Source organism: Hemitrygon akajei, chromosome 6 (assembly GCF_048418815.1).
Source record: "Hemitrygon akajei chromosome 6, sHemAka1.3, whole genome shotgun sequence".
NCBI lineage: Eukaryota > Metazoa > Chordata > Chondrichthyes > Myliobatiformes > Dasyatidae > Hemitrygon > Hemitrygon akajei.
This window is the reverse complement of record NC_133129.1, coordinates 1215189-1503546: the sequence shown is the minus strand read 5'-3', so window position 1 is coordinate 1503546 and position 288358 is coordinate 1215189. Positions and strand designations below refer to the sequence as shown.

The 288358-nt window shown below is 46.6% G+C and overlaps 3 protein-coding genes, 1 long non-coding RNA gene and 1 other non-coding gene across 15 annotated transcripts; 2 read left to right on the top strand and 3 right to left on the bottom strand.

Moving 5' to 3' along the window:
- Positions 1-31680: 31680 nt before the first annotated feature.
- Positions 31681-40041, top strand: nim1ka (NIM1 serine/threonine protein kinase a). Its single transcript, XM_073047638.1, has 3 exons — positions 31681-31958; positions 35095-35363; positions 38939-40041. Exons 1-3 carry the CDS (start codon positions 31691-31693, stop codon positions 39722-39724), a joined length of 1323 nt encoding a protein of 440 aa, XP_072903739.1. The 5' UTR covers positions 31681-31690; the 3' UTR covers positions 39725-40041.
- Positions 40042-50132: 10091 nt separating this feature from the next.
- On the bottom strand, positions 50133-50205 carry trnak-uuu (transfer RNA lysine (anticodon UUU)). The gene has a single exon. It is a non-coding gene; the product is annotated as a tRNA-Lys (tRNA).
- Positions 50206-73286: 23081 nt separating this feature from the next.
- Positions 73287-115076, bottom strand: hmgcs1 (3-hydroxy-3-methylglutaryl-CoA synthase 1 (soluble)). 5 transcript variants are annotated; one of them, XM_073047775.1, is made up of 9 exons: positions 114987-115076; positions 91279-91736; positions 88194-88319; positions 86294-86458; positions 81976-82144; positions 80037-80207; positions 79714-79946; positions 77458-77624; positions 73287-73930 (listed from the first exon to the last, which is right to left on the bottom strand). In XM_073047775.1, exons 1-9 carry the CDS (start codon positions 115055-115057, stop codon positions 73841-73843), a joined length of 1650 nt encoding a protein of 549 aa, XP_072903876.1. In that variant the 5' UTR covers positions 115058-115076; the 3' UTR covers positions 73287-73840. The 5 variants fall into 5 exon arrangements, with proteins under 5 accessions (XP_072903876.1, XP_072903877.1, XP_072903878.1 ...); XM_073047776.1 differs by lacking the exon at positions 114987-115076 and adding an exon at positions 109484-109639; XM_073047777.1 differs by lacking the exon at positions 114987-115076 and adding an exon at positions 97913-98035.
- Positions 115077-118286: 3210 nt separating this feature from the next.
- On the bottom strand, positions 118287-140990 carry LOC140728807 (uncharacterized). The gene is made up of 3 exons (XR_012099187.1): positions 140750-140990; positions 126718-126831; positions 118287-118513 (listed from the first exon to the last, which is right to left on the bottom strand). It is a non-coding gene; the product is annotated as an uncharacterized lncRNA (long non-coding RNA).
- Positions 140868-257324, top strand: LOC140728806 (zinc finger protein 131-like). 7 transcript variants are annotated; one of them, XM_073047767.1, is made up of 8 exons: positions 140868-140957; positions 155683-155821; positions 157682-157783; positions 176309-176453; positions 182755-183539; positions 190080-190210; positions 204644-204877; positions 206547-207475. In XM_073047767.1, exons 2-8 carry the CDS (start codon positions 155692-155694, stop codon positions 206664-206666), a joined length of 1647 nt encoding a protein of 548 aa, XP_072903868.1. In that variant the 5' UTR covers positions 140868-140957; positions 155683-155691; the 3' UTR covers positions 206667-207475. The 7 variants fall into 7 exon arrangements, with proteins under 7 accessions (XP_072903868.1, XP_072903872.1, XP_072903871.1 ...); XM_073047771.1 differs by lacking the exon at positions 206547-207475 and adding an exon at positions 257190-257324 and having other exon boundaries at positions 140873-140987; XM_073047770.1 differs by lacking the exon at positions 206547-207475 and adding an exon at positions 228968-229018 and having other exon boundaries at positions 140873-140987.
- Positions 257325-288358: the final 31034 nt, after the last annotated feature.

The following is a 288358-nucleotide window of genomic DNA, read 5'->3' as shown; positions in this document are numbered from 1 at the left end:
TGTGACTGGTGATGCCAGGCAGACGACCTCTGAAGAGACACATACAAACAAGCTGGAGGAACTCAGCAGGTCGGGCAGCATCCGTTGAAATGAACAGTCAACGTTTCGGGCTGAGACCCTTCGTCAGGACTGAAGAAGGAGGGGGCAGGGGCCCCATAAAGAAGGTGGAGGGAGGGTGGAAGGTGCCCGGTGAAAAACCAATCAGAGGAAAGATATATAACCATATAACAATTATAGCACGGAAACAGGCCATCTCGGCCCTTCTAGTCCGTACCGAACACTTTACTCTCACCTAGTCCCACTAACCTGCACTCAGACCATAACCCTCCATTCCTTTCCTGTCCATATACCTATCCAATTTCACTTTAAATTACAATACTGAACCTGCCTCTACCACTTCTACTGGAAGCTCCTTCCACACAGCTACCACTCTCTGAGTAAAGAAATTCTCCCTCATGTTACCCTTAAACTTTTGCCCACTAACTCTCAACACATGTCCTCTTGTTTGAATCTCCCCTACTCTCAATGGAAAAAGCCTATACACGTCAACTCTATCTATCCACCTCATAATTTTAAATACCTCTATTAAGTCCCTCCTCAACCTTCTACGCTCCAAAGAATAAAGACCTAACTTGTTCAACCTTTCCATGTAACTTAGGTGCTGAAACCCATGTAACATTCTAATAAATCTTCTCTGTACTCTCTCTATTTTGTTGACATCTTTCCTATAATTTGGCGACCAGAACTAAACACAGTACTCCAAATTCAGCCTTACCAATCTCTTGTACAATTTTAACATTGCATCCCAACTCCTATACTCAATGCTCTGATTTATAAAGGCCAACATGCCAAAAGCTTTCTTCACCACCCTCTCCACATGAGATTCCACCTTCAGGGAACTATGCACCATTATTCCTAGATCACTCTGTTCTACTGCATTCTTCAATGCTCCTCAGACAGGATGAAGAGGTCAATACTCCCCAATGCCATTAGGCTTTACAATTCTACCGCCAGGACTTAAGAACTTTTTAAAAGCTATTATTAATGCTTTTGAGATAGTGATTTAGATGCATATCATATTTTTTTACTGAGTTAAGTATTGTATGTAATTAGTTTTGCTACAACAAGTGTATGGGACATTGGAAAAAAGTTGGAATTTCCCCATGGGGATGAATAAAGTATCTATCTATCTATCTATCTATCTATTTGCCATGTATGTCCTATTTGGATTATTCCTACCAAAATGTAGCACCTTACACTTATCAGCATTAAACTCCATCTGCCATCTTTCAGCCCACTCTTCTAACTGGCCTAAATCTCTCTGCAAGCTTTGAAAACCTACTTCATTATCCACAACACCACCTACCATAGTATCATCTGCACACTTACTAATCCAATTTACCATCTCATCATCCATATCATTAATGTATATGACAAACAACATTGGACCCAGTGCAGATCTCTGAGGCACACCACTAGTCACCGGCCTCCAACCTGACAAACAGTTATCCACCACTACTCTCTGGCATCTCCCATCCAGCCACTGTTGAATCCATTTTACTACTTCAATATTAATACCTAACGATTGAACCTTCCTAACTAACTTTCCGTGCGGAACCTTGTCAAAGGCCTTACTGAAGTCCATATAGATGACATCCACTGCTTTACCCTCGTCAACTTTCCTAGTAACCTCTTCAGAAAATTCAATAAAATTTGTCAAACATGACCTTCCACGCACAAATCTATGTTGACTGTTCCTAATCAGACCCTGTCTATCCAGATAATTATATATACCATCTCTAAGAATACTTTCCATTAATTTACCCATCACTGACGTCAAACTTACAGGCCGATAATTGCTAGGTTTACTCTTAGAACCCTTTTTAAACAATGGAACCACATGAGCAATACGCCAGTCCTCCAGCACCCTGTTTCTAATGACATTTGAAATATTTCTGTCAGAGCCCCTACTATTTCTACACTAACCTCCCTCAAGGTCCTATGGAATATCCTGTCAGGACCCAGAGATTTATCCACTTTTATATTCCTTAGAAGCGCCAGTACTTCCTCCTCTTTAATCGTGATAGTTTCCATAACTTCCCTACTTGTTTCCCTTACCTTACACAATTCAATATTCTTCTCCTTAGTGAAATCCAAAGAAAAGAAATTGTTTAGAATCTCCCCCATCTCTTTCGGCTCCACACATATCTGTCCACTCTGATTCTCTAAGGGACCAATTTTATCCCTCACTATCCTTTTGCTATTAATATAACTGTAGAAACCCTTCAGATTTATTTTCACCTTACTTGCCAAAGCAACCTCGTATCTTCTTTTAGCTTTTCTAATTTCTTTCTTTACATTCTTTATATTCCTCGAGCACCTCATTTACTCCATGCTGCCTATATTTATTGTAGATATCTCTCTTTTTCCAAACCAAGTTTTCAATATCCCTTGAAAACCATGGCTCTCTCAAACTTTTAACCTTTCCTTTCAACCTAACAGGAACATCAAGATTCTGTACCCTCAAAATTTCACCTTTAAATGACCGCCATTTCTCTATTACATCCTTCCCATAAAACAAATTGTCCCAATCCACTCCTTCTAAATCCTTTCGCATCTCCTCAAAGTTAGCCTTTCTTCAATCAACAATCTCAACCCTGGGTCCAGTCCTATCCTTCTCCATAATTATATTGAAACTAATGGCATTGTGATCACTGGACCCGAAGTGCTCCCCAACACATACCTCCGTCACCTGACCTATCTCATTCTTTAACAGGAGATCCAACACTGCCCCTTCTCTAGTTGGTACCTCTATGTGTTGCTGCAAAAAATTATCCTGCACACATTTTATGAACTCCAAACCATCCATCCCTTTTACAGTAGGGGTTTCCCAGTCTATGTGTGGAAAATTAAAATCTCCCACAATCACAACCCTGTGCTTACCACAAATATCTGCTATCTCCTTGCAAATTTGCTCCTCCAATTCTCGCTCCCCATTAGGTGGTCTATAATACACCCCTATAAGTGTTACTACACCTTTCCCATTCCTCAATTCCACCCATATAGTCTCTCTAGACGAGACCTCTAATCTATCCTGCCAGAGCACCGCTGTAATATTTTCTCTGACAAGCAACGCAACACCTCCCCCTCTTGTCCCTCTGATTCTATCACACCTAAAGCAACGAAATCCAGGAATATTTAGTTGCCAATCACACCCCTCCTGCAACCATGTTTCACTAATAGCTACAACATCATATTTCCAGGTATCAATCCATGCTCTAAGCTCATCCACCTTTCTTACAATGCTCCTAGCATTAAAATAAATGCATTTAAGAAATTCTCCACCTCTTCCTCTCTGTTTATCTCTAACAGTACAAAGAACTTTACTGTCTTCTTTTTCTTCCTTCTCCAATACATCTGTTCCTACACTTTGGTTTCCCTCTCCCCTCGTATCTAGTTTAAATCCACTGGAGTCTCTCTAGCAAACCTACCTGCAAGAATATTTGTCCCCCTCCAGTTCAGATGTAAACCATCCCACCGGAACAGGTTCCACCTTCCCTGGAAAACTGCCCAATTATCTATAAATCTGAAGCCCTCCCTCCTGCACCATGTCTTCAGCCACGTGTTGATCTGCACTATCTTACTATTTCTAAACCCACTTGCACATAGCACTGGTAGCAATCCTGAGATTGCTATCCTGGAGGTCCTGTCCTTTAACTTGGCGCCTAGCTCCCTAAACTCACCTTTCAGGACCTCCTCACTCTTCCTACCCACGTCATTGGTCCCTACATGGACCACGACATCTGGCTGCTCATCCTCCCTCTTGAGAATACTGAGAACTTGTTCTGAGATATCGCGGACCCTGGCACCAGGGAGGCAACAGACCATCCGGGATTCTCAATCTCTTCCACAGAACATCCTATTTGTCCCCATAACTATTGAATCCCCTATCACTACTGCTCTCCTCTTTTCCCTCTTTACCTTCTGAGCTGAGGGTCCAGTCTCGGTGCCAGAGACGCAACCACTGCAACTTGTCCCTGGTAGGTCGTCCCCACCAACAGTATCCAAAATGGTATACTTATTATTGATGGGAACGGCCACAGGGGTGCTCTGCTCTTCCTGTCTATTCCCCTTCCCTCTCCTGACAGTCACCCAACTACCTGTCTCCCGTCTCCTAGGGGTGACTATCTCCCTGGGTGGGATCAAGGGGTGGGGGAGGGGATAGGCAGGAAATGTGCAGAAGGAATGTAAGGGGAAGCACTATGTGTAGTAGAAGGCAGAATCATGAGAGGTGATAAGGCAGCTGGAAGAGGAGGCAGAGTGAAAGTGGGATGGGGGAAGGGAGAGGGAGGGAATTACCAGAAGTTGGAGAACTCAATGTTCATACCAAGGGGTTGGTATATGAGATGTTGCTCCTCCAACCTGAGTTTGGCCTCATCATGGCAGTAGAGGATCTCTGAAGAGTACTGATAATGGCTGGGGTCACCTGACTTGTAAAGACCCTGCCCAGAAGAAGGCAATGAACAAACATGGCGATGGAAAGACCATGATCGCCCACGTCATACGACACGGCACAAAACGAATGAATGGACTGAGTTTGAATGTCTGCAATACTTGGAGAGGAAGTCGGTTTTCCGTATCCTGTGGTTAAATGGTCACGGCTGCATCTCAGTTAGTGGTATCTCTGTGCATCGCAGTATTTCCAACACTGTCTGCACGGCGATGGGGCTCGGTCCCATCAGGGATGAGGTGGGCGCCATAGAAATGCAGCCTCCCGGGAAACTTGTCAATCACTGCAGCGGTTGCGCAGCAACAGGCAAACACAGTGTCCCAGGGTCGACCATCAATCACGAGCTAAGAGACGCGTTGATTGGCGGCGATGCAGGCTGGAGTCCCGCCTTTACGCTGGCCTTCGCCTGCCATTGGTGGGAAGACCGCTGTCAGTCAGAAACGAGCGGCGGCCGGCGGGGCAGGTGTAGTTTGGCGGCTGCGGTGGTGTGGAACCGGCAGGGACCGGAGCCGGTACAGGGACATCCAACAGGTGAGGCAGAGCCAGCGACCATCATCGGCCGGTTCACAGGTATAGGAGGGGCAGAGGGTTAATTGACTATGGTCAGGGTGTGGTGTAGGGAGAGCAAAGGGTTAGTGCACCGTGCATGGCTTGGTTTATGGGGGAAAGGGGTTAATTGACACAGGGTGTGAACAATGGGAGGGAGAAAGGGGTTAATGGCCTTACAGGGTGTGAATTTTGGGGGGAAGGGGCTAAAAGACTTTCAAGCTGTTGTCTGTATGGACAAGGGATTAATAGGCTGTGAACTATAGGGGCATGGAGTTAATAGATTGTGTACAGGATGTGGCTTATGGGAAGTAAGGGGTTAATATACACAGTGTGGTCTATGGAGGTGAAAGAAGTTAATAAGCTGTTCAGGATGTGCTTTATGGAGGGCAAGGGGTTAATACACTATGTTCAGTGTGTGGCTTATGAGGAACAAGCTGTTAATAGACTATGAACAGGGTGAGGTTTATGGGGTAAAAGGGGTTAATAAACTGTATACAGGGTATGACCTCTTGATGGCAAGGGGTTAGTTGGCTCTACAGAGTGTGGTCTATTGGGTGCAAGGAGTTAATGGACTGGGTTGTAATATTAGTGGATCAGTCTATTGAAGTGGATCAAGGGTTAATAGGATATATGTATTTGATGGAATTCTTTGAGGGGATCAGGGTTAATTGACAGTATGCACAGGGTGCAATCTGTTGATGAGATTCAGGGGTTAATAACCTGTATCAATAGAGGAGGTTCAGGTGCTAATGATGTGTGTAAGATTCAATCCACTGAAGATGTTCACGTATAGACTGAGAGTGCTCTGTATTGACTGGACTGGATAGTTAATAGAGCGAACAGGTTGAGGATGATTGATTGAGGGTGTTCACAGGTTAATGCATGGTTTTCCGGACACCTGCTGGTGGTAGAATCTCAGCAGATGAATACTCAGGAGTGTTATAATGCTAAAGATTAACGATTACCGTCCGAGGATGTGCTGCATGTACTGTGCTTCTTGTAGCAACACGGGATGCCCAGAACTTCCTAATCCTAACTTGTACGTCTTTGGGACATGGGAAGGACCTGGAGCAGCCGAAGGAAACGCACGCGGTCACGGAGAGGACGTACAAACTCCTTACAGACGGCGGCAGGAATTGAACCCAGATTGCTGCCCCTATAAAGCATTGTACTAACCGCTACACGACCATGTCGTCCCGGGGCTCAAACACACTCGTTGCAGAATCTCAGTGCGTGATGTTATATTCATGGTTGGGTTAAATCATTCAGTGTGAGGGACGTGAGAGTGAGGTCTGACTCAGTGATGAATTTACTGGACTAGTAATCTAGGCCGGCACACACCAAGATAACGGTTAGTGTAATGCTTTACAACAGCACGGAGCAGGGTTCAATTCACGCTGCAGTCTGTAGGTTTAGGCTAGCATGAGAGAGCACAGTTTTAAGGTGCTTGGAAGTAAGTATAGCGGAGATGTCAGGGGTAACTTTTTTACACAGAGTGGAATGGGCTGCCGGCGACAGTGGTGGAGGCGGATACGATAGGGTCTTTTAAGAGACTCCTGGATAAGTACATGGAGCTTAGAAAAATAGAGGCTATGGGCAACCCTAGGTAATTTCTAAGGTAAGGACATGTTTGGCACAGCTTTGTGGGTCGAAGGGCCTGTATTGTGCCATAGGTTTTCTATGTTCACCCCCGAGACTGTGAGGGTTTCCTCCGGGTGCTCTGGTTTCCTCCCACAGTCCAAAGACGCATGGTTAGGGTTAGCGAGTGCTGTGTTGGCACTGGGTGCGTGGTGACTGTGGTGGGCTGCCCCCAGCACGTGTGTTCATCACTGATGCAATAAAGAAGGTGGATTGCAGTGGCTGTTTGGATGAGTATTGGTAACAATCAGCGTGAAAATGACCAGATTGTGATGAGACTGACCTACTTACACCCCATTTCACCACTGCCGTTTAGAGCAACGATGAAGTCTCTCTGTTGTTTCTGTAACAACATTTTTATGACCAGTGAGGGTTGTTAGCCCTGAGCTGAACTCTCAAACCTGGAGGATCGGTGGACCATTCTTACTCTGACCTCTACCCTTTGACCTGTTTGGCATGGGTGACCCTACCGAGAGCCAAAGCATAATAAAGCCCTGACTCCAGCCAACATAGCTCTCTGGGTCATTGAGGCACACGGGCCTCCAAACCCTATGACAAGGTTGTGGACCTCTTGGAGGATAAGACTAACTCGTTGTCTCATATCCTCCGAGAAGGAGTTCTGGGGCCCTCGGCCAGACTAATCGTGTGAGTGTGAAACAACCAGGTGAGGCACTCAGTTGTATTATTGTCACGTGTACCGTGATACAGTGAGAAACTTGTTCATACAGGTCAGATCATTACACGGTGCACTGAGGTAAAAGTATAACAATGCAGAATAGAGTGTAACAGTTACGGAGCAGGCAGAGAATAAGGTGCAAGGGTCATCCTGAGGTCAAAAGCCCGGTTTTATCATCTGCTTCTGGCTATCCATCCCATAGGATGGTGATGGTTCCTTTCAGTCAGTTGGTGGGGTTTGAAATGTGCGTCCTGGAGTGGCTGTACAGGCCGATCCTTGACAGGCACTGCTTGCCACATACTTGGCAGCTGAGGCCTGGAGGGGCCGCAGGGGCAAAGCTCTGTGGTGGTGCTTCCTGTGCCTTTCCTCTGTTGCCTCTATGAGCTTGTTCTCAGCAGCGTCCACACCCTTTTCTGATGGCGTCCCTCCACAGTGAGCGACCTTGAGCCAGATCCTCCCATGTCGATGGGGCAATGTCAGCTTTCTTGAGGCTCCAGTGCAGAACATCCTTGTACCGCAGTCGCTGGCTTCCTCGTTTTCGGGTGCCACTGGACAGTTGGCCGGACAAGATGTCCTTGGGCAGTCTCCCGTCAGGCATTCTGACAACATGTCCTGCCCAGCGCAGTTGGGCTGACATCACCAAGGTTGAAACTGCTGGCACTCTGGGTCGAGAGAGGACCTCGGTATTGGAGACCTTGTCTCGCCTGGTGATCTTCATCAGCGAACGTAGGTGATGCTCCTGCAGTTGGTCAAGCTGGCGTAGTGACTCTGATATGGGCACCACGTCTCACATCCGTATAGCAAGGCTGATATGACAACGACCCTGTATACCTCGCACTTGGTGGCCAACCTGATGTTCTGTGAACAAACTCGATCTTTCAGCTGACCAAAGGCAAAGCAGGCTTTTCTGGTTCTTGACTCAATCTCTACATCCAGAGAAGCTGAGGATGTTATTATGCTGCCCAGGTGCAAAATTTGGTGACAGCATTGAGACGAGTGTTATCAATGAGGACAGTTGGTTCTTCGTAGCTTGAGCCAGGAGCCGGTTGGTACAAAACTTCCGTCTTTTTCAGGCTGATTGCCAGTTCGAAGCTTTTGGCTGCACTGGCAAAGCGACTGGTGATCTCCTGTAAGTCTTCGAGAGAGTGGGCAACAGTGCACAGTCACCAGCAAACGGTAGCTCATGCACCACAATGTCCCTGGCTTTTGTTTCTGCTCTCAGTCTTGCGAGGTTGAGGAGCCGCCATCAGCCCTCGTTTGTAGGAAGACCCCTGACTTCAGGTCTGATGTGGCATCCTGAAGAACAGCAGCGAAGAATAGTCCAAACAGAGTAGGAGCCAAAACACAGCCCTGTTTTATGCCTTTGCTGATGGGAAATGGGTCTGACAACTCACCACAAGTGTTGATGCCACCATCCATGCCTTCATGGAACTGACAGATGATGTTGGTTAGGTGCGGGGGGCAACCGAATTTTGGTAGGAGCTTCCACAAGCCATCTCTACCAACAGTGTCAAACGCTTTGGTTAGATCAACAAATGTGACATAAAGACTTCTCTGCTGCTCAACACGTTTCTCGTGGAGCTGCCTCAGTGAGAAGATCATCTCCACTGTACTGCGGCCTGTTTGAAAACCACACTGGCCTTCTGGAAGGATGTTGTCACTGATGTTGGACACCAAGCGTCTAAGGATGATCTTCGCGAGGCATTTTCCCGCAACTGACAGAAGAGAGGTGTCATGTTAATTATTGCAGTCTCTCTTGTCTCCCTTGTTCTTGTAGATGGTGACGATTGATGTGTCTTTGAAGTCTTGTGGTAGTTCTGCAGCTCCCCACAACTTTGTGAACAGCCGGTGCAGGCGTGGTGTCAGTGTGTTACCACCATACTGGTAGATCTCAGCCGCGATACCGTCAAGCCCTGGTGCTTTGTTGGGTTTTAGCTGTTTGATGGCTTTGACGACCTCGTGAAGAGTAGGGGGAGCATCTAGCTCGAACAGTATGGGTTGAGGGTGTACTCTGCCCAGTGCTTCATCGGTGATGGTTCCTGGTCTGTTCAGCAGCCGGTGGAAGTGTTCTGGCCATCTTTCCATGTGCTCTGACGTCTCAGTGAAGATGGATGTACTGTCCTTGCTCAGGAGTTGTGTGGTGCCTTGTTTTGATGGACCATACACAACCTTGATTGCTTCATAGAAGCTTCTTGAGTCATTATAGTCAGCGAAGGCTTGTGGCTCCTTGGCCTTGTTTGCCCACCACTGGTCTTCCATAGCTCTCAGCTGCCTGTGCAAAGTTGATTTTGCACTCAAAAAGGCACGTTGATTGGAAGTTGAGTTTTATCATACAGTAGTGATAAGAGTAGGGTAGAAGTTGTCCTTGAGCCTGGTGGTACATGCTTTTGGGCTCTTGTATCTCCTGTGCAAAGGGAGGAGGGAGAGGAGAGAATGTTGAGGGTTCACTGACTATACCTGCTGGTTTACCAAGGCAGCAGGAAGTGTAGGGTCCAAGGAGGAGAGGTGCTGCGCTGTGTCCATAACTCTGCAGTTTCTTGTGGTCACGAACAGAGTTCCCACACCAAGCAGTGATGCATCCGGTTGGAATGCTTTCTAGGGTCACTGGGGACATGCTGAATCTCTTTAGCCTCCCGACGAAAGGGGTGTTGGTGAGCTATCTCGGCCATGAAATCTATGCTGTTGGACCAGGACAGACTATTAGTGATACTCACCTCCAGGACCTGAAGCTCTCAACCCTCAGCTCTGTTGACTGGGCAGAAGCAGGTGCACTGTCCCCTTTCTAAAACCGATGACCAGCTCTTTAGTCTTGTTAACACCGAGGGAAGTGTTGTTGTCACGGCAACAAGCCTTGATGCTCTCCATTCCCTTCCCGCACTCTGACTCATCATCATTAGAGATTTGTCCCTCTCCCTCTCCGTGTTGGAGTGTGCACCTTGTGGCAAGTTAGTCTCTGCAGATATGCTCATCAACTTGAACACTGTGTTCCGACACGGCAGGCTGCCTCCCCGACCAGTGACCTGCCAGGTCTGGCTCGCAAACGCCCGAGCACGAGGGCCTACCTCGGGAGAGTGTCCCTGAGACAAGACATGCAACATTCGCAGCTTCACACCTTATACTGGGGGGTGGCATAGAGGGATACAGGTGTGAGGGGGTAGTCCTGGGGTCCTCAAAATGGATCTCAGAATGTCTGGAAGCTTCAGGAAAAGTTTGGTAAGGAAAGTTCCTGCCCGAGCTATTGCCTCGCGTTCCTCCCTCAGCTGATGGATAAGTGTTCCTCCATGGAAGTCAATGGATAGTGAGGGCTCAGGATTAAAGAATTGTACAGCGTGGACCTGGCTCCCTCCACCTGTCCCATCACACACTCCCGGGGTCAGACACAGGGACATAAAATAATTGATTGCATAAGTGTTCACCCATTTCAAGTCAGTATTCAGTAGATGCACCTTTGGCAGCAATTACAGCCTTGAGTCTGTGTGGATAGGTCTCTTATCAGCTTTGCACACCTGGACTCTGCAATATTTCCCCATTCGTCTTTACAAAACTGCTCAAGCTGTGTCAGATTGCATGGGGATCGTGAGCGAACAGCCCTTTTCAAATCCAGCCACAAATTCTCAATTGGATTGAGAGGTCTGGACTCTGACTTGGCCACTCTAGGACATTAACTTTGTTGTTTTTATGCCTTTCCTGTGTAGCTTTGGCTTTGTGCTTGGGGTCATTGTCTTGCTGGAAAACAAATCTTCTCCCAAGTCGCAATTCTCATCAGATTTTCTACATCAGGTTTTCCTCCAGGATTTCCCTGTATTTTGCTGCATTCATTTTACCCTCAACCCTCACAAGCCTTCCAGGACCTGCTGCAGTGAAACATCCCCACAGCATGATGCAGACACCACCATGCTTCACGGTAGAGATGGTGTGTTTTTGATATTGTGCGGTGTTAGGCTTACACCAAACATGGTGTTTAGTCTGATGGCTTTAAAAGCTCAATTTTGGTTTCATCAGACTGTAGAACTTTCTTCCAGCTGATTTCAGTATCCCACACGCCTTCTGGCAAACTCTAGCCATGATTTCATGTGAGTTTTTCCCAACAGTGGCTTTCTCTTTGCCACTCTCCCATAAAGCTGTGACTGGTGAAGCACCCGGGCAACAGTTGTTGTATGTGAGTCTCTCCCATCTCAGCCACCGAAGCTTGTAACTCCTCCACGCTTGTCTCTTGGTGGGCTCCCTCACTAGTCCCCTTTCTTGCACGGTCACTTGGATTTTGAGGACGGTCTGCTTCCGGCAGATTTACAGCTGTGCCATATCCTTTCGATGTCTTGATGATTGGTTTATCTGCACTCCAACGGATATTCAATGACTTGGAAATGTTCTTGTATCCATCTCCTGACTTGTGCTTTTCAATAACCATTTTTGCAGAGTTGCTTAGGATGTTTTGTCTACATGGTGTAGTTTTTGCCGGGATACTGACTCACCAGCAGTTGGACCTTCCAGATACAGGTGTACTTTTACTACTGTCAATTGAAACACCTTGACTGCATACGGCGATCTCTATTTAACTAATATGTGACTTCTAAAACCAATTATCTGCCACCAGTGATTATTTGGTGTGTCATATTAAAGGAGGTGAATACTTATGCAATCAATTATTTTGTTTTATATTTGTAATTAATTTGGATCACTTTGTAGAGATCTGTTTTCACTTTCACACAAAAGAGTCATTTTTTGTTGAGTGGTGTCAAGAAAGCCTAATTGAAACACACACAGAGTGCTGGGGGAGCTCAGCAGGTCAGGCAGCATCTACAGAGGGGAATAAACAGTTGATGTTTCGTGCAGAATCTTGTTTTCATGAAATTTCTCCTTGTGCTGCATCTCTGGTTACTGACGTTATTTAAATTTTGCTGGTTTATTTTAATTTAATCTTCAGTAGCTTTTAAGTGTTTCCCTTCAAAGAAATTCATGTACCACATCCTGAATAACAAAGGAGGGCAGCTTTAAAGGAAGCCTTCAGCAACTGGCTTCATTGATTCGCAGATGTGATGATGTAAACACCTGGTTCCAAAAGCTCCCATCAGACCCAGCTCCACTCTGTTCACTAATTGGCTCATCTACATATGAATGCCTTCTTGGAGTGTCCATCAGCTACGCGAATGTGCAAACTCGGGATGTTTGGTGTTTTATTGGAATCGGGAGATGGAAATGCTACACCTGCCCATTCACCTCCATTCAGGGCCCCAAACGGAGAGGCAACATTTGCCCTGTGAATCTGCTGGGGTCCTTTATTGTATCCAGTGCTCCTCGACATTGGTAAGACCGGTCATAAATTGTTGAACTGCTTCTTTGGGCACCTCCACTCCATCCGCTAAATGGAGCCAAATAACTTAATTCCAATTCCCATTCCCGTTCCGACATATCAGTCCATGGTCTCTGCTACTGCCACGATGAGACCACGCTCAGGTAGAGGAGCAATCCTTCATATTCTCTCCGGGGAGCCTCCAACCTGACGGCATGAACATCGATTTCTCCTTCTGGTAAAAATAACTTTCCTTCCTCCTCTTCCATTCCCCACTCTGGCCTCTTGCCTCTTCTCACCTGCCTATCATCTTCCCCTGGGTCCCCTCCTCCTTCCCTTTCCCTTACGGTCCACTCTCCTCTCCTATCAGATTCCTTTCTCCCAGCCCGTTACCTTCCCCACCAGCTGGCTTCACCCATCACCTTCCTGCTCTCCTCATTCCGCTCCCTCCTCCACCCCCGCCTTCGTATTCTGGTGTCTTCCCCTTTCCTTTCCAGTCCTGAAGAAGGACCTCGGTCCAAAACATCGACTGTTCAGTCCCCTCCTGCCTGGCCTGCTGAGTTCCACCAGCATTTTGTGTGTGTTGCAAAGGTTTGAAGGGCAATGGGCCAAACAGGGTAAATGGGACCAGCTTAGATAGGAATTTTCAAGATTCAAGATAGTTTAATATCATTTCCTGTGTAAAAGTACAAAGGAGAACAAAATAATTGTTACTTCAGATACGATGCAGCACAAAGAATACACGATAGGATCATTAACACAATAATTTAAAAAATCACAATAAATATAAGTACGTAAGTCAAGTCAAGTGAAGTAAAGTCACTTTTTATTGTCATTTCGACCATAACTGCTGGTACAGTGCAGAGTAAAAATGAGACAACGTTTTTCAGGACCATGGTGTTACATGAAACAATACAAAAACTACACTGAACTACGTAAAAACAAAATAGTTTACATTGATTATATACATGGGTTGTATACATAATAGGTTGGGGAATAATACAGTGGTGGTGGAGTTAGTGGGTGGAGGTGTTGATCAGCCTTGCTGCTTGGGGAAAGTGACTGTTTATGTGTCTGCTCGTCCTGGTGCGGATCTGCGAAGCCTGCTCCCTGACGGGAAAGGGAGAAACAGTCCTTGGGCAGGGTGGGTGATGTTACCTGCCCTTTTCACTTCTCATTCGTCCTTCGCTCTGGTTGTCGGTGTTTGTAAACGACGGTCCCTTCTCGTTCGTCCTTCGCTCTGGTTGTCAGTGTTTGTAAACGACGGTCCCTTCTCGTTCGTCCTTCGCTCTGGTTGTCAGTGTTTGTAAACGATGGTCCCTTCTCGTTCGTCCTTCGCTCTGGTTGTCAGTGTTTGTAAACGATGGTCCCTTCTCGTTCGTCCTTCGCTGTGGTTGTCAGTGTTTGTAAACGACGGTCCCTTCTCGTTCGTCCTTCGCTGTGGTTGTCAACGTTTTCTGATGTTTTGCACTGTGCTGCTACTGCAAAGCAACAACTTTTTATTCAATGCAAACAACACATTTCACTGTATGTTTCGATACACATGTGACAAATAAAGCTCCTCTAAATAAAAGGGAAGATTTAATCTTTAAATCTTTCTCTTTGTTTCACAGTGACGATAAGCCTGGCTCTGATTCTGGGGAGGTTTCTCTTGGTCCTGGTGAATCGCGACTCAGGAAGAGGGGCAAGATTCAATATACCACGCTCCTCTCTAGTGGGGGAGGCTGTCGGGGGGACTGGGGGTACAGTGGCCAGGGACATCAGCCATGGCATTATTCAATGTCCTTACTGGGATAGGTTCAAAGAGTAGAATGGCACATCTGAACTCTCCACATCCCTTTGCCCCTCAGTCTCTCTCTCTCCCCCCTTCCTCAGTGTCTCTCACTGTGCCTTCTCTGCCCTCTCTCCCCTCTCCCCCTCAGTCTCTCTCTCTCTCTCTCTCTCTCTCTCCTCCTGCCCTTCTCCCCACTTGTTTGTGTCACATCCTGTACTCTGGGACTGTGCGGTCGTTGGGATTACCACGTCATTTCTGACAGTTCCCTTGCCAACGGTGATTCCTCTGTCACCTCACTAACTACTCTTATCCACTGGAGATTAACCTGTGCTGGAACAGGTCGATGAGGGATTGTCTCACACGGCTAAATGTGAATCTCCAGCAGATCCTTATCCCCTCAAATCCCCCTGCCCTGCTAAGGAACAGTCAGGGGTCACTATGTCACGCTTCTGTCCTCAGCCTCGTGTGGGTCAGGGGAGAGAACAGTCAGAGAGGGTTAACTGGCATCTCCTCGTGTGGCAGAGGGTCAGAAGCAGAGGAAAGCACCCGGTCTCGCTCACAGAACCATCCCCTGAGGTACAGAGCAGTTTTATTTGTCATACATACATCGGAACAACGAACATACAGTGAAATGTGTCATAGAAACATAGAAAATAGGTGCAGGAGTAGGCCATTCGGCCCTTCGAGCCTGCACTGCCATTTAGTATGATCATGGCTGATCATCCAACTCAGAACCCTGTACCTGCTTTCTCTCCATATCCCCGATCCCTTTATCCACAAGGGCCATATCTAACTCCCTCTTAAATATAGCCAATGAACTGGCCTCAACTGTTTCCTGTGGTAAAGAATTACACAGATTCTCCACTCTCTGTGTGAAGAAGTTTTTCCTCATCTCAGTTCTAAAAGGCTTCCCCTTTATCCTTAAACTGTGACCCCTCATTCTGGACTTCCCCAACATCAGAAACAATCTTCCTGCATCTAGCCTGTCCAATCCCTTTAGAATTTTATACGTTTCAATAAGATCCCCCCTCAATCTTCTAAATTCCAGCGAGTATAAGCCTAGTTGATCCAGTCTTTCTTCATATGAAAGTCCTGCCATCCCAGGATTCAATCTGGTGAACCTTCTCTGTACTCCCTCTATGGCAAGAATGTCTTTCCTCAGATTAGGGGACCAATTGTCGTTTGCATCAAGGACCAAGGATGTGCTGGGGGCAGCCCACGAGTGTCTCCGTGCTTCCCTTGCCTGCAACATAGTGACCCCAACCTGTGTGTCTGTGGACTGTGGGAGGAAACCGGAGCACCCAGAGGAAACCCACATGGTCATGGGGAACGTACAAGCTCCTCACAGACGGGTGGGAACCGAACGCGGGTTGCTAGTGTGTTAGCCACGACCCCCTGTGCGGTCCCATTTGTAAGGTAGTTGCTAACAGGAGGCTTTATTAATGTTGGATATCATCGATACCGGACCGTCATTGATAAGAGGTGATCACTGATATGGGAATCGTTCACATTGGAGAATCACTGCTTTTGTACAATGGGAATGGGGACAGGACAGTGTTTAATACGAGATTAACACTAATAAATGACCCATTTACAACGGGAATGGGGACAGGACAGTGTTTAATATGAGAATAACACTAATAAATGACCCATTTACAATGGGAATGGGGACAGGACAGTGTTTAATACGAGATTAACACTAATAAATGACCCATTTACAATGGGAATGGGGACAGGACAGTGTTTAATACGAGATTAACACTAATAAATGACTCATTTACAATGGGAATGGGGACAGGACAGTGTTTAATACGAGATTAACACTAATAAATGACCCATTTACAATGGGAATGGGGACAGGACAGTGTTTAATACGAGATTAACACTAATAAATGACCCATTTACAATGGGAATGGGGACAGGACAGTGTTTAATACGAGATTAACACTAATAAATGACTCATTTACAATGGGAATGGGGACAGGACAGTGTTTAATACGAGATTAACACTAATAAATGACCCATTTACAAGGGGAATGGGGACAGGACAGTGTTTAATACGAGATTAACACTAATAAATGACCCATTTACAAGGGGAATGGGGACAGGACAGTGTTTAATACGAGATTAACACTAATAAATGACCCATTTACAAGGGGAATGGGGACAGGACAGTGTTTAATACGAGATTAACACTAATAAATGACCCATTTACAAGGGGAATGGGGACAGGACAGTGTTTAATACGAGATTAACACTAATAAATGACCCATTTACAAGGGGAATGGGGACAGGACAGTGTTTAATACGAGATTAACACTAATAAATGACCCATTTACAAGGGGAATGGGGACAGGACAGTGTTTAATACGAGATTAACACTAATAAATGACCCATTTACAAGGGGAATGGGGACAGGACAGTGTTTAATACGAGATTAACACTAATAAATGACTCATTTACAACGGAAACGGGGACAGGACAGTGTTTAATACGAGATTAACACTAATAAATGACCCATTTACAAGGGGAATGGGGACAGGACAGTGTTTAATACGAGATTAACACTAATAAATGACCCGTTTACAAGGGGAATGGGGACAGGACAGTGTTTAATACGAGTTTAACACTAATAAATGACTCGTTTACAACGGGAATGGGGACAGGACAGTGTTTAATACGAGATTAACACTAATAAATGACCCATTCGCCTCAGAAGCACGGTGGGTAACCTGGCCTCTTACAGCGCAGGGCGTTGGAATTTGGAGTTTAATTCCAGCGCTGTCTGTATCCGTATGAAGTTTGTACGTCCCTCCTGTGAGTGCGAGTGTTTCCTCCGGGTGCCTCGGTTTCCTCCCACAGACCAAAATGATGTATGGATTAGTAGGAGTGGCATTGTAAGTCGTCCTGTGACCAGGCTGGGTTTAAACAGGTGGGTCGGTGGGCGGTGGGGCTCAGTTTGTTGGGCTGGAAGGGCCCGTCCCACACTGAATCTCTAAATCAATAAGATATTAACAAGCGACAGTTAACAATCATCACAGAGCACTCCAATTCTGAATAAGCTGTGAAACCTGCTGTTTGGCAGCAGTACATAATCATAGAAACTGTAAATTATAATAAATGTAACTTAAAAAAATAATAAGTAATGCAAGAAGTAGTGAGGTAGTGTTCATGGGTTCATTGTTCATTCAGAAATCTACTGGTGAAGGGGAAGAAGCTGTTCCTGAATCATTGACTGTGGGTCTTCAGGCTCCTGGACATCCTGCCTGGTGGTAGCAATGAGAAGAGGGCGTGTCCTGGGTGATGGGGGTCCGTAATGATGGTTGCCGACTTTTTGAGGCACCATTGCTCCATGAAGATGTCCTGGATACTGGAGAGCCTAGTGCCCATAGTTAACAAATTTCAAGACACACGCTGGTGATAATACCCCTGATTCTGATTCTGATGATGGAGCTGGCTGAGTTTCCAACTTCCTGCAGCTTTTTCTGACCCTGTGCAGTGGCCCCTCCAGACCAGATGCTGATGCAACCAGTTAGAATGCTGCCCACTCATTAATAATATTGTTAACAATTTAGATGTAGCCGTCAAGCAGTCATTAATAAAAGGCAGCAACACACACAAAATGCCAGAGGAACTCAGCAGGCCAGGCAGCGTCTGTGGAAGAAAGCACAGGTCCTGCCGAAGGGTCTCGGCCTGAAATGTCGACTGTATTCATTTGCATAGATGTTGCCTGGCCTGCTGAGCTCCTCCAGCATTTTGTGTGTGTTACTCTGGATTTCCAGCATCATCAGATTTTCCCTTGTTTATTAATAAAGGGCTGTTATTAATACAGGAGGGTGATTAGTGTTGGCTGCTATTTAAACAGTGGCTCATTAACAGACAATTGTTATTGAGAGTGAGAGGACGAGGCCAACAGGGGAGTCATTAGTGTTGCATCTTCACTCGCCAAGGAGAGTACAACGTCATCACAGAGCAGCACACACACACACACTCACGCTCACATATTCACGCTCACACACGCGCACACACACTCAGACTCACGCTCACACACATGCTCACACTCACACACATGCTCACACTCACGCTCGCACACACACACACACACATACTCGTACGCACACACACTCGCACACACACACACTCGCGCACACACACACACACACACTCACTCACAGTGCTGGAGGAACTGAGCAGGCCAGGCAGCATCTACGGAGAGGAATAAACAGTCTACGTTTTGGGCCGAGACCCTTCAGGACTGGAAAAGAAGGGCAAAGGCAGCAGAATGAAAGGTGGGGTGGGGGAAGGAGGCTCTCTGGAAGGTGGGGTGGGGGAAGGAGGCTCTCTGGAAGGTGGGGTGGGGGAAGGAGGCTCGCTGGAAGGTGATGGTGGTAGGAGAAGGTGGGGTGGGGGAAGGAGGCTCTCTGGAAGGTGATGGTGGTAGGAGAAGGTGGGGTGGGGGAAGGAGGCTCTCTGGAAGGTGATGGTGGTAGGAGAAGGTGGGGTGGGGGAAGGAGGCTCTCTGGAAGGTGATGGTGGTAGGAGAAGGTGGGGTGGGGGAAGGAGGCTCTCTGGAAGGTGATGGTGGTAGGAGAAGGTGGGGTGGGGGAAGGAGGCTCTCTGGAAGGTGATGGTGGTAGGAGAAGGTGGGGTGGGGGAAGGAGGCTCGCTGGAAGGTGATGGTGGTAGGAGAAGGTGGGGTGGGGGAAGGAGGCTCTCTGGAAGGTGATGGTGGTAGGAGAAGGTGGGGTGGGGGAAGGAGGCTCGCTGGAAGGTGATGGTGGTAGGAGAAGGTGGGGTGGGGGAAGGAGGCATGGTGGTAGGAGAAGGTGGGGTGGGGGAAGGAGGCTCTCTGGAAGGTGATGGTGGTAGGAGAAGGTGGGGTGGGGGAAGGAGGCTCGCTGGAAGGTGATGGTGGTAGGAGAAGGTGGGGTGGGGGAAGGAGGCTCTCTGGAAGGTGATGGTGGTAGGAGAAGGTGGGGTGGGGGAAGGAGGCTCTCTGGAAGGTGATGGTGGTAGGAGAAGGTGGGGTGGGGGAAGGAGGCTCTCTGGAAGGTGATGGTGGTAGGAGAAGGTGGGGTGGGGGAAGGAGGCTCTCTGGAAGATGATGGTGGTAGGAGAAGGTGGGGTGGGGGAAGGAGGCTCTCTGGAAGGTGATGGTGGTAGGAGAAGGTGGGGTGGGGGAAGGAGGCTCTCTGGAAGGTGATGGTGGTAGGAGAAGGTGGGGTGGGGGAAGGAGGCTCTCTGGAAGGTGATGGTGGTAGGAGAAGGTGGGGTGGGGGAAGGAGGCTCTCTGAAAGGTGATGGTGGTAGGAGAAGGTGGGGTGGGGGAAGGAGGCTCTCTGGAAGGTGATGGTGGTAGGAGAAGGTGGGGTGGGGGAAGGAGGCTCTCTGGAAGGTGATGGTGGTAGGAGAAGGTGGGGTGGGGGAAGGAGGCTCTCTGAAAGGTGATGGTGGTAGGAGAAGGTGGGGTGGGGGAAGGAGGCTCTCTGGAAGGTGATGGTGGTAGGAGAAGGTGGGGTGGGGGAAGGAGGCTCTCTGGAAGGTGATGGTGGTAGGAGAAGGTGGGGTGGGGGAAGGAGGCTCTCTGGAAGGTGATGGTGGTAGGAGAAGGTGGGGTGGGGGAAGGAGGCTCTCTGGAAGGTGATGGTGGTAGGAGAAGGTGGGGTGGGGGAAGGAGGCTCTCTGAAAGGTGATGGTGGTAGGAGAAGGTGGGGTGGGGGAAGGAGGCTCTCTGAAAGGTGATGGTGGTAGGAGAAGGTGGGGTGGGGGAAGGAGGCTCTCTGGAAGGTGATGGTGGTAGGAGAAGGTGGGGTGGGGGAAGGAGGCTCTCTGGAAGGTGATGGTGGTAGGAGAAGGTGGGGTGGGGGAAGGAGGCTCTCTGGAAGGTGATGGTGGTAGGAGAAGGTGGGGTGGGGGAAGGAGGCTCTCTGGAAGGTGATGGTGGTAGGAGAAGGTGGGGTGGGGGAAGGAGGCTCTCTGGAAGGTGATGGTGGTAGGAGAAGGTGGGGTGGGGGAAGGAGGCTCTCTGGAAGGTGATGGTGGTAGGAGAAGGTGGGGTGGGGGAAGGAGGCTCTCTGGAAGGTGATGGTGGTAGGAGAAGGTGGGGTGGGGGAAGGAGGCTCTCTGGAAGGTGATGGTGGTAGGAGAAGGTGGGGTGGGGGAAGGAGGCTCTCTGGAAGGTGATGGTGGTAGGAGAAGGTGGGGTGGGGGAAGGAGGCTCTCTGGAAGATGATGGTGGTAGGAGAAGGTGGGGTGGGGGAAGGAGGCTCTCTGGAAGGTGATGGTGGTAGGAGAAGGTGGGGTGGGGGAAGGAGGCTCTCTGGAAGGTGATGGTGGTAGGAGAAGGTGGGGTGGGGGAAGGAGGCTCTCTGGAAGGTGATGGTGGTAGGAGAAGGTGGGGTGGGGGAAGGAGGCTCGCTGGAAGGTGATGGTGGTAGGAGAAGGTGGGGTGGGGGAAGGAGGCTCTCTGGAAGGTGATGGTGGTAGGAGAAGGTGGGGTGGGGGAAGGAGGCTCTCTGGAAGGTGATGGTGGTAGGAGAAGGTGGGGTGGGGGAAGGAGGCTCTCTGGAAGGTGATGGTGGTAGGAGAAGGTGGGGTGGGGGAAGGAGGCTCTCTGGAAGGTGATGGTGGTAGGAGAAGGTGGGGTGGGGGAAGGAGGCTCTCTGGAAGGTGATGGTGGTAGGAGAAGGTGGGGTGGGGGAAGGAGGCTCTCTGGAAGGTGATGGTGGTAGGAGCAGAACCATTAGAGACAGGATCTCTTGGACAGACATGTGAATGATAGAAAAATGGAGGGGCTATGTAGGAGGGAAGGATTAGATTGATCTTAGAGTGGGTTGTCAGCATAACATTGTGGGCTGAAGGGCCTGTACTGTTCTGTGTCTGGACGTGGCTTCAGGTCTCTGAGACTGTATCAACAACCTTCAGCCTCCAAGCCAGCGGAAACATACAGGAGCCTGTTGTCTCGTCGCTTAATCTCCAAATTTCACAGCAGGCGCGAGTTGCTTTCATTCACGGTGCTTGTGCTGACTCTCTGAAAGGAGCTCTTGAATTCCTCTCCTTCCCCAGAGCCGAAAGCTGTTCTTTATATAGAAAAATATTTGCGGTGGGATGGGTTAAATACGGGATAATGGAACTGACAGGAAAGCTCTGTTGGGTGATAGCACATATTCAATGGGCTGAACGGCAGGCTCCCTGGATTGACTTTCCCTGAAGGTGGTAACGAAAGTGGGTAGGGTGGTAGAGACGTTCCGGGGTATCAGTATCTCTGATGCTGGGCCCAGAATCCCTCCTTGGCCAAACATACTGATGCAGTGACAAAGAAGGTACACCAGCGGCTACTTTTCATTCAGAGTTTGTCACCAACGACATTCGCAAATTTCTACAGATGTACCATGGAGAGCATTCTAACTGGTTGCATCACCGTCTGCTGTGGAGGGGCCACTGCACAGAACTGGAAAATGCTGCAGAAAGTTGTAAACTCAGCCAGCTCCATCACCGGTATTAGCCTACCCAGCATCGGGGACACTTTCAAATTTCTTACTGTCATTTATATTTACAATATACCTTATTGTAATTTATATTTTAACTGTATTACGAAAGAACGTATTTCATGAAATCTGTCAGTGATAGCACCAGGTAGAATGTCACCAGCCTCTACCGATGTACAGTAAAAACCGTCGTATCCAGACGCATCACGGCTTGGCATTTCAACAGCTGTGCCTGAGACCTTGAGACTGCAGAGAGACACAGCTCAGCACACCACAGACACCAGCATCCCTCCTTGCTGCCGGTAAAGACCCCTCCCACCCAAACATTCTCTCTTCTCCCCTCTCCCATCGGGCAGAAGATACAAAAGTCTGAAAACACGGACCGTCAGGCTCGAGGAGAGCTTCTACCCGACTGTTACCAGACTCCAGTACGGTCAGATGGACGTCTGACCGCTGAACCTCCGTCGTTATGGCCTTGCATCTTATTGTCTCTCTGTCACTGTACAAGAACATGCTCCACTCTGACATTGTTTTACCCTGCACCAAAGGTTTTAAAGATAAGCATCAGCTTTAATTTTCACGCGCACATTGAGACAGCAGAACATGCAGTGAAACACCTGGCTTTGATTCAATGCCCAACGCAGTCCGAGGATGAGCTGGGGGCAGCCCACGGGTGTCGTCGCGCTTCTGGCGCCAAAGCAACGTGGCAGCGACTCGCTAATCTAAACCCTGAGGCACATCTTTGGAATGTGGGTGGGAAGCGGAGTATCACGGACGTGGTACAGCGTTGTGCTCGCTGCCCCGCTACAGTACTGTGCAATTCTCAGGCATTTACATAGAGCTGCAGACATTGTATGTATTGCTGTGAACTGCTGCCGCAAAAACAAAAACACATTTCATCACATATGTGAGCGATGATAAACCCAATTCTGATACGGGTCTCGATTGAGGACTGAGAGTAGGAAGGGGGCAGGGAGAGGGGAATCATGGTTGGGAAAAGGGGATGGGAGAGGGGAGGCAGCGGAGAGCACCAGAGAGACATTCTGTAATGATCAATAAGCCAATTGATTGGAATCAAATGACTTTGCCTGCTGTCTCAGGGTTGGGTGTCTGCACCCGTGTCAGTATCCCCCACCCCTGGCATTCCTTCTCTGTCGCCTGTCCCGCACCCTTTCCGCAGTGCTCCACACCCCACCATTCCCAACATCCTTATTCCTGGCTGATTTACAAACTCAGTCTTTGCTCCACATGCAGGACAGTACAGGAGTCTTTGGCGCCCTAGCCACTGTGTGTATATAAGACTTGCACAGTCCCGTGCGTTGACGCGTGGATGTGATTAAATTATCTCTATGGACGGTCTGTATGAAAGACGAGTTTTTCACTTTATCTCTGTACAATAATCAACCTGTTTATCAATTTCTTGCATCAGTGACATTGCTGAGTATAACAGTCATGTTCCAGCTCTGCTGGGTCACACGTAGAGTATTGTGTGCATTTCTGCTTGCCCCAGTACAGGAGGGGTGTGGAGGCTGTACAGAGGGTGTAAAAGGGGTAGGGGAGTCACCAGGATACTCAGCAGGCCAGACGGCATCTGTGGTAAAGAGTACAGTCGACATGGGGTCAGATGTGGGATTTCCAGGAGACCTCTGGCCTCCGTTTGCCACGTCTGCACCAAATGCATCGAGAACGTGTGAGGGAACTGGAGCTGCAGCTCGATGACCTTCGGCTTGTTGCGAAAGTGATGGACAGGAGCTACAGGGAGTTAGTCACCCCAAGGCTACAGGATTCAGATAAATGGGTGACCGTCAGGAGAGGGAAGGGAGAACATGTGGAGAAAACCATCAACAATAAATACTCCATTTTGAGTACTGCTGGGTGGGGGGGGGGCGGGGGAATGACCTACCGGGGGGAGGCAACACACATCTGTGCCTCTGCCACTGAGTCTTGTAGCTCAGAAGCGTAAGGAACTGAAGACGATGGCAGCAGTGATAGAGAACTCTGTAGTCAGGGGGACAGATAGGTGATTCTGTGGATGCTAAAAGGAAACACAGATGGTAGTTTGCCTCCCAGGTGCCAGGGACCACGATGTTTCTGAACATGTCCACAATATCCTGAAAAGGGAGGGTGAGCAGCTAGAAGTCATGGTACATATTGATACCAACGACATGGGTAGAAAAGGGGAGGAGATCCTGAAAACAGAATACAGGGAATTAGGAAAGAAGTTGAGAAGCAGGACCTCAAGAGTAGTAATCTCAGGATTGCTATCTGTGCCACGTGACAGTGAGGTTAGGAATAGAATGAGGTGGCAGATAAACGAGGTTGAAGGATTGGAGCAGGGGGCAGAGATTCAGATTTCTGAATAATTGGGACCACTTCTGGGGCAGGTGTGACCTGTACAAAAGGGACGGGTTGCACTTGAATCCGAGGGGGACCAATATTCTTACCGGCAGGTTGACTGGAGTTATTGGGAGTGGTTTAAACTAATAAGGCGGGGAATGGGAACCAGGATGACAGAGCTGAGGATCAGCAAGCAGGTTTACAAGTAGATGATGGATGTAATATGAATGTAAGGAAGGACAAGCCAATGATTGGGTACAAATGCAGACAGAGCAAAGAGTTAGAAATTCACAGAGGCAAACCTCAAAAGGGTGAAAATACAGGACTGAAGGTTCTGTATTTAAATGAGTGTGGCATCCAGAATAAAGTGGCTGTACTTGTGGCACAATTAGAGATTGGTCGGTATGACGTTGTGGGCATCACTGAGTCGTGGCTGAAAGAAGGCCATAGTTGGGAGCTTAACATCAAAGGATATACTTTGTATTGAAAGGACAGGCGGGAAGGCAAAGGCTGTGGTGTGGCTCTGTTGGAAAGAGATGGAATTACATCTTTAGAAAGAGGTGTCAGAGAATGTTGAATCTTTGTGGGTGGAGTTAAGAATAGGCCTCCAAATAGTAGCCAAGAGCTAGGGTTGAGATTGCAAAGTAAGCTGGAAAGGGCATGTAATAATGGTACTGACACAATTGTGATGGGGGACTTCAACATGCAAAGGGATTGGGAAAATCAGGTTGGTGTCGGATCACAAAAGAGGGAATTTGTTGAATGCCTACATGATGTTTTTTTAGAGCAGCTTGTGCTTGAGCCTACTAGGGGAAAGGTTGTGTTAGATTGGGTGTTGTGTAATAACCCAGATCTTATTAGGGAGCTTAATGGAAAAAGGGACCCTGAAGGAGGATGACCTGAAACGCATTAATGCTTTTGAAATGTGGCGCTATCGACGAATGTTGAAGATCAGCTGGGTAGAGAAAGTTTCAGATGAGAGGGTTTTGTCTGAAGTTGATAGACGATGGACATTGCTGGAGAAGATCATGAAGGTAAAAGTTGCTTATTGTGGACACGTTACAGGGAGAGATAACATCTTGTCAGACTTGCTATACGGAAAGGTGGAGGGAAAGAAAGGAAGAGGAAGGCAAAGAACAACGTGTCTGGATAACATCAACGATTGGACCAAGCTGGACAAGACTGGGGATATTGTGGACAAATGTCAGGACAGAGCGGCGTGGAGGGAAATCGTCTGCCAATTGGAAATTCCAGATGCGACCTAACGACGATGAATGGAAAGGGCCCCTTAGGTGAGAGTTACTATTGGACTACCGTAAAGTGATGCTGGTGAGGTAGGAATGGGGGACAAAGAAATGTCAGGTGAACTTAGTAAGTACTTTGCTTCAGTCTTTACAGTGGAAGACTCTAGCATTGTGAAAGATAAGTCACCTGGACCAGATAGACTACATCCCAGAGTCCTGAGAGAGGTTGCTGAAGAGATAACGGATGCATTGGTCATGATCTTTCAGGAATCACTTAATTCTCGCATGGTCCCGGAGGGCTGAAAGATGTCACTACTCTTTAGTGGGGGGGGAGGAGGCAAAAGAAAGGAAATTATAGCCAGTTAGCCTAACCTCAGTGGTTGGGAAAGTGTTGGAGTCTATTACTAAGGATGATGTTTCGGGGCATTTGGAGACTAATGATAAAATAAGTCAAAGTCAGCATGGTTTCTGTCAAGGGAAATCTTGCCTGACAAATCTGTTAGAATTCTTCAAGGAAGTAACAAGCAGGGTGGACAAAGGAGAGGCAGTGGGTGTTATTTACTTAGATTTTCAGAAGGTATTTGATAAGGTGCGTCACATGAGAGACTTAACAAGATAAAATCCTCTGGCACTACAGGAAAGATACTGACGGATAGAGGAATGGCTGACAGGCAGGAGGCAGTGAGTGGGAATACAAGGGGCTTTTTCTGGTTGGCTGTCAGTGACTAGTGGTATTCCTCAGGGGTCAGTATTGGGACCGCTACTTTTCACATTGTTTGTCAATGATTTAGATAATGGAATTGATGGCTTTGTAGCAAAGTTTGCGAATGATACAAAGATAGGTGGAGGGGTAGGTAGTGCTGAGGAAGCTACGTGATTGCAGCAGGACTTAGACAAATTGGAGGAATGGGCGGAAAAAAGTGGCAGATGGAATACAGTGTAGGGAAATGTACGAAAATCATTTTGATTAAAGGAACAATAGTGCAGACTATTATCTAAATGGGGAGAAAATTGAAACATCAAAGGTTTAAAGAGACTTGGGAGTCTTTGTGCAAGACTCCCAGAAGATTAATTCACAGGTTGAGTTTGTAGAAGGCAAGTGCAATGTTGGCATTTATTTCAAGGGGAATAGAATATAAAAACAAGGAGATAATGCTGAGCCTTTATAAGACACTGGTTAGGCTAACAGAGTATTGTCAACAGTTTTGGGCCCCATATCTCAAAAATGATGTCATTGGAGAGAGTCCAGAGGAGGTTCATGAGGATGATTTCAGTAATGAAGGGGTTAACATATGAGGAGTGTTTGGCAGCTTTGGGCCTGTACACACTGGAATTTAGAAGAATGCTTGGGGATCTCATTGAAACCTATCGAATGTTGAAAGGACTAGATAGAGTGAAAGTGGAGAGGATGTTTCCTATGATCGGGGTATCCAGAAATAGAAGGCACAACCTCAAAATAGAGGGGCAACCCTTTTAGAACAGTGGTAAGGAGGATTTTGTTTTTAGTCAGTGAGAGGTGAATCTGTGGAATGCTCTGCCACAGACTGCGGTGGAGACCAAGTCTTCAAAACGGAAATTGATAGTTTCCTGATTGGTCAGGGCATCAAGGGATCCTGTGAGAGGGCAGGTGTGTGAGGTTGAATGGGATCTGGGATCAGCCATGATGGAGTGGTGGAGCTGATTCGATGGGCTGAATAGCCCAATTCTGCTCCTATGTCTTAGGGTCTTGTGGTTTTGAGACTGGACCCTTCATCAGGACCTTCAGGAGTCCTGTTGAAGGGTCTTGACCCGAGATGTCAATGTACTCTTTTCCATCGATGCTGCCTGGCCTGCTGAGTTCCTCCAGCAGTTTGTGTGTGTTGCTCGGATTTCCAGCTTTGGCAGATTTCCTTGTGTTTGCCAGGATTACAGAGGATTGGCTTATGAGTAGAGGTTGTAGAAAGGAACACACGGAGAATGCTGGAGGAATTCGGCAGGTTTATTGGGAGGATCCCTTTAGAGATGGCGGAAGCTGTGGAGAATGATGTGGTGGCTCAGGGGGCTGGACAAACCTGGGTTGTTCCCCTGGAGCATCAGAGGCTGAGGGTACCTGATAGGTTACAGAATTAAGAGAGCTGTAGAGAGGGTCGATGGTCTTTTTGCTCGGTAGAAATGTCAAATGCTACGTTTAAGGTGAATGGAGTGGTTTAATAAAGATCATAACCACAGGAGATTCTGCAGATGCTGGAAATCCAGAGCAACAGTCACAAAATGCTGGAGGAACTCAGCAGGTCGGGCGGTGTCTACAGAGAGGAATAACAGTCAAATGTTTCAGGCTGAGACCCTTCATCAGGGCTGGAAAGGAAGGCGGAAGACGCTGGGTACAAGCTGACAGGGCAAATGGTGGAAACATTGACGTGTAAGGCACATTTGGACAGGCCAATGGGGTCTTTAAAGAGCCTCTTAGATAGGTACATGGAGCTTGGAAAGGGCTATGCGCTAGGGGAATTCTGGGCAGTTTCTAGAGTAGGTTACATGGTCGGCACAACAGTATGGGCCGAAGGGCCTGTAATGTGCTGTAGATTTCTATGTTCTAACAGGGAGGGGGTGGAGGTAGCTGGGACAGACATTGTGGGACGAAGGGCCTGTTCCTGGGCTGGACTTTTCCAAGTCCTACCAGTTTTGAAACGGCCTTGTTCCATCTGTGTAAACGTGATGGTCTAATCAAACAGCTAATTAACCCGGAGCGTGAACAGTGCAGCAAGTGAGGGGACGAGGCTGATGAAGCAAGTTATTACATAGCGTCAGACTTCACAGTGCAGGAAGAGATTATTCCACCTGACCCACCAGCAACATTTAATCACAATCAAATCAACTGGAAGCAACAAGATTGAATTTGCGCAGTGAGAGTGTTCATCGATATCTTCGGAGGAGATGCCGGTTCAGGAGTCCGATGGTTGAGAGGTAATTACTGTTCCTGAACCCGGTGGTGTGGGACCTGAGGCTGCTGTACCTCTCGCCCGATGGTCTTAGAGAGAAGAGAGCGTGGCCTGGGTGATGCGGTCCTTGGCAGTGAACGCTGGCACGTGCTGGGGCGGAGAGTGCGATCAGATCCCATCTTCAGCCCTCTGTCACCTCCACCCATCACCTCCCAGGTTACTGCCACTGCCCCACTCTCCCCCCACTCCCCTAGAGACCCCTGGATCCAGCTCCCAATCACCCCAACCTATTTACACTGGCTCCCTCCCTCCAGTCCTGATGAAGGGCCTCGATCCGAAACACCAACGGTTTATTCCCCTCCTTAGATGCTGCCTGACTTGCTGTGTTCGTAACTTAAGGTTCAAAGTAAATTTATTATCAAAGTACATACACATCACCATATACAACCCCGAGATTCATTTTCTTGTGGGCATACTCAATAAATCCATAGAATTATAACCATAACACAATCAGTGAAGGACTTGTGGGATTTGAAGGACTTGGGTTATTCAACCAGACTACAAACTCTGCAATTACAAAAAGAAAGAAAGAATAATAAATAACGAGAACATGAGATGAAGTCTTTGAAATTGAGTCCATAGATTGTGGGATAGGCCGAGTGAAGTTATTCTCTGTGGTTCAGGAGCCTGATGGTTGAGGGGGTAATAACTGCTCCTGAACCTGGTGGTGTGGGTCCTCAGCTCTTGTACCTCCTTCCTGGTGACAGCAGCAAAACGAGAGCATGGATCTGGGTGGTGGGGGGGGGGGGGGTCCGTGATGATAGAAGGCTGCGACATCATACTGTGATGTTCTTAATGGTGGGGAGGGCTTTACCCGTGATGGACCGGGCTGATCCACTACTTTGTGTAGGGTTTTCCACTCAAGGGCATTGGTGTTTCCTTGCCAGGCTGTGATGCAGCCAGTCAATATACACTCCAATATACATCAAAGTTTTAGATGTCACGCTGAGTTCCTCCAGTGTGTGTGTGTGTGTGTGTGTGTGTGTGTGTGTGTGTGTGTGTGTGTGTGTGTGTGTGTGTGTGTGTGTGTGTGTGTGTGTGTGTGTGTGTGTGTGTGTGTGTGTGTGTGTGTGTGTGTGTGTGTGTGTGTGTGTTGCTCGAGATTTCCAGCATTTGTAGAATGTTGTGAGTTTATCAATTGGTACAGTGAACGTCTTTGTTTTACTTGTCATCCATAGAGATCAGATCGTTACAGAGTGCAGTGAGGTAGAGCAGGGGAAGCAACAGCAGAGTGCAGAATAAAGTGTGACAGTCACTGAGAAAGTTCAGTGCGGGCAGGCCAGCGAAACCCCCGTGAGGTCACAGGGAGTACGTAGGAGCAGAGTTAGGCCATGTGGCCCATACAGTACCCTGCAAAAGTCTAGGACACAAATATGTAGCTGGGGTGCCCAAGACTGTATTTGTCAATGTGGAGTGGAGAGTGAGTTTGTAAATCTGACTCGGGAGCAAAAGACGTTGGGAATGGCGAGGGGGGAGTGCCACGGGAGGGGTGTGGACAGGTGGCAGAGAAGGAGTGCCGGGGGTGGGGATAGTGACACGGGTGCAGACACACCCAGACCCAGAGACACCAGGCAAGGTCATTTGATTTCAAGCTATTAGTTTATTGATCATTACAGAATGTCTCACTGGCGCTTTCTGCTCCCTCCCCTCTCCCCCTTTTCCCAACCGTGATTCCCCTCTCCCTGCCTCCTTCCCGCTCTCAGTCCACAATAGAGACCCAGATCAGAATCAGGTTTATTATCACCCACATGTGTCATGAAATTTGCTTTTTTTGCCGCAGCAGTTCACCGTTATACATAAAATCAACACAGTACTGTGCGAAAGTGTTCGGCACCCCAGCTATATACTGTACTGAGGGGTATACTGCCCAATAGTTTTGCACAGAACTGGACAAGCTCCTTCGCACAACGCAGGAACTAAACCCTGGTGACTGGTGTTGTAATCGCATTGTGCTAACCGCTACACTACTGTGGCGCCCCTAATGGTCAGAATTAATTCAGCCATCCCTTCTCACATGCACAAGCCAGTCTCCACCAGACATTGCCACTTGAGGCCTTCGTACAAATCCCAAGAAACCTTGTTTGTTCTGAAGTTAATTCTTATCATTACAGAGTTACTGAATTTCATCTGCATTTTTTCCCTCAGGGGGAAACGTCCTTGTGTCTACTTGGCCTGAGGTTGACCGTCAGAGGAGAGCGTGGGAGGAGGGAGCTGGTTCATTCTCCCATCCTCGGCTGTGGAGATTCTGCAGGGAGACGAGTCCCTTTGGCCCATCGCATCGTGCTGGCTCATGAAGGATGGCGGAGTCAGTGTGAGAGAAACAAGCAGTGCCCTCTCCCCATCCTACCTCTACAGGCCAAACCTCATCCACAACCCAAATTCCTCCCTCGGGGTCCCCACGCCTGGTGTTGGCTCACTCTCAGACCCGCAGGGTGAGGGTAGGATTTAGGACGAGCTCGCTGAGTCCTCCTGAGGCGAGGGCTTGGGGTGAGGAGGGAGGGCAGGACTACTGTGAGAGGCCTCTCCAAACCGGACCACCGGGAGGGCTTTAAACTGCCTCACGGCTTGACCAGCCCGCCGAGTCTGGTTGGCGCGGTTCCCGTCGGCCGGCTTCCCACCTGTTCCCAAGCTGAGGAGATGCCAGGGGGAGGAGAAGCCTGCTGGGAGGGTAAAGTCAGCCCGTCGCTGGCAGCTGTCCCCGGGTCTCCATCCTGAACCAGCTGAGGGCCAAGGCTGGAAGGGAGCACTCTGCCGGGGGACGGCGGAAATCCGTGTCAAGGTGGGGACTGAGATCCGCCGGCTATCGCCACGCAGGCCAGACCCGCGAAGGGAACTGCCCTTCCCCCTCCCCCTCCCCCCCCCCCCCCCAACTCCCCAGGGAGTCTCTCGTAGACAGCAACACTTCTGGAGTAAGAAACGGTATCCTCTAGGTTTTCCAGGGGATGTAAGATCCAGTACGTCCCCACGCTCCCGGGGGCCACGGGAAGGTGCAGTAAGATTCCACTGAGGACAGTGTGAAAATGGCCGGGTGAACGGTGACACCATTGGCGGTAGGACACTCACCCCAGACTCCCGTGGGTGAACCCACCCGCTCCGGGACACACTCTACACCCCACCCCCCCCACGCGACCCCTGTGTGAGACTGAGGCCCCCCTCCCGCTGCGATGTAGGAGGAAAGAGAAAGCTGACAGCCTGGTTCCCCGGACCATGACGGCGGTCTACGCCATCGGCACGAGCGTGGTCAGTCACCGGTACGCCGGCTGGCCCGAGGACCGCCCGCGGCCCGAGGAGAAAGGGGACGGCGAGCTGCGGAGGCTGACCCCGCTGGAGTTGCTCTCCCACCAGATGGCCCACGATGAGCAGACGGTCAGGGAGGTGACGCTGGGCAAGAGGATCGGCTTCTATCGGCTACGCGGACAGATCGGTGCTGGCAACTTCTCCCGGGTCAAGCTGGCCATCCACTCGCTGACCAGAGGTAGTCCTGACGTTGTCTCCTCACTCTGCCACCCTCATTGCCCCCCCCCCACCTGGGGACATAGAACATTACATTGCAGTACAGTACAGGCCTTTAACCCACGATGTTGTGCCTACCTTCTAATCTTCTCGAAGATCAATGTGTTCCCCTCCTCACGTAGCCCTCCATTTCCCTATCATCCGTATACCTGTCGAAGAGTCTTTTAAATGTCCCTAATGTATCTGCCTCTATAACCACCCCATAGGGTGTTCCACACACCCCCACTCTGTTTTTAAAAAAAATTTTTACCTCTGACATTCAGGCTGTGACCCCATTTCTTCTCCTCAGCTGCCCATCAGCTCTCTCTGGGGGAGGGTGGAAAGGAGAAGGCTGGTAGGTGCCAGGTGAAAAACCAATCAGACCATGTCTGGGTCAGGACATGATCGAAGAGTCGGAGAGAGGCGGAGATCACAGAGGGTGAGCAGTGAGAAAGGGTCTCACTGAACTCCCGTCGAAGAGAAGACTTAAACTTCTTCATGGTAGGCATACCTCGGAGAGACTTTGCAGCGGAGTAACAAATAGTAAACACAAACTTATCCTAGCGTCTGAGGACGTCCTGATTAATGAAAGCATCAAAAGTCTTCTTCACCACCCTGTCTGCCTGGGGCTCCACTTCCGGGGAACCACGTGCAATGCCCTTCTACTCCCAGGACCCCCCGATGTACAACGCTCACTAGGGCCTCAGTGTTCACTGTGAAGTTCCTGTCAAGTTCAAGTTTAATTGTCATTCAACCATACACGAATACCAGTTAATACAGCCAAACAGAACAGTGTTACTCCAGGACCAAGGTGCAAAACACAGTGCCAACACCCTCACACGGCACAAGGCACGTATAAGATATTAGTAAAATACAGTCAGAAAAGAAAACCCAAGTCCCGGAGTCCCTGAATGTAGTGGCAGTCTGCTGAGCACACGGTGGGGGGGGGGGGGGGGGGGACAGCACTAACGTCTACGCCTGTCACGCTGCCTCCGGCACTCCGGGGGTGGGGGGGGTGCACCGACTCTAGCGCCTCACCACAAACCACCAGCACCATGGCTTGAGGTCTAGTCCTCCCCACAACCGAAACCGTGCAGCTTCTTTACCGTTCCCCAGTAAACTGGTGCATCGGACTTGCTGCATTCCACATTAACAATGTCCAACAGGGTCTTGCGATCACAAGGAGAGCGACAAAGACTAACACTCGCTGTTAGACTGCACACCTTCGCACATCCGCTCCGATGCAGGCAGCGTCATGGTCCACACCGAGTCCGGCTCCTTACGTTTCTCCGCCAGCGAGCAGCTCGCTGATGGGGTGGACCCTCAGCACCTTTTGTTCTTAATGTCCAGCAGGGTGTTGCGATTGTGTGTTTAAATCAGACAGGAACACCTTTGGTTGACCCCGTGGAAGCTGCTGTGTCCAAGTACACTGCCGTCTTATCCTGATTTGTCTTTCCAAAGTACAAGAGTCATCCAGACTAAACTTCATATGCCATTCCTCGGACCACTTACTCAGCTGATCAAAAATCCTTCTGTAAATCTCGATAACCACCTTCACTGTCAGTGAGAGCACATCTTTTAGTGTGATCTGGAATCTTACTATCCAGATAGACCAATGGCCCAATTCTTCGTGGTGGGGAGGAGCAGGGGAGGCCCACTCCATGGATTCCTCAAAGTTTCTGTGCAAATTGATCTGTTGGCTTTAATTAGCCAAGGGATTGAGTTCAAGAACTGCAAGAGCTCTATAACACCCTGGTAAGACGACACTTGGAGTAATGTGTTCATTTCCAGTCTCCTCATTACAGGAAGGATGTGGAAGCTTTAGAGAGGGTGCAGAGGAGATTTAGCAGGATACTGCCTAGATTAAAGCCCATATGTAATGAGGAAAGGTTGAGTGAGCTCTTTTGGAGTGAAGGAGGATGAGAGGTGACTTGATAGAGAAGTCCAAGATGATAAGAGAGATGGATCAAGTGGACAGCCAGAGAGTTTTTCCCAGGGCAACAATGGCTTATAGCGGAGGACATCTACTTAAGATGTTTGGAGAAAAGTTTAGGGTGGATGTCAGGGCTAGGTTCTTTACATGGAGAGCGGTGAGCGCGTGGAACCTGCTGCCAGGGGTGGTGGTAGAGCCAGATACATGGGGGACATTTCAGAGATAGACACGTGGATGAAAGGAAAACGGAGGGATTCGTGGGAGGGAGTTGCAGTTGTACAAGACGTTGGTCACACCACACTTGGATAATGGGCACAGTTTTGGTCACTCATCTAACATGGTTAAACAGGAGACGATTTACCAGGATGGTGCCAGGTGGCCTGAGTCGTGGCGAGGCTGGGCTGATTAGGTTTTATTCCTTGGAGCGTAGGAATAGGCGTTGTAAAATCGATAAAATAGGATGAATGGACAGTCCGGTTCCTGGTGAAAGGGAGCCCCAAACTAAAGAGCAAAGGTGAGAGCTTTGACAGGGAAGTTATCCACCCAGAGGGTGGCCATTGTATGGGAAGTGCTGCCAGAGGAAGTGGTGGAGGCACTCGGACAGGAACGTGGTCTCAGGGAATGTCAAAGACGCATGACTCAAAAGCAGAACAGCAGAGACGATTCAGCTGTGAGCAATAACTTTAATAATAGACCATAAAATAACAAGCCACGGGGGTGGGGGCACAAAACGAGGAGACTGAAACTGAGCACAACAGGCAACAAGGTAAACTTTAGGCAGGGAGAGTGAGGACTGGGAGCAACTATTTGAGGTCAGCTCATTCGATGAGTGAACAAGGAGTGTGGATGAGAGCTGGGTTTAAATAGGCTGCCGGTGATGAGTCTGGAACGATCGGCAGGTGAATCCTATTGGCTGGGTGGAGATGTGACATATAGATAAGGAAGGCGTAGAAAGGTTTGGGCCAAATAGCATCATCATAGCAGCACTGTGGTTAGTGTGGACAGGCCTGTTCCCATGATGCATTGCTGAATGACCCTATGTTGGGGCTTTTCCCAGCAGGAGCCCAAAATTGCCAGGGTGGGTGGCCGGTCAAATTCTCCCCGCCATTCTGATTGGCAAATTTGGAGGTGGGTGCCATGGGACAGACGGGTAGAATTAACCCTTCCTTCCTGTCCTTCCCATCAGAGAAAGTGGCCATCAAGATCCTGGACAAGACCAGGTTGGACCAGAAGACCCAGCGGCTGCTCTCGCGGGAGATCGCTAGCATGGAGCGGCTGCACCACCCCAACATCATCAGACTGTACGAGGTGATTGAGACGCTGTCCAGGCTGCACCTGGTGATGGAATACGCAGGCGGTGGCGAGCTCTTCACCAAGATTAGCACCGAGGGCAGGTTACCAGAGGCCGACAGCAAGGCCATCTTTGCCCAGATCGTCTCGGCCGTCAAGCACATGGTGAGCCTCTGGTGCTTAGTCAGTGTCTCCTCCTCGGTAACTCGGCTTGGCGTCGCCACATGTACTGAAGTACAATGAGCGACTTTGTTCTGCCTCCCAACCGAAGAGATAATTTCAGACTTCATAAATCATTGCTCAAAACTCACTGCGAGTATTGTGAGCAGTTCTGAGCCCCTTATCTAAGAAAGGATGTGCTGGCATTGGAGAGGGTCCACGAGACTGATCCCGGGAATGAAAGGGTTAATGTCTGAGGAGCTTTTGATGGCTCCGGGCCGGCACTCACTAGAGTTTAGAAAAATGTGAGGAGATCTCACTGAGATGTATTGAATATGCAAAAACCTAGACAGAGTGGATGTGGAGAGGATGTTTCCTATAGTGGGGGAGTCTAGGACCAGAGGACACAGACAGAGTGGATGTGGAGAGGATGTTTCCTGTAGTGGGCGAGTCCAGGACCAGAGGACACAGATAGAGTGGATGTGGAGAGGATGTTTCCTGTAGTGGGGGAGTCTAGGACCAGAGGACACAGACAGAGTGGATGTGGAGAGGATGTTTCCTATGGTGGGGGAGTCTAGGACCAGAGGACACAGACAGAGTGGATGTGGAGAGGATGTTTCCTATAGTGGGTGAGTCCAGGACCAGAGGACACAGATAGAGTGGATGTGGAGAGGATGTTTCCTATAGTGGGGGAGTCTAGGACCAGAGGACACAGACAGAGTGGATGTGGAGAGGATGTTTCCTATAGTGGGGGAGTCTTGGACCAGAGGACACAGACAGAGTGGATGTGGAGAGGATGTTTCCTGTAGTGGGCGAGTCCAGGACCAGAGGACACAGATAGAGTGGATGTGGAGAGGATGTTTCCTGTAGTGGGGGAGTCTAGGACCAGAGGACACAGACAGAGTGGATGTGGAGAGGATGTTTCCTATGGTGGGGGAGTCTAGGACCAGAGGACACAGACAGAGTGGATGTGGAGAGGATGTTTCCTGTAGTGGGCGAGTCCAGGACCAGAGGACACAGATAGAGTGGATGTGGAGAGGATGTTTCCTGTAGTGGGGGAGTCTAGGACCAGAGGACACAGACAGAGTGGATGTGGAGAGGATGTTTCCTATGGTGGGGGAGTCTAGGACCAGAGGACACAGACAGAGTGGATGTGGAGAGGATGTTTCCTATAGTGGGTGAGTCCAGGACCAGAGGACACAGATAGAGTGGATGTGGAGAGGATGTTTCCTATAGTGGGGGAGTCTAGGACCAGAGGACACAGACAGAGTGGATGTGGAGAGGATGTTTCCTATAGTGGGGGAGTCTAGGACCAGAGGACACAGACAGAGTGGATGTGGAGAGGATGTTTCCTGTAGTGGGCGAGTCCAGGACCAGAGGACACAGACAGAGTGGATGTGGAGAGGATGTTTCCTGTAGTGGGGGAGTCTAGGACCAGAGGACACAGACAGAGTGGATGTGGAGAGGATGTTTCCTATGGTGGGGGAGTCTAGGACCAGAGGACACAGATAGAGTGGATGTGGAGAGGATGTTTCCTATACTGGGGGAGTCCAGGACCAGAGGACACAGATAGAGTGGATGTGGAGAGGATGTTTCCTATAGTGGGGGAGTCTAGGACCAGAGGACACAGATAGAGTGGATGTGGAGAGGATGTTTCCTATAGTGGGGGAGTCTAGGACCAGAGGACACAGATAGAGTGGATGTGGAGAGGATGTTTCCTATAGTGGGGGAGTCTAGGACCAGAGGACACAGACAGAGTGGATGTGGAGAGGATGTTTCCTATAGTGGGTGAGTCCAGGACCAGAGGACACAGATAGAGTGGATGTGGAGAGGATGTTTCCTATGGTGGGCAAGTCAAGGACCAGAGGACACAGATAGAGTGGATGTGGAGAGGATGTTTCCTATACTGGGGGAGTCCAGGACCAGAGGACACAGATAGAGTGGATGTGGAGAGGATGTTTCCTGTAGTGGGGGAGTCTAGGACCAGAGGACACAGATAGAGTGGATGTGGAGAGGATGTTTCCTATACTGGGGGAGTCCAGGACCAGAGGACACAGATAGAGTGGATGTGGAGAGGATGTTTCCTATAGTGGGGGAGTCTAGGACCAGAGGACACAGACAGAGTGGATGTGGAGAGGATGTTTCCTGTAGTGGGCGAGTCCAGGACCAGAGGACACAGATAGAGTGGATGTGGAGAGGATGTTTCCTGTAGTGGGGGAGTCTAGGACCAGAGGACACAGATAGAGTGGATGTGGAGAGGATGTTTCCTATAGTGGGGGAGTCTAGGACCAGAGGACACAGATAGAGTGGATGTGGAGAGGATGTTTCCTATAGTGGGGGAGTCTAGGACCAGAGGACACAGACAGAGTGGATGTGGAGAGGATATTTCCTGTAGTGGGCGAGTCCAGGACCGGGACACAGATAGAGTGGATGTGGAGAGGATGTTTCCTGTAGTGGGGGAGTCTAGGACCAGAGGACACAGCCTCAGAATAGAGGGACGTCTGTTTAGAACAGAGATGAGGAGGAATTTCTTTAGCCAGAGGGTGGTGAATCTGTGGAATTCATTGTCATAGACAGCAGTGGAGGCCAAGTCATTGGGTATATTTAAAGGGGAGGTTGATATTTCGTGATTAGTCAGGATGTCAAAGGTTACAGGGAGGAGGCAGGAGAACGGGGTTGAGAGGGATAATAAATCAGCCATGATGGAATAGTGGAGCAGACTCGATGGGTGAATAGTCCAACTTTTTATGTTTTATGGTCAGTGTAATGAGGTAGTACAAGATAAAACGATAACAGAGTGCAGAATAATGTGTTTCGCTGACGGAGAAGGGGCAGTGCAGGCAGACAACAAGGTGCAAGGGTTATTGAAGAGGGGGTTATGGGGTCGAGAGTCCATCGTACAACAGGTTGTTTTCTTCCTCTGTCTCCATGGACACCGTATCCCTCCATGGGTCAGCAGGAGCGTAGCAGTTAGCGTAACGACAGACCCGATCGGGGTTCAATTCTACTGCTGTCTGTGAGGAGTCTGTACATCCTCCCAGTGCAGAGTCTCGTGTTGAAAAACAGATTAAGTCTGACCTTTCCAGATTGCAGGGGGTGGAGAGCTGACCTCGATGGAGGTTTAGACAGTCATGAGGGGCGTGAAATTGGGCGGTTAGCGCGGATCTTATGACAGCTTGGGGCATCAGCTCGGAGTTCAATTCCGGCGCTCTCTGTAGGGAGTCTGTATGTTCTCCATGTAGAATGCGAGAGTCCAAAGATGTATGGGTCGGTGGGTTAATTGGTCATTGTAATTTGTCCCATGAATATACTAGGGTTAAATCGGAGGTTGCTGGGGCAACGTGACTCGGTGGACCAGAAGGGCCTGTTGCTGTCAGTAACGTTAAATAAAGAAATTAAAGATTTGTCGATCGAGGTAGTGTGCGGGGGGGGGGGGGGGCTTCAGACCTCGGGCTGACAGACTGTCTTTGCTTCTCCCCACCCCACCCAATCTCCCCTCCCACCTTCCTTCCCCCTCTCCTCACACACCCCAACTCCCTCCAACCCACCTACCTCCCTCACCCTCCCCCCCCTCCCCGCAGCACGATCAGGGCACCGTCCACCGGGACCTGAAGGCCGAGAACATTTTCTACGCGGAGAGTGGCCGGGTGAAGGTGGGCGACTTCGGCTTCAGCACGGCCTGCCAGCGGGAGCAGAGCCTGCGCACCTTCTGCGGCTCGCCGCCCTATGCTGCACCTGAGCTCTTCCGTGACGAGAGCTACGCGGGGCCCTCCGTGGACGTGTGGGCGCTAGGAGTGCTCCTCTACTACATGGTGGCCGGCACACTGCCCTTCCGGGCGGACACGGTGGCGCGGCTGAAGCGCTGCATCCTGGCCGGGGCCTTCGCTGAGCCGGCCTACCTCTCGGAGGCCTGCCTGAGGCTGATCAGGGCTATCCTGCGGCCCGAGCCCAGCCAGCGGCAGACCCCGGCACAGATCCTGGCCAGCGAGTGGATGAAGGGCACCCGGTCCCCTCGGCCCCTGCGGCCCTTCCCGCTAGAGCCGGGGCACCTGGCTGGCACAGGGCTGGGGCCCAGGCCGCTGCTGGAGCCCGAGCAGGCTGAGGTGAAGCAGACGCTGGCCAGCCTCGGGGTGACGGACAGCCAGCTGAGGGAGAGCCAGGGCCGAGGCCCCCGGAGCCCCCTCACCGGCACCTACCGAATCGTCTTGCACCGGGTGCAGAGGAGGCAAGGGCTGGAGTTAGCGGCGGCCATGGGCCCTGACCCTGAACCAGACCTGGACCCGCCCCAGACCGAGGAGCCGGGGAAGGGACAGGTGAAATTTAGCACAGCAGCGAGGCACACCTCCAGGTTCTGTTCCATCCTGTAGGGGCGGCCTAGCGTTTGGCAGCTCACTCATCACACCATCCCGTAACTCCTGGCCCACGTCCTCCCCACCCCCACCTGCCATTCCGACCTCCTCCTCACACCCTCCCGACCCCCTTCTTCCCCTCCCACCCATCCCCTCTCTGAGCTCCTGTCCCGAAACGTCCCCAACACCCCCAGGAGTTTCTGCCTCACCTCCCATCCCTACACCTCCCCTCTCAGCCCCTACCCAATCCCTCACGACACTCTCCTCACTACCCTCCTCTCCCGTCCCTTCAGCCCCTCCCAATACCACCCTCCCCTCTCATCCCCTCTCTTTCCTCCTCCCTCCTGTCCTTTCCCCCTCCCTCCCCTCCTCTGCATTCCCATCTCCTTCCCCTCCTCTCCCCCCCCACCCTCCCCTCTCCCCCACCCCCTCTCCTCCCCAGTGTGTGCCATCGCTCCGCACTCCCTCTGTGCCAGATGCAGGGAGATGGGAGACCTGGTGACTGACTCCCTGGCCAAGGACGGGAGGAACGTCATGGTGGATGAGTGGTCACCCTTGGAGACACTGCTGAAGACATCGGTCCAGTTCTCCAATCCCGATGGAATAAGGATCCGTACCTCACCTGCATCCTGTATCCTGCTGCCCTCGGGACTTTACGCTCAGCAGGACGGATACCCAGCCCCACCCGTACTGTAGCAGACTCCGGTCAGTCCTGATGGCAGCTTTTTAACTTCTCTCCATGGATGCTGCCCGGCCTGCTGTGTCTTTCCAATGATCTCCATGTCCGATCTCCAGTAAGCATCGGCGGTGTTGTCTCCCTCTAACAGCCAGCTGAGCTGTGAACAGGCCCTTCGAGCTGTGAACAGGCCCCTCGGCCCTTCCAGCTGTGAACAGGCCCCTCGGCCCTTCGAGCTGTGAACAGGCCCCTCGGCCCTTCCAGCTGTGAACAGGCCCCTCGGCCCTTCGAGCTGTGAACAGGCCCCTCGGCCCTTCCAGCTGTGCCACCAGCAACCCCGGCCTGATCAGAGGACCATTGCCAGTGACCAATTAACCTCCTAACCCGTACATCTCTGCAGTGTGGGAGGAAACCAGAGGAAACCCACACATTCACGACGAGTGCGTACAAACTCCTTACGGAACTCCGACGCCCCGAACTACAATGGCGTCGCACTAACCCTCTGTTACCATGGGGCCCATTCACCACCCTCTCTCATCAGGCACCCCTCCTTCATCCGCCACCTTGCATTTCATTGACTCTCCACCCCGTCCACTTTCCCTTTCTCTGGGACGTTGAAATTCCTGTTCTGGTGAAGTTCCGTTGCCTGGAGCATTGACTCCACACGGAGGATGCCTGACCTGATCATTCCTGCTTTTATTTTAAGAGCTCATCTTTGAGTTCAGACCCCTTCCTGGCCGTGAGCCCCCTCCTCCATACCTTCTGTCCCTGATGTTTAATGGCTGAGCCCTTGGCAATCTCAAGCCAAAACTCTGGAGCTGACTTCCTGTGCCTTTCTCCTGCAGGACACCAATTCAAACTGGCTCAGGTAAAACTAGTCCCTCTGCTTTCTGTTGTAACCGAGACATCATCCTGGTTAAAGGTGCTGTACAAACGCAGAGAGCTGCTGTTTGAGTGGGGTCCCGGTTAGGGTGAAGGTCACACTGGGACGTATTAATGCGGGGCCCTGACTTGTATCCAGGATATTCGCGATACATCTCGTTCCTGGAGGCCACGGTTCTCCTGATTCAACATTAACATGTGGTTAAAGATTGAAGATGAAAGATTTATTTATCACATGGACATTGAAACACACAACAAAATGCACCGTTTGCATCGGGGATGAGCAGGGGGCAGTCTGCGAGTGTCACCACGCTTCCAGTGCCAACGTAGCACGCCCGCAACTTACTAACCTGTAAACCTGGGAGGAAACCGGAGCACCCGGAGGAAACCCACACTGTCACGGGGAGAACGTACAAACTCCTTACAGACTTTGGCGGGAATTGAACCGGGGTCAGTGATCGCTGTGATTGTGATACCATACCACCCTCTTGATTTGTAGCAAAGAACAAAAGAATTGGGAAGATGAGGTGGCCATTCGGGGAAAACTGATCTACAAGTCCTTGAAAGTAACATGGGGTGATAAAGAAAGCTTTCAGCACATCGGCCTTCATAAATCAATGTATTGAGTACAAGAGTTGGGATGGTATGACATTGGTGAGGCCTAATTTGCAGTATTATGTTCAGTTCTGATCATCCAGCGTAGGAAAGATGCCAATATGTTTGAAAGAGTGCAGAGAAAATGTACAAAGATGTTGTCAGAGCTGAGTTGTTGAACAGGTTAGGACTTTATTCCCTGGAGTGTAGGAGAATGAGGGGATATTTGAGAGAGGTGTACAGAATTATGAGGGGTACTGATAGGGTAAATGCAAGCAGGATTTTTCCACTGAGGTAAGCTACTACTAGAGGTCATGGGTCAAGGGTGAGGGGTAAAATGTTTAAGGGGAACCTGAGAGGGAACGTTTTTACTCGGAGGGTGGTGAGAATTTGGAACAAACTGGCAACAGGTGGTGGTTGCAGGTTCGATTGCAACATTTAAGAGAAATTTGGATAGGCACGTGGAGGGGAGGGATGTGGAGGGCTATGGTCCAGGTGTGGGTAAATGGGGTGAGGCAGAATGACAGATTGGCACAGACTAGATGGGCTGAAGGGCCTGTACTGCCGCATTCTATTCAGCCCCTCGAGGATGCCTTGCCCATTCAATAAGGATCTTTTACCTCAGCTCACTTACCCCGATCCCCTCCATCCTTGTTCCCTGAACATTCAGAAATCTGTCCATCTTCCTTCTGAATGAACGCAGTGACTGAACCATCAGTGGAAATCTCTGCAGGTCCTCAGCCGTTCCCCTCGTCTCAGTAGTAACCGGCTGTCTGAGACAGCCAGCACTGATCCCAGATTCCTCAGCCAGAGAAGGAGGGCAGTACGGTATCATAGCGGTTCGCAGCATGCAGTCACCGATCTGAACGGAGTTTGCACGCTCTCCACGTGACTGAGTGGTTTTCCTCCCGGTGCTCCGGTTTCCCCCCACAGTCCAACGACGTACGGGTCGAGGGGTTAGGGTCACTGAGCTGTGGGTGCCAGGAGTGTGGTGACACTTGCTGCCCCCAGCACAATGCGTAGATGTGTTGGTCATTGACACAAAGATTGTATTTCACTGTCTGTTTCAGTGTACGTGTGTCAAAGCTAATCTTAACCTTAAGGAGATGAATCAACTTCCTGGTATCTAATCTGCAAGAACTGAGACCTGCAAGAAGCATATTCTATTTCTGAGTTCTCTAAACCAGAGCGCTAATCTGTCCAACTGTCCTGAGGAGTTTTGGGCCTGTGTCCGTGGATTTAGAAGACTGGGTGGTGGGGGATCTCATTGGAACCTGTTGAATATTGAAAGGCCCAGATAGAGTGGAAGTGTTTCCCATACTGGGTGAGTCTAGAACCAGAGGGCACAACCTCAGAATAGAGGGACGTCCATATAGAACTGTGAGGAGGAATTTATTTAGCCAAGGGAGTGGTGAACTGTGATGGCTGTGGAGGCCAAGTCATTGGGTGTGTTCAAAGCAGAGGCTGGTGGGTTCTTGATTAGTCGGGGATTCAGAAGTGACGGGAAGAAAGCAGGAGGATGAGGGATAATAAATCAGCCATGTTGAAACGGGCTGAGAACAGTGGATGGGCCAAATGGCCTAATTCTGCTCCCCCGTTTTATGGTTCTCTAGTGGTGGACCTGCCTTGCAATGTTTAGATCTGGAAGTTCTCCCAGTCTGCCCTGCAACTTTGCGAGGACAGCGGATGGGCCAAAGAGAACCCTGTGCACTGCCGTGCTGGTAAGGCAGGGTTCGATTCCCACTGCTGTCTGTCAGTCTCCCTGTGACTGGGGGGGGGGGGGGGGGCGGGGGACGATGGAACACAAGTTCAGCATACAGTCAATATATCAAGGGCAAACTGAGCCCTCTGGACAGCATTTACCACCCACGGAGCAACAGACCTGTTTACCCAATGAAGCAGGCTGTGTCCTTTTACTTGTTCTACACATTAAAGATTAAATCCAGCGAAGAGCAGGGAGAGAGATAAAGGAGATGGGTGCGGTGGTGCGTGGCGAGGACTGTGTGATTTGATTTGAGAGCATTTAGGAGAAATGGTGTCTTCTATTACTGGAAGTCACTTAAAACAGTGAGTTATCTCAAGGGGTCACACAGAGAGCAACATCAAATTTAGTCTGACCACTTTAGGTTGCATGGGAATATAGAGCAGGGAATGATGGCGAGTCACCGTACTGGTTAGGGGAATGTTATTACAGTGACCAGGGTTCAAATCCTGCTGCTGTCTGTAAGGAGTTTGTACGTTCTCCACGTGACCACGTGAGTTTCCTCCCACTTTCCAAAGACATACCGGTTAGGGTTAGAGCACTCTTATATTTGCATAGTGCTTTTCATGGCTTTGAGATGTCCCAAAGCCAGCCCAGTTGGAAGAGTAGTCATACCACAGGAAGAAGAGGGTATAAATATTGGTCTCAACACTTGGGGAAAGGGCTAGCATGGATTGCTGGGCCGAAAAGCCTGTTGTGTTGTAAAACTGTGTGAGGGAAGATGCCCTTGCAGGTCCAGGTGGATTCTCAGGTAATTATTTAACCCGAGCGGTTGCACATCAGCTAGATCTTGGGATCACATCACTGGGGTGGGAGATGAACCTCAGAGTTGAGAGCAGAGAATCCCACCCTTCCCTCTGCTGTTGGTTCATCGATCACCACCCCTCCCCTTCATCCACGGAGATTTCCCCAGGTGCTGGACCATCTCAACAGTTAAATGTTACAAGGTTCATGAAAATAGACTTGTCTGCACCACCTGTTGACTCCCACACCGACAGGCAGAGGTTGAATAGGTGAGGACTTTATTCCCTGGAGCATAGGAGAATGAGGGGAGATTTGATAGAGGTGTATAAAATTACAAGGGACATCAATAGGGTAAATGCAATCAGGCTTTTTCCACACAGGTTGGGTGAGACTAGAGCTGGAGGTCATGGGGTTAAGGGTGAAAGCTTTAAGGGAAACCTGAGGAAGAGCTTCTTCACTCAGAGGGAGAGCAAGGAACGAGCTGCCAGTAGAAATGGTGGATGTGGGTGCAAAGAAGGCATTTAAGAGAAATTAGGATCGGCAAGTAGATGGGCTGAAGGGCCGCACTATATGATTCTGTTCAGCCCCTCGAGGATGCCTTGCCCATTCAATAAGGATCTTTTACCTCAGCTCACTTACCCCGATCCCCTCCATCCTTGTTCCCCGAACATTCAGAAATCTGTCCATCTCTCTGAATGAACGCAGTGGCTGAACCATTAGTGGAAATCTCCACAGGTCCTCAACCATTCTCCTCGTCTCAGTAGTAACCGGCTGTCTTGGATGGGGACGTAGGTGGGAGAGATATGGAGGGCTATGATCCAGGAGCAGGTTAATAGTTTGGCATGGCCTAGATGGGCTGAAGGGCCTATCCTGTGCTGTAGCTTTCTGTGCCTTTAGAGCACACGGGATTCAACGCTTGCCGCACGAGTCCACAGCTCCGCATTCACACTCGATGGCGACCTAGGCGGATGTGAACTTTGTCTTGTGTCCTAACAGCCGGTGGAGATGATTTTATTAAATGTGATTAAATTGAATTAAAGCAAATTAATTGGAAGGTCCATGTCAAAGTGTCTTGTAAACATTGTAAACTTACCCACTTCCACTGGCAGCTCGTTCCATAAACCCTCCGTCCTCTGGGTGGCAAACGTTGCCGCTGAGGCCCCTCCCATGTTAAACCTGAGCCCTGTAGTTTCAGGGAAAGACTGACCATCCACTGGTGTAGTGGATAGCTTTACAGCACCAGTAACTCGGTTCAGATCCCACCGCTGTCTGTAAGGAGTTTGTACGCTCTCCCGGTGACTGTGTGGGTTTCCTCCGGGTGCTCTGGTTCAAAGGCATATGGGTGAGGGTCAGTAAGTTGTGGGCATGTTATGCTGGTGCTGGAGGTATAGCGGTACTTGTGGGCTGCCCCCAGCTCATCCTCGGACTGTGTCGGTCATTGATGCAAACTGTACCTTTCGATGTACATGTGACAACGCTAATCTTTCATCTTTATCTGTGCCCCAACACAAGAGACAGGAACAATAACACCATTTAAGAGATACTCGAGCAGGTAAGAGGTTCTAGAAGATCCACTTCATTTGTTGTGTTTACATTGAAGCATACAGTGAAACGGGCCATTTACGTCAAGTATGATCAGCGAGGGTTGTGCTGGGCAGCCCACAAGTATCACCACGCTTCCTGTGCTTACAACTTACCAGCACTAACCTGTACATCGGGACGTGGCAGAAACCGGGACACCCGGAGAAAACCACCTGGAGAACGGTCAGACTCCGTACAGATAGCAGCGGGAATGGAACCGTGTTGTAGCAGGTGCTGTAAAGCGATTGCACAAACCACTGCCCTACCCTGCAGGGATATGGGCCAAGTCCGGGCAAGTGGGACTGGCATAGAAAGTTAATTTTGATGTGCGGGAGAGAGTTTCTATGCTGTGTTGATGTACTGTATACCGCCTGACTCGCTGAGTTCCTCCAGCACGTTATTACGTTTTTAAACCTTCGAGTAATGACAATCCCTGATTCTCCCAAGTGGAAAATACATGGCGTTCATGTTTCCAGCACACAGGACGCTGGAGGAACACGGTGCGTGAGAGAGAGAGTGAGATTGTGTGTGCGTGTGTCTCTGGAGGGGGTGTGGGGGTGGACATTCGATGTTACGAGTCAAGACCCTTCATCCAGACTCAGCACCGATGCGATTGGTTTAGCGAAGGAGTGGATTCGTTTTGTCTGACGCTCACCCTCTTCTCCACCAAACTCCGGGAGCTTGTGAGACAAGTGCCAACAGCCGACTCCCTGGGAAGGGAAGGAGGCCCTTTCGTCCAATTTGTCCATGCTGACCCTCACCCTTCCTCTTTCACCGTGTAGGTTCCCTCCGTGCCCAAGCCTGGCTGAGAAAGGAGGAGGGAAGAGTATGGGGTTAGCAATCCCAATCCCATAAAAACCCGGAGCTCCAACTCTCGGACCGCACTTGGAGCATTGAAAGCAGTTTTGGGCCCCTGACCTAAGAAAGGATATGGAGCACTGGAGAGGGTCCAGACGTTCACGAGAATCATCCCGGGAATGAAAGGGTTAACACGTGAAGGCTCTGGGCTCGTACTCGCTGGAGTTTAGAAGAATGAGGAGGAGATCTCATTGAACCCTATCGGATAGTGAAAGGCCTCAACAGAGTGGATGTGGAGAGGATGATTCCCATAGTGGGGGAGTCTAGGACCAGAGGGCACAGACAGAGTGGATGTGGAGAGGATGTTTCCTACAGTGGGGGAGTCTAGGACCAGAGGGCACAGACAGAGTGGATGTGGAGAGGATGATTCCCATAGTGGGGGAGTCTAGGACCAGAGGACACAGATAGAGTGGATGTGGAGAGGATGTTTCCCATAGTGGGGGAGTCTAGGACCAGAGGGCACAGACAGAGTGGATGTGGAGAGGATGTTTCCTATAGTGGGGGAGTCTAGGACCAGAGGACACAGATAGAGTGGATGTGGAGAGGATGTTTCCTATAGTGGGTGAGTCTAGGACCAGAGGGCACAGATAGAGTGGATGTGGAGAGGATGTTTCCTATAGTGGGGGAGTCTAGGACCAGAGGAAACAGATAGAGTGGATGTGGAGAGGATGATTCCCATAGTGGGGGAGTCTAGGACCAGAGGAAACAGATAGAGTGGATGTGGAGAGGATGATTCCTATAGTGGGGGAGTCTAGGACCAGAGGAAACAGATAGAGTGGATGTGGAGAGGATGTTTCCTATAGTGGGGGAGTCTAGGACCAGAGGACACAGATAGAGTGGATGTGGAGAGGATGTTTCCTGTAGTGGGAGAGTCTAGGACCAGAGGACACAGATAGAGTGGATGTGGAGAGGATGATTCCCATAGTGGGGGAGTCTAGGACCAGAGGAAACAGACAGAGTGGATGTGGAGAGGATGATTCCCATAGTGGGGGAGTCTAGGACCAGAGGAAACAGACAGAGTGGATGTGGAGAGGATGTTTCCTATAGTGGGTGAGTCTAGGACCAGAGGGCACAGACAGAGTGGATGTGGAGAGGATGTTTCCCATAGTGGGGGAGTCTAGGACCAGAGGACACAGATAGAGTGGATGTGGAGAGGATGATTCCCATAGTGGGGGAGTCTAGGACCAGAGGGCACAGCCTCACAATAGAGGGACGTCCACAGAACAAAGGTGAGAACTTTTTCTTTAGCCAGAGGGTGGTGAATCTGTGGAATTCACTCACTGCCACACATGGCTGTGGAGACCACTGGGTATATTTAAAAGAAGTTGATAGATTCGTGGTCAGCGTGTTAAAGATTACAGGGAGAAGACGGGAGAATGAGGTTGAGAGGGACAATAAATCAGCCATTCCGGAATGGCGGAGCCGACTCGATGGGCTGAATGGCCTCATTCCGCTCCTGTGTCATATGTAAACTGGCCCAGGGCAGAGGGCTCTGGGGAGCTGCTGTCGGCGGCCGATGCCCCGGTCAGTGGGATGGGCTCAGGTAAGGAAGCAAATTCTCCTGTGTGCTCACGGCCTCTGGAAACAGCTCAGAGTAACGAGGAGCCGAGGATCGACCCGTCCCGGCCTCGGGCACCCGGCTGAAGGTCACATACCGTCTGATCCACCACAGCACAGGAACAGGCCCAGGGAGACAAAGTCACTGGGTATATTTAAAGCGAAGGTTGATATTAGTAAGTGCAACCAAGGTTACTGAGAAAAGGCAGGAGAGTGGGTTTGAGAGGACCACGATGGAATGGCGGAATAGAGTCGATGGGCCGAATGGCATGATTTGCTCCTCTGCCTTATGGTCTTCTGTGGCGCGTCGAAGCTGGGTGTTCAGTCCGGGCTGAGAGCGGTATGAACGTCCACAGCAGAACATAGAAAAGCAGATTATGAAACTGCTCCAAGAAACCTGTGCAGGAGAGTGCTTCCCCACCCCCAGCTGTGGAAAAGTCAGCACACGGGGGCAGTTCCATTCCCTCGGCCTCGGAAGCCCGGGTCCAGTGGTACATGCAAACACAAAGTACACTGCAGATGCTGTGGTCAAATCAAGACGTACCAACAAGCTGGATGAACTGCGTCTTGATTTGACCTGCTGAGCTCCTCCAGCTTGCTTGTAGTACATGTAGTCGCCACAAACTGGGGATTTCCTCGATTGTAGTGAGTCTTCCTCTGTGCGTTGCGGAAACCCTTCCTGCCGTTGAATCTCACTGTAGACCTCACCCTTCCAGTCCGCCGGAATAGAGAACAGGGTTTCCTCGGTTAGGGAGAGGGTCGAGCTTTTCCTGTTCTGTGGACTTGGGCGGCGTTAGGAAGCCTATTCCGCCCCCACTTTGTCCAATATTCTACCGCTCGGTTTTGTCTGTCTCGTTATAATTAAGATCCTACCGAATTCGAGCAGCTACGTCGAACAGCAGTCCGAAACAGAACCCAGCAGCAGCGGAAAGCCCGTCGACCCTGCCCCGCCATTCAATATAATCATGACGGGTCTGCGCTAGCCTCAACTCCGCCACTTTCCCCTAACCCTCGGATCACTCGCTCTTTCAAATATTTTTGTCTGTCTCCACTTTAAATATCTCTAATGACCCGGCCTCTCCCCCACCCCTACACCGGGGAAGAGATGCACCACGTCGAGACATTTCTACACACGCCAGTTTTGAATGAAGCGCTCTCTACTTTGCTCCTAGCCCGCGACTCTCCCGCTGGTGGAAGCATCTCTTCAACTACCCAGGCAAGACTGCTAGGTTAGAAAACGGCGGTAAGAAATAGATACAGGAGTCGGCCAACCTGCTCCGCCGTTCGATGAGATCGTGGCTGATCTGGCCCTGCCTTTTCCCCGTAACGCTTAATTTCCCCTGCTATACAAAAACATAATTGTGTCTTAAATATATTTAATAAGGCAGTCTCCACTGTTACCCTAGGCAGAGAATTCACTGGGGAAAGCAGCTTCCCCCTCATCTCCGATCTGAATCTATTCCCCGAGTCTTGAGGCTCTGCCCGCTAGTTCTTGTCGCAGATTTCGTTGGAAAGTGGAAACAATTTTCGTGCTTCTATCTTATCTACTACTTTCTTATTTTAATCAGTGAGTTAAATTATTATGTTTGTTTAGCGATACCGCCCCGGAGACTCCTAATCTAATCACATGAACATTTACAACGGCCAATTAATCTGCTACTTTAAACTCGCGGGGAAAGCCTCACTCATTCCACGTGGAGGCGGAATCGAACTCCAAGCTCCTCCGCTAACGAGCCGCAATGGCATTGCGCCGAATGCGCCCAAAAACGTAACGCCCGAACAGGGACTTGAACCCTGGACCCTCAGATTAAAAGTCTGATGCTCTACCGACTGAGCTATCCGGGCTCTTACATATATGCACACACTAATCTATATGATACTTTTTTGTTTCCACAAGATATATTATTTTTCTGAATTTCAGTTATAGGTTAACCCCCTCATATCTGGAATCAACCTGGTTAACCCCCCTCCAAAGCCAGAATACCTTTCCTCGAGTAAGGAGACCGGAACTGCTCCAGGTGCGGCGTCGCCCGTGCAGCTCGGTTGAACTGCCGCATCCTCCATTCACTCCATTCCCTGCGTGGCCGCACACCGACTGAAATGCTCCCACGCACATAGCCTGTGTTGCCGCGCAGATGGAATTGGACACAGCTAGGAAATGTTCACAACGTGAAACATCATCTTTGTTGTATAGTATTTAGTTATATCTTTCAATTAATAAATAAAATCAAAATTGTTTTTTTTTCAATTTTCATTCATTCTAAATACTCATAGTATACATATTACAAAAAAAAAGTGCCGCACAGTTTATGGGCTGTGTAAAATTTCCTACTCGGAACAATGGTTGTTCTGCGCAGCTGTGAAAATAAAGAGGGAACATTTGGATAGATAGATGTGAATTTCCACCATCTTTCCAAGAGTATCCTGATCGTTAATTTTACCTGTCTCACTGTACAGGACCCCAGCTCTGAGGTGCCAGTTTCCCTCGGAGGCTCACTAACTATTGTGGATACATTCCAACAAGTCCTCCCAAAGACTGTCTCGACCAACTTGATTCAACAAATCTATGTGCAAGCTGTGCTTTGTGCAGAGGAGGTTCGCGAGAACTATCCCAGCAATGAAAGGGTTAACGTATGAGGAGCATTTGATGGCTCTGGGCCTGTACTCACTGGAGTTTAGAAGAATGGGGGTGGGGGGGGGATCTCATTGAAACCTATCAAATACTGAAAAGCCTAGATACAGTGGGTGAGTCTAGGACCAGAGGGCACAGCCTCAGAATAGATTCATCCATTTTGAACAGAGACGAGGAGGAATTCATTGCCATGGGCGGCTATGGAGGCCAAATCATTGGGTATATTTAAAGCAGAGGCTGAAAGTTTCTTGATTAATCAAGGTGTCAAAAGTTATGGGGAGAAGGCAGGAAATGGCATTGAAAGGGATGATATATCAGCCTTGATGGAATGGTGGAGCAGACTTGATGGGCCAAATGGCCTGATTCACTACCTGTGTCTTCTGCTCTTAAATTTCCCATGACAACTGCCAATTGATTCGTACATGCACCAAATATTTCTTGGTTTATTGCCCATGTCACTGTCATTTGGTGGCCTATAGACAATCCCAGCAGAGAGTTACTGTTCCTAATCTCCGCTCAGATAGACTCAGCGTTCTGTTCTTTAGATCTTATATCACCTCTCACTGCTGCCCTGATCTCATGATAAGTTAAAAGTGCTACCCCAGCTCCCTTGTTTTCCTGCCTCTCCCTCCTCTGTAAGCTGATATTTAATTGTCAACCATCTCCACCCTGCGGCCATGTTTCTGTAGTAACCACAAAACCGCACCTGTGCCACAGTTACTCGGCTTGTTTCGAATACTACAGATACAGGCGCCCCGACACTCACTGTCCTTTTAGAATTTAGTAACCTGTACACGTGACTTTACTGTATTCCTCCCTGACTTTTTCTAACTTGTGGTTCGGTTTCTGCCTGGATCCCACCCCCCCCACCCCGCCATAAACCATCCCTAACGGCACCCGCAAACAATTCTGACACCCCCCCCCCCCCCAGCCCGACACTGATCGCCGTCCTGTCCAGGTGTAGACTCGAGAAAATCTGCAGATGCTGGAAATTCAAACAACACACACAAAATGCTGGTGGAACACAGCAGGCCAGGCAGCATCTATAGGGAGAAGCGCTGTCGACGTTTCGGGCCGAGACCCTTTGTCAGGAAACGGTGATGAGTAGACTGATGGGACTGAAGGCTGACAAATCCCCAGGTCCAGATGGTCTGCATCCTAGGGTACTAAAGGAGGTGGCCCTGGAAATTGTGGATGCATTGGTAATCATTTTCCAATGTTCCTTAGATTCAGGATCAATTCCTAAGGATTGGAGAATGGCTAATGTTATCCCACTTTTTAAGAAAGGAGGGAGGGAGAAAACAGAGAACTATCATCCTGTCAGCCTAACATCAGTAGTGGGGAAGATGCTAGAGTCCATTATTAAAGATGAAATAGTGGCATATCTAGATAGCAGTGATAGGATTGGGCCGAGCCAGCATGGATTTACCAAGGGCAAATCATGCTTGACTAATCTATTGGAGATTTTCGAGGATGTAACCAGGAAGTTAGACGGGGGAGATCCAGTGGATGTAGTATACCTCGATTTTCAGAAGGCATTTGATAAGGTCCCACATAGGAGATTGGTGGGTAAAATCAGAGCTCATGGCATTGGGGGGAAGATATTGACATGGATAGAAAACTGGTTGGTAGATAGAAAGCAAAGGATAGTGGTGAATGGGTGTTTCTCAGAATGGCAGGTGGTGACTAGTGGGGTGCCACAGGGCTCAGTATTGGGACCACAGCTGTTTACGATTTACATCAGTGATTTAGATGAAGCCATTGAGAATAACATCAGCAAGTTTGCTGATGATACTAAGCTGGGAGGCAGTGTGACATGTGATGAGGATGTTAGGAGAATTCAGGGTGACTTGGATCGGCTGGGTGAGTGGGCAGATACTTGGTAGATGATGTTTAATGTGAATAAGTGTGAGGTTATCCACTTTGGGAGTAAGAACAGGAAGGCAGATTATTATCTGAACAGTGTAGAGTTAGGTAAGGGAGAAATACAAAGAGATCTAGGAGTCCTTGTTCATCAGTCACTGAAGGTGAATGAGCAAGTGCAGCAGGCAGTGAAGAAGGCTAATTGAATGTTGGCCTTTATTACAAAGGGAATTGAGTACAAGAGCAAGGAAATCCTCTTGCATTTGTACAGGGCCCTGGTGAGACCACACCTGGAGTATTGTGTACAGTTTTGGTCTCCAGGGTTAAGGAAGGACATCCTGGCTGTAGAGGAAGTGCAGCGTAGATTCACGAGGTTAATTCCTGGGATGTCCAGACTGTCTTACGCAGAGAGGTTAGAGAGACTGGGCTTGTACATGCTGGAATTAAGGAGATTGAGAGGGGATCTGACTGCAACATATAAGATTATTAAGGGATTGGACAAGATAGAGGCAGGAAATATGTTCCAGATGCTGGGAGAGTCCAGTACCAGAGGGCATGGTTTGAGAATAAGGGGTAGGTCATTTAGGACAGAGTTAAGGAAGAACTTCTTCTCCCAGAGAGTTGTGGGGGTCTGGAATGCACTGCCTCGGAAGGCAGTGGAGGCCAATTCTCTGGATGCGTTCAAGAAGGAGCTAGATAGGTATCTTATGGATAGGGGAATCAAGGGATATGGGGACAAGGCAGGAACCGGGTATTGATAGTAGATGATCAGCCATGATCTCAGAATGGCGGTGCAGGCTCGAGGGGCCGAATGGTCTACTTCTGCACCTATTGTCTATTGTCAGACACTGGTGTAGACTGTCCGGTTTGTAGTGGCCCCATCTCCCCCACAACCGGTTCCAATGCTCCAGAAATCTGAAACCCTCCCCTCTGCGCCACTGCTGAAGCCTCATATTCATCCGAAACAGTGGAGAGCTGTGTGTGTGATAGATCGATTGAAGTGTTATTGATGTTAGAGAAGGTTAAAAGTTTTCACTTAGGGCCAGTACCGCTCTACGCTGCTGTTACTACTTTGACCAGCATGTGGCTCAGGTACGAGTTATTGAGATTTTATCTCTGAGTTCCCGGTGTTGAAGGACATAGAACACTACAGCACAGTACAGGCCCTTCAGCCCTCCATGTTGTGCCGACCCATATAATCCTTTAAAAAAAGTACTAAACCCACACTACCCCATAACCCTCCATTTTTCTTTCATCCATGTGCCTGTCCAAGAGGCTCTTAAATACCCCTAATGTTTTAGCCTCCACCACCATCCCTGGTGAGTCATTCCAGGCACTCACAACTCTCTGTGTAAAAAACTTACCTTTGATGTCTCCTCTAAACTTCCCTCCCTTAGTTTTGTACCTATGCCCTCTGGTGTTTGCTATTGGTGCCTTGGGAAATAGGAACTGACTATCCACCCTATCTATGCCTCTCATAATCTTGTAGACCTCTATCAAGTCCCCTCTCATTCTTCTACGCTCCAAAGAGAAAAGTCCCAGCTCTGCTAACCTTACTTCATATGACTTGTTCTCCAAACCAGGCAACATCCTGGTAAATCTCCTCTGCACCCTCTCCATAGCTTCCACATCCTTCCTATAATGAGGTGACCAGAACTGAACACAATACTCTAAGTGCGGTCTCACCAGAGATTTGTAGAGTTGCAACATGACCTCTCTACTCTTGAACTCAGTCCCATTGTTAATGAAGCCTAGCATCCCATAGGCCTTCTTAATTACCCTATCAACCTGCACAGCGACCTTGAGGGACGTATGGATTTGAACCCCAAGGTCCCTTTGTTCATCCACTCTCTTAAGTAACTGACCATTAATCTTGTACTCAGTCTTCTGGTTTGTCCTTCCAAAATGCATCACCTCACACTTGTCCGGATTGAACTCCATCTGCCATTTTTCCGCCCAACTCTGCAGCCTGTCTATATCCTCTTGTAACCTTTGACAACCTACAGCTCCATTCACAACTCCTCCAATCTTCGTGTCATCCGCAAACTTACTCACCCATCCTTCCGCTTCTGCATCCAGGTCATTTATAAAAATTACAAATAGCAGGGGTCCCAGGACAGATCCCTGCAGCACTCCACTAGTCACCGACCTCCAGGCAGAATACATTCCTTCCACAACTACCCTCTGCTTTCTTCCTTTAAGCCAATTTTTTATCCAAACAGCCAAGGTTCCACATCCCATGCCTCATGACTTTCTGGATGAGTCTCTCGTGAGGGACCTCTTCCCAGTTTTTCCTTGGAACCGACATGCACCAAGACAACCGGCAGTTTACCCTTCCCTTCCAGCGTGGCCTGCAGCCGCTCTGAGGCATTCCCGACTCTTGCATCTGGGAGGCAACAGACCAACAGGGAGTCCCGTATGCGGCCGCAGATTGTTGGTGCTGGATGTGTCTCAGAAACTGGAAATCTCCTGGGATTTTCATGCACAAGTCTCTCGAGTTTACAGAGAATGGTGCGAGAAGCATTTTAAAAAAATCTGGTTAATGGCAGTTCTGTGGACAAAAGTGCCTTGTTAATGAGAGGTCTGAGGAAAATGGCCAGACTAGTTAAAGCTTTGACTGGAATTATATACATTTAATTTAATTTAAATATATATGATTCCTGTCACACACACATATTAGTGAAGTAGTGTCTGTTCATTGTTCATTCAGGTTTCACAGGGCCTGTTCCAGTGCTGTACTGTTTTGAGTTCTATGGAGTGTTCCTGGGCTGGTTCCTTGTTATACCACTGCACTTGCTGACCGCCGCACTGGACTGTCAGCCTGGTATCTCCTGTGATTCAACAGCTTCGGAGAGACAGAGAGAACCGTGCTGAGCCAGCAAAGGGACGATTGGGAAAAGCAAGGAGCACGTTAGCAAACCCAACATCAAAGCAAAGAGATTCTGCAGATGCTGGAAATCCAGAGCAACACACACACACACAAAATACTGGAGGAACTCAGCAAGTCAGGCAGCTGCCTATGGGGTGGGACCCTTCATCAGGTCTGGAAGGGAAGGAGGGAGATGCCAGAATAAAAAGACTGGGAAGGAGAAGTACAAGTTGGCAGGAGAATTGGTGAGATCAAATGAGGGAGATGGTGGGTGGGGCAGAAAGGGGGAATTAAGTTGGGAGGTTTTCAGTGGAAAAGGTAAAGGGCTGGAGGAGGAGGAGAGGAACCGGGAGAGGTGATAGGCAGGTGAGACAAGTTAAGAGCCGAGCCAGAGTGGGGATTGTAAGAAGCAGGAAGGGGGAAGAGGGAAAATTACCATAAGTTAAAGAAATCAATGTTGATGCTATCAGGTTTGAGTCTTCCCAGACAGAATATGTTGTGTAGCCCCACTGGAGTGTGAGTGGCCTCACTGTGGCAGTAGGGGGCCATGGGCTGGCATATCAAAATGGGATTGGGGATTGGAGTTAAAGTGGTTGGTCATCGGGAAATCCCGCCTGTTGCAGATGGAGTAAAGGTTCTCGACGAAGCGGTCCCCCAATCTACATCAGGTCTCACCAACGTAGAGGAGGCTGCATCAGGAGCACCGGATACAGTCGATGACCCCAGCAGCTTCAGAAGCAAAGTGTTGCCTCACCTGGAAGGCCCTGAGGCAGGTGAGGGATGAGGTGAATGAGTGGGTGTAGCACTTCTTCCATTTGCAGGGTTAAGTGCCAGAAGGGAGGAACGGACAAAGGAATCATGGGGGTGGGGGGGGAGCAATCCCTAGGGAAAGTGGACTTCACCCTTGTGCACGGCTGTCACACCAAAGCAAATGTTTGCAATCGTTGGAAAATTTCCAGAGTATTCTGGAACATTCTCCACTTGTCTGCATGAGTGCAGCTTCAACAAGAGAGGGTTATGAAGAAAGCTTTTGGCACATTGGCCTTTATAAATCAAAGTATTGAGTACAGGAGATGGGATGTTATGTTGGAGTTGTATCAGACATTGGTGAGGCCTTATTTAGAGTATTTTGTGCAGTTTTGGTCACCTCCCTACAGGAAATATGTAAATAAGGTCAAAAGGGTACAGAGAAAGTTTACAAGGATGTTGCTGGAATTCGAGGACCTGAGATATACGGAAAGGTTGAATAGGTTTGGACTTTATTTTTTAAAGCGTAGGAGAATGAGGGGAGATTTGATAGAGGTATACAAAATGATGAGGGGTATAGCTGGGGTAAATGCAAGCAGGCATTTTCCACTGAGGTTGAGTGAGACTAGAATGAGGTCATAGATTAAGAGTGAAAGGTGGAAAGTTTAGAGGAACACAAGGGAGAATTTCTTCACTCAGAGGGTGGTGAGAGTGTGGAGCAAGCTGCCAGCAGAAATGGGGGATGTGGGGCTGATTTCGGTATTTAAGACTAATATGGATAAGTACATGGATGGGTTTGGTCCAAGTGCAGATCAATAGGATTAGGCAGAACAATTTGGCATGGACTAGATGGGCTGAAGGACCTGTTTCTGTGCTGTAGAGCTCTATGACTAACACTTAAGCTTGAAACCATACAAGACACAGCAGCCCACTTGACAGACACCTCATCACAACCATTCACTCACCATCACGACACACAGTCGCAGCAGTTTGTACCATCCACAGGACACACTGCAGTAACCAAGACTCCTCAGACAGCACCTTCCCAACCCACCATCTCCACCAGCACCTTCCCAACCCACCATCTCCACCGGCACCTTCCCGACCCACCACCTCCACCAGCACCTTCCCGACCCACCACCTCCACCAGCACCTTCCCGACCCACCATCTCTACCAGCACCTTCCCGACCCACCATCTCCACCAGCACCTTCCCGACCCACCAACTCCACCAGCACCTTCCCGACCCACCATCTCCACCAGCACCTTCCCGACACACCACCTCCACCAACACCTTCCCGACCCACCACCTCCACCAGCACCTTCCCGACCCACCATCTCCACCAGCACCTTCCCGACCCACCACCTCCACCAGCACCTTCCCGACCCACCATCTCCACCAGCACCTTCCCGACCCACCACCTCCACCAACACCTTCCCGACCCACCACCTCCACCAGCACCTTCCCGACCCACCACCTCCACCAGCACCTTCCCAACCCACCACCTCCACCAGCACCTTTCCGACTGTGGTAAACTACATATACCTGTCTGGACACGCCCCTCTGCTGACTGCTCCTGTGGCTCCTCCCACAGACCCCTGTATAAAGGCGATTGGGGCACTGCTCCTCCCTCAGTCTCCGAGATGTCGTGCTCCATTTTTGATGCTAATAAAAACCTATCGTTCGCTTCCAGAGTTATTGATGGTGCATCAATTTTATTAGCAGCAATTTTAAAACATGGAGAGCATTTTACGACCCGACAGATTGGATCTCGACCCTCAATCCCTGGAAGCCGGCGACGCTTTCGAACTCTGTCTACCATGCTTCGAATCGTACCTGGAGGAGATTCATGTGACCGATCCTGCCACGATGCACAATAGAATTCTCCACCTACAACTATGACATCCTGTACCGGCCTGGAAGGCTCAGTGAGACCCCTGATGCCCTATCCCGGGGAGCATGTGCCAGCGTGCAGCTCGACCGGCTATACGCCCTCCATGCAGATCTTTGCCACCCGGGGGTCACCCGGCTTTACCATTTCGTGAAAGCCCGGAACCTGCCTCACTCCCTTGAGGAAATCAGGACGATGACCAGGGACTGCCAAGTCTGCGCTGAGTGCAAACTGCACTTCTACTGTCCTGAAAAGGCACAACTTATCAAGGCCACCCGCCATTTTGAGCGACTGAGTGTCAACTTTAAGGGCCGCCTTCTCTCCACCAACCGCAATGTGTACTTTCTCAACATAATGGACGAGTACTCACAGTTCCCCTTTGCCATCCCCTGCCCCGATACCACTGCCACGTCCATCATAAAAGCCCTGCACCAGCTCTTCACTCTGTGGATATCCCTGCTATATCCACAGTGATAGAGGGTCCTCGTTTATGAGTGACGAGCTGCGCCAATACCTGCTGGCTAGGGGTATTGCTACTAGTAGGACCACGAGCTATAATCCCCGGGGGAATGGACAGGTGGAGAGGGAGAATGCCACGGTGCGGGAGGCCACACTCTTAGCCCTTAGGTCAAAGGGATTGCCGGTCTCTCGCTGGCAGGAGGTCCTCCCCGAGGTGCTCCACTCCATCCGCTCCGTTATGCACATCCACCAATGCCACCCCTCATGAGCGACTCTTTTCTTTTCCCAGGAAGTCTGTCACTGGGACCACCCTACCGACTTGGCTGCCGTCCCCAGGGCCAGTGCTGCTCCGGAAACATGCGAGGAGCAATAAATACTCCCTGATGGTCGAGAGGGTTCACCTACTTCATGCGAACCCCCAGTATGCCTACGTGGTCTTACCTGATGGGCGGGAGGACACGGTCTCCGTCCGTGACCTGGCGCCCACAGGAGCACCAGACCCCATACCCCGAACACTCCACGGTGACTATGAACCCCTTACCCAGCGATGTATATACTCACGAGACACCGTGCACACCAAGCCCTACACAGACTCCTCACGACACTCCCATACCCAGTGCCACGCACTCGCATGAGGGATTACTGACGCCTAACGGGCTGGCACCTCAAGTCAGGCCGGAGCCAGCACAACCACCGTCACCGGTGCAATCACCACCGGTGCTACGTAGATCGCAGCAACGGACTCGACCACCTGATAGACTTGACCTGTAAATATACTTGTAAGAAACTTCGCCCTGTGGGGACTCCCTTTTAAAACAAGGGGGGGGGGGGGTGTGAATATGGTAAACTATGTGTATACCTGTCTGGTCACGCCCCTCTGCTGACTGCTCCTGTGGCTCCTCCCACAGACCCCTGTATAGAGGCGATTGGGGCACTGCTCCTCCCTCAGTCTCCGAGATGTCGTGCTCCATTTTGCTGCTAATAAAAGCCTATCGTTCACTTCCAGTCTCCGAGAGTTATTGACGGGGCTGTGGTGGTGTGCTACACGCAGCGCTAAAATAACGACACGGAGTCGGTAAACTGCAGTCAAAGATAAAGTTTATTCCAACTTCACAGCCTTGCTTTAAAACCTCTCTCCCCCGCCGGATGCCTCGAGAGACACGTACCGAAAACCCCCTCAGGCTTTCTCCCTTTGTTGCGGACCTAGCCTTTGTGCCTGCACGCTGGCTAATTGTCAGCCGGTTCGTGTGTGCTAGTAATTGGGTCGCCACAGTGCATCACCAACCCAGCATCTCCACCAGCACCTTCCCGACCCACCACCTCGACCAGCACCTTCCCGACCCACCACCTCGACCAGCACCTTCCCGACCCACCATCTCCACCAACACCTTCCCGACCACCACCTCCATCAGCACCTTCCCGACCCACCATCTCCACCAGCACCTTCCCGAGCCACCACCTCCACCAGCACCTTCCCGACCCACCACCTCCACCAGCACCTTCCCGACCCACCATCTCCACCAACACCTTCCCGACCACCACCTCCATCAGCACCTTCCCGACCCACCACCTCCACCAGCACCTTCCCGACCCACCACCTCAACCAGCACCTTCCCGACCCACCACCTCAACCAGCACCTTCCCGACCCACCACCTCCACCAACACCTTCCCGACCCACCACCTCCACCAGCACCTTCCCGACCCACCACCTCCACCAGCACCTTCCCGACCCACCACCTCCACAAGCACCTTCCCAACCCATCACCTCCACCAGCACCTTCCCGACCCACCAGCACCACCAGCACCTTCCCGACCCACCAGCACCACCAGCACCTTCCCGACCCACCACCACCACCAGCACCTTCCCGACCCACCACCTCCACCAGCACCTTCCCGACCCACCATCTCCACCAGCACCTTCCCGACCCACAATCTCCACCAGCACCTTCCCGACCCACCACCTCCACCAGCACCTTCCCGACCCGTCTCCACCAGCACCTTCCCGACCCACCGTCTCCACCAGCACCTTCCCGACCCACAATCTCCACCAGCACCTTCCCGACCCAGCATCTCCACCAGCACCTTCCCGACCCACAATCTCCACCAACACCTTCCCGACCCACCACCTCCACCAGCACCTTCCCGACCCGTCTCCACCAGCACCTTCCCGACCCACCGTCTCCACCAGCACCTTCCCGACCCACAATCTCCACCAGCACCTTCCCGACCCACCACCTCCACCAGCACCTTCCCGACCCACCACCTCCACCAACACCTTCCCGACCCACCATCTCCACCAGCACCTTCCCGACCCTCCATCACCACCAGCACCTTCCCGACCCACCGTCTCCACCAGCACCTTCCCGACCCACCATCTCCACCAGCACCTTCCCGACCCACCACCTCCACCAGCACCTTCCCAACCCACCATCTCCACCAGCACCTTCCCGACCCACCACCTCCACCAACACCTTCCCGACCCACCACCTCCACCAGCAGCTTCCCAACCCACCATCTCCACCAGCTCCTTCCCAACCCACCACCTCCACCAGCACCTTTCCGACTGTGGTAAACTACATATACCTGTCTGGACACGCCCCTCTGCTGACTGCTCCTGTGGCTCCTCCCACAGACCCCTGTATAAAGGCGATTGGGGCACTGCTCCTCCCTCAGTCTCCGAGATGTCGTGCTCCATTTTTGATGCTAATAAAAACCTATCGTTCGCTTCCAGAGTTATTGATGGTGCATCAATTTTATTAGCAGCAATTTTAAAACATGGAGAGCATTTTACGACCCGACAGATTGGATCTCGACCCTCAATCCCTGGAAGCCGGCGACGCTTTCGAACTCTGTCTACCATGCTTCGAATCGTACCTGGAGGAGATTCATGTGACCGATCCTGCCACGATGCACAATAGAATTCTCCACCTACAACTATGACATCCTGTACCGGCCTGGAAGGCTCAGTGAGACCCCTGATGCCCTATCCCGGGGAGCATGTGCCAGTGCACAGCTCGACCGGCTATACGCCCTCCATGCAGATCTTTGCCACCCGGGGGTCACCCGGCTTTACCATTTCGTGAAAGCCCGGAACCTGCCTCACTCCCTTGAGGAAATCAGGACGATGACCAGGGACTGCCAAGTCTGTGCTGAGTGCAAACCGCACTTCTACTGTCCTGAAAAGGCACAACTTATCAAGGCCACCCACCATTTTGAGCGACTGAGTGTCAACTTTAAGGGCCGCCTTCTCTCCACCAACCGCAATGTGTACTTTCTCAACATAATGGACAAGTACTCACAGTTCCCCTTTGCCATCCCCTGCCCCGATACCACTGCCACGTCCATCATAAAAGCCCTGCACCAGCTCTTCACTCTGTGGATATCCCTGCTATATCCACAGTGATAGAGGGTCCTCGTTTATGAGTGACGAGCTGCGCCAATACCTGCTGGCTAGGGGTATTGCTACTAGTAGGACCACGAGCTATAATCCCCGGGGGAATGGACAGGTGGAGAGGGAGAATGCCACGGTGCGGAAGGCCACACTCTTAGCCCTTAGGTCAAAGGGATTGCCGGTCTCTCGCTGGCAGGAGGTCCTCCCCGAGGCACTCCATTCCATCCGCTCCGTTATGCACATCCACCAATGCCACCCCTCATGAGCGACTCTTTTCTTTTCCCAGGAAGTCTGCCACTGGGACCACCCTACCAGCTTGGCTGACGTCCCCAGGGCCAGTGCTGCTCCGGAAACATGTGAGGAGCAATAAATACTCCCCGATGGTCAAGAGGGTTCACCTACTTCATGCGAACCCCCAGTATGCCTACGTGGTCTTACCTGATGGGCGGGAGGACACGGTCTCCGTCCGTGACCTGGTGTCTGCAGGAGCCCCAGACCTCTACCCCGAACACTCCACGGTGACTATGAACCCTGTACCCACCGATGTATATACTCACGAGACACCGTGCACACCAAGCCCTACACAGACTCCTCACGACACTCCCGTACCCAGTGCCACGCACTCGCATGAGGGATTACTGACGCCTAATGGGCTGGCACCTCAAGTCAGGCCGGAGCCAGCACAACCACCGTCACCGGTGCAATCACCACCGGTGCTACGTAGATCGCAGCGACAGACTCGACCGCCTGATAGACTTGACCTGTAAATATACTTGTAAGAAACTTCGCCCTGTGGGGACTCCCTTTTAAAACAAGGGGGGGGGGGGGGGGTGTGAATATGGTAAACTATGTGTATACCTGTCTGGTCACGCCCCTCTGCTGACTGCTCCTGTGGCTCCCCCCACAGACCCCTGTATAGAGGCGATTGGGGCACTGCTCCTCCCTCAGTCTCCGAGATGTCGTGCTCCATTTTGCTGCAAATAGAAGCCTATCCTTCACTTCCAGTCTCCGAGAGTTATTGACGGTGCTGTAGCGGTGTGCTACACGCAGCGCTAAAGTAACGACACGGAGTCGGTAAACTGCAGTCAAAGATAAAGTTTAATCCAACTTCACAGCCTTGCTTTAAAACCTCTCTCCCCCGCCGGATGCCTCGAGAGGCACGTACTGAAAACCCCCTCAGGCTTTCTCCCTTTGTTGCGGACCTAGCCTTTGTGCCTGCACGCTGGCTAATTGTCAGCCGGTTCGAGTGTGCTAGTAATTGGGTCGCCACAGTGCATCACCAACCCAGCATCTCCACCAGCACCTTCCCGACCCACCACCTCCACCAGCACCTTCCCGACCCACCGTCTCCACCAGCACCTTCCCGACCCACCACCTCCACCAACACCTTCCCGACCCACCACCTCCACCAGCACCTTCCCGACCCACCACCTCCACAAGCACCTTCCCAACCCATCACCTCCACCAGCACCTTCCCGACCCACCAGCACCACCAGCACCTTCCCGACCCACCACCACCACCAGCACCTTCCCGACCCACCACCTCCACCAGCACCTTCCCGACCCACCATCTCCACCAGCACCTTCCCGACCCACCACCTCCACCAGCACCTTCCCGACCCACCACCTCCACCAACACCTTCCCGACCCACCGTCTCCACCAGCACCTTCCCGACCCTCCATCACCACCAGCACCTTCCCGACCCACCAGCACCACCAGCACCTTCCCGACCCACCAGCACCACCAGCACCTTCCCGACCCACCACCTCCACCAGCACCTTCCCGACCCACCGTCTCCACCAGCACCTTCCCGACCCACCACCTCCACCAACACCTTCCCGACCCACCACCTCCACCAGCACCTTCCCGACCCACCACCTCCACCAGCACCTTCCCGACCCACCACCTCCACAAGCACCTTCCCGACCCATCACCTCCACCAGCACCTTCCCGACCCAACAGCACCACCAGCACCTTCCCGACCCACCAGCACCACCAGCACCTTCCCGACCCACCACCTCCACCAGCACCTTCCCGACCCATCACCTCCACCAGCACCTTCCCGACCCACCAGCACCACCAGCACCTTCCCGACCCACCAGCACCACCAGCACCTTCCCGACCCACCACCTCCACCAGCACCTTCCCGACCCACCGTCTCCACCAGCACCTTCCCGACCCACCACCTCCACCAACACCTTCCCGACCCACCACCTCCACCAGCACCTTCCCGACCCACCACCTCCACAAGCACCTTCCCAACCCATCACCTCCACCAGCACCTTCCCGACCCACCAGCACCACCAGCACCTTCCCGACCCACCACCACCACCAGCACCTTCCCGACCCACCACCTCCACCAGCACCTTCCCGACCCACCATCTCCACCAGCACCTTCCCGACCCACAATCTCCACCAGCACCTTCCCGACCCACCACCGCCACCAGCACCTTCCCGACCCACCGTCTCCACCAGCACCTTCCCGACCCACCGTCTCCACCAGCACCTTCCCGACACACCACCTCCACCAACACCTTCCCGACCCACCACCTCCACCAGCACCTTCCCGACCCACCATCTCCACCAGCACCTTCCCGACCCACCACCTCCACCAGCACCTTCCCGACCCACCATCTCCACCAGCACCTTCCCGACCCACCACCTCCACCAACACCTTCCCGACCCACCACCTCCACCAGCACCTTCCCGACCCACCACCTCCACCAGCACCTTCCCAACCCACCACCTCCACCAGCACCTTTCCGACTGTGGTAAACTACATATACCTGTCTGGACACGCCCCTCTGCTGACTGCTCCTGTGGCTCCTCCCACAGACCCTGCTGACCGCACCTGTGGCTCCTCCCACAGACCCCTGTATAAAGGCGATTGGGGCACTGCTCCTCCCTCAGTCTCCGAGATGTCGTGCTCCATTTTTGATGCTAATAAAAACCTATCGTTCGCTTCCAGAGTTATTGATGGTGCATCAATTTTATTAGCAGCAATTTTAAAACATGGAGAGCATTTTACGACCCGACAGATTGGATCTCGACCCTCAATCCCTGGAAGCCGGCGACGCTTTCGAACTCTGTCTACCATGCTTCGAATCGTACCTGGAGGAGATTCATGTGACCGATCCTGCCACGATGCACAATAGAATTCTCCACCTACAACTATGACATCCTGTACCGGCCTGGAAGGCTCAGTGAGACCCCTGATGCCCTATCCCGGGGAGCATGTGCCAGCGTGCAGCTCGACCGGCTATACGCCCTCCATGCAGATCTTTGCCACCCGGGGGTCACCCGGCTTTACCATTTCGTGAAAGCCCGGAACCTGCCTCACTCCCTTGAGGAAATCAGGACGATGACCAGGGACTGCCAAGTCTGCGCTGAGTGCAAACTGCACTTCTACTGTCCTGAAAAGGCACAACTTATCAAGGCCACCCGCCATTTTGAGCGACTGAGTGTCAACTTTAAGGGCCGCCTTCTCTCCACCAACCGCAATGTGTACTTTCTCAACATAATGGACGAGTACTCACAGTTCCCCTTTGCCATCCCCTGCCCCGATACCACTGCCACGTCCATCATAAAAGCCCTGCACCAGCTCTTCACTCTGTGGATATCCCTGCTATATCCACAGTGATAGAGGGTCCTCGTTTATGAGTGACGAGCTGCGCCAATACCTGCTGGCTAGGGGTATTGCTACTAGTAGGACCACGAGCTATAATCCCCGGGGGAATGGACAGGTGGAGAGGGAGAATGCCACGGTGCGGGAGGCCACACTCTTAGCCCTTAGGTCAAAGGGATTGCCGGTCTCTCGCTGGCAGGAGGTCCTCCCCGAGGTGCTCCACTCCATCCGCTCCGTTATGCACATCCACCAATGCCACCCCTCATGAGCGACTCTTTTCTTTTCCCAGGAAGTCTGTCACTGGGACCACCCTACCGACTTGGCTGCCGTCCCCAGGGCCAGTGCTGCTCCGGAAACATGCGAGGAGCAATAAATACTCCCTGATGGTCGAGAGGGTTCACCTACTTCATGCGAACCCCCAGTATGCCTACGTGGTCTTACCTGATGGGCGGGAGGACACGGTCTCCGTCCGTGACCTGGCGCCCACAGGAGCACCAGACCCCATACCCCGAACACTCCACGGTGACTATGAACCCCTTACCCAGCGATGTATATACTCACGAGACACCGTGCACACCAAGCCCTACACAGACTCCTCACGACACTCCCATACCCAGTGCCACGCACTCGCATGAGGGATTACTGACGCCTAACGGGCTGGCACCTCAAGTCAGGCCGGAGCCAGCACAACCACCGTCACCGGTGCAATCACCACCGGTGCTACGTAGATCGCAGCAACGGACTCGACCACCTGATAGACTTGACCTGTAAATATACTTGTAAGAAACTTCGCCCTGTGGGGACTCCCTTTTAAAACAAGGGGGGGGGGGGTGTGAATATGGTAAACTATGTGTATACCTGTCTGGTCACGCCCCTCTGCTGACTGCTCCTGTGGCTCCTCCCACAGACCCCTGTATAGAGGCGATTGGGGCACTGCTCCTCCCTCAGTCTCCGAGATGTCGTGCTCCATTTTGCTGCTAATAAAAGCCTATCGTTCACTTCCAGTCTCCGAGAGTTATTGACGGGGCTGTGGTGGTGTGCTACACGCAGCGCTAAAATAACGACACGGAGTCGGTAAACTGCAGTCAAAGATAAAGTTTATTCCAACTTCACAGCCTTGCTTTAAAACCTCTCTCCCCCGCCGGATGCCTCGAGAGACACGTACCGAAAACCCCCTCAGGCTTTCTCCCTTTGTTGCGGACCTAGCCTTTGTGCCTGCACGCTGGCTAATTGTCAGCCGGTTCGTGTGTGCTAGTAATTGGGTCGCCACAGTGCATCACCAACCCAGCATCTCCACCAGCACCTTCCCGACCCACCACCTCGACCAGCACCTTCCCGACCCACCACCTCGACCAGCACCTTCCCGACCCACCATCTCCACCAACACCTTCCCGACCACCACCTCCATCAGCACCTTCCCGACCCACCATCTCCACCAGCACCTTCCCGAGCCACCACCTCCACCAGCACCTTCCCGACCCACCACCTCCACCAGCACCTTCCCGACCCACCATCTCCACCAACACCTTCCCGACCACCACCTCCATCAGCACCTTCCCGACCCACCACCTCCACCAGCACCTTCCCGACCCACCACCTCAACCAGCACCTTCCCGACCCACCACCTCAACCAGCACCTTCCCGACCCACCACCTCCACCAACACCTTCCCGACCCACCACCTCCACCAGCACCTTCCCGACCCACCACCTCCACCAGCACCTTCCCGACCCACCACCTCCACAAGCACCTTCCCAACCCATCACCTCCACCAGCACCTTCCCGACCCACCAGCACCACCAGCACCTTCCCGACCCACCAGCACCACCAGCACCTTCCCGACCCACCACCACCACCAGCACCTTCCCGACCCACCACCTCCACCAGCACCTTCCCGACCCACCATCTCCACCAGCACCTTCCCGACCCACAATCTCCACCAGCACCTTCCCGACCCACCACCTCCACCAGCACCTTCCCGACCCGTCTCCACCAGCACCTTCCCGACCCACCGTCTCCACCAGCACCTTCCCGACCCACAATCTCCACCAGCACCTTCCCGACCCAGCATCTCCACCAGCACCTTCCCGACCCACAATCTCCACCAACACCTTCCCGACCCACCACCTCCACCAGCACCTTCCCGACCCGTCTCCACCAGCACCTTCCCGACCCACCGTCTCCACCAGCACCTTCCCGACCCACAATCTCCACCAGCACCTTCCCGACCCACCACCTCCACCAGCACCTTCCCGACCCACCACCTCCACCAACACCTTCCCGACCCACCATCTCCACCAGCACCTTCCCGACCCTCCATCACCACCAGCACCTTCCCGACCCACCGTCTCCACCAGCACCTTCCCGACCCACCATCTCCACCAGCACCTTCCCGACCCACCACCTCCACCAGCACCTTCCCAACCCACCATCTCCACCAGCACCTTCCCGACCCACCACCTCCACCAACACCTTCCCGACCCACCACCTCCACCAGCAGCTTCCCAACCCACCATCTCCACCAGCTCCTTCCCAACCCACCACCTCCACCAGCACCTTTCCGACTGTGGTAAACTACATATACCTGTCTGGACACGCCCCTCTGCTGACTGCTCCTGTGGCTCCTCCCACAGACCCCTGTATAAAGGCGATTGGGGCACTGCTCCTCCCTCAGTCTCCGAGATGTCGTGCTCCATTTTTGATGCTAATAAAAACCTATCGTTCGCTTCCAGAGTTATTGATGGTGCATCAATTTTATTAGCAGCAATTTTAAAACATGGAGAGCATTTTACGACCCGACAGATTGGATCTCGACCCTCAATCCCTGGAAGCCGGCGACGCTTTCGAACTCTGTCTACCATGCTTCGAATCGTACCTGGAGGAGATTCATGTGACCGATCCTGCCACGATGCACAATAGAATTCTCCACCTACAACTATGACATCCTGTACCGGCCTGGAAGGCTCAGTGAGACCCCTGATGCCCTATCCCGGGGAGCATGTGCCAGTGCACAGCTCGACCGGCTATACGCCCTCCATGCAGATCTTTGCCACCCGGGGGTCACCCGGCTTTACCATTTCGTGAAAGCCCGGAACCTGCCTCACTCCCTTGAGGAAATCAGGACGATGACCAGGGACTGCCAAGTCTGCGCTGAGTGCAAACCGCACTTCTACTGTCCTGAAAAGGCACAACTTATCAAGGCCACCCACCATTTTGAGCGACTGAGTGTCAACTTTAAGGGCCGCCTTCTCTCCACCAACCGCAATGTGTACTTTCTCAACATAATGGACAAGTACTCACAGTTCCCCTTTGCCATCCCCTGCCCCGATACCACTGCCACGTCCATCATAAAAGCCCTGCACCAGCTCTTCACTCTGTGGATATCCCTGCTATATCCACAGTGATAGAGGGTCCTCGTTTATGAGTGACGAGCTGCGCCAATACCTGCTGGCTAGGGGTATTGCTACTAGTAGGACCACGAGCTATAATCCCCGGGGGAATGGACAGGTGGAGAGGGAGAATGCCACGGTGCGGAAGGCCACACTCTTAGCCCTTAGGTCAAAGGGATTGCCGGTCTCTCGCTGGCAGGAGGTCCTCCCCGAGGCACTCCATTCCATCCGCTCCGTTATGCACATCCACCAATGCCACCCCTCATGAGCGACTCTTTTCTTTTCCCAGGAAGTCTGCCACTGGGACCACCCTACCAGCTTGGCTGACGTCCCCAGGGCCAGTGCTGCTCCGGAAACATGTGAGGAGCAATAAATACTCCCCGATGGTCAAGAGGGTTCACCTACTTCATGCGAACCCCCAGTATGCCTACGTGGTCTTACCTGATGGGCGGGAGGACACGGTCTCCGTCCGTGACCTGGTGTCTGCAGGAGCCCCAGACCTCTACCCCGAACACTCCACGGTGACTATGAACCCTGTACCCACCGATGTATATACTCACGAGACACCGTGCACACCAAGCCCTACACAGACTCCTCACGACACTCCCATACCCAGTGCCACGCACTCGCATGAGGGATTACTGACGCCTAACGGGCTGGCACCTCAAGTCAGGCCGGAGCCAGCACAACCACCGTCACCGGTGCAATCACCACCGGTGCTACGTAGATCGCAGCGACAGACTCGACCGCCTGATAGACTTGACCTGTAAATATACTTGTAAGAAACTTCGCCCTGTGGGGACTCCCTTTTAAAACAAGGGGGGGGGGGGGGGTGTGAATATGGTAAACTATGTGTATACCTGTCTGGTCACGCCCCTCTGCTGACTGCTCCTGTGGCTCCCCCCACAGACCCCTGTATAGAGGCGATTGGGGCACTGCTCCTCCCTCAGTCTCCGAGATGTCGTGCTCCATTTTGCTGCAAATAGAAGCCTATCGTTCACTTCCAGTCTCCGAGAGTTATTGACGGTGCTGTAGCGGTGTGCTACACGCAGCGCTAAAGTAACGACACGGAGTCGGTAAACTGCAGTCAAAGATAAAGTTTAATCCAACTTCACAGCCTTGCTTTAAAACCTCTCTCCCCCGCCGGATGCCTCGAGAGGCACGTACTGAAAACCCCCTCAGGCTTTCTCCCTTTGTTGCGGACCTAGCCTTTGTGCCTGCACGCTGGCTAATTGTCAGCCGGTTCGAGTGTGCTAGTAATTGGGTCGCCACAGTGCATCACCAACCCAGCATCTCCACCAGCACCTTCCCGACCCACCACCTCGACCAGCACCTTCCCGACCCACCACCTCCACCAGCACCTTCCCGACCCACCATCTCCACCAGCACCTTCCCGACACACCACCTCCACCAGCACCTTCCCGACCCACCACCTCCACCAGCACCTTCCCGACCCACCGTCTCCAACAGCACCTTCCCACCCCACCACCTCCACCAGCACTTTCCCACCCCACCACCTCCACCAGCACTTTCCCGACCCACCACCTCCACCAGCACCTTCCCGACCCACCACCTCCACCAGCACCTTCCCAACACACCATCTCCACCAGCACCTTCCCACCCCACCACCTCCACCAGCACTTTCCCACCCCACCACCTCCACCAGCACTTTCCCGACACACCACCTCCACCAGCACCTTCCCGACCCACCACCTCCACCAGCACCTTCCCAACACACCATCTCCACCAGCACCTTCCCACCCCACCACCTCCACCAGCACTTTCCCACCCCACCACCTCCACCAGCACTTTCCCGACACACCATCTCCACCAGCACCTTCCCGACCCACCACCTCCACCAGCACCTTCCCGAGCCACCACCTCCACCAGCACCTTCCCGAGCCACCACCTCCACCAGCACCTTCCCGACCCACCATCTCCACCAGCACCTTCCCAAGCCACCATCTCCATCAGCATCTTCCCGACCCACCTCGACCAGCACCTTCCCAACCCACCACCTCCACCAGAACCTTCCCGACCCACCACCTTCCCAAGCCACCATCTCCACCAGCACCTTCCCGACCCACCATCTCCACCAGCACCTTCCCGACCCACCATCTCCACCAGCACCTTACCAAGCCACCATCTCCACCAGCACCTTCCCGACCCACCATCTCCACCAGCACCTTCCCGACCCACCACCTCCACCAGCACCTTCCCGACCCACCACCTCCATGAGCACCTTCCCAAGCCACCACGTCCACCAGCACCTTCCCAAGCCACCATCTCCATGAGCACCTTCCCTAGCACTGAGGTTCCCTCCAGGCCACACGTCATCCTGAAATGGAAATACATCCCTGCTCCTTCACCGGGTCCAAACTTTGGAACTCCCTCCCTAACAGTACCGCAGGTGTAACTCTCACCTCAAGGACGGCAGTGGCTCGAGAAGGCAGCTCACCAACACTTTCTGAAGGACAACTAACTCGGGAGGGTTAATTAAATATTGGTTCGGACTGCAAAACCCACATCCTCTGAACGGTACAGCACAGGAACTGGCCCTCAATGTTGTGCTGAACATATTAAATTAGTAATTGAATGGCTAACCGATCTGTTTGCCCATATCACCGTTTTCCTCATATTTATGTGCCAATCAAAATGTCTCTTAAATGTTCCTGCCTCTACCAGCAGCAGACAGCACATTCCAGGCACCCACCACTGGGGGTAAGAACTTGCCCCTCACATCTCTTTTAAAATTATCCCCTCACCTTGAATGTACGCCCACTTCAACCCCTGAAATCTGATATTGTCTGTCCACTCTACCTATGCCTCTCATAATCTTATAAACTCTTATCAGATCTCTCCTCAGCTTCCACTGCTCCAGAGAAAGCAACCAGTTATTCCAACCTCTCATTCCCTCTAATCCAGGTCAACATCCTGATACACTTCCTCTGCACTCTCTCTAAAGCTTTGACATCCTTCCGATAAACGACCAGAATTGTATGCAATTCTCCACATGCGGCCCAAGTACAGTTTTATAAAACCACAACATAACTTCCTGATTTAGTTGGCAAAGCAATCCTCTTACCTTGACCTTCTACAGTTACTACTGGTATTGCCTGGGAATGCTTTAGAATCAAACAGTTAGATTCAAGCTGAGAATCTCACTGCCAGAGTTCACATCCTCTTGCTCACACACACCTTCTCTCGAGGCAGCATCTCTGGAGGGGAGTGAACGGTTGCAGACCGAGACTCTTCATCAGTACTGGCAGTTCCTCCAGCATTTTGTGCTTCTTACCCTGGGACCCTAATCTTGTGGCTTTCTCAGAGATGGGGCAAGAGGATGTTTAGAAACAAAGTCAAGGCACGGTTAATATTGGAGTCAACACCAAAGACCGCAGGAAAGCAGGCAGTCAAAGAGAATGACTGAGAGTATCCTTTTAAAAAACAAACCTTAAGGTTGTCAAGAGTCAGAGGGTAGGGAGGCATAGTGAGGTTATGCTCCCAATAGCGTGCATCTCAAATAGCCACTGACAACCAAGTCCAGCAACTGTCCTTGCCAGGTGACTTGGCTGCTAGGCCCAGCAGAACCGTTTCTACTGACAGAAGGGACAAAGGCAGGTTACTGGCACCTTAAAACCAGTCACTTCGGGCAGATGGGGCTCAACAGCTGTGGTTGGCAGCTCATCTAGAAGGAAAAATGAGATCTCAAACCTCCGCTGCCTTGAGGCTATACCTACTCAGGGGTATAGCCACAAGGAGTAAACCCAGAGGGAAAAGTCCGGAGCTGGTGTAAGGCAGTCCTACGCTGAGCTCAACGCTGACTGGCAACTCCTGCGACGCCGCTGATGTCAAACTGTATCGGTCTCTGCTGTTCCTTTAGATTCATCAGCTGCGTGGAGAGGGGAGGCCTGGTGCACGGGCAACAGCTTGCTCTCCGTATCGTACCGCCCCGGCTTGCAGATCAAACACAGACAGCTAGGACACAACCTCATGGTCGACCTCAACCAACCGAGGCCTCACTCCCCACCTCCACTGCTCCAGAAAACCAAATTCACAAGCTGTTTGCGTATATTTTTATTTAAAAAGAACTTTACAATGGATCCTAAATTTGTTAACACATTTTGTGTTTTGGATGTAGTTTAATTAACGTTTCTTTTTACACAGTGGATTAAATTAAATCCCAACAGCTCAATAGTCACAAACAGCAGCTGGGGGTGGGGGGGATGGCGGAACAGCATTGCACGTCATTGACGCTGGTGCCAACTCACTGTGCGTACTGAACTCTCAGCTAGAATATCCAACAGCTAAATTACAGAGCATATAAACAGGTGGGGGCACCAGGGGGCACCCCAGCACCAGGCAACAAACAGAATTTCAAATAATTACAGCGTCTGATTGCAAATAAAATGTAACAGCAGATAGGCATTGGGGGCAGGGGGTACACACACCAACTGTACATCGAGGCGACCGGCCTGCAGAATTCCCATGCAATCCTTCCCTTGATTCCGGCCGTGACCCAGTGACCTTGCTTCTAGAGGGATCGATCTCCGGTCTCGGTGGGGCGCATTCTCCCTCTCTCCCCACCTATCCCATCCGAGAGGGGGGGTGGTCAGTCAGTGGTCTCCATTGGTGACGCTCGCGGTGCCGGGCTGGGTGCCCGTTGCTGGGATCCTGGGCATTTTTTTCGCTGGACTGGGTGCAGACTAGGAAAGAAGGTGAATATCGTTAGATGCATGACTGCCCCCTACAGAGTCACTCACTACTTCCACTATAATTGTCCCCTTCCAGCCCAGCAACCCCCCTGAATTAACCCGAGCTAATCACAGGACAATGTATAATGACCAATCAACCTACAAACCCATACGTCTTTGGACTGTGGGAGGAAACCGGAGCACCTGAAGGAAACCCACAAGCACAGGGGAAGAACGTACAAACTTTCTTACAGAGGACGCTGGATCTGAACTGCAAACTCCAATGCCCCAAGCTGTAATAGCATTGCGAGAACCACTACGTAATTTGTTCTACCCCGTTACAGCTCAAAGCACTGAGGAATGATTTGATCTGTACAGGAGACTGAGAACTGAACCTCGGTACATGGCGGTCGTCATAAATCAATGCAATACGAGATACTGCCAACGACGGGAGGGATGTGCCCACGTATTGGGCACATGTGACATCAGGTACGACACGATAGTGCAGCGGCTAATGCAATCGCTTTACACGTCAGAGATCACCGATTGGGGTTCAATTCCCACCGCTGTCTGTAAGGAGTTTGCACGTTCTCCCAGTGACCGTATGGACTCCCTCCCACAGTCCAAAGACATAGTTACAGGCATACTACGTCAGCGGCGGAAGTGTGGTGGTTTGATTTAACGCAAACAAAGCATTTCACTGCATGTTTCGATGTTTGATGTACATGTGATAAATATAGCTGATCTTTAAAAAAAATTCAATAAACCCATGACCAATTTGCTGATCTATTACTGTAGTTGTGACAAGATAACAGGAACTCTTGACCTCTCAATCTACCTCGTTATGAACTTGCACCTTATTGTCTGCCTGTACTGCACTTTCTCTGTAGCTGTTACACTTCATTCTGCATTTTCCCACGTTCTACCTCAATGCTCTATGTAATGATGTGATCTGTATGAACAGTATGCAAGACAAGATTTTCACTGTACCTCGATTCATGTTACCAATTCAAATACCCCAGCCCCGAGAGTGTCCTGCAATTTGTCCACAACCCCACACCATCTCAATTCAATCCCTCCCCAGAGAGTTCCATGTGCCTCACCCACAACCCCACACCACCTCAATTCACATGCCACTGCCCCTCGGTTATCACCACCCACCTTTCCCCCTACTTAACACCCCCACCCAAACCTTGCCTCTGTCCCTCAACCACTCTCCTAATGCCCCTCCATCCCCCTCTACCAACCCAACAGCTCGCTGTAATCCCAGTCACATCCCATACTCCACACACAGTACAACACATTTCAGAGAAAGTAAACCTCTACAGCAGAGTACATGTCCCTTGGCCCATGACCTTTTAGATGGCGGTGTGATGCAGCGCGCAGCGGCCACTTTGGAATGAATATCTGTAATCTGTCATGTAGGATGCTGTGTACAATCCTGATTTGATGGAGACGGACGCGAGAAGCACGGAGGAACATCTGGTGAAACTTTTGAAATGCCTGTTTTGCTGCCGCTGCTACTGTGCAATCGGAAAAATCTCCGGGAGGAAGGCCCCGAATCCTCGGCTTTGCCTGTTGCTTGGCGGCCGGTGCCAGGGTCGGAAGCGCTTGGCAGAGGTGGTGCTCGGCGTCAGAGGCTCGAAGTTTTCGGACGGATTCGGAGTTGGCTGTGGTCGGAGCTCCCAGAGTGCTGTATCGGCAAGCTGCGGCTCTGGAGGTTCATGGCAGGAAGTTTTTTCTTCCTTCTACTGTCTGCGTGAGATGATGGGCTGTCGGGACTTTGAGATTTTTTAAAACTGTGCCATGGACTGCTCTGTATCAGATTACGGTATTGCTTTGCACTGTTGGAACTATGTGCTATAATTATGTGGTCTTTGTCAGTTAGTCTTTTATCAATTATGGTATTGCCTGCACTGTTAAAACTATATGTTAACTATAACTATATGTAACTATGTGGTTTTGTGTAGGTCTTCTAGCTTTAGGTTTGTAGTTCCTTTCCGGGGAACGTACTAAAACGGTAGCGTGATATCGATACGCAGCAGCCTCTCCGGACTCTGGATTGGGGACTACCAAACGTTATGTGGTTTTTCTGGTGTAGTCTGTTTTGTGCTTTTTCGTGATATCATTCCGGAAAACGTTGTCTCATTTTTTAACTGCATTGTATTTGTGGTTTATAAATGACAATAAACTGAATCTGAATATCACGTCCTGGTTATGTGACCACTAATGCCAGGCAGACAATCTCTGAAGAGTATTGATAATGGCTGGGAACACCCGTCTTGTAAAGACACTGCCTGGAAGAAGTTAATGGTAAACCACTTCTGTAGAAAAATTTGCCAAGGTTTTCATGGTTTTGAAGAGACCATGATCGCCCACGTCATACGGCCCATGATGATGATGACAATGTGTCTAAGAGTTGTCCCTATTGTAGCTGCCTCTACCATCATGCACCAACCACTCTGTGTAAAAAAAACCTACCTTTAACATCCCCTCTATATTTGCCTCCAATCACATTAAAATTATGCCCCCTTATATTAGCCATTTCCGCCCTGGGAAAAAGTCTCTGGCTGTCCACATGGTCTATGCCTCTTATCATCTGGTCCACCTCTATCAAGTTGTCTCTCATTCTCCCTCTCTATAACAGTCAAGGCCATTTGGCCCATCAGATACCTGTACAATCTCAGATCAATCCCTGTAATCCCATTCCCCACATTCCTTTCTCGTGTCCACCAGCACTCTTCATGTTCTTCTACCTCTCACTCTCTCACTCCAGTGCCCATTAACCCACTGACCCATATGTCACTGGGATGTGGGAGGAAACCCACAGGGTGCAGCACGTGCAAACTCCACACAGACAGCGGCAGGTGTTGGGATCAAACCTGGCTCTCTGGAACTGCGAGGCAGTGTCCAAAACTACATTGAAGCCCCTCTCCGCACTCCATCCTCCCTCCTGTTCTTCACCCCTCACGGTGGTGTGAGGGGGAACCAGACCACCCAGGAGGAACCCATGCTTTCACAGGGAGAAGGGGCAAACCCCACACCAGGGTAACGGCAAATGTCACGATCAAACCCGGTCACTAGAGTTGTGAAACAGCAGTGTGTCACCGAGCTGCTCCGAACTATACTGGAGCCCACCTCTCTCCCTTCAGCTCCATAACATCATCCACCCTCCAGTACCAACCCCATCCCTCACCCCTTTGTTCACTCCAATCCACTGCCTTCCTCCTACTCTCCCACTGACACTCTCCGCTGCCATTTCCCCATCTGTAACCTACTCCATTTATTTATTTAGAGAACAGGTTCTTTGAGCTGCCCACCCAGCAACTCACCAATTTACTCCTAGCCTAATTACGGGACAATTTACCATGACCGATTAACCCAACCCGCACATCGCTGGACAATGGGAGGAAACCCACATACTCACAGGAAAGAATGTACAAACTTGTTTACAGAGGACACTGGAGCTTTGATGCCCCGAGGACATGAGAGTGTGCTGCTAACTGCTAGGCTATCTTGGCGCCCCCACCCTCCCCTACCTCCGCAGTGGCAGGGTTGCTGTGGTGCGTGCCGATTGGTGCCTCGAGGCTCCCGTTCTCCAGGAAGGGGCGACGTGCGTAGTCCCTTCGATGCTTCTCGTCCACATGGGTCAGGTACCAGGTGCCGGGAAACAGGTCCTCCACTGCACCCTGGGGCTGCTGTCCGGCTGTAGGGTGGGGGTAGGGGGGAGGAGACAACGTGATCAGCAGATTCACCAAGCATTCAGCAGCGAAGACTCATCCCCGAATATGCCAAGGGATGTATTTCAGTAAGGCTTTTGGTACGTCACCAGACTTGCAAATTTCTACAGATGTACCATGCAGTGCATTCTGACTGGTTAAATCTCCGTCAGGTATGGAGGGGCCACTGCACAGGGTTGCAAACTCAGCCAGCTCCATCGTGGGCACTAGGCTCCCCAGCATCCAGGACACCTTCAAAGGTGGCATCCATTATTAAGGGACCCCAACACCCAATACGTGCCCCCTTCCCATTGCTACCATCAAGATGGTGGTTCAAGACCCTGAAGACTCACACTCAACAACTTAGAAGCAGCTTCTTCCCCTCCGCCATCAGATTTCTGAACGGACGTTGAACCCATGTACACTGTCTCACTTTTTTTTTCTTTATTTTTACTGTATTTTCACTCTTTTTGCACTACTTATTTAAATTAAATTCTTTATACAGTACTGTGCATATATAGTTAGGGTGCCTAAGATTTTTTGACAGTACTGTATTTGTCAACGTGGAGCAGAATGCGTTTGTAAATCTGGCGGGAGCAAAGGATGTTGGGATTGGTGAGAGTGGAGTGCTGTGGGAGGGGTGCCAGAGAAGGAGTGCCCAGGGTGGGGGTTGTGGCACGGGTACAGACACACCCAGCCTTGGGACACCAGGCAAAGTCATTTGATGCCAAACAATAGGTTTGTTGATCATTACAGAATGTCTCTCTGGTGCTTCCCACTCCCTCCCCTCTCTCTTCCCCTTTTCCCAACCCCTCTCCCTGCTCCCTTCCCACTCTCAGTCCACAACAGAGACCCATATCAGAATCAGGTTTAACATCACTCACATAGGTCATGAACTTTGATTTCTTTTTTGCGGCAACAGTACAGTGCAATACATAAAATTACTGCAGTACTGTGCAAAAGTCTTAAGCTCTCTATATATGTGCACAAGACAGTGCTATATACACATTTCTTATTGTAATTTTGTATTGTAGTGTACTGTTGCTGGAAAATAACTTTTCATGGCATACACAGTGATATTAAACCTGACTGAGTCGATACGTGAGGGGATGCACTTTGGGAAGAACAATCAGGATGAGTTATACCTGTGCAGGGTAGGACCCTGGGAAGTACTAAAGAACAAGCCCCAGTCCAGGTCCAGGTCCAGGTCAGGATGAGTTATACCTGTGCAGGGTAGGACCCTGGGAAGTACTAAAGAACAAGCCCCAGTCCAAGTCCAGGTCCAGGTCAGGATGAGTTATACCTGTGCAGGGTAGGACCCCGGGAAGTACTAAAGAACAAGCCCAAGTCCAGGTCCAGGTCTGCAGGAGGCTGCAGAAGACAGCCTGTCCTGGGGTTACAGGACTGTATACGTGTGTGGCTGGCGGTGAGCAACAGGGCTTGTTTTTGTTGTTGTTTTGGAGCTGTTGTGTTCTGCTGAGCACTGTGGGTGTGCTATATAGGCACCTGAATGTGTGGCGATACTTTCGAGCGGCCCCTACCCTTGAGTGTCTCTTCTCTTTTTCTTAGGCCAATCACCCCTTCATCAGAGTCCCCTGGCTTGGGCCAGTCCTTCAAGTTGGCCCCAGGTGTAGTCCATCTTTAAAGATCCTTCCTCTGCCAGGAATGAGGGCTTTGGAGATTCTGTAGCTCTGGGTTTTTAAACGGGAGGGGCTCGCTCCTATGATTGAGAAGGGGCTGGTCTCAACTGAGCTACTGAACAGAGGGAGGCTGTGACTGAGCTGCCCCACCCTATCCAGCACTGCGGGGCAGGAGTTCCAGCACTCGAACACAACGATGAGGAACTCGCAGTGACGTATGTCTGAGGCAGGATGCGGGAGCATCAGCCGCAGGTGATGATGCTCACCACGCCTGCAGCCCCGTCCTCCTCGATGGGAGAGCCCAAGGGTTGGAATGATAACCTATTTGGGGGGGATTGAGACAAGGGTGCAGTGGAGGCAGGGGTCAGGACAGCGGAAGGGAAGGGGGAGTGGAATGTGAGGAAGGAACACCCCCCACTTGAGCCAGTGACCTTACCCAGGTGATGAGTGTCCTCTCTCAGCTTCATGCTGCTGGCAAAGACCTCTGGCTCAATCTTCTTGCGCGAATCGAGTCGGGCCTGCAGGTCCGACAAGCTGCCCACCAGCCTGTCTAGAGCCGAACCAGGAGCCGCGTCCTGAGTCACGCGCAGGGAATAGAGGGTGGCAGCCATTCCCGATCCATAGGAGAACAGTCCGATCCTCTGCCCTGCCAGCTGCTTTGCCGAACGCCTGTGGTGGGGAGAGGGGGAGTCGTCAGCCATCAGAAGCCAAGTGTGGTGTACAGAACACGCGGCTCTCTTCTGGGGTTGAGGTACTTACTGCGCCAGGATGGCGGACAGGCAGCCGTAGACGGAGGGTGTGTACATGTTGCCGTTTTGGTTGGAGACAATTAGCGAGGGCTGCGTCTTCTGTTTGAAGATCTCGGCGCTGGCCTTCAGAAAGGCTTTTTCCACGTCCCTGTCGAAGTATGTGTCCTCCAGCTTCACGTCCCTGTCATGGAGTGCACACAGCTCATGAGTCTCAGCAGGCGTCCCCGCACGCCGCCCTCAATCCCACGCATCCCCGCACGCCACCCTCAATCCCAGCAGGCGTCCCTGCACACTACCCAAAATCCCAGCAGGGCCACACAGTTCATTAGTCCCAGCATGGCACCCCTTGAGTTGCTTTGAATCACAGCAGAGCTCTGTAGCATGTTAGGGCCCTGTATGAGCAGAGCACCTTGAATGCTGCACACTATCCTAGCAGGCTTTCCTGCATGCTGTGCTGAATCCCAGTAGGGCACCCTATATGCCACCCAGTATCCCAGCAGAGGTGCACATATGATGCCTGCAATACCATCAGGGCTCCCAGAATGGAGGGATGTTCAACAGGGCTCCCTGCACATCAACCACACTACAATCACAGCAGGGAAACTACCAATTCCATCAGACCTGCTGGTACAAAAATCCCAGTAGTTTTGTGCTCCCCTCCCCAAGTTCCTTCACAAAACATGCACAAAGATACAACACCCACTGACAGTCCACAGCCCACACTCCCTGTCTACACATCATGCCACCAATATCCTTTACCACAGAGCAACACAGAACTCAGTGGCTGAGATCAAGGATCTCAACCATTGCACAGAATTAGGCCATTCAGCCCATCAAGTCTGAGTGGCTGATACATTTCCTCAACCCCATTCTCCTGCCTTCTTCTCTCTGCCTTAAATAAGAGCGATGACTTGATCTCCTGTGGTAACTAATTCCTCGGATTCACCACTCTCTGGCTAAAGAAACTCACCTTCAGCTTTGTTTATTTTAGTTATTTAGAGATACAGTGGGGAACAGGCCCAATGAGCTACATCACCCAACAACCCACTGATTTAACCCCAGTCGAATCGCAGGATGATTTACAATGACTAACTTACTGGCCCTTACATCTTTGGATTGTGGGAGGAAACCAGAGCATCTGGAGAAACCCACACGTAAACATGGGGAGATTGTGCAAACTTTCTTGACTGAACTCTGATGCCCCGAGCTATAACAGTGCTACACTAACCACTACACTACCGTGCCATACATCAAAGGGATGTCCTTTATTCTGAGGCTGTGCCCTCTGGTCCTCGACTCCCCTGCTTCTGGAAACATCCTCTCCACGTCCTTGCAAACCATCTATTTCCCTCCACAGATGCTGCCTGAGTCACTTGAGTTCCTCTAGTTTCCAGTATCTGCAGTCATTTGTGTCTTGCTCGTTCTAGAGTGGAAACAGGCCCTTCGGCCCATTGAGTCCGTGTGGAACAGTAGGAGCTAGAGGAGATTTGGCATGTCATCAGAGAGTGTCGAAAATTTATACAGATTTATGGTGGAGAGCACTCTGATTGGTTGTGGCATATGAAGGCTTCAATGGATAAGATTGCAAAAGGCTGCAGAGGGCTGTAAACGTAGCTTCATCAGTGGCACAACCTGGATATGCTGAAAGGCGATGCCTCAAGATGGCAGCAATCATTACCACTGAGAACGTGCTCTCTTCTCATTACTACCATCAGGGAGGAGGTTCAGGAGCCTGAAGACACACAGTGTCACAGGAACAGCTTGTTGTCTACCATCAGATTTCTGAACGCTCTGTGAACCTATGAACGCTACCTCACTATTGTTAAAAATACATATTCTTACTGTAATTGATAGTAATCTTTATGTCTTGCACTGTACTGCCGCCACTAATCAATACATTTCACAACGAGTCAGCGTTTATTAACAAACCTGATTGGGAACCCACTCACCTGAAGGCCTCTAGGCCACTGAAGATGCCACTCTCAGTGTTGGGCTTTGAGTCACGGAGGAAGTCATTGAGGAGCAGGCGGGCCACTGATTTCTGGACCAGTTTGCAGTAGGGGGTGTGGAACACTATGTAGTCGAAGTCCTGCAGAGTGAACTGGGCGTCGCTACCCTCTGAAACACAATGGAGAGGATGCAGCACCGTCATCAAAACTGTACCGGCTGCTCGATTCACATCCACCACGGGAGGGCCAATCACCCCATCAACTCCCTCCCTGCTCCTTCAGAGGGTCGCTCCTGCACTCAAGACTACCATTCAGTCGTAGAACATTAAAGAACTTTGGTAAAATCATCATTTTAACTACATGAATACAACCAACAAGTGAAAATGTAAGTGCGCTCCATCTACTAAAGTAATACTTCATACAGTCTACTAAAGGAGGAAAATTGGCTTTATAAAGATCCTTATATTTTTTAGTAATTATAACACTTAAATATCTAAAAGAATCCGTAACTTTAAAAGGAGTATTATCATATATAAAGACAGATTCATTTAAAGGAAGTAATTCACTTTTACTAAAATTTATTTTATATCCTGAAAAGTCTCCAAATTTGTCAAATAATTTTAGCAAAGCAGGAATAGATTCTTCAGGTTTAGATATATATACCAATAAATCATCAGCATAAAGAGAGATCTTGTGCATGGTCTCATTCACAAAAATCCCATGAATATTTTCGGCTTCACGAAGAGCAATAGCAAGGGGTTCTAATATTATATTTATATTTATTTCAGAATATTCCTGTTTTTTTGACTAAGAAGTTTTTTGATTGGATTGATTCTATTATTCTATTGTAGCGGTGTGCTAATCGCAGCACTGAAATAATGACACGAAGTCGGTGAGCTGCAGTAGCAAAGAGGTTTATTCAAACTTCGCGGCCTCGCTTTAAAGCCTTCCTGTTCCCGCCCTCCCCGGGCGGGAATGCCATAGGGGGCGCATATTCACAGTCCCATCCCACGCGCGGGCTTTTCCCCTTGCTGGTGAAGAAGGCTTGGCGCCCTCTTTGGGACCTGCCTCAATGCCAGCACGCGCCACTTTGTGAGCCGGTTCGAGTGCGCTGGGAAGTGGGTCGCCACACTATCTTTTATTTGGGATAATAAAAGACCAAGAATTGGTAAATGTCATTTGCAAAAGTTGAAAAAGGACGGAGGTCTCGCTTTGCCTAATCTAAGCCTGTATTATTGGGCCGTTAATTTGCGGTATATGTCCTTTTGGTTATATCGGGGTGATAGGAATGATCGGCCAATTTGGGTAGACCTGGAACTGAGAGCTGTAAAACAGTTTTATTTAACTTCGTTATTAGGAGTTGCTCTACCTATACAATTAGCTAAAGTTGTAATTTAAACCTATATCCTATGGTTAAACACTCCTTACAAATTTGGATCTAGTTCCGCAATTTTTTTCATCTTAAAAAATTTAAACTTTGTAGTATAATTTATCGTAATTACTTTTTTAAACCTTCTTGGAGTGATTCAATTTTTTTACTTTGGAAAAATAAAGGTATTAATTCTTCTTTGGATTTATTTAAAGAAGGCAGATTGATGTCTTTTGAACAATTAGTCTATAAATATTCTCTCTCATATTCACACTTCTTACAATATCTTCAAGTTAGACATTTTTACAAAAACATTAAGTAATTTTCCTTACATATTGGAGGCTGACTTGTTAGATACTATTATGAGTATGAGCCCCTCGTTGAAAGGTTCTATTGGAAGAATTTATAATTTATTATTACAATGGGATAAGCATCCTTTACTTAAGATTAAACAGGATTGGGAGAAGGAACTCAATTTGACTTTTATATGGGAGGACTGGACATGGATTCTGAAGCTGGTTAACTCTTCTTCAATCTGTGCTAGTCATTCACTGATTCAATTTAAAATTGTACATCGTTACCATTTGACGAAGGAGAGACTTTCTAAAATATTTCCCAATGGTGACAAGTATTGTGATAGATGTAAAACTGAGATAGCTACACTGACACAAATGTTCTGGTCATGTTCTATATTAAAACAATTTTGGAAGTCAGTCTTTTCGACAATTTCTAAAGCACTCAGAATCAACTTACAACCTAATAAATTGACTGTACTTTTTGTAATAATTCCTCAAAATATCCATGGTATTTCTGTGTCTGACCAACATGTTATTGTGTTTGCTACATTGATAGCTAGGAGGGCCATCTTGTTGAAATGGAAGGATATATCTGCTCCTACTTTGTCACAATGGTTCTCTCAAGTGATGCTGTGTCTCAGATTGGAGAAAATTAGAAGTCGAACCTCTGAACCTTTATTTGATTTTGAGAAGAGATGGGGCTCATTTGCTCGTTATTATCATTTCAGTTAACTGATAGATTTCTAAATCACGTACACGATGTAAATGTACATTTTTTTGATATATCTCTTTTTCTTGTTGGCGGTTTGATGTTTATTTTTAGAAGCTTTCTGTATGACGCATGGCTCCGGGGTTGTACCCCGAATGGGTTTCTTTTCTCCCCCCCTCACTTTTCTTGATTAGTAGGGTTTTTATTTAATTCACAAAATCAATTCTTAAGATAATTTCCTCTTTATGAGGCATTGTAAGTGTTGTTACTTTGATGTACTTGTGCTATTTTTGAGTAATAATAATAATAATAATAAAAAAAAGATTTGAAAAGAACATTAAAGAACAGGAACAGGTCCTCTGATTAAATGCCTCACTAAACCAATTCCTTCTGCCCACACAATACCTGTATTCCTCCATTCCCTGCGTTGACAGCCTCTCAGATGTCCCTAAGGCATCTGCCTCTACCGCCACCCCGAGCAACCATCACTCTCCATGGCAAGGCCACCCTGATGGCAGGAACATCGATTTCTTTTTTCAGTAAGATTCCCACCCCGCCTTACCTCTTCTTCTATACCTCACTCTGGCCTCTAACATATTCTCCTCACCTAACTATCACCTCCCCCGGTGCCCCTTCTCCTTCCCTTTCTCCTATGGTTCACTCTCCTCTCCTATCAGATTCTTTCCTCTCCAGCCTTTTGCCTTTCCCACCCACCTCACTTCACCTATCACCTCCAGCTATCCGCCTTCCCCTCCATACACCATTTTATTTTGGCACTTTCCTTTCCACTCTTGGTCTGAAACGTCAACTGTTTATTCATTTCTATAGATGCAGCCTGACCGGCTGTGTTCCTCCAGCATTTTGCGTGTGTTACCCACCACTCATTGTGCATTTTAAATGCTTGCCCTGTCACATTAGATGTTTCAGGCCTGGAAAAAAGATACCCACGGTCAACTCTATCTGTGGCTCTCAATTTCATAAGCTTCTGTCAGTCTCTCCAGTTTGTTCAGCCTCTCCTCATACCACAAGCCTCTAATCTAGTTAGAATCCTGGTGACTCTTCTGCACTCTCTCCCAAGTCTCCACATCATTCCTATAATGGGGCAATCAGCACTGAACACAATGCGGCCTAACTGGAGTTTAGGAGAGTAGGAAAGGGTCCATTTGTGTAACGTCAGGCCTGTATCACACACATAACCCAACAACTGAGGAGAGTGAACTTGTAGAGGTTTATAAAAGTCATGGCATAAATAAGGCGAATGGTGACAATTATGGCCCCAGGGAAGAACAATTCAAAATGGGAGGGCAGAGGCTTAGAGCGAGAAAGGCGAGATTAAATGGAGACCTGCAGGGCAAGCTTTCAACAGAGAGGATGAGGGATGTATGTACCAGGCTGCCGGAGGATAGGGGAGGCTAATGATAAAGATTAGCTTTATTTGTCACATGTACATCAAAACACACAGTGAAATGCTTAATTTGCATCAACAACCAACACAGTCTGAGGATGTGCAAGTGTCAGCATGCCCACAACTCACTAACTCTAATCCGTACATTTTTGTAATGTGGGAGGAAACCGGAGCACCTGCAGGAAAACTAGTTGGTTACTGGGAAAACGTACAAACTCCTTACACACAGCGGCAAAACTAAACCCCAATCACTGCCCAATGAAGTGTGATGTACACCACTAGCTGAGGATAGTGGGTGTAGGAACGAGCTAGCACAGCAAATAGTTGAGGGTCACATAATTATAGCATTTAAAAGACATTAGGCCAGATACAAGGATAGGAAAGGTTTGGAGCAGGGGTTTCAAACCATGGACCAATACCATTAACTGAGGGGCCCGTGACCCCAGGTTGGGAACCCGTGGGCCAAACACAGACAAATAGGACCAGCTCATTAGGCAACTGGGCCAACACAGGCTTGTTGGGCTTTAGAGCCTGCTCACCTTTCTGCTTCTGTGCCTGGTACTTGTTGCAGTAGAACCTGTAGCAGTGATCAAGCGCACTGAGGTAGCACTGAATGGAGAGCTTGCCGTCCACCACAGGGTACTCCGACACCATGTCGGGCTTGTAGAAGTCGTACACGTGCTGCATGTGTGTCCCGCGCAGCCCTGTGGGGAAGGGTACAGTCAGCATTTACAATGACAGAGGCAAACAACCTCCGTACGACGTGCACACAGACACCTGCATTCAGCAATGAACAGGCCCCACACACTCACTCACGACTGGTGAGTGAGGCCATTCAACCCATCAGATCCATGTTGGCTCCCAAGGACTAAGTTCAAGTTTTAAATAAAATCTTTATTTATTTAGAGATACAGTGTGGAATAGGCAGTTCTAGTCCAATGAGCCACACCAACCAGTAACTCACTTTTTTAACCCTATCCTAACCAGAGGCCAACTTACAATGACCAATTACCCTACTAGCCATTACATCTTTGAACTGTGGGAGGAAACCCACATGGTCAGTGGTAGAACGTACAAAACTTTACAGATGACACCAGAACTGAACTCTGAACTGTAATAGCGTTGTGCTAACTGCTACAGTACCATGGCAACCAAATTAGTTTATTGTAATTTGGCTGTGCATATATACGTATATTTATAAAGCTTTGAAATTTGCATCACGTGACCTTTCCTAACGATGACTGTGAACAAGCCATAGCCCTAACAAGCTAATTAAGGTCCGAGACTTTGGTAAAAGTTGTCTGAGAGCTCAAATCTCCTGGGGTGCCCAAACTTTTGCATGGTGCTCCTTTCATTTTTTTCCACTCTAAAATTGTACAAAACAAAAATAATACAGGTGGCCCCCGTTTTTTGAATGTTCGCTTTACGACAGCTCACTGTTACGAAAGACCTACATTAGTACCTGTTTTCGCTAACCAACGATGATTTTTGATTTTACAAAAAAAAGACACCTGCTTTATACATGTGTTTACCCCGAGAAAGACTACAATGAATGGGAAACCTTGTGCGGGCAATTGTGTGCGCATGCGTGTACGTGCCGATTTTTTTCTCCAAATTGATAGTGGTTCGCTGTCTTCCCGACTTTGATAAGTGAAACTGCACCGTACATACAATATTTCTACTCTGTATAGGCTGTATATTTATCATATCATTCTTGCTTTTACTATATGTTAGTGTTATTTTAGGTTTTGTGTGTTATTTGGTTTGATTTGGTAGGTTTTTTTTGGGTCTGAGAACGCTCAAAAATTTTCCCCCCATATAAATTCATGGTAATTGCTTCTTCGCTTTACGACATTTCGGCTTACAAACGGTTTCATAGGAACGCTCTACCTTCAGATAGTGGGGGAAACCTGTACACCAATCTTGCTTAAAATGTTGAAAAAAATGTTTCATCTTTAACTTTATGACTTCTGGAACTCAGTTCATCTTCTACTCAATTAACTATTCACAGTAACAGAAATTTTGACCGGGGTGCCCAAACTTTTGCATGCCACTGTATATCACACACAGCACATAAAACAAAATATTACCACAAATTAAGTTAATAAAATATAATTCAAAATGCATGTGAAGTGCATATCAAAAGGTAAACAGTGATCAATTCGCTGTCCTAGTGATGAGACCCCAGTGTTGGCAGGATATTCATTAGCCTCACTGACTAATAATCCCATCTGTCCAATTCCCACCCCTCGCATTCTCAGGGTGGAGGAGCAACACTTCATGAGCACTGTGGGAGGTGCCCTTTGAGGGGATGGGTGTTCTACCTCAATGCACCGTGTAATGAATAGTTCTGTATGAACAAGCAAGACAAGCTTTTTACTGTACCTCAGTACCCGTGACAAATATTCCACATCCAGAGGGAGATTCGTGGTAACGTACCTCGCTCTAATCCCAGGGGTGCGTCAGGTCCGACCAGCATTGCAACGGCACCCGCCCCTCCCGTGGGGCGTGCACTCCCGGTAGCGTAGACAGCAATGTCACCAGCAACGACCAATGCGTAGCGCCCTGCCGAGCCACAGGCAGAAAGAAAGTGTTAGAGCACACACCGCCATCACTCCTACCCGCACCTGCCCCTGAATCATCGCCACGGTGTGGGATTTGGTTTCACTGTAAAGTCAGTTTACGTACTACGCAAATCCTCCTCCTCCGCACACTTGACTGTTCAACAGACTCCACTGTAAGGGCAACAAATCTCTCAGGCAGAGGTAAGGCAATGGCCCTATCTCAGATTACGTTAGAGAAGGTTTCATGATATTTACAGCATTGTGAGATATCACACATTATGCCTTACATGTGCACAAGTTAAGATCTGAGAATTTATATTTGTGTGTTGGATATGATCAAGAATTAGGTAATTCTGCAGTAGCATGTATTCCCATAACATACTGTAAGAATTTCAAATGGGAAACACTGTTTGATATAAGACTATAGGAGCAGAAATAGGCCATTTCACTCATTGAGTCTGCTCTGCCACTTCATCATGGCTGATCTATTTTCCCTCTCAGCCCTGAACTCCTGCCTTTTCCCCATATCCCTGCAAGCCCTGATCAATCAAGAATCTATCAACCTCTACATGGTGATCAGGTGGGATTTATCAGGGGCCGCAGCTCATCTGATCACATCAGGCGTCTTGTGAATATTATGTGGTCGGTCGCTGTTACTCAGTCACCAATAGCAGCTATTTCACTCGATGCTGAAAAGGCATTTGATCGGGTGGAATGGGGCTATCTGTTTAAGATTCTTCAATTTTTTGGATTTGGACCCATCTGTTTAAAATGGATTAGATGGTTATATAATAATCCTGAAGCAGCGGTTCAAACTAGTGGTTACATTTCACCTTACTTCTCTCTCAGAAGGGGTACCCGACAGGGTTCCCCACTTTCCCCAGTGTTGTTCTGTCTAGCTTTGGAGCCCCTGGCAGCAGCTATCAGAGAAAATGAGAACTTTATAGGGATATCTGTGAGAGGACAGGTTCATAAACTAATGCTTTAAGCAGATGATATTTTATTATTTTGTGTTGAACCTTAGTCGGTCAGTGTATGTATTTGTAACATTATAAAGTCTTATTCTAGGTTCTCAGGTTATAATTTTCTAGAAATAAAATGTATAAAAAAACTTTTAAAGAAATGTCAACCTCTGCCTTAAACATACACAATGACTCGGCCTCCACAGCTGTCTGTGGCAATGAATGCCACAGAGTTCACCACTCGCTTGCTAAAGAAGTTCCTCCTCATCTTCATTCTAAAAGAATGCCCCTCTATTAAGACCGCGTCCTCTGGTCATATGCTCTTCCACCATAGGAAACATCCTCCCCACATCCACTCTATCAAGACCTTTCAATATTCGATAGGTTTCAATGAGGCCACCCCTCATTCTTCTGAATTCTAGTGAGCACAGGCCCTTTACATTACAAGCCTTTCAATCCCGATTTTTGTGAACCTTCTCCATTATCAGCACATCCTTTCTTTGATAAGGGGCCCAAAACTGCTCTCAATACTCCAAATGATGTCTCACCTGTGCTTTATGAAGCCTCAACATTACATCCTTGTGGGTTGCTTTCGTGTAGCTGGATTAGGTAAGGACATAATGCTGAGGCTTCATAAGGCATGGGTCAGACCACACTTGGAGTACTGTGCGCAGTTTTGGGCTCCTTATCCAAGAAGGGATGTGCTGGCATTGAGAGGGTCCAGAGGACATTCACAAGAATGATACTGGAAATGAAAGGGTTACCATGTAGTACTGCACAAGTCTTAGGCACATGTAAAACAAATTCTGTAAAGCAAAGATGCTTTCAAAGATAATTAAATTACAAGTTTTCAAATATCAAAAAATTTGCACAAAGAGCAGCAAACTAAAAAGAAAAACCAGTATTTGGTGAGACCACCGTTTGCCTTTAGAACTGCATGTACTCTCTTAGGTACACTGTCATGCAGTTTATTAACCATAAAGAAATTTTAAAAAATCAGCTGGGAGATTGTTCCAAGTATCTTGGAGAACTTGCCACAGTTCTTCTGTAGGCTTTGGCTGTCTCGCTTGCTTCTGTCTCTCCAGGTACTCCCGGACAGTCTCGATGATGTTGAGATCTGGGCTCCGAGGAGGCCATACCATCTGAAACCAGATAAAAAATCTCGGGTGCCTAAGACTTTTGCACAGTACTGTATGAGGAGGATTTGATCACCAGAATTTAGGAGAAAGGGAGAATCTCATTACAACCCATCAAATATTTACAGCCTAGAAAGAGTGGATGTGGACCGCATGTTTCCTAGAGTGGAGAAGTCTAGGACCAGATGGACGTTGATTTAAAACAGAGATGGAGAAATTTCTTTAGCCAGAGGGTGATGTATCTGTGGAATTCATTGCCAAAGATGGCGGTGGAGGGTATAATTAAAGTGAAGGTCAATAGGTTCTTGGTTAGGCAGCATGTGAAAGGTTATGGGAAGGCAGGAGAATGGGGCCGAGAGGAATAATAATCAGCTATGATGGAATTGGAGAGGGAACAGAGGAGATTCTCATGAATGAAAGGGTTAATGTATGGAGAGCATTTGTGGGCTCTGTACCTGTACTTGCTGGAGTTTAGAAGAATGAGGGGGATGTAACTGAAACATCTTGTGTACCGAAAGGCCTAAAGTGGATGTGGAGAGGATGTTTTCAATAGTGGGGGAGTCAAGGACTAGAAGGCCCAACCTCAGACGAGTGGGATGTCCCTTTGGAACAGAGATGAGAAGTAATTTCCTTAGCCAGAGTAGACAGAATTCATTGCCACACATGGCTGTGGAGGCCAAGTCATTGGGTATATTTAAAGTGGAGGTTGATAGGTTCTCAATAAGTCAGGGTGTCAGAATGGCCTAATTCTGCTGCTGTGTTGTATGGAAGTCTCGGAGTGTGAGGGACCAGAGACTCACGGAGATAGGATGCAGCAGGTGGGAGAGGTGGGGTGGGGGTGAGGGAGGGAGCGTGAACCCACCATCCCAAGAGCTGGACTCCACCCAGTTGACAGAGTTGAAGAGAGCGGCCGTGCCCCCATAGCAGGCATTGGTGGTGTCGATGCCCTCGATATCGGTGTTGCCAGACTCTTCGAACAGCTGCATCAGCACAGTCTTGACGGACTTGGACTTGTCGATGATAGTCTCGGTGCCCACCTCCAGCCGCCCGATGCTCTCGTAGGGCAGGTTGTTCCGCTCCAGCAGGCGCTGCACCACCGTCAGGCAGAGGGAGTTGATGTCCTCGCGGTCCGAGCAGAAGCCCATGCGCGACTGCCCCAGGCCTACTGTGTACTTGCCGGCATCCACCCCATCGAACTTCTCCAGCTCGGCCTGCTCTACAAACTGTGCCGGGAAGTAGATCTCCATGGCAATGATGCCCACATCCTTGGGCCAGCGGGCCTCGGCGGTCACGGGAAGGGATCCGGGCATCGTGGAAAGACTAGGGAGACAGAAGGAGAGAGGGCATGAAGACCAGGCACGAGCTCACACAGGCCCAGGTGGGGGGAGTGAATCCTGCACACTACGTACACAACACTCCATTCAGAGATATACTACCCCTGAGCTACAGGAGCAGAATTAGGCAGTTCAGCCCATCAAAACCACTCCTGATACTTTTCTCTCCCAAACCATTCCTACCTGAACCCCGTTACCAGCCAATGAGTGTGTACCTTCTGCCCTCCACGAGGACCACACTCAGGTTGTGGTTAGGAGGCAAACGTGCCGGCTGTAGTCAGCTTTGGCTCTTGGTAGGGCAACTGGTCCTCGTGGTAAGGGGGTTCAGCTCAGGGTAACAACCCTAACTGGTAAAACAAAATTGTTACAGAACCAGAAATGAAGAATCCTCCTGCGTCTGAATGTTTCAGTATGCAGAACTTCCCACTATTCAGGACATTTACAAAGACAGGTGTGTAAAAAGGGCCCAGAGGATCATTGGAAACCCGAGTCACCCCAACCACAAACTGTTCCAGTTGCTACCATCTGGGAAACGGTACTGCAGCATAAAAGCCAGGAGCAACAGGTTCCGGGACAGTTTCTTTCACCAGGCCATCGGACTGATTAATTCATGCTGATACAATTGTATTTCTATGTGATATTGACTGTCCTGCTGTGCATACTGTTTATTACAAATTACCATAAATTGCACATTGCTCATTTAGACAAAGACATAACGTAAAGATTTTTACTCAAGTGTGTGAAGAATGTAAGTAATAAAGTCAATTCAGTTCCTGAGTCTCCACCCATGACCGACAGTAGCGAAAACCAAGGAAGGTACTGACACAATGAACATCTCCAGAGATGGAGGACCTTCATTACTGCTCCAAACACCAGCGGCACAACAGCCAGTATCTGCTGCATTAGGCATTTCAGGTTCTCCCCTTCTTAACCTGAATAGCAAGGATCTCTGCACACACCACGTTCTGACTGGTTAACGGAGCACGGCTCAAACCCATGAGCTATTGTTGCAGGGATCTCCTCTGCAACAAGACAGAACTGTCCCAGGACATGATCTGTCCGTGACTGCAGTTCAGCATATCAGCATTTAACCTTGGTGTGAGAGCATGTTACCTGACTATGTCAGCACAAGCCTTTACTGTCTAGAGATCCTGGCAAAGTGTGGTGAAGCTGACAGATACCTACACAGGCTGCGGCTGAACACAGTAAATCACAAACTCACACACACAGAGGAGGGGGAGGGGAAGGAAAGAGTGAAGGGAGACAGACACACAAAGAGGGTCTGAGGAAAAAAAACATAAAAAGAGGCAGAGGGAAGGAGAGAGTGAAGGGAGACACACATACACACAGAGGGAGGGTGCTGGAATAAGGGAAGGGTGAGAAGAGGGAGAGGCAGACAGACCAACGGTGATGAAGGGCAGTGAGACACTGTGTGGAAAACACATCCATCAATCTTGGATCACTGAGTCACTAGCACACATTTCCGTTGTTGATGGGAAAAGAATTCCACACTCCCCGGCACGGAGTATCACATATACGTGGCAAGTCCTGACAATCCAAACTTTAAGCAGACTGTAATGCCCTATCAGCCACAAATCACTGGAGAATTCAGTGAATGAGCAGCTTCAGCACAATGCCTCCTCCCTCTCTCCCTCCCTCTCTCTCCCTCACACACACACACACGCAGTACCTGTGGGCTGTGGGAACTGTGTGGTGCGCCACCACATAAATGCGCAGAGCTGCAGGCCGTACGCATTCAGCAGCAATCCACGCCCGGGCCGCCCACAGTCTGGGTCAGCATGAGGTGGCGACTGAGACTCAGCCAATGTGCTCCGAGCCCTGACGTAATGCAACACGATCAATGCTGACAGCTCAGGGGCGGGGGGAGGATGCAGATAATACTGGCCCTCAGGAAAGGAGAGGTGGGGGAAGAGGCAGATAGGCAAACGGAGAGAATGCAGGTAACACGCAGCTCTGAAAGGGAATAGGGGAGAGAGGCAGGGAGGGGCAGGCGCAGAGACAGAGGGTGTATGTAGAGGAGTGTGATAGATGTGAGGACAGGGAGAAGCTGTTTGGAGGGAATGAGGGGAAACTGCCTGAAGTCCTACACTCTCTGAGAAAGCTGTGATTGTTAGATGATCCAAGGTTTACCCAGCAGTACAGACCATGCTCCAAGCTGCTGAATTTCCAGACTGTGTAAAGTCCACCGTAAGCCTGACAGAATCACTGCTCATAGTTGCTCATTCGGTTCAATGCAAACGGTTCATCAGGAACCATCTTCTGAAGTATCTGGGATATTTTTTGTACTGTATCAGGGATACTCTGTAAATACAGAGAGTCCATGCGGTCACAGGGAGAATGTACAAACTCCTTACAGACAGGAGCAGGAATGGAACCTGGGTCATTGGCGCTGTAACAGCGTTATGCTAACCACCACACTACCGTGCCAACTCAACCGTGATACATTCTAAATCATTTTTCAATTGATAACAACAGTAAAGTAGTTCATGGCATTCATTAAAAGCTGGATGACAATTGTTGTTAAAGTCAAGATTCAATGATCATAAGACATGGGAGCAGAATTAGGCCATTCGGCCCATCGAGTCTGCTCCACCATTTCATCATGGCTGATTTATTATCTCTCTCAAACCTTTCTCTTGCCTTGTCCACTCTTCAAGAAGGGAGAGAGAAAGAAGAAAGGAAACTATTGGCCAGTTAGTCGGACCTCAGTGGGTTGGGAAGATGTTGGAATTGATTGAGGATGAGGTTTCAGTGTACTTGGGGGTACATGATAAAATAAGCCACAGTCAGCATGGTTTCCTCGAGGGAAAATTTTGACAAACGTGTTGGAATTCTGTGTAGAAATAACAAGCAAGATAAATAAAGAAGAATCAGTGGATGTTGTGTACTTGGATTTTCAGAATGCGTTTGACAAGGTGCCATACATGAGGCTGTTTAACAGGCTACGAGCCCGTAGTATTACAGGAAAGATTCTAGCATGGGGATAAAGCAGTGGCTGATTGGCAGGAGGCAAAGAGTGGGAACAAAGGGAGCCCTTTCTGGCTGGCTGCCAGTGACTAGTGGTTTTCGACAGGGGTCTGTATTGGGACTGATTATTTTTATGTTATTTATCAATTATTTGGATGATAGAGTTGATTGCTGCAAAGTTTGCAGATGATATGAAGATAAGTGAAGGGGCAGGTAATTTTCAGGAAGTAGAGGCTATAGAAGGACCTAGACAGATTAGGAGAATGGGGAAAGAATTTGCAGATGGAATACAGAAGAAATAAAAGTACTGATTATTTTCTAAATGAAGAGAAAATACAAAAAACTGAGACCCAAGGGACTTGGGAGTCCTTGTGCACGATTCCCCAAAGATTAATCTGCAGGTTGAGTCTGTGGTGAGGAAGGCAAATGCAATGTTAGCATTCATTTCAAGAGGACTAGAATATAAAAGCAAGGATGTAATGTTAAGACTTTATAATGCACTGGTGAGGCCTCACCTGGAGAACTGTGAGCCGGTTTGGGCCTCTTATCTTAGAAAGGATGTGCTGACATTGGAGAGAGTTCAAAGGAGATTCACAAAAATGATTCCAGGATTGAATGGCTTGTCATATACAGAGTGATGGCTCTGGGCCTGTGCTCACTAGAATTCAGAAGAATGAGGGATGACCTCATTGAAACTTATCGAATGGTGAAAGGCCTCGATAGAGTAGATGTGGATAGGATGTTTCCTATGGTGGGAGAGTCTAAGACCCGAGGACACAGCCTCAGAATAGAGGGGTATCCTTTCAGAACAGATGTGAGAAGGAATTTCTTTAGACAGAGTGGTGAATCTGTGGAATCCTTTGCCTCAGGCAGCTATGGAGGCCAAGTCTTTATGTATAAAGGTTGATAATTTCTTGATTGGTTAGGGCATTAAGTAAGGGATATGGGGAGAAGGCAGGAGATTGGGGCTGAGAGGAAAATCACATCAGCCATGATGGAATGGCACAGCAGACTTGATGGGCCAAATGGCCTAATTCTGCTCCTATATTTTATGGTAACTTTTGACACCCTGACAAATCAGGGACCTATGAAACTCCACTTTAAATGACCCAGTCTCCACAGCTGTCTGCAGCAAAGAATTCAACAGATTCACCACCCTCTGGCTAAAGAAATCAAGTGAAGTCATGTCAAGTTTATTGTCGTTTAACTATATATATGTATATAACATATAATGTATATAGAAACCAGCCATTTCTTCAACCAGGGTGGAAAGCACAGTAGCACACATAGCACATGATAACTTATGAAGGAGAAGGAAATTGCTCCTCCTCGCCATTGTAAAGGGACATCCTTCTATTCTGAGGTGATGCCCTCTGGCCCGAGACTCCACTTCTGCTGGAAACATCCTCTCCACGTCCACGTCTAGGCCTTTCAATATTCGATACGTTTCAATGAGATCCCCCCCTCATTCTGTTAAACTCCAGCGAGTTATAAGGAATGGAGTTATAGCCTGTGAATGTCCAGTACTGATACAGGATGTCATAAACAACATTACCATAGTCACCCAAGAAGTCTTAGTTGTCAAGTTAGAGCAAGATCTCAAAAATAGCAACAAGACCACAAGACATAGGAGTAGAAGTAGACCATACAATCCATTGAATCTATCTGCTATCCCATCGTGGCTGATTAATAATCCCTCTCAACCCTATTCTCCTACCCTCTCTCCACAATGTCAGACATTAATAACATTTCAAAGAAGTTGTACGAGAGAGTGGTGGTAGGGGCAGATATTTAGGGACCTAAGAGATGTTTGGATAGGCACATGAATGTGAGGAAAATGGACATTGTGTAGGCAGAGGGGATTAGTTTAGTTGGCCATTTGATTACTAATTTAATTGGTTTGGCACAACATTGTGGGCTGAAGGGCCTGTTCTTGTTCTGTACTCTGTTAAGTAAACAATAAAAAAAAACACCAACACAAGAGGGTCAAGCCCCAGTTGTGGAGGCAAACAACCAATGTTAAGCTCATTGCTTAAATGATATTGATTGTGAGATAACAACCAACACCAGAGAAATCTCACTGGTCTTCAAAATGTCAAGGGAGTTCATGCCCACTTTATAACATAGAACATTGAACAGTGCAGGTCCTTCTGCCCACAATGTTGTGCTGACCGCTTAACCTAGTCCAAGGCCAATCTAACCCTTCTCTCCATTTTTCTATCATCCACATGCGTACCTAAGTGCTTTTTAAATATTCTGCCTCTACCACCACCCCAGCAATACACTCCACACATCCACCACTCTGTGCAAAAAAAACCGACATCACCCCCCCCCAAACTCTTGATGCCTCTTATCATCTCATCCATCTCTATCAAATCACCTCTCATCCTCCTTCACTCTAAAGAGAAAAGCCCGAGCTCACTCAACCAATCCTCATAAGACATGCTCTCTAATCCAGACGGCATCCCTGTAAATCTCTGCAGCCTCTCTAAAGCTTCCACGTCCCCCCTATAATGAAGCAACCAGAGCAGAACACAAAGTTCCAAGTGTGGTCTAACCAGGGTTTTGTAGAGCTGCAACATTACCTTGCGGCTCTTGAACTCAGAGGACTGAGTAATTCTGACTAACGAAGATCAACACCATAGGCCTTTTTAACCAACGTGGCAGCTTTGAGGGATCTACGGACACGGATCTCACGATCCACGTTCGCCCACAGTGCTAAGAATCCTGCATCTTGCTTGTTATCTGAAAAGCTGCAGTGCCCATAGTGGACTGATGAGCCTTGATTGATCTTGCCCCGAGATGTAACCTAGACGCCGCCTGACCTGCTGATTTCCTCCAGCATTTTGTGTGTGTTGCTGATGACGCACCATTGTCTCAGCATCCTGCCAGGTGAGCCTGCCTGAAATACATGCTCAGACCCGTGGAATAAGACCAGATCACACAGCCTGGCTCGGACAAGAGTACCTGTCCACTGAGACGCAGCTGGAGCCCAGAAGCATCCGACTCCTCTCTTTATGACAAGACCTACCTCCTCAGGGTTGTGAACTTATCAGTAACTGTCGCTCGTAGGAAAGTAGTAGAGGCAACGTGTCCACAGTGAGAGCTGCAGTCAGGGCACACGAACCGGCCAAGTCTGGCGAGGACACGGAACATGATGGACGAGTTACGTACGTGTGTGACAGACAGCAGAGGCAGCAAGGACAGTTATCCTGAGACTCTGAATGTCTGGCGTCACTGCCTGCATTTATAAGGCCAGCCAGAATCCTCCCTCTCGCCTCCTCTTGTGCACATTAGTATCAAAGGTCAACAGAAAGTGTCCAACGAAGCAAGTGCAGCAACTGATGAATCATTTGCCCGTGGTCAGCACAGAGCTCTAAAGATCGCAGTTCTAACCTTTGCCCTACTTTCACCAACTTCGAAAACAAGTCAAATCTACCAGAACACTCAGCTGTTAGCAACTTTGTTCAGCCCAGTCTGATTCCTCAACACCCAAAAACATTCAACTCTTAAGATTCAAGATTGCTTAATGTTGGCAAGGATCTGGAAGCTATCTGACAATGTGAACTGTTTCTTTTTATTTTCCTTAATATGTTTGTCTAAATCAAATCCATGGCTTCTGGCAATTTAGAGGGGCTGGCGACATTCAGGAATTATTTTATGCCATTTTAGTAAACAAGATTAAAGGAGAAGGAAATAGTTGTTACTCCCGATCCGACGCAGCACAAAAAGTACACACACACACAATAAGATAAAAACACACCATAATTATAAATACGTAATATAGTTTAAATACATAGATTGATCATATGTTCATAAAGTAATGCTAGGGCCAAGAGTGTGTGTACAGAAGGTGAAATTAATTAGAAAGCTTCATGACCTTAAAAGTTTCTCGAGTAAGTTTTGAAATCTCTTCCAGTTAGTGATCTTGTCCTCATCTAGACTAATAATCTTTATTTACTCTGGTTTAATTCATTTACAATTATAACACTTTCTATCAAATTAATCTTTAACCTTTAATCTCCAGCACCATTGTAAAATGTTGTGGAACAAAGGAATTGTGTTAAACCCTGTGTCAGATTGGGAACCTCACCCAAAGATAACAATTTAGACACAGACACACACACACACAATGCTGAAGGAACTCAGCGAGCCAGGCAGCATCTATGGAGAGGAATAAACAGTCGATGTTTAAGGTCCCTTCATCAGGACAACGCACGCGATGCTGGAGGATCTATGAAAAGGAATACAGTCAAGGCTTCAGACTAAGATTCCCCATCATGACAAGGAAACAGGGGAAAAAACATTAACTGTCTATCTCCCTCCATAAATTCTGACCGAGTTCCTCCATAATTTTGAGTGTGTTGCTCTGGATTTCCAGCATCAGCAGAATCTTTGCATGGTAATGCAGCAGTTAGCGTGATGCTATTCGAGCTAGAGGAGTTAAATTCTGTAAGGACTTTGTATGTTCTCTGGGTGCTCCAGTTGCCTACCAGAACAATCTGTATATAACCAAATCAAAATCCGTGGATGAACCAGTAGGTTTGTAGTCTACTGAGAGCTAGATCTGTGGTTTTTAAGTCTGGAGACAAGGAGGCCATTTTCAACTTATGGAGGGATATCTCAAGAACAAAGCAACAATTCCGAACGAGGTTCGAGGCAGAATCTGATGCACGTCAACAGAGTTTGAAAGCCATTACCTCCTACAAAGCCAAACCTAACATCACGAATGGCAGTGATGCTTCATCCCAGATGAGCTCAACGCCTTTTAAAAGGGAGAATAAAATTACAGCTATGAGGATACCAACAGCTTCTGGTGACCCTGTGACCTCTGCTTCAAAGGCCAACATCAGACTGATTTTCAAGGTTAACCCTCAAAGGTGACAGGCCCTGATAAATACCTGGTAGGGCTCAAACTTGTGCCAATTAACTAGCGGGGGTGGGGGCTGTTCAAAAACATTTTCAGTCTCTCATTGCTACAGTCACAGTCGCACCTACTTCAAAAGAGCAACAGTGCCCAAGAGCAGGGTGAGCTGCCTTAACGACTATCGACCAGTGGCACTCACATCTACGGTGATGAAGTGCGTTGACAGGTTGGTTATGGTTAGAATCAACTCCTGTCTCAGCAAGGACCTGGACCCGCCGAAATCTCAGATCTGTGATCTAAGTGACTTTGATCGTGGAATAACTAATGGTGCCAGACAGGGTGGTTTGAGTATCTCAGAAACTGCCGATCTCCTAGGATTTTCACACACAACAGTCTCTAGACTTTACAGAGAATGGTGCAAGAAACAAAAAGCGCCCAGTGACTGGCAGATCTATGGGAGAAAACACCTTCTCAATGAGAGAGGTCAGAGGCGAGCGGTCAGACTGGTTCAAGCTGACAGGATGGGGACAGTAACTCACATAACCACACTTTACAACAGTGGTGTGCAGAAGAGCATCTCTGAACACACAGTACATTTGACCTTGAAGTAGCAGCAGACCACACCGAGTTCCACTCCTGTACCTAATAAAGTGACTACTAAGTGTGTGCAGTTGAGATTTGATGGGCCGAAGGGCCATTTCCATACTGTATGGCTCTAATTTTATAAGCTTTGCTTGAATGGAAATCCTACAAAACATAGGGATACAGCCCAGTTCATCAAAGGTGAAGTCCTCCCCACCAATGAGCACATCTACATGGAGCACTGTCGCAAGAAAGCAGCTTACATCATCAAGGACCCACACCAGGGATTCCCAACCTTTTTTATGCCATGGACCCCTACCATTAACTGAGGGTTCTGTGGACCACACCATCCAGGCTATGCTCCCTTCTCACTGCTACCATCAGGAAGGTGGTACAGGAGCCTCAGCAACAGTTATTACCCCTCAACCATTAGGCTTCTGAACCAAAGATGATAACTCACTCCTTCTCTGCCACCCGTCCTGATTCCTCCCGCAGCACTCCGCCCTCACCATTCCCAACATCCTTCGCTCCCGCCAGATGTACAAACTCGCTCTCTGCTCCGCGTTGATAAATAAAGTACTGTGCAAAAGTCTTTGGCACCCCAGCTATATATATCTGTCTAAGACTTGAAGAGTGCTGTAAATATACTTACTGTAATTTATAGTTCCTTTAAATTATATTTCAGGTACATTTATTATCAAAGATTAAATAAATTTTTACAACAGTGAGATTTGTCACAAAGCAAGAAACTCGAAAGAACCCAATTAAAGAAAAAATAAATAAAAATAAAAAACCAACACTTGCTATGTAAGAAAAACAATGCAAATCATGCAAACAATTGAAGCGAACAGCATTCTGAACCAAAATTGAGCCCTCAGATCTGAAACCTGGATATATAAATAATTTATAGTTTTATTATATATTGCAATGTACTGCTGCTGCAAAACAACAAATTTTATGACATATGCTGGTGACAAAGCTGTTTCTGATTTTAATTTCTGTGAAGAGAGGAGGCAACCCACCTCAGGCATCGGGTCAGTGGGGCCAGCGTCAGATAGCAAAAGCTTTCCTCAACTACCATTCTTCTTTGGTGATGCAGCACTCTCACCGAGCGAGCCAGCAGGAGCGAAAGGGCCAAAATTTGACAGAGTATTGGAAATGCAAGGGTAGGCACTTAGGTAGGGAAGACGTTTAAACAGAGGACTATTAATCAGTGCTGTTGGGTGGCACAGTAGTACAGTGGATAGCAGAACGCCATTACTGCATTTGAAATTGTTGTTCAATTCCCGCCATCCTCTATAACCAGTTTATACGTTCTCCCCATCACTATGTGTGTTTCCTCCATGTTCTTCAGTTACCTCCCACGTTCTAAAGATGTACGGCTTAGGGCAAGTGAGCTGTGAGCAGGTTATATATGCATCAGAAGAGTGACAATACTTGCAGGCTGCCCCCAGCACGCTTTTGGACAGTGTTAGCCGTTGATGCAAACAACGCATTTCAGTGTTTTGATGAACTTGTAATTATGTCTACAAACACTCGGCAAGTAATTAGGAAGCAAACAAAATGCTGGCCTCTTGAAAGGGAATGGAACATAAAACTAGACAACTCTTTCTTACAATTATACAAGGTGCTGACCAGGGAGAAATGTGAATACCTTGTTCAGGAGGACATCGAGGGGAGTCTAAAACTAGAGGGCACAGATTTAAGATGAGGGGAAAGGTTTAAGAAGAAGTGGCAGAGGCAGGAATAATTACTATTTTAAAAAACATTTGGACAGGTTCGTGGACAAGAAAGGTTTGGAGGGTTCTGAGTCAATGGGACTGGTTTGGATAGATATCTCAGTCAGCATGTACGAGTTGGGCGGAAGGGTCTGTTTATGTGCTGTTTGACTCTACGTACAGGACTTGCACTGGAAGTAGATCAGGGGAAGTCTATCCATGGGATGAAAGAGTTCTCTGAAATGGAATGGTTGAGCTGCATGACACTCGAATAATAAGAGGTGATGTCATAGAAATGAAAAGGAGACTGATGGGTCTCGACAGGACGGATCTCACTGATCCAAAACAGGTATGGTGTGGGGGGGGGGGGGGGGGGGGAGGGGGTGGCTACTGCACAGGATTGAAATAAGCTGCAGAGAGTTGTAAAATCAGTCAGCTCCATCACGGGTCAAGCCCTGTACTTGTATATGTACTTCAATAATAAATTTACTTTGTACTTTGTAAAACGGTTGTGCTAACCACTACGTTACCGTGTCATAATTGACAGTCTCCTCTTTTGACATCAAGACTTGTCTGTTAATCCTCCCAAAGGAGTTTTGTAGCATTTCTTCACATCATACAGGATAATTTATGGAGTTGTAATGTCATCTTGCTTAAGCAATCTCCAGCCTGCCCTTTCACCTATATTTCAAAGTGCCTGCTTTGAAGCCAATGTAAATGAGTTACAGCTTTGTGTAGACTTTCTGTCCGAACTTTGTAATGTTTACCCATCAATAAGCTGGGTAAATATTGAGGGAAGCCCACTAATGTTGAGGGGAAGGTAGGTAATTGAAGATGGTGTGAGACTTGATTCTTGGGTGTTAATCTGTTTCCCGTTGGACCTAGTGCACATGACAGAGAAGGGTCTTACTGAGTAGCAAGAGAACAAATTCCGATTTTAATCAGGGCTGTGGTTTTTAAGTCTGGAGACAAGGAGGCCATTTTCAACTTATGGAGGGATATCTCAAGAACAAAGCAACAATTCCGAACGAGGTTCGAGGCAGAATCTGATGCACGTCAACAGAGTTTGAAAGCCATTACCTCCTACAAAGCCAAACCTAACATCACGAATGGCAGTGATGCTTCATCCCAGATGAGCTCAACGCCTTTTAAAAGGGAGAATAAAATTACAGCTATGAGGATACCAACAGCTTCTGGTGACCCTGTGACCTCTGCTTCAAAGGCCAACATCAGACTGATTTTCAAGGTTAACCCTCAAAGGTGACAGGCCCTGATAAATACCTGGTAGGGCTCAAACTTGTGCCAATTAACTAGCGGGGGTGGGGGCTGTTCAAAAACATTTTCAGTCTCTCATTGCTACAGTCACAGTCGCACCTACTTCAAAAGAGCAACAGTGCCCAAGAGCAGGGTGAGCTGCCTTAACGACTATCGACCAGTGGCACTCACATCTACGGTGATGAAGTGCTTTGACAGGTTGGTTATGGTTAGAATCAACTCCTGTCTCAGCAAGGACCTGGACCCGCCGAAATCTCAGATCTGTGATCTAAGTGACTTTGATCGTGGAATAACTAATGGTGCCAGACAGGGTGGTTTGAGTATCTCAGAAACTGCCGATCTCCTAGGATTTTCACACACAACAGTCTCTAGACTTTACAGAGAATGGTGCAAGAAACAAAAAGCGCCCAGTGACTGGCAGATCTATGGGAGAAAACACCTTCTCAATGAGAGAGGTCAGAGGCGAGCGGTCAGACTGGTTCAAGCTGACAGGATGGGGACAGTAACTCACATAACCACACGTTACAACAGTGGTGTGCAGAAGAGCATCTCTGAACACACAGTACATTTGACCTTGAAGTAGCAGCAGACCACACCGAGTTCCACTCCTGTACCTAATAAAGTGACTACTAAGTGTGTGCAGTTGAGATTTGATGGGCCGAAGGGCCATTTCCATACTGTATGGCTCTAATTTTATAAGCTTTGCTTGAATGGAAATCCTACAAAACATAGGGATACAGCCCAGTTCATCAAAGGTGAAGTCCTCCCCACCAATGAGCACATCTACATGGAGCACTGTCGCAAGAAAGCAGCTTACATCATCAAGGACCCACACCAGGGATTCCCAACCTTTTTTATGCCATGGACCCCTACCATTAACTGAGGGTTCTGTGGACCACACCATCCAGGCTATGCTCCCTTCTCACTGCTACCATCAGGAAGGTGGTACAGGAGCCTCAGCAACAGTTATTACCCCTCAACCATTAGGCTTCTGAACCAAAGGCGATAACTCACTCCTTCTCTGCCACCTGTCCCGATTTTAATCAGTGCCCACCATAAACCGGCCATACATAGACATATCTGAATGGGAATGTGAAGCAGAGTTGAAGTGGGTGGCAACTGGGAGATCCTGTCTATTGTGGCAGACGGAGTGGAGGTGCTCGACGAAGCGGTCCCCCAATCTGCGTCGGGTCTCGCAACACTTCACTTGTGAGTCTGTTGGGGTCATCTATTGCATCACCCTGTGCTCCCAATACGGCCTCCTCTAGGTTGGCGAGACCTGACGCAGATTGGGGGACTGCTTTGTCAAGCACCTACGCTCCGTCCGCCACAACAGACAGGATCTCCCCGTTGCCACCCACTTCAACTCTGCTTCACATTCCCATTCGGATATGTCCATATATGGTCTCCTCTACTGCCATGATGAGGCCAAACTCGGGTTGGAGGAGCAACACCTCATATATCGTCTGGGTAGTCTCCAGCCCCTTGGTATGAACATCGAATTCTCCAACTTCCGGTAATTCCCTCCCCCCCCCCTTCCCCCATCCCACTTTCACTCTGCCTCCTCTTCCAGCTGCCTATCACCTCTCTCATGATTCTGCCTCCTTCTACTACCCATAGTGCTTTCCCCTTACATTCCTTCTTCACCTCTCCAGCCTATCCTCTCCCTGCTTCCTCTCCCCCCCTTGATCTTTCCTCAGATTGTTTTTTCACCTGGCACCTTCCACTGCCCCCCCACCTTCTTTATAGGGCCCCTGCCCCCTCCTTCTTCAGTCCTGACGAAGGGTCTCGGCCCAAAACGTTGATTGCTCATTTCAATGGATGTTGCCCAACCTGCTGAGTTCATCCAGCTTGTTTGTACATGTTCATTTGACCACAACATCTGCAGTGTACTTTGTGTGTAGACAGTGAAGTATGTTGTTTGCGTCAAAGACTAAACAGATTGAGGATGTGCTGGAGTCTACCTTTATGTAATGCCATGTTTCCGGTGCCAGGTAATCAGATTGTAACAAACTTTTAATCACACTATGGAAAAAAGCATTACAGCAGAGGGACCCGTCGTTGTAGAGTCAGGGGGCATGATTTTATAACGTGTGCGAGGCAAGTTGTTTTTTTTTTTATAAAAACACACAGAGAGTGGTGGGTGCCTGGCATACACTGCCCGGAGAGGGGGGTAGAGGTAGATATACTAGGGCCTTTTAAGAGACGCTTAGATTGACACATGAATGTGAGGGAAATGGACATTGTGTAGGTAGAAGGGATCAGTTTAGTTGGGCATTTGATTATTAATTTAATTGGCCCAGCACAAGACTGTGGGCTGAAGGGCCTGTTCCTGTGCTGTACTGTTCTATTAACTTGAATCCAAGTTCAAGTTCATTGTTACTCAACATATACACCAGTAAATAAAGCTCCAAGGTGCAGAACAAATACAGCCTAAAAGACCAAAGTACTAGCAGGGAGCTAACATCGAGCATGTTTTGAAAAAACAAAACACATGAAAGCCAAAGAATCAAACAGTTAAATAAATTCACTCATTGTCCTGTCACTGCTGACTGTGCAGAATGGAAATTATTGGCATTAAAATTTAGAGGAAAAATTATTTAAAATTTTCCTACTGTATACCAGCACGGTAATCTAAAAATTAGCATAATGCTTTACAGGGCCATTTGAAAGGTTAGGGGGAGTTACAGTTACGCTACATTGGCACCAGAAGGATGGGACCACTTGCAGGCTGCCCCCAGCACGTAGACTGAGGTGGTGACGGACACAAATGACACGTTTCGATGTGCATGTGACAAATAATCTTTCTCAGTCTGGAACATTCAATAAAGGAAGCAGCCAAACTGAAATGTGATTGCCAGAAGCTCTCTGTACATTGTGGCAGGGTTACGTGGAATGCAAGCTGACCACAGGCGGGGCTGAGCTGCTTGTACTTTTCATACGTCAGCAGAAAAGGTTTCCATCAGAGGGGCAGCGCACACACACAATGCTGGGGGAGCTCAGCAGGTCAGGCAGCAGCTATGCAAAGTAATAAACTATCGTTTAGGCCCGAGACCCTTCATCAGGACAGAAAAGCTGCGGGGGGGGGGGGGGGGGCAGTGAAGAAGCTAAAATACAGATGTGGGGAGGGGAAGGAGCCCACAGAGTTGGAGGACAGCAGAGATCACAGAGAGTCTCACTGAACTCATGTCGAAGAGGAGATTTACACTTCTTCAGGGTAAGAACTTCAGATTTAAACCCTTCTCAGGAGAACTGAGAACAGAAATCCAGGCTACGCCAATCCTGTCCCAGTGCTGGCGGTGTTGCAATGCCGCTCTCTCAGATCGTCAACTGTAGATCCTTCAGAACTGTTACACCAACCTCCTGTGCTTTCTCAGAGAAAGGGCCCAGGATGAAATCTGGAGGATATCATCTCCTTCGTAGAAGGACCACAGCCGGCATACTGCACTAAATTTAGACTCAACCTTAAAAACAGATTTACTTATTTAGAGCACGTACAGACTGGGAGTAATTGCAGGTTTTTCATATAACAAGAGATCAAGTAGTCTCTGAGATCGTTGTTCAATTGCCACCACTGTCTGTACGTTCCCCCTGTGACTGAGTGGGTTTCCTCCCACGTACCATCAATGCACAGGTTAGGGTACGTTGTGGGCATGCTATGTTGGCACTGGAAGCATGGTGATGCCCCCAGAACAGCTCTGACTTTGATGTTAACACAAATGCTGTATTTCCCTGTATGTGAGAAATAAAGCTAATCTGTATTTAAAACTACATCTTTAACCTGCACTGAATAGAGTCAAAGAACAAGAGGTGACCTCACCAGAGCTCTTAGTGGACTCAGAAGAGGGAAAGGCGGCAGGATGATCACCCTACCCGAGTGGCTGGAACCAGATAAGAAATTACAACATTCAAAGGCTCACCACCATTGAACACGTCTACGTGGAGCATTGTCGCAAGAAAGCAACATCCATCAAGAACCTCAGGACCCACAGCAGCAGGTTCAGCAACAGTTAAGTATTGTATGTAATTAGTTTTGCTACAACAATGGGACATTGGAAAAAATGTTGAATTTCCCCATGGGGATGAATAAAGTATCTATCTATCTATCTACCATCAGGCTCCTGAACCAGAGAGGATAACTTCATTCACCCAGCACTGATCTGTTCCCAGAACCTATGGTCTCACTTTCAAGGACTCTTCATCTCATGTTCTCAATATTTATTGCTTACTATTGTTGTTTTTCTTTTTCTTTTTGTATTTGCACATTGGTTGTTTATCTGCTTTGTGCAGTTTTTTTAAATTCTATTGTGTTTATTTGTATTTACAGTGAATGCCCACAAGAAAATGAATCTCAGGATTCACACACACACAACTGAACACCACTCCACTTCCTTTGCAATTTTTGCTCATTTCTTTCTCAATCCCTGCTAAAACATTGTTTATATTTACATCATTTATTATTATATTGTAATTTGCCCTTTACTGTGCCTATTGTCTTGTTTATTAATTGTCTTGCACTGTTTTGTGCACTTTATGTAAGTCCCGTGTATGTCTTAAGTTTAATGTAGTTTTGTGTTGTTTCACGTAGTCTGGTGTAGTTTTGTGTTGTTTCATGGAGCACCAGGCTCCTGGAGGAACGTTGTTTCGTTTTTACTGTGTACTGTACCAGCAGTTTACGGTCAAAATGGCAATAAAAGTGACTTGACTTGACGACATATGTACTTTGATAATAAATGTACTTCAGACATGAAAAATGCTACACAGCACAGAAACACCAGGTCTTAGACATAACTAAATTTGTTCCATAATTAAGCATACATTAATCCACTAAGAGCTCTGGTGAGGTCACCTCTTGTTCTTTAACTCTATTGTGACGTGAAGCAATGTAGAGGCTCAGTCACAGAATTCACTAAACACAGACGGATAGATTTTTGGACTTTAAAGGAATGGAGGGATACGGATGTAGGGCAGGAAAAAAAGAGCTCAAAGCAATTTTAATATCAAAGTACACATATGTCACCATAGATCTGTGCTGCTGAAGGGTTTCTGCCTGAGACATCAACTGTACTCTTTTACTGGAGGCTGCCTGGCCTGCTGAGCTCCTGCAGCATTGTGTGTGAGTGTGCTCAGATTTCCAGCATCTTCAGATTTTCTTGTTTGTCACCAGAGACACATTTTTGTATGATTTCACATCAAACAGTGCAGCTTCATTTCTTGTAACAACCTTCAGAGTGCAGCCTAAACACACAATGATTCAGAGGATCGAGTACAGAGTCTAAAGTCCCACACACAATTCAAATAGGATCAGGTACAGGATCAAAAGTCCCACACACACGATTCAGAGACGGTCAGGTACAGGGTCTCACACTCGACTCAGCGAGGGTCAAGTACAGTTTGTAAAGCTCCATACACGATTCAGAGAGGGTCAGGTACAGGGTCTAAAGTCCCACACACAACAATTCAGAAACGATTGCTTCCACTTCCACTTCTATGGTCCATGAACATTGCACTTTGCCCTATTCATTTTTATAATTTATAGTATTAGAGCCTCGGCACTGCACTGATACAGCAATGCAATAACTTCCTAAGGTGTTAGAGACATAGATCTAATTCTGATTACTAAGAAACTCGACATCGTACAGTACACAGGAGCCCACCTGGTCAGCTCCAGATCTACAACCGTTCCCTCACATCATCACGACACACAGTAGCAGCTGTTTATCTGGTCTAGAGGACAGACACCGAAATTGCTCAGACAGCACCACCCACTGGTAATTCCCTCCAGGTCACAGACCGTCCTGACTTGGAAATCCACCCCTGTTCCTTCACCGTCACTGGGTCAAAATCCGATAACTCCCTCCCTCCCCTAACAGCGTCGTGACTGCTACCCACATCGTAAGGACTGCAACGGTTCAAGGAGACAGCTCGCCACCACCTTAAGACGTGCAAAAAATGCTGATTTGGCCTGATACACACACAAAAGATATTTACAGAGAATGCTAGAAAAGACTAGAGAAGCTGAGTAGCCTCGGCAAAACATCGCATTCTGTTCCCCTTCCGCCATACCGGGGCTGCTCCCGACAACCCCCGCCACCCCTCTAGCAGCCGTGCCCCAGCAGGCAGGGACAATCCGCCAGGGCGCGGCGTCTCGTGACTGACAGGGATACGTCAGGCCGAAGGGCCTCCTCCTGCCCCCTCGCCGAATGGATCATGCTGTGCCCGATCCCCCCACCCCCCACAAGGCGGGAGAGGAAAGAGTTGGCGGCATCAAGAAACTCGTTCTCTGCCCGCACCGCCGCTCACCTGAGCCCGAGACTCAGCGCCAGCCCACAAGCCGTCTTGTCCGGCATCAACCACCGACCGAGCTCCGAACCCGGGCGCTTAACAGCCGCACCGGCGCTTCATTCGGATCCCGCCGCCTGCGACCCCAAGCCGACCGCCATGGCCGCCGCCATCTTGGAGAGGCGGGAGCAGAATGCGCATGTGCGCTGAATGCGGGGTATAGACTGGGCATGCGCGTTCTACCGTCTCCTGCATGAAGGTCGGGGGAGCGGCAGCACCAATCCCAGCATGAGGGAATACCAACAGAAAGAGTCCCAGCTGGAGGGAATACCAGCAGAAACAGTCCCAGCTGGAGGGAATACCAGCAGAAACAGTCCCAGCTGGAGGAGGGAATACCAGCAGAAACAGTCCCAGCAGGAGGAGGGAATACCAGCAGAAACAGTCCCAGCAGGAGGAGGGAATACCAACAGAAACAGTCCCAGCTGGAGGAGGGAATACCAGCAGAAACAGTCCCAGCTGGAGGAGGGAATAGCAACAGAAACAGTCCCAGCAGGAGGAGGGAAAACCAGTAATGTCCACAGAAGTCTTTTTAAAGCATGAGGGGCAGAGATAGGATAAATGTTAAGTTTTTTTCCCCAGGAGTAGGGAATCCAGAATTAGAGACCATAGGGTTAAAGTGAGAGGGCAGAGATTTAACTGGGAAGTTTGTTTAAATTAGGGTGGTAGTTATGTGGACTGAGTTTCCAGAGGAAGTCTTACAATGACAATGTTTCATAGAAAGGTGGACAGAATTGGAATTAGGTTTTCGTGGTGGGGCGGTAAACCTCCTCTAAATTTTCCCTACCCCTTACCTGAAGTAGATGCCTCTCATTATAAATCCCTCTGCTTTGGATAGATTTTCAAATACCTGCCCTTTCTTTGCCCCTCATAACTTTGTTTAGTCACCTCCAGCCCTCTCTGTTCCAAGAAACACACCCAATCCATTCTCATAACCAACATGCCCCTCAAAACGCACCATCTAAAAAGCACTGAGAGGATCACTGGGTTCTCCCTTCCCCCTATTTGTGATATTTACCAGGAGCGTTGTAGAAGTTTTGTTGAGGATCCCGACCACCCAGCCCACAATCTCTTTGACCCACTCCAGGAAGGAGGTACAGGAACATCAGGGCTAGGACTGCCAGACTGGGTAACAGCTTCTTCCCTCAGGCTGTGAGACTAATGAGACTTACCTGCTATAAACTTGATTGTGGTAACATTTTGTTTTATGTGCTGTGTGTGATATATGTTTAGGGGGGCACATATTCATTTGATTGAATATAGGCATATGTAAAAAAACTGTAAAGCAAAGATGCTTTGAAAAATTATGAAATAATAAGTTTCTAAATATCAAAAAATTTACTATAAAAAACAATAAACTTAAAAAAATCAATATTTGGTGTGACCGCTCTTTCCCTTTAAAACTGCATGTATTCTGTTAGGTACATTGTCATGCAGTTTTATTAATAATAAAGAAATTTTTAAAGATCAGCTGGCAGATTGTTCCAAATATCTTGGAGAACTTGCCACAGTTCTTCTGCAGTTTTTGGCTGTCTCGCTTGCTTCTGTCTCTCCAGGTACTCCCAGACAGTCTCGATGATGTTGAGATCTGGGCTCTGTGGAGGCCATACCATCTGAAACCAGATAAAAAATCTCGGGTGCCTAAGACTTTTGCAGATAATAAACGAACTTGATTTGAATCTCCTCTGCACCCTCTTCAGTGTAAATACTTACTGTACTGAAAGTGTTCAACAGCCTGAACTGGTGTGTTAGAGAAGAATTTCTACAGTGAACCCTCTCCATGGTAATAGTTACTGTACTGAAAGTGTTCAACAGCCTGAGCTGGTGTGTTTGAGAAGGATTTCTACAGTGAACCCTCTCCAGTGTAAATACTTACTGTACTGGAAGTGTTCAACAGCCTGAACTGGTGTGTTTGACAGGGAATTCTACAGTGTACTCAGTGTAAGGACACTTCCAATAACTGAAACTCACTCTTATGGAACTCATGAACCACTGGCAAACTATCTGTGATACGAAATACATCTTCATCTCTCAGAATTTGTATAAAACCATCTATTAAAGTTATATAAAGTAGTTTTATTATATAAAGATAGAAATAGCGATGATATTAGGAATATATGCCACGGTAGTGTAGTGATACTATAAAGCTCGGCATCGGATTTCCAATGTCTCTGTAAATTTATACGTTCCTTCATGTGGGCATTGGTTTTCTCCGGGTGTTCTGGTTTTCTCCAACAGTCCAAAGATGTACCGGTTACTAGGTGAACTGGTTATTGTAAATTGTCCTGTGATTAGGCTCGGGTTAAATCGGTGGGCTGGAAGGGCCTGTTCTGCGCTGAGCCTCTAAATAAATAAAATAAATATAACTGTAGATCCGTGGTAGACTAGCAGCTACCTAAACACTTTACAGCCCCAGTGACTGGGGTTCAATCCCTGCCGTTGTCTGTAAACAGTACGCACGTTCTCCCCAAGACCACGTAGGTTTCCTCCGGGTGCTCTGGTTTCCTCCCACATCCCGAAGCTGTACCGGTTAGGGGTTAAGAGTTGTGGACATGACATGTTGGCGCTTGCGGGCTGCCCCCAGCACAACCTTGGACTGTGTTGATCGCCGACACAAATATCACTGTCTGTTTCCATGTACATGCGACAAATAAAGTAATGGTTGATAATACTGTATACTCTGTGTTACAGCAGTTTGAGTAACTGAAATTCACCCTTACGGAATTCCCAAATCACGTGTAAAATATTCCCAGATTTCCCAATTGGAGTATTAAAGCAAAAATTTCACACCTTAGAAGTTTCTTTCCCCAGTGAATTAATCTGATCAACCATTCTAGTTAGACCCCCCCCACCCCTCTATCTAGTACCTCAGTCACTGCTCTGTAAACGCATGCTGGTATTTATTTATTTATTTATGCACATTTTATTCCATATCCATACTTTAAACTCTAACTTTATAGAATTAATTATTCCTTATAATCGTTGAAGGTTGTTTTTGTTACAAGTCACGCCAACACACCACAGAAAATTCCTAATACATGTCAATGTATGTGAAAAATAAAGTTGATCCTTGATAAAATTTCCATCTTACAGAATTTATATAAAAATAACTAAATAAACACAAACTGTAAAAAACAACCTTTGCACATTCTTGTTAAGGATTCACAGAATGGAGGAAAATGGGAATCCCGACAGTCTTCGGAGAACAGAACCTCATGGTGCCACAGGGATGCACTGTATATGATAAAAGGACATGGTTGTTATCTCTCAGAGGACAAGTTGGGAAATACAAACCGTTGAAGGCAGGTATGCAATTTGCTCCCACAGCCACTGTGGTAAGAGACAACTCAGGATCACCGATTGCCAGCAGTGTACAGGCAGCTCACGTTCACGTTTATTGTCATCTTACTGTACATATCTACAACCAAACGAAACAACGTCCCTCCGGACCACGCTGCACCCACACAACATACATCACACACAGCTCATAAAGCAAAGGATTACCACAAATACATTAACAAAATGTAATAACAAAAATATAACACAGGTAAACAGTAAACAGATCACTATCCAATCTTTATATATAAGCAGGGTTCACTGCAGAATTCCCTGTCAAACACACCAGCTCAGGCTGTTAAACGCTTTCAGTACAGTAAGTATGACACTGGAGAGGGTTCACTGTAGAATTTCCTGTCAAACACACCAGCTCAGGCTGTTGAACACTTTTAGTACAGTAAGTATTTACACTGGAGAGGGTTCACTGTAGAATTCCCTGTCAAACACACCAGCTCAGGCAGTTGAACACTTTCAGTACAGTAAGTATTACACTGGAGAGGGTTCACTGTAGAATTCCCTGTCAAACACACCAGCTCAGGCTGTTGAACACTTTCAGTACAGTAACTATGACACTGGAGAGGGTTTACTGTAGAATTCCTTCACAAACACATCAGCTCAGGCAGTTGAACACTTTCAGTACAGTAAGTATTACACTGGAGAGGGTTCACTGTAGAATTCCCTGTCAAACACACCAGCTCAGGCTGTTGAACACTTTCAGTACAGTAACTATGACACTGGAGAGGGTGTAGAGAAGATTCAAGTCAAGTTCACGTTTATTGCCATCTGACTGTACATATCTACAACCAAATGAAACAGTTCCTCTGCACCACACAACACAACACCCACACAACACAGCTCATAAAACAAAATATTCCCACAAATTAATATAATGTAATTCAAAATTCATGCAGTGCATGGCAAACAGCTCCCTGTGGTAGTGACGAGACCTCGGTGGAGGCAGGGTGTTCATCAGTCTCCCATCCCAGCCTGGGGGAAGAAGCTGTTACCCAGTCCGTCAGTCCTGGTGCTGATGCTCCCTTCCCTCCGTCCTGACGGTGGTGGGTCGGAGAGATTGTGGGATTGTGGGTGGTCGGGATCCTCACAACGCTTTGGGCCCTTCATCTACAACACTCCCAGTAAACGTCACTGTAATTGTCAAGGCAAGTTTGTTGTCATTTAAACTATGTACATGTGCCCCATCAAACGAGACATTTCTCCAGAGCAGGGAGTGAAGCACAGAATACACATATAACATGTGTGGGGGAGTCGACCCCAGTGATCCCTTGGGCAGGTTTTACTGTCTGCTGGGTATCTCCGGAGACAAAGATTGTGTATAGTACATATATACAACCAAATGAAACAATGAACCTTGTATACACCTACAATAATCTTGAACTTGTGAGAGTGGAGTGGGATTGACGACTAACTCAACGTCTTTGGGGAGAAAAAGAACAAGAATATGAAAATCCTCAGCCCTCGGAGAACCTAGTCACACCAATTCACCCTCAGCATAAATCACAAAAACCGTAATTCCTTCATCTTGACACTGTACAGACACACCTCTGGGAAATATCAGCCGCTATCTCATCACTCAGAGATATTTATTCGTATGGGTATTTTTAAATGCATTGTTTCCCGCAGTTTGAATGAATGTGAATTGTGAATCAGTCAACTTGATTCAAGATTGTATCAGGTCATTTCCAGTACACACGTGTAAAGTTACTCTGGATCTGATGTAGTGCAAAAAAACCCCCACAATAACAGAAAGAATACAGGAATAAAATTACAACACAATATACATAAATACTGACTGCTTATATACAAAAATTGATCGTATGTCCATAGTGATACTAGCCTAGATCTCAGCAACACTGAAATGATTGCACGGCTCATAATTTCTCCTGCAACAAAATCATAAAATATATCTAAATCCAGGGTGAATTATAAACATATACGTATTAAAATAGAGCTCGGTTACGGGTACGCAAGATCCGAAATAACTTACTTGCTCATTTAGGGAGCCAATGCATACAAAATAACCAATAAAAAATAGATCGAAAATGATTAATTTTTCATATTTGTAAAACAAAACGTTTATCTTTATGGAGCCGATCCGATTATTTATTTTTACCTGTTTGACGTGTGCCCACGGCGCTCACTCTGACAACTGCCCTGGTATTCTCGCACTGCACTGGTATTCATCTGCACAATGCCACCTAGTTTTATATACCACAACCAAACCTGATGTGTATGGGGAGGTTGTCAATCGACGTGACCGATAGACACATCAACCAATGGACCAGTAGACGTGGCGGCTGGCGCGATCGGAAGCGCAGGGATCAGCCAATGGGAACCAGCGAGGGCAGCCCCTCTCTCTTTGTGAATGGGTCTGCAATGGTGTGAGCGAGACCGTCATCTGGTGAGAGGGGACGGCGGCCAATCACAGCGCTAGACCTCAAGCTCATCGGGCTCGAGCGCTCGATGCCAGCGGTCGCCCCTGGAGACGGTTGTCCCGGTTACGAGAGAAGGCCTACAGAGAAAAACCGAGGAACCACGGATGCAAAGACTTAAAACTAAATTCAGTACAGTAAATTAAAGATTATCATCTTTGTTCAGAAATACATCCATGGCCCCTCCCTACCCATTCCCTGCGGCCCTGTAAAACTCACCAGATATATCATAGCTTGGTGTAGCAACTTCCAATTGTACAGAGTTATGAACACATAACACAACATCATGGAAAACAGCCTATAGAAAGTCTATAGAGAGTCTCTATAGACTCTGTCTACACTCTCACTGTCTCCTTAAAGCAACCAACATAATCAAAGATCCCCACCCACCCCAGACATTCTGTCTTCTCCCCTCTCCCACAGGGCAGAAGATACAAAAGCCTGAAAGCACGGATCACCAGGCTCAATGACAGCTTCTATAAGACTATTGAATGGTCCCCTAATACAATACAGTATATAGATTATACCTCTTATGCCTTGGACCTTATTGTCTGTCTGCAGTGCACTTTCTCTTAACTGTAACACTATTCCAAGATCAAAGTAAATTTATTATCAAAATACATATATGTCATCATATACAACCCTAAGATTTGTTTTCTTGTGGGCATGCACAATAAATCCAAGAAACACAATAGAATCAATGAAAGTTCACACCCAATGGGACGGGCAAACAACCCATGTGCAAATAGAAAAGAGAATACAAAATAATTGTCATCAGAATAAATAAATAAGCAATAAATATCTCAAACATGAGATGAAGTGTCCTTGAAAGTGAGTTGAATATTTCAATGATGGGGCAGGTGAATTTGAGTGAAGTTATCCCTCTGGTTCAAGAGCCTGATGGTTGAGGGGGAATAACTGTTCCTGAATCTGGTGGTGTGGGTCCTGAGGCTCCTGTACCTTCTTCCTGGTGGCAGCACAGTGAGAAGATAGCATGGCCTGAGTGGTGGGGGCCCCTGATGATAAATGCAGCTTTCTTGCTACAATGTTTTGTGTAGATGTGCTCAATGGTGGGGAGGGCTTCACCCATGATGACCATATCCACTATTTTTGGAGGATTTTCCATTCAAAGGCATCGGTGTTTCCATACCAGGCCGTGAAGCAACCAGTCATAACCAGGGAGGTCAACACGTACAAAAGCTGGAGGAACTCAGCAAGTTGGGCAGCATCCGTTGACTGCTCATTTCAACGGATGCTGCCTGACCTGCTGAGTTCATCCAGCTTTTGTACGTGTAAATTGACCACAGCATCTGCAGTGTACTTTGTGTTTATTATAACCAGGGAGGTTACGTGCCAATTTATAAAACCTCGGTTAGACCAGAGCTAGACTACTGTGAGCATTTCTGGTTACCACCCTACAAAAATGATGTGACAGCATTGGAGAGAGTGCAGAGGAGACTCAGCAGGATGTTGCCTGGGATGGAATGTCTCACATTTCTGGGGACTGGAGGGGCTCAGTCTGTTCTCTCTGCAGTCGAGGAGGATAAGAATGGACACGATAGAAGAAAATAAAACTGAAGATAGACAACAGGAATTTATTTCCCTGTGTCAGAGGTAGATAAACTAGAGGGCATTTATTAAAGACCAATTCTAAATGGAATTGGAATTAGTTTATTATTGTCACGTGAACTGAGATACAGTGAAAAACTTGACTTGCATACTGTCCACACAGATCAAACTATTGCACAGTGCATTGAGGTAGAACGACGGAAAACAGTAACAGAATACAGGACAAAGTGTAAGTTATAGAAATTGCAGTGCAGGCTGACAATAAGGAGCAAGTTCACAAGAAGGTAAATTGTGAGGTCAAACGTTCATGTTGTTGTACCAGGGGATTGCTCAACAGTCTTATAGCAGCGGGGTAGAACTGTCCTTAAACATGGTGATACATACATTCAAAGTTTTGTATCTTCTGCTGGATGGGAATTAAGTTTCAGAATCAGGAATCAGAATTAGAATTAGGTTTCATTGGCATATGTTGTGAGATTTGTTTTGTGGCAGCGGTACATTATTTGTATGTGTGTGTGCGTGCGTGCGTGCGTGTGTGAAGTTGTCGGGTGCCGTCATGACAAGCTATTTGCACCGATCTTTTCGGTGATTGCTCATTGGGCGTATCTTGGGCATCTGAAACCTGGCGGAGCCCATCCCTCTCCAGGTTTTTGGAGCCGGCCGGATTTGAACTCAGGAGCCTTTGCTCCGAAGTCCAGCGCTGATGCCACTACTCTACCAGCCAGCACATTGTTTTATATATAATAATAAAATCTATCAATTACAGTAAACATATATATATATAGGCACGGGTGTGATTGAAGCCTGTTTGAAGCAGGTAGGTAACTCGAACTGCTAAAGCGAGATGTTAAGGATATCAGTGACCACTCTAGCCATATCTTTAGTACTTGGCCAGGTACCCTGTCTGGTCCGATGCTTTCCGTAAATTGATCCTCCTGAAGACTGCTCTCACGTCAGCCTCAGAGACAGAAATCAAGATATCATCAGGGCTGTCAGGAGTTTGTGATGGTTCTTCCATGTTTTGACGCTCAAAGTGAACATAGAAGGTATTGAGCTCATCCGGGTGCGAAGCCTTGTCATCTATGTTGCTTGGTTTCACTTTGTAAAGGTGATAGCATGCAAGCCCTGCCACAGCTGTTGAGCATCCTCAGTGACTCAAGTTCAAAGTTCAAAGTAAATTTAGTATCAACGTACATATATTCACCATAAACAACCATAGGATTAATTTTATTGTGGGCGTTCTCAGTAAATCCATAATAGAATCAATGGAAGACAGCACCAACTTGGGCGTTCAACCAGAGAACAAAAGACACTAACTGTGTGAATAAATTAAAAAAAACAAATAAACAAGCAAGCAATAAATAAATACCAAGAACATGAGATTAAGAGTCTTCGAATCAGAATCAGGTTTAATATCATTTGCATATATCATGAAATTTGTTGTTATGTACAATGCAATAAAAAACTGCAAGAAGTATATGTATACTTAAAAAGTTAAATAAACAGTGCAAAAAGAGAATTAAAAAAGTGAGGTAGTGTTCATGGGTTCAATGTCCATTCAGAATTCTGATGGTGGAGGGGAAGAAGAGCCTGTTCCTGAATCGTTGAGTGTGTGTCTTCAAGCTTCTGTACCTCCTCCCTGATGGTAGCAATGAGAATCAGAATGAGAATTGGGTTTATTATCATCAGCATGTGTCGTGAAATTTGTTAACTTAGCAGTAGCAGTTCGATGCAATACATAATCTAGCAGAGGGAGAAAGAAAAATAAAATAAAACATAATGATAAATAAACAAATCAATTACATATATTGAATAGATTTTTTAAAATATGCAAAAAACAGAACTATTGTATATTAACAAAAGTGAGGTAGTGAGGTAGAAGGCAGTGCTGGGTGATGGGGGCCCTTAATGATGGATCACGCCTTGAAGATGTCCTGGATGCTTGGGAGCCTTGTGCCCATGATGGAGCTGGCTGAGTTTACAACTTTCAGCAGCTTATTGTGGTCCTGTGCAGTGGTCCCTCCATACCAGACAGTGAAGCAGTTAGTCAGAATGCTCTCCACGATACATCAGTAGAGATTTGAGTGCCTTTGGTGACATACCAAATCTTAAACTGCTAAGGACTTTTAGCCACTGTCCTTAGAGATGTTGAAATTGCTCACCCTTTCCACTTCTGATTCCTTGATTGCAGATTACTGCATGTTCCCTTGTCTTACCTTTCCTGAAATCCACAATCAATGCTTTGGTCTTACTGACATTGAGTGCAAGGTTGCTGCTGTGACACCACTCAACCAGCTGAACCACCACTAACCTATCTCGTTCCTATACACCTTCTCATCACCACCTGAAATTATGCCAATAATAGTTGTGTTGGCAGCAAACTCATAAATGGCATTTGAGCTGTGGTGAGCCATACAGTTCATGGGTGTAGAGAGAGCTGGGCAATCCTCGAGATGTACCAGTGTCGATTGTCAGTGAGGTAAGTCAAGGATCTAGTTGCAGAGGGAGGTACAGAGGCCCAGGATTTGGAACTTTTTGATCAGAACTGTAGGAATTATTGTGTTAAATGTTGAGCTGTAATCAATAAGCAGCAGCTTGACGTAAGTATTACTATTGTCCAGGTGATCCAAGGCCACGTGGCGAGCCAATGAGATTACAGTGGCTGTAGACCTATTGTAGCGACAGGGAAATTGCAGTGGGTCCAGGGCCTTGCTGAGGCAGGAGTTAATTATAACCATAACCAACCTCTCAGGGCATTTCATCACCATAGATATGAGTGCTACTGGATGATAGTCGTTAGGGCAGCTCACCCTGCTCTTTCTTGGGCACTGTTATGATTGTTGCTCTTTTGAAGCAGATAGGAACTTCCAACTGTAGCAATGAGAGGTTTAAAATGTCTTTGAGAGCACCTGCCAGTTGGTTAGCACAGGTTTTCAGAGCACTACCAGGTACTCCATCGGAACCTGGATCATCAATCTCTGGTTTCAAGTTAATAATCAGTTCTTTCATTTTCCTCCAAGAGGACCACATCCTAGTCCTCAAGGTTTGGGGTTCAGCTCAGGGCTAACAACCCGGACTGGTCAAAAAAAATTGTTATGAAAACAGCAATGAAGAATCCTATATTCCTGAGTCTACACCCAGGATTTGCATGAGTGACAGTAGAGAAAACCGAGAGGAAGCCACTAGCACGATGAACTGCCAAGATCAAGACCAAAAACGTCTTTTGGAATGTACGAAATGTGGGAAACCAAAGATAACTTAGCACTGTACCGTAGAGGTAGAAATGAGTACTCTGAACCACACCTGGGGCACAGCAGAGAAGATAGTCAAGGGTAGACAGAGATGGAGGACCTTCATTGCTGCCCTAAATGCCAGCAAAGTAACAGGCAGTAACTAACTCTTTTACCTTGCTGACATTGAGTAAGAAGTTGTTGTTGTGGCACTACTCAGCCATATTTTCAATCTCCCACTGAAATGCTAATTCGTCACCACCTTAGATTTGGTTCATGACGCTGGTGTCACCAGAAAACTTGAACATGGCATTGAAGCTGCGCTTAGCCACACAGTCATAGTGTGAAGCAAGTAGAGCAGGGGCTGAGCACACAGCCTTGTGGTTCACCTGTGCTGATAGAGACCATGGAGAGGATGTTGTTGCCAATCTCAACTGACTGGCAAACTCAAGGGTCTTAAGGTGGATAAGTCAGCTGGACCAGATGGACTACATACCAGAGTCCTGAGAGAGGTTGCTAAAGAGATAACGGATGCATTGGTCAAGATCTTTCACTTGATTCTGGCTTGGTCCCAGAGGACTGGAAGACTGGCAGATGTCACTCCACTCTCAGAAGGGAGGAATACAAAAGAAAGGAGATCATAGGCCAGTTAGCCTAACCACAGTGGTTGGGAAAGTGTTGGGAGTCTATTATTAAGGATGAGATTTCTAGGTACTTGAAAACTGATGTTAAAATAAGTCAAAGCCAGCATGGTTTCTGTAAAGGGAAATCTTGCCTGACAAATCTGTTCCAGTTCTTTGAGGAAATAATAAGCAGGGTGGACAAAGGAAAGGCACTGGATGCCATTTACTTGGATTTTCAGAAGGCGTTTGATAAGGTGCCACACGAGGCTGCTTAACAAGATAAAATCCTACAAGAAAGATACTGGCATGGACAGCAGAGTAGTTGACAGGCAGCAAGTGGGAATAAAAGGGTCCTTTTCTGGTTGGCTGTTGGTGACTAGTGGTCCTCCTCAGGGACCGCTAATTTTCACATTGTTTGTCAGTGGTTTAGATAATGGAATTGATGGTTTTGTGGCAAAGATTGCGGATGATATAAAGACAGGTGGAGTGGCAGGAAGTGCTGAGGAAGCAATGCGACTGCAGCAGGACTTACACAAATTGGAAGAATGGACAAAAAGTGGCACATGGAATAGTGTTGGGAAATGGGTGAAAATGCTTTTTGGAATAAGGAACAATAGTGCAGACTATTATCTAAATGGGAAGAAGATTCAAACATCAGAGGTGCAGAGGGACTTGGGAGTCCTTGTGCAAGACTCCCAGAAAGTTAATTTACAGGTTGAGTCTGTGGTAAATGTTGGCATTTATTTCAAGAATAGAATATAAAAGCAAGGAGATAACGCTGAGGCTTTATAAAACACTAGTCATGCCAGACTTGGCATATTGTCAACAGTTTTGGGCCCCATATATCAGAAACAATGTGTTGTCATTGAAAGTCCCGAGGAGGTTCAGGAGGATGATTCCAGGAATGAAGGGGTTAACAGATGAGGAGCATTTGGCAGCCTTGGGCCTGTACTCACTGGAATTTAGAAGAATGCAGAGGGATCTCGTTGAAACCTACCAAATGTTGAAAGGACTAGATAGGGTGGATGTGGAGAGGATGTTTCCTATGGTGGGGGTATCTAGAACTAAAGGTCACAGCCTCAAAATTGAAGGGGTGACCCTTTAGAACAGAGGTAAATAGGTTTTTTCGTAGAGAGGAGTGAATCTGTGGAATACTCTGCCATAGATTGTGTTGGAGGCTGAATCCATGAGCATATTTAAAGCAGAAGTTGATCATTTCCTGATCGGTCAGGGCATCAAAGGATATGGCGAGAGGCAGGTGTATGGGGTTGAGTGGGATCCAGGATCAGCCATGATGGAATGGTGAAGCAGAGTTGATGGGCTGAATGGGTGTTTCTCCAGTTGGCAGTCAGTGGTGAGTGGGTGCCGCAGGGGTCGGTGCTGGGCTCGCAACTGTTTACCATTTACATTGATGATTTGGAAAAGGGGACTGAGTGTAGCGTAGCAAAATTTGCAGATGACACTAAACTGAATGGAAAAGCAAATTGTACAGAGGATGTGGAGAGTCTGCAGATGGATATAGATAGGTTAAGTGAGTGGGCCAAGGTCTGGCAGATGGAATACAATGTTGGTAAATGTGAGATCATCCACTTTGGAAGGAATAATAGAAGAGTAGGTTATTATTTAAATGGTGAGAGATTGCAGCATGCTGTTGTGCAGAGGGACTTGGGAGTGTTTGTGCATGAATTGCAAAAAGCTGGCTTGCAGGTACAACAGGTTATTAAGAAGGCAAACGGAATATTGGCCTTCATTACTAGAGGGATTGAATTTGAGAGCTGGGAGGTCATGCTGCAACTATACAGGGTACTGGTGAGGCTGCACCTGGAGTACAGTGTGCAGTTCTGGTCTCCATACTTGAGGAAGGAAAGACTGGCTTTGGAGGCAGTGCAGAGGAGGCTCACCAGGTTGATTCCAGAGATGAAGGGGTTAACCTATGAGGAGCGATTGAGTCACCTGGGACTATGGAAGAATGAGAGGGGATCTTATAGAAACATACAACATTTTGAAAGGGATAGATAAGGTAGAAGTAGGAAAGTTGTTTCCATTGGTAGGTGAAACGAGAACCAGGGGACATTGCCTCAAGATTCAGGGGAGAAGATTTAGCATGGAGATGAGGAAAAACTGCTTTCCCCAGAGAGTAGTGAATCTGTGGAATTCTCTGCCCAGGAAAGCAGCTGAGGCCTCTTCACTAAATATATTTAAGAAACACTTAGATAGGTTTTCACATAGTAAGGGAATTAAGGGTTATGGGGAAAAGGTAGGTAGATGGAGCTGAGTTTACAGACAGATCAGCCATGATCTTATTGAATGGTGGGGCAGGCTTGATGGGCCGGATGGCCTACTCCTGCTCCTATTTCTTATGTAATGGCCTAATTCTGCTCCTATGTCTTATGGGAATTGGAAGTGAGAAAATCCAGGATCCAATTGTATAGGGAGGTATTGAGGCCAAAGTCTTGAAGCTTATTGATTAGTTTTGAGTGGATGATGGAATTGAATGCCGAGCTGTAGTTAATAAAGAACATCCTGATATATGCATTTTGCTGTCTGGATGTTTCAGGGTTGAGTGAAGAGCCAGTAAGACGGTATCTGCTGTGGATCTGATGCCCTGGTAGGCAAATTGAAGTGGATCCAAGTCATTTCTCAGGCAGGAGTTGATATATTTCATCACCAACCTCTCACTACCCTTCATCACTGTTGATGTAAGTGCTACCAGACAATGCCACATTCTTCTTAGGTATCGGTATAAGTGAAGCCTGCTTGAAGTGAGAGATTAAAGATCTCAGTGAATGCTTCAGCCAGTTGATCAGCACAGGGGTTTAGTACTTGGCCTTGTAACCTGTCTGTGCCAGATGCTTTCCGTGGGTTCACCTTCCTGAAGGTTGCTCGCACACAGGCATCAGAGACTGAAGTCACAGAACTATCGGTGCCGTGGGAATTTGTAATGGTCCCTCCATGTTTTGACAGTAAGCATAGAAGGCATTGCACTCACCTGGAAGCGAAGCCCTGTTGTCACCTATGTCGCTTTATTTTATTTTATCAGAGCTGATAGTATTCAAGCCCTGCCACCAGCTGCAGAGCATCCATTGATTCATTAAGCCACTTCATTTGCGAGATGGCTTTCTGGAACTCTTGTAACTTTCTCTGTCACTAAACGTAAATGCCTCGGATCTGGCTCAGCAGATTGTGGATCTTATGCTTCATCCAGGCCTTCTGATTGGGAAAGATCCCGAATGACTTTATAGACAATAGACAGTAGGTGCAGGAGTAGGCCATTCAGCCCTTCTAGCCAGCACCGCCATTCACTGTGATCATGGCTGATCATACACAATCAGTACCCCGTTCCTGCCTTCTCCCCATATCCCTTGACCCCGCTATCTATAAGAGCTCTATCTAACTCTCTCTTGAATGCATCCAGAGACTTGGCCTCCACTGCCTTCTGGGGCAGAGCATTCCACTTTGTGGGGATACACTAATCCACAATTATTTTAATAAGATCTGCCTCACGCGACCACCTCTTTGCTGTCCTTATCTCTGCGGCCTCTGCCTGTATGCAGGTAGGAGGACAATCAAATGTTCAGATATCCCGAAATGCAGTCTAGGTATGGAATGGTATGGATTCCTAATCGTAGTACAGCAGCGGTTTAGTGTGTTGGTTCCTGGTGCTGCAGATTATATGCCGATGATAATCGGGCAGAGATTTCTTCAAACAAGCCTGATTGAAGTCCTCAGCTATGATTTGAAATGTGCTGGGGAGAGCAGTTACATGTCAGATGATGGCAGTATTCAATATCTCAAAGCTGCTGTGCAGGTTGGCTCTGTATTTAAGAAAGCATACGGTACATTGGCCTTAATCAATCGTGGGATTGAGTTTAGGAACCTAAAGGTACTGTTTCAGCTACATAGGACCCTGGTCAGACCCCACTTAGAGTACTGTGCTCAGTTCTAGTCATCTCACTATAGAAAGGATGTGGAAACGATAGAAAGGGTGCAGAGGAGATTTACAAGGATGTTGCCTGGATTAGGAAGCATGCCTTATGAGAATAGGTTGAGTGAACGCGACCTTTTTTCCTTGGAGTGATGAAGGATGAGAGGTGACCTGATAGAGGTGTCTTAGATGATGAGAGGCATTGATTGTATGGATAGTCGGAGGCTTTTTCCCAGGGCTGAAATGGCTAGCACGAGAGGGAACAGTTTTAAGGTGCTTGGAAGTAGGTACGGGGGAGGGGGGGGGGTATCAGGGGCAAGTTTTTTTACGCAGAGTGGTGAGTACGTGGAATGGGCTGCCAGCGATGGTGGTGGAGGCGGATACGATAGGGTCTTTTAAGAGACTCCTGGACAGGTACATGGAGCTCAGAAAAATAGAAGGCTATGGGTAACCTTAGCTAATTTCACAGATAAAGACATGTTCGACACAACTTTGTGGGCCGAAGGGCCTGTATTGTTTGTAATATTATTTGCTTGGATTTATTCTTTTTTGAATATGTGGTTAAGATACTTCAGCTGATTTTAAGTTGGCCATTACTGATTATGTTTTTATTACTGTTAGACATAACATTGTAGTAGTTAAATTTTGTTTGTGCCTTTTATTATGGCTATTTTGGGTGGGATTTTTGCTTTAGCTTAATATATGTAGCTGCAAAATGGAGACTAGGGTCCGAGATCTTCCTGCCTGGTACAGCACAGGTTTGGTCCGGGTGGATCACCTGTTCCGGAGCAGACTTGACCCTGTTGGCGATAGCCTTGGACAGGATCTTGTAATCCACATTCAGGAGTGAAATGGGCCTCCAATTCCTAAAGTCCTCCCTCTCCCCCTTCTGCTTGTAGATGAGGGTGATGATACCCTTCCTCATGGATTCTGACATGGTGCTGATATTATTGTGCCACCAAGCTGGACAAATACCAACTAAACTCTGTATAAGACACTTGCTCCTCTGATCCCCTTTAAATCTTTCCTCTCTCACATTAAACCTATGCTATCTAGGTTTGGATTCCAATTTCCTTATTAAAATACTGTGACCATCCTCTTTGCCTATGCCCCTGAAGCTGATTAAAACCACAGGTAATACCTACAGGAGGTGCTCCCTCAAGAAGTCAACATCAATCATCAAAGATCCCCACTACCCAGCCAGGCCATCTTCTCACAGCTCCCACGGGCAGAAGGTACTGAATCCTGAAGTCCCACACCACCACCCGGCCACACCATCTTCTCACAGCTCCCACGGACAGGAGGGACTGAATCCTGAAGTCCCACACCACCACCCGGCCACACCATCTTCTCACAGCTCCCACGGACAGGAGGTACTGAATCCTGAAGTCCCACACCACCACCCGGCCACACCATCTTCTCACAGCTCCCACGGACAGGAGGGACTGAATCCTGAAGTCCCACACCACCACCTGTCCAGGCCATCTTCTCACAGCTCCCACGGACAGGAGGGACTGAATCCTGAAGACCCACGCCACCAGGTTCAAAGGTGCATTTAATGTCAGAGAAATGTATACAATATACATCCTGAAATTCTTTTTCTTTGCAACCATCCATGAAAACAGAGGAGTGCCCCCAAAGAATGAACGACAGTTAAATGTTAGAACTGCAAAGTCCCCCCCAGCTCTCCCCTCCTGCGTGTAAGCAGCAGCAAAGCAGCAATCCCTCCTCGCCCACTGGCAAAAAAGCATCGGTGCCCCCCCACTGAGCACTCATGCATGCAGCAAAGCATTAATAAAGATACAGACTTGCCGCATCCCAGACTACTCGTTCACCTGGTAATTCGACACACCACAGGCTCTCTTTCTCCCTAATAAGGGAAAAAGAGATGTCCACGTTTCACAGTGAAAGGGGAGACATAACAAACAACTCGCTGATTTACGATGTTAAAAGTCCGTTGCGTCGCTTTTTCCGAGCTCTGTGCCTACAGAACTTGGGTCTCTGGGCACATAGCCATAGATCTTTGGTCTCCCACAACACCCCAATTTCCTGCAGAGGCACCAACCTTGAGTCCGCCTGCCTCCAGAGCCACAAAATCCTGAAACTCCAAAGGCGAGTTAATCTTCTAGGCCGTGTCCTCGGTATATCGAATAACGGTCAGTCCCATTCCTGCAAAGAACTGAAATCAGCGTGTAATTACTATTTCCCTTCAACCCTTCAGTTGTAGAACCAACCAGCACAACCCTAATTATTACTTCGTACAGCGAGTCTCTGACCACTTTACATAAAAATGGTGTTAATTTTTCTTTGTTCTAATTGTGTTTTCTTGTAAAATTGTGGATAATTTATGTATAATTAGTAGAGCAACACTAAGATCGCTCTGCACAAAAATGGACTGCTTTGGTTCGAATTCTATTCTTTCTTGTAAGATTTCTATATAATTTATGTTTTTCTTGTGAATGCTGCTCATATGATGCTCTGTCCCTGTGAATCAGAATCAGTTTTATTATCACTAACATATGTTGTTTTGTGGCAGTTCAGTGCAGGAATAACAAATTACTATACACTCAGTGGCTACTGTATTAGGTACACCCCTACACCAGCTTATTAATGCAAATATCTAATCAGCCAATCACAATGACAGCGACTCAATGCATAAAAGCATGTAGACATGGTCAAGAGGTTCATTTGTTATTTAGACCAAACGTCAGAATGGGGAAGAAACGTGAATTAGGTAAGTATAACCATTATTGGTGCCAGATGGTTTGAGTATCTCAGAAACTGCTGATCTCCTGGGATTTTCAAGCACAACAATGTCTAAAGTTTACAGAGAATGGTATGAGAAACAAAAATAATATGCAGTAAGTGGCAGTTCTGTGGGCGAAAATTATTTGTAATGAAAGAGGTTAGAGGAGAGTGGCCAGATTGGTTCGAGTTGACAGGAAGGTTACAGTAATTCAAATAACCATGCGTTACAACAGTGGTGTGCAGAACAGCATGTCTGAATGCACAATACGTTGAACCCTGGAGCGAATGGGCAATTGCAGCATAAGACCAGGAACGTAGATATACCCAGTGGCCACTTTACTAGGTACAGCAGGCACCTAGTAAAGTGGCCATTGAGGATAAGTTACAATAAAAAATTACTGCTGCAATTGGGCGCCACGGTAGTGTAGCAGTTGGCATGATGCTGGTACAGCTTTGATGCACCATCAATAACTCACTCTGAGACGTAAAGGCGAGGTATCGGCTTTTATTGACTGGAAGAAGGAACAAGCAGTGATTGACCACCATACTACATCCTGGAGACAGAGAGGCCGGGCTCAGACCTCAATCACCTTTATACAGGGTCTGTGGGAGGAGCCACAGGAGCAGTCAGCGGGGGAGCGTGTCCAGACAGGTATACATAGTTTACCACATTCACCCCCCCCCCTTTGTTTTAAAAAGAGTCCCCATGTGGCGAAGTTTCTTACAAGTATATTTACAGGTTAAGTCTATCAGGTGGTCGAATCTGTCGCTGCGATCTACGTAGCACCGGCTGTGATTGCACAGGTGCCGGTGGTGATTGCACAGATGCCGGTGGTGATTGCACAGGTGCCGGTGGTGGTGATTGCACAGATGCCGGTGGTGGTGATTGCACAGGTGCCGGTGGTGGTGATTGCACAGATGCCGGTGGTGATTGCACAGGTGCCGGTGGTGGTGATTGCACAGATGCCGGTGGTGGTGATTGCACAGGTGCCGGTGGTGGTGATTGCACAGGTGCCGGTGGTGGTGATTGCACAGATGCCGGTGGTGATTGCACAGGTGCCGGTGGTGGTGATTGCACAGATGCCGGTGGTGGTGATTGCACAGGTGCTGGTGGTGGTGATTGCACAGATGCCGGTGGTGGTGATTGCACAGGTGCCGGTGGTGGTGATTGCACAGGTGCCGGTGGTGGTGATTGCACAGATGCCGGTGGTGGTGATTGCACAGGTGCCGGTGGTGGTGATTGCACCGGAGACGGTGGTTGTGCTGGTTCCGGCCTAACTGGAGGTGTCAGCCCACTAGGCGTCAGTGATCCCTCACGCGTGTGCGAGGCGCCTGGTATATGAGTGTCGTGATTTGGTCATCTCAACTACAGAGACACCAGTGAGTTCACAGTGGGTAGAGGCCGATCACCTGCTCAGAATTAGGGAAGAGATTCTCTCAGCCAAATCAACCAACTGTGCATCATTGACTTCAAACTGGAGAGGCCGTTTACCTGCTGTGATTGTGGGAAGTGATTCACTGAGTCATCCACCCTAATGGCACACAAGCGAGTTCACACCAGGGAGCAGCCGTTCACCTGCTCGGACTGCGGGAAGGGATTCATTTGCTCATCTAACCTGAAGGTACATCAGCGAGTTCACACTGGAGAGAGGCCATTCACCTGCTCGGACTGTGGGAAGGGATTCACTCGGTCATCTCAACTGAAGGTACATCAGCGAGTTCACACTGGAGAGAGGCCATTCACCTGCTCGGACTGTGGGAAGGGATTCACACAGTCATCTAAACTACTGGTACACAACTCAGTTCACACTGGAGAGAGGCCGGGCTCAGACCTCAATCACCTTTATACAGGGGTCTGTGGGAGGAGCCACAGGAGCAGTCAGCAGGGGTCGTGTCCAGACAGGTATATGTAGTTCACCACAAACTTGGAGCGCCGGAGTTCAGAGTTCTGTTCCGGTGTCCTCAGGTAAAAAGTTTGTACTTTCTTCCCGTGTATGTGTGTGGGTTTCCTCTGGATGCTCTCAGTTTCCTCCCAGTTAGTAAATTAACCTGTGATTTGGCCAGGGTTAAGTAGGTGGGGTGCTGGACGGTGCTGCTCATTGGGCCAGAGGGGCCTGTTCTTTACTATCTCTCTAAATAAAATGAGACAAAGTGATGTAGCTGTAAATACATTTGTGATTGTACCTATGCATACTAGTACTTGTACATCTGACAAACTCGACTTTGACTTTCCTCACAATTCAGACTGGTATGCAGGCTTCAATGCACAGGAGCGCATGAGGCTGCAGAGGATTGTAGACTTGCCAGCTCTATTACAGAATCCTGCCCGACATCGAGGACATTTCCTCAGGAAGGAGGCATCCAGCACTAAGGAATATCACTGTCTGGTATATGCTCTCTTCTCATTGCTCATTCTCAGGGAGAAGCTAAAGAACTACACCACGAGGTTCAGGTACAACTATCTCCCTTCAACCATTCAGTCCATGAACCAGCTGGCAAAAACATAATCAGAATCAGGTTTATTATCACTGGCAGGAGTAATGAAATTTGTTAACTGAACAGCAGCAGTTTAATGCAATACATAATATAGAAGAAAAATAATAATAAATAAATACATCAATTACAGTATATGTATATTGAATAGACTACAAGTCGTGCAAAAAAAACAAAATTATATTAAAAAAAAGTGAGATGGGTTCAATGTCCATTTAGGAATCAGATGGCAGAGGGGAAGAAGTTGTTCCTGAATCGCTGAGTGTGTGCCTTCAGTCTTCTGTACCTCCTACCTGACGGTAACAGTGAGAAAAGGACATGCCCTGGGTGCTGGAGGTCCTTAATAATGGACGCTGCCTTTCTGAGACACTGCTCCCTAAAGATGTCCTGGGTACTTTGTAGACTAGTGCCCAAGATGGAGCTGAGTAAATTTACAAACTTCTGCAGCTTCTTTTGGTCCTGTGCAGTAGTCCCCCCATAATGTATGACCATTCTAATCACTTTACATTATAATAGACATTTGCAGTTCTTTCTTGAAAATATTTGATTACATGTATCAGCTATATTTCATTAGGAGTTTGAGAAAATTTGGTATGTCACCAAAGACACTGGCAAATTTCTGCAGATGTATCGCGGAGAGCATTCTAACTGGTTGCATCACTGTTTGGTCTGGAGGAGCCACTGACTGCACAGGATCAGAAACAGCTGTAGAGAGTTGTCAACTCAGAGTTACAAGAATCACTCGTAATAATGATCAGTGAGGTACAGAGAATCTGCATTTATCTACAAATAACTTTCATTATTTCAACTATAAAGCAAGTGTGCTCACAAACTAACTACCTGTGTGCACACCACTAGAATCCCTGACCCTCCATGCACAGTCAATGGAGAGAAACAGTGTTACCAGGAAAGGAGTCTACGCTGGCCAGGTGTTCCTCATGGTCTTGATCTCCACGTGTCCGTGGGGTCCTCCTTATCCATCATGGTTGGTCCCTGCCTGCTGGAGAGTTATCGCCCCTGCGTATTTGGGGCTCCTGATCCTTATATGTTCCTCATCAATTGAACTGGTGGATCGCCATCCCTTTGACTCAAGGTCACCTGACCTAGGTGGGTCACCTTCTTATTGGTCATTGCATAGGGCTACAACCAGCATTGTTTCCTGGTCCTGCCCACCCCAGACTTGTGTATCTGAGTCTTTCAACTCTGTCTGGTCCAAACCCATTAAACTAGGCGACCCAGACAGAGTCTAACGAGATTACAGATGGATTCTTTGGTAGGTCTGGTATTTTACATAATAAGTAGCTACTCCTCCGAGAATGGAATTACCTGAAACTTCCTGTGTCCACATTCAATTGCTCTGATTAGATTGTCCCAGAGCAAGAATCAGTGCAGAGTTCACATCCTTTACATAACAAATAGCTACTTGTCTGAGAATGGTCTCAGATTTAGCAGGTGAAGCTCCTTGTGTCCACATTCAATTGCTCTGATTAATTATCCCAGAGCAAGGATCAGTTCAGAGTCCATGCTCTTTATATAACAAATGGCTACTTGTTTGAGAATAGTCTCAGATTTAGCAGATCATTTCCTGAAGCTCCCTGTGTCCATATTCAATTGCTCCGATTAATTATCCAAGAGCAAGAATCAGTTCAGAGTCCACAGAATGGGGGAAAACAAAGAGAACTGGGGTTGGCTGCTTCCCCTGTCCTTGATTAGACTGTAGTTTCTTCTGGCCAGCATCAGTCAGCTCCATCATTGGCACTAGTCTCATTAGCATTCAGGACACCTACAAGAAGCGATGCCTCAAAAAGGCAGCATTCATCATTAAGGACCCCCATCACCCAGGACATGTCCACTTCTCATTGCTACCATCAGGAAGGAGAGACAGGAGCCCAATTAACAATTCAGGAACAGTTTTTTCCCCTCTGCTATCCAATTTCTGAATAGATATTGAACCCATGAACACTACCTCACAATTCTTTCCCTCTTTTTGCACTACTTAACTTCTTTCTAAAAAAAAACTTCTTTAAACTGTACTTTACAGTTTTTATGTATCACAATGTACTGCTGCTGCAAAACAACAAATTTCAGGCCATATGCCAGTGATAGAAACATAGAAAACCTACAGCACAATACAGGCCCTTTGGCCCACAAAGCTGTACCGAACCTGTCTTTACCTCAGAAGTTACTTGGCTTATCCATAGCCCTCTATTTTTCTGAGCTCCATGTGCCTATCCAGGAGTCTCTTAAAAGACCCTATCATTTCTGCCTCCACCGCAGTCACCGGCAGCCCATTCCACACACTCACCACTCTTTGCGCAATAAACTTACCCCTGACATCTCCAGAGGGTACATGTATATATGTTGAATTTCCCCATGGGGATGAATAAAGTATCTATCTATCTATCTATCTATCTAGCAGTACATCAACAAGGCTTGGACTGATGAGAACATCCCACAGCAATGGAGAAATGCAAACATTGTTGTCATTTATAAGAACAAGCATGACAAGGCCATCTGTGACAATAGTAGGGGCATATCGCTCCTTTCTGTTACTGGAAAGGTCTTGGCTAAGGTGATGCTTCAGAGGCTCATCAGCAACATCACCGAGTCAATGCTGCCAAAATCGTAGTGTGCATTTTGGAAGAACGGGAGCAAGATCGACATGATCTTCACAGCCCGGCAGCTTCAGGAAAAGTGCCGGGAGCAACATCAGGACCTGTTTATGGCCTTTGTTGACCTCTCCAAAGCATTCATCGCTGTGCAAAGTGAGCTCTTATGGGATTTCCTCCTCAGGTTTGGCTGTCCCAATAAATTTATTAACATCCTTCGTCCAGTTCCACGATGGGATGACTGCTCGGGTGAACATAGGAGGACAAGAGTCCAAGCCCTTCCTTGAACGCACAGGGGTGAGGCAGGGTTGTGTGCTAGAGCCAGTTCTTTAATATCTTCCTCGTGTGTTACTAAGCTTCTTCACCACGAGATTGAAGACAGCAGTGGTGTGGCGGTGGACGTCAGATTAGATGGCAACCTCTTTGACATCAGGAGGCTCCGTGCAACCACCAAACTCCGTAGAGAACGGGTCCTGGAGCTGCAGTATGCAGACAACCGTGCTCTTGTGGTCCATACTCTAGAGGATCTTCAGACTATCCTTACTGTGGTGGTGAGAGCGTACAGCAGGATGGGGCTGACCGTCAATACCACCAAGACAGAAGTGGTTTGCCAATGGAGTATCAGTGTCCCATCCACCCTACCTACCTTCACTGTTGGTGATGAAAAGCTGTCAGTAGTGCCATTTTTCAAATACCTGGGGAGCATTCTCTCTGAGGATAGCAGCATTGACGACGACATCCAGAGCCACATTAAACAGGCATCAGCTGCCTTTGGGAGACTTCGGCGTAGAGTCTTTCAGAACAGGAGCCTTTGTCCCTCCACAAAGGTCACCGTATACCAAGCGATCAGTGTCACCACCCTCCTTTATAGCTGTGAAGCTTGGGTAACCTACAGTCATCACATCAAGTCCTTGGAGCGCTTCCACATAAGCTGCCGTCAGCGCATCTTGGGAATTACCTGTCGTAAGCGGGTGCCTCACACTGAAATATTTGTAAAGACCAACTGCAGAAGTATTGAGGCCATGATCACCCAGCGTCAGCTGCAGTGGCTGGGGCACGTGATAAGGATGCCCCCATGTCAGCTACCCCGCAAAGTGTTATACAGCCAGCTACATCATGGCCAACACTCAGCTGGAGGGCCGAAGAAGCACTATAAGAATCAGATGAGGAATGCTTTAAGGAATTGCAAGATCAGACCCGAGGACCTGGAGGATGTTGCTGCTGACCATAACACCGCGACAGCTGTGTAGGGACAGGGTTCGTATTCTGGAGATGGAAAGAACAACCAGAAGACAACAGAAGAGAGCCAGGAGAAATGCAGCCATGGTTGCCACCACTACCACAGAAACATGTCCCATCTGCAATAGAGCTTGTGGGTCCAGGATAGGACTGTATAGTCATTAAAGATCTCACTATTAAAGGAGTGGACGTTGTCATTGGATTTCGATGGACAACCAAAGAAGACCTACTTCCAAGCACCTTAAAACTGTGCCCTCTTGCTCTAGCCATTTCAGCCCTGGGAAAAAGCCTCTGACTATCCACACAATCGATGCCTCTCATAATCTTATACGCCTCTATCAGGTCACCTCTCATCCTCTGTCGCTCTAAGGGAAAAAAGCCAAGTTCACACAACCTATTCTCATAAGGCATGTTCCCCAATCCAAAAAGGCAAGAATTATACCAGTGCCTAAGAAGAATATTGTGAGCTGCCCTAATGACAATTGCCCAGTAGCATTCACATCTACAGTGATGAAATGTTTTGAGAGGTTGGTCATGACTAGACTGAACTCCTGCCTCAGCAAGGACCTGGATCCACTGCAATTTGCCTATTGCCACAATAGGTTAACGGCAGACACAATCTCAGTGGCTCTCCACATGGCTTTAGATCACCTGGACAACACAAACACCTATGTCAGGATGCTGTTCATCGACTATAGCTCAGTATTTAACACCATCATTCCCACAATCCTGATTGAGAAGTTACAGAACCTGGGCTTCTGTACCTCCCTCTGCAATTGGATCCTTGACTTCCTAACCAGAATACCACAATCTGTGTGGATTGGTGATAACATCTCCTCCTTGCTGATGATCAACACTGGTGCACCTCAGGGGTGTGTGCTTTCCCACTGCTCTACTCTCTAGATACCCATGACTGTGTGGCTAGGCATAGCTCAAATACCATCTATAAATTTGCTGATGATACAACCATCTTTGGTAGAATCTTAGGTGGTGACAAGAGGGCGTACAGGAGTGAGATATGCTAACTAGTGGAGTGGTGTCACGGCAACAACCTGGCACTCAACATCAGTAAGATGAAAGAGCTGATTGTGGACTTCAGGAAGGGTAAGACGAAGGAACACATACCAATCCTCATAGAGGGATCAGAAGTGGAGAGAGTGAGCAGTTTCAAGTTCCTGGGTGTCAAGACTTCTGAGGACCTAACCTGGTCCCACCATATCGATGCAGTTATAAAGAAAGCAAGACAATGACTATACTTCGTTAGGAGTTTGAAGGGATTTGGCATGTCAACAAAAACACTCAGAAACTTCTATAGATGTACTGTGGAGAGCATTCTGACAGGCTGCATCACTGTCTGGTATTGTGGGGGGTGGGGGTGCTACTGCACAGGACCGAAAGAGGCGGCAGAGGGTCATAAATTTAGATGGCTCCATCTTGGGTACTAGCCTACAAAGTACCCAGGACATCTTCAGGGAGTGGTGTCTCAGAAAGGCAGCATCCATTATTAAGGAGCTCCAGCACCCAGGGCATGCCCTTTTCTCACTGTTACCATCAGGTAGGAGGTACCGAAGCCTGAAGGCACACACTCAGTGATTCAGGAACAGCTTCTTCCCCTCTGCCACATGATTCTTAAATGGACATTGAACCCCTGGACACTACCTCACCTCTTTAATATATATTATTTTTATTTTTGCACGATTTTCAATCTATTCGATATACGTATACTGTCATTAATTGATTTATTTATTTACCTTCTGTATTATGTATCGTATTGAACTGCTGCTGCTAAGTTAACAAATTTTACGACGCCTGCCACTGATAATAAACTTGATTCTAATTCTTCTAAATTCTAGCGAGTACAGTTCCAGGCGACTCAATCTCTCCTCATAGTCTAAGCCCCTCATCTCTGGAATCAACCTGGTGATCCTGCTCTGTACCACCTCCGAAGCCAGTATATCTTTCCTCCAGTAAGGAGACCAGAACTGCACACAGTACTCCAGGTGCGGCCTCACCAGTACCCTGTATAGTTGCAGCATGATCTCCCTGCTCTTAGGTTCAATTCCTCTAGCAATGAAGGCCAACATTTCATTTACCTTCTTGAAAGCATGCTGCACCTGCAAACCAACCTTTTGTGATTCATGCACAAATACTCCCAAGTCCCTCCGCACAGCAGCAAGCTGCACTTTTTACCATTTAAATAATCTGCTGTTACACTTTTCTTTCCAAAGTGGATGACCTCACATTTGCCAATATTGTATTCCATCTGCCAGACCCTTGCCCACTCAATCTATCTATATCCCTCTGCAGACTCTCCGTATCCTCTGCACAATTTGCTTTCCTACTCAATTTAGTATTATCAGCAAACTTAGATACACTACACTCACTCCCCTTCTCCAGATCGTTAATGTATATCGTGAACAATTGTGGGCCCAGCACCGACCCCACACTCCATGATGCTGCTGCGAGTCAGTTTCTCATTACACCTGTGCACACAAATACTTATCCATAAAGCAATAACCCACTGGGCTGATGAACTGAACTGAACACAATATTTAAAGTGGAGGCTCATAAGTTTTTGATTAGCAAGGGCGTCAGGGGTTCCGGGGAGAAGGCAGGAGAATGGGTTTGAATGTGAAGGAATAGTTGACCCTCGACTTCTATTTAATGTTCAGAAATGTGAATATGATTCAATTGTTATCTCTGATCACGCTCCTTTAAACCTAATATTTGAACTGAAAGTTGTTGCTTCTACAAGACCACTTTGGTGCTTCCCAGAACATTTGTTACAAAGTTCAGAATTTGTTGAGTTTATTGATACTCAGATAAACAAGTTTTTTCTCTTTAATAATACAGGAAACGTTTCAAAGTTAGTGATTTGGGATACATTAAAAGCTTACTTACATGGTCAGATTATTTCATATATAGCTAAGCTGAAGAAACAGACAAGAATGGAATTAGATAAAATTTCTAAACAGATTAAAGATTTAGATAACATCAATGCAACCTCTCTAAATATTGATTTGTTTAAAAGAAGAGTGGAATTACAATCACAATATAATTTATTATTAACTTATCCTATTGAAAGATATTTGCTTAAATTGAAAAGTCAGTTTTATATTTTTGGGGATAAAGATATTAAGCTCTTAGCTTCCCAGTTAAGGGCAGCCAGAGCTAAAAGACAAATTGTAAAGATCCATAAAGATAATGGGGGATTTAGTAAGTAACCATGAAGACATTAATAATATTTTTCAGGATTTTTATTCTGATCTTTATAAATCTCAATTTCCTGCAGATTCCTCCAAAATGAATGCTTTTTTACATAAGATTAAATTTCCTCAAATTACTGTTGAAGATGAACAGATGCTTGATGCTCCAATTACTGAGTATGAAATTCAGAAAGCTATGTTGTCAATGCAATCAGGTAAAGCTCCTGGACTTGATGGCTATTAGGATTTTACAAAAAAATTGAAAAAATTACTTTCTCCATATCTTTTGGAAATATTTCATGAATCTTTTGTGAAGGGTAATTTACTTTCTTCTTTTTATGAAACTTCTGGTTCCTTAATCCTTAAGAAAGATAAAGATCCTACTGCATGTGCATCATATAGACCTATTTCATTATTAAATGTGAACGTTAAAATTCTCTCTTAAGATAATGGCTAACTGTTTGGAAAATACTTTAACTGAAATTATTTCTATGAATCAAACAGGCTTTATTAAAGGCCGTTACTCTTTCTCCAATGTTCGGAGACTGATGAACATTATATATTCACCATTATATAAGAAACCCCAATGTGTTATTTCTCTTGATGCAGAAAAGGCATTTGATAGAGTTGAGTGGACATATCTGTTTAAGGTATTAGTAAAATTTGGTTTTGGTAATAATTCCAATAGATGGATTCAAATGATCTGTAAGAATCCTACTGCTACTGTTATTATGAATAATCTTAGATCCTCTTATTTTCACTTTCACGAGGTACTAGACAGGGATGTCCATTAAGCCCTTTATTATTTAATCTTGTACTGGAGCCTTTGGCCATAACACTCCGTGAAGCCAAAAAATATTCATAGTATCTCTATAAATGGGATTTATATAATTCTATATATAAATTTATATAAGATTCCTCTTTACACAGATGATCGTTTGGTTTATATTTCGAACCCTGAAGAATCTATTCCTAATCTTCTGGAAATACTAAATGATTTTGGAAAAATTTCAGGATATAAACTTAAATAAAAGTGAGTTGTTTCCATTAAATGCTCCTGTTTTCATATATAATGATATTCTATTTAGAATTGTTAATTCTTTTAAATATTTAGGTATTATAATTACTAAAAATATAAAGATCTTTATAAAGCTACTATAGTTCCTTTAATGGACTTTATGAAACAATTGTTTTCCAGATGGAACCCACTTACACTTTCTTTAATAGGCTGTATCCATGCCGTGAAAATGACGATTTTACCTAGATTTTTATATATTTTTCAAAATATACCTATCTTTTTAACTAAAATTTTTTTGATCAAATTGACTGTATTATTTCATCCTTTATTTGAAACAATAAAAGACCAAGAATTAATAAGTATCATTTACAAAAATCTAAGAAAGATGGTGGACTTGCACTTCCTAATTTAAGATTGTATTATTGGGCTGTTAATATTCGACAATTATGTTTTTGGCTATATTGGCTCGATAAGAGCCAAAAACCAGCTTGGATTCATTTGGAATTAAAAGCTATCAAACCATTTAACCTCATTATTAGGAGCTCCATTACCTTTAAAACTCTCTAAAATTCCAAATTTAAATCTTTACCCTGTTATTAAACAGTCCTTACGGATTTGGTTTCAGTTTTGCAATTTTTAAAATTTTAAACAATTTAAATTGTTTCGCTTTCTGTATCAAATTTTTTAATTTATACCTTCAATAACTGATCCAATTTTTCTATTATGGAGAAATAAGGGGATCTGTTTTTTTGCAGATTTATTTTGTGATGGTCGACTGATGACTTTTGAAGAGTTAATTAGCAAATATTCTCTCTCATACATGCTTTTTGCAATATTTTTAGGTTAGACATTTTTTACAAAAATATTTATCTAAATTTCCATATATGCAAGAATCGGATTTGTTGGATACGATTTTGAATATGAATCCTTTAGTAAAATGTACTATTGGTGGAATTTATTTTTACTACAAAAAGATAACCTCTCATTTAAGATTGAACAAGATTGGGAGAGAGAACTTAATATGACCTTTGTTAACGAAGATTGGTTCCAAGTTCTGAAAATGGTCTTCTTCTTTGATATGTGCCGATCACTATTTAATTCAATTTAAAATTGTTCACCATTATTATTTAACAAAGGAGAGACTATCTAAAATATTTCCTAACATGGACAATTACTGCGATAGGTGTAAAACTGAAGTAGCCACTTTGTCTCATATGTTCTGATCATGTCCCTCAGTAAAATCTTTTTGGAAATCTTTATTTTCTACAATTTCTAAAGCTCTGAAAATTAATTTACAACCTATCAGATTAACTGTTCTATTTGGAATAGTTCCGCATCATATTCAGGGTATCTCATCTTCAGGGTAACTTGTAATTGCATTTGTTACATTGTTGGCAAGAAGGACTATTTTATTAAAATGGAAAGATACCTCTGTCCCTACATTAATTCAATGGTTTTCTCAAGTAATGTTATGTCTTAGTTTGGAAAAAATCAGAAGGAAAACTTTCGATCTTCAATTTGATTTTGAGAGAAGATGGGGCTCTTTTGCCAAATATTGTCATTTAGTTTGAATTATTTTATATGGTTTCCTTCCAATTTTATTTTATATAAACATGAATTGGCGGTTGATGATTCTTTTTTATATAGATGACGGTAAGTCGTATTGCTCTGGGAGTTGATTCCTAATGGTGTTTTTTTTTCTTTTTTTCAGTAAGTTGGGGCTCTCTGTTTTCCTTCTTTTCTTTACAATTTTTTTTTCATTATCATATCTTATCCTTTTTTGATAAGTTTTTTTCTTCAGCTTTATTAATTGTATATATATCAACTTGAAGTTTTGTATCATTTTATAGCTGTATAAGATTATGTATCAATAAAAAATTCTAAAAAAAAAGAATGTGAAGGAAATCAGCCATGACTGAATGGCGGAGCAGACGCGATGGGCCAAATAGCTTAATTCTGATCTCCAGTCCTGATGAAGTGTCTTGGGCTGAAACATCAACTGTTTATTCCTTTCCATATAGATGCCCTCTAACCTGCTGGGTATGTTAGCTGGATTTCCAGCACCTGCAGAATCTCTTGTGGACATATATAAAGATGCTGGCAAAGGGCCAGTAACATCATGAGGGTTCACACGCACTATGTTCACGGACTGTTTGTCCCACTCGATCAGGGAGTATCCTTGCCAAAGTACATATGTGTCACTATATATAATTGTGAGATTCATGTCCTTGCAGGGACACTCAATAAATCCATAATAGAATAATAACCATAACAGAATCAATGAAAGACCACACCAACTTGGGCATTCAACCAGTGTACAAAAGACAACAAACTGTACAAATACAAAAATAAAGAAATAATAACAAATAAATATGAAGAGACCTTGAAAGCGAGTTGATAGGTTGTGGGAACAGTTCAATAATGGGGTGAGTGAAGTTATCCTATGGTTCAGGAGCCTGATGGTTGAGGGTTAATAACTGTTCCTGAATCTGGTGATGAGGCTCTTGTACCTCCTTCCTGATGGCAGCAGTGAGAAGAGAACATGGCCTGGGTGGTGGGGGTCCCTGAGATGTTTTCCAGAGACAACTTTTCGTGTAGATATGTGAGGAGGGCTTTACCCGAGATGGACTTTTCCTTTCAGGGGCATTGGTGTGTCCAAACCAGGCTGTAATGCAGCCAGACAATATACTCTCCACCACACACTATTGTTTCTATTTCTGGTCCTATATTCCAACATATCTCCCGCTCCCTCTGCCTTTGCTGCCTATTATTGTAAACCTTCACCTTGCCGTGGATCCATCCCTCTTCGCTGCTGTCGCCGCACCTGGGCCCGGTTACTCTGGCAACCGCCCGCGTCCCCTCCTCCCCACCCCCTCTGCACCGCCGGTTGTCAGGGTGAAAGGTCAGTTGCCGCACGGGCTGCTGGGAGAGTGAGGCCTCGTCCGAGTCACGGAGCGGCGCGGAGGGAGCGGTGCGGCTCTGCCCGGCACAGGTCAGGTCCCGGCTGGCCGCCGGTGCGACGGTCAGTGGCGGCGGCCGGACGGGAGAGAAGGGCGAGAGGGGAGGGGGGAAGGTGAGAAATGCGCGATGTGATGACGTAATGGCAGTCGACTGTCACCACCGCGAGGGCGGGAGGTGCCGCCGGCTCTTTCCCTTCACATCTCTCTCAGCCTTAGGACTGGGTGAACACTCGGGACCGTCGCCAGCGATGGCAAAGCTGTCTTTGGTACATTACTGCGCTAATTGTCCGATTTTTCTTCTCGAGTTGAAAGCCCAAAAGTAGGCCTTCCGGTGCTGATGCGGTAGATTAAGGTGGCACCACCCACTTGACCCATCTTTTATTGGTGGCTTGTGTGTTGATTGATGGGAAGTAGCGGGTTGTCATTGGTGCTTCTGGAGGGAGTCAATGGGCAGTCATTGATGGGTTTGTGGTGTTTGATGGGAGTCAGCGGACAGTCATTGGTGGGTTTGGGGCTGTTTGATGGGAGTCAGCGGACAGTCATTGGTGGGTTTTGGGCTGTTTGATGGGAGTCAGCGGACAGTCATTGGTGGGTTTGGGGCTGTTTGATGGGAGTCAGCGGACAGTCATTGGTGGGTTTGGGCTGTTTGATGGGAGTCAGCGGACAGTCATTGGTGGGTTTGGGGCTGTTTGATGGGAGACCGCGGGGATATCAGAATCAGGTTTAATTACCAGCAAACGTGAAATTTGTTGTTTTGTAGCAATCAGTACATTGCAATACATAGTATAAAACTATAAGTTACAATAAGTATACATAAAATATAAAAAATTAAATTGCATGAATAGTGTAAAAAGGAAGGGGAAGTATTGAGGAACTGTTCGTGGGTTTATTGTCCATTTAGAAAAATGATGACGGAGGGGAAGAAAGTGTTCCTGAGTGTGTGTCGTCCAGCTGCTGTACCTCCTCCCTGATAGGGTTAGGTTTCTTTGTCTTTTGAATGTGGTCTGGTATTGTTGGTGTCTGTTGAAGACCCACCATTGACTTTGCGTTTAACATCAGTAAGACCAAGAAACTGATTGAGAACTTCAGGAACAGGAAGTGGAGGGAACACAACCCCCATTGAGGGATCAGAAGTGGAAAGGGTTAGCAGTTTCAAATTCCTGGCTGTCAGCATCTCTGAAGATCTATCCAGGGGCCCAGCATGTTGATACAATTACAAAGAAGGCACAACAGAAAGTGTATCACCAAGACACTCATAAATTTCTGCAGATGTACCATGGGGAACATTTTAACTGGCTGCATCACTGTCAGGTGTGAGGAGGCATAGCAAACACCGGAGGGCATATGTACAAAATTAAGGGAAGGAAGTTTAGGGGAGACATGAAGGGTAAGTTTTTTACACAGAGGGTTGTGAGTGCCTGGAATGACTTACCAGGGATGGTAGTGGAGGCTAAAACATTAGGGGTATCTAAGAGCGTCTTGGACAGGCATATGGATGAAAGAAAAATGGAGGGTTATGGGGTAGTGTGGGTTTAGTACTTTTTTTTAAGGATTATATGGGTCGGCACAATATGGAGGGCAGAATGGCCTGTACTGTGCTGTAGTGTTCTATGGTTCTATGAACGGGAAAAGCAGAGAGAGTTGCAAACTCAACCAACCCTATCGTAGGCACTCGCCTCCCCAGCTTCAAGGACATCTTCAAAAGGCAATGCCTCAAAAAGACAGCATACATCATTAAGGACGCCCAGCACCCTGGACATGCCCTCTACAAAAGGGCTGTTTGTTGGGAGATAACAGACAGTCATTGATAGGATTAGACTATTTCATGGGAGACAGCGGGCTGTCATTGGTGGGATGGGGACCATTGGAGGGTTTAGACTGATGGGAGATAGCGGGCTGTCATTGGTGGGATGGGGACCATTGGAGGGTTTAGACTGATGGGAGATAGCGGGCTGTCATTGGTGGGATGGGGACCATTGGAGGGTTTAGACTGATGGGAGATAGCGGGCTGTCATTGGTGGGATGGGGACCATTGGAGGGTTTAGACTGATGGGAGATAGCGGGCTGTCATTGGTGGGATGGGGACCATTGGAGGGTTTAGACTGATGGGAAATAGTGGGCTGTCATTGGTGGGATGGGGACCATTGATGGGTTTAGACTATTTGATGGGAGACAGCGGGCTGTTATTGGTGATTTGGACTGTTTAGAAACAACGGGCCGCCATTGGAGGGTTTAGACTCTTTGATTGGAGACAGTGGACTGTCATTGGTGGATTTGGACTCTTTAGAGACAATGGAGCTGTCATTATGGGTTTAGACAGTTTGATGGGAGACAATGGACTTATTGGTAGGTTTAGACTGATTGCAGACAACAGGCTGTTATTGGTGGGTTTGGACTGTTTGATGGGAGAGAATGGGCTGTCATTGGTGGGTTTAGACTGTCTATTGAGAGACACCGGGCTGCCATTGGTGGGTTTGGATTGTTTGATGAGAGACTGTAAATGGTGCAAGGTCTTTTCCTATTGGATGTTGATTGTTGGGAAGGTCTGATCATCATTGGTGGCTTGGGGCACAATTCATAATTTGCTTTTTTAAACAGGAGATTCTGGAAATCCAGGGTAGCACACACAAAGTCCTGGTGGAACTCAGCAGGTCAGCTGTAAACAGTCATCGTTTTGGATTAAGACCCTTCATCAGGATCTTGGCCCGAAACGTCGACTACTTATCCCTCTCCATGGACCTGTTGAGTTTCTCCAGGACTTTGTGTGTATGTTACTCTGGAAAGCTGGTTTATTATTGATGTTTGTACTGAGGTACAGTGATAAAACTTTGTTTTACATACCATCCTTACAGATCATCTCACCACGTCAGTGCATTGAGGTGGAACAAGGTAAAGCAATTACAGAACAAAGTGTTACAGATACAGAGAATGTGCAGTGCAGGCAGAAGATACGGTGCAAGGCTGTAATGAGGTAGATTGTGAGGTCAAGAGTCCATCTTATCATACTGGAGAACAACTCACTGTAGGCTCAGTAGCCACTTTATTGGGTACCTCCTGAACTAACAAAATGGCCACTGAGTATATGTTCATGGTCTTCTGTTGCTGTAGCCCAACCGCTTCAAGGTTGGTGTGTTGTGTGTTCAGAGATGCTCTTCTGCACAGCACTGTTGTAACACATATTTATTTGAGTTACTGTTAACTTCCTGTCAGCTTGAACCAGTCCAGTAATTCTCCTCTGACTTCTCATTAACAAGGCATTTTCACACTCGGAACTGCCACTTGCTCAATGTTTTTATCTTGTAATTTTTTAAAAATAGAATTTTTAAAATTGAACTTTCAAATGGTTACAGAAGGAAAAAAAATTATCAATCCTTCCCCCCTCCCCTTAATCCCTCCCCCCTAACATATCCCTGTAGAAAGAGAAAAAAAAAGAGAAAAAAAAGAAAGAAAGGAAGAGTGCCTGGATATCGGAAGATCCCCCACATGCTCCATGGAGTTCATAATAGCTTTAGTATATATATTTATTTCTTTCCCCAAATAACCAATAATTTTATCTTCGGAGCGCCTATATATTTAATCCTATCTTTTGTAAATAAGGGCGCCAAATTTTCAGAAATGTTTCGTATTTATCTCTTAAATTATAAGTAATTTTTTTCAAATGGAATGCAGCTAAAAGCTATATCTATTTTCATTTTTGTAATGTATGTTAAAATTCTTTTTCTTTTCACCGGTCCATTAAGCCCATTAACATTAAAACTTTAAAAATTCAGTAAATTAGTCATTATTTTTAACAGGGTTACTCCAGTCTATAGTAATACCTAACTTTTCAACTTTCTTAGTACCTTGGGGAACCTTTTTAAAATTCTCTGTGTTGCTATGTGTCTCCCCCCCGATTGTCCAGGCAAAGAAAGAAAGATTAAAGAAAAATAGATTATAAAGAAAAAAAATAACAAAATACCCCCCTACTAATGTTGTGAATAAAGAAAAAACACATTACCCCCCTCCGTTGTGCGGGTCATGGCAATCGCCATGATTACACACGTGAATCCCATAGCAATCGATCCGAAATTCCCCCAGCTCCGCTGTAACATAAAAAAGTATGTATAAGAGAAGAAAAAATAATATCACTATTCTCAATTAATATTTCTCAAATTTTTACCTTTCTCCCCCTGTATCATATAATTAAGAATATATTTAAATATTCTTCTGTCCTTAAACAACTCCATTCACTGTCCCTGTCTTCATCTTTAATCCGTTTCACTTTTAAATCTTTGGCTGTGGTTAGTGAATATTTGTGAGTTCTTGTGCAAATTCTTCCGCATCCCAATAATCAGTAAAAGATCTTTTTCCGTCATCCAAAAAAATTATCAGGGTTGCCGGGTGGCGCAATATAAATTTATAACCCTTTTCCCATAAAACTTTTTTCGCTGGGTTAAATTCCTTCTTTCTCTTCAAAAGGTCATAACTTATATCAGGATAGAAAAGAACTGTTTTCCCTTCTATCATCAATGGCCCGTTTCTCTTTCTGGCACGTTGGGCAGCCGCCTTCAGGATCTTTACTTTATCTTGATATCTTAAGCATTTTATCAAGATTGATCATGGGTTTTGATCAACTTGAGGTCTTGATCTTAAGGCTCTGTGAGCCCTTTCAATTTCAATTAACTGGGTTCCTTCTTCCATTTCCAAAATTTCCAGAATCCATTTTTGAAAAAAATTTATTGGATCCTCTCCCTCTATACCTTCTTTAAGTCCAACAATCTTAATATTATTTTGTCTGTTAAAATTTTCAAGTACATCCACTTTTTCCAACAACCGTTTTCTTTCTGATGTCCAGGCAGAAATATTATCTTCCATTTTATCACTCTATCAATGGTGTCTCCCGTTATTTCTTCCAAGTTTTTAATTTTCTTGTCCATTTTGTCCTGTCTTTTCATCATTTTATCAAACATAATCTTCATATTTTTAATATCTTTTTATTACTTTTAATGCTTTTAATTCATGCATTATTTGCACCAAAGATTTTTTGATGTCTCCAATATCACCTCTTCCTGTTGCTCTTCTTTGTTTGTCTCTTCATCTTCGTCTGATTTATCCAGAGAATCTGATTCTATCTCATATTCACTTTCACTTTCAGTTCCGATCATAGCTGGGATTTGTAGTTTGGGTTGCTCGTGTTTGCGCATGCCCCTTCCTTCACGCATGCGCAATTCCTGTTGCTCTTTTTTTTAGAAACGGTTGATGTTGCCGCAGTTTCCTGTTCTGTATCGCCGGAGGTAAAATGCACTTGAGCCCGAGGCTCTTTCATGGCTGCTGGTCTTGATTCTTTTCCAAATTGTGTTGTCTTCAAAGTAGTAGTTTTCTTCTGCTTCTGTTTAGGAGACATATCTTAAGACAATCCTGAGTAGTTTATAAATAATTTAAAAAAAGTATTTACTAACTTTTCTTCACTTAAACATTATTTTACTGTTTTTTTACGGGAGAGCTGGATTTCCACGTCTCGATCCTACGTCATCACGTGACGTCCCCTTTTTGTTCATTTTTTGTAAACTCTAGAGACAGTTGAGTGGGAAAAATCCCAGGAGGTCAGCAGTTTCTGAGAAACTACCAGTCTGGCAAAAATTGCCATTACATGGTCAAAGACACTTAGATCATGTTTCTTCCACATTCTGATGTTTGGTCTGAACAACAACTGAATCTGAAAAAAGCTTGAAGGTTGCCAGTGGCTGACTGCCAGGAGGCAAAGTGTGGGAATAAAGGAGGCCTTTTCTGATTGGCTGTGAGTGACCAGAGAAGTTCAGCAGGGGTCAGTGTTGGCCCTGCTTCTTTTCTCGTTCCACGTTAATGATCTGGATGAGGGAATTGATGGCGCTGCAGCCAAGTTTGTGGACGATAGGAAGCTAAGTGGAGACAATGGTGATGTTGAGACAATTATCGTGCAGGATTCCCCAAAGGTTAACTTGAAGGATGAGTTGGTGGTAAGGAAGGCAGATGTAACATTAACATTCATTTCGAGAGGACTAGAATATACAAGACGTAATGCTGAGGCTTTATAATCCATTGGTCAGACCGAAATTGGATTATTCTGAACAGTTTTGGACCCTTACCTGAGAAGACATATGCTGGCATTGGAGAGGGTTCAGAAGAGGTTCACGAAAATTATTCCAGAAATGAAGGGGTTAATATATGAGAAGCATAACCGCAGGAGAAAGCAGAGGTACTTAATGAATACTTTGCTTCAGTATTCACTACAAAGAATGATCTTGACGACTGTAGGGATGACTTACAGCGGACTGAAAAGCTTAAGCATATAGATATTAAGAAAGAGGATGTGCTGGAGCTTTTGTAAAGTATCAAGTTGGATAAGTCGCCGGGACCGGATGAGATGTACCCCAGGCTACTGTGGGAGGTGAGGGAGGAGATTGCTGAGCCTCTGGCGATGATCTTTGCATCATCAATGGGGACGGGAGAGGTTCCGGAGGATTGGAGGGTTGCGGATATTGTTCCATTATTCAAGAAAGGGAGTAGAGATAGCCCAGGAAATTATAGACCAGTGAGCCTTACTTCAGTGGTTGGATGGAGAAGATCCTGAGAGGCAGGATGTATGAACATTTGGAGAGGCATAACATGATTAGGAATAGTCAGCATGACTTTGTCAAAGGCAGGTCATGCCTTACAAGCCTGATTGAAATTTTTGAGGATGTGACTAAGCACATTGATGATGATAGAGCCGTGGATGTAGTGTATATGGATTTCAGCAAGGCATTTGACAAGGTACCCCATGCAAGACTTATTGAGAAAGTAAGGAGACATTGGATCCAAATGAAATTGCTTTGTGGATCGAGAATTGGCTTGCCCACAGAAGGCAAAGAGTGGTTGTAGACAGGTCATATTTTGCATGGAGGCCGGTAACCAGTGGTGTGCCTCAGGAATCTGTTCTGGGACCCTTACTCTTTGTGATTTTTATAAATGGATGAGGAAGTGGAGGGATGGGCTAGTAAATTTGCTGATGATACAAGGTTGGGGGTGTTGTGGATAGTGAGGAGGGCTGTCAGAGGTTACAGTGGGACATTGATAGAATGCAGAACTGGGTTGAGAAGTGGCAGATGGATAAGTGTGAGGTGGTTCATTTTGGTAGGTCAGATATGATGGCAGAATATAGTATTAATGGTAAGACTGTTGGCTGTGTGGAGGATCAGAGGGATCTTGGGGTCCAAGTCCATAGGACACTCAAAGCAGCTGCGCAGGTTGACTCTGAGGTTAAGAAGGCGTACAGTGTATTGGCCTTCATCAATCATGGAATTGAATTTAGGAGCTAAGAGGTAATATTCCAGCTATATAGGACCCTGGTCAGACCCCACTTGGAGTACTGTGCTCAGTTCTGGTCACCTCACTACAGGAAGGATGTGGAAGCCATAGAAAGGGTGCAGCGGAGATTTACAAGGATATTGCCTGGATTGGAGAGCATGCCTTATGAGAATAGGTGAAGTCAAGTCAAGTCACTTTTATTGTCATTTCGACCATAAGTACTCAGTAAAACTGAGACAACATTTTTCAGGACTGTGGTGTCACATGACACAGTACAAAAACTAGACTGAACTACGTAAAAAAACAACACAGAGAAAGCTACACTAGACTACAGACCTACACAGGACTGCGTAAAGTGCACAAAAACAGTGCAGGCATTACAATAAATAATAAACAGGACAACAGGGCAAGGTGTCAGTCCAGGCTCTGGGTATTGAGGAGTCTGATAGCTTGGGGGAAGAAACTGTTACATAGTCTGGTCGTGAGAGCCTGAATGCTTCGGAGCCTTTTCGCAGATGGCAGGAGGGAGAAGAGTTTGTATGAGGGGTGCATGGGGTCCTTCATAATGTTGTTTCCTTTGCGGATGCAGCATGTAGTGTAAATGTCCATGATGGTGGGAAGAGAGACCCTAATGATATTCTCAGCTGACCTCACTATCTGCTGCAGGGTCTTGCGATCTGAGATGGTGCAATTTCCGAACCAGGCAGTGATGCAGCTGCTCAGGATGCTCTCAATACAACCCCTGTAGAATGTGATGAGGATGGGGGGTGGGAGATGGACTTTCCTCAGTCTTCACAGAAGGTAGAGACGCTGCTGGGCTTTCTTTGCGATGGAGCTGGTGTTGAGGGACCAGGTAAGATTCTCTGCCAGGCGAACACCAAAAAATTTGGTGCTCTTAACGATCTCTACTGAGGAGCCGTCGATGTTCAGCGGGGAGTGGTCGTTCCGTGCCCTCCTGAAGTCAACAGCCATCTCTTTTGTTTTGTTCACGTTAAGAGACAGGTTGTTGACTCTGCACCAGTCCGTTAGCCGCTGCACCTCCTCTCTGTAAGCTGACTCGTCGTTCTTGCTGATGAGACCACCACGGTCGTGTCATTGGCGAACTTGATGATGTGGCTTGAGTTGTGTGTTGCAGCACAGTCGTGGGTCAGCAGAGTGAACAGCAGTGGACTGAGCACGCAGCCCTGGGGAGCCCCCGTGCTCAGTGTGATGGTGTTGGAGATGCTGCTCCTGATCCGGACTGACTGAGGTCTCCCAGTCAGGAAGTCTAGGATCCAGTTGCAGAGGGAGTTGTTCAGGCCCAGTAGGCTCAGCTTTCCAACTAGTTTCTGAGGAATGATTGTGTTGAATGCTGAACTGAAGTCTATGAACAGCATCCGAATGTATGTGTCTTTTTTGTCCAGGTGGGTTAGGGCCAGGTGGAGGGTGGTGGCAATGCCGTCATCTAATGAGCGGTTGGGACGGTCCGCAAATTGCAGGGGGTCCAGTGAGGGGGGCAGCAGGGTCTTGATATACCTCATGATGAGCCTCTCGAAACATTTCATGATGATGGATGTAAGTGCAACGGGACGGTAGTCATTTAGGCAGGACACTGAAGACTTCTTCGGTATGGGGACGATGGTGGTGGCCTTGAAGCACGTTGGAACGGCAGCGCTGCTCAGGGAGATGTTGAAGATGTCAGTGAGAACATCTGCTAGCTGGTTTGCACATCCTCTGAGCACTCTGGTCCAACAGCCTTCCATGGGTTGACCCTGCACAGGGTTCTTCTCACATCGGCCACGGTGAGACACAGCACCTGGTCATTTGTAGGAGGGGTGGACTTCCTCGCCGCCACGTCATTTTCCGCCTTAAACCAGGTGTAGAAGTTATTCAGCGCATCTGGGAGTGAGGCATCACCTGCACAGTCAGGTGATGTAGTCCTGTAATTGGTGATGTCCTGGATGCCCTTCTACATGTGCCACGTGTCGCCGCTGTCCTGGAAGTGGCTGTGGATTAGCTGGGCATGTGCACGCTTTTCCCCTCTGATGGCTCGGGACAGTTTGGCCCTTGCTGTTGTTAGAGCTGCCTTGTCACCTGCTCTGAAGGCGGAGTCGCGGGTCCTCAGCAGCACACAGGGTTGAGTGAACTCAGCCTTTTCTCCTTGGAGCAATGGAGGATGAGAGTTGACCTGATAGAGGTGTACAAGATGATGAGAGGCATTGATCATGTGGATAGTCAGAGGCTTTTCCCCAGGGCTGAAATGGCTAGCACGAGAGGGCACAGTTTTATGGTGCTTGGAAGCAGGTACAGAAGAGATGTCAGGGGTAAGTTTTTTATGCAGAGAGTGGTGAGTACGTGGAATAGGCTGCCGGCGGTGGTGGTGGAGGTGGATATGACAGGGTCTTTTAAGAGACTCCTGAATAGGCACATGGAGCTTAGAAAAATAGAGGGCTATGGATAAGCCAAGTAATTTCTCAGGTAAGGACATGTTTGGCACAGCTTTGTGGGCTGAAGGGCCTGTATTGTGCTGTAGGTTTTCTATGTTTCTATTTAATGACTCTGTAGCTTAGAAGAATGAAAAGCTTAGATGTGGAGAGGATGTTTCCAAAGTAGAAGAGTCTAGGACTAGAGGGCACAATTTCAGAGTTGAGAAATGTTCATTTTAAACAGAGATGAGGAGGAATTTATTTAGCCAGACGGTGGTGAATCTGTGGAACTCATTGCCACAGACTGCTGTAGAGGCCAAATCATTGAGTATGTTTAAAGTGCAGGTTGATAGATTCTTGATTAATAAGGGAGTCAAAGGTTATGGGATGAAGGCAAGAGAATGGGGTTGAGAGGAATAATAAATCAGCCACAACGGATTGGCAGGGCAGACTCGATGGGCTGAATGGCCTATTTCTGCTCCAATGCCTCATGCTTCTGTGCATTGAGTTGCTGCCGGATGACTGGCTGCTTTGGTACTCGCATTGCCGAGCAGATGGACCTGATGAAATGGCCGCTGAGTGAACGTGTACCTTTGGATGAGTTCTGCTGGTGGGGGTTCGCAGTCGTCGTAAAGTTTAAATAGCCGCCATTTTCTGCGGCCTGGTTCCCGTGCTGCGGTTGGTTGTTCTATTATTTCCAGCGAGCCTCCAGCACAGGAAACCTGCCAGAAATTGTTCTTCACTCCTCCGTCAGGGTGTCACTTATACAATCTGATTCCTTTTTCTGATTTCTCTCGTACAAGGTGGCATATTCTAGTGAACTCTCACTGGTGATATTAGTCCCAGTCGAGTCGACCCACAGAGCAGTGTGGTATCAGACTCTGCTGGACCACAGAGCCCAGGGGCCCATGTCTTCTCTCCCCCACCTGCCCACCATCTCCCACCTCACCTGGGTGCACCTATCACCTGCCAGCACAGCCGAGGGTGCTCTGGGGGCAGCCCGCAAGTGTTGCCACACTTTCTGGCGGCAACAGAGTGTGCTGACAGTGCTCAGCAGAACAACACAACCCCGGCTTAACAAGCCCCTTCCCTCCCCACCCTCCCACTTACACAGACAGGTCTCCAACCCCATGACAGCTTCCGGCTTCCAGTCTCTGACTCCCAGACATCAGGTGTGTAGCTTCAGCCTGCCCAAGGTCTCACTGATTCTGGTTTGACCTTCAGGTCTTGACTCCAGACAAGCACGGACCTCTGACTCGGTGACGCAGGCCCTCGTGACACCTCTCCTCCACCTGCCCAGCATTCACCTCACCTGGATCCTGCAACCACCGACCAGCCCCCTGTTCCACTACTCCCTCTCACCTCCTCCTACCTCCCACCTCCCCTCCACGCTCTCAGCCTGAGTCGGGGTCTCAGTTCAACAGATCAAGCTCTCCTTTCCCTCCGCAGATACTGCCTGACCCTCTGAGTTCCCCCAAAAGTAGTTTCTTAGCCCGAGACTCAGACAACGTGGAGGTAATGGCTGTTAGGTGCTATCAAAGTGAGAGACGAAAACCAACTCCATGACGGGAGTCCGTTCTTCATGTTCAATATCATGATTGTCAACGTGACCCCCACAGTCAGCACCGTTGCCCAGAAACTCACCGGGAAATGCCTCATGGACCATGGAACACAAAAGCACAGCAGTCTAGCAGTTGTCACGGTAGTGTAGCGATTAAAGTAATGCTATTTTAGCTTGGGATGTTCCAAAGTTCAGAGTTCAATTCCAGCGCTGTTTCTAAAGATTTTGTACGTTCTCCATTAGACCTTGTGGGTTTCCTCCGGGTGCTCCGGTCTCCTCCTGCAGTCCAAAGGCATACTGGTTAATTTGTCATTGTAAATTAGGCTAGAATTAATGGGTGCTTTCGTGATCAGAATGACTTGTTGGGCCACAAGGGCCTGTTCCATGCTGTTTCTGTAAATAAGTTTAAAATAAGTTCAGGTCCTATGGCCCACACTGTTGTGCAACCTCTTAACCTACTCTAAGATCAGTCTAACTCTTCCCTCCTACATGGTCCCCGCTTTCTTTTTAACTATGTGCGTATCCCTGGGCTCCACAGACCCCTTGATTAATGGTATTGGTTCATGGTGTAAAAGAGGTTGGGAACCCTGCTTTAGAGGCAGCATGATGTAGAGATGGTTAGATGGGAGGTTTGAGATCGGATTCTTGCAAACGGGGAACTGAAAGCACAAGGGTTTATTTGGTTGCCTTGTTCCCCTTTGGCAACTGCACATTGTATGCGATGAAACTCTAGACTAATTCTCAGCTGCTTGAAGTCAAGAAGTTATGTTGCAACTTTATAAATTTAGGCCACATCTAGAGTATTGTATACAGTTCTGTTCACCCACTATAGGAAGGATGTTCAGGCTTTGCAGAAGAGGTTTACCAGGATGCTGCCTAGTTTACAGGGCACGTGCTATCACGAGAGGTTGCACAAACCTGGGTTGTTTTCTCTGGAGTGGTGGAGGCTTATAAGATTATGAGAGGCATAATTAGATTAGACTGACAGTATCTTCTCCCCAGGGTTGAAATGTCTAGTACCAGAGGGCACGGATTGAAGGTGAAAGGGGTCAGTTCAAAGCAGGTGTGAGGGGCAAGTTTTTTTACAGAGTGGTGCATGCCTGGAATGTGCTGTCTGCTAAGGTGGTGGAGGCAAATACATTGGAGGCTTTTAAGAGACGTTTGGATAGGCACATGGGTGTGGGGAAGATGGAGGGATATGGACATGGTGTAGGTAGGAGGGATCAGTGTTTGAGTGTTTTGATTTGCTTTTTAGCGGGTTCAGCACAATGTTGTGGGCTGAATGGCCTGTTCTTGCGCTGTACTGTTCTGTGTTCATTGTATCAGGAGCAATCAATGTTCAAAGTAAATTTATTATCAAAGTATGTATATGTCACTGCATACAAGCCTGAGATTTATTTTCTTGCAGGCATTCATGGTAAATACAAAGAAACACAATAGAATCAATGAAAGACTGTACCCACAACAGGACGGGTAAACAGCCAATTTGCAAAAGATAACAAACTGTGCAAATACAAAATGAAATAAAAATATCTAATAATTAAGTATTGAGAACAGGTGACGGTGAGTACTTGAAAGTGAGTCCATTTTGGTGGGAACAGGACAGTGAAGGGGTGAGTGAAGTTATCCCCTCTGGTTTGAGAACCTGATGGCTGAGGGGTAAGAATTGTTCCTGAAGCTGGTGGTGTGGGTCCTGAGGCTCCTGGGCCTTCTGTCCAACGGTAACAACAAGGTGAGAGGCACGGGCCTGCCTGGGTGGTGGCAGATTCTGATGATGGATGTTGCTTTCCCATGAAAATGCTCCACAACTTATGAAATCGACCTTGTGTAGGACAGCAAATCTGCTTCATGCTTCCCCTCTGTGTGTGCTGTGCATCCCCATCTCCAGCCATTACACAACACTACTCTCCTGTCTCCTCTTGTCAGCTGCTCCCGTCTGCCGTTTTCTTCAAAATGAATCATCTGTTTCACAAATAAAACCAAGCACAGGCAAATTAATATAGAACAAGACACCCACAAAGTGCTGGAGGAACTCAGCAGATCAGGCAGCCTCTGTGGAGCGGAATAAACAGCCCACGTTTCCGTCCCAGGTCCATCAGGACAGGAAAGGGAGAGAAGCCAGGTTAAGAGGTGCGGGGAGGGGAAGGTCTACAAGCTAGAAGGTGATGGGTGAAGCCAGGTGCGTGGGGGGGGGGGGGGAGTGGAGATGAAGTAAGAAGCTGGGAGGTGATAGGTGGAAAAGGTAAAGGGCTGAAGAAGAAGGAATCTGAGGACATACAACAGTACAGTACAGGTCCTTCTGTTTATGATGTTGTGCCAACTTTTTACTATACTCTGAAATTAATGTAAATCGTCAGAGCTGTACATTTTCATCTAGATGCTTTATGCATAAGCATATTAATCATTTTATTTTATATATTTATTTCTTGGCATCCATGTCCATAGATCCCTCAATGTTCTGCACAACTTGTTTGTTAAAAGAAGGTGTATGGTGTGTTCTGCATTAGTCAGGAGACTGTATTCAAGAGCTGTGAGGTAATATTGTAAATCTACAAACCCTGGTTAGACCACATTTGGAGTATTGTGTTCATTGCTGGTCACCTCATTATAGGAAGGATGTGTACTTGGAGAACTCCAAAATGCCCCGAGCTTTAATAGGGTCACACTGACCACGATGCTACCGTGGTGCCCTAAGCTACCATAGTTTGAGTAAACACGAGGAAATCTGCAGATGCTGGAAATTCAAGCAACAGACACAAAATGCTGGTGGAACACAGCAGGCCAGGCAGCATCTATAAGGAGAAGCACTGTCGACGAAGGGTCTCGGCTCGAACATCGACAGTGCTTCTCCTTATAGATGCTGCCTGGCCTGCTGTGTTCCACCAGCATTTTGTGTGTATAGTTTGAGTAAGCTTTTTGGAACGAAGGAGGATGAGAGGTGATTTGACAGGTATCAAGATGATTGAAGGCATACTTCAAGTGGACAGCCAAACTTTCTCCTGGGTCGCCAGTGGCTTACATGAGGGGTCATAATTTTAAGGTGATTGGAGGAAAGTATTGGGCAGTGGGGGGAAATGTCTGAGATAGAGAGTGGTGGGTGTGTGGAATGTGCTGGTGGTAAAGGCAGAAAAATTAGGGGCATTTAAGAGACTTAGACACATGGATGATAGAAAAATGGAGGGTTATGTGGGAGGGAAGGGTTAGATTGATCTTGGGCTGAAAGGCCTTTACTGATCTTAATGTTCTGTTTTAGGTCATTGATCCTTTCTCAACTTTAGACCATAAGACATGGAACAGAATTATGCCATTCTGTCCATCGAGTCTGCTCCACCATTCCATCATGGCTGATTTATTTTCCCTCTCAACCCCATTCTCCTGCCTTCTTGCTGACCCAGAAATTGGAACTCACTCACTCAGAACTCTGAACTCTACAGCAATTCTGTTTTTAAATTTTAAACCACTTGATGGTTTGTGGTTTCTTTGCAGTAATCCAGCATGGAGGCGGAAGAGATGTTAGTGGATAGTGCTGATGAGGTGCCAAGTAACTACTACAAGCTGGTGTTAGATCGGCTGAATGAGCAGCGACAGCAAGAGCAATTTACAGACATCACCCTCATTGTGGATGGTCAGTATTTCACACCTCTTTTTAAACTAGGATTGGGTCTTTGGGAGAGCTATATCCTTTTGGCACAGACTTGTTACTTGTAATGTAAAACAGCAAGCACCAGCCTAAAGGCTGATTTATACTTGTGCGTCGTATCGACGCTGTAGGTACCGCGTACCCTACGCCGTGCTCTATGCCGCAGGGTGACGTGCACCTCCCCAAAAAAGTAACTCACGCGTTGCAGTGACGCAGACCGCAGCAACTGTGATTGGTCTGCTTGGTAGCATCGCATTTCTGGTTGCTTATTCTCCTCCATGTCTGTACACCAATGCGAAATAGGTGAACCAAATCGTCAAATCTACCTGCCAACATGCAAAAATGTTTAAAGTGTATTGCCTCGTCCATGTCTCTCATGAAGGAACTCAACACAGTGCCATAGAAACCCCATCGCCAACTAGCGTTTTGTGCACACCAACGCATGCTTGCTACAGCGTACAGCGATGCAGAAGTGAAAATCAGGGCTACAGCGTCGTCCGTACACACAACTATAAATCAGCCTTTAGAGTACTACAGCACAGAAACAGCTCCTTTGGCCCATCTAGAGATTATGTTAATCTGCCTAGCCCATTGACCCACACTGGGGCGATAATCCTCCATAACCTCCCATTTTATATTAACTCCTCTTAAATGTTGAAATTGAAATCTGCATTCACTACTTCTGCTGGCAGCTCGCTCCACATTCTCGCCTGAGTGAGAGAGTGAGAGAAGTGCCCCTTAAATATTTCACCTTTCACCCTTTACCTATGACCTCTAATTCGAGTCTCACCCAATCTCAGTGGAAAAATCCTCCTTGCATTTACTCTATGCATACACCTCATAATTTTGTACACTTCTATCAAATCTCCCCTCATTCTCCCATATGACAGGGAATTAATTCCTAACCTATTCAACCTTTCCCTGTACAGTTAAAAAATACTTGTATTCTGACCGTACAGATCAAGTCATTACACAGCACATTGAGGTAAAACAATAACGGAGTGCAGAATAAAGTGTTACAGTTACAGAGAAAGTGCAGTGCAGCTAGACAATAAGGTGCAAGGTCACAACAGGCAGATTGTGAGGTCAGTATTTAAATACCTAAGTAAACAAATCCCTTCTGCCTGCACAATGTCTACAGCACTCCATTCTCTGCACATTCTTGTGACTTCCGAGGAGCCCCTTAAACACCTCTATCCTATCTGCATCCACATTCCAGGAACCCATCACTTTTATGTGTAAAATTAAAGAAAATGTCCTGCAGCTCTCAATTAATCTCTCTCAACTTAAACACATACCTTCTAGTATTAGACATTTTGACCCTGGGAAAAGTTGGAGAAATTCTCTTTTGAATTCTCAAAAGTTCAAAGTAAATTTAATATCAAAGTACATATATGTCACCATATACGACCCCAAGATTCATTTTCTTGCGGACATACTCAATAAGCCCATAATAGAATATTAGCCATAATAAAATCAATGAAAGACTACGCTAACTTGGGTGTTCAACCAATTTAGGAACAGCTTCTTCCCCTCTGCCATCAGATTCCTGAATAGCTTTTAAACATTACCTCACTATTTTGCTTTCTTTTTGCACTCTTTATTTATATTTTAATATATTCTTATTGTAATTTATTGTATTTTTTAATGTATTGCACAACAGAACAAAATCCATGATACCTGTCAGTGATAATAAACTGAATTCTGATTCCAAATGCCATCTGCTGCCCTCTGGGTCATGTTTGACCAGGTGTGGGCACTGTCTTTGGCATGGCTGTTTGCTGGAAACTGGTTAGAGTATCGCTGGCAGCTCACAGAGAGAGAAATGGCATTGTGTTCCCGCAGGTCACCATTTCAAAGCCCACAAGGCCGTCCTTGCTGCCTGCAGCCAGTTCTTTTGTCGTTTCTTCCAGGACTTTAGAGAAGAAAACTTGGTTGTGATTGAAGGTAAGTTTTGACAACGATTTCACTGAGATAAGAAGATTTTTTTTTGCTTTAAGTCAAGTCAAGTTCATTGTCATCTGTACAAGTACGGGTGATGTACAGCTTCAGAAACTGCCCTGTTCTTGTATGGACCAGATACAGATTGGGGAATTAGGAACATAGAAATCTACAGCACATTACAGGCCCTTTGGCCCACAATGTTGTGTCGACCATGTAACCTAAGTGCTTTGTACAAGACCAGATACAGGTTGGGGAACTGCTTTGTATGAGACCAGAAGTCCAATCAGCGGTGGGAGCAGAGCACTTCGAGGAGTTTACTCACAGGTCGGCGAAGCTAGTATAAAAGGAGAGTTTCGCAGGCTTTCGGACATTCCGGAGGCCCAATCAGCAGCGGGAACAGAACATTTCAAAGTAAATAAAAGTACAGAAAGGACAAGCAGGGTGGCTTTTGTTGGGAGTAGGCCAGCGGTGAAAGGAACATCAGGCTTTGACTCGAGGCTTCAACGAGAAGAGGCTGAGGCCAAAGACACAGGTTAGTAGATTTGTTCTTGGTTGCCCATTGTACAGTGCGGGCAGGATATGGCAGTGGAATGCTCCTCCTGTAGGAGGTGGGAATTCATGGAACATGATAGTTTCCCTGATGACTACACCTGCAGGAAGTGCAGCCAACTCCAGCTTATGAAAGACCACGTTAAGGAGCTGGAGCTGGAGTTGGATGAACTAAGGGTCATCCGGGAGGCAAAGCAATTGATAGATACGACTTTTGAGCAGGTGGTTACATCCAGAGTGCAGAATTCGGGGAATAGATGGGTGAACACGGAGAGAGGTAAAGGGAGAAAGAAATCAGTGTAGGGTCTTCCTGTGGCCAATCCCCTCAGCAACAGGTATACCCCTTTGGATACTGCTTGGGAGATGACATATCTGGGATATATATATAAATATATAAAAAACATATCAAAGCAGCAGCAGTGGTCAGACCAATAGCACTGTGCTTGGCTCTGAGCCTCAGATGGGTAGGGTGGTCAATAGACAATAGGTGCAGGAGTAGGCCATTCGGCCCTTCTAGCCAGCATCGCCATTCACTGTGATCATGGCTGATCATACACAATCAGTACCCCGTTCCTGCCCTCTCCCCATATCCCTTGACCCTGCTATCTATAAGAGCTCTATCTAACTCCCTTGAATGCATCCAGAGACTTGGCCTGCACTGCCTTCTGGGGCAGAGCATTCCACCTATCCACCACTCTCTGGGTGAAAAAGTTTTTCCGCATCTCAGTTCTAAATGGCCTACCTCTTATTCTTAAACTGTGGCCTCTAGTTCTGGACTCACCCATCAGCGGGAACATGCTTCCTGCCTCCAGCGTGTCCAATCCCTTAATAATCTTATATGTTTCAATCAGATCCCCTCTCATCCTTCTAAATTCCAGTGTATACAAGCCCAATCGCTCCAATCTTTCAGCATATGACAATCCCGCCATTCCGGGAATTAACCTTGTGAACCTACGCTGCACTCCCTCAATAGCGAGAATGTCCTTCCTCAAATTTGGAGACCAAAACTGCACACAATACTCCAGGTGGGGTCTCACCAGGGCCCTGTACAGCTGCAGAAGGACCTCTTTACTCCTATACTCAATTCCTCTTGTTATAAAGGCCAGCATGCCATTAGCTTTCTTTACTGCCTGCTGTACCTGCATGCTTGCTTTCATTGACTGATGTACAAGAACACCTAGATCTTGTTGTACTTCCCCAAGAACACCTAGATCTTGTTGTACTTCCCCTTTTCCTAACTTGACTCCATTTAGATAGTAATCTGCCTTCCTGTTCTTGCCACCAAAGTGGATAACCTCACATTTATCCACATTAAACTGCATCTGCCATACATTTGCCCACTCACCCAACCTGTCCAAGTCACCCTGCATTCTCATAACATCTTCCTGACATTTCACACTGCCACCCAGCTTTGTGTCATCAGCAAATTTGCTAATGTTACTTTTAATCCCTTCATCTAAATCATTAATGTATATTGTAAACAGCTGTGGTCCCAGCACCGAACCTTGCGGTACCCCACTGGTCACAGCCTGCCATTCCGAAAGGGACCCGTTAATCGCTACTCTTTGTTTCCTGTCAGCCAGCCAATTTTCAATCCATGTCAGTACTCTGCCCCCAATACCATGTGCCCTAATTTTGCCCACTAATCTCCTATGTGGGACTTTATCAAAAGCTTGCTGGAAGTCCAGGTACACTACATCCACTGGCTCTCTCTTGTCCATTTTCATAGTTACATCCTCAAAAAACTCCAGAAGATTAGTCAAGCATGATTTTCCCTTCATAAATCCATGCTGACTTGGACTGAGCCTTCTACTGCTATCCAAATGTGTCGTAATTTCCTCTTTTATAATTGACTCCAGCATCTTTCCCACCACTGACGTCAGGCTAACCCTGTTTTCTCTCTCCCTCCTTTCTTGAAAAGTGGGACAACATTAGCCACCCTCCAGTCAGCAGGAACTGTACCTGAATCTATAGAACATTGGAAAATGATTACCAATGCGTCCACGATTTCTAGAGCCATCTCTTTAAGTACCCTGGGATGCAGACCATCAGGTCCCGGGGACTTATCAGCCTTCAGACTCAACAGTCTATCCAACATCGATTCTTGCCTAATATAAATCTCCTTCAGTTCATCCTTTACCGTAGTTTCTTTGACCACTATTACATCTGGGAGATTGTTTGTGTCTTCCCTAGTGAAGACAGATCCAAAGTACCTGTTCAACTCGTCTGCCATTTCCTTGTTCCCCATAATAAATTCACCCTTTTCTGTCTTCAATGGTCCAATTTTGGCCTTAAATATTTTTTTGCTATTCACATACCTAAAGAAGCTTTTACTATCCTCCTTTATATTCTTGGCTAGTTTACCTTCATACCTCATTTTTTCTTGGCGTATTGCCTTTTTTGTTATCTTTTGTTGCTCTTTAAAAGCTTCCCAGTCCTCTGGTTTCCTGCTCATCTTTGCTATGTTATACTTCTCTTTTATTTTTATACTGCCCTTTGTTTCCCTCGTCAGCCACGGCTGCCTTTTACTCCCTTAGGATCTTTCTTCCTCTTTGGAATGAACCGATCCTGCACCTTCTGTATTATTCCTAGAAATACCTGCCATTGTTGTTCCACTGTCTTCCCTGCTAGGGTATTGTTCCATTGAACTTTGGCCAGCTCCTCCCTCATAGCTCCATAGTTCCCTTTGTTCAACTGTAATACTGACACATCTGATTTTCCCTTCTCCATCTCAAATTGTAAGTTAAAACATATCATATTATGGTCACTACCTCCTAATGGTTCCTTTACCTCCCGGTCCCTGACCCTCCAGGTCAGGTGGAGCAATAGTCATTGGGGACTCGATAGTTAGGGAAACAGATGGAAGATTCTGTGGCAGCAAAAGAGAAGCCAGGATAGTGTGTTGCCTCCCGAGTGTTAGGGTACAGGATGCCTCTGAGCAGTTGCAGAATATTCTTGAAAGGGAGGGTAAGCAGCTGGAGGTCATGGTCCATATTGGTACCAATGACATAGGCAGTAGAAGGGTCAAGGTCCTGCACAGTAAGTTTAGGGAGTTTAGGAAGGAGACTGAAGAGCAGGACCTCCAAGGTAGTAATCTCCGGATTACTCCCGGTGCCATGAGCTAGGGAAGGTCAAAACAGGAAGACAGCGTAGACAAATGAGTGGCTGAGGAGATGTTGCAGGGGGCAGGGTTTCAAGTTCTTTGATCATTGGAACCTTTTCTGGGGAAGGGGTGACCTGTACAAGTAGGATGGGTTGCATTTAAACTGGAGAGGAACCAATATCCTGGGAGGGAGACTTGCTAATGCTATTGGGGAGGGTTTAAACTACAAACGTTTGTAGATTTGCAGGGGGGTGGGAACCGAAGTGGAGAGACAGAAGATGGGGAGGTTGGAGCACAAGTAGAGACAACTTGTTGGGAGTTTGTGAGGAAGGATAAGCAGATAATAGAACAAAGATGCACTCAGCCAGATGGTTTGAGGTGTGTTTATTTTAATGCAAGGCGTTCATAAACAAGGTGGATGGACTTAGAGTGTGTAGATCAATACATGGAACTATGATGTTGTGGCCATTACAGACACTTGGTTCTCTCAGGAGCAGGAATGGCTGCTGAATGTGCTGGGCTTTAGATGTTTCAGAAAGGACAGGGAGGAAGGCAAAAGAGGTGGGGGAGTGGCATTGCTGATCAGGGATAGTATCATGGTTGTAGAAAAGGAGGAAGTCATGGAGGGATTGTCTACTGAGTCATTGTTGGTAGAAGTCAGAAACAGGAAAGGCACAATAACTCTACTGGGTGTTTTTTATAGACCACCCAATAGTAACAGAGACATCGAGGAGCAGATAGGGAGGCAGATTCTGGAATGGTGCAATAATAATAGGGTTGTCATGATGGGAGATTTTAATTTTCCTAATATTGATTGGCATCTCCTTAGATCAAGGGGTTTAGTTTGAATGGAGTTTGTTAGGTGTGTTCAGGAAGGCTTTCCGACACAATATGTAGATAAGCCAACGAGAGGAGAGGCTGTACTTGATCTGGTATTGGGAAATGAACCTGGTCAGGTGTCAGATCTCTCGGTGGGAGAGCATTTTGGAAGTAATGACCACAACTCTGTCTTCTTCACCATAGCGCTGGAGAGGGATAGGAGCAGACAATTTGGAAAAACAATTTGGGGGAAATATGATGCTATTAGGCAGAAACTTGGGAGCATAAATTGGGAGCTGATGTTCTCAGGGAGATAACGGCAGAAATGTGACAGATGTTCAGGGAACATTTGCATAGCATTCTGCATAGGTATGTTCCATTGAGGCAAGGAAAGGATGGCAGAGTTAAAGAACCATGGTGTACAAAGGATGTAGAAAATCTAGTTAAGAAGAAAAGAAAAACTTATAAATGATTCAAGAAGCTTGGTTTGTTAGAGCTCCAGAGTGCCATGAAAGAGCTTAAGAATGAAATTAGACCAAGAAGAGGCCATGAGAAGGCCTTGGTGAGCAGGATTAAGGAAAACCCCAAGGCATTCTACAAGTATGTGAAGAGCAAGAGGATGAGACGTGTAAGAATCAGGTGCGATAGTGGAAACGTGTGCATGGAGCTGGAAGAGGTAGAGGAGGTACTTAATGAATACTTTGTTTCAGTATTCGCCAATGAAAAGGACCTCGACAATTATGAAGATGACTTACAGTGGACTGACACGCTTAAGTGTATAGACATTAAAAAAGAGGATGAGATATACCCCAGGCTACAGTGGGAAGTGAGGGAGGAGATTGCTGAACCTCTTTGTATCATCAATGGGGATGGGAGAGATTCCGAAGGATTGGAAGGTTGCAAATGTTGTTCCCTTGTTCAAGAAATGGAGTAGAGATAATCAAGGAAATTATAGACCAGTGAGTCTGACTTCAGTGGTGGCCAAGTTTTTGGAGAAGATCCTGAGAGGTAGGAGTTATGAGCATTTGGGGAGATATAATCTGAATAGGGATAGTCAGCATGGCTTTGTCAAGAGCAGGTATGTCTTATGAGCCTGATTGATTGAATTCTTTGAGGAGGTAACAAAACACATTGATGAAGGAAGAGCAGTGGGTGTAGTGTATATGGATTTCAGTAAGGCATTTGATAAAGTTGCCCATGCAAGGCTCATTCAGAAAGTAAGGAGGCATGGGATCCAAGGAGACCTTGCTTTGTGGATCCATAATTGGCTTGACTACAGAAGGCAAGGGGTGTTTGTAGACGGGTTATATTCTGCATGGAGGTCGGTGACCAGTGGTATGCCTCAGGGATCTGTCCTGGGACTCCTCCTCTTTGTGATTTTTATAAATGACTTGGATGAGGAAGTAGAAGAGTGGATTAGTAAATTTGCTGATGACACAAAAGTTGGGGGTGTTGTGGATATCACACACAAATTGCTGGGGGAACTCCGCAGGCCAGACAGCATTTGCAGAATTTTGTCCTGTTTGTGGGGTGGATGGCCTGGAGGGTTGTCAGAGGTTACAGCGGGACATTGATAGGATGCAGAACTGGGCTGAGAAATGGCAGATGAAGTTCAACCCAGATAAGTGCGAGATGGTTCATTTTGGTAGACTCCTGACAGTGTGGAGCATCAGAGAGATCTTGGAGTCTGTGTCCATAGGACACTCGAAGCTGCTGGCAGGTTCAAGTCAAGTCAAGTCACTTTTTATTCTCATTTCGACCATAACTGCTGGTACAGTACATAGTAAAAATGAGAACGTTTTTCAGGACCATGGTGTCACATGACACAGTACCAAAACTAGACTGATCTACTAAAAAAAAAACACAGAGAAAGCTACACTAGACTACAGACCTACCCAGGACTGCATAAAGTGCACAAAAACAGTGCAGGCATTACAATAAATAATAAACAGGACATTAGGGCAAGGTGTCAGTCCAGGCTTTGGGTATTGAGGAGACTGATAGCTTGGGGGAAGAAACTGTTACATAGTCTGGTCGTGAGAGCCCGAATGCTTCGGAGCCTTTTCCCAGACGGCAGGAGGGAGAAGAGATTGTATGACAGGTGCATGGCGTCCTTCATAAAGCTGTTTGCTTTGCGGATGCAGCGTGTAGTGTAAATGTCCACGATGGCAGGAAGAGACACCCCGATGATCTTCTCAGCTGACCTCACTATCCACTGCAGGGTCTTGCGATCTGAGATGGTGCAGTTTCCAAACCAGGCAGTGATGCAGCTGCTCAGCACTCTCTCAGTACAACCCCTGTAGAATGTGGTGAGGATGGGGGGGTGGTGGGAGATGGACTTTCCTCAGCCTTCACAAAAAGTAGAGACGCTGCTGAGCTTTCTTTGCTATGGAGCTGGTGTTGAGGGACCAGCTGAGATTCTCCATCAGGTGAACACCAAGAAATTTGGTGCTCTTAACGATCTCTACTGAGGAGCCATCGATGTTCAGTGGGGAGTGATCGCTCCGTGCCCTCCTGAAGTCAACAGCCATCTCTTTTGTTTTGTTCACATTCAGAGACAGGTTGTTGACTCTGCACCAGTCCATTAGCCGCTGCACCTCCTCTCCGTATGCTGACTCGTCATTCTTGCTGATGAGACACACCACGGTCGTGTCATTGGCGAACTTGATGATATGGTTCGAGCTGTGTGTTGCAGCACAGTCGTGGGTCAGCAGAGTGAACAGCAGTGGACTGAGCACGCAGCCCTGGGGTGCCCCCGTGCTCAGTGTGATGGTGTTGGAGATGCTGCTCCCGATCCGGACTGACTGAGGTCTCCCAGTCAGGAAGTCTAGGATCCAGTTGCAGAGGGAGGTGTTCAGGCCCAGTAGGCTCAGCTTTCCAATTAGTTTCTGAGGGATGATTGTGTTGAATGCTGAACTGAAGTCTATGAACAGCATCCGAACGTTTGTGTCTTTTTTGTCCAGGTGGGTTAGGGCCAGGTGGAGGGTGGTGGCAATGGCGTCATCTGTTGAGCGGTTGGGGTGGTACGCAAACTGCAAGGGGTCCAGTAAGGGGGGGCAGCAGGGTCTTGATATGCCTCATGACGAGCCTCTTGAAACACTTCATGATGATGGATGTGAGTGCAATGGGACGGTAGTCACTGAGGTAGGACATTGAAGACTTCTTCGGCACGAGGACGATGGTGGCGGCCTTGAAGCACGTTGGAACGGCAGCGCTGCTCAGGGAGATGTTGAAGATGTCAGTGAGAACATCAGCTAAGCTGGTCTGCACATCCTCTGAGCACTCTACCAGGGATGTTGTCTGGTCCAGCAGCCTTCCGTGGGTTGACCCTGCACAGGGATCAATGCACTTGCTGATGTAGCTTCTCACATCTGCCACGGTGAGACATAGCACTTGGTCATTTGTAGGAGGGGTGGACTTCCTCGCCGCCACCTCATTTTCTGCCTCAAACCGGGCATAGAAGTTATTCAGGCATCTGTGAGGGAGGCATCACCCGCACAGTCAGGTGATGTTGTCCTGTAGTTGGTGATGTCCTGGATGCCCTTCCACATGCGCCGCGTGTCACCGCTGTCCTGGAAGTGGCTGTGAATTAGCTGGGCGTGTGCACGCTTTGCCCCTCTGATGGCTCGGGACAGTTTGGCCCTTGCTGTTGTTAGGGCTGCCTTGTCGCCTGCTCTGAAGGCGGAGTCACGGGTCCTCAGCAGCCCACGCACCCCCGCGGTCATCCATGGCTTCTGGTTAGCGCGTATAGTGATGGTCTTGGACAGAGTAACATCATCAATGCACTTGCTGATGTAGCTGGTCACTGATGCTGTGTGCTCCTCTAAGTTGGTAGAGTCACCATCGGTTGCAGCCTCCCTGAACATGTGCCAGTCAGTGTGCTCAAAGCAGTCTTGAAGAGCAGAGATGGCTCCTGCTAGCCAGGTTTTCACCTGCTTCTGAACTAGTCTGGAGCGCCTGACGAGCGGTCTGTATGCTGGGATTAGCATAACAGAGATGTGGTCTGAGTATCTGAGGCGGGGGCGGGGCTCTGCCCGGTATGCGTCGGGGATGTTTGTGTAAACCAGGTCCAACACGTTCTCCCCCCTCGTTGCAAAGTCCACATACTGATGGAATTTGGGGAGCACTGACTTAAGGTTCGCGTGGTTAACATCACCGGTGTCAATAAACAGACCATCAGGGTGTGCGTTCTGCAGTTCGCTAATGGCCCCGTACAGTTCACAGAGCGCCTCCTTACAGTGTTGTAAGAAGGCGTATGCTGTGATGGCTTTCATCAACCGTGGGATTGAGTTCACGAGCCGTGAGGTAATGTTACAGCTACTTAAGAGCTTGGTCAGACCCCACTTGGAGTACTGTGTTCAGTTCTGGTCACCTCACTACAGGAAGGATGTGGATATTATAGAGAGAGTGCAGAGGAGATTTACAAGGATGTTCCCTGGATTGGAGAGCACGCCTTATGAGAATAGATTGAGTGAACTTGGCCTTTTCTTCTTGGAGTGATAGGGGATGAGATGACTTGATAGAGGTGTATAAGATGATGAGAGGCATTGATTGTGCAGATAGCCTGGGGCTTTTTCCCAGGACTGAAATGGCTAAGATGAGGGGGCATAGTTTTAAGGTGCTTGAAAGAAGGTACAAGGGGTATTTCCGAGGTAAGTTTTTCTGTCAAAGAGTGGTGAGTGCGTGGAATGCACTGCCAGCGACGGTGATGGAGGCTGATACAACAGGGTAATATAAAAGACTCTTAGATAGGTACATGGAGCTTAGAAAAATAGTGGGCTATGTGGTAGGGTAATTCTAGGCAGCTTCTAGAGTAGGTTACGTGGTTGGCACAGGGTGGAGAATTGCTTTGTACAAGACCAGATACGGGTTGGGGAATTGCTTTGTTGACTATCTTCACTTGGTCCACCATATCGGCCAAGGTGGCCAGGTAGTGTGACATTGCCGTGTCAGCGATCATGCCACTGACATTATCTCCGTGTCCGCAAGGGTTTGTTTCTTCCTGATGCCCTTGTTTACTCCCACACATTCTAACGATAAGGGTTTTGGCTGGTGAGTTATGTGCCTGCTATGTTAGCGCCTCATGTGGGCTGCCCAGCGCCATCCTTGCTGATTTAATTTAATGCAGACAATGCATTGTACTGTATGTTGCAATAGACCATAAGCATTGGAGCAGAATTAGGCCATTCAGCCCATCGAGTCTGTTCCACTATTTGATTGTGGCTGATTTATTCTCCCTCTCAACCCCATTCTCCTGCCTTCTCCCCATAATCTTTCATGCCCTGACCTATCAAGGATCGGTTAACCTCAGCTTTAAATACACCCAATGACTTGGTGTCAACAGCTGCCTGTAGCAACGAATTCCATAGGCTCACCTGTGTTATAAATGGACGTCACTCTCACTGAAAGTTGTGCCCTATGGTCCTAGACTCCCCCACCATAGGAAACCTATGATAAATAAAGCTAAAACCTTTAACCTCCCAGAGGTCATTCACATTAATTCCTCTTCTGATTCCTACACTGGCCTGTCTACCCACAACCTCCTCTAAATATTAAAGGAATGGCACCTCATTTTCTGCTTTGGTGGTTTCCAGCCTGATGTCTTGAACACTGCTTTCACTAACTTCCAGCAACTGCTCCTCCCCCTTTCTTTCCCTGATCCCGATCACTCCATTTCTTCTCCCTCCCTACCCCGTTGATCTGCTTATCATTTACCATTCATCCCTCCTGGCCGCCTGCCCTTTATTCCGTGGTCCACTGTGTTCTCCTTTCAGATTCCTCCATCTTCATCTGCACTACCCCTTTTTATATTCCTCCCCTTAGTGCCCCTTATCCTTCCCCTTCTCCCATGGTTCACTTTCCTTCCTCTTCAATTCCACCTTCTTCAACCGTTTACCTTTTCCACCTATCACCAGCTTCTTACTTTATCCACTCTCCCCTACTCACCTACCTTCCCCCCCACCCCAATCTGGCTTCACCTATCACCTTCTAGCTTGTACTCCTTCCCTTCCTCCACCTTCTTATTCTGACTTCTGCCCCCTTCCCTTCCAGTCCTGGAGAAGCGTCTCGGCGTGAAACGTTACATGTTTATTCATTTCCGTACAATCTGCCTGGCCTGCTGAGTTCCTCCAGCATTTTGTGTGTGTTGCTCTGGACCTCCAGCATCAGCAGAATCTCGTGTTTGTGATCAAGAGGGAGTGGGGGTGGGGGAGCTCCTTTCTTTCTTTTCATTCCTGGTGAACGTGGGATCTCAATGAAACTATTGAATATTGAATGGCCTAGATAGAGTGGATGTGGAGAGAATGTTTCCCATTGTACGGACCAGAGGGCACAGACTCAGATTAGAGGGTGTCAGATTAGAAGGTGAATGAGCAAGTGCAGCAGGCAGTGAAGAAGGCTAATGGAATGTTGGCCTTTATTACAAAATAAATTGAGTACAAGAGCAAGGAAATCCTCTTGCATTTGTACAGGGCCCTGGTGAGACCACACCTGGAGTATTGTGTACAGTTTTGGTCTCCTGGGTTAAGGAAGGACATCCTGGCTGTAGAGGAAGTGCAGCGTAGATTCACGAGGTTAATTCCTGGGATGTCCGGACTGTCTTACGCAGAGAGGTTAGAGAGGCTGGGCTTGTACATGCTGGAATTAAGGAGATTGAGAGGGGATCTGATTGCAACATATAAGATTATTAAGGGATTGGACAAGATAGAGGCAGGAAATATGTTCCAGATGCTGGGAGAGTCCAGTACCAGAGGGCATGGTTTGAGAATAAGGGGTAGGTCATTTAGGACAGAGTTAAGGAAAAACTTCTTCTCCCAGAGAGTTGTGGGGGTCTGGAATGCACTGCCTCGGAAGGCAGTGGAGGCCAATTCTCTGGATGCTTTCAAGAAGGAGCTAGATAGGTATCTTATGGATAGGGGAATCAAGTGATATGGGGACAAGGCAGGAACCGGGTATTGATAGTAGATGATCAGCCATGTTCTCAAAATGGCGGTGCAGGCTCAAAGGGCCAAATGATCTACTTCTGCACCTATTGTCTATTGTCCATTTAAAACAGAGATGAGGAGGAGTTTCTCTAGGCAGAAGGTGGTGTATGTGTGGAATTCATTATTACTGATGGTAGTGGTGCCAAGTCATTGGGTGTATTTACAGCTGAGGTTGACAGGTTCTTGATTGGTAAGGATGTCAAAGGTTGTGAGATGAAGGCAGGAGACTGGAATTGAGAGGGATAATAAATGAACCATGATGGAATGGCAGAGCAGACTTGATGGGCTGAATGGCCCAATTCTGCTCCTATGTCTTGTGGTCTAGGGTGTGGCCTTATTTCCTTCCAGATGCTGCCTGATCTGCTGAAGCTCATCAGCTTTTTGTGTTGCTCCTGATTTTATTTATTTATTCATTTGCGGGATGTGGTTGTTGCCAGCTAAGCCAGCATTTATTGCCTGTCCCTAGTTGCCCTTGAGAAGGTGGTGATGAGCTGCCTTCTTAAACTGCTGCAGTCCCTGAGGTGTAGGTACAACCGCAGTGCACCTACAGAATCTCTTGTATAGTTTCTGCCTGTTATTCCTCCTGTGTATCATATTGTGTGTTGTCTGAACTTTAGCCTCCACTGCCTTGCCTCTTTCCAACTCAATGGCCTGAATGGCCTAATCCTTCTCCTATATATTATGTGTAAGTGTATTGGAAGACTCTTTCTTCCCGAGGGAGCTGCCCAGACTCCTCCGCTGGTTGAGTGACTGCCTGATGTTTAGAATGCACTGCCAGTGAAGGTGGTGGAATCAGATACAGTCACTACAGTTACAGGCACTTGCATGAGCCACTCGAGCAGACCCAGTCCAGGCAAATAGGGTTAATGCATTGGCCAAGAAAAGAGGTTGGGTTGGACGTGGAGGGCTGAGAGGCCTGCTTCTCTGCTCTACCCCTCTATCAATCTGTTTATCAAGTGTGAGCGATCAGCTTTCTCATTTCTACGTACTAGGAGTTTTGCTGTAGTGTGTTGGTCAGGGCGCGGCATGCAACAAAAAATGACATTCAACAGTTATAAAAAAACAAAGAATTATATAAAAATAAAGTTTGAGGTTAAAGCACAGATACGGAATAAAATGTGCATAAACACATAAATCCCAGCATGGATTTACAATGTAAACAGCATCATAAAAGTGACACATGCAAAATGCCAGAGGAACTCAGCAGGTCAGGCAGCGTCTTTGGAAATGAATAGATAGTCGACCTTTTGAGCCGAGAGGGTCTTTGGCATTTTGTGTGTGTTGGATTTCCAGCATCTGCAGACTCTCTCAAGTTGATTATAAAACTGGTTTAAAGTGTTTGCAGCGCAGCCAGAGATGGAGTAATCCAATCAGTGGTCACTTTATTAGGTACCTCCTGTACTTAACAATTCAGCCATGATCAGATGGCAGAGCAGGCAAAATGGGGTGAATACCCTAATGCTGCTGCATCTTACCACCTTTTCTGAGGTCTAAAGATATAAATATGCTTATAAGGATTAAGTGTGTGTCTCGAGAGCAGGGGTTCCTAATCGTTTTGATGCCATTTACTCCTACCCCTAACCAAGGGGTCTGTGGACCACAGGTTGGGATCCCTCTGTTGGAGAGGAAGGTGGTTGGAACTGAGACAGTTGGCCAGGATCTCCAAGAATCAGGCTTGGCTTATCTCTCAGAGCAGGTCACTCAGCAGTCCACGGTCGCTCAATTGTGTCAGGCGATACCTTTGCCTAGTTGTCCTCAGAAAGGCACGTGGGACACTGAGGGGGCTTCGTATTCATGTGAAGACAGATTCAGATGAGTTTTTTGTTATATACGATATACACAAAATGCTGGAGGAACTCACCAGGTCAGGCAGCATCTATGGAGGGGAATAAACAGTTGGTGTTTCAGGATGAGACCCTTAGGCAATTCTTATGACTCCTGGTGTCAGATTGTATTGATTTAGCCACAAAACTCTGTGGGATATTTTGGATTACTGGTGCCATACAAGTGAAAATTAAATACTATTGTAAACACAAAGGATACAGCAGATGCTGGAAATCCAGAGTAACACACACTCAAATGCTGGAGGAACTCAGCTGGTCAGGCAGCATCTGTGGTGGGGAATAAATAGTCAACGTTTTGGAAGGGTCTTGGACCAAAGCGTTGACTGTTCACTCCCCTCCGTAGATACTGCCTGACTTCCCAGTTCCTCCAGAATTATGTGTGTGTTATTTCGATTTCCAGCATCTGAAGAATCTCCTGTGTTTATTCTTGTCAATGAGCACAGAACAGCAGAACTGTGCGCAGAACAGCAAAATGGTGCACAGGACGGCAGGATGGTGGCCAGAAAGGCAGTACAGTGTACAGAACGGTGTACAAAACACAGAACAGTGCAGAGAGCTGTGTACAGAACACAGGACAGTGCACAGAACACAGGACAGTGCACAGAACGGTGTACAGAACACAGAGCAGTGCACAGAATGGTGTACAGAACACAGGACGGTGCACAGAATGGTATGCAGAACACAGAGCAGTGCACAGAACGGTGTACAGAACACAGGACGGTACACAGAACAGTGTACAGAACACAGGACGGTGCACAGAACGGTGTACAGAACACAGAGCAGTGCACAGAATGGTGTACAGAACACAGGATGGTGCACAAAATGGTGTACAGAACACAGGATGGTGGAAACTGAAGTACTGTAGTGTGGAGAGTAACACTAAAGTAACAATCACAGCAGAGATAGAGTGAGTGGTTCAAGATGTGACAGCACCTTGGGGAAGAGGATGTGAAAATAGGCAACATCCTCTCACTATTAGGCATCAGAGTTCCTCCAGCCTTATTCACCTGGTAAGAGTCCTTGTAAGTTCTTTTTTTCCTCTCAGGGCAATTCAGAATTGTCCTTTCCACCAACTCAAATTGAAAGACATGTTCCTCTTTCTGTCTCTGTCTGTCATTCTCTCCCCCTCTCTCCCTCTCCCCCTCTCCCCCTTTCTCCCCTCCCCCTCTGTCCCTCTCCCTCTCCACCCCATCTGTCTCGCTCTTGTTTGCTCTCTCCCTCTTTCCACCAAACGTCTCAATTTTTCAGTTCATTGATCCCTGTGAAGGAGAGCTGGCTCTCAGTACTTCTCAGCATCCACTCTGCTGGTCCCTACACAGAGAACCATTTGTTTTGGACCATGGCCACTGCCTACCCTGATGTCAGGAAGGAGAGACAGTTCCCGCACATTTTAGAGGCTGCAACAATGCTGAGGGACTGTTGCCTCTTGGGAAGCCTCTGTCGATGTAGTAGGGTCGGTATGCTCTTGAGTCTGTCCGAAGCAACTGGTGACAGGGTGGCAAGGGAGGCTGAGTGAGTTTGAGCAGAGCAGAGGTTGTCCTTAGCTTCCTGTGATGCTGTAGCCCAATGCATTACAGTGCTGGTAATCGGGGATCAATTCCTGCTGCTGTCTTTAAGGAGTTTTATAGGTTCTTCCCATGGCAGTGTGGGTGCTCCGGTTTCCTCCCACATCCCACGCAGGTTAGCTAGGGTTAATAATTTGTGGATATGCCACGTTGCTGCCTGAAGCACGCTGACACTTGCGGGCTGCCCCCAGCTCCTCCTCGGTCATTGACGCACACGATGCATTTCACTCTATGCTTCAACATTTGATGTAGGTGTGACAAATAAAGCTTTGTGTTGGGGCTGAGTAACTGGCATTTCAGCACCTGATCGAGTTCTCTTACATTGTCAGAGCGATGAATTGGTAAGAAGTGAGCCACCTAAATTCAGATCACAGCACCTTCAAATAGGTCTGACTAATCTGGTTTCACCAAATTACATGCTGTGGAAATGAATTGGAATTGGGCCATTGTTTAATCAGGGCAGCTATTTATTTGGGACAACTCTTAAGAACAAAACTAGTCTCGAAAATAGCTGGCAATCCCTACTTCTATTTGGGACATTTTGTCGTTTAATTGGGACGTGAGGCTTGCTGAACAGTTTCTAAATAGTGTCAGTCAAGTGCACCTATTGTGGCTGTTAGACACTTCACCATGATTAGAGCAAACAGCTTTTAAATAGTATCAGTTGTGTCTGCTCATGTTGTGTTATTCCAAATCAAAAAGCAGTGATTTTCGATAACTTGGCTCACGGATTATGATGCTACTTTGTGCAGGAAGGCAATGAAGGCAGTCCATTATCTGCTCTGGGTGTCAGTGCTGATATTGTTCATTTATAGTCAATCAATAAAACACGGCAACACAGAGCAGTCAATTCCTCTGTCGGTAACTGTTAACAACTAATGCACACTTCTATAGTACTGTGGTAATATTCTAAAGTGTTCTGTATTTCATTTAAGTACATAATTTGTTACTCAATTAAACAGTAGTTTGTTCTTTTTTTTTTAATAACTTTTTAACTATTTCCATGAATTGTTTTCTGCTCTCTTTCAAGAATAGTAAATCATTAGGAAGTTGTGGGTAGTGATGTGAGTGCCAGAAACACAGGCTCCCACGGCACATCCTTTGGTTGTCTTTGTCGTTGATGCAAATGACACATTTCACTGTGTGTTCAATGTTTAGCATACATGTAACAAATAAAGGTAAACCTAACCTTTAACAGGAGAAATTCTTCAGATGCTGGAAATCCCGACTAACACACACAAAATGCTGGAGGAACTCAGCAGGTCAGGCAGCTTCGATGGAAATGAATAATCAGTCAACGTTTCGGGTTGAGACCCTTCATCAGGACTGGAAAGGAAGGGTGAAGATGTCAGAATAAAAAGATGGGGGGAGCAGAGGAAGGAGGATAGCTAGAAGATGATAGGTGAAGCCAGGTGGGTCGGAAATGTAAAGGGCTGGAGAGGAAGGAATCTGATTGGAGAGGAGAGTGGACCATGGGAGGCAGGGAAGTAGAAGGGAATCCAGGGGGAGGTGATAGGCAGGTGAGAAGAGTGGGGAATAAAAGAAGACAGGAGGGGGAGGGAATTTTTTTTTTACTGGAAGGAGAAATCGATATTCATGCCATCAGTTGGAGGCTGCTCTGACAGGGGTGAGTAATTTGATGTTAGGACTGGTGGGAGACTCATCAGGGTCTCTCTTGTCCATTTCCATTTCCGAAACCTCTCTTCCCTTTTCCGATCTCACTGTCTCTATCTCTGGACACAGCTTATCCACTAATGTCTATTATAAACCCATGGACTCTCACAGCTACCTGGACTATACCTCCTCCCACTCTGTTACTTGCAAAAAGCACCCATGTTGAACTTGTCAGTTTCATCTGCTTTGCCTCCTACTTCCACCCTGCCCTCAAACTCACCTGGTCTATTTCCAACACCTCCCTTCCCTTTCTCAATCTCACTGTCTCTGTCTCTGGAGACAGCTTGTCCACTGATGTATATTATAAACCAACAGACTCTCAAAGCTACTTTAGGCCTCTTAGACTACATCTCATCCCAGCCTGTTACTTGTAAAAACGCCATCCCCTTTCAATTCCTCCATCTCTCTCACATCTGCTCCCAGGATAAGGCTTTTAATTCTAGAACGAAGGAGATGTCCTCCTTTTTCAAAGAAAGGGGTGTCCCTTCCTCCACCATCATCACTGCCCTCAAACACATCTCTTCCATTTTATGCACATCTGCTCTTACCCCATCCTCCCACCACCCTACTAGGGATAACGTTCCTCTTGTCCTCACTTATCACCTCTGCGTCCAGCACATAATTCTCCGAAACTACCGCCACCTCCAACGGGATCCCACCACCAAGCACATCTTCCACCTCCCCCCCACCCCCACTTTCTGCTTTCCGCAGGGCTCCCTTGTCCATTTGTCCCTCTCCACCAATCTCCCTCCCGGCACTTATCCTTGCAAGCGGAACAAGTGCAACACCTGCCCCTACATCTCCTCCCTCAGTAATGTTCAGGGGCCTAAACAGTCCTTCCAGGTGAGGCAACACTTCACCTGTGAGTCTGTTGGGGTCAATATATTGTGCTTCCAGTGTGGCCTCCTGTACATTGGTGAGATCTGACATAGATTGGGAGACCTACGCTCTGTCCACCAGAACAAGTGGGATCTCCCAGTGGCCGCTCATTTTAATTCCACTTCCCATTCCCATTCCGATATGTCAATCCATGGCCTCCTCCACTGTCGTGATGAGGTCACACTGAGGTTGGAGGAACAACACCTTGTATTCCGTTTGGGTAGCCTCCAACCTAATGGCATTAATATCAATTTCTCAAACTTTTGGTAATACCCCTCAACTCTCCCCCCCCACCTTCACCATTTCCCATCCTCTTTTCCCTCTCTCATGTTATCTCCTTGTCCACCCATCGCCTCCCCCTGCTGCTCCTCCCCCCTTTTCTTTCTTCCATGGCCTTCTGTCTCTTTCACCAATCAACCCAGCTCTTTACTTCATCCCTCCCCCTCCAGGTTTCACCTATCGCCTTGTGTTTCTCTCTCTCCTTGCCCCACCTTTTAAACCTACTCCTCAGTTTATTTCTCCTGTCCTGCTGAAGGGTTTCGGCTCAAACTGTCAGCTGTTTTCTTTTCCATTGATGCTGCCTGGCCTGCTGAGATCCCCCAGCATTTTGTGTGTGTTGCTTGGGTCTCTGTTCCACCCATCCAAGATATTTGTCAGGGGCACTGCGTACGCAGCAACTTTAGAATCGTCAACGATCCCTCCCATCCGTCCAACAATCTCTTTGACTCCCTGCCTTCAGGCAGGAGGTACCGTAGATAAGGACTGTAACACTACTGAACTCCCTGTCACCACCACATATGAAGCACAGGCATTACACAGTTTAGTTTTTAAACTTGTATCGTACATACAGCTTATTATTTGTTAAGTTATTTGTGGTCATGGTACTTTACGTGTTGTGTGCGTGTGTTATATGTACTGTGTTGTGCACCTTTGTTTGGAAGAACATTGTTTTGTTCATCAGCATACGTGTGTGGTTGAATGACAATAAACTTGAACTTGACATTTAAACTGTCAAGTTCATCTGCAGTGGGTGTAGGTGGTCGGTGGTGGTGAGGGTATGCAGGAGATGAGGATGGAGGTGGTAACACTGATTTCTTCCTGTTTGGTCTCAGGGGTGAGCAACCTGGCGTTTCAGCACCTGATCGAGTTCACCTACACTGCCAAGCTGATGGAGCTGCAGCAGGAAGAGGCGAGTGACGTCAGGAAGGCAGCAGAGTATTTACAGATGGAGGAGGCGATGAAAGCCCTCAACAACCGGTAACATTGGGGGCTTGTGTTTGTCTCTGCTCCTTTGGGAGCAGGTACACTGGGCTGCATGGGCTCCATTGTCTGCTGCTGATTCCACTGGTCACTTTCAGAAACGGGCAACACACACAAAATGCTGGGGGAGCTCAGCAGGTCAGGCAGCTTTATGGAAATTAATAAACAGTTGACATTTCAGGCCAAGAGCCTTCATCAGAACTGGAAAGCAAGGGGGAAGATGCCAGAATAAGAAGGTGGGGGCGGGGGGGGGGGGGAAGATGACGTTCGAAGGTGATAGGGTTAGCTAGGTGGGTGGGGGATAGTGAGGAATGAAGTTAGAAGCAGCGAATAGGTGGAAAAGTTGAAGGCCTGAAGAAGGAGGAGGTTGTTAGAGAGGAGTGTGGATCATGGGAGAAAGGGCAGGAAAAGGGGCATCAGGCGGAGGTGACAGGAAGGTGAGGAGCAGAGGTAAGAGGCCAGAGTGGGGAAATGAAAAGAGAGAGGGGGAGGGGAAATTTCCGGAAGTTGGAGAATGTGATGTCTATGTCATCAGTTTGGGTCTACCTTGACAGAATGGAAGGTGTTGCTCCTCCACCCTGATTGTGGCTCCCTCGTGTTGCTCCTCCAACCTGAGAGTGCAGAAATGGAAGGGAAGTGGCAGATGGAATTCAATCTTGGCCTGGGTGAGGTGCTGACCTGAAGGGAGATTCCACAGTTAATTCATACCGTCCCACACCCATCAGGGAGAAGGCTATATACCATCAACACCAGGACCACCAGACTCAAAAACAGTTACCTTCCCCAAACAGTAACACTGATCAACACCTCCACCCACTAACCCAACCCTCTACACCCCCAACCACCACTATTTTATCATTTCCTGTCAGTCACCTTATGTACAGACACTCCTGTGCCTAGTGTCACTTTACTGACATATATACTGTCTATGTATATAAACTGTTCCATGGATTTATATTTATTGTGTTTTTATGCTGCATCGGATCAGGAGTAACAGTTATTTGGTTCTCTCTTACACTTAAGACCCATCCCAACTCAGACACGTGCTGTCAATCTCCTGCCATCAGGTAGAAGATACAGAAACGTCTTAGCCAAGGCAGCAAGACTAAAAAAACAGCTTCTTCCTGCAGGCTGTTGTACACTTGAATAATGCTCCACCCCAGCTTGCCAGTGACCTTGTACTGTAAATATCTGTTTTGCACAGACTGTAGTAGTACAGTCCAAGACAATCTCGTTGTCTTGAGGAATGACAATAAAGTTCTGTTCTTTTCTATTCACTATGCACTGGAAATAACATTATACAACCTAGTATGTTGTTATCTTGAACAGCGGGTTCTTAGGTTCTGTCAACATGGCTCCCTAGAAATGACCGCCAAGGTCAGTAGGGTGGTGAAGAAGGCAACAACATGCTTGCCTTCATTAGCCGAGGGACTGAGTTCAAGAGTTGGGAAGTTATATTGCAGATATATAAAACATTGCTTAGGCTACCTTTAGAGTATTGCATTCAATTCTGGTCACCTCATTGTAAGGAGGATGTGGCAGCTTTGGAGAAGGTGCACGGGAGGTTTACGAGAATGCTGCCTGGTTTGGAAGAGGTAGTATCGAAAACCTGTGGCCTTTATCTCTGAAGTGACTGAGGCTCAGGAGAGATTAGATAAAGTTAATAAAATACGAGAAGTGCAGATGGAGTACAGATCCAGTATCTTTTCCCCAGGATTGAAATTTCCGGTACGAGGGGTAGGTAGATTCAAGATTATTTCATATAATTTCCAGTACACAAGTGTAAAGGAGAATGAAATAATTGTCACTCCAGATCCGATGCAGCACAAAAAACACAATAATAGAAAACACAATAAATATAAATAGGTACATTTAACGTCAGAGAAATGTATACAATATATATCCTGAAATTCTTTTCTTCACAGACATGCAGGAAAACAGAGGAGTGCCCCAAAGAATGAACGAAACATTAGAACTCCTAAGCCCCCCCCCCCCACCTCCCCCTCCCACACACAGGCAGCAGCAAGGCACCAACTCACCCCCCAGCAAAAAGCATCAGCAACCCCCACCGAGCACTCAAGCGTGCAGCAAAGCATCAATAAAGACACAGACTTGCAGTACCCCAAAAACTCCTCGTTCACCTGGTAACTTGGCTCTCTGTCTCCTTAATAAGGGAAATGATAAAGTAGTGGTGATTGGGGGTGCGCAGGGGTGGGTTGGTGGCTGAAGGTGTTGATCAGCCTCACTGCTTGGGGAAAGTAACTGTTTATGAATCTGGTGGTGATGGCGTGGATGCTACGTAGCCTCCTCCCTGATGTGAGGCCCCTGCGTAGGGTGGGTGGGATCATCCCTGATGTGAGGCCCCTGCGCAGGCTGGGTAGCCTCCTCCCTGATGTGAGGCCCCTGCGTAGGGTGGGTAGCCTCCTCCCTGATGTGAGGCCCCTGCGTAGGCTGGGTGGGATCGTCCCTGATGTGAGGCCCCTGCGTAGGCTGGGTGGGATCATCCCTGATGTGAGGCCCATGAGCAGGAAGGGTAGGATCCTCCCTGATGTGAGGCCCCTGCGTAGGCTGGGTGGGATCATCCCTGATGTGAGGCCCATGAGCAGGGTGGGTGGGATCGTCCCTGATGTGAGGCCCCTGCGTAGGCTGGGTGGGATCATCCCTGATGTGAGGCCCATGAGCAGGGTGGGTGGGATCGTCCCTGATGTGAGGCCCCTGCGTAGGGTGGGTGGGATCGTCCCTGATGTGAGGCCCCTGCGTAGGGTGGGTGGGATCATCCCTGATGTGAGGCCCCTGCGCAGGGTGGGTGGGATCCTCCCTGATGTGAGGCCCCTGCGCAGGGTGGGTGGGATCCTCCCTGATGTGAGGCCCCTGCGCAGGGTGGGTGGGATCCTCCCTGATGTGAGGCCCATGAGCAGGGTGGGTGGGATCCTCCCTGATGTGAGGCCCATGAGCAGGGTGGGTGGGATCCTCTCTGATGTGAGGCCCATGAGCAGGCTGGGTGGGATCCTCCCTGATGTGAGGCCCATGAGCAGGGTGGGTGGGATCCTCCCTGATGTGAGGCCCATGAGCAGGGTGGGTGGGATCCTCCCTGATGTGAGGCCCCTGCGCAGGGTGGGTGGGATCATCCCTGATGTGAGGCCCATGAGCAGGAAGGGTAGGATCCTCCCTGATGTGAGGCCCATGAGCAGGGTGGGTGGGATCATCCCTGATGTGAGGCCCATGAGCAGGGTGGGTGGGATCATCCCTGATGTGAGGCCCATGAGCAGGAAGGGTAGGATCCTCCCTGATGTGAGGCCCATGAGCAGGGTGGGTGGGATCATCCCTGATGTGAGGCCCATGAGCAGGGTGGGTGGGATCATTCCTGATGTGAGGCCCATGAGCAGGAAGGGTGGGATCCTCTCTGATGTGAGGCCCATGAGCAGGGTGGGTGGGATCCTCCCTGATGTGAGGCCCATGAGCAGGGTGGGTGGGATCCTCCCTGATGTGAGGCCCATGAGCAGGGTGGGTGGGATCGTCCCTGATGTGAGGCCCATGAGCAGGGTGGGTAGGATCCTCCCTGATGTGAGGCCCCTGCGTAGGGTGGGTGGGATCCTCCCTGATGTGAGGCCCATGAGCAGGAAGGGTAGGATCCTCCCTGATTGTGAGGCCTATGAGCAGGGTGGGTGGGATCGTCCCTGATGTGAGGCCCATGAGCAGGGTGGGTAGGATCCTCCCTGATGTGAGGCCCCTGCGTAGGGTGGGTGGGATCATCCCTGATGTGAGGCCCATGAGCAGGGAGGGTGGGATCCTCCCTGATGTGAGGCCCATGAGCAGGGTGGGTGGGATCGTCCCTGATGTGAGGCCCATGAGCAGGGTGGGTGGGATCATCCCTGATGTGAGGCCCATGAGCAGGAAGGGTGGGATCCTCCCTGATGTGAGGCCCATGAGCAGGGAGGGTAGGATCCTCCCTGATGTGAGGCCCATGAGCAGGGAGGGTAGGATCCTCCCTGATGTGAGGCCCATGAGCAGGCTGGGTGGGATCCTCCCTGATGTGAGGCCCCTGCGCAGGGTGGGTGGGATCATTCCTGATGTGAGGCCCATGAGCAGGGTGGGTGGGATCATCCCTGATGTGAGGCCCCTGCGTAGGGTGGGTGGGATCCTCCCTGATGTGAGGCCCCTGCGCAGGGTGGGTGGGATCATCCCTGATGTGAGGCCCATGAGCAGGGTGGGTGGGATCATCCCTGATGTGAGGCCCATGAGCAGGAAGGGTGGGATCCTCCCTGATGTGAGGCCCATGAGCAGGGTGGGTGGGATCCTCCCTGATGTGAGGCCCCTGCGCAGGGTGGGTGGGATCATTCCTGATGTGAGGCCTATGTGCAGGGTGGGTGGGATCGTCCCTGATGTGAGGCCCATGAGCAGGGTGGGTGGGATCCTCCCTGATGTGAGGCCCATGCGTAGGGTGGGTGGGATCCCTCATGATATTACTGGCCCTATATTGTCAATGTGGAGCAGAGAGCGAGCTTGTAAATCTAGTGGGAGCAAAGGATATTGGGAATGGTGAAGGGTGGAGTGCTGTGGGAGGGGTGTGTGAATGTCTCTCTCATGCTTCCTGCTCCCTCCCCTCTCTCTTCCCCCTTTTCCCAACCATGATTCCTCTCCTCCCCTTCCCACACTCAGTCCACAATGGAGACCCAGGTCAGAATCAGGTTTATCGTCACTCACATATGTCATGAAGTCTGTTTTTGTTTTTGTGGCAGTAGTACAGAGCAATACCTACAGTGACATACATACTGTGCAAAAATCTCAGGCAGCCTTCTATGTATATGCCCCTAAGACTTTTGTATGTTGTTGATGGCGGGCAGGCTGATAATGTGCAGAGAGTGGGGGTGGGGGGGAAGAGGGATTAGATGAATTAGCAGTCATTAGTTTAGTTAATTCAGCACAGCATTGTGGGCTGAAGGGCCTGTCCTTCCCTGTACTGTGTACGATAGGGAAATCTGGCAGAGTAGGAGAAAGGCTGGATTGTGTTCCCGGCAGCACAGATGGCCTGAGAAGAGGTGTATGAGATTATGAGCAGCGCAGAGGGGTGCAAATGGTTCAAATCTTTCCCAAACTCAAACTCAAGAGACTGTAGGTTTAAGATAGTGAGGCCTCTGTCGGTCAGGGTCGAGGTTGGATGTTGCATCCTATCTGTCTTGTATGCAAGCCAGGGCATTACAATGTGAAAGCAAGCTGCTGCCAGTGCAACTGGTGAATCCAAAGGAACGGCAGAGACCGATACCGCTTGCCACCAACAGCATCACCACTGGAGTTGCCAGTCAGTGCTGAACTCAATGTAGGACTGCCTGAGGGATTCCAGCTCCAGATGGTTCCCTCAGTGTTTACTGAGTGGGTATAGCTGCAGGGCAGCGGAGGTTTGAGATCGGAGTTTTATATTTAAATAGAGACGGAGTGGAAGGATATTGCCCTAATGCAGGCAAATGGGTTAGTGTAGAGATGAGCAAATTTGGGCCCCATATCTAGGAAAGGATGCACTGGCATTGGAGAGGGTCCAGAGGAGGTTCATGAGAATGATTTCATGAACGAAAGGGTTAATGAGTGAGGAGCATTTGATGTCTCTGGGCCTGTACTCACTGGAGTTTAGAAGAATGAGAGGGGATCTCATCGAAAACTGTCAAATGTTGAAAGGGCCAGATTGAGTGGGCATGGTGAAAATGTTTCCTATAATGGGAGAGTAGGACCAAAGGGCACAGCCTCAGAATACAAGGTCGTCCCTTTAGAAAGGAGATTGGGGGGAATTTCTTTAGCCAGAAGGTGGTGAATCTGTGGAACTTATTGCCACAGATGGCGGACGGTAAGTTAATGGGAATATTTAAAGTGGAGGTTGATAGGTTCTTGATTGGTCAGGGCATTAAAGGTTACAGGGAGAAGACAGGAGAATAGGGTTGAGGGGGAAAATAATTCAGCAGTGATGGAATGGTAGACCAGACTTGATGGACTGAGTGGCCTAATTCTACTTCTGCAGTATACGTTATGGTCAACGATGTGCTCTGGGAGCTCAATCCATATACATAAAACACTTGGTGTAAAAGAAGTTGCCCCTCAAGTTCCTGTTAAGTTTCTCCACTCTCATCTTAAGTCTATGCCCCTAGTTCTTGATTTTCCAACACTGTGAAAAAGACTCAGTTCATTCACCCTACCTATGCCCATCTCACTGACTTGTGTGTCTCCCCTGCTGCCCTGCTCTGCATCCTGGGGTTTTGCCTGTCGTTCCCGATCTTTCTGTTTCCCCTGATTATCCTGTTCTGCTTCCCAGGGACAGCGCCAAGTCTCCAACAGCCCAGGCCACGAATTTTCACAAGCGGAAAACCTTGAATCAGACGATAACAGAGACGTCCATTGTCATCACCGAAACGCTGCCCACCATCCAGGAGATGGAGACGGTGGAGATCGACCAGGAGAACGTCTTTGCAGCTGAGATCGTGGAGATTGGCGGGGACACCGAGCGGATGGAGGAGGAGGCGACGGACACTGGAGTGACTGTGGCTGAGGAGCAGCCCGCAGCAGACGAGACGGCGCAGCCGGCCGACAGTGTGCCGAGCTCGGAGCAGCAGGCTGAGTCGGCCCTGGCACTGCTCGCCGACATCACCAGCAAGTACCAGCAGGACAATGTGGACAAGGAGCCAGAGAGGGAGGGGGAGCTGGAGCTCGCAGCCCAGCCCCAGGAAGAGGAGGAGGAGGCAGAGGCGGAGGCGGAGGCGGAGGCGGCCACCATCTCCACGGAGGAGAGCATCCACATCGTGGAGGTGCTGGCGCAGGGCGACAAGGTGTTCTGCTGCGAGAAGTGCAGCCGCATCTTCAGACTCTTCTACCACTTCAAAGAGCACATGAAGATCCACTCAGGAGAGAACTACGTCTGCCACCTCTGCAGCAAGCAGTACACGCGGGAGAGCGCCTGGAAACAACACCTCTCCTCCCACCGCGACGAAGAGGGCACCAACAAAAAGCCGCGCTGCGTCCGCAAGGTACACGTGTGCCAGTACTGCGAGAAACAGTTTGACCACTTCGGACACTTTAAAGAGCATCTCAGGAAACACACGGGTAAGAACGAAGGTGGTTTATTATCGTCACACTGTACATTGAAGAGCTAGTGCTTAGGTTCCAGTGAAGTGAAGTAGCTGTTCCTGAATGCTACTGGTTCTGGCGCTCTCAGCCAGGGCTGCCACGGGTACTAACCTCCCCAGCATTGGGGACAATTAGGTGGCATCCATCATTAAGGCCACCCATCACCCAGGATGTGTCCTCTTCTCATTGTTACCATCAGGGAGGAGGTACAGGAGCCTGAAGACACACACTCAGTGATTCAGGAACAACTTCTTCCCCTCCACTATCTGATTTCTGAATGGACAAGGAACCCATGAACACCATCTCTTTTTTTCTGCACTACTTATTTAATTTGTTTGTATATACCTTACTGAAATTGTTGGTTTTTATTTTTTTATTATTATGATTTGCTATGTATTGCAATGTACAGCTGCTGCAAAATTTGTTTCCCTCAGTAGGTGCTGCCTGGCCTGCTGAGTTCCTCCAGCATTTTGTGTGTGTTGCTCTAGATTTCCAGCATCTGCAGAATCTCTTGAGTTTATGACTTGCAGCTGCATTGCAAAGTCTCTTACGGAAATTCAGTGAGACCCTTTCTCACTGCTCTCACTCTGTGATCCCTGTCATGAACTCACCTAGACTCACTACCACAGCCACATATCACCTTCTGGCTAGCCTTCTTCCCCTCCCGCCACCTTATTGTAGCACCTTTCCAGTCCTGAAGAAGGGTCTCAGCCGAAATGACAACCGTTCCTCCAGCTTTTTGTGTATGTTGTGCCTTTCACCTCCTTTGGTAGAGAGATATCTCCACCCCACCACCCATCCTCCTGTGTCATCAGATTTATAAAAACGGTCGTAGTTGAGAGTGTCCCCACAAAATCTTTTAGTCTTCCCCAGCCAGAAGCCCTGGATGAACCATGAGATCTGCAATCTGCTGAGGGCCACCTCAGGGACATTCAGGTCTGGGGACCAAGAAGATTACAAGAGGTCCACATACAATATCAAAAAAGCCAGCTTACTGGCAAACTGGCTTTTCTGGACTAAACTTGAATCAATAGACAATAGGTGCAGGAGTAGGCTATTCGGCCCTTCGAGCCAGCACCACCATTCAATGTGATCATGGCTGATCATCCACAATCAGTACCCCGTTACTGCCTTTTCCCCATATCCCTTGACTCCGCTATCTTTAAGAGCTCTATCTAACTCTTTCTTGAAAGCATCCAGAGAATTGGTCTCCACTACCTTCTGAGGCAGAGCATTCCATAGATCCACAACTCTCTGGGTGAAAAAGTTTTTCCTCAACTCCGTTCTAAATGGGCTACCCCTTATTCTTAAACTGTGGCCTCTGATTCTGGACTCCCCCAACATTGGGAACATGTTTCCTTTTTCTAGCGTGTCTAATCCCTTAATAATCATATATGTTTCAATTAGATCCCCTCTCATCCTTCTAAATTCCAGCCCAGTCATTCCAATCTTTCAACATCTGACAGTCCTGCCATCCTGGGAATTAACCTCGTGAACCTACGCTGCACTCCCTCAACAGAAAGAATGTCCTTCATCAAATTTGGAGACCAAAACTGAACACAATACTCCAGGTGGGGTCTCACCAGGGCCCTGTACAGCTGCAGAAGGACCTCTTTACTCCTATACTCAATTCCTCTTGTTATAAAGGCCAGCATGCCATTAGCTTTCTTCACTGCCTGCTGTACCTGAATGCTTACTTTCAGTGACTGATGAGCAAGGACACCTAGATCTCCTTGTACTTCCCCTTTTCCTGACTTGACACCATTCAGATAGTCACCTGCCTTCCTGTTCTTGCCACCAAAGTGGATAACCTCACATTTATCCACATTAAACTGCATCTGCCATACATTTGCCCACTCACCCAACCTGCCCAAGTCACCCTGCATTCTCATAACATCCTCCTCATATTTCACACTGCCACCCAGCTTTGTGTCATCTGCAAATTTGCTAATGTTACTTTTAATCCAACAAAGGATACTCAACAGCTGTGGCAGGGCTTGAATGCTGTCACCTCTTGCAAAGTGAAATCAAGTGACGCAGGCAAAAAAAAGTAGTGAGGTAATGTTCATGGGTTAATTGTCCCTTCAGAAATTGGATGGCAGAGGAAAGAAGCTGTTCCTGAATCATTGAGTGTGTGTCTTCAGTCTCCTGTACTTCCTCTCTGATGATAGCACTGAAAAGAGGGCATGTGAAGATGATCTGAATGCTGGGGAGATGAGTGCCCATGATGGAGCTGACTGATTTGATAACTTTCTGCAGCTTATTTTAATCCTGTGCAGTAGCCTCCCCCCCGCCCAATACCAGACAGTGGTGCAACCAGTTAGAACACACTCAGCGGTACATCTGTAGAAATTAGTGAGTGTCTTTGGTGAGATACCAAATCTCCTCAAACTCCTAATGAAATATAACTACTGTCATGCCTCCTTTGTAACTGCATTGTTATGTTGAGCCCAGGATAGATTTTCAGAGATGATGATACTCAGGAACTTGAAATTGCTCACCCTTTCCACTTCTGATCTCTCTATGAGAACTGTTCCCTCCACTTCCCCTTTCTGAAGTCCACACTCAGTTCTTTGGTCTTAGTTGTTGCTTGACACCACTCAACTAGCTGCTATATCACAAACGAGAGAAAATCTGTGGATGCTGGAAATCCAAGCGACACACACAAAATGCTGGAGGAATTCAGCAGGCCAGGCAGCATCTATGGAAAAGAGTCCATTCGACATTTCGGGTCAGGCCCCCTTCAGTAGGACTGGAGAAAAGAAGATGGGGAGTAGAGTTAAAAGGTGAGGGGAGGGGAGGGGAGGGAGAAACACAAGGGGGGGAGGGGTGAAGTAAAGAGCTGGGAAGTTGATTGGTGAAAGAGATACTGGGTTGGAGAAAGAGGAGTCTGATAGGAGAGGACAGAAGGCCATGGAAGAATGAAACAGCAGGAGGAGCATCAGAGGAAGGCGATGGGCGGGCATGGGATAAGCTGAGAGAGCGACAAGGGGATGGGGAATGGTAAAGGGGGAGGGGAGGGGGCATTACTGGAAGTTCAAGAAGTCGATGTTCATGCCATTAGGTTGGAGGCTACCCAGACGAAATATATGGTGTTGATCCTCCAACCTGAGTGTAGCCTCATCGTGACCATGGAGGAGGCCATGAATGGACATATTGGAATGGGAAGCGGAATTAAAAAGGGTGGGAGATCCTGCTTGTTCTGGCGGATGGAGTGTATATGCTTGGTGAAGTGGTCTCCCAATCTATGTCGGGTCTCACCGATATACAAGAGGTCACATCGGGAGCTCCAAACACAGTATGTGACCCCCAACAGACTCACAGGTGAAGTGTCACCTCACTTGGAAGGACTGTTACGGGCCCTGAGTGGTAGTGGTAGGAGGGGTAGGGGCATGTGTAGCACTTGTACCGCTCTCAAGGATTAGTGCCAGGAATGGGATCAGTGGGGAGGGATGATTGGACAAGGGAGTCACATAGGGAGAGATCCTTGCAGAAAGCAGAAAGTTGGTGGGGAGGGAAAGATGTGTTTGGTGATGGGATCCTGTTGGAGGTGGCAGAAGTTATGGAGAATTATGTGCTGGATGTTGAGGCTTGTGGAGTGGTAGGTGAGGACAAGAGGAATCCTATCCATGTAGGGTGGCGGGAGAATGGGGCAAGAGCAGACGTGTGAAATGGAAGAGATGCAGTTGAGGGTAGCATTGATGGTGGAGGAACGGAAGGCCCTTTCTTTGAAAAAGCTGTTATATCCTGCTTTTGTACACCTTCTCGTCACTATCTGAAATTCTGCCAACAATAGTTGTATCATCAGCAAATTTATAGATGGCATTTGAGCTGTGCAAAGGCACACAGTTATGGGTACAGAGAGTAGAGCAGTGGGCTAAGCACACATCCACACTATCAATGGAGGAACCATTACAAACTCCACAGCCCCCGATGACCCTGTGACTTCAGTCTCTGGGGCTGATGTGACAGCATCCTTCTGGAGGGTGAATCCAGGGAAAGCATCCGGCCCAGATGGGGTACCTGGCTGAGTACTAAATACCTGTGCTGATCAACTGGCTGGAACGTTCAGTACTTTTAACCTCACAGTTCGGTATACTGCTTCAAGCAGCCTTCAATTATACTGGTGCCAAAAAAGAACGTGACAACTTGCCTCAATGATTATTATCCAGTAGCACCTACATTCACTGTAATGAGGTGCTCTGAGGGGCTGGTGATGAAGCGTATCAACTCCTGCCTGAGAAACAGTTTGGATCCATTCCTTTTGCCTACCGGCACGACAGGTCATCAACAGATGCCGTCTCATTGGCTCTTCTTTCACCCCTGGAACATTGGGGCAGCAAAGGTGCACACATCAGGATGCTGCTTATTGACTACAGTTTGGCATTCAATACTATCATCCCCTCAAACCTAATCAATTAGTTCCGAAACCTCGGCCTCAATACCTCCTTATTCAATTGGATCCTGACTTGCAGACCCCAGTGAGTTCGGTTTGGCCGCAACATCTCCTCCACAACCTCATCAGCACAGGTCAGCCCCCAGCTCTACTCACTTTACACTTGTGATGCTGTGGCTGAGCACAGCTCCAAAGCCACGTTCAAGTTTGCTGACGACGCCACTGTCATAGGCAGAATCAAAGGTGGTGACGAATCAGCTTATGGGAGGGAGACTGAAAATCTGGCCGAGTGATGCCACAACAACAATCTCTTAACCAGAGGTCCGAGAGCCAGTGCTCATCGGGACTCAGAGGTGGAGAGTGTCAGCAATCTTGAATTCCTTATCATTTCAGAGGACCTGTCCTAGGCCCAGCACATGAGGGCAATTACAAAGAAAGCATGGCAGCACCTTTACTTCTTTAGAAGTTTGTGAAGATGCAGCATGATATTTAAAACCTCGACAAACTTCTATAAATGCGTAGTGGATAGTATATTGACTGGCTGCATCACAGCCTTGTATAGAAACACCAATTCCCTCAAACAGAAAATGCTACAAAATGTAGTCGGTACTGCCCAGTCCATCACAACTAAAGCCCTCCCCACCACCGAGCACATCTACACAGAGTGCTGTCATAGGATTCATCATCAGGGACCCCAGCACCCAGGTCATGCTCTCTTCTCACTGTTGCCATCAGGAAGAAGTTACGGGAGCCTCAAGACTCATACCACCAGGTTTAGGAATAGTTATTACCCCTTAACTGTCAGGCTGTTGAACCAAAGGGGGTAACTTCACTCAACTTCACTAACCCCGTCACTGAACTTTTCCCACAGCCTATGGACTCACTTTCAAAGACTCTTCATCCCATGTTTTCAATATTTATTATTATTATATTTTACTTTTTGTATTTTCTTATTTATTATTATTATTTCTATTTTTTTCTTTTTTTATACTTACACAGTTTGTTGTCTTTTGCACACAGGTTATCTGCTCTGTTGGTGCAGTCTTACATTGATTCTATTATGGTTATTAGATTTATTGAGTATGCCTGCAAGAAAATGAATCTCAGGGTTGTATATGGTGACACATATGTACTTGGTTAATAAATTTACTTCGGATTTTGGACTTTGAGATTTCCCAACAATCCATGAGCCCACGATTGCTACCTCACTGTTCTGCTCCTTTTTGGCAGTGATTTTGGCAATTTTATTGTAATTAATAGTAATTCTTATGTCTTGTACTGTTCTGTTGGCACAAAACAACCAATTTTATGATATACAGTCGGTCAGTGATAATAAGTCTGATTCAGATATGTAATTTCTTGTCTCCCATCTCCAATAGCCAGTCCCTTCTAGAATCTGGATCAGATTTATTAACTTGTATGATGTGAAAAATGCTTTTGTTTTGCAGCAGCAGTACAGTGTGAAGGCATAAAATTATTATAACATATGAAATAAATAAATGGTGCAAAACATGGAATACTGAGGTAGTGTTCGTGGGTTTCTGGATCGCTCTGAAATCTGATGGTGGAGTGGAGGAAGCTGTTCTTGATTCACGGAATATGGGTCTGCAGGCTCCTCTACCTCCTGCTAGTGGTCTTCTGCTGCTGTAGCCCATCCACTTCAAGGTTTGTTCAGAAAATCTCTTCTGCACATTTGTTGTAACGTGTGATTATTTGAGTTACTGTCACCTTCCCATCAGCTTGAACCAGTTTGACCATTCTCCTCCAGCCTCTCTCATTAACAGAGGTGTTTTTGCCCACAGACCTGCCACTCACTTGATACTTTTTGTTTTACACACTGTTCTCTGTTATCTCTAGAAATCAGCAGTTCCTGAGACACTTGAACCACCCTGTCTGGCACCAATAATCATTCCATGGTCAAATTCACTTGGGTCACATTTCTTCCTCATTCTGATGTTTGATGTGAACAACAACTGAACCTCTTGATCATGTCTGCATGCTCTTATGCATTGAGTTCCTGCCACACGATTGGCTGATTAGATGTTTGCATTAACGAGCAGGTGTGTCTAATAAAGTGGCCACTGAGTGTAATGGAAATGCCTACTGTTCTTGTCCTGCAGGTGAGAAGCCCTTTGAATGCCCAAACTGCCACGAGCGCTTTGCCAGAAACAGCACTCTGAAATGCCACCTGGTAGCCTGCCGTACTGGTATGGGTGCCAAGAAAGGAAGAAAGAAGATGTACGAATGCCAGGTACTGAGTGCTAACCTGCGCGGGTCACCTCTGCCCCTCCAGGCCAGAACAGAGCTCTCTGAGATGAAAGCAGGAAACCCAGGAGGATCTCCGCCTACTCATTGCATCTGTAGAACAATTGCCATCGGTTTGCGTCATCTCCAGCCCTTTGTATTCCCGCCTCTTCAACCTCCCAGCCTGTCATTATCTCCTCTCCCTGTCTTTCAGCAGCAGTACAGTGTAAAGCCCTGTTACCTCTCTTCACCTGGGTCCACCTACCACCTGCCCACTTGCTCTTGCTTCACATCTCTGTATACTGGCCGGCTGCCCTGTCCTTCAGTCCTGATGAAAGGTATTGAGTTGAAACAATGATTTTTCCATGGAAGCTGCCAGACCCGTGGAGTTCCTTCAGCATCTGGTTTCTTGCTTCAAATTCCAGCACCTGTGGTTTCCGATGTTTCTGCTGGAGAATTCGGTGTTCACACCAGAATGATGTCTCTATTAGACATTGCTTTGGCTCTGTGGGAGAAGCCTGAGAGTGGTAGTAGATAGTTGCCTCTGACTGGAGGTCTGTGACTAGTGGAGTGCTGCAGGGATTGGTGCTGGGTCCTTCATTGTTTGTCATCTATATCAATGATCTGGATGATAATGTGGTTAACTGGATCAGCCAATTTGCGGATGACATCAACACTGGGGTGTGGTGGACAATGAGGAAGACTATCATGGCTTGCAGAGGGATCTGCATCAGCTGGAAATGATGGAATCTGTTGCAATCGTTCCACAGATGCAACTCAACAGGCTGAGTTCTTCCTGCATTTCTTGCTGTTATCTGAAAAATGGCAATGGAATTTAATGCAGGCAAGTGTGAAGTAGTGCACTTCAGGAGGACCAACCAAGATAGATCTTGCAGAGTGAATGGTAGGGAACTGAGGAGTGTGGGAGAACAAAGGGATCTGGGAATACAGGTCCATAATTCGTTAAAAGTGGCGTCACAGGTAGATAGGGTTGTAAAGAAAGCTTTTGGCACATTAGCCTTCGTAAATCAATGTATTGAGTACAGGAAATGGGATGTCATGTTGAAGTTGTACAAGTCATTACTGATACCTAATTTGGAGTATTGTGTGCGGTTTTAGTCACCTACCTACAGGAAAGATGTGAATAAGGTTGAAAATTTACGAGGATGTTGCTGGGTCTGGAAGACCTGAGTTATAAGGAAAGATTGAGTGAGTTAGGACTTCATTATATATTATTCGGGAAGCGGCCTGGTCGACAGAAGTGCCTGGTGTGAAAAGTGCTAGTCTTTGGCTCAAGAGTCTTCGGCGAGGAGGCTGAGGGGGGAGACTACGCCAGGCACAATTGGAGAGGGTGAAGACATGACCGCTGAGCTGATTCAGTGTGCTACGTGCATGATGTGGGAGGTCAGGGACACTGATGGTGCCCCTGGCTGCTACAGCTGTGGAATGTGTGTCCAGATTCAGCTTCTGAAGGAGCATGTTGCAGCACTGAAGAAAGAACTGGATGACCTCAGGTTTATCTGCGAAAAGGAGAGTTTTCTGGACAGGACCTACAGTGAGGTTGTTACACCGAGGATACCGGAAGAGAGAAAGGGGGCGACGATGAGGAAGGAAAGGATGCTTGAAGTACAGGAGACCCCAGGGGATGTACCTCTCGTAAACAGATTCACCCTCTTGGAAGCTGTCAGGACAGAAGATACTGCCAGTCTGAGAGGCGGACAGGTCTGCGAGCCGAAAATTAGTGCAGAAGCAGAGCTGAGGAGTCAGACATCAGGAAGAGCCGTGGTAGTAGGGGACTCCATAGTAAGAGGTACGGAAAGGGGTTTCTGCGGCAACAGGCGAGATTTAAGGATGGTGTGTTGCCTCCCTGGTGCTAGGATGCAGGACATCATGGACCGATTGCAGGGAATCCTCAAGGGTGAAGGTGAACAGCCGGAAGTGGTAGTGCATGTCGGCACAAATGACATCGGGAAGAAGAGGAAGGACATTCTGCAGCGTGACTTCAGAGAACTCGGAAGAAGGCTGAAAAGCAGGACTTCCAGGGTGGTTATCTCTGGTTTGCTTCCAGTTCCTCATGCTGGAGAGGGCAGGAACAGGGAGATAATGGATCTGAATGTGTGGCTGAGGAACTGGTGCAGGAAGCAAGGATTTACATTCTTGGACCACTGGGATCTGTTTTGGGGTAGGGATGAATTGTACAAAAGGGACGGGTTGCACCTTAATAGGCGGGCGACCAGCATTCTGGCAGACAGGTTTGCCACTGCAACACGGATGTGTTTAAACTAAGTAGTGGAGGGGAGGGGATGAACTGGAAATATAAGGATGGAGTTAAAGGGAAAGTGAAAATAAGAAAAGTTAAAAAGGACAACAGAATCAATGGAGTAGAAAGCTCAAGAAGGGATCATACAGTATGGCCAAGTGAAATAGGAATTATATGAAAGGAGAGGGGAGTAACAAATTAAAAGTATTATATATGAATGCACAAAGTATAAGGAATAAAGTAGATGAGCTTGAGGCTCAGTTGGAAATTGGCAAGTACGATGTTGTGGGAAATGAATATTCAAGGATATACATCTTATCGAAAGGACAGACTGACTGGCAGAGGGGGTAGGGTGGCTCTGTTGGTGAGGAATGATATTCAGTCCCTTGCGAGGGGGGACATAGGATCAGGGGATGTAGAGTCAGTATGGATAGAACTGAGAAATTCTAAGGGTAGAAAGGCCCTAATGGGAGTTATCTACAGGCCCCCAAACAGCAGTTTGGATGTAGGGTGTAAGTTGAATGAAGAGTTAAAATTGGCATGTCGCAAAGGTAATGATACAGTTGTCATGGGAGATTTCAACTTGCAGGTAGACTGGGAGAATCAGAATGGTACTGGACCCCAAGAAAGGGAGTTTGTGGAGTGCCTCCGAGATGGATTCTTAGAACAGCTTGTACTGGAGCCTACCAGGGAGAAGGCAATTTTAGATTTAGTGTTGTGCAGTGAACCAGATTTGATCAGGGACCTCAGGGTAAAGGAACCATTAGGAGGTAGTGATCATAATATGATATGTTTTAACCTACAATTTGAGAAGGAGGAGGGAAAATCGGATGTTTCAGTATTACAGTTAAAGGGAGCTATGGAGCTATGAGGGAGGAGCTGGCCAAAGTTCAATGGAACAATACCCTAGCAGGGAAGACAGTAGAACAACAATGGCAGGTAGTTCTGGGAATAATGCAGAAGGTGCAGGATCGGTTCATTCCAAAGAGGAAAAAAGATCCTAAGGGGAGTAAGGGGCGGCCATGGCTGACGAGGGAAGTAAAGGGCAGTATAAAAATAAAAGAGAAGTATAACATAGCAAAGATGAGCGGGAAACCGGAGGATTGGGAAGCTTTTAAAGAGCAACAGAAGATAACAAAAAAGGCAATACGCCAAGAAAAAATGAGGTGCAAAGGTAAACTAGCCTAGAATATAAAGGAGGATAGTAAAAGCTTCTTTAGGTATGTGACTAGCAAAAAAATAGTTAAGACCAAAATTGGGCCATTGAAGACAGAAACGGGTGAATTTATTATGGGGAACAAGGAAATGGCAGACGAGTTGAACAGGTACTTTGGATCTGTCTTCACTAGGGAAGACACAAACAATTTCCCAGATGTAATAGTGGCCAAAGGAACTAGGGTAAAGGATGAACTGAAGGAAATTTATATTAGGCAAGAATCGGTGTTGGATAGACTGTTGAGTCTGAAGGCTGTTAAGTCCCCGGGACCTGATGGTCTGCATCCCAGGGTACTTAAAGAGGTGGCTCTAGAAATCGTGGACGCATTGGTAATCATTTTCCAATGTTCTATAGATTCAGGAACAGTTTCTGCTGATTGGAGGGTGGCTAATGTTGTCCCACTTTTCAAGAAAGGAGGGAGAGAGAAAACAGGGTTAGCCTGACGTCAGTGGTGGGAAAGATGCTGGAGTCAATTATAAAAGAGGAAATTACGACACATTTGGATAGCAGTAGAAGGATCAGTCCGAGTCAGCATGGATTTATAAAGGGAAAATCATGCTTGACTAATCCTCTGGAGTTTTTTGAGGATGTAACTATGAAAATGGACAAGGGAGAGCCAGTGGATGTAGTGTACTTGGACTTCCAGAAAGCTTTTGATAAAGTCCCACATAGGAGATTAGTGGGCAAAATTAGGGCACATGGTATTGGGGGCAGAGTACTGATATGGATTGAAAATTGGCTGGCTGACAGGAAACAAAGAGTAGCGATTAACGGGTCCCTTTTGGAATGGCAGGCTGTGACCAGTGGGGTACCGCAAGGTTCGGTGCTGGGACCGCAGCTGTTTACAATATACATTAATGATTTAGATGAAGGGATTAAAAGTAACATTAGCAAATTTGCCGATGACACAAAGCTGGGTGGCAGTGTGAAATGTCAGGAGGATGTTATGAGAATGCAGGGTGACTTGGACAGGTTGGGTGAGTGGGCAAATGTATGGCAGATGCAGTTTAATGTGGATAAATGTGAGGTTATCCACTTTGGTGGCAAGAACAGGAAGGCAGATTACTATCTAAATGGAGTCAAGTTAGGAAAAGGGGAAGCACAACGAGATCTAGGTGTTCTTGTACATCAGTCAATGAAAGCAAGCATGCAGGTACAGCAGGCAGTGAAGAAAGCTAATGGCATGCTGGCCTTTATAACAAGAGGAATTGAGTATAGGAGTAAAGAGGTCCTTCTGCAGCTGTACAGGGCCCTGGTGAGACCCCACCTGGAGTATTGTGTGCAGTTTTGCTATTGAGGGAGTGCAGTGTAGGTTCACAAGGTTAATTCCCGGAATGGCGGGACTGTCATATGTTGAAAGATTGGAGTGACTGGGCTTGTATACACTGGAATTTAGAAGGATGAGAGTGGATCTGATTGAAACATATAAGATTATTAAGGGATTGGACACGCTGGAGGCAGGAAGCATGTTCCCGCTGATGGGTGAGTCCAGAACTAGAGGCCACAGTTTAAGAATAAGGGGTAAGCCATTTAGAACTGAGATGCGGAAAAACTTTTTCACCCAGAGAGTGGTGTATATGTGGAATGCTCTGCCCCAGAAGGCAGTGGAGGCCAAGTCTCTGGATGCATTCAAGAGAGAGTTAGATAGAGCTCTTATAGCGGGGTCAAGGGATATGGGGAGAGGGCAGGAACGGGGTACTGATTGTGTATGATCAGCCATGATCACAGTGAATGGCGGTGCTGGCTAGAAGGGCCGAATGGCCTACTCCTGCACCTACTGTCTATTATCTATATATAGAATGTAGAAGATTGGGAGGAGATTTGATAGAGGTATACAAAATTCTGAGGGGTATAGATAGGGTAAATACAAGCGGGCTTTTTCCACTGAGGTTGGGTAGGACTACAACTAGAGGTCATGGGTTAAGGGTGAAAAGTGAAAAGCTTTTGTTTTCTTTTTTTTATTAAGTGCAATCATAAACAATAGCCAGATCAGAAATGCTGATCAAGTCAATTAGTTCCCAAAGAGAACTCTGATAGGCCAATCAGATGGTTCACTGCTGCTCAGCGACAGAACACAAAAAAAACATGTGTACAATTAAGAAACATTAAAAAATTGTAGAAATACTGGAGTCACGATGATCACGATGAAGTCTGCTGGAGAGAGACATTTGTATACATGTTCCTCCATAATTCAAAGAAGTTGAAGAATAAGGTTGCAAGGTGACAAAGGTGGCAGGAGCACTTGGAGCTAAGAACTAATCCTTACCAGGAGAAAACAGCACCTGTTCTTTCCGCACTTTTCTCCAGCAGTTTAAGGGGAACATGAGAGGAACGTCTTCACTCAGAGGGTGGTGAGAGTGGAACGAGCTGCCAGCACAAAGTGGTGCATGCGAGTTTGATTTCAATATTTAAGTGAAGTGTGGATAGAAACTTGGATAGTAGGGGTAAGAGCCCATTGTAGGTCGATGGGAGTAGGCAGTTTAAATGCTTTTGGCCTGTTTGTGCTGTACTTCTCAATGACTCTATTCAAGGGCAGTGTAGCCTGAAGTCAAGTCACATTCATTTTATTATGGTATTTGGCGATACAGCCGGGAGTTGGCCTTTCCTGCCTTTGAGCAACACTGTCCCAACAACCCTAATTTAACTCTAACCTGATCACTGGAAAGTTTTATCATTGTCATCATGATGCACCGTGTTGTATGATGTGGGCGATCATGGTCTTTCCATGACCATCATTGTTCTTTCTTTCTTTTTCAATCTTTTTACTGAATTTTTCTAGACAAATATGTAGTGGTCATAATAGTACAAAGGGAGTGAGATTACATTGTTTGCAATTAATACATGTGAGTAGAAACTATAGGTAACACCAATATAATTGACCTCCCAAACTCTTAATATAGACAAGATACAAGGAAATAAAAAGATGGAAAAAAAACCCCAAATTGAAAAATCAAAAACAAGGTAAACTAAACTAAACAGAAATAAAACTAAACAAAGCTGGGCTATTCTATTATATCAGATAAAATCATTAATGTCATCAACTCCGCTCCTCTACACGAATTAATAAATAATATAAAGGAATCGGAAAAGATCAATTTACATTCTATGAAAGTATTGGATAAATGGCCTCCAAGTTTCTTCAAATTTAACCGAGGGATCAAAGGCACCACTTCTAATTTTTTCTAAGTTTAAACAGGATATGGTTTGGAAAAACCATTGAGAAGTAGCTGGAGGATTAATCTCTTTCCAATTCAATAAAATAGATCTTCTAGCCATTAAAGTAGCAAATGCAATCATCTGCCGAGCTGAAGAGGACCGATCAATCATTGGTAAACCAAAAATTGCAGTGATAGGGTGAGGCTGTAAATCAATGTGCAAAACTGTAGAGAATGTATCAAAAATATCTTTCTAATATTTTTCCAAAAGAGAGTAAAAACAAGCTAATTTAGATAGATAGATACTTTATTCATCCCCATGGGGAAATTCAACTTTTTTCCAATGTCCCATACACTTGTTGTAGCAAAACTAATTACATACAATACTTAACTCATTGTGGAGTATTGACCTCTTCATCCTGTCTGAGGAGCATTGCATCGATAGTAACCTGTTGCTGAAACTGCTTCTCTGTCTCTGGATGGTGCTATGTAGAGGATGTTCAGAGTTATCCATAATTGACCGTAGCCTACTCAGCGCCCTTCGCTCAGCTACCGATGTTAAACTCTCCAGTACTTTGCCCACGACAGAGCCCGCCTTCCTTACCAGCTTATTAAGACATGAGGCGTCCCTCTTCTTAATGCTTCCTCCCCAACACGCCACCACAAAGAAGAGGGTGCTCTCCACAACTGACCTATAGAACATCTTCAGCATCTCACTACAGACATTGAATGACGCCAACCTTCTAAGGAAATACAGTCAACTCTGTGCCTTCCTGCACAAGGCATCTGTGTTGGCAGTCCAGTCTAGCTTCTCGTCTAACTGTACTCCCAGATACTTGTAGGTCTTAACCTGCTCCACACATTCTCCATTAATGATCACTGGCTCCATATGAGGCCTAGATCTCCTAAAGTCCACCACCATCAATTTTAAATAATTGAAAAATTTTCTCCCATTTCTGTATAGGTAAAGAAAGTTGACGTTCCTTCTCCCATTCATTTTTAATGTTATCGGATATATCTGAATGTATTTTCATAATCATATCATAAATGATTGCTATTAAACCCTTTTGATAAGGGTTTAAGCCTAAAATTTTTCCCGTGATATCAGTTGGATATGAAGTCGGAAAAGTAGGTAACATCATATTCAAAAAAATATCTGATCTGTAAATATCTAAAAAAAAATGGGATCTGGGCAAATTATATTTGTTAAACAACTGTTCAAAAGACATGAAACAGTTAAAAATAAATAAATAAATTTATTTAAAAATAAATCACGAAAATATATTATACCCTTCATTTTCCATACCAAAAAGGCTTGATCCATAACAGAGGGTTGAAAGAAAAAATTAGATATAATAGGACTTGATAAAATAAATTTATTCAAGCCAAAAAATTTACAAAACTGAAACCATAATCGTATGTTTATTTATTGGATTAACCATTTGTTTATTCAATTTAGAAAGAACAAAGGGAAGCGAAGTCCCTAAGATGGAAACCAATGAAAATCCTTGTGCAGAATTACATTCAAGATTAGCCCATTGCGGACTGGCATTAATATCTACATCTTGTGTCCAAAATATTAAATATTGAATATTAATTGCCCAATAATAAAATCTTAAATTCAGCAGTGCCAGGCCACCGTTCATTTTAGATTTCTGCAAGTATTTTTTACTTAACCTAGGGTTTTTATTCTGCCATATATAAGACAAAATTTTAGAGTCAATAGTATCAAAAAAGGATTTGGGAATAAAGATTGGTACCGCTTGGAAAAGATATAAAAATTTAGGTAAAATAATCATCTTAATAGCATTAATTCGACCAATCAATGATATAGACAGTGAGGACCATTTAGTAAGCGATTGTTTGACCCAGTCTATTAAAGGTAAAAAATTGATGTTAAATAATTTTTTATGTTTTTTAGTAATTTTAACAGCTAGATAAGTAAAGTGATCCGTAACCAATCTAAATGGTAAATGTCTATAAATTGGAACTTGCATATTTAAAAGGAAATGTTCACTCTTATTAAGATTCAGTTTGTAACCAGAAAAGTTACTAAACTGAGCAAGCAGGGATATAACAGCAGGAATGGATTTCTCAGGATTCGAAATATGTAGTAACAAATCATCTGCATATAATGATAACTTATGTATCACATTCCCATGGGGAATGCCAAGTGTAGTAGGTGAGTCATGAATAGCAATAGCTAAAGGTTCCAGGGCAATATCAAATAGCAATGGGCTAAGATGACAGCCTTGCCTAGTGCCATGAAGCAACTGGAAAAAAGGAGATCTTATATTATTGATAAGTACCGAAGCCATAGGGGTATAATATATCAATTTAATCCAAGATATAAATTGCAGGCTAAAATTAAATTTCTCAAGCGTACTAAATAAGTATGGCCATTCAACTCGTATCAAACGCTTTCTCGGCATCCAATGAGATGACACATTCTGGCGTTCTAGCTGAGGGAGTATAAACAATATTCATTAATCTAATATCAAAGGACAGATATTGGTTTTTAATAAATCCGGTCTGATCAGCCAAAATAATTCGAGACAATACATACTCCAATCTAGTTGCCAATATTTTAGAAAAGATCTTAGAATCCACATTCAATAAGGATATAGGTCTATATGATGTGCGTTCAGTGGGATCTTTATCTTTTTTAAGAGTTAAGGAAATACAGGCACCATAAAAAGATTGTGGTAATTTACCTATAAATAATGCATCCTTAAAGATTCTGCATAACCAGGGAGAAAGTATAGTAGAGAAGGATTTTAAAAATTCTACTGTATAGCCACCTGGGCCAGGTGCTTTACCTGAATTCATTGAAGAAATAGCATCTTTTATTTCTTGTTCCGTAATAGGAGCATCTAATACTAAACGTTCATTAGGTGATAATTTCGGAACATTCAATTTCCCTAAGAATTCGTGCATTATAGTGGAGTCATCAGGAAATTCTGATTGATATAAGGAGATGTAAAATTCTTGAAAAGATTTGTTTGCCTCATCATGATCAACCGTTATAGTGCCATCTTGTTTACGAATTTTAATAATCTGATGTTTAGCCAAAGCAGATTTCAATTGACTAGCCAATAGTTTACCAGATTTATCACCATGTGTACAAAATGACTCTTAGACAAAATGAATTAATTTTCAATTGAGGATGTTAAAAGTAAACTATGCTCCATTTAAAGTTCGACCCTCTTTTTATAAAGCTCCTGACTAGGAGCAATAGAATATTTCTTGTCGATTGCTTTAATCTTATTAACCAATATACAAATCTTTTTATTAATTCATTTTTTCAGTCCAGCAGAATGTGAGATAATCTACCCATGAATGTATGCTTTAAAAGTACCCCATTGAACCCTACTAGAAATTTCTTCCGTAGAGTTTGTTGAAAAGAAGAAATCAATCTGTTCCTTAATGAAATTCACGAAGTCCGAGTCCTGTAGTAATACAGAATTCAATCGCCATTGTCCAAAGCTAGAGGGTGTATCCATTAATTTAATAGAGAGTTTCAGGGGTGCATGGTCAGAGATGGCAATGGAATCGTAATTGCAGTCAGTGACAGAGGGAATTAAACAAGAGTCAATAAAAAAGTAGTCAATTCTAGAACAACTGTGGTATACATGGGGAAAAAAATAAAAACTCTTTATCCTTTCGATATAGAAACCTCCAAATTTCTGAAATTCCAAAATCAAGCATAAAGGAATTAATAAAGGTAGCTGGTTTATTTGGAAGTGCCTGATTAGTCTTAGATCTATCCATTGAAGGATTTAAACAGCAATTAAAATCTCTATCCGTTATCAACATATAGTCATTTAAATTAGGAAAGGATGTAAATAAGTTTAAAAAAAATTCAGGATAGTCAACATTTGGAGCATAAACATTAACCATAACCACTTTTTTGTTTCAGAGTAGACCAGTAATTAACAAAAATCTACCATTCAGATCCAAAATTGTTTCATAGTGAACAAATGAAATTGAGGAATCTATAAAAACAGAAACTCTTTTCACTTTAGCCTGAGAATTCGAATGGTATTGTTGGTCTTTCCAAAACCTAAAAAACGCTGATTATCCTTTTTCCTCACATGAGTTTTTTGTGCAAAGATAATATGGGCATTCATTCTATGGAATACTTTGAAAATTACTTTCCATTTAATCGGATGGTTTAAACTGTTAGTATTCCATGAAACAAAATTAATAATCTTATCCATCATAGTAAAACCAGTAGTATGGTATGTAAATGATTAACCAGAATACAAACTCATGAACCCGGAAGAGAAAGAAAGGTTCAAGGAGGAACCGGAAGTTACGACATATTGGACATTTCAGTAGTTTCAAAATAGCCCAGGTGAAAAAAATCTAATCTATAAAAAGAAATACCCCCTCCCCCCACTCACAAAGACCTGGAAATAGGCCAGAGATTGGCCAAGAGATAAGCTAAAGCTAAATCTACCCCTATCTCTCCTGATGGCAGCCCAAAAGATAGAAGTTTTTAAAGAAAAGCCACCCATAAACCAAAAATTATATGAAGAAAATTATGAAAAAAAGAGAACAAGAAAAAAACTACCACAATTTTAAAAAAAAGTTTAAATCATAAAACAGAGTACTAAAATACTAGTATTTCAGAGAAAGGAGAAAACAAACGCCAATTCATGTTGTTGGTTATTTTCACGCATAAACAATTGAAAATGACGCAGCAAGAAAATAAGGTCTTATGGGAAGAAGAAAACAGGACAACATCTTAAAATGTCAAAAAAAGAGAGCGAATGCACCTCCATTCAAAAAAGAAGAAATCAAACATCTACTAAATAGTTTCAAAAAAGTTAAAAAAAAGCGGAATCCCAAAAGGGAACTGAAAAGTTAAACCTTCGTATTCTAACTGACCAGATCAATAAGCTGGTAAATAGCTTAAAAATTTAAGTAAAAGCCAAAAAAAAAGTGGAACTTTAATTAGGCCGTAGCAGAGGACGTTTGTTGGTCGAAAAATTTTTGAGCCTCATTTAATGACTTAAAGAGACAGTGGGAATTATCAGAGAGGACGATTCTCAATCGAGCTGGGAACAGGAGGAATGGTCTGAGACCCATTCGGAAGAATTCCGACATCAGACGCTTAAATGCCATTTGTTCCTTCAGAACCTCAGGGCTGAAATTTTCAACGAAGCGGAATTTGAAACCTTTAAATTAGAACATGCCTTTCCGCTGAGGAAAGCATATCAAACGTTCCTTGATATGAACATAATGGAGACGAACAATAACTGGTCGTGGTTTAGAACGATCAGAAGATTTTAGACGCGGTGTGCGATGAACGCGGTCAATTAATGGAGGGGTGTCCAGAACTTCTGTGCCAAACACATCGAATAAAAATTGAGAAAAGAACTTGATAGGATCACCCTCCTCAGCATCTTCAGGGAGACCGATTATCCGTAGATTCTATCTTCGGTAACTTTGAATTTATAATGATCCAGCTATTGAGACATCAAAGTTAGATTTTGTTCCAGAGTTGTAATCCTCCAATCTCTCTGTCGAGCTCCTTCGTCAAGTTCTGAATTTGTTACTTGCTGTAGTTCAAATTAATGTTTGAGCAATCTAAAATTATCCTAAACCGTCTTTAAAACTCCTAAGAACACAGCAAATTTTTGAGTAAGTTTATCATCTAGAAGTTACCACATTGTTTCAAAAGTAAATGGAGGTTGCTTAGATTGTTTCGGATCACCGTCTTTTTTCCCATTAGGATCAGAATCTTTCCCGTTTTTTGCTTCTCGTGATCTGGTATTCATTTTCAGCAACTTAAAGTCAAAATTCAAAAATATGTCTATAACATAAGCCTTTTAGTGTAGGTATAAAGCAAAGTAAATAAGGGTGGCTACAGGTAATAGAGGTAAAGGGAATGGAGCGAAGTCAAATTGAACCTCACACCACGAGCACCACCAGGAGACCTCATGACCATCATTGTTCTTGGCAAATTTTTCTACAGAAGTGGTTTGCCATTGTCATCTTCTGGGCAGTGTCTTTACAAGACGGGTGACCCAGCCATGATCAATGCATTTCACAGGTTGTCTGCCTGGCGTCACTGGTCGCATAACCAAGTACCAGATAGGCACCGGCTGCACATATGACCACCCACCACCTGCCCCATGGCTTCATGTGACCCTGATTGGGGGGGCTAAGCAGGTGCTACACCTTGCCCAAGGGTGACCTGCAGGCCAGCAGAGGGAAGGAGTGCCTTACACCTCCTTTGGTAGAGATGTATCTCCACCCTGCCATCTAATGGGACAATTTACAATGACTAATTAACAGAGTCAGTACGTCATTGAACTGTGAGAGGAAACCAGAGCACCCGGAGAAAACCCACACATTCCATGGGGAGGGTGTGCAGACTCCTTACAGAGGACGCCAGGATGAACTCTGAACTCTGCCCCAAGCTGTATTAGGGTCACGCTAACTACTACGCTACTGTAGCACCCTAATTTATTTACTTATTTTAGAAATACATGGCAGAACAGACTCTTCCTCCCACTGAGCCTCACCACCCAGCAACCTTGGTCTAATATACTGTCAAAAGCAGAAATCCACATGTGCGCAGGTGTAATGTAAAACTTGCTTACAGCAGCATCACAGGCTCAGTGCGTCAGGTCAACAGCATTCACAGGGAAAACATCAATTAAACATAAATTATACACAATTTTTACAAGAATGAACACAATTAGAACAAAAGAAACACAACCGGCTTTAGTGCAAAGTGGTCATGGTGGTGTTAACCTGTAGTGATCAGGGTTGGATCGAGTACCGAATGTTTGAAGGGAAGTAGCTTTTCCTGAACCTGGTAGTATGGGACTTCAGGATTCTGTACATCCTGCCTGTTGGGAGCTGTGAGAGATGATGTGGCCCGGATAGTGGGATCTTTGATGATGGATATTGCCTACATTGGAGCCTACATGCGATAGACTCAGATCTCCACTCTGTCCCATCCCACATAGAAAACGATGCTTCATGCACCAAGATCTGTGGAATTTATTGCCATAGACAGCTATGCAGGCCAAGTCATTGGGTATATTTAAAGCAAAGGTTGACAGGTTCTTGGTTAGTCAGGGCATCAAAGGTTACAGAAAGAAGGCAGGACAATGGGGTTGAGGGGGATAATAAATCAGCCATAATAGAATGGTGAAGCAGACTGGATGGGCCAAATGGCCTAACTCTGTTCCTGTGTCTTATGGTCTTGTGAATCTGGAGCACCCAGGGTGTAAGCCCACGTGGTCACAGGGATAACGTGCAAACTCCACACAGAGATTCGTTATCAATAAGCTTGAAAGAGTACAGAGAAAATTTACAAGGATGTTGCCAGGACTTGAAGACCTGATTTTATAGAGAAAAGTTGAATACGTTCAGACTTTATTCCCTGGAATGTATGAAAATGGGGGCAATATACTAGAGGTATACAACATTTCTTGGGGTACAGACAGAGTAAATGCAAGCAGGCTTTTTCCACCGAGGTTGGGTTAAACTAGAACTTAGAGGTCATGGGTTAGAGGTGAAAGGTGAAATGTTTAAGGGGAACATGAGGGGGAACTTCTTCACTCAGAGGGTGGTGGGATTGTGGAACAAGCGCCAGTGGACGAGGTGGATGCAGATTGATTTCAGGGTTTAAGTGAATGTGGATAGGTTTGTGGATGTGAGGGGTACAGCGGGCTCTGGTCTGGGTGCGGGTCAATGGGACTAGGCAAATAGGCTGAAGAGCCTGTTTCAATGCGTAGTGCTCTGATGGATGCAAGTGTAATGTGTGTTCATTGTCCCGTCCACCAGGTCTGCACCAGCGTCTTCCCCAGCTGGGACCAGTTTAAGCACCATCTGGCTGAGCACACGGGAGAGAAACCCAACCACTGCACCCTCTGTGACATGTGGTTCATGCGCGCCAGCGAGCTGCGGCAGCACGTAAAGGAGAAGCACGGCGCCACCGAGCAGGGGACGGGAGCCCTGGCGGAGATCGTGGTGTTGATCAACACTGAGGCCATGGAGAGCGAGACAGTCATCGAGGAGGTGACCGTGTAGGAGGATCAGGGACTGGGAAAGGGGAGGGGTGGGGTGTGGGTGGGGGTGGTGGGCAAAGTGGGCACTTCCACACCTGGCCCAATGTCAAGACATCGTGGGAGAGTGACTAGGGTGATTGGTACACCAGATGAGGGCAGGGTCAGCTGCTCTCCCCCCATCAGACTTCTGGTTTCAAGCTTCAGCAAATAATGGTCAGATTATTCTGCCTCCCAAGTGGAAGTTCAAGACTGTGTAGTCAAAGCTGCATTGCCAGTGCACAATTGCAGCTGCTGAGAGTGCTGCCTACTGAGTGGCTGCCCGTCCCTGGCTCCACAAGTGAACCGGGCCCCACCGAGGCTGTTGGGGAAATATAAAGGCCAGAAACTCAGTGCTGGCCGGTGACTGCGAGACCTGGCTCTTCACCCCTCAACTGCTCGGAGGGAGCAGGGACCAGCATCCCATCGATTGTTCTGTCCAGCCGCTGCTGGGAGGGTCCAGTAGAACTCGGTTCCCCAGGCCAGTATCACCACTGGTGTCATTTGCCCCTATTCTCTGTCCAGTTTGCACTGTCAGGTTGGAGTGCCGTGCCACAACGCACCTCGCCCTTGGACCTTTGTTACTGATGTAACTCGGACATAGCGCAGAAAGGACTGCATTTCGGCTGGAGATTTCTGGCCGCTGTAAATGTTCATGGAGGAATCAGCTGTTTAATCCATTTACAGGCCTGTTAATAAAGCAACTGGCTGATTCTGGAGGCAGTCATTCATGTTGTCTTTAATTGGCATTGTTTCCCATCACTCCTCTGGCTCTGCACTCACCACTGCTCAGGTCTTTCTTACCCGTGGAAGCCGGGAAGTTTGGAGTTCAGTGCTGATTTATTTATTTAAAGATACAGCACGATAACGGGCCCTCCTGGCCCAATGAGCCCACACCCCCAATGAACCTACTAACGCACATGTCTTTGGAGTGTGGGAGGAAACCCACACGGTCTCGGGGAGAAGGTTCTCATTCCTTACAGACAGTGACTCGGGTCGCTGGCACGGAAGAGTGTTATGCTAACCACAATGCTGCTGACACGCTCAGTGCTACTGCTGGCCTAGGGCTGGAAGGGATGAGAGCATTTAGCATTTGTACCTCCCGGTCTCTGCTCAGTGACGCCACCTGGGATGCATGTGACTGTGATGTACGTGCTGAGGCCCGGGTTGATAACTAAACACACAAAATACTAAAATTAACTGCCACCATGAGGCAACTCTCAGGATGGAGGAGCAACACGTCATATTCCGCCCGAGTAGCCTCCAACCTGATGACATGAACATCGATTTCTCTAACTTCCGGTAATTTCTCCCTCCCCACTCCCCTCTTCTTGAATTCCCTACACTGCCACCTCCTCTTAACCTCTTCTCTTCTCACCGCCCTGTCACCTCCTACTGGTGGCCCTTCTTCTCGTTCTCCCATGGTCCATTCTCCTCTCCTATCAGATTCCTTCCTCACCTTTTCCTACCACCTCCCACATTCTTATTTCATACCCCCTCCCCACCCACCTGGCTTCACCCCTCGGCTTCTAGCTTGTACTCCTTCCCCTCCCCACCTGTTTATTCAGACTTCTTGCATTGTCCTTTCCAGTCTAGGTGAAGGGTCTCGGCCTGAAACATTGACTGTTTATCCATTTCCACAGATGCTGCCTGACCTACTGAGTTTCTCCAGCACTTTGTGTGTGTTTCCCTGGATTTCCAGCATCTGCAGAATCTATGAAATGTTAATCCTATTGAGGTGGAGTGAGGCTGTTCTCCACTGAAGTGTTTTCACGTGACCGATTCCCTAGTCCCACTCCCACACCTCCAGCCAGAGACAGAGCACACCATCTAAGACCAACGACTGGTTGGATGTAAAGAACCTGCTACACTGTTCCATCAAACACTCACTGTATAGGGAGGGTACAGGTTAGGTTTAGAGTAAAGCGCTCTGTACACTGTCCTGTCACGCACTCCCAGATCCAGGGCAAAACAAATTAGGTTCAGAATTAAGATTTCTCAATACTGTTCCATTAAACATTTCAAGGCCAGGGACAGTGCAGATTAGGTTCTGAATGAAACGTCCTCTACGCTGTCCCATCACACACTCCCGGGGTCAGACACAGAGTGAAACTCCCTCTACACTGTCCCATCACACACTCCCGGGGTCAGACACAGAGTGAAACTCCCTCTACACTGTCCCATCACACACTCCTGGGATCAGACACAGTGAAGCTCCCTCCACACCATCCCATCACATACTTCTGGAGTTACACAAACTGTAGCTCCCACTACAAATTCCAAGCTAAATTTGTTATCAAAGTACATATATGTCACCATATACAACCCTGAGATTAATTTTCTTGTGGGCATGTACAATAAATTCAAGAAACATAATTGAATCATTGGAAGACTCCACCCAGCAGGCGGACGAACAACCAATGAGCAAAAGACAACAAACTGCAAATACAAAAGAAAGAAATAAAGCAGTAAATATCGAGAACATGCGATGTAGAGTCTTTGAACGTGAGTCCATGTATTGTGGGAACAGTTCAGTTCTGGGGTGAGAGAACTTGAGGCTCCTTTAGCTCAATCCTGGTGGCAGCAGTGAGAAGTGAGCATAGCCTGGATGGTGGGGTCCCAGATGATGGATGCTGTTTTCCTACGACAGAGCTCCGTGTAGATGTGTCCAGTGGTGGGGACGGCTTTACCTGAGATGGACGGGGCTGCTACCACTGCTTTTTGTTGGACTGTCCATTCAAGGTCATTGGTGTTTCCGTAGCAGGCTGTGACGCAGCCAGTCAATATAGAAGTTTGTCAAAGTCCTAGATGTCATGCTGAATCTTCGCAAATATCTAAGAAAGCACAGGCACTGCCAAGCTTTTTTCATAATGGCACTTAAGTGCTGGGTCCAGGACAGGTCCTCTGAAATGATAAAACGAGGGATTTAATATTACTGATCCTCTCCACCTCTGCTCCTCCCACCACCCAATGAGGACTACTTCCTGGACTTCCAGTTTCCCCCTCCTTGAGTCAATAATCAGCTCCTTGATCTCACTGGCATTGAGAAAAAGGTGGTTGTTTTGGCATCACTCAGCCAGGTTTTCAATCTCTCTCCAATGTGCTGATTCATCACCCCCTTTGATTCGGCCACTAACAGAATCGGAATCAGGTTTATTATCAGTGGCATGTGTTGTGAAATTTGTTAATTTAGCAGCAGCAGTTCAATGCAATACATAATGAAGAAAAATAAAATAATAAATAAATAAATGGTGTGGTCAGCAAACTCAGATATGGCATTGGAGCTGTGCTTAACCACACGGTCATAAAGTGAATAGGGCAGGGGCCCAAGCACACAATCCTTTGGAGTTGTGGAGGAGATGTTGCCAATCTGACCTAGCTGGGGTCTGCAGGTGAAGAAATGAAAGATCCAATTGCATGAGGAGGTATTGAGGCCAGGGCCAAGCTGATTGGTTAAGTTTGAGGTGATGGTATTGAGTGCTGAGCTGTAGTCAATAAAGAGCATCCTGATGTATGCATTGTTGCTGTCCAGGTGTTCCAGGGTTGTGTGAAGAGCCTGTCCCATCACACACTCCTGGGGTCAGTCACAGAGTGAAGCTCCCTCCACACTGTCCCATCACACACTCCCGGGGTCAGTCACAGAGTGAAGCTCCCTCCACACTGTCCCATCACACACTCCCGGGGTCAGTCACAGAGTGAAGCTCCCTCCACACTGTCCCATCACACACTCCCGGGGTCAGTCACAGAGTGAAGCTCCCTCTACACTGTCCCATCACACACTCCTGGGGTCAGTCACAGAGTGAAGCTCCCTCCACACTGTCCCATCACATACTCCCGGGGTCAGTCACAGAGTGAAGCTCCCTCCACACTGTCCCATCACACACTCCCGGGGTCAGTCACAGAGTGAAGCTCCCTCCACACTGTCCCATCACACACTCCCGAGGTCAGTCACGGAGTGAAGTTCCCTCTACACTGTCCCATCACACACTCCGGGTTCAGACACAGAGTGGAACTCTCTCTACACTATCTCATTACACACTCCCAGGGTCAGAGACAGAGTGAAACTCCCTCTACACTGTCTCATTACACACTCCCAGGGTCAGACACAGAGCGAATCTCCCTCTACACTGTCCCATCACACACTTCCGGGGTCAGACACAGAGTGAAACTCCCCCCTCACCGTCCCATCATACATTCCTGGGGTTAAATACAGACTGAAGATCCTCCACACTGTTTATTTTGTATATCCAGTCCCACTCACCTGAACTGGGACAATACAACTCCTTGTACAGTGTCCTGTGACACACTCCCAGGACTGGGACAATTAGGAATGCTTGCTACTGTTGAATAGTGCTGGTGATTAGATCATGTGACATTCTAGAATTCGAGGCACTGCTGTGACTTTCAAACTCCTAGACTGGCCAGACTGGAGATGGGAGTATTACACACAAAATGCTGGAGGACCTCAGCAAGTCAGGCAGCATCTATGGAGGGAACAAACAGTCGAATTTTTGGACTGAGACCTTTCATCGTAACTGGAAATTAAGGAGTAGGAGCCAGACTAAGAAGGGGAAGGAGTGCAAGCTGGCAGGTGGTATGTGAGGGGAGGATGGGGATTCCCATTCTGACATGTTGGTCCATGGCCTTCTCAATAGCCACGACGAGTTTGGAGAAGCAACACCTCAGATTCTTTTGTGGTAGCCTCCAACCAGATGGCATAATCGTCCATTCTCCCAACATCTTTTTCAATTCCCATTCTGGTTCGCCTCTTACCCCTTCTCACCTGTTCATCACCTTCCTCTGGTATCATTGCTCCTTCCCTGTCTCCCATGATCCCCTGTCCTCTCCTATCAGATTCCATTTTCAGGCCTTTACCTCTTCCACCTCTCCCCTCCCAGTTTCTTCCCCCTCACATATCACATTCCAGCTCATACTCCATCCCTTTCCTCCCCCTTCATTTTCCAGCTTCTTCCCTCTTTCTGTCCAGTCCTGACAAGGGTCTTGATCCAAAACATTGACATTATTCCTCTCCATAGATGCTGCCCGACCTGCTGAGTCTCCCTAACACTTTGTGTGTTGTCAAGATTTCCAGCATCTGCAGAATCTCAGGTGTAGGAGATAAGAGGAGTTTTGTTCACTTTTGTTTTGACTGGTCACAGTGACCACTTTGGCTTGCCTCAGAGAATGAATGCCCTTCCCCTAAATTATTCCATTTTTGCAAAGGTTGAGTTGAGCTAATCACTTCCAGCGGGTGTTTTCTTTATTTCTACTCTTTGGCTTCAAGAAAGCTTGTTCTCATCTTTGCAGGCATAGGCAGAGAGCAGATGATGATAAAGATTAATTTTATTTGTCAGACGTACAATGATGCTGTTTGCATCAATCACCAACACAGTCCGAAGAGTCGCCTCACTTCTGGTGATAACACAGCAAACCCACAACTTACTACCCCTGACATGTACGTCTTTGGAATGCAGGAGGAAACCCACGCAGTCACGGCGAGAATGTCCAAGTTCCTTACAGACAGCGATGCCAGTCAGTAATGCCAAGCACTGTAGAGTGTTGTGCCAACTAGTACTCTACCATGCTGCCCCTTACAATTACAATTGTCTTAATGTGTCCACTGAGCACCTATATTTCCCTCTAAAGAAGAGATTTACCAGGTTGCTGCTTGAATTAGAGGACAGGTGCTAAATATAATGGATGCTTCAGGTAAGATGGTGGTGCGATCGATCACAGTGGCTTCTACCAAAGGTGTTACTGCAATTTCTAAATGTATTTTTTTTTACAATCGCAAGACCCTGCTAGACATTAAGAATTTGAAGTAGTGCAGATCTATCCCATCGGTGACTTGCTCACTGCTGGAGAAATTAAAGGAGCTGGACAGTGCGGATGGTGCTGCCACCTGTGTCAGAGAGGTGTTAGCGAAGACGGTGTGCAGTCTAGCAGCGAGTGATCATTTTAGTCGCTTTTCTTTTGACTGCAAAACCCTGCTGGACATTGTTAATGTGGAATGCTGCAGGTCTGATTCACTAATTTATTGGCGTATGGGGGGGGGGGGGGGGGGGGCGGTGCTGCGGTTCCACAGTCATAGCGAGGACCAGGCCTCAAGCTGTGGTGTCACTTGTTTACAGCTGCCCAGGAGAGAGGCACTGTGGTGCAGTGTCCTGGCCAGAGTCGTTGCTGCCCCTAATGTTCGCTTGGCAGAAGACAAGCTGTATTGCGTTTAATTACGGTTTTCTGCAACATTCATGGAGTCAGAGTCTTGGACTCTATTTATTTGTTTTACAGTATTTTATTGATATCTTGTATGTGATTTATGTGCCTTGCGCTGTGTATGTCTGTTGGTATTGTGTTTTGTACCTTGGCCCCAGAATAACATTGTTTCATTTGGCTGTATTCATAGACAATTCAACTTAAACTATAACTCAAGGTTGGACAAACATTGGTTGTTTTCTCTGGAGCAATGGAGGCTGAGGGGTGATCTGATAGAGGTTTATAAGGTTATGAGTCGATAGACAGTAACTTTCTACCATGGTTGAATCCTAGGGGGACCAATATTGTGGCGGGGAGATTTGCTAAGGCTACTGGGGAGACTTTGAACTAGAATGGTTGGGGGGTGGGAATCAATTTGAAGAGACTAGGGGAGAGGAGGTTAGTTCACAAATAGTGAAAGCTAGTAAACAGTGTGTGAGGGAGGATAGGCAGGTGATAGAGAAGGGGAGCGCTCAGACTGAAGATGCAGGGGAGAAGGAAGAAAAAGATAATAAAGTTGATCGCATCGTTAGGGAAGAGGTGGAAAGTTTCTTAAATGCATCTATTTTAATGCTAGGAGGAGCATTGTAAGAAAGGTGGATGAGCTTAGAGCATGGATTGATCCCTGGAAATATGATGTTGTAGCTATTAGTGAAACACGGTTGCAGCAGGGGTGTGATTGGCAACTAAATATTCTTGGATTTCGTTGCTTCAGGTGTGATAGAATCGGAGGAGCAAGAGGGGGAGGTGTTGCATTTCTTTACAATAGAATAGTACAGCACATTACAGGCCCTTCGGCCAACAAAGTTGTGCCGACCCTCAAACCCTGCCTCCCATATAACCCCCCACCTTAAATTCCTCCATATACCTATCTAGTAGTCTCTTAAACTTCACTGGTGTGTCTGCCTCCACCACTGATTCAGGCAGTGTATTCCATGCACCAACCACTCTGAGTGACAAACCTTCCTCTAATATCCCCCTTGAACTTCCATCCCCTTACCTTAAAGCCATGTCCTCTTGTACTAAGCAGTGGTGCCCTGGGGAAGAGGTGCTGGCGGTCCACTCTGTCTATTCCTCTTAATATCTTGTACACCCCTATCATGTCTCCTCTCATCCTCCTTCTCTCCAAAGAGTAAAGCCCTAGCTCCCTCAATCTCTGATCATAATCCATACTCTCTAAACCAGGCAGCGTCCTGGTAAATCTCCTCTGTACCCTTTCCAATGCTTCCACATCCTTCCTATACTGAGGCGACCAGAACTGGACACAGTACTCCAAGTGTGGCCTAACTAGCGTTTGATAGAGCTGCATCATTACATCGCATCTCTTAAACTCTATCCCTCGACTTATGAAAGCTAACACCCCATAAGCTTTCTTAATTACCCTATCTGCTGTGAGGCAACTTTCACGGATCTGTGAACATGTACCCCCAGATTCCTCTGCTCCTCCAGACTACCAAGTATCCTGCCATTTACTTTGTAATCTGCCTTGGAGTTTGTCCTTCCAAAGTGTACCACCTCATACTTCTCCGGGTTGAACTCCATCTGCCACTTCTCAGCCCACTTCTGCATCCTATCAATGTCTCTCTGCAATCTTCGACAGTCCTCTACACTATCTACAACACCACCAACCTTTGTGTCGTCTGCAAACTTGCCAACCCACCCTTCTACCCCCACATCCAGGTCATTAATAAAAATCACAAAAAGTAGTCCCAGAACAGATCCTTGTCAGACACCACTAGTCACAACCCTCCAATCTGAATGTACTCCTTCCACTATGACCCTCTGCCTTCTGCAGGCAAGCCAATTCTGAATCCACCTGGCCAAACTTCCCTGGATCCCATGCCTTCTGACTTTCTGAATAAGCCTACTGTGTGGAACCTTGTCAAATACCTTACTAAAATCCATGTAGATCACGTCCATTGCACTACCCTCATCTATATGCCTGGTCACCTCCTCAAAGAACTATCAGGCTTGTTAGGCACAATCTGCCCTTCACAAAGCCATGTCCCAGATCAGACCATAATTCACTAAATGCCCATAGATCCTATCTCTAAGAATCTTTTACAGCAGCTTTCCCACCACAGACGCAAGGCTCACTGGTCTATAATTACCTGGACTATCCCTACTACCTTTTTTGAACAAGGGGACAACATTCGCCTCCCTCCAATCCTCCGGTACCATTCCCGTGGACAACGAGGACATAAAGATCCTAGCCAGAGGTTCAGCAATCTCTTCCCTTGCCTCGTGGAGCAGCCTGGGGAATATTCTGTCAGGCCGCGGGGACTTATCCGTCCTAATGTATTTTAACAACTCCAACACCTCCTTTCCCTTAATATCAACATGCTCCAGAACATCAACCTCACTCATATTGTCCTCACCGTCATCAAGTTCCCTCTCAGTGGTGAATACCGAAGAGAAGTATTCATTGAGGACCTTGCTCACTTCCACAGCCTCCAGGCACATCTTCCCACCTTTATCTCTAATCGATCTTACCTTCACTCCTGTCATCCTTTTGTTCTTCACATAATTGAAGAATACCTTGGGGTTTTCCATTACCCTACTCGCCAAGGCCTTCTCATGCCCCCTTCTTAAGCTCCTTTCTTGCTACCCTATATTCTTCAATAGACCCATCTGATCCTTGCTTCCTAAACCTCATGTATGCTGCCTTCCACCTGACTAGATTTTCCACCTCACCCATGGTTCCTTCACCCTACCATTCTTTATCTTCCTCACTGGGACAAATTTATCCCTAACATCCTGCAAGAGATCCTTAAACATCGACCACATGTCCATAGTACATTTCCCTGCAAAAACATCATCCCAATTCACACCCGCAGGTTCTAGCCTTATAGCCTCATAATTTGCCCTTCCCCAATTAAAAATTTTCCTGTCCTCTCTGATCCTATCCTTTTCCATGATAATGCTAAAGGTCAGGGAGTGGTGATCATTGTCCCCCAGATGCTCACCCACTGACAGATCTGTGACCTGACCCAGTTTGTTACCTAATACTAGATCTAGTATGGCATTCCCCCTAGTCGGACTGTCAAAATACTGTGACAGGAATCCATCCTGGACACACTTAACAAACTCTGCCCCATCTAAACCCTTGGAACTAATCAGGTGCCAATCAATATTAGGGAAGTTAAAGTCACCCATGATAACAACCCTGGTATTTTTGCACCTTTCCAAAATCTGCCTCCCAATCTGCTCCTCGGTATCTCTGCTGCTACCAGGGGGCCTATAGAATACCCCCAGTAGAGTAACTGCTCCCTTCCTGGTTCTGACTTCCACCCATACTGACTCAAAAGAGGATCCTGCTACATTACCCACCCTTTCTGCAGCTGTAATAGTATCCCTGACCAGTAATGATACCCCTCTTCCCCTTTCCCCCCCTCTATCCCTTTTAAAGCACTCAAATTCAGGAATATTGAGAATCCATTTCTGCCCTGGTGCCAGCCAAGTCTCTGTAATGGCCACTACATCATAATTCCATGTATGTATCCAAGCTCTCAGTTCATCACCTTTGTTCCTGATGCTTCTTGCATTGAAGTACACACACTTTAGCCCTTCTACCTTTATACCCTTTATTCTGCTGCTCTTTCCTCAAAGCCTTTCTATATGTTTGATCTGGCTTTACTCCATGCACTTCTTTCACTGCTATATCTCTCCGGGTCCCATCCCCCTTGCAAATTAGTTTCATCCCTCCCGAACCATGCTAGCAAACCTACCAACAAGGATATTGCTCCCCCTTGAGTTCAGGTGCAACCCATCCAATCTGTACAGGTCCCACCTTCCCCAGAAGAGATCCCAATGGTCCAAAAATCTAAAACCCTGCCCCCTGCACCAACTCCTCAGCCACGCATTCAACTGCCATCTCCTCCAATTCTTAACATCACTATCATGTAGTACTGGCAGCAATCCTGTGAACGCCACCCTTGAGGTCCTGTTCTTCAGCCTAGTTCCCAAAACTCACACTTCAGGACCTCATCCCTCTTCCTGCCTATGTCGTTGGTCCCAACATGTATCACGACTTCTGGTTGCTTTCCCTCTCGTACCAGGATGCTATGCACCCGGTCAGAGACATCCTGGACCCTGGCACCCAGGAGTCAACAAACCATGCGGGTTCCCTTCTCACATCCACAAAATCTCCTGTCTGCTCCCCTGACTATAGAGTCTCCAATGACGACAGCTCTCCTCTTCTCCGTCCCATCCTTCTGCACCATAGGGTCAGACTCGGTGCCAGAGGCCCTGCCACTGCGTGTCACACCCGGTCGGTCGTCCTCACCAACAGCATCCAGGACAGTAAACTTATTATTCAGGGGAATGGCTACAGGGGTGCTCTGCACTACCTGTCTACTCTCCTTCGCTCTCCCCCCTTGGACTGTCACCCAACGACCTGCTTCCGGCAGCCTAGCTGTGACTACCTCCCTGTAGCTCTCATCTATGACTGCCTCATTCTCCCTTATGAGTCGAAGGTCATCCAGCTGCTGCTCCACATTCCTCACATGGTCTTCCAGATCACCCAGCCGCATGAACTTCTGGCAGATGTGACTCTGCGGGAGAGGGGAGTTCCCCCAAGACTGCCACATCTCACAGGAGAGGCACATCACCATCTCAGGAGGCATTGTAAAGACTAACTGGGAGCAAGCTCATCCTCCGCCTCTTCTCGTCAAAGCCTCAAAGCTCCACTTCTTCACTGGCCACTTTCCACAGGCTGCTCAGCTTGAGGTATTTATTTATTTGTTTGAGCTTTTGAAACTGCTTGATTGCCCAATCAGCTGCTTTCTGCTGAGTCTGAGCTATTCAAATCTTGATTAACTTGATTGCATAGTCCAACTGCCAAAACTGCCGGAATCTCTCGAGTCAAAGCCTCAAAGCTTCATTCCTTCACTGGCTGCTTTCCGAGAAAATATTACAGCGGTGCTTTGGCAGGATAGATTAGAGGGCTCATCTAGGGAGACAATTTGGGTGAAATTGAGGAATGGGAAAGGTGTAGTAACACTTATAGGGGTGTATTATTGATCACCTAATGGGGAGTGAGAATTGGAGGAGCAAATTTGTAAAGAGATAGCAGATATTTGTAGTAAGCACAAGGTTGTGATTGTGGAAGATTTTAATTTTCCACACATAGACTGGGAAGCTCATTCTGTAAAAGGGCTGGATTGTTTGGAGTTTGTAAAATGTGTGCAGGATGGTTTTTTGCAGCAATACATAGAGGTACCGACTAGAGAAGGGGCAGTGTTGGATCTCCTGTTAGGGAATGAGACAGGTCAGGTGACAGAGGAATGTGTTGGGGAGCACTTCGGGTCCAGTGATTACAATACCATTAGTTTCAATATAATTACCGAGAAGGAGAGGACTGGACCCAGGGTTGAGATTTTTGATTGGAGAAAGGCTAACTTTGAGGAGATGCGAAAGGGCTTAGAAGGAGTGGATTGGGACAATTTGTTTTATGGGAAGGATGTAATAGAGAAATGGAGGTCATTTAAAGGTGAAATTTTGAGGGTACAGGATCTTTATGTTCCTGTTAGGTTGAAAGGAAAGGTTAAAAGTTTGAGAGCGCCATGGTTTTCAAGGGATATTGGGAACTTGGTTCGGAAAAAGAGGGAGATCTATAATAAATATAGGCAGCATAGAGTAAGTGAGGTGCTTGAGGAATATAAAGAACATAAAAAGAATCTTAAGAAAGAAATTAGAAAAGCTAAAAGAAGATACGAGGTTGCTTTGGCAAGTAAGGTGAAAATAAATCCGAAGGGTTTCTACAGTTATATTAATAGCAAAAGGATAGTGAGGGATAAAATTGGTCCCTTAGAGAATCAGAGTGGACAGATATGTGTGGAGCCGAAAGAGATGGGGGAGATTCTAAACAATTTCTTTTCTTTGGATTTCACTAAGGAGAAGAATATTGAATTGTGTAAGGTAAGGGAAACAAGTAGGGTAGTTATGGAAACTATGACAATTGAAGAAGAGGGTCCTGACAGGATATTCCCTAGGACCTTGAAGGAAGTTGGTGTAGAAATAGCAGGGGCTCTGACAGAAATATTTCAAATGTCATTAGAAATGGGGATGGTGCCGGAGGATTGGCGTATTGCTCATGTGGTTCCATTGTTTAAAAAGGGTTCTAAGAATAAACCTAGCAATTATAGGCCTGTCAGTTTGACATCAGTGGTGGGTAAATTAATGGAAAGTATTCTTAGAGATGGTATATATAATTATCTGGTTAGACAGGGTCTGATTAGGAATAGTGAGCATGGATTTGTGCATGGAAGGTCATGTTTGACAAGTCTTATTGAAACTTTTGAAGAGGTTACAAGGAAAGTTGACAAGGGTAAGGCAGTGGATGTTGTCTATATGGACTTCAATAAGGCCTTTGACAAGGTTCCGCATGGAAGGTTAGTTAGGAAGGTTCAATCGTTTGGTATTAATATTGAAGTAGTTAAATGGATTCAACAGTGGCTGGATGGGAGATGCCAGAGAGTAGTGGTGGATAACTTTGTCAGGTTGGAGGCCGGTGACTAGTGGTGTGCCTCAGGGATCTGTACTGGGTCCAATGGTGTTTGTCATATACATTAATGATCTGGATGATGGGGTGGTAAATTGGATTAGTAAGTATGCAGATGATACTAAGGTAGATGGCATTGTGGATAATGAAGTAGGTTTTCAAAGTTTGCAGAGAGATTTAGGCCAGTTAGAAGAGTGGGCTGAACGATGGCAGATGGAGTTGAATGCTGATAAGTGTGAGATGCTACATTTTGGTAGGAATAATCCAAATAGGACATGTATCGTAAATGGTAGGGCATTGAAGAATGCAGTAGAACAGAGTGATCTAGGAATAATGCTGCATGGTTCCCTGAAGGTGGAATCTCATGTGGATAGGGTGGTGAAGAAAGCTTTTGGTATGCTGTCCTTTATAAATCAGAGCATTGAGTATAGGAGTTGGGATGTAATGTTAAAATTGTACAAGGCATTGGTAAGGCCGAATTTGGAGTATTGTGAACAGTTCTGGTCACCAAATTATGGGAAAGATATCAACAAAATAGAGAGAGTACAGAGAAGATTTACTAGAATGTTACCTGGGTTTCAGCACCTAAGTTAGAGGGAAAGGCTGAACAAGTTAGGTCTTTATTCTTTGGAGCGTAGAAAGTTGAGGGGGGACATGATAGAGGTATTTAAAATAATGAGGGGGGTAGATCGAGTTGACTTGGTAGGCTTTTTCCATTGAGAGTAGGGGAGATTCAAACAAGAGGACATGATATGAGAGTTGGGGGCAAAAGTTTAAGGGTAACACGAGGGAGAATTTCTTTACTCAGAGAGTGGTAGCTGTGTGGAAGGAGCTTCCAGTAGAAGTGGTAGAGGCAGGTTCAGTATTGTCATTTAAAGTAAAATTGGATAGGTATATGGACGGGAAAGGAATGGAGGGTTTGGGCTGAGTGTGGGCCAGTGGGACTAGGTGAGTGTAAGCGTCAGCACGGACTAGAAGGGCCGAGATGGCCTGTTTCCGTGCTGTAATTGTTATATGGTGATATGGTCCTCTAATATCAGAGGGCGTGCATTGAAAATGAGAGGGGGTAATTTCCAAGGAGATGTGAGGGGCAAGTTTCTTGCATACAGAGTGGTGGGTGCCTGGAATGTGCTGCCTGGGCTGAGGTTAGAGGCAGATACATTGGGGCCGTTTTAGAGACATTTAAGAGAAATAAGCACATGAATGTGAGAAAAATGGAAGGATATAGACATTGTGTAGGCAAAGGGATTAGTTCAATTGGCCATTTGATGACTAATTGGCTTAGCACAGCATTGTGGGCCGAAGGGCTGTTCCTGTGTTGTACTGCTCTGTGTTCTACTTCTCTCTTACTTTGTAACCTCGTGACAGTTCTCTGATAACGTCTTTAGTAAACGTTAATTTCCACATATATGATAATGAAGACATCTCAAACTCACTGCCATCTATCACCACACTATTGCAATAAAACTAAGTAAGTACCTCACAGAGAATATCAAATGGCATTTACCAGCTCTTTTTCTAAGCCACTGACTCCAGCCACCTCCCCAACAACTCTGTCTGACTGAATCACATTGTTCATAACTTTTGTTCCATATATGACCCTCCTCTCCGAGGGAAGTGACAGACCGTCCTACTGTTCAGTTACTAAGATTGACCTTGCATAGTGTCCATGAAGGATGTAGAGACAGGACACTTTATCAGAGGGAGGTGTACCTAGAGGAGAGTGCTTCAGGCTGAGGGGAAAGAGATAGTGAGATGATTTTCTTCACCCAGAGAGTAGTGAACACACCACCCGAGGCAGGTGTCCTTCCTCTCTCCCTTGAAATGGGCCCTTCCAGCTTGCCAGTAACCCACCTATTTAACCCTAGCCTAACCACAGGGCAATTGGCAATGACTAACCGATAAGCCTTTGGAATGTGGGAGGAAACCCACGCAGTCACGGGGCGATCACGGACAGTGTTGGAATTGAACTCCTAATTCTGACCTCCTGAGCTGTAACAGCATTGTGTGAACACTACCCTAGCGTGGCACCCAGGCTCCTTACAAATTGTGGCAGGAATTGAACCCCAGTGCTGGCACTGTAAAGTGATCCGCTAGCCACCCTTGTAACAGGCACTTGACTCACCCAGTCACAGAAGTTTGCAGGACAAATGCTGGAGGACAGGGTTAATATAGCTGGAGACTCACTAGGCAGTGTGGATGCAGTGATCTGAATAGCCTGTAGATTCTATGACATGACTATCCCTTTCCACCAGCGTTCTATCCACTTGCCATTGAACTGAAGTTATCCAAAGCTCTGCTGTTTATCCTAACCAACCTAACATTCCATTCCTCTTTTATCCCAGCAGCTGTTAGTTAAATTATACCCCAGTTCCCATCATTGGTAACAAATCCCTCACACAGACCTTTCAGCACCCTGTCTCCACAATCTTCTCCACAGCTTTCTCCGTCTCCCCCAGTCCATCCCTGGAACTCCCCCCGTCTCCCCCAATCTGTGTCCAGATCTCTGCCCGTCTCCCTCAATTCATCCCCGGATCTCCGCCAGTCTCCCTCAATCTGTCTCCTCTACAATTGATCTATATCTCCCTCCATATGTCCAACCCTTGAAGATCTCTTCACTCCCACAGCTTTGATCATTCCCAAGTCGACAACCTCCCACATTTGTGTCCATGTCTTTTGGTGCTGATATCCCGAACTTTGGAGCTCACTCTGTTACTTGCTGATCTGTTTGCAATGGGCAGCCCGCAGGAGGAGCTCAGCACCTGTGCTCAGCTGGACGAATGAGATTGTTCATACCTTTCTGGCTCAGATGCTGCTAGATCTGGTGAGTTCCTCCAGCAGACTGCATTTCTCCAGATTCCAGCATCTGCCTCCTCTTGTGTCTCTATCAGTTTTTTAAAACCTACCATTCTGACAAAACTTTTGTTTATAGAGAACAGTGAGCACTGGAACAGGACCTTCGGCCCACAATGTTGTGCCGAACCGATTAAATTAGCAATCAATTGGCCAGCTAAACTGATCCCCTCTGCCTGCACAATGTCCATATCCTTTCATTTTCCTCACATCCATGTGTCTATCCAAATGTCTCTTAAAATTCTCTAATGTATCTGCCTCTACCCCCACTCCAGGCTGAGCATTCCAGACACCCACCACACTCTTGTGTTTTTAACAAAAAACTTGCCCCTCATATCATCTTTGAAATTACCCCCTCTCAGCTTATCATGCCCTCCGGTAATAGTGTCACCCCTGACTGTCAGAATCTTACCAGCTTAAGGGTCAAATGTGCTAATAAGGTGTCTTGTGATGTTAAAGAATACAATGTGAATATGTTAGATCTAAACAGTCACTGTGCTTTTTAACACAGGAGCATAATGAATCATTTTCTAAGATCTAGGTTGACATTTGGTGCATTTCATAATAATTCTGTGTTCCTTTCCCAGTTCCATATGCTCACATGATATTGCAAAAGTCAAAGGACGATTTGTACTTGTTTGTGCCTGTCAGTAGTTACTGATACATCCTCATCACTTTCTTCCTGGCTTGTCGTCTCCATTCTAGCTTGGCTCCTTACCTTTGGGTCCCACTCGGCTCTCACTTGTGGTTCCAAGTAGCTGTTTACATGCAACCGTGGCCACACATTGGTAAACCAGGTCAGGGTAGATGGTGGGCTATCATACTCCCAATGAGATAGGGATATGCCCGTCCTAGCATGTGAAGTCAGCTCCAACAGACTGGGAGGATGACATCTACTGTGAGATCAAGCATCTAGAACGGTGGGTCAGCAACACTTCGTGGAGAATGAAGGGCATGACAGGGCACAGAAGTCATGGTCATCTACCACAACCAAGGAAGACCCCAGTTTGTGACGACTAATCGTACCACTGGACCCAGACTTCCAAGGGTAAGAGAGTGGAACTGCCCCAGTACAAAGGCTTTTCCACTCTAAAAACTCTCTGGCACAGCCCCCCTGTCATTGTTGGATATGACGGACAACCATTATAAGCCCACCACCCCTAGTGGGGCATAGGCCAGTGACCATAGCTCATGAGTCCTCTGTCCTTGGCCAGTCTTTCAAGTTGTCCCCAGTTTAGCCCATCTTCTTGGTGTCGCTTGCATGCTGATATTGGTACAAGGCTTGTGCAGCACGAGTCCGATCCATCCCCAGGTTAATTCATCTGGTGCGTTCCCTGCCGTGGACTGGTGCTGCTGATAACTCTGGGCCAGTGGCACCTCTGGATACCAGACTTTCAAAATAAAATAATTCATTGACATTTTGGCCAAGGCCCTTCATCAGGACGTTAAATGTTGGCTCTTTATTCCTCTCCGTAGATGCTGCCTGATCTGCTTCGTTCCTCCAGCATTTTGTCTTCTCTGGACTTCCAGCATCTGCCGAATCTCTTGTGTTTATAATGAATTAGCCTTTCTTTTTTACAATACTGGATCTACAATGACCTGTTGCTTGGTCACTTTCTTATCCTTTACATTCAGCCTTGATAGGTTGCAGCATTAGCATTCATTTCCAGCGGATTAAAATACAAAATGAAGATTGTGCTGCTGAGGCTCTACAGGCATTGGTCAGAATTGTGAGCAGTCTTGAGTCTTTTGTCTAAGAAAAGATGTGCTGCGTTGGAGAGAGTCCCAAGCAGGTTTATGAGAATGACCCAGGAATGAAAATCCATGGTCATGTACTTTGGTAGTAGAAATAAGTGTTCGGATTATTTTCTAAACGGGGAGAAAATCCAGGAATCTGAGATGCAGAGGGACTTGGGAGTCCTTGTGCTGAACACCTTGAAGGTTAACTTGCAGGTTGAGTCAGTGGTGAGGAAGGCAAATGCCATGTTAGCATTCATTTCAAGAGGTCTAGAATACAAGAGCAGGGATGTGACACTGAGTCTTTATAAGGCACTGGTGAGGCCTCACCTTGAGTATTGTGAACAGTTTGGGGCTCCTCATCTTAGAAAGTTGTGCTGGCATTGGAGAGGGTCCAGAGGAGGCTCACAAGGATGATTCCAGGAATGAAAGGCTTATCATACGAGGAACATTTGATGGCTCTGGGTCTGTACTCGCTGGAATTCAGAAGGATGAGAGAGAATCTCATTGAAACCTTTCAAATGTTGAAAGGCCAAGACAGAGTAGATGTGGAAAGGATGTTTCCCATGGTGGGAGAGTCTAGGACAAGAGGGCACAGCCTCAGGATAGAGGGGCACCCTTTCAAAGCAGAGATGTGGAGAAATCACTTTAGCCAAAGGATGGCGAAGTTGTGGAATTCGTTGCCACATTCAGCTGTGGAGGCCAGGTTGTTGGGTGTATTTAAGGCAGAGATTGATAGGTTCTTGACTAGACATGACATCAAAAGTTACGGGGAAAAGGCCGGGAACTGGGGTTGAGGAGGAGATAGAAAAACAGGATCAGCCATGATTGAATGGCAGAGCAGACTCGATGGGCCAGATGGCCTAATTCTGCTCCTATGCATTATGGTTTTATGGAAAAGGTTAACATGTGGAGTGTTTGATTGCTCTAAGAATGTACTCGCTGGAGTTTCGAAGAATGAGGGAGGATCTCTTTAAAACCTATCACATATTGAAATACCTAAGTTGAGTGGATGTGGAGAGGATGTTTACAATAGCTGGGGTCTTTAGGACCAGAGGGAACAGCCTCAGAACTGAGAGATGCCTATTTAAATGTTGAGGAATTTCTTTAGCCAAAGGGTAGTGAAACTGAAATTCATTGCCATAGTTTTCTGTGGAGGGAGAGTCACTGGATATTTAAAGTGGAAGTTGATAGGTTCTTGATTACTAAGGGTGTCAAAGATTCCTGGGAGAAGGCATGCAAATAGGGTTAAGAGAGATAATAAATCAGCCGTGATTGAATGGCGGAGCAGACTCGATAGGTCAAACAGTCTAATTCTGCTCCCATGTCTTATGGTCTTACGGGCATTTTCAGTACTGTTGCAATTTGCCCAATTTATATGCAAGGTCAAAGTGGAGTTTACTGTTATCTGCACAAGTCTGTGTGTGCACAGGTGTAATGAAAAACTTCCTTACAGCAGCATCACAGATACAGAGGGTCAGATAAACAGCACGCACAAGAAAAACAGTTACAGTGAAACCCCAATTTTACGTGCCCCAAATTAACGCAAATTCGGATATAACAAGATGAGTCTTTGGACTCCATGTCCATGTCAATCCATGCTCCCCCTTCTCCAGCCTTGTATCCCTTTTGCCAATGGACTTCCGAGCTCTTGGTTTCGTCCCTCCCCCTCCTGTCTTCTCCTATCATTTTGGGTCTCTCCCTCCCTCTTCCACTTTTAAATCTCTTACTATCTCTTTTTTCCGTTAGTCCTGATAAAGGGTCTTGACCAGATGCTGCCTGGCCTGCTGCATTCTGCCGCATTTTGTGTGAGTCATTGGACCTTTTTTTTGCTCAAAATGGAACAAACTGTGAGAAAAAGAAAATCTTTTTCTGTGAAAGGTAAACTTCACACACTTGACGCAATCGAGACTAAAAGTCAAACTCAAGTTGCACAAGACCTAGGGATACCGGAATCAACCCTTTGTGGCTGGAAATCTCATGAAGAAAAGTTAGGCGCGTCATTTTGCAAAGTTGAAGAAGCAGGACTGAAAGCCGATGATGAATGCCCAACATATGAGCACCTGACAGACGCCAAGATCGTCCATAATGTAACTATAGCACCAGCGGAGGCAAGTATACTGGTTCTCGAGCCACAAGTAGATGATAGTGAAGAGCCTCCACCCCCAGCCCCAAAATTGTCTGAAGCCATTGAACACCTCGAGGCTAGCCTCCGTTGGCTGGAGACCCAGGAGGTGGACCACATAAAAAACCTGCAACTCAGAAGCATTCTAGATTTCGCTCGCAGCCAGCGACATGCTACATTCAAGCAAGGAACACTCGATCACTTTTTTAAGAAATAAATTGTAAATAATGATTGCTAATATTCTTGAATGTTTTTATTTGTTGTTTTGTGATTTAAAAAGCTTTACTAAAAGTTAATTTGTGTTTTAATTTCTACAGTAACAACAATGATTTATTCGTGGAATTCTTTAATTCAAAGGTAATTTACTTGCCAGCAGGTAAACGTGCAAAAAATGGGTCAAATAGGGTGAAAATAGGGGTGTTTTAGGATGTTAGGTCAACACTGGGTCAGTTTAAACCCTGATTTAGTGCGACTCCGCTTTTTTCGCGATGACATTTTATGGACCCAAATGATCGCATTATAACAGGGTTTCACTGTATATATTTATAAATTATATGTATAATTTTATAAAATATTTACAAGAAAGAACACAAACAGAACCAAATAGAGTCCATTGTAGAGCAAAGTCAAAGTGGTCATACTGCTGCTAAGGTGTAGTGTTAAATACAATTGTGCCAGTTGGTTCAAGAACTGAATGGTTGGGGGAACGCATCTAGTGGTTTGGGACTATATCCTTCTGAACCTCTTGATCTGGTGTTGTGGGTCTACATCCTTCTGAACCTCCTGATCTGGTGTTGTGGGTCTACATCCTTCTGAACCTCCTGATCTGGTGTTGTGGGTCTACATCCTTCTGAACCTCCTGATCTGGTGTTGTGGGTCTACATCCTTCTGAACCTCCTGATCTGGTGTTGTGGGTCTACATCCTTCTGAACCTCCTGATCTGGTGTTGTGGGTCTACATCCTTCTGAACCTCCTGATCTGGTGTTGTGGGTCTACATCCTTCTGAACCTCCTGATCTGGTGTTGTGGGTCTACATCCTTCTGAACCTCCTGATCTGGTGTTGTGGATCTACATCTTTCTGAACCTCCTGATCTGGTGTTGTGGGTCTACATCCTTCTGAACCTCCTGATCTGGTGTTGTGGGTCTACATCCTTCTGAACCTCCTGATCTGGTGTTGTGGGTCTACATCCTTCTGAACCTCCTGATCTGGTGTTGTGGGTCTACATCCTTCTGAACCTCCTGATCTGGTGTTGTGGGTCTACATCCTTCTGAACCTCCTGATCTGGTGTTGTGGGTCTACATCCTTCTGAACCTCCTGATCTGGTGTTGTGGGTCTACATCCTTCTGAACCTCCTGATCTGGTGTTGTGGGTCTACATCCTTCTGAACCTCCTGATCTGGTGCTGTGGGTCTACATCCTTCTGAACCATCTGATCTGGTGTTGTGCGTCTACATCCTTCTGTACCTTCTGATCTCGTGGTGTGGGACTTCATCCTCTGTTCCTCCTGCTTGATGGTAACTGCGAGAAGATGGTATACCTGGATGATGGAAATATTTGATGATGAATGTTGTCTTCTTGAGACAGCGTCTTTACCAGTTTCTTTACCACTCAGTCCCCTGCATTCCAGGAAATAAAGTCCTGCTTTATACTAGGTATTGCAGGTACTAGACATTTCTGGTTGCCTCAACATAGGAAAGATGTGGCGGGAAGGGGATTTACCAGAATGCTTCATGGGTTGGAGAGCATGTCATTTGTTTGAAAAAGCTGGGGCTTATTTATTTATTGAGATGCAGCATGGAGTCAGCCAATCTGACCCTTTGAGCCATGCCATCCAACGATCTGGTTTGAGTGAACAGACAGTATCTTTCTCCCTGGGTGGAATAGGCAGTTACAGGGGGATGCAACTAAAATTTATGAAGCTGATGTTGATGCTGGTTGGAACATTATGAACTGTTTTGTTCATGCTGTTGTTGGAGAGCTGTCACTAAACACGACAGTGGGGAGATTTACCAGGGTGTTGACTAGAGTTGGGGCAAGTTGTGTACGTAGAGCAAAGAACAGTTCTGCACTGTACTGCCCCTTCAGCCCATGACATTGTGCCAACCTCTTTATACAAAATCAATCTAAACCTCCCCTCTCATACAGCCTTCTATTTTTCTTTCCCCCATGTGTCCAAGTGTCTCTTAAATGCCCCTAATATATCTGCCTCTATCACCACCCCAGCAGCACATTCCATGCACACACCACGCTTAGTGTAAACAAAATAAATAACCTACCTCTGACAAACCCTGCCCCCAACTATACTCTCCTCCAATCACCTAAAAATTAGGCCCCCTGGTGTTAGCCATTTCCACCCTGGGGAAATAATCCAGTACTGTTTGTCTACTCAATCCCTTTTATCATCTTGTACATCTCTCTCGTCTACATGGATAACGTTTACTACCTTGCCCTCATCTATCTTCTTGGTCACATCCTTCAAAAAACCCCAAGCAATTTCAGTTTCTCACATAGAAAACTTCTCTGACTATTTCAGGTCTGGCAGACCTTTCTACGAATGTGTGCCCAAATTGCCGATAACCTTAAAAAAATTATCTTGTGCCATAGAAATCTTGAACAGAGATTTGCTCAGTCTTGACCATAAAGTACAGGAGCAGAATTAGGCCATTTGGCCCACCGAGTCTGCTCCGCCATTTCATCATGGCTGATTCAATTTCCCTCTCGGCCCCAATCTCCTGCCTTCTCCCTGTATCCCTTCATGCCCTGACCAATCAATAATCTATCAATCTCTGCCTTAAATATACAAAAAGACTTGGCCTCCACAGCTACCTGTGGTAAAGAATTCTATAGATTCACCAATCCCTGGCTAAAGAAATTCCTCATCTCCATTCTAAAAAGACACCCCCTCTATTCAGAGGCTGTGCTTTCTGGCTCTTAGACTCTCCCACCAAAGGAAACATCCTCTTCACATCCACTCTATCAAGGCATTTCACCATACGATAGGTTTCATTGAGGTCATCCCTCATTCTCCTGAATTCTTGTGAATACAGGTGCAGAGCCATCAGCTGCTCTTCTTATGACAAACAGTTCAATCCTGGAAAGATTTTGGCGAAACTCCTTTGAACCCTCTCTAGTTTCAGCACACCCTTTCTAAGATAAGGGGCCCAAAACTGCTCACAATACTCTAAGTGAGACCTCACCAGTGCTTTATAAAGTCTCAACATTACATCTTTGCTTTTATATTCTATTCCTCTCAAAATGAATGCTAACATTGGATTTGCCATCCTCACCACTGACTTAACCTGCATGTTATCCTTCAGGGAATCCTGCACAAGGACTTCCAAATCCCTTTGCACCTCAGATTTTTGTATTTTCTCTTCATTTAGAAAATAGTCAACCCTTTTCATTTCTTCTACCAAAGTGCATCACTATACCCTTACCGACGCTGAATTCCATCTGGCATTTTTTTTACCCATTCTCCTCTGTAGCCTCTTTATTTCCTCAAAACTACCTGCCCCTCCACCTATCGTCATATCCTCTGCAAACCTTTCAACAAAGCCATCAATTCCATCATCCAAATCATTGTCATATAACGTAAAAAGAATCGATCCCAACACAGACCCTGTGGAACACCGCTGGTCATTGGCAGCCAGTCAGAGAAGGCACCCTTTATTCCCACTCTTTGTTCCCTGCCAATCAGCCAGTGCTTTATTCATGCAATCAGAAGACTTGAGATGTGCACTGCATGCCCCGTGCCAATGTCTGCCGTTTTCTGATTGATGTGCAATCAGGAGAGGTCAGACAAACTGCTCAGGAGTTGTAGAGACTGCAACTGCAACTGAGATTATGAGAGGCGTAGATACAGTGGGCAGATAGTGTCTTTTCCCTGCATCAAAGCATCTAATACTGTAGGGCATGCATTTTAAGGTTGGAGCATTCAAAGGAGGTGGGTGGTGCATTTTTTTAACCCTGTGAGTGTTGGGTGCCTGAAATTGCTGTAGGAGTAGTGGAGGAGTAGTGAGTGTTCCCGTGTGGCTTTTCAATGATTCTATTGTATTTCTCCGCAAGAAGACACAGTATATATGGTGACATACTGTATACATCCATAATAAATTTACTTCGAACTTTCAGACTCTTAGATAGGTACACGATTATGCGGGGAATGGAGGGTTATCCACCTCGTATAAACAGATGGAATGAGTTTCAATAGGTGTTTGATTAGTCATTTAAGTGGTTTGGTACAACATGGTGCCTGGATGCTCTGTTCCTTTGTTACTGTGTTTGTTTTATATCTGAACCACTTCCTCAAACCTTAGTTGCTGGGCCACAGTCCGCCAAGAGGAAGTTCACATCCAGCACCACTAAAACTTGGCAGCAAGAAGTGCAATGTGGTTGGAGGTAAGTGTCAGATGTGTCCACTACAGTGTTCCCAGGAGGGTGGCCAGAGACAAATATCTGGTGTTCACATCAGAGTCTTCCCAGGAAGACATCCAGTGTCATCAGAGTCAAACATCAGCAACATACACCTCAGTTTTCCCAAAGTTATTATCAAAATACACATGTCACCATATACCATCATGAGATTCATTTTCTTGCAGGCATTCACAGCAGAACAAAGAACTATGAGAAACTGAGAAACAACACACCGAGACTGACAACCATTGTGCAAAAGAAGACAAACTGTACAAATAAAATAATGAATAGGTAAATGAATAATACTGAGAATGAGTTGTAGAATCCTTGCAGGCCGTGAAATCAGTTTAGTGTTGAAGTGAGTGAAATTACCTCCTCTGGTTCAACAGCCTGATGGTTGAGGCATAAAAACTGCTCCTGAACCAGGTGGTTGGGGTCCTGAGGCTCCTGTACCTCCTGAACAATAACAGCAATGAGAAGAGAGCATGGCCTGGATGTTGGGTGTCCTCGATGATGAATGCTGCTTTCTTGTGGCTGCACTTGTCGCAAATGTGCTGAATGGTGGGGAGGGCTTTGCCTCTGATGGACTGGGCTGTGTCCACACTTTTAGTGGACTTTTCTGTCCTTGGGCATTGTCAGAGACAAGTTTATAACAGAACCCTTTTACACAGAGTCCTGGAGCTGAATGGTTAAATCCCCATGAATTTACTACCAATTCTGAAGCTTCAGGACAGTTCTACTGCAGACTAAGACCGTTCATATTTCTTGCTTAACAAAGATGATTGAGTAGCTTTAAATAGGAACTTGGTGCAGGGAAGTGTTTAATTCTGTACAGGCTGCATCTCTTTCTCCTGAATAAGGGAAATTACTTTTAAAAATCATGAAATAGATTGCAAAAGTAATTTTTTTTTGAATTTCAAATTGATCTTTATTGTTGTTATGCATAGGTACAATGGAACTCTGGCTTCCTTTCAGGCAATTAAATAAAGTGGTAGATAAAAATAAAGCAGTAATAGAAAAACAGTATTAAATAGATAACTAGCAGAAAATAAGTTGCAGCAGCACCAGAATATCACAGTAATGCACAAAGTGCTGATAGTGCAAGTATTTGAGTCCTTGTGTGTGCATGTGTTTGCTCACAGTTTGTCATTGTTCTGTGGGAGTGGTGTGATGGAGGCCCTGGTTGTATGTGAAAACATGTCAGAAACAGCTTCTAACCCTCTGAATCAACAATGAACCCATAAACATGAGCTCAGTATTTGTTTTCTTTTTTCCCTTCTCTGCATTATTTATTTTATATGTATTTTTATTGTAACATATAGTTTTTTTATAATTATGCATTGCAATGCATTGTTGCTGCAAAACAACAAATTTCACAGCAGCAAACACAAAATGCTGGAGGAACTCAGCAGGTCAGGCAGCATCTGTGGAAATGAATAAGCAGTCAACATTTCAGGAGAGACCCGTCTTCAGGTCTGGAAAGGCAGGGGTAAGATGCTGGAATAAAAAGGTGTGGAGAGGGTAAGGGGGATAGCAAGAAGGTGATGGGTGAAGCCAGGTGTGTGGGAAAGGTAGAGGGCTGGAGAGGAAGGAATCTGATAGGAGAGAAGAGTGGACATTGGGAGAATGGGAAGGAGGAGGGACACCAGAGGGAGGTGATAGGCAGGGGAGAAGAGGAAAAAGGCCAGAGATAGCACAATTCTGCAGATGCTGGAAATCCAGAGGAACACACACACACAAAATGCTGGAGGATCTCAGGTCAGAGAACATCTATAAATCTGAATAAACAATTAATGTTGCAGGCTGAGATCCTTCATCAGCCCAGTTCCGACGAAGGGTTTCTGCCCAAAATTTCACAATATATGCCAGTGATATTTAACCTGATTCTGTTGAGGAGTGGTGAGTTGCTTGACTTACTGATTTTGCATTGCCATCTACACCCGATACACCCAACTTTGTGGCTGGCATTACTGATCAATCTTAAGATCTTCCTGTGGTATCAGTTCCCCTCGTTTCTAGGCTAGCACTGAATCACTGCAAGTGGCAGCCCTTGGACCAAGATGGGAGGGAGGTATTACTTCACAAATTCTATTCTCTCCCTGTGGTTACTTAGTCACAGGCTGGTTACTGCACAGGGGGAGACTATTCCTCTCATCAGTTTTGTGCCAGCTCTCTATGGATGACATGTCTCTTGATAGGCAAATTGATTGGTCTTCAACAGCCAATCAGTCTGCTCCAATTTGCCTACCAGAGCCGCAGGTCCACAGCAGATGCCATCTCATTGGCTCTTCACACAACCTTGGAACATCTAGACAGCAAAGAGGCATACATCAGGATGCTCTTTATTGATTACAGCTGAGCATTCAATAACATCATCCTCTCAAAGTTAATCAATAAGCTGCAAGTCATTGGGCTCAATACCTCCTTATGCAATTGGATCCTCGATTTCCACACTTGTAGACCCCTGTCAATTCAGTTTGGCAACAACATCTTCTCGATGGTCTCCATCAGCACAGGTGTACCGCGGGGCTGTGAGCTTAGCCGTCTACTCTACTCACTTTACACCTATGACTGTGTGGTTAAGCACAGCTCGAACACCATATCTAAGTTTGCTGATGACACTACTGTTGCGGGCCATATTGAAGGGGGTGATGAATCAGCATACAGGAGGGAGATTGAAAACTCGGCCGAGTGGTGTAATAACAACAACCTCTCATTCAATGTCAGCAAGACCAATGACTGATTGTAGACTTCAGGAGAGAGAAACCAGAGGTCCATGAGCCAGTACTCATTGGAGGATCAGGGCTGGAGAGGGTCAGTGACTTTAAATTCCTGGGTGTCGCTATCTCAGATGATCTGTCTGAACCCATCATATACATAAGTATAATTCCAAAGAAAGCACAAGTACTTCCTCGGAGTCTATGGAGATTTGGCATGTCACCTAAAACTTTGACTAACCTCTATAGATGTGTAGTGGAGGGTGTATTGATTGGCTGCATCACAGTCTGTTATGAGAGCGCCAAAGTCTTTGAACAAAAAATCCTACAAAAGGGAATGGATTCAGCCCAGTACATCATGGATGAAGCACTCCCAGACTTTGAGCACATCTACATGAAGCGCTGTCGTAGGAACACAGTATCCGCCATCAAAGATCCTCACTACCCAGGCCATACTCTCTTCTTGGAGCTGCCTTCAGGTAGAAGGTACAAGAACCTCAGGACTCACAAAACCAGGTTCAAGAACAGTTACTTGCCCACAGCCATCAGGCTATTGAACAAAAGGGGATAACTACACTCACTTGCCTATCAATTGAGATGTTCCCACAACCAATGAGCTCACTTTAAGAAATCCTTATCTTGTTATTTCATGTATTTGTTATTTATTGCTATTTATTTATATTTGTATTTGCACAGTTTGTTGACTTCTGCACTCTGGTTGATCTTTCGTTGATCGTGTTATAGTTACTCTTCAGTAGATTTGCTGAGTATGCCCACAGGAAAATGAATCTCAGGGTTGTATGTGGTGACATAGATGTACTTTGATAATAAAATTTACTTTGAAGTTTCAACTTTGCCTCACACTCAGTGTTTCAGGAACATTTTCCCCCTCTGTCATCATATTTCTGAATGGTCCATGAACCCCAGAATGTAGAACAATACAGGTCTTTTGACCCACAGTGTTGTAGTAAACTTTTAACCTGCTCTAGATCAATCTAACCTTTCCCTCCTACATAGCCCTCCAGTTTTTGTTTCATCCATGTGCCAAATGAAGAGTCTCTTAAATATCTCTAATCTCTCTGTCTACCACCACCCCTGGCAGTGTGTTACACCTAACAAAGTTCCAAATCAATTTATTTTGGAAATACATACATGCCAATGTCTACAAACCTGAGATTCATTTACTTGTAACCATACTAAATAAATGCACAATAGAATAATAACCATTACAGAATCAATGAAAGACTGCACCAACTTGGGAATTTAACCAGTGTGCAAAAGACAACATACTGCAAATACAAAACGAAAGATGTAATAATAATAATAATAATAATAATAAATAAATAAATAAATAAGCAATAAATATTGAGAACATGAGATGAAGTGTCTTTGAAAGTGAGTCCGTAGGTTGTAGGAACATTTCAATGATGGGGCACGTGAAGTTGAGTGTGGTTGTCCCCTTTGCTTGCCCCTTGATTGTTGAGGGATAACTGCCTGTGTTAAAAAACTACTTCTGACAACGCTGAACCTTCTGATTTTCCTCCAATCACCTTAAAGTTAAGACCCCTTGTGTTAGCCATTTCTGCCCTGAGAAAAAGTCTCTGGCCATCCACATTCCCTCTTGTGTCTCTTCAGCTCAATCCTCTGACTAATGACAGCCAACTACATCCTATGCCTTCCTAACAACCCTATCAACATGCACTGCAACTTTGGACGTGGGCCTCAAGATCCCACTGTTAAGAATCCTGTCATTAACCATGTGCTCTATGTTATAAGGTTTGGCCTTCCAAAGTGAATCACTTCACACTTCTCCTCTTGCCAATGCCTCTTATCATCTTGCCCACCTCAAGTCTCTCATCCCCCTTCACTCCAAAGAGAAAAGCCTAAGCTTGCTCAAACTTTCCTCATACGCCATGCTCTCTAGGCAGCATCCTGGCAAATCTCCTCTGCACTCTCTCGAAATCTTTCCTATAATGAGGTAACCAGAACTAAACACAATATTCCATGTGTGGTCTGGCCATGGTTTGATAGACACGTAACATTACCTGACAGCCCTTGTACTCATTGGCACTGGCTTTCGTCAGAATGTTCCTCCATGAATGCTGAGCTGTCAGAGACACTCACATCCAGTAAAGCTGACAACGACAGCAGTTCACAACATGCTGCCCAAATAAGGCCATAAGACATAGGAGCTGAATTAGGCCATTCAGCCCATCGAGTCTGCTTTGCTATTTCTTCATGGCTGATCCTGGATCCCGCTCATCCCCATACACCTGCCTTCTCACCATGTTCCGGCCAGTCAGAAAATTATCAGCTTCACTTTAAATATACCCATGGAGTTGCCTCCACCGCAGTCTGTGACAGAGCATTCCACAGATTCACTACTCTCTGGCTAAGAAAGTTCCTCATTACCTCTGTCCTAAAAGTTCACCCCTCAATTTTGGGGCTATGCCCTCTAGTTCTGGATACCCCCACCACAGGAAACATCCTCTCCACATCCACAATATCTAGTCCTTTCAACATTCGGTAGGTTTCAATGAGATACCCCCGCATTCTCTAAATTCCAGTGAGTACAGGCCCAAGCTACCAAAAGCTCCCCATATGTTAACCCTTTCATTCCTGGAATCATCCTCGTGAACCTCCTCTGGTCTCTCACCAATGACAATGTTTGTCCTGAGGAGAGATCACAGACACTGGGTTTGTTCTGAACAGAGGTCAGAGGAACTGGGCTTGTTCTGAGGAGAGATCAGACGGATGGGTTTGGTCTGAGGGGAGATCGGATAGACTGGGTTTGGACTGAGGGGGGATCGGACGGACTGGGTTTGATCTGAGGGGAGATCGGACAGACTGGGTTTGGTCTGAGGGGAGATCGGACAGACTGGGTTTGGTCTGAGGGGAGATTGGACAGACTGGGCTTACTCTGAGAAGAGATAGGTAGGACTAGGTTTTCTCTGAGGAGAGATTGATGAGACTTGATTTGTTCTGAGGGGACATTGGACAGATTGAGTTTGATCTGAGTTGAGGTCGGATGGATTTGTTCTGAGGAGAGACTGACAAGAAACTGTGTTGGTTCTGAGAAAGAGCTGATGAGAGATTGTAGAGTCTGGGTTCACTCTGAAGAGAGATCAATGAAACTGGGTTTCGTCTGCATAGAGATCGTGCAGACTGGGTGTTGTGACTGGAGACTGACTTTGTTCTGACGAGAGGTTGGACAGACTTGGTTTGTTCTGATGACAGACTGGGCAGTGAATGGAGAGTCTGGCTTTACTTTGACAAGTACTCTGGGTTCAGAGGGACTGAAATGAGATCTGAGAGACCATGTTTGATTTCAGGAGTGGCTGATGTGTGATCATTTAGACTGGGTTTGGCCCGAGTGGAGAATAGACAGACTAGATTTGGTCTGAGGGGAGATCGGACAGGCTGGGTTTGGTTTGAACATAGAACACAGAATAGTACAGCACAGAACAGGCCCTTCAGCCCACAATGTTGTGCCGACCCTTAAACCCTGCCTTCCATAGAACCCCCGACCTTAAATTCCTCCATATACCTGTCTAGTAGTCTCATAAATTTCACTTGTGTATTTGCCTCCACCACTGACTTTTGATCAATTATCTAATAAATATAATTTGTCTAGATCCCACTTTTTTAGATATTTACAGATTAGAAACTTTTTAAACACTGTGCTTTGTACCTTCCCAAATCTGGATTCTATGGATATTTTGGAAAACATTTTAGATTTAAATCCTTTTCAGAAAGGTGTAAGGACAACTGTTGACAATATAATTATGAAAATCCATTCAGATGTATCTTATAAAATTAAGAATGATTGGGAAAGGGAACTTAAGTTTACTTTACCTATTGAAAAATGGGAAAAATCCTTCAATTAGTTAATTTATCCTCTATATGTTGCAAACATTCATTAATACAGTTTAAAGTAGTGCACAGGGCCCATATGCCCAAGGATAAATTAGCTCATTATTATTCTCATATAAATCCTATATGTGGCAGATGTCATTCTGAGACAGCCTCTCTAACTCGTATGTTTCAGTCATGTCCATCTTTGAAAAAATACTGGAAAGATATCTTCGATATTATTTCAACGGTATTGAGTATTGATTTACAACCTCACCGTATCACCACAATTTTTGGTTTACTAATGATAGAGCCAATTCATTTGACTCCCTCAGCTCATTGGATGATGGCATTTCTTACATTAATGGCTAAAAGATCTATTTTGTTGAATTGGAAAGAGATTAATCCCCCTACCACATTTCATTGGTTCTCTCAAACTATGTTATGTTTAAACTTGAAAAAAATTAGAAGCATTATATATGATTCTTCTATTAAATTTTAAAAAGACTTGGAGGCCATTCAATATTTTCATATGATGTAATTTGACCTTTTCCAAACCTACTTCTCTTTTTTTCTCTTCTGGTTTTACACATGTAGAGAGGGTCAGAGTTGATAACACGTATGGTTCTTTTTCTTTTTTAGATATTATAAACAGCCCATGTTTCTTTTTCTATTTCCTTCCTTTTTTTTAGTTATTGGTTAATTTTAGATAGATTAGTTTTTCACTAGTGTATCTGCCTCCACCACAGACTCATGCACCAACTACTCTCTGAGTAAAAAACCTTCCTCTGATATCCCCCTTCAACTTCCCACTCCTTAGCCTAAAGCCATGTCCTCTTGTACTGAGCAGTGGCGCCCTGGGGAAGAGGTGCTGGCTATCCACTCTATCTATTCCTCTTAATATCTTGTATACCTCTATCATGTCTCCTCTCATCCTCCTTCTCTCCAAAGAGTAAAGCCCGAGGTCCCTTAATCTCTGATCATAATACATATTCTCTAAACCAGGCAGTATCCTGGTAAATCTCCTCTGTACCCTTTCCAATGCTTACACATCCTTCCTATAGTGAGGTGACCAGAACTGGACACAGTATTCCAAGTGTGGCCTAACCAGAGTTTTATAGAGCTGCATCATTACCTCGTGACTTTTAAACTCTATCCCTCGACTTATGAAAGCTAACACTTCGTAAGCTTTCTTAACTACCCTATCTACCTGTGAGACAACTTACAGGGATCTGTGGACATGTACCCCCAGATCTCTCTGCTCCTCCACACTACCAAGTATCCTGCCATTTACTTTGTACTCTGCCTTGGAGTTTGTCCTTCCAAAGTGTACCACCTCACATTTCTTTGGGTTGAACTCCATCTGCCACTTCTCAGCCCACTTCTGCATCCTATCAATGTCTCTCTGCAATCTTCGACAATCCCCTACACTATCTACAACACCACCAACCTTTGTGTCTTCTGCAAACTTGTTAACCTACCCTTCTACCCCACATCCAGGTCATTAATAAAAATTACAAAAAGTAGAGGTCCCAGAACCGATCCTTGTGGGACACCACTAGAAACAACCCTCCAATCCAAATGTACTCCCTCCACCACAACCCTTTGCCTTCTGCAGGCAAGCCAATTCTGAATCCACCCAGCCAAACTTCCCTGGATCCTATGCCTTCTGACTTTCTGAATAAGCCTACTGTGTGGAACCTTGTCAAATGCCTTACTAAAATCCATGTAGATCACATCCACTGCACTACCCTCATCTATATGCCTGGTCACCTCCTCAAAGAAATCTATTAGGCTTGTTAGACATGATCTGCCCTTCACAAAGCCATGCTGACTGTCCCTGAACAGACCATGATTCTCTGAATGCCCATAGATCTTATCTCTAAGAATCTTTTCTGACAGCTTTCCTACCACAGATGTAAGGCTCACTGGTCTATAATTACCCGGACTATCCCTACTACCTTTTTTGAACAAGGGGACAACATTCGCCTCCCTCCAATCCTCTGGTACCATTCCTGTGGACAACGAGGACATAAAGATCCTAGCCAGAGGTTCAGTAATCTCTTCCCTTGCCTCGTGGAGCAGCCTGGGGAATATTCCGTCAGGCCCCGGGGACTTATCCGTCCTAATGTATTTTAACAACTCCAATGCCTCCTCTCCCTTAATATCAACATGCTCCATAACATTAACCTCACTTATATTGTCCTCACTGTCATCAAGTTCCCTCTCATTGGTGAATACTGAAGAGACATATTCATTGAGGACCTTGCTCACTTCCACAGCCTCCAGGCACATCTTCCCACCTTTATCTCTAATCGGTCCTACCTTCACTCCTGTCATCCTTTTGTTCTTCACATATTTGAAGAATGCCTTTGGGTTTTCCTTTACCCTACTCGAAGGCCTTCTCATGCCCCCTTCTTGCTCTCCTCAGCCCCTTTCTTAAGCTCCTTTCTTGCTAATCTATATTCCTCAATAGACCCATCTGATCCTTGCTTCCTAAACCTCATGTATGCTGCCTTCTTCCACCTGACTAGATTTTCCACCTCAATTGTCACCCATGGTTCTTTCACCCTACCATTCTTTATCTTCCTCACCGGGACAAATTTATCCCTAACATCCTGCAAGAGATCCTTAAACATCGACCACATGTCCATAGTACATTTCCCTACAAAAACATTATCCCAATCACATCCGCAAGTTCTAGCCTTATAGTCTCATAATTTGCCCTTCCCCAATTAAAAATTTTCCTGTTCTCTCTGATTCTATCCTTGTCCATGATAATGCTAAAGGCCACGGATCGGTGGTCTCTGTCCCCCAGATGCTCACCCACTGACAGATCTGTGACCTGACCCGGTTCGTTACCTAATACTAGGTCTAGTATGGCATTCTCCCAGTTGGCCTGTCAACATATTGTGACAGGAATTTGTCCTGGACACAGTTAACAAACTTTGCCCCATCTAAACCATTGGAACTCATCAGGTGCCAATCAGTATTAGGGAAGTTTAAGTCACCCATGATAACAACCCTGTTATTTTGCAACTTTCCAAAATCTGCCTCCCATCTGCTACCAGGGGGCCTATAGAATACCCCCAGTAGGGTAAATGCTTCCTTCCTGTACCTGACTTCCACCCATACTGACTCAAAAGCGTATCCTGCTACATTACCCACCCTTTCTGTTGCCGTAATAGTATCCCTGACCAGTAATGCCACCCCTCTTCCCCTTTGTCCCCCCTCTATCCCTTTTAAAACACTGAAATCCAGGAATATTGAGAATCCATTCCTGCCCTGGTGCCAGCCAAGACTCTGTAATGGCCACTACATCATAATTCCATGTATTTATCCCAGCTCTCAGTTCATCACCTTTGTTCCTGATGCTTCTTGCATTGAAGTGCACACACTTTAGCCCTTCTACCTTACCATCTTTACACCCTTTATTCTGCTTCTCTTTCCTCAAAACCTCTCTATATGTTAGATCTGGCTTTACTCCATGCACTTCTTCCACTGCTCTATCACTTGGGTCCCATCCTCCTTGCAAATTAAACCCTCCTGAACCATGCTAGCAAACCTATCTGCAAGGATATTGCTCCCCCTCGAGTTCAGGTGCAACCCATCCAATCTGTACAGGTCCCACCTTCCCCAGAAGAGATCCCAATGACCCAAAAATCAAAAACCCTGACCCCTGCACCAACTCTTCAGCCACGCATTGAACTGCCATCTCCTCCAATTCTTACCTTCACTATAACGTACCACTGACAGCAATCCTGAGTTTGAGGAGAGATCGGACAGACTGGGTTTGGTCTGAGAGGAGATCGGACAGACTGGGTTTGGTCTGAGGGGAGATCAGACAGACTGGGTTTGGTCTGAGGGGAGATCGGACAGACTGGGGTTGGTCTGAGGGGAGATTGGACAGACTGGGTTTGGTCTGATAGGAGATCGGACAGACTGGGTTTGGTCTGAGGGGAGATCGGACAGACTGGGTTTGGTCTGAGGGTAGATCGGACAGACTGGGTTTGGTCTGAGGGGAGATCGGACAGACTGGGTTTGGTCTGGGTGAAGATCGGACGGACTGGGTTTGTTCTGAGGGGAGATCAGATGGACTGGGTTTGGTCTGAGGGGAGATCGGACGGACTGGGTTTGGTCTGAGGGGAGATCGGACAGACTGGGTTTGGTCTGAGGGGAGATCGGACAGACTGGGTTTGGTCTGAGGGGTGATCGGACAGACTGGGTTTGTTGTTAGGGGGGATCTGAGAGACTGGATTTTGTTCTGAAGGAACAGTGTGATCTCGGGTCTATTGCAGCAGGAGGAGGAGCGAGAGACTCGGGAGATCACCTAGTGCAGGGAAGCAGCTGAGGAGCTGAGGTGAGTGTGCTTTAAAAGGAGCTTGGCGGGCAACTGAAGGGTTAAACAGAGTGTTGTTTAGTTGTTTAGAGGGAGTGAGTACTGGTGATAATTGGCAGGGACAAATGAATGGAGGGGTAACTGAAGAGGAGTGACCAGTGTGTGAGTGGCTCAGGGTAGGAGTGGAGCATTGAGGCTTTGGCTCATGAGGCTTCAGCGAGCAGAGGCTGAGGCTGACCTTGCTCCCAGCAAGGTAAGGCCGGATAAGTTCCTTTAACTAACTTAATTAACTTAGGAGTAGGCAATGGAGTCAGCAGTTTGGGCAGTCGAGTGCTCCGTATGCAGGATGTGGGAAGTCAGGTGTCTGATGACTACACCTGCAAAAGGTGCATCCAGCTGCAGCTCCTGAGAAACCGAGTTAGGGAACTGGAGCTGGAGCTGGATGAACTTCGGATCATTTGTGAGGCAGAGGCAGAAATAGACAGGAGTTTCAGGGAGATAGTCACCCCTAGGAGCTGGGTGACTGTCAGGAGATGGAAGGTTAGACAGAATGAGCAGAGCACCCCTGTGGCTGTTCCCCTCAATAATAAGTATACCGTTTTGGATACTGTTGGTGGGGATGACCTACCAGGGACAAGTTGCAGTGGTCGCATCTCTGGCACCGAGACTGGACTCTCAGCTCAGAAGGGATGGAGGGAAAAGGAGAGAGCTGTAGTGTTAGGGGATTTGATAGCTAGGGGGACAGATAGGAGGTTTTGTGGGAGAGATCGAGAATCTCGGATGGTCTGTTGTCTCCCCGGTGTCAGGGTTCGCGACATCTCGGATCAAGTTCTCGATATTCTCAGGAGGGAGGGTGAGCAGCCAGATGTCGTGGTCCATGTTGGGGCCAATGACATGGATAGGAAGGAGGAGGAGGCCCTGAAAAGAGGGCTTAGGGAGTTAGGTGCAAAGTTGAAGGACAGGACCTCCAGGGTTGCAATCTCAGGATTGCTAGCCGTGCCACGTGCTAGTGCGGCTAGAAATAGGAAGATAATGCAGCTAAATACATTAAGGAGTTGGTGCAGGAGGGAGGGCTTCATGTTTCTGGACAATTGGGCTTTGTTCCAGGGAAGGTGGGACCTGTTCTGACGGGATGGTTTGCACCTGAACTGGAGGGGGATTAACATCCTTGTGGGAAGGTTTGCTAGTGCTGCTCTGGGGGATTTAAACTAGATTTTCAGGGGGAGGGGAGCCAGTGTGTAAGAGCAGATAGTGAGGTGGAGGAGGATAAAGGTCATGCGAAGACTGCATGTATAGACAGAAATCAAATGTTTGTACTTGATAAAAATGTTCTCGTGTATCTATTTCAATACAAGGAGTATTGTAGATAAGGCAGATGAGTTTAGGGCATGGATTGGCATGTGGGATTATGACATTATCGTTATTAGTGAGACTTGCTTGCAAGAGGGACAGGACAGGCAGCTTAATGTTCCAGGGTTCTGTTGTTTCAGACGTGATAGAGGGGGAGGGATCAAAGGGGGAGGAGTGGCATTACTAGTCAGGGAAAATATCACAGCTGTGTGTAGACAGGACAGCCCGGAGGGCTTGTCTACAGAGGCCATATGGGTGGAGCTGTGGAACAGGAAAGGTGTGACCACACTAATAGGGTTGTATTATAGACTGCCCAATAGTCAGAGGGAATTGGAGGAGCAAATCTGTAGAGAGATAGCAGACCGATGTAAGAAACAGAAAGTTGTAATAGTAGGGGATTTTAACTTCCCACATATTGACTGGGACTCCCACACTGTGAAAGGGCTAGATGGCTTAGAGTTTGTCAAATGTGTTCAGGAAAGTTTTCTAAATCAATACATAGAGGTACCTACGAGAGAGGATACAATACTTGATCTCCTATTACGGAACCAAATGGATCAGGTGACAGAAGTATGTGTAGGTGAACATTTTGGGTCCAGTGACCATAATGTCATTAGTTTCAAGTTAATTATGGATAAGGATAGGTTTGGTCCTCGAGTTGAGGTACTAAATTTGAGAAGGGCTTATTTTGTGGAAATGAAAAAGGATCTGGGAAGAGTGGATTGGGATAAGTTGTTTTCAGGCAAGGATGTGTTCAGTTAGTGGAAGGCCTTCAAAGGCGAAAGTTTGAGAGTGCAGAGTTTGCACATTTCTGCCAGGATTAAAGGCAAAGTCAACAGGCATAGGGAACCTTGGTTTTCAAGGGATATTGGTGATCTGGTTAAGAAAAAGAGAGAGGTGTACAGCAGGTATAGGCAACAAGGAACAAATGAGGTACTTGAAGAGTATAGAAAATATAAGAAAATACTAAAGAAGGAAATCAGGAAGGCAAAAAGAAGACATGAGGTTGCTTTGGCTGATAATGTGAAGGTAAACCCGAAGGGTTTCTGCAAGTATATTAAGAGTAAAAGGATAGTAAGGGACAAAATTGGTCCCCTAGAAGATCAGAGTGGTCCTCTATGTGTGGAGCCTCACGAGATGGGGCAGATCTTAAACAGTTTTTTTGCATCAATATTTACTCAGGAAACTGGCATAGCATATATGGAAAGAAAGGAAATTCTTCCATATTGATTGGCACTTGATTAGTTCCAAGGGTTTAGATGGGGCAGAGTTTGTTAAATGTGTCCAGGATGGATTCCTGTCACAGTATGTTGACAGGCCGACTAGGGGGAATGCCATACTAGATCTAGTATTAGGTAACGAACTGGGTCAGGTCACAGATCTGTCAGTGGGTGAGCATCTGGGGGACAGTGATCACCGCTCCCTGACCTTTAGCATTATCATGGAAAATGATAGAATCAGAGAGGACAGGAAAATTTTTAATTGGGGAAGGGCAAATTATGAGGCTATAAGGCTAGAACTTACGGGTGTGAATTGGGATGATGCTTTTGCAGGGAAATGTACTATGGACATGTGGTTGATGTTTAAGGATCTCTTGCAGGATGATAGGGATAAATTTGTCCCGGTGAGGAAGATAAAGAATGGTAGGGTGAAGGAACCATGGGTGACAAGTGAAGTGGAAAATCTAGTCAGGTGGAAGAAGGCAGCATACATGAGGTTTAGGAAGCAAGGATCAGATGGGTCTATTGAGGAATATAGGGTAGCAAGAAAGGAGCTTAACAAAGGGCTGAGAAGAACAAGAAGGGGGCATGAGAAGGCCTTCGAGTAGGGTAAAGGAAAACCCCAAGGCATTCTTCAATTATGTGAAGAACAAAAGGATGACAGGAGTGAAGGTAGGACCGATTAGAAATAAAATTGGAAAGATGTGCCTAGAGGATGTGGAAGTGAGCGAGGTCCTCAATGAATACTTCTCTTCGGTATTCACCACTGACAGGGAACTTGATGAAGGTGAGGACAATATGAGTGAGGTTGATGTTCTGGAGCATGTTGATATTAAGGAAGAGGAGGTGTTGGAGTTGTTAAAATACATTAGGACGGATAAGTCCCTGGGGCCTGATGGAATATTCCCCAGGTTGCTCCACAAGGTAAGGGAAGAGATTGCTGAACCTCTGGCTAGGATCTTTATGTCCTCGTTGTCCACGGGAATGGTACCAGAGGATTGAAGGGAGGCGAATGTTGTCCCCTTGTTCAAAAAAGGTAGTAGGGATAGTCCAGGTAATTATAGACCGGTGAGCTGTTGGGAAAAGATTCTTAAAGATAGGATCTATGGGCATTTAGAGAATCCTGGTCTGATCAGGGACAGTCAGCATGGCTTTGTGAAGGGCAGATCGTACGTAACAAGCCTGATAGAGTTCTTTGAGGAGGTGACCAGGCATATAGGTGAGGGTAGTGCAGTGGCTGTGATCTACATGGATTTTAGTAAGGCATTTGACAAGGTTCCACACGGTAGGCTTATTCAGAAAGTCAGAAGGCATGGGATTCAGGGAAGTTTGGCCAGGTGGATTCAGAATTGGCTTGCCTGCAGAAGGCAGAGGGTTGTGGTGGTGGGAGTACTTTCAGATTGGAGGGTTGTGACTAGTGGTGTCCCACAAGGATCTGTTCTGGGACCTCTACTTTTTGTGATTTTTATTAACGACCTGGATGTGGGGGTAGAAGGGTGGGTTCGGAAGTTTGCAGATGACACAAAGGTTGGTGGTGTTGTAGATAGTGTAGAGGATTGTCGAAGATTGCAGAGAGACATTGATAGGATGCAGAAGTGGGCTGAGAAGTGGCAGATGGAGTTCAACCTGGAGAAGTGTGAGGTGGTACACTTTGGAAGGACAAACTCCAAGGCAGAGTACAAAGTAAATGGCAGGATACTTGGTAGTGTGGAGGAGCAGAGGGATCTGGGGGTACATGTCCACAGGTCCCTGAAAGTTGCCTCACAGGTAGATAGGGTAGTTAAGAAAGCTTATGGGGTGTTAGCTTTCATAAGTTGAGGGATAGAGTTTAAGAGATGCGATGTAATGATGCAGCTCTATAAAACTAGTTAGGCCACACTTGGAGTACTGTGTCCAGTTCTGGTGCGCTCAGAACAGGAAGGATGTGGAAGCATTGGAAAGGGTACAGAGGAGATTTACCAGGATGCTGCCTGGTTTAGAGAGTATGGATTATGATCAGAGATTAAGGGAGCTAGGGCTTTACTTTTTGGAGAGAAGGAGGATGAGAGGAGACATGATAGAGGTGTACAATATATTAAGAGGAATAGACAGAGTGGACAGCCAGCGCCTCTTCCCCAGGGCACCACTGCTCAGTACAAGAGGACATGGCTTCAAGGTAAGGGGAGGGAATATCAAGGGGGATATTAGAGGAAGGTTTTTCAGTCAGAGAGTGGTTGGTGCGTGGAATGCACTGCCTGAGTCAGTGGTGGAGGCAGATACACTAGTAAAGTTTAAGAGACTACTAGACAGGTATATGGAGGAATTTAAGTTGGGGGTTTATATGGAAGGCAGGGTTTGAGGGTTGGCACAACATTGTGGGCCGAAGGGCCTGTAATGTGCTGTACTATTCTATGTTCTATGTTCTATGAAACAAGCAGTAGTGTCATGGAACATAAAGAGATTAAAGAGGAGGAGGTGCTTGCTGCCATACAGCGAATAAAGGTAGATAAAGCCCCCGGGCCTGACATGATATTTCCTTGGACCTTGAGAGAGACTAGAGTAGAAATTGCAGGGGCCCTGGCAAAAATATTTAAAATGTCCTCAGCCACGGGTGCGGTGCCGGAGGATTGGAGAGTAGCTCATGTTGTTCCGTTGTTTAAAAAAGGCTCCAAAAGTAAACCAGGTAATTACAGGCCGGTGAGCCTCACATCAGTAGTAGGTAAATTATTGGAAGGTGTTCTGAGAGATCGGATATACAAGTATTTGGACAGCCAAGGGCTGATTAAGGATAGTCATCATGGCTTTGTGTGTGGTAGATCATGTTTAATGAAACTTGTAGAGTTTTTCAAGGAGGCTACCAAGAAAGTAGATGAAGGAAAGGCTGTGGATGTTGTCTACATGGACTTTAGTAAGGCCTTTGACAAGGTCCCACATGGGGTGGTTAGTTCAGAAGGTTCATACACTAGGTATCCATGGAGAGGTTCTGAACTGGATTCGAAATTGGCTGTGTGGGAGAAGACAGAGAGCGGTAGTGGATGATTGCTTCTCAGACTGGAGGTCTGTGACTAGCGGTGTGCCTCAGGGATCTGCACTGGGACTATTGTTGTTTGTTGTCTATATCAATGGTCTAAATGATAAAGTGGCAAATTGGATCAGCAAGTTTGCTGATGACACTAAGATTGGAGGTGTTGTAGACAGCGAGGAATGCTTTCAAAGCTTGCAGAGTGATCTGGACCAACTGGAAAAATGGGCTACAAAATGGCAGATAGAATTTAATGCAGACAGGTGTGAGGTGTTGCATTTTGGAAGGACAAATCAAGGTAGGACATACACAGTAAATGGTAGGGCACTGAGGAGTGCAGATGAACAAAGGGATCTGGGAGTTCAGATACATAATTCCCTAAAAGTGGCGTCACAGGTAGACAGGGGTGTAAAGAAGGCTTTTGGCATCCTGGCACTCATAAATCAAAGTATTGAGTATAGGAGTTGGGATGTTATGGTGAGGTTGTATAAGACATTGGTGAGGCCAAATTTGAAGTATTGTGTGCAGATCTGGTCACCTAACTATAAGAAGGATATCAGTAAGATTGAAAGAGTGTAGAGAAGATTTACTAGGATGTTGCCGGGTTTTCAGGAGTTGTGTTACAGGGAAAGATTGAGCAGGTTAGGACTTTATTCCTTGGAGCGTAGAAGAATGAGGGGGGATTTGATAGAGGTTTACAAAATTATGAGGGGTATAGACAGAGTAAATACGAGTAAGCTCTTTCCACTTAGATTAGGAGAGATAAATCCATGGCTTTAGGGTGAAAGGGGAAACGTTTGGGAGAACATTAGGGGGAACTTCTTCACTCAGAGAGTGGTGGGAATGTGGAACGAGCTGCCATCTGACATGGTAAATGCAGGCTCACTCTTAAGTTTTAAGAATAAATTGGATAGATACATGGATGAGAGAGGTCTGGAGGGTTATGGACTGGGTGCAGGTCAATGGGACTAGTGGAATAAAGTTTCGGCACAGACTAGGCGGGCCGAATGGCCCGTTTTCTGTGCTGTAGTGTTCTATGGTTCTATATATTTTAGTGTTCAATTCATCCTTTCCACAATTCCACCAGACTGTGGTCTATAGTGTATATGAAATCTCTGCTTGATCCTTAAAAGTGCCATGACAGCTTGCATTATCTGGGCTGTGAAATGTGTTCTGGATCTGATTCAGCACTCCGGGGTAGTTCCCAATGAGAGAATATCCTTTCCAATATGATTTTTGCAGTGGCCTTTGTGGTTATTTTAGCTGGAAAATCTTCCACCCACTTTGTATCTGTTTCTACCAGAATATATTTGTACCCTCCTGGGGTGGGTGGTAAGAGACCAACATAACCTATCTGCAAATAGACCAAAGTCCTTCCACTGGCCTGGTGTGTCGAAGGGCTCCTTTTTTTACATGTCTGTCAGGATTATATTGTACACAAATCAAGCAATTTTTGACATAATGCTCCACATTATCCTTCATTTTAGGCCACCAGCCCACTTTCGTGATCTTTTCCAGGGTGCTTTCACACCCTGATGTCCCCATAGATCATGGAAACAATGGATCATCTGGTTTCTTCCTCCCTCTGGAACCACAAACTTACCTTATTGAAGGACAACTCCATCTTTGACAAACACTCCCTTGTCCTCTTTGTATATTTCAGACCCTGTCCTTCAAGCATTTTTTTTTAAAATTCTTTATCTTTTTTCTGCTCCTCTGTTAAATCCATGACCTTAATCTGTTTTCCCTTCTGCCTTCCAATCTGCAAACCTGTAGCTGCCATTCCTGTCCAATAAAAGCACCTTGCTTCGCCAATTTGTCAGCCTTTCTATTTCCCTCAGGAGATGATTTAAAGTGGGACTTCACCTTTATGACTCCATATTATTTTCCCTTTGCCTCTTCAAATATATATTGTAATGAAGCAGCAGATGAGAGGGGAAAATGTACTGTAAGGCTGTTACAAACATACACACTATCAGAGTGTATGACTGACCCTGGCAGAAAACGCTTTGGGTGGCTAACCACAAATACCACAGCTGCCATTTCTGCTGCCTGTACACCCATGGTTTTGGGTAACGTTAAAGCTACACTGTACCTTTCCTGGCCATGTTCATCCTCTACATATATGCCACACCCAGTTCACCTCTCACCATCCTGTACTGTGGAGGTGCCATCCACAAAAATTTTAAAGTAGGATTGTCTTTTTACTTTGTGTCTCTTTTCTCAGTCAGTACTTTATCTGATCTGCTTCCACCCCTCCTTTTTGTTTTGATACAAATGGACCCTTGGGATCATTTGCTATCATAACTTGACACTCATGTTCACTTCCTTGGTGTACCAGGTTATCAACTAACATAGAGGTAGTGTTTACTCACTTTACACTAATATTTCCCCCTTGCAACAGCAATGTCTATCTTGCAATTCTGTTTTGGCTTACTGACCAATCGTGAATCCTTCCATCTAACAGTAATTGTATGGAGGTCTGTTCTGTCAGTATTGAAAGTGGATTAGGTCCCACTTTGTAGGTGAAATGTTGTATTGCCCAGAAAGCCACTAACAAGTGTTTTTCAGATACAGTCTACCCCTGTTCTACTGGTGAGAACATGAGTGATGCATAGGCTACTGGTGTTAACTTTCCGTGTGTCTCCTGTAACAGTACTGCTGAGAGGGTGGTATCAGTTGTAGCCACCTCCAATGAGAATGGCTCATTCGGATTTGGGGTTTTTAAAGCAGGCGCTTGCTTCAGATCTGTGATGGCCTGAGTGTGTTCTGATTTCCATCCCCACACCACATTCTTTTTCAGTAATTCCATTAAAGGAGCTGCCTTAATGGAAAATCCATCAACGTAATCCCTGCAGTAGCCTACCAGCCCCAGAAAGGACCGCAATTTCATAAACAATTCTACTCCTTGCTTTTCAATTTCTCTTTTTCCCAGTGTCAAGATCATTCTCAAACAACTAACTTTTGTTTCATTTCCTGTGCTTTTCTAGGGTTTACCTTTAGTCCCAATGCAAAAAGGGGCAGCCATGGGCAGTGGCATGGGTCCCAGCTATGCCTGTCTGTTTGTCGGCCATGTGGAACAGTCTATGTTCCAAGCCTACACTGGTGACTGTCCCCACTTTTCCTACGTTACATCGACAACTGCATTGGTGCTAGTTCCTGCACCCGCGCTGAACTCATCGACTTCATCCATTTTGCCTCCAAATTCCACCCTGCCCTCAAATTCACCTGGTCCATTTCCGACACCTCCGTTCCCTTTCTCGATCTCACTGTTTCTGTCTCCGGAGACGGCTTATCCACTGATGTCCATTACAAACCAACGGACTCTCACAGCTACCTGGACTACACCCCGTCCCACCCTGCTACTGGTAATAATACCACCCCATTCTCTCAATTCCTCTGTCTCCGCTGCATCTGCCCTCAGGATGAGGCTTTTCATTCTTGAACGAATTTCCTTTTTCAAAGAAAGCGGCTTCCTTTCCTCCATCATCAGCTCTGTCCTCAAATGCATCTCTTCCTTTTCACGCACATCTGTTCTTACCCCATCCTCCCGCCACCCTACCAGGGATAGGGTTCCTCCTGTCCACACCAACCACCTCACCTGCCTCCGCGTCCAGTACATAATTCTCTGAAACTGCCCCCACCTCCTATGGGATCCCACCACCAAACATGTATTCACCCCCCCCCACTTTCTGCATTCCACAGGGATCGCTTCCTACGTGACTCTCTTGTCCATTCGTCCCCCCCCACTCATGTCCCTCGCAAGCGGAACAAGTGCTACACCTGCCCCGACACCTCCTCACTCACTGTCATTCAGGGCCCTAAACAGTCCTTCCAGGCGAGGCAACACTTCACCTGTGAATCTTTTGCAGTTGTACACTCTGTTCGGTGCTCTCCGTGTGGCCTCTTGTATATCGGTGAGATCTGACATGGATTGGGAGACTTACGCTCTGTCCACCAGAACAAGTGGCAACAAGCGGGAACTCCCAGTGGCCACCCATTTTAATTCCACTTCCCATTCCCATTCCGATATGTCATCCACTGTCGTGATGAGGCCACACTTTGGTTGGAGGAACAACACCTTATCTTCCGTTTGGGCAGCCTCCAACCTGATGGCATGACCATCGATTTCTCAAACTTTTGGTAATACCCCCCCACCTCCCCCCACTTCACCACTTCCCATCCCCTTTTCCCTCTCTCATGTTATCTCCTTTCCCACCCATTGCCTCCCCCTGGTGCTCCTCCCCCTTTTACTTTCTTCCATGGCCGTCTGTCTCTTTCACCAGTCAACTTCCCAGCTCTTTACTTCATCCCTTCCCCTCCAGGTTTCACCTGGTGTTTCTCTCTCCCTCCCCCCACCTTTTAAATCTACTCCTCAGCTTTTCCCCTCCAGTCCCACTGAAGGGTTTCAGCCTGAAATGTTGACTGTACTCTTTCCCATAAGATGCTGCCTGGCCTGTTGAGTTATCCAGCATTTTGTGTGTGTTGCTAATAATTGCAGCAGTTCTGTCAATAGCTGATAATTTCCTGCTTAGTTTCAATCTGCAGGAATAGATCTTCTATGTACTGTATCAAGCACTCAGGTTTTGAAAACCGTTTAAACCTTTCCCCTGAGCGCTGGTGAAATATAGATGGGGAATTATGGAGCCCCTGTGGTAGGGTAGTCCACGTATACTGCTGTCTCTGAAAGGCAAATGCAAACTTGACCATGACCAAAATCCATTATTTGTGTTTAAAACTGTGGACCATTCTGCTCTTTCATTCTGTCTGACCACTTTTTGGAAATTCATATTGGTTTGGTGGTTTGGGGTCTGGACAGGGCCGGATTAAGCTAGTGTGGGGCCTGTAGCATATGTTATAAAGGGACCCTAAATTTAAAAAATGCACATAAGTATTAAAACATAAATTATTTACTTGCATAGTAAAGTAATTCACTTTTTTCATTTGCTATACATCCAGATAATACAACAAATATCTGACACTTCAGTAATAGTATTACTTACACATAGGTATCAACTTCAAATGTCAAAAGTAACAAAACCACAATTTAAAAGTTAGATTTTCTAGATCTAGCATGAGCAAATTTGTTGATGATACTGGAAATGTCTATTTCATGCAGAAGTTCATGTCCAATGCTCATTAGAGTGAGGTTGTTCAAATTGTTTTGACCCATGGTGCTCCTTAGTTCATTTTTAATCCTTCTCAGTTTTGAAAATGAACGTTCTCCACTGCAGTTGGTAACCATGAGTGACAAATAGATGCACAAGGCATTTTCTACATTTGGAAAACATGACTCCAAAGAATCGTCACTTATCAAACGGTACAACTGTAACTCTACGAGGTCTTGTTTGGCACCAATATGAGAAGCAAGATCAGCTTTCAACAGTTCAGTAAACTGCACAAATTCTTCATCAAGATTTTCTTCCAGATATGATTTAATAAGGTTTGATGACCTCTTTCCGATCTCTTCTGGTGTAAATGACTGTAACTGATGAAGGAATCCAAAAACACCATTCACCCTTAGATAAGCTTTCTGCCTTTTTGACAGGGCAGAAAGCAAGCTGTCAATAATGGCAAGAAATGTTCGGCTTTTAAACTGCTGAGAAGGTGTTTGCGATTCAATAAGTGGATCAAGAGTGCTGGGACCACTGAAATCATCATACGCGCGATTTTGCTTGTGTTTTCTTCGAGTTTGCTGTTGATAACCTTCACACTTAGTCAGATCCTTGGCTTTTTGCTCAATGTCTGAAAAAGGAGACCGCATAGCTTGAATATATCCATGCAAGGATTCATAGAGGGCACAAGCTGTGTTCAAGTCTTGGCCAGAAGATTGCAAAGAAGCACTGGTCATTTGAAAACGCTGTAATACTTGACCCACAATTCCTGTTTCTAATTTCATCATGGTTGAAAGTAGTCCACGAGCCTGTTGTCAACACCCTGCCTTCTGATCATTGTTATTTGAAATGTCATCCAAGACTTGTTTTATTGCAGAAAAGCTGTGTAAAAGTGTTTATGTTGCATCTGCACGAGCTGATCACCTGGTATCTGACATTCCTTTCACAACAGGCAAATGAGCACCACCATCAGATAATGCAGCAGAAAGGAGATCCCACCGATAAGTAGAAGCAGTACTTATGTGTACAGGCTTTCTACAAATTGAAAGAAAATTAATGCTTCTTGACAACATTCAGCAGCACATTTTCCAACCAAATTTAGTGAACGTGCAGAACATGGAATGTAATCCGCAAACTCATTCAGCTCTTTAATTCGTGCTTGTAAGCCACTGTACTTGCCACTCATGTTGCTGGCATTGTCATAACTTTGACCACGGCAGACTTTTATACCAATGTCATTTTCCTTTAAAAAGTAAAGTAAACTTTGAACGAGCTGTTCAGCACTATGACCTTCCATATCCAAACACTTCACGAATCTTTCAACTGGTCCAGACGGCAAAACATAGCACACAGTCAAAGTCAGCTGGTCCACATTAGATATATCTGGAGCAGAATCCGATGAAACAGAATAGTACTTGTATTCCTTCACATCACCGATAATGTGATCCAGTATGCTGGATCCAATCAGATTGATGAATTCCTCACATGTTACCTGGTTTCAGCACCTAAGTTACAGAGAAAGGTTGAACAAGTTAGGTCTTTATTCTTTGGAGCGTAGAAGGTTGAGGGGGGGACTTGATAGAGGTATTTAAAATTATGAGGGGGATAGATAGAGTTCACGTGGATAGGCTTTTTCCATTCAGAGTAGGGGAGATTCAAACAAGAGGACATGAGTTGAGAATTAAGGGGCAAAAGTTAAGGGGTAACACGAGGGGGAACTTCTTTACTCAGAGAGTGGTAGCTGTGTGGGGCAAGCTTCCAGTAGAAGTGGTAGAGGCAGGTTCGATATTGTCATTTAAAAAAAAATTGGATAGGTATATGGACAGGAAAGGAATGGAGGGTTATGGGCTGAGTGCAGGTAGGTGGGACTAGGTGAGAGTAAGCATTCGGCACAGACCAGAAGGGCCGAGATGGCCTGTTTCCGTGCTGTAATTGTTATATGTTGTTTTAGATAGGTATGATTTATGTCCCTTTCCTTTGTTTGTATGAGCAATTTATATGCTCTGCCAGAAAAGGGTCGAACTTGGCCAGTAATTCTAACAACCCCAAGTAATTTCCGTTATGAGGTGAGCCAAGTTTCACCATTACCACGAAATGAAAGGCCTCATTCTGCTAAAAACTTTACAACTTCAATTATTTGCTCTAGAAGTGTGTGCCAATACTTTTGTTCGGTCTCCATTTCTTTCACAAGGTGGGACCCGACTCATTTAGTGACACGAAGCTCACACTCTAATCCAATCTTGTATGTTCCTGAGCTGGTTCAGACTACCTAAAATCAGGAAAAAATTGAGGAATCATGAACTGGGTCACACAGAACTGCTGAGTTGCTCATTCCTTGTCGCAGGCTCACCAAGGCGGCACATCCTCCAGCAGCGTAACAGTGCACGCTGCAGCGGCTTGGGAGCATGGGAGATAGCACAAAGGTCACCACGACACAGCAATGAGCCAACACACACCTGCACACACATACCATGCAGCTCCCCCGACATGGAAACAACAGCATTGCCAGATCGTTGTGACAATACAGTGAGAGATGCCGATTTCACCAGACTGCAGCTTGCAAGCATTTAGTGCATGCGGGGTTCTCGAAAATGCATATGCTACTTTTGCTACTAGATTAATCAGGACACGTGTGCTCAGAGATAATACTCAAGAGCTTTTCCAAGCAACTAGCCATCAGAGAGAGCTTCAAGGAAAGGAGATTGATTATAATGTGTCCCATCCAAATATGCACTCGGCTTTGCCGGATCTACAATGAGATGGTGGGGAACTGAAGAACACAATATTGACTGCTATGGGTGTTAACAGAGGGGACCCAGTCGACGCACTAGCCAGATTTTACCGGAGGAGAGGGGAACATCCCACTGCATTTGCATCCCATTTATGGACTGTGTTCCAAGGAGTGTAGGAACAGCAGTATAGTGCGACCATTTAGACGGTTGTGGATACTGGCGTCTCACTATACCGTTCAATCTAAAAAGGCACTGGAAATGTTTGATCCTTCTGAATCCACACATACTGAGGCATGGTCACTGAGGAAAATGTGTAGAGCGAGGGAAAAGGAGATACAAAGACCATCTAAACTCCCTAATGGGAAGGTGATGCCTGTTAAAAGTCAGGCACCTGCCTGGAGAAATAAGGGTAGGGGACCCACCCCCAAGGGCCTCCCTGCCACACCATCAAGGGGCAAGGAAGGGCAGAGGAAATGGAACAGGGCCAGGAACAGGGAGAACTGAAGGTGGAGTAATTAAATGCTATAACTGTGGCCAAGAGGGACACATGAAGAGAGATTTTCCAAACCTGATACAAGGAAGAGCAGAGCAATACGGTTTGTACTTGGAGGAGCCAGAAAGACGGAGCCCACAAAATAACATGGTGGAGACACCACCATCCAGGGAATTGTACCCTGAGCCTGAATGATGGTGTCAGGCCTCACCAACATGGTTGTGACACAAGGTGGGATGAAACCGGAAGACCTCGAGTGAGTGGTAGGGTCGGAGGCCGTCCTGTTACCTTTTTATGGGACACTGGAGGATCCCGAACGAGGGTCAACACTACTAATGTAAATAATGTAAATTGGGAGATACAAGGTAGAGTTATCCTCATTGGATTCTCAAACATCCACAAGTGGGACGTGTGAGTGTGCCATTGGAATTAAGGATAGGAGACATAACAGCAAAACATTCAACAGTGCTGGTGGAATTACCCAGGGAGCGGGAACATATACTGGGGACTGATTACTTGGCCAAAGTGGGGCTTTGCTTTGATCCATTTAATTGTATGATTTGGCAGATGCCAATTGTTATGAATAACATACCCCACATACAGATCACCTTCCCCCCCTTGGGACTGGGTTTGCTCTGAGGTGAGATCAGAGGGAGACTGGCTTTGTTTTCTGGAGTGACTGAGGTGTTTTCAGAGAGTCAGTTTGTTCTGATGAGAGACTGTGGAGAGATCACAGAGACTGGGTTTGTTCTGAGGGGAGATCGGACAGACTGGGTTTGGTCTGAGTGGAGATCGGATGGACTGGGTTTGGTCTGAGTGAAGATCGGAAGGACTGGGTTTGGTCTGACTGAAGATCGGACAGACTGGGTTTGGTCTGAGGAGGGATCAGATGGACTGGGTTTGGTCTGAGTGAAGATCAGATGGACTGGGTTTGGTCTGAGGAGGGATCAGATGGACTGGGTTTGTTCTGAGGGGAGATCAGACAGACTGGGTTTGGTCTGAGGGGAGATCGGACAGACTGGGTTTGGTCTGAGGGGAGATCAGAGGGACTGGGTTTGGTCTGAGGGGAGATCGGACAGACTGGGTTTGGTCTGAGTGAAGATTGGACAGACTGGGTTTGGTCTGAGTGAAGATTGGACAGACTGGGTTTGGTCTGAGCGGAGATCGGAGAGTCTGGGTTTGGTCTGAGGGAGATCGGACAGACTGGGTTTGGTCTGAGCGGAGATCGGACAGACTGGGTTTGGTCTGAGCGGAGATCGGACGGACTGGGTTTGGTCTGAGTGAAGATCGGAAGCACTGGGTTTGGTCTGAGGAGGGATCGGATGGACTGGGTTTGGTCCGAGTGAAGATCGGACGGACTGGGTTTGGTCTGAGGAGGGATCGGATGGACTGGGTTTGGTCTGAGTGAAGATCAGCCGGACTGCATTTGGTCTGAGGAGGGATCAGATGGACTGGGTTTGGTCTGAGGGGAGATCGGACAGACTGGGTTTGGTCTGACGGAGATCGGACGGACTGGGTTTGGTCTGAGGGGAGATCGGACAGACTGGGTTTGGTCTGAGGGGAGATCGGACAGACTGGGTTTGGTTTGAGGAGAGATCGGACAGACTGGGTTTGGTCTGAGGGGAGATCGGACAGACTGGGTTTGGTCTGGGGGAGATCGGACGGACTAGGTTTGGTCTGAGGGGAGATCGGACAGACTGGATTTGGTCTGAGGGGAGATCGGACAGACTGGGTTTGGTCTGAGTGAAGATCGGAAGGACTGGGTTTGGTCTGAGGAGGGATTGGACGGACTGGGTTTGGTCTGAGTGAAGATCGGACGGACTGAGTTTGTTCTGAGGGGAGATCGGACAGACTGGGTTTGGTCTGAGTGAAGATCGGAAGGACTGGGTTTGGTCTGAGGGTGATTGGACAGACTGGGTTTGGTCTGAGGGAAGATAATGATAATGCGCAATTAGTTTCACAGCTGAAAGGACTGAACTTGCCTTTTGGGGATGTGGTAAATGAGGAAGTTGCTGGAAATATCTCCTCTTTCATTGCGGTAGGAAATACAACACAGAACTATCAGTGACTTGTGCAAGATAAAGTTACAGATTGGCTTTATCGGTCACACATTCATCGAAATAAAGTGTTTCTTGTGTCACAGACAGAGATGTATAACATCGAGCCGAGATGCACCCAGACAGGGTGCTGTCTATGGTGTTTGATAACTCTGGTCTTGTACTCGCTGAGGTTTAGAAGAATGTTGTGGGGTGCAGGGGATCTAATTGAAACCTATGCAATATTGAGAGGCCTGGATGTAGTGAACATGGAGAGGATGTTCCCATTTGTGGGGAAGTCTTGGAACTGAGGGCACAGCCTCTGAATAGAAAGACGGCCATTTAGAACAGAGATGAGGAGGAATTTCTTTAGCCAGGGAGTGGTGAGTCTGTGGAATTCATTGCCACAGGCAGCTGTGGAGGCCAAATCATTGAGCATATTTAAAGCAGAGCTTGATAGGTTCCTGATTAGTCAGGGAGTTAAAGGTTGTGGGGAGAAGGGAGGAGAATGGGGTTGAGATGGAAAATAAATCAGCCATGATGGAATGGTGGAGCAGACTTGATGGGCTGAATGGCTTAATTCTGCTCCTAAGTCTTATGGTGATGTAAAAACAGTTTATTCTTGTAAATTGTTTGTATAATAAATTAAAAACACACATTTCTGACGTCACCCAGCTGTGGATTTGCTGAGAGGATGTGGAGAAGATGCAAGAGCCCGTGTTACAGTTCATTCCCAGCAGCTGTGTAACAGTGGACTGACTCTCTGATGTACGGGTGTACCCCGGCAGACTACAAGTCTGCTGGAGGATCGTCAACTCAGTGACGGATGTACTTTGTGTCAGGGAATGTCGAGGAGGCTTATCCCCAAAGCAAAGCAGCGGAGATGATTGAGCCATGAGCAATAACTTTGATAACAGACTGTACAATAACAATCCATGGGGGGTGTATAAATTGAGAGAGACAGAAACTGAACACAACAGGCAACAAGGTAAACTTTAGGCAGGGAGAGTGAGGATTGGGAGCAACTATTTGAGGTCAGCTCATTCGATGAGTGAACAAGCAGTGTGGATGAGAGCTGGGTTGAAATAGGCTGCTGGTGATGAGTCTGGAACGATCAGCAGGTGAATCCTATTGGCTGGGTGGAGATGCGAAGTGCCTGAATGTGTAGGCTGGGGTTGTCAATGTGAGTGAGCCTGACACTTTGATCTGCCCAAAACTTGTTGATCACCCAGAGAAACGGCATGTCCAGTACCTCAATTGGAGGGCTGAGTCCAGTGGGTCCAGAGTCCAGCCCCTTAAACACTCTAGCGGCCACTTGCATGACAGTGGGTAGTATAATTGTTAAAGTTAGGTGAACATTAATTAATGACCTGAATATAAAGATCTTGTAGTTTCCTTGTTTGTATATATTTTTAATATGTATGAGGGTTATTTTTGAAACATAAAACAGTGATGAAATCTAGCAATATTTATTTATTTTATTTAAAGTTTAAAGTACATTTATTATCAAAGTTCGTGTGCAGTATTCAACCCTGAGATTTGTCTTCCCACAGACAGCTACGAAACAATGAAATACCGTGGAACCGATTCAAAGAAAAAGCTCAAACACCCAATGTGCAAAAAACAGAACAAGTTGTGCAAACAAAAAAAAAGCAAATAAAACACAGAATATAAAATATCAAACCGCAGATCGCGGAGCGAGAGCGAGAGAACCCCCTGACTCAAGGTTTCAATCTTTTGCAAAGGGGCTGTGCAGGCTGCACCCCAAAGATACACATCTGGAAGATACACATCTTCCAGACCATTCCTGAAGATATCAAAATGGACAGTCAACAAGCTCTGGGAGTGGGAACCCACTGCCGTGAAGAACTGCAGTTTGAGTGCAGTCGTAGATCATGGACTCCGACAGGACTCCTGCACCCTTGAAAAGGGAAAAAAAGATGTTAAAGAGTGGAATTTGAGCTGTTTCACAGACAAGCTCGAAGAAGTCACTGTCACCATTTAAGTTCCTTTTTCTAGTTGTCACTATTGTAACCAATATTGTAACATGAACCTATGATCTCTGGTGTGACTAACTTCTGTAATTCATAGTGGAGTGTATGTGGACTGGTCACATCATGACCTGGTATGGAAACCCCAATGCTCAAGAACAAAAAACTCCTACAAAGAGAGGTGGTTATGGCCCAGTCCATCACAGGAGGTGCCCTCCCCACCATTGAACACATCTACAAGGAGCGCTGCCACAAGAAAGCAGCTTCTATCATCAAGGACCCCCACCATCCAGACCATGCTCACCTCTCACTGCTGCCATCAGGCAAGAGGTACAGAAGCCTCTGGACCCACACCACCAGTTTCAGGGACAGTTATGACCACTCAACGATCAGGCTCCTGAACCAGAGTGGAATGCTTCACTCACCACAACTCTGAACTGATTCGACAACCTATGGACTCACTTTCAAACATTCTGTAACTCATGTTCTCAGTTTTACTTATCTCAGTTTTTTTGCCCAGTCCGTCTTTTGCATATTGGTTGTATGTCCATCTTTGTTTGTGTGTAGAGGGCATATAACAGAGCAAAAACTAGAAAATACGACCATAAGACATAGGAACAGAATTAGGCCATTCTGCCCATCAAGTCTGCTCCATCATTCAATCATGGTTGATCTTTTTTTTCCCCTCCTCAGCACCACTACCCAGCCTTCTCCAGGTAATCTTTGATGTCGGGGATAATCAAGAACATATCAATCTCCGCCTTAAATACATCCAATAACATGGTCACTACAGCTGCCTGTGGTAATAAATTTCACAAATTCAATACCTCTGGCTGAAGAAATTTCTCTGCGACTCTGTTTTGGATGGACACTCGTCTATCATGAGGCTGTGTCCTCTTGTCCTAGACTCCCCCACCATGGGAAACAGCCTTTCCACATCTGCTCTGTATAGGCCTTTCAACATTTGAAAGGTTTCAGTGAGATCCCCCTCATTCTTCTAAATTCTAGCGGGTACAGGCCCAGTGTCATCATATGTTCCTCATATGATAACCCTTTCATTCCCGGAATCATCCTTGTGAACTGCCTCTGGACCCTCCCCAATGCCTGCACATCTTTTCTTAGATAGGGAGCCCAGAACTATTCACAATACTCATGATGAAGCCTCACCAGTGCCTTATAAAGCCTCAGCATCACATCCCTGCTCTTCTATTCTAGTCCTCTTGAAATAAATCCCAACATTGCATTTGCCTTCCTCACCACCGACTCTACCTGCAAGTTAACCTTTAGGGTGTTCTGCACAACAACTCCCAAGTCCCTTTGCATCTCAGATTTTTGAATTTTCTCCCTGTTTAGAAAATAGTCCGCACATTTATTTCTTCTACCATGACCATGCATTTTCCAACATTGTGTTTCATTTGCCACTTTCTTGCCCATTCTCCTAATCTGTCGACCTCCTTCTGCAGCCTACCTGCTTCCTCAACACTACCTACCCCTCCACCAATCTTTGTATCATCTGCAAATTTGGCCACACAACCACTGTTCCATCATCTAAATCATTTACATACAGCATAAAAACCGACACCTACAGAACACCACTAGTCATTGGCAGCCAAACAATAAAAACTCTTATTTCCACTCACTGCCTCTTACCAATTAGCCGATGTTCTAACCATGCCAGTAACTTCCCTGTAATACCATCGCTCTTAACTTGGTAAGCAGCCTCATGTGTAATATCTTGTCAAAGACCTTCTGAAAATCCAAATATACAACATCCACTGCCTCCACTTTATCTAACCTACATCTAATCTCCTCAAAGAATTCCAACAGGTTTGTCAGGCAATATTTTCCCTTAAGGAAACCATGCTGACTTTGTCCTATCTTGTCCTGTGTCACCAAGTACTCCATAAACTCATCCTTAACAATTGACTCCAACATCTTCTCAACCATGGAGGTCCGGCTAAATGGTCTATTGTTTCCTTTCTGCTGACACCCTCCTTTCTTAAAGAGTGGAGTGACATTTGCAATTTTATAGTCTTCCGGAACCATGCCAGAAATATCATTACAAATGCCTCTTCAATCTTTACCATTACCTTTCAGAACCCTTGAGTGCAGTTCATCTGGTCCACGTGACTTATGTATCTTTAGGTCTCTCAGCTTTTTGAGCATCTTCTCCCTGGTAATAGTAATTGCACTCGCTTCTCTTCCCTCACACTGTTCAACACCTGGCTCACTGCTAGTGTCTTCCAAAATACTCATTTAGTTCACCTGCCATCTCCTTATTATCTCTCTGGCCTCATTTTCTAGCGGTCCTGTATCTACTCTCATCTCTCTTATGTTTTATGTACTTGAAAACAGCCTTTTCTATCCACCTTGATACTGTTTGCTAGCTTGCTTTAAATTTCATCTTTAACCCCTGATGCCTTTTTTAGGTGTTTAAAAGCTTCCCAATCCTCTATCTTCCTGCTCATTTTTGCTTTCTTGTATAGGATAACTTAATTTATCCCGAAGGAAATTATTGTTGCAAGGTTGCTCAGTCAGAAATATAAACTTTAAAATACAAAATGTAAGCATTGGGATATTAAAAAATACAAAATGTGCATTAAAAATTAACAGTGGAAAATACAGATGAACAATGAAACCATATACTAATATAATTAAGGAGCTGGAGTTGTAGAGACATAGAGCCAGAGGGAAAAAGGATCTCCTGTGGCGTTCAGTGCTGCACCTCGGTGGAATCAGTCTGTTACTAAAGGTGCTCCTCGCTTTGTCCAGTGTGTCATGGAGGGGTGAGAGGGATTGTCCATAATGCTTCATCACTTCTGCATAATGATTGTCTCAGACAGCCACCAGGGGATCCAGTTCCACCCCCAGAACAGAACCAGCCTTCCTGGCAAGCTTATCGATCTTCTAAGCATCAGCTGCTCTCACCCTGCTGCCCCAGCGACTACAATGCAGAGTAGAATGCTGGCCACACTGAGTTGTAGAAGATCTGCAGCAGAGTACTGTAGACGTTGAATGACCGGAGCCTCCTCGGGAAATATAGTCGGCTCTGTCCCTTCTTGTACTGAACTACTGTATTTTTAGTCCAGTCCAGTTTATTGTCCAGGTGAGTTCCCAGGAATCTGTAGTCTTGGACGACCTCCACATCTGTTCCCCTGATGGAGATGGGAATGCAGGGTGCTTTCACCTTCCTGAACTCCACCACCAACTCCTTTGTCTTGGTGATGTTGAGCTGCAGGTGATCCAGCCCACACCACTCAACAAAGTTGTCCACCATTCCTCTGTACTCAGCCTCTTGCCCTCTCTTTTGCTTTTACATTAGCTTTGACTTCTCTTGTCAACCACAATTGTATATTTTGCCATTTGAGATTTGCTTTGTTTTTGGAATGCATCTACCCTGCACCTTCCTCATTTTTCCCTGAAACTCACGCCATTGTTGCTCTGCTGTCATCCCTGCCAGCATCTCCTTCCAATTTACTTTGGCTAACTTCTCTTTCATACCACAATAATTTCCTTTACACCACTGAAATACTGCTACATCAGACTTTACTTTCTCCCTCTCAGATTTCAAGATGAACTCTCAATCACATTGTGATCACTGTTTCCTCAGGGTTCTTTTACCTTAAGCTCCCTAATCACCTCCAGTTCATTACATAACACCCAATCCAGCAGAGCTGATTCTCTAGTAGGCTCAATGACAAACTGCTCTAAAAAGCCATCACTCAGGTATTCTACAAACTCACTCTCTTGAGATCCGTTACCAAACTGATTTTCCCGATTGACCTGCATGTTAAAATCTCCCATGACTATCATAAATTGCTCTTTTGACATGTTTTTTTCTATCTCCTTTTGTAATCTGTATTCCAAATTCCAACTACTGTTTGGAGGCCTGTATTTAACTGCCATCAGGGTCCTTTTACCTTTGCAGTTTCTTAACTCAACCCACAAGGACTCAATATCTTCTGAACCGATGTCACATCTTACAACCATATAAGCATATAACAATTACAGCATGGAAACAGGCCATCTCGGCCTGTCCAGTCCTTGCTGAATGTTACTCTCACCTAGTCCCACCGACCTGCACTCAGCCCATAACCCTCTATCCCTTTCCTGTTCATATACCTGTCCAATTGTACTTTAAATAACAATATTGAACCTGCCACTACCACTTTTACTGGAAGCTCGTTCCACACAGTTACCACTCTGAGTAAAGAAGTTCCTCCTCGTGTTACCCCTAAACGTTTGCCCCCTAACTCTCACCTCATGTCCTCTTGTTTGAATCTCCCCTACTCTCAATGGAAAAAGCCTATCCATGTCAACTCTATCTATCTCCCTCATAATTTTAAATACCACTGTCAAGACCACCCTCAACCTTCTACGCTCCAAAGAATAAAGACCTAACTTGTTCAACCTTTCTCCGTAACTTAGGTGCTGAAACCCAGGTAATATTCTAGTAAATCTTCTCTGTACTGTCTCTCATTTGTTGACATCTTTCCTATAATTCGGTGACCAGAACTGTACACAATACTCCAAATTTGGCCTCACCAATGCCTTGTACAATTTCAACATTGCATCCCAACTCCTATACTCAATGCTTTGATTTATAAAGGCAAGCATATCAAAAGCTTTCTTCACCACCCTATCCACATGAGATTCCACCTTCAGGAAACTATGCACCATTATTCCTAGATCACTCTGTTCTACTGTATTCTTCAATGCCCTACCATTTACCATGTATGTCCTATTTGGATTATTCCTACCAAAATGTAGCACCTCACACTTACCAGCATTAAAATCCATCTGCTATCTTTCAGCCCTCTCTTCTAATTAGCCTAAATCTATCTGCAAGCTTTGAAAACCTACTTCATTATCCACAACATCGCCTATCTTAGTATCATCTGCATACTTACTAATCCAATTTACCACCCCATCATCCGGATCATTAATGTAGATGACAAACAACATCAGATCCAGTACAGATCCCTAAGGTACACCACTAGTCACTGGCCTCCAACCTGACGAACAGTTATCCACCACTACTCTCTGGCATCTCCCATCCAGCCACTGTTGAATCCATTTTACTACTTCAATAGTAATACCTAATGATTGAACCTTCCTAACTAACCTTTCATGTGGAATCTTGTCAAAGGCCTTACTGAAGTCCATATAGACAACATCCACTGCTTTACCCTCATCAACTTTCCTAGTAACCTCTTCAAAAAATTCAGTAAGATTTGTTAAACATGACCTTCCATGCACAAATCCATGTTGACTGTTCCTAATCAGACCCTGTCTATCCAGATAATTATATATACCATCTCTAAGAATACTTTCCATTAATTTACCCTCCATTGACATCAAACTTACAGGCCAATAATTGCTATAATTGCTCTTAGAACCCTTTTTAAACAATGGAACAACATGAGCAATATGCCAATCCTCCGGCGCCAACCCCATTTCTAAAGACATTTGAAATATTTCTGTCAGAGCCCCTGCTATTTCTACATGAACTTCCCTCAAGGTCCTAGGGAATATACTGTCAGGACCTGGAGATTTATCCACTTTTATATTCCTTAAAAGCACCGGTACTTCCTCCTCTTTAATCATCATAGATTCCATAACTCCCCTACTTGTTTCCCTTACCTTACACAATTCAATATCCTTCTCCTTAGTGAATACCAAAGAAAAGAAATTGTTCAAAATCTCCCACTAGCTGTCCACTCTGATTCTCTAAGGGACCAATTTTATCCCTCACTATCCTTTTGCTATTAATATAACTGTAGAAACTCTTTGGATTTATTTTCACCTTATTGTCAAAGCAACCTCGTATCTTCTTTTAGCTTTTCTAACTTCTTTCTTAAGATTCTACTTACATTCTTTATATTCCTCAAGCACCTCATTTACTCCATGCTGCCTATATTTATTGTAGATATCTCTCTTTTTCCGAACCAAGTTTTCAAATCCCTTGAAAACCATGGCTCTCTCAAACTTTTAACCTTTCCTTTCAACCTAACAGGAACATAAAGATTCTGTACCCTCAAAATTTCACCTTTAAATGACCTCCATTTCTCTGTTACATCCTTCCCATAAAACAAATTGTCCCAATCCAGTCCTTCTAAATCCTTTCACATCTCCTCAAAGTTAGCCTTTCTCCAATCAACAATCTCAACCCTGGGTCCAGTCCTATCCTTCTCCATAATTATATTGAAACTAATGGTATTGTGATCACTGGACCCAAAGTGCTCCCCAACACATACCTCCATCACCTGACCTATCTCATTACCTAACAGGAGATCCAACACTGCCCCTTCTCTAGTTGGTACCTCTATGTATTGCTGCAAAAAACTATCCTGCGCACAGTTTATAAACTCCAAACCATCCAGCCCTTTTACAGAATGGGCTTCCCAGTCAATGTGTGGAAAACTATAATCTCCCACAATCACAACCCTGTACTTACTACAAATATCTGCTATCTCCTTATAAATTTGCTCCTCCAATTCTTGCTCCCCATTAGGTGGTTTATAATACACCCCTATGAGTGTTACTACACCTTTCCCATTCCTCAATTCCACCCAAATAGCCTCCCTAGATGAGCCCCCTAATTTATCTTGCCAGAGCGTCACTATAATATTTTATCTGACAAGCAACGCAACACCTCCCCCTCTTGTCCCTCCAATTCTATCACACCTGAATCAAGGAAATCCAGGAATGTTTAGTTGCCAATCACACTCCTACTGCAACCATGTTTCACTAATACCTACATCATCATATTTCCAGGTATCAATCCATGCTCTAAGCTCATCCACTTTGCTTAGCATTAAAATAGATGCATTTAAGAAATTATCCACCTCTTCCTCTGTTTATCACTAACAGTACAAACAACTTTACTATCTTCTTTTTCTTCCTTCTCCCATACATCTGTTCCTACACTCTGGTTCCCCTCCCCCCTTATATCTAGTTTAAATCCACTGGAGCCTTTCTAGCACACCTACCTGCAAGAATATTTGTCCCCCTCCAGTTCAGCTGTAAACCATCCCGCCGGAACAGGTAAATCCATACTCTCTAAACCAGGTAGCATCCTGGTAAATCTTCTCTGTACCCTTTCCAATGCTTCCACATCCTTTCTATAGTGAGGCGACCAGAACTGGACACAGTACTCCAAGTGTGGCTTAACCAGAGTTTTATAGAGCTGCATCATTACATCATCTCTCTTAAACTCCATCCCTTGACTTATGAAAGCTAACATCCCATTAGCTTTCTTAACTACCCTATCTACTTGTGAGGCAACTTTCAGGGATCTGTGGACATGTACCCCCAGATCCCTCTGCTCCTCCACACTACCAGGTATCCTGCCATTTACTTTGTACTCTGCCTTGGAGTTTGTCCTTCCAAAGTGTACCACCTCACACTTCTCCGGGTTGAACTCCATCTGCCACTTCTCAGCCCACTTCTGCATCCTATCAATGCCTATCTGCAATCTTCAACAATCCTCAACACTATCCACAACACAACCAACCTTTGTGTCATCTGCAAACTTGCCAACCCACCCTTCTACCCCCACATCCAGGTCGTTAATAAAATTCACGAAAAGTAGATGTCCCAGAACCGATCCTCGTGAGACACCAGTAGTCACAACCCTCCAATCTGAGTGTACTCCCTCCACCACAGCCCTCTGCCTTCTGCAGGCAAGCCAATTCTGAATCCACCTGGCCAAACTTCCCTGGATCCCATGCCTTCTGACTTTCTGAATAAGCCTACCGTGTGGAACCTTGTTAAATGCCTTACTAAAATCCATGTAGATCACATCCACTGCACTACCCTTCTCTATATGCCTGCTCACCTCCTCAAAGAACTCTATCAGGCTTGTTAGACATGATCTGCCCTTCACAAAGCCATGCTGACTGTCCCTGATCAGACCATGATTCTCTAAATGCCCATAGATCCTATCTCTAAGAATCTTTTCCAACAGTTTTCCCACCACAGACATAAGGCTCACTGGTCTATAATTACCTGGACTATCCCTGCTACCTTTTTTGAACAAGGGGACAACATTTGTCTCCCTCCAATCCTCCGGTACCATTCCTATGGACAACGAGGACATAAGGATCCTAGTCAGAGGCTCAGCAATCTCTTCCCTTGCTTTGTGGAGCAGCCTGGGGAATATGCCATCAGGCCCCAGGGACTTATCCGTCCTAATGTATTTTAAGAATTCCAACACCTCTTCACCCTTAATATCAACATGCTCCAGAACATCAACCTCACTCGTATTGTCCTCACCATCATCAAGTTCCCCCTCATTGGTGAATACCAAAGAGAAGTATTCATTTAGGACCTCGCTGACTTCCACAACCTCCAGGCACATCTTCCCACCCTCATCTCTAATTGGTCCTATCTTCACTCCTGTCATCCTTCTGTTCTTCACATAATTGAAGAATGCCTTTGGGTTTTCCTTTACCTACTCGCCAAGGCCTTCTCATGCCTCCTTCTTGCTCTCCTCAGCCCCTTCCTTGCTACCCAATATTCCTTAATAGGCTCATCTGATCCTTGCTTCCTAAACCTTACGTATGCTGCCTTCTTCCATCTGACTAGATTCTCCACCTCACTTGTCACCCATGGTTCCTTCACCCTACCATTCTTTATCTTCCTCACTGGGACAAATTTATCCCTACCATCCTGCAAGAGATCCTTAAACATCGACCACATGTCCATAGTACATTTCCCTGAAAAAACATCATCCCAATTCACACCCGCAAGTTCTAGCCTTATAGCCTCATAATTTGCCCTTCCCCAATTAAAAATTTTCCTGTCCTCTCTGATCCTATGCTTTTCCATGATTATGCTAAAGGCCAGGGAGCGGTGATCACTGTCCCCTAGATGCTCACCCACTGACAGATCTGTGACCTGACCCGGTTCGTTACCTAATACTAGGTCTAGTATGACATTCCCCCTAGTCGGCCTGTCAACCTTCTGTGACAGGAATCCGTATGGACGCACTTGACATACTCTGCCCCATCTAAACCCTTGGAACTAATCAGGTGCCAATCAATATTAGGGAAGTTAAAGTCACCCACGATAACAACCCTGTTATTTTCGCACCTTCCCCAAAATCTGCCTCCCAATCTGCTCCTCGGTATCCCTGCTGCTACCAGGGGGCCTATAGAATACTCCCAATAGAATAACTGCTCCCTTCCTAGTCCTGACTTCCACCCATACTGACTCAAAAGAGGATCCTGCTTCATTACCCACCCTTTCTGTAGCTGTAATAGTATCCCTGACCAGTAATACCACCCCTCCTCCCCTTCCCCCCCCCCATCCTTTTTAAAACACTGAAATCCAGGAATATTGAGAATCCATTCCTGTCCTGGTGCAAGCCAAGTCTCTGTAATGGCCACTACATCATAATTCCAAGTATGTATCCCAGCTCTCAGTTCATCACCTTTGTTCCTGATGCTTCTTGCATTGAAGTACACACACTTTAGCCCTTCTACCTTACCATCTTTACACCCTTTATTCTGCTTCTATTTCCTCAAAACCTCTTTATATGCTAGATCTGGCTTTACTCCATGCACTATACTTGCAGTTCTCACATGACCTTTATCCTCCCCCACCTCACTGTCCCTCTCTAACACTCTGGTTCCCCTCCCCCTGAAAATCTAGTTTAAATCCCCCAGAGCAGCACTAGCAAACTTTCCCGCAAGGATGTTAGTCGCCCTCCAGTTCAGGTACAACCCGTCCCATCAGAACAGGTCCCACCTTCCCTGGAAAAAGGCCCAATTGTCCAGAAACATGAAGCCCTCGCTCTTGCACCAACTCCTTAGCCACGTATTTAGGGGCATTATCTTCCTATTTCTGGCCTCACTAGCACGTGGCATGGCTAGCAATCCTGAGATTGCAACCCTGGAGGTCCTGTCCTTCAACTTTGCACCTAACTCCCTAAACTCTCTTTGCAGGGCCTCCTCCTCCACGTCATTGATCCCTACATGGACCATGACATCTGGCTGCTCACCCTCCCTCTTGAGAATACCGAGAACTTGATCCGAGATATCACGGACCTTGACACCAGGGAGGCAACAGACCATCCAAGATTCTCGATCTCCTCCATAGAACCTCCTATCTGTCCCCCTAACTATCGAGTTGTAGAGACTTAGAGCCAGAGGGAGAAAGGATCTCCTGTGGTGTTCAGTGGTGCACCTCGGTGGAATCAGTCTGTTACTAAAGGTGCTCCTCTCTTTGTCCAGTGTGTCATGGAGGGGTGAGAGGGATTGTCCATAATGCTCCATAGCTTCTGCATAATGATCGTCTCAGACAGCCACCAGGGGATCCAGTTCCACCCCCAGAACAGAACCAGCCTTCCTGGCAAGCTTATCAATCTTCTAAGCATCAGCTGCTCTCACCCTGCTGCCCCAGCGACTACAATGCAGAGTAGAATGCTGGCCACACTGAGTTGTAGAAGATCTGCAGCAGAGTACCGTAGATGTTAAATGACTGGAGCCTCCTTGGGAAGTATAGTCGACTCTGTTCCTTCTTGTACTGAGCTACTGTAGTTTTAGTCCAGTCCAGTTTATTGTCCAGGTGAGTTCCCAGGAATCTGTAGTCTTGAATGACCTCCACATCTGTTCCCCTGATGGAGATGGGAATGCAGGGTGCTTTCACCTTCCTGAACTCCACTGCCAACTCCTTTGTCTTGGTGATGTACTGTAATTTCTTTTATTCCACTGAAATACTGCTACATCAGACTTTACTTTCTCCCTATCAAATTTCAAGTTGAACTCAATCATATTGTGATCACTGTTTCCTCAAGGTTCTTTTACCTTTAGCGCCCTAATCACCTCCAGTTCATTACATAACACCCAATCCAGCAGAGCTGATTCTCTAGTTGGCTCAATGACAAACTACTTTAAAAAGCCACCTCTTACACATTCAACAAACTCACTCTCTTGAGATCCATTACCAACCTGATTTTCCCAATCGATCTTCATGTTTGGAACAAGAAGGCTGCGGGAGAACACCTAACGATTTCCAGCGGGAAGATATTTTGAGTTCTGGGGGAAACAGAGAGGCCAGACTGCGCAGGCACGTGATGTCAGCCGGTTGAGCGCGAACAATTTAAAAAGGCTGACATATCCAGCGAGCGGGCAGCGGTGAGAGAAGCAGCAGAGTGAAAGGGCTTCAGCGGTAACGGGACGAGGTGAGGCAGTTGTTGATTGCAAAAGGAAGTAGTATGTGTGAGGCCAGTTTTCTGTGGTCGGTGTCAGATGTGGGAGGTCCTGGAGATTCCCGGCATCCCGGACGGCCACATCTGCACCAGGTGTGTCGAGATGCAACTCCTAAGCGACAGTGTTAGGGAACTGGAGATGCAGCTCGATGACCTTCGTCTGGTCAGGGAGAGTGAGGAGGTGATAGAGAGGAGTTACAGGCAGGTGGTCACTCCGGGGCCATGGGGGTCAGAGAAATGGGTAACAGTCAGGAGGGGAAAGGGGAAGAGTCAGGTACTAGAGAGTACACCTGTGGCTGTACCCCATGACAATAAGTACTCCTGTTTGAGTACTGTTGTGGGAACAGCCTGCATGGGGGAAGCAACAGTGGCCGTGCCTCTGGCACAGAGTCTGGCCCTGTGGCTCAGAAGGGAAGAGGAAGGCAGTAGTAATTGGGGACTCTATAGTCAGGGGGTCAGACAGGCGATTCTGTGGACGCAAGAAAGAAGCTCAGATGGTAGTTTGCCTCCCAGGTGCCAGGGTCCAGGATGTCTCTGATCGTGTCCGAGATATCCTGTGGTAGGGGGGAGAACAGCCAGAGGTCATGGTACATATAGGTACTAATGACATAGGTAGGAAAAGGGAAGAGGTCCTGAAAGAAGACTATAGGGAGTTAGGAAGGAAGTTGAAAAGCAGGACCTCAAAGGTAGTAATCTCGGGATTACTGCCTGTGCCACGTGACAGTGAGAATGGGAATAGAATGAGGTGGAGGATAAATGCGTGGCTGAGGGAGTGAAGCAGGGGGCAGGGATTCAGATTTCTGGATCAGTGGGACCTCTTTTGGGGCGGGTGTGACCTGTACAAAAAGGGCGGGTTGTACTTGAATCCCAGGGAGACCAATATCCTGGCGGACATTGATAGAGCTGTTTGGGAGGGTTTAAACTAGTTTGGCAGGTGGGCTGGGAATCAGAATGTGAGTGCAGGGATTAAGGTAGAAGGACAAGGTCATGATGCTAAGAGTTCTGAGTTGATGAGGAAGGACAGGCAGGGGATGAAACATAATTGTAGCCAGTTAAAGGGGTTGAAATGTGTATTTCAATGCTAGGAGTATTAGGAATAAAGGGGATGAACAGAGCATGGATCAGTACGTGGAACTATGATGTTGTGGCCGTTACTGAAACTTAGTTGGAGGAAGGGCAGGATTGGCTGATGCAGGTCCCGGGGTTCAGTTGTTTTAAAAGGAATAGAATGGGAGGTAGAAAAGGCAGTATCACGGCTATAGAAAGGGAGGACGCTGCAGAGGGAGTGTCCATGGAGTCGGTCTGGGTGGAAGTCAGAAATAGGAAGGGATCAATCACTGTGCTGGGAGTAGTCTTTAGGCCCCCAAATAGCCCTCGGGACACCGAGGAGCAGATAAGCAGGCAAATTTTAGAATGGTGCACAAAATACAGGGTGGTAGTTATGGGTGATTTCAACTTCTCTCATATTGACTGGCACCTCCTGACTGCAAGGGGGATAGATGGGGTTGAATTTGTCAGGTGTGTTCAAGAAGGATTCCTGACACAGTATGTGGACCGGCCGATGAGAGGAGAGGCCATACTGGATCTAGTTCTGGGTAATGAACCTGGTCAGGTGACAGACCTCTTGGTGGGGGAACATTTTGGTGAGAGTGACCACAACTCCCTTAGCTTCAGCATAGCTAAGGAAAAGGATAAAAACAGATGAAATGGTAAAGTGCTTATCTGGGGAAGGACTAACTTTGAAGGGATGAGGCAGGAACTAGTGAGAGTAAATTGGAAACAGATGTTCAAAGGGGAAAGCACAGAAGTAATTGTGGGAGAAGTTTAGGGACCACTTGTGCTGGGTTCAGGATAGGTTTATCCCACTGAGGCAAGGAAAAAATGGTAGGAAAAGGGAACCGTGGCTGACGAAACACGTGAGGCAACTCGTCCAGAGGAAGAAGGAAGCATATGTTAGATATAAGAAGCAGGAAGCAGGAGGGGCTCATGAGAAATATAGGGTAGCCAGGAAGGAGCTTAAGAAAGGACTTAGGAGAGCTCGAAGGGGGCATGAGAAGGCCTTGGCATGTAGGATTAATGAGAACCCCAAGGTGTTCTATGTGTATGTGAAGAATAGGAGGATGATGAGAACGAAGGTGGGACCGCTAAAGGATAAAGAGGGCAACATGTGCCTGGAGGCGGAGGAGGTTGGGGAGGTCCTAAATGAATATTTTGCTTCAGTATTGTCATAAGTCAGGTGTTGAATCAGGACCCAACTGCAGGACACAGACACTGGAGTCCCAGAAACAGAACGAGATGGAACCCAAGGACAGGATGGGATGCAGTCTAGGCAGGGGAATCAGGACCAGGACGAGGGACTGGGAACAGGGAGCCTGGGGTGGAATCCAAGCCCGAGACTGGACAAGGACCCAGTACCTGGGTCTTGCCTCGGGCTCAGACCCCCAAACCCAGGCGAGGATGTGACGAGACTTGGCTAGGGACTTGGGGTCTTGAGGCTGGAGGCTGCAGGCTTGGGTCGAGGCTCGAGGCTGCAGACTGCAGGCTTAACTCGAGGCTGGAGGCTGCAGGCCTGGGTCGAGGCTTGAGGCTGCAGGCTGCAGGCTTAACTCAAGGCTGGAGGCTGGAGGCTGCAGGCTTCGGTCAAGGCTGGAGGCTGGAGGCTGCAGGCTTGGATCTAGGGGCAGACTAGGAACTGTACATCGACATGGAGCTGGGACTTATCCACCGACAAGCCGGGACTCATCTATAACTCCACACCAAGGTGGGGCAGACCCATCCATTGGGTAACGGCAGAACAGCCTGACCTACCTGACGGAGGCAAAGCCAAGAGAAGACAGATTCCCCCGCAGGGCAACGGCAGAACGGCCAGACATACCCCACGGAGGCGAGGACAAGACAAGACAGATGTCCCCGCAAGGCAACGGCAGAATGGCCGAACTTACCCCACGGGGGCAAGGACAGGAAGAGACAAACACCAAGGAATGACAGACAGTTCCACCTCTGCATCGGGGTAGCTCCGAGTAGCTGTTATGGCTGGCAGCCTTGGCTGGCTACGGAAGCAACTGGATCCCTACCTAGCTCGGAGAGGCTGGCAGCCACCCAGCTGACCCGGGAAACAGCAGAATCCATACTGCAATGACAGCTCCGACTACTGACAGCAAGACTCCCTGATGCATCATCAATAACTCTCGGAGACGTGAGACGAGAGATAGGCTTTTATTAGCTGGAAGAGAGCACCATCAGTATCAAGAGACCATCACACAACATCCTGGAGACTGAGGGAGGAGCAGTGCCTCCAATCGCCTTTATATAGGGGTCTGTGGGAGGAGCCACAGGAGCAGTCAGCAGGGGGGCTGTCCAGACAGGTATATGTAGTTCACCACACTCCCAGAAGCCATGGTTCTCCAACACAGCCCCAAGGATGGCAAGAGTCCATTCTAGCCTTCCACCAGCCATCTGTGCCATGAGGATCTTGACAAGACGACCTGCGACCACACTCAATACCAGAGCCACTTATATTCCCAGTGCCAATATGAACCTCAGGTGTTTCTAGTTAAGTCCAACCGCAGCAAGGGACCGCCAGAGAACCCGGAGTCCGGAGTCCGCGGACTGGACCACGGACTTTGGACTGAACCACCACAAGTATTCACAAATGAAAAGGATCTTGATCAGGGTGAGGTTGAAATAGAGCAGGCCTGTGTGTTGGACAATGTGAAGATTAAGGAAGAAGAAGAAGTGCTGGATCTTCTTAAAATCATCAAGATTGATAAATTTCCAGGGCCGGATGTGAAACACCCCTGGTTGTTGTGGAAATTGAGAGAAGAGATCGCTGGAGCATTAGCTATGATCTTTGAATCCTCTTTGGCTACAGGGGAAGTGCCAGAGGACTGGAGAATGGCAAATGTAGTTCCCTTATTTAAAGAAGGTAATAGGGAGAATCCTGTGAACTATAGACTGGTGAGTCTTACGTCGGTGGTCTGCAAACTATTGGAAAGGATTCTTAATTATAGGATCTACGAGCATTTGGAGAAGTACAGTCTACTCATAGGTAGTCAATGGCTTTGTGAAGGGAAGATCATGTCTCACGAGCCTGATTGAGTATTTTGAAGAGGTAACAAAAGAAATTGATGAGGGTAGGGCAGTGGATGTGGTCTATATGGACTTTAGCAAAGCATTTGACAAGGTCCCTCATGAGAGACTTGTCCAGAAAGTCATGAGGCATGGGATAAGTGGAACCTTGGCTGTTTGGATAAAAAATTGGCTTAAAGGAAGAAAGCAGAGGGTAGTTTTGGAAGGAAAGTATTCTGCCTGGAGGTCGGTGACTAGTGGCGTGCCGCAGGGATCTGTCCTGGGACCCCTGCTATTTGTGATTTTTATAAATGACCTGGATGTAGAGGTGGAAGGATGGGTGAGTAAGTTTGCGGATGATGTGAAGATTGGAGGAGTTGTGGATGGAGCTGCAGGTTGTCGAAGGTTACAAGGGGATATAGACAGGCTGCAGAGTTGGGCAGAAAAGTGGCAGATGGAGTTCAATCCAGATAAGTGTGAGGTGATGCATTTTGGAAGGAGAAACCAGAAGACTGAGTACAGGGTTAATGGTCAGTTACTTAAGAGTGTGGATGAACAAAGGGACCTTGGGGTTCAAATCCATACATCCCTCAAGGAGGGTAATGGGTACCTGGAATGACTTGCCAGGGATGGTGGTGGAGGCTAAAATGTTAGGGGTATTTAAGAGCCTTTTGCACAAGCACATGGATGAAAGAAAAATAGAGGGTTAGAGGGTAGTGTGGGTTTAGTACTTTTTTAAAAAGATTATATGGGTCGGCACAACATGGAGGGCTGAAGGGCCTGTACTGTGCTGTAGAGTTCTATGGTTCTATAGTTCTATGTTAAAATCTCCTGTGACTATCATAAATTGCCCTTTTGACATGCCTTTTCTATTTTCCTTTGTAATCTGTAGTCCAAATTCCAACTACTGCTCAGAGGCCTGTATATAACTGGCATCGGGGTCCTTTTACCCTTGCAGTTTCTTAACTCAACCCACAAGGATTCAGTATTTTACGATCCGATGTCACATCTTTCTAATGATTTGATGCCATTCTTTACCAGTAGAGTCACACCACCCCCTCTGCCTACCTTCCTATCCCTCTGATACAACGTGTAACCTCGGACATTCAGCTCCCAACTACAATCATCATTCAGCCATGATTCAGTGATGGTCACAACATCATACCTGACAATCTGTAATTGTGCAACAAGATCATCCACCTTATTTCTTATTCTCAGTACATTGTGATATAACACTTTGAGTACTGTATTTGCTTTTCAGACAGGTGGGGCTCATCAGCCTTGGACGGCAGCCTGCCGAGGACAAGGAAAACTCTGATTTTAAGCCTTCATTACTTGTGGCCGTACCCACCCATGGGAAAGGCTTCGGGAGTAAACCCCGAGGAAGAAATCTGTAGTCAGGGTCCTTAAAGCAGTTTGATGTTGTTTACAACTTCACTCTGGCAACCCGTGATGACACTGGTGCCAGGCTGTATCGGGTTTGCCCTTCCCTTGGACTCCATCAGTGATGTGGAGATGGGGAACCCGCTGCATGGGAAACAGCTGATTCTTCAAATCTTCCCACCCAGGCTTACACCCTGGAGAGGACACAGTCCACCAGAGGCTCAAACCCATGATCCCCTGGGATTGACGGCTGCCTACTGTATTTGCTACCCTTTTTGATTCTGCACCCCTAATGCACTGACACTCACCCTGATGGCTGCCTGCCCTTCCTGACAGTCTGACTGCATGCAATCTTTGCTTTTTTACCATCCATCCTATCCTGAGTCCCTGAACTCCAGTTCCCATTCCCCTGCCAAATTAGTTTAAACTCTCCCCAACAGCTCTAACAAACCTGCCCGTGAGAATATTGGCTTCCCTTGAGTTCAGGTGCAACCCGTCACTTTTGAACAGTGTCATACCTCCCCCAGAAGCGATCCCAATAATCCAAAACCAAAGTCCTGCCCCCTGCACCAGCTTCTCAGCCACACGTTGATCTACCAAATCATCTCGTTTCTACCATCACTGCTGCGTGGCACGGGCAGCAATCCAGAGATTACTACCCTGGAGGTCCTGCTTCTCAGCTTTCTACCGAGCTGTCTAAATTCTCTCTTTGCTTTTCTTTCCGATGTCATTGGTACCAATATGTATCAAAATGTCTGGCTGCTCTCCCTCCCTCTACATAAAGCTGTGGATGCAATCCGTGATGCCCCTGACTCTGGCACCTGGGAGGCAACATAGCATCTGGGTGTCCTGTTCACATCCACAGAATCTTCTGTTTGTTCCTCTGAATATCGGAAGCAGTTTTGGGCCCCTTATCTTAGAAAGGATGTGCTGAAACTGGAGAGGGTTCAAAGGAGGTTCACGAAAATGATTCCAGGATTGAATGGCTTGTCACATTAAGAGTGGTTGATGTCTCTGGGCCTGTATTCACCAGAATTCATTAGAATGAGGAGTGACCTCATTGAATCCTATCGAATAGTGAAAGGCCTCGATAGAGTAGATGTGGAGAGGACGTTTCCTATGGTGGGGAGTCTAAGACCAGAGGACACAGCCTCAGAATAGAGGGGCATCCTTTTAGAATAGAGATGAGGAGGAAATTCTTTAGCCAGAGAGTGGTGAATCTGTAGAATATGTTGCCATTGGCAGCTATGGAGGCCGAGTCATTATGTATATTTAAGAGGGGGGTGGGTTTGTTCCCCCTCTCCAAGCATCTGATGAACCCAAAGGAATGGCAGAGACTGGTACAGTTTGGCACCAGTTGCATCGCAGGAGTTGCCAGTCAGTGTCCCTCAATTTCCCTCGGGATTGTTATGAGTGATGAACAGACCTGATGGACAATGGGGTACAGAGTTAACCATCCCCCCCCCGAGAAACATGAACTATTACTGTTGCTATGCTGACCGTGAGAAAGAGACGAAAAACAGGCAAGAACAATTGCTACAGATAAGAGAGAGGAGAGAGACTGTTGATTTACTGTATTATGACTTCTGCAAGGGATTTTTATCTTCTACTATTTCGCTCATAAACATTCCTCAGTGGACTGAAGGAGTGGCCTTATTTGATGGACACAGTCATTCAGGAGTGATGGATAGCTGAGTCCCCGTTAGTAGGGATAAAAGACAGGTCTGGAGAGACACCCTCCAGACACGCCAGTGGACACTGATTGAGTGTTGGAACCCACAAGAAAGGTGGGGGCTTCGAAGACCGAACCAGGAGGTTGGTCAGTAAGACTATCAGTGTAAAAGCAGGGCCGGTGGGGGCTTGTGTGTGTGTCCACTCATGCCAGAGTGATGAGTCCACCACAGAAGAACGGTCTGGCTGAAGACCAGAGGGATCATAACTGAATGACCACCATAACAACGATACGACGGATTAAGAAAGCAAAGGAAGGTTTGGCTGCTGTAGCTGTTACATCTCTCTCTCTCTCTCTCCAATGATTACAAACAAACAACCATAACTACCTCAGCACTCATGAACTGAACTGAACTATATACTTTTCTATGACAATTTATTTACCCCTAGACATCGATAGAGCTTGATTATTATTGATTATTATTATTCCTACACTTTTAGGTTTAGTACTGCTAACTTGTTTTATATATATATTTGCATTATTGATATGGTTTTGCTTATTTTTATTAATAAACACCTTTAGTTTGGTACCACCAGACTCCAACAGATTCTTCTTTCTCTGCTGGTTAGACACCCAGTTACGGGGTACATAACAAATTGGGGCCTCGTCTCGAGATTTGATTACCAAATTAGGGGGCCAGTGAATCGGGATAAAAGTCCCTTATCTGATCTGGTTGTGGGATTAACCAGATGGGAAAGCAGCAGAGATGGACATTGTCAAATTTTTAAAAGACCCAACTGCGGGGGCATTAGAGGTTGCCAGGAAGGCTGAATTGGTGAATGTTGTGAAACGATTAGATCTCCCAGAGGTGAAATCGTCGATGAGAAAGGTGGATATACAGAGAGAAATAGCTATGTATTATGTATCCAAGGGTGTGTACACACCAGATGTACTGGACCTGTTCCCTGAGAGGAAACCAGCCGAGGGGGAGGTTCAGTTAGAGATGGAAAAATTAAGGTTGGCTGAGGAAAAGGAGAAGAGGCAGCATGAACTTCAGATAAAGCAGCTGGAAGCAGAGAGAGAAGAAAGGAGGAGAGAGGAGGAAGAAAGGAGGAGAGAGGAGAAAGAAAGGAGGAGAGAGGAGGAAGGAAGGAAAGCTGAAAGGAGGAAAGAGGAAGCTGAAAGGCAGAAGGAGGAAAGGGAGAAAGAGAGGCAGCATACGCTGGAAATAGAGAGGTTGAAGGTACAGCAGGGAAGAGACCGGGTGGCAGACCCAAATGAGGGGTTCAAGATTAGTTGGGAGATTCAGTTGGTACCTCCATTCGAGGAGATGGATGTCGATAAGTTCTTCCTCCATTTTGAGAAAGTGGCTGTGAATCAGAACTGGCCTGAGAGAAAATGTGCTGTTCTGGTACAGAGCGCACTTAGGGAGAAGGCTCAGCAAGCGTATTCGGCATTGGATATGGATGATTCTAAGGATTATGAGGAAGTAAAAAGGGCTGTACTGAGGAGTTACGAGTTGGTGCCAGAGGCATACCGGCAGAAGTTCCGGAACTTGAGAAAGCCGTGGAACCACACGTATTTAGAGTTTGCCCGTGAGAAGCAAATATATTGTGAGCGTTGGCGCGCCTCAAAAGGGGTTGATGAAGATGATGATAACCTGTTACAGTTAATACTGATGGAGCAGTTCAAAGTTTGTATCCCTGAAGGTATGAAGACGTACTTGGATGAGAAGGAGACAGAGACTCTGTCTGCGACTGCCAGGTTAGCAGACGAGTATGCTTTAACCCACAAGTCAAAGTTTTCCTCAAATAAGAGCTACCAGAGAGGCAGTAGGGATGGCAGAGAAAGCCCACCGGCTAAGACAGAGAATAAGCCGGGAGCTGGTGGAAAAGGTGAGGAGGAGGAAAAGCAGGCTGGCAGGAAGGTTCCTAGCTTTACGTGTTATAGTTGTGGGAAAGCTGGCCATATAGCATCGAAGTGTTTTGCTCCGAAGAAGGAGACAGGAAAAGGGAAAACGGCAGTCCCGACAGGTTGCATTGAGTCGGTCAGCAGATCGATGGGGAAGGCAAAGGTAGATAGAGCCCAAGAGGGGCGTGAGAAGTTTATCTCGGAAGGGACGGTGTCTGTGAAGGAGGGTGAAACCCCAGTTCCAGTGCGGATCTGGAGAGATACGGGGGATGTGTATTCAGCAGTGAAGCTGACGAGCAAGCCTGTAAGTGTTGAGGACCCGCCCATAGATTCCAAGATTTATCCCGCATGCGCAATAACTCGCGGCATGTCTCGAAAGGCGGCTGAGAAAGGAGCCAGTTTAAATGAGTTCAGTGTTGATTTGGCTGAGACGTTTTTACTGATTTTGTACCAACAGGGGTTAGAGGGTGGTAAAACGGAGGATAGTGGGGTGAAGGAGAGTAAAGGAGAGGAGGTAGATCCACCCTTAGCAAGGAGGGAATTTATAGAGGCACAGAGTAAAGATGAGAAACAGTTATGGCAGTTAGAAGGTCCAGGGTTGGACACGGATGATCTGTCTGGCTTGACAGAGCAGTTTGCAGTTGAAAAATTTAAATATGTTCCCGATAATGATGTAAGGGTTGTCCTAGATGAAAAGGATGCCGTTACCTTGAGGGAGTCTGCTGGGTTAGCAGACGAGGTTGTTTTAACCCACAAGGTGGAGTTTACTCCAGAGGGGAGTTGCCCAGAGAGTAACTGGGAGGATCAGGGGAATTTAGAATTTGAAAAGGGGACTGGTGTTGAAAGCCTGGAAGAGGTAGATGTCCCGTTTGAGTGTGTTCAGGGTGTGAAGGGTGTGGATGCACAGGGTACTGAACCTAGTATGAAACTCAGGAAAAGTCTGAGGCATCTGATTTAGTTGAAAAGGAATGCAGTTCTTTTGGGTCAAATGGGCTTGGTTCAGTAAAGAAAGGGTTAACCTTGGTACCAGTGGAAAGTGAGAGTTCTCAGTTGTTTGTGTTAGAAGGTGTGTTAAAAGTTAATGATGAGATGAAAGCTGGTGATGTGAATATTATTGAAGGAAAAGGGAAAGGTGTTGTTCCTAAATTGAATAAAGAAATTTTAAAGTCTGAATTGGTTTGAGAAGGATTGACAAAAGGGAAGGGACCGTTAACTGAACAATGGCTTGTTTACAAGGTGCCTGTGAATCAATTACAGTTTGTTTGGAAATTTAAAGATAAACAACTTGCTGATGTTGTTCAAGTATGTGATTTGGAGAGGCAGAACTTGAAATGTTGTTTTGACCAAGAGGGATCATCTGCTGGTGTTAAACGGAAGACAAATAGAATGAAAGATCCTGAAGATAAAATTAATGACTTGCTTAAAATCAACGAATTGTGTGGAAGTTCAGCAAATGGGCTAAGTTTGGAAAACATTAGTGATAAGATAGCTCCTGTGAAAGGATTCTGTGAAGGCCTATTCCACACAGGTGAGCAAGCTAACCACGTGAGAGTTAAGTGGAAAAGGGACAAAGGTTGACCAAATGCCACGTTGAATAACAGGATCTGGTTTTGAGGAAATCTGACAAAGCATGTGAAAGATAAAAAAACACCATGAAAGATTAACTGTTTGAATGTTAAGTTTAAAAGTAAAATAGAGATTAGTATTTGCACAAAATTTCTGTAATGTACTACATTATGATCACACATGTATTGTTCACACTTTGTAATATACACCTAAACTAAGATCACAACCCTTTAGTATTTTTTTTTGCTAACATGAAAAGTAAAAAGTAGGCGGTTACTAAGTTGGAGTCTGTTGTTACAAGAATTTGATATTAAAATACAACATGTAAAAGGGAGTGATAAATGTAATTGCTGATTGTTTATCTAGATGTTAATTTGAAAGTGTATCTGTATTATTCTTGTAGTTAAGGCAACTTCTGTATTTTGTTAAACTCTGTAATTCAGTGCTTTATTAGTTAATTTTCCCCCTGGTGAAAATTCCCAGAAGGATGGGGGTGTTATGAGTGATGAACAGACCTGATGGACAATGGGGTACAGAGTTAACCATCCCCCCCCCGAGAAACACGAACTATTACGGTTGCTATGCTGACCATGAGAGAGAGACGAGAAACAGGCAAGAACAATTGCTACAGATAAGAGAGGGGAGAGAGACTGTTGATTTACTGTATTATGACTTCTGCAAGGGTTATTTATCTTCTACTATTTCGCTCATAAACATTCCTCAATGGACAGAAGGAGTGGCCTTATTTGATGGACACAGTCATTCAGGAGTGATGGATAGCTGAGTCCCTGTGAGTAGGGATAAAAGACAGGTCTGGAGAGACACCCTCCAGACACGCCAGTGGACACTGATTGAGTGTTGGAACCCACAAGAAAGGTGGGGGCTTCAAAGACCGAACAAGGAGGTCGGTCAATAAGACTATCAGTGAAAAGCAGGGCCGGTGGGGGCTTGTGTGTGTGTCCACTCATGCCAGAGTGATGAGTCCACCACAGAAGAACGGTCTGGCTGAAGACCAGAGGGGTCATAACTGAATGACCACCATAACAACGATACGACGGATTAAGAAAGCAAAGGAAGGTTTGGCTGCTGTAGCTGTTACATCTCTCTCTCTCTCTCTCTCTCTCTCCAATGATTACAAATCAACAACCATAACTACATCAGCACTCATGAACTGAACTGAACTATATACTTTTCTATGACAATTTATTTACCCCTAGACATCGATAGAGCTTGATTATTATTGATTATTATTATTCCTACACTTTTAGGTTTAGTACTGCTAACTTGTTTTATATGTATATTTGCATTATTGATATGGTTTTGCTTATTTTTATTAATAAACACCTTTAGTTTCGTACCACCAGACTCCAACGGATTCTTCTCTCTGCTGGTTAGACACCCAGTTACGGGGTACGTGACAGGATCAATAAAGTATGTCTGTCTTTCTGTCTGTCTGTTGAACTTAATGTAGAGCTGCCTGATGGACTCCAGCTCCAGAATTTCACCTTGGGGGTTTACTCCCGAAGCCTTCCTCATGAGTGAGTACAGCCACAAGGGGTGGAGATTTGAGATCAGAGTTTTCCCTCTCCTAGATGAGCTGCCAACAATGGCTGACGGGCCCCATCTGCCCTAAGCGACTGGTATTAAAGAGTCATAACCCACATATGCCCCTTCTCCTGTCATTAGAAAGGGTTCCTCTGGGTTTAGTAGCTGAGCCACACGTGAAGGCCAGGAGCTGGACTTGGCTGTCAGAGGCTATTTGAGGCACACGCCATTGGGAGCGTTTAATAGGTAGTGGGAGCTTGTCCGTATTACCACCCTCAGCTATAACAACATTAACCCTTTACAACGGGTAGTCAAAACTGCCCAACGCATCGCTGGCACCAGCCTACCCAGCGTCAAACTCATATATACACAGAAAGGTGCCAATAAAGGGCAGGTAACATCATGAATGATCTCACACCCACTCCCCCCTCGCTCATGGACTGTTTGTCCCACTCCCATCAGCACCACACCAGGACCACCAGACTCAAAAACAGTTACCTTCCCCAAGCAGCAAGTCTGATCAACCCCTCCCCTCTCCACACCCCCACCACCACCACTTCATCATTTCCTGACAGTCACCTTATGTACACACACTCCTGTGTCTCGTGTCACTTTATGGACACACAATTGATCTGTGTTTAGAAACTATCTTATGCATTTATACTTACTTTGTGTATTTTTTGTATTATTGTGTTCTTTATCTCAATGTTTTTTCGTGTTGCTTCGAACCCAGAGTAACAATTATTTCATTCTCCTTTACACTTGTCTACTGGAAATGATATGAAACAATTTGAATGTTGAATGTTGAATCCGGGGTTCCTGCAGTGTGTTTTGTTTCCAGCATCTGCAGTCTCCTGTGCCCCCGTGATGATGGTCACACTGCCTTCAGTGAAACCCCGGACACTAACTCCTCCTGTGTCCAGTTACCTGCAGGACCTCTTCCTCCTGGTCAGTTCTCTCCCTCCAGTCCCGTACTTTATGGTCTCTTTCCCTTTGACCTCACCCACTAATTGCAATTGCCAGATCCATGTATCTTATCCCTGTTCACTCTAGGAATTGGACCGTAAGGTCACAAGATATAGGAGCAGAATTAGGCCATTTGGTCCATCAAGTCTGTTCCACCATTCCATTATGGCTGATATAGTTTTCCCTTCAACCCCATTTTCCTGCCCTCTCTCCGTAACCTTTGATACACTTACTAATGAAGAAACTATCAGACTCCGTTTTAAATATACGCAGTGACTTGGCTTCCCACAGTCATCTGTGGCAATGAATTTCACAGAATCACGACTGTCTGGCTGAAGAATGTCTGATACCAGAGGGTGTGTGATTCAGCTGGGAGGGGGTAAGTTCAAAGGGGGTGTGGGGACAAATTTATATTTACAGAGAGAGTGGTGGGTGTGCAGAACGCACTGTCGGGGTGATGAGGGGGAGACAGATTCCGTAGAGGCGTTTAAGAGACTCTTGGACTGATGCATGAATTGTGGTTTGGGATATAGACTTGGTGTAGCAGAAACAGTTAGTTGGTTTAGTTAAACATTTAATTACGAGTTTAAGTAGTTTGTGGACCGAAATGTCTTTTCCTGTGCTATACTGTTCTATGACTTTCTATCCAGCCTCCTGCAGAATTCTCTGGAAATTCTACAGTTCCGTGCAAAAGTCTTAGACACCTATATATAGCTGGGGTGCCAAAGACTTCTGCAGTTCTGTATTTGTCAATGTGGAGCGGAGAGCGAGTTTGTAAATCTGGTGGAAGCAAAGGCTGTTGGGAATGGTGAGGATGACGTGTGGGACAGGGGGCAGAGAAGGAGTGCTGGGGCAGGGGATGGTGTGGGTGCAGACACCCCCAGACCTGAGACATCAAGATCATTTGATTCCAAGCAACTGGTTTACTGATCATTACATGATGTCTCTCTGGTGTTTCCCGCTCCCTTCCCCTTTTCCCAGCCATGATTGCCCCCTCCCTGTCCCCTTTCCCACTCTCAGTCCACAATCGAGACCCCTATCAGCATCAGGTTTATCATCACTCACAAATGCCATAGAACAGAGAACATTGAAGAGTACAGTGAAGGAACAGGCCATTCGGCCCATAATGTTCACTGAACCAACTAAAAAGTAAATCAACCCCCCCCCCCCACCATCTCTCCACCTTCCTCACACCCGTGCACCTATCCAAACGTCTCTTAAAAGCCTCCAATGTATTTGCCTTCACCACCCTACCAGGGAGGGCATTCCAGGCACCCATCACCCTCTGAGTAAAAAACTTACCCCTCACGGCCCCCTTGAGCCGACCCCCCTTTCACCTTCAATGCCCTCTGGTATTAGACATTTCAACCCTCGCCTTAACCCTAATGTCGGCAGATCAAGCAGCATCTAGTGAGAAGAGCCCAGAGTCAACATTTCAGGCCGAGACCCTTCTTCAGGATGGAAATGAAATGGTCTCGGCCTGAAACATCGACTGTTCACTCCCCTCCTGCCCGACCTGCTGAGTGCCTCCAGCATTTTGTGTGTGTTGCTCTGGACTTGCAGAATCTGCAGAATCTGCTGTTTGCAAATTACTGCAGGACTGTGCAAAAGTCTTTGGCACCGAGCTATATATATGTATGTGCCTAAGACTTTTCCACAGCATCGTACTTGCATAAAATTTGGATCCAGTAAACGCGAAGAGTTTGTAACTACCGTCATGAGAAAGGGCACTGTGTTTGAAATGACTTCCTGCCAGCCACCAATTTCAACAGTTCCTGATAACTTTTTTGAGGAAGTGAAGCAGCAAATCGAGCAGCTTCTGTATTTCAGCGAGAGAATAAAGAAAGACCTGAAGTGTGAGAGGACTCCACACTGAAGCGCTGGAAATGCTCTCTCTCCGGGTTTGTCTCTGCACGGTCCTGTTGTCCGTCTCAGTCCGGGGATACAGTAGGTGTTTTCCATTGTCCCCTATCTCCCCGTTGTCTCCCTCCTAAAGGCTCATTTTACTTTGTGGTGCAGCGTGATCTATTTGGACGTTGGTTCTGCCAGTGGAGGGTTGGCGTTGGGACCCTGTCCTTCCCTGAGTGCTGGGGTGGACAGCCTTCTGGTGACGATGAACCCCAGTACTATTGGGAAGAGACGTCCAAGTTTGATGCCCAGTTAAAGGCCGGGCACAATTCCAAGCCTGGGTGGTGATGAATTTGGAGCGAAGCTGTAGTGTGGTGGTTAGCGTGATGCTTTACATTCCCTGTGACCCAGGTTCAATTCTCGCCGCAGTCTGTACGTTCTTCAGTTCTGAATGCTATTTGCTTATTTTTATTGTTTTCACGATCTTTCCCCTTTGCACATTGGCTGTTCGACGGTCTTCAGAATCAGAATCAAGCTTAATATCACCGACATATGTTGTGAAACTTGTTGACTTTGTGGCGGCAGTACAATGCAATACCTAATAACAGAGAAAAACTGAATCACAGTCAGTGTATATATGTGTATAAAGTAGTTAAATAATAGCACAAAAACAGAAATAAAAAAGTAATGAGGTAGTATTCAGGGTTCGTTGTTCATTCAGAAATCGGATGGCAGGGGGAGGATGCTGTTCCTGAATCGCTGAGTGTGTGTCTTCAGGCTCCTGTACCTCCTGCCTGGAGGTAGCAACGAGAACAGGGCATGTCCTGGGTGATGGGGGTCCTTAATGATGGATTCTGCCTTTCTGAGGCACCACTCCTCGAAGATGTGTTGGAAACTACGGAGGCTAGAACCCATGATGGCGCCGAATAATTTTACAACTCTCTGCAGATTCCTTCCATCTTATGCTGTAGCCCCCCACCCCCCATTCCAGGCGGTGATGCAGCCAGTCAGAATGCTCCCCACCGTACGTCTGTAGAGATTGGCGAGTCTTTTACGTGACATACCAAATCTCCTCAAACTCCTGGTGAAATATAACCGCTGTCGTACCTTCTTTGTAATTACATTGACATGTTGGGACCAGGTTCGGTCCTCCGATGTTTTGAAACACCCTGGAATTTGAAACTGCTCACTCTCTTCACTTCTGATCCCTTGATGAGGATTGGTTTGTGTTCCCTCGTCTTACCCTTCTGAAGTCCACAGTCAGCTCTTTGGTCTTACTGACGTTGAGTGCAAGGTTGTTGCTGCGACACCACTCCACTAATCAGCATATCTCACTCCTGTACGCCCTTTCATCACTACCTGAGATTCTACCAACAATGGTTGTATCATCAGCAAATTTATAGATGGTGTTTGAGCCACACAGTCATGGGTGCAGAGAGATTAGAGCAGTGACTAAACACACATCCTTGACGTGCACCAGTGTTTATTGTCAGTGAGGTGGAGATGTTATTAGCAATCCGCACAGATTGTGGCATTCCGGTTAGGAATTCGAGGATCCAGTTGCAGAGGGAGGTACTGAGGCCCAGGTTCTGTAACTTATCAATCAGGACTGTAGCAATGATAGGTTCTTTTGTGTTTCTTTGTTCTGTGGCTGCTTGTAAGGAGAGAAATCTCAAGGTTGTATAATCTATATATACATTGAACTCTGAACTCTGAACTCCCTGTGACCTCATGGGTTTCCTCCGGGTGCTCTGGTTTTCTCCCACAGCCTACTGGTTGGTGGGTTAACTGGTCATTGTGAATTGTCCCGTGATTAGGCTCGGGTTGTTGGGCATCACGGCTCAAAAGGCCGGAGGGGGCCTATTCTGCATTGTGTCTCAGTAAATGAATATACTTGGGAGGGGAGCCTGCGGGTGGTGGTGTTCACATCCACCCGATACCCTGATGTGGAGAGGTGGTGGCTGCTGGAATAGCAGGGCGAGTAACTGCGTTGCGTGTTGTAGACGGCGCACACCGCGGCCACTGTGCACTGGCGGTGGAAGGAGGGAGTACTGACTGGGTGCTCAAGTGGTCACTGTTGTCCTGGGTTGTGTGATGTTGTAGTTGTACAAGATGTTGGTGAAGACATATTGAGTACAGAGTTGGGATGTTATATTGATGTTGAATAAGAATAACATATTAATTTATAATACTAAAGAACACATTAAGTATTAGTACATTAGACAGCTTATATACGTGGATTGATTGTATATACATAAAGTTCCATATGAATGACAACTTTATCATTTCCTGTCAGTCACCTGAAGTACAGACACTCCTGAGCCTGGAGTCACTTTATGGACATAAAGTCTATCTGTCAATCTATATATCAATCTATGTATAGAAACTATCATATGTACAGTGTTTATATTTATTGTGTTATTATTATTGTGCTCTTTATTTTATTGTATTTTTGTGCTGCATTGGATCCAGAGTAACAATGGTTTTGTTCTGCTTCACACTTGTGGCCATCTATTGAATACCAAAAGGACGCAGAGAACACTGGACGGTCCAGCACAGTACAGACCCTTCAGCTCTCAATGTTGCTCCAATCTTTTATCCTGCTCCAAGATCAATCTAACCCGTCCCTCCCACATAACCCTCCATTTCTCTTCCATCAGTGTGTCTATCTAAGTGTCCCTAATATCTCAGCCTCTACGACCACCAGGATGTTCCACACACCCACCACTCTCTGTCGAAAACTTACTCCCTATACTTTCTGCCAGTCACCTTAAAATTAGACCCTCTCATATTAGCCAGTTCTGCTCTGGGAATGTAAGTAACTCTGTCTTGTTGGACATGGTCATAGTTTGACCCCCATCTCAACCTCCCAATGAAGCCTTGTTGTTTATAGAGTCACAGAGAAGTACAGCACTGAAACAGGCCCTTTGGCCCATCTAGGCCATGCCAAAACCATTTAATCTGCCTGCTCCCATCGTCCTGCACTGCGACCATAGCCCTCCATATACCTACAGTGTACCTGTCCAAATTTCTCTTAAATGTTGAAATCGAGCTGTATTCACCACTTATACTGTCAGCTCATTCCAGTCTCACCACCCTCTGAGTTCCTCTTAAAATTTTCACCTTTTACCCCAACCCATGACCTCTGTTTGTAGTCCCACCCATCCTCAGTGGAAAAAGCCTGCTTGCATTTACCCTATCTGTAAAGGATGCAAGAACTCCAGGCGTGCGGTTAGCTCAGAGGAAGCTAAACATTAATGTTTGCAAAACTGTCACAGATTCCACTGAAATGCATTGAAACGTGTGATTTCACTGCTTGATGGCACTGTGCGCTGGTTATAGCCCTTTTAAAAGGCCATTCTGCCCATTGACCTCAGGCTGGCTCCATGCAAAAGCACAAACAGAAAAGATTTGGCAGATGCTGGAAATCCAGAGCAACATAAAATGCTGGAGAAACAGCAGGTCAGGCAGAATCTATGGAGGGGAATAAACTGTTGAGGTTTTGGGCCAAGACCTTTCATCAGGACTGGAGCAGAGAGAGGAGCAGTGCGAGAGGTTCTCACTTAACTCCTGTCGAAGGGAGGATTTAAAAGATCTACATGGAAGCACACAGTGAAATGTGTCGTTTGCTTGAACGAGCAACACAGTCTGAGGATCTACTGGGGGCCGCCCACAAATGTCACCACGTTTCCGATGCCAACGTGACACAATTTACTGACCCTAACCATGTGTGTGGAATGTGGGAGGGAACTGGACCACCCGAAGGAAACCCAGGCAGTCACGGGGAGAACATCAAAAACCCCCACAGAAAACCACAACAATCAAACCCTGACTGGTGACACTGTGAGGCGTTACGCTAACCGTGCTGCCCTTCAGAATTGGCATTCCTCTAAGAGACCTCATCGTGGAGCAAAATGAGGCACAAGGGATTCTGTAGATGCGGCAAATCCAGAGTGACACACAGAAAATGCTGGAGGAACTCAGCATGTCAGGAAGCATCTGTGCAGGGGAAGAAGCAGTCAATGTTTCGGGCCAGACCCTTCTTCAGAAGGGCGAAGGATGAAAAGATAAAAACAACTCATTTGTCCAACCTCTCCTTATGCTCTCTAATCCAGGCTGCACCCTGGTGAACCTGTTCTGCACCCTCTCTAGACCCTCGACACCCTCAACATGGGGTGACCAGAACTGTGTGCAATGCTCCAAGTGCAGTCTGACCAAAGTTTAATACAGCTGAAACATAGGACCGTAGGCAACAAGAGCAGACCCGGGCCATTCGGCCCATTGAATCTGCTGCATGTTCATCCATGGCTGATTTAGTTTTGAGAGTTTCAGACTTCTTGCAGAGTAATGGGTCTTTCTGGTCCAGCAAGTCCGTGCTATCCAATTATACCCATGTGACCAATTGACCTACTAACCAGTAGGTCTTTAAGATGTGGGAGGAAAGGAGAGCACTTGGAGGAAAACCACATGGTCACAGTGAGACAATACAAATTCCATACAGGCAACTGTGGGAATTGAACCCAGGTCACTGGCTCTGTAACAGCGTAACACTAACCG

Excerpts from the sequence above, each read along its gene's own strand:
- LOC140728806 (XM_073047768.1), top strand. The coding sequence starts at position 155,692 with ATGGAGGCGGAAGAGATGTTAGTGGATAGTGCTGATGAGGTGCCAAGT. Across the intron at positions 157,784-176,308 it reads AAACTTGGTTGTGATTGAAG|GGGTGAGCAACCTGGCGTTT; the intron begins GTAAGTTTTGAC and ends GTTTGGTCTCAG. Across the intron at positions 204,878-206,546 it reads GCGAGACAGTCATCGAGGAG|ATGCTGCCTGACCTACTGAG; the intron begins GTGACCGTGTAG and ends CCATTTCCACAG.
- nim1ka (XM_073047638.1), top strand. The coding sequence starts at position 31,691 with ATGACGGCGGTCTACGCCATCGGCACGAGCGTGGTCAGTCACCGGTAC. Across the intron at positions 31,959-35,094 it reads CATCCACTCGCTGACCAGAG|AGAAAGTGGCCATCAAGATC; the intron begins GTAGTCCTGACG and ends CCTTCCCATCAG. Across the intron at positions 35,364-38,938 it reads TCTCGGCCGTCAAGCACATG|CACGATCAGGGCACCGTCCA; the intron begins GTGAGCCTCTGG and ends CCCTCCCCGCAG.
- hmgcs1 (XM_073047773.1), bottom strand. The coding sequence starts at position 97,894 with ATGTTCCGTGTCCTCGCCAGACTTGGCCGGTTCGTGTGCCCTGACTGC. Across the intron at positions 88,320-91,278 it reads GGAGTCCAGCTCTTGGGATG|GGCGCTACGCATTGGTCGTT; the intron begins GTGGGTTCACGC and ends GTGGCTCGGCAG. Across the intron at positions 86,459-88,193 it reads ACCCCTGGGATTAGAGCGAG|GGCTGCGCGGGACACACATG; the intron begins GTACGTTACCAC and ends CCTTCCCCACAG.